Genomic DNA, 232,054 nt, shown 5'->3' with positions numbered 1-232,054 from the left:
ATAGTGATAAAGAGAATAGTCATCTCCAATGGTAAAGGGTTCTAGGAAAAGCGGGTGAGCTATCTGTTGGAAGACCTGAGACTTTAGAACTCCCACAAGACTTGTCACCAGAAACCAAAATGCAAGGCCCACTTCTTTGATAGTTTATCTACTGGAATGGCTATAGAAAATAGGAAGGGTAATTAAAGTGTGATAATATACATTCTGAGGTGCTGACAAGTGCTTGTTCAAGTCTCAGAGCAATATATGTTGTGTGTGGGCCAGCAGCTCACTCTTCTCTCTCAGCCTGAGAGATTTTGCCATTTAAAAGTATGGAGACTGGATGGTTCTGGGGCTTAGAAATTGGACACACAACCTTTCCCTTGGTTCATGCTTGGTCCAGGCTGGCAGTGAAAGAAAGTTACCTAGCTTAGGGTTTTGTGTAGTTCCCTCACTGTAGTGCCTAAGTGCATGGCAATGTCCACAGTGGACTTTATGGAGTTTTCTGCTCTGTCTCTCAGCTTCTAGGAATCTGTATTTCCCCCGTCAGTTCTCATGGGGAAGCTTTAGCAAACCGTGGTCTTGTGGCATGTTCTCATTACCTTCTGATGTCTATTCAGGCTGTGTTTACATGAACTTGTGAGCCCCTTTCCTAGTAGTCAGTACACACTGTTAGTGCTTCTGTACCTCTTGAATAATGAATTCATTGTCTTCTAATCTAGAGGATCATTCTGGCAACTTTCATGAGCTCTAGAGTTTGTTCAAAATTAATCAGGTTATATCATTTTTCTTTAAATTAGAATGTAAATTTTACAAACTAAGTTGAAACTTCTCCCTATTAAGTCATTAGGAGAGAGGAAAATATCTAACATCTTAATATGGGCTTTAGTACCAGGGCATAGCTAGAGCATAACTTGTCGTAAAAGTGACACCATAAAAATGGCACTACCTTACTGAACGTATTTGCCTTTTTTTCCCCTGAGATTGCTGCAAACAAAATTTGATTCATATTAGCACTGCAGTTCACACTTCCCTAAACCATAGTGGATCTAGAGTCTGTTGATGGGCAATTGTCTATGAAGTTCTCCTTTTGTAACTTCTATTACTTTTTCTTTTCTCATGCATTATATAATGTGGCTTGATCTGGATGCTATTGAGAGAATAAATATTGGAGCTCACTGGAGGATGAAAATTCTGTTTTGCAGCAATTCTCAATGTTTAGACTTTTTTGTTTTGGATTGGAATGAAAATAAAACCTTTCCAAAGATTTCACCAAAAAAGTGTTTATGCATGTTAACCACTCTCTATAGCCTGGTCATTAGGGTGCTAGGCTGAGATGTGGACGTCCCAGGCTCAAGTGCGTGTTCTGCCTGATTCAGAGCTGTTGTTCATCCCAGTGCACCCTTTTGTCTAGACTTTACTCTGAGCTTGCTTAGAAGACACAATTTAGAATGGCAGGTGCGCCTGAAGTTAGAAAAACATTTACTTCTGTTTTCTCCTTTGGGAGAGAACTGGAATATATCTTAGAATTATTCTAATTCTTCACAGATATAATTGTATCCAACCCCATACCAAAGTTGTGCCCCATTTGTACAATGAAAAATTCCAAGACTTAGCTTCCCACCACCTCCTGGATTTGGTTATCTAAGTTAAACTTGCACGTAGAGAGACTTAGTGTTTCAATGCAAAATAAAATAAGAATATAACCAGTAGAAAATACAATAATTTCATAATCTAGAAATTTTATTTGTGTGCTTAAGATCCTCTCTCCTTCTGTTTCTATCTGTGAGCACGTTATAGAATGGACATATTTCAGTCAGGCTATTTGTTTCTCTGCCTTTATAGTCAGTAGGATTTTCAAAAGCTCTCGTTGGCCTAACTTCTTCCGTTGAAATAATGGTAAATTGACTTCAAGGGGAGCTGCTTCGGCCAGTGCTGAGCACTTCCACCCATAATCAATTTTTCATCCACTTTTTAATTAGTCATATATTGCAAAACAACCCTTTTTATGTCTAGTATCCCCTCTTGTTCTGTGGTTCTGGTGATTGTAGACTTTGATCCAATGCTACCCACACAAGTCAGAGATATCAGGTACAGTACCTTGCGTTTACCTAACGATCCCCAGTGCACCATTTGGTGTTACAATTTTAGTCAGTATTCTGTGCATCTCCCTTTGAACCTAGGTCGTTATCCACCCCGGTCTATCCCATTTTCATTTCAAAAGCAACTTGCATGAACAGTTACGTGTCTTTACCACACGCAATACTGTCCCCTCATACAGGCTAGGTTTATTTATACATACATACCCCTTTGTGTCCAAGATGGACATATGACTTTCAAACCAGATGAACATTCTTCACCCACTCTCTGCATAGCCTGGCTTAATTGTTAGAAAATGTCATTCCTGTCCGAGCCTTAAAATTGCCAAATGTTCAATAATTCTCTATCTTCAGTAATATCAAGCTACAACAAATACGATTTCTTGACAGCATCTCATCATGGTTATATAGAAGCTATGGACTTTGTCAGTAGTGATAACCAAATGACAAATGGAAATAGTGATCTCGTCTGTGCAAAGATGGATCAACATTTAATAAACTATCATGAATTTCATATCATTCAATTCCAATTACGATCAGATACCTCTGAAGGATGGCCTGGGAGCACAGGACTAGGAATTGGGACAGTTGGACTATAGGAGTGGGCTCAAAGGGCAAAGCTTGGTTCTGGATCTAAACTGCTCCAAAGTTTGTGGGGTATTCAGATCTTGTATGCTGGATCAGGCCACTCCCCCAGGGTTTTGCCACAGATTTTAATCTATGCCCCCCAGATACGTCACTTTATCTCTTATTCCTCCTCTTTAGACGGGAGAAGATTCTTCCCAACTCAGAAGTGTACAAGACTTAATTCAGTAATAATTGTAAAGCACTCTGAGAACCTCCGATAAGAGGTTATGTAGAAGTGTATTATGTAGGGGGAGGAGAGGAGTCTTTGAGAAGGCAGGGTGCAATACAGCTGTTTGAAACCACAACTAAATCTCGTATAAAACTGCTGCCAAGGGCTCTGTCATGATAGCCATCTCAGATTCATTCCTGCATGAAAGGGAATTAAAACACCTACTTAGAATCTTTAAATGTTCCATGTTTAATTTTGTGTGGCTTAATAGCAATAGCATTAAAATGACCCAATAATGGTCTAGAACCACTTTAAAATCTCAGCTTTTAACTAAAAATGAACATTTCAGCATTTATCTGGTGGAGCGCAGACTGTTGCTGAAGTCAGACTTTTCCTTCTATCAGTGTTCTTGCTCAATTATGAGATCGTAAAGCTCATAACAAACTGCAGCCACAAAGGATGGGAGATCGACTACACAGCTGTGAATGCAACACCGTAACATTAGCGACAGGAAAAAAAATAGTTCCAATTACCCAGAAAGTGTATTGCAACACACTGAAGCAATAACGGACAACAATGTGGCAATGACAAGTTTGTCTCATATTTGTTGTGTCAATACCAGGGTGGGGAAGAATAAGAACATTAAAAATATTACGTGGCCTTTATTACTATTCTCTGCATTTTTATTAGATTGGCGCCAGCCAACCAAACTAACAAACAGGAAAACCTACCTTACCAGAATGAATATCGGTAATAATACATATGTGCTTCTCCAAGAATATCAACAGGTATTACAAGGATCAGTTAACACAGCAGCTCACTGAGGGGTTAGCCTAACTCTGAAGAAGGCAGAAAGAGGTTAATGCAGGCCTGCACAACATGTGGCCCGCCGAGGTTCACTGTGCGGCCCGTGGTGGGGAATCAAAAGGCTCTGAGCTGCCCGCAATGGCGGGGAGCCCAAAGCTCTTTAAATCTCAGCCGCGGCCGGGAGTCAAAGGGCTCTGGGCTGCCAGCTGCGGCAGGGAGCCCAGAGCCCTTTAAATCTCAGCCGTGGCCGGGAATCAAAGGTCTCTGGGCTGCCCGCAGAGATTCCTGGCGGTTGCTGAGATTTAAAGGGGTCAGGGGTCCCCGCTGCCACAGGCAGCCCAGAGCCCTTTGAATCCCGGCCACGGCTCCAGTGGATGGGCTGGGGCTGGGATTTAAAGGGCTCAGGGTCCTCAGCAGCAGGAGCTCTGGACCCTTTAAATCCCTGCCCCAGCCCCACAAAGCTACGGGTTCCCCCAGCAGCCGGAGCCCCCGGCCCTTTAATTTGCCATTGACAGCTCCTAGCCGCCTCTTCAGCTGGGAGCTCCTGGTTGATTTAAAATCAAGTATTACCTCCCCACCCCCAACTTTCCTTTTTGGCTCACAGCTGTTTTGGTGGAGCGGTGCTGGGAAAGGAGGGTTTGTTTTTGCAGGGCTGGGTGGTGCTGGAGTGTTTCCGGAGGTCCAGGAGGTCCTGGGGGGTGGGTGGGGGTTTCCGTGGGGCCGGGAGGTTTCAGCCCTCACTTGTTTTCTTTGGAGTAATGTGGCCCTCGCTGCTTTAGGAGTTGTGCAGGCCTGGGTTACTGCCTTGGCCAAAGCCATACAGGGTGAAATTGACCCCTTTGTAGAAAGCCGGCACAAGGCCCGTGCACTGTTTTAAGTCCAACTTCAGCAGATCCAACTTTCCAAACAGATCTGAAGCAGGCCTCAAATAGTTCATATGCATTTAATGGCCCTGTGTAGAGAGGGTCAGTTTCAATTACAAGGAGTCAGAGCCCATGACAAATGGAACCCAGAAATCCTTGCTTCCAATCCCCCTGCTATACCCACAGAGCAATTGTCATGGTATAAACCCCCACTCTGAACCTTAGCATCCAAAAGATGGGGTACCAACATGAATTCCTCTAAGCTCAATTACCAGCTCAGTACTTGTAGCGCTGCCACCAGCCAGGAATTCCAGTGTCTGGTACACTCTGGTCCCCCCAAAACCTTGCCTGGGGACCCCCAAGACCCAGTCCTTCTGGATCTTAACATACAAGGAAAGTAAACCCTTTCCTTCACCGTTGCCTCTCCCAGGCTTCCCCTCCCTGGGTTACCCTGGAAGATTACTGTGATTCAAACTCCTTGAATCTTAAAACAGAGAGGAAAATTCACCTTCCCCCCCCTCCTTCTCTCTCCCCCTCCCAGACTCTTCCTGAGAGAGAAAGTAATGCTAACACAGAGAGAAATTAACCTTTCTCCCCACCAATTCCCTGGTGAATCCAGACCCCGTCCCCTGGGATCTCACACCAGAATAAAAAAAAAACAATCAGGTTCTTAAACAAGAAAAGCTTTTAATTAAAGAAAGAAAAACAGTAAAAATTATCTTTGTAAATTTAAGATGGAATATGTTACAGGGTCTTTCAGCTATAGACACTGGGAATACCCTCCGAGCCTAAGTATACAGGTACAAATTAAAATCCTTTCAGCAAAATACAAATTTGAACTCCTTCCAGCCAAATACACATTTGCAAATAAAGAAAACAAACATAAGCCTAACTCGCCTTATTTACCTAGTACTTACTATTCTGAGCACATAAGAGCCTGTATCAGAGAGATTGGAGAGAAACCTGGTTGCACGTCTGGTCCCTCTCAGAACCCAGAGAGAACAACAACCAAACACTAACAGCACACACAAAAACTTCCCTCCCTCAAGATTTGAAAGTATCCTGTCCCCTGACTGGTCCTCTGGTCAGGTGACAGCCAGGCTCACTGAACTTGTTAACCCTTTACAGTCAAAAGAGACATGAAGTACTCCTGTTCTATTAACCCTTAACTATCTGTTTATGACAGCAACAATGCTGCTGTGCAAGTAATTAATACCCAACCATTTTAACATTGATATATAAATCAATTTACTAAGGGTGTAATAAACAGAACAAATATAAAGGATCACCATCAAATGTCAGATAAATGAGCCTGTCGCTACCAGAAAGGAGATGAAAATAGAAATCCATGTTCAAATATTTGTTTTATAGCATCACTTATTTTTCGCTTTGTCTAGATGTGTGTCCTACCACAAAGCCAGAGGTTATGTTCCCATTGTACCAAACTGGAGACTGGCTGGCCAGAAAATTGCAGTAATTCTTTCCTGGAGGAAATCCTTTTTGATCCCCAGTAGTTCAGGGCTCTAATTTGGAGGGAAAAAATAGTTTGGCAGTCTTTCAAGCAACATGATTTTTATCTTTTAGCAGTCTCCAAAAGCCTATTGTATTCTGTTCCTGTGGGTCACAAAGGGCGGCAGTCGCTTTATCTCCAGCCTTGCTGGCTAGGGATTGGCTTCAGTTGGGGATCCTGTAGTATCATTTAATGGAAATAGGGTTCTCCATCAAATCTGTAGCCAAAAGTTTTGGTGAGACCTTCCATGAAACTGAGGGTATTATTGCTTTCCCTCCATCCACGGTTCCTCAATATTCCCTCACTGTGAATGCTCAAGCCTCTCTAGGCATCCCTTAATTCCTCAGGAGTTATTCAGTGGTGATGTCTGGTGTATTTGCTAACAGTTTCCATCCTCCAAATGACCCTGGATTCATTCTTTGTTTCAGGCAAACAGCCTATATTCTACCATTTTTAACCAGGACCACCTCAGTGTTTTCCATGGAGAGTTCTGCTTAAAGTCTAATGGCAGGACATGGGCTAAAGGGAGGCAAGGGCACACTGCCCCTCTCAGAGCTGAGCCATAAAGATTCTTCGTCCAGACACCAACCTACTCTACAATAAGTATTCAGAACTCGTTTCTGGACCCCAGATTAAATAAAATGAAATATTTGGCTCCCTCTACTCCCTGCTTGGTCCTGTAGAAGGCCAGAGGATTTGTTTGGGTTTAGCCTCTTTTTCTATCAATAACCAGGCTCTAATATAATTAATGTAATTTTTTTTTTAACTGCCCAGTGCCCAAGTGTTATGGTAGGATAACTTCCTAAGAGATACTGCAGCTTGTTTCTCTGCTCCAAGACTAAGGGCATGGCTACACTTGCAGATGTACAGCGCCGGGAGTTAAACCAGCCCTCAGAGATCGCAGCAGGGAAAGCGCTGCTGCATGTTCACACTGTCAGCTGCAAGCACACTGGCGTGGCCACATTTGCGGCACTTGCAGTGGCATTGGGAGCGGTGCATTATGGGCAGCTATCCCACAGAGCACCTCTTCCCATTCTGGCGCTGCGGCTTGTGGGAAGGAGATCAGGGGGAGAGGGGCATCCTTGGTCCTGTCCCAATGGCCCATGATGCATCGCTTCACAACCCAGCAATCCCTGTGCTTCCATCCACGTTTGGTGCCATTTTTCAACAGTTTTTGTACTGCACGCTGTCTTCCCTTTCGGTCTGCAGGAATGGATCCCGAACTTGTGAGGAATATGCAGATGGCTCTCGCCAGCATGTCACGAATTGCAGTCGAGTTACTTCTTAAGCTACAAAGTGTCAGTAAGAAGTCCGACAATGATGTCGACACGCATAATGCATAGGGCATGAGATTGCTTGTGGCATTCACGGACATGCTCACTACAGTGGAACAACTCTTTTGGGCTCAGGAAGCAAGCAGTGTGTGAACACACAGCAGCAATTTCCCTGCTGCAGTCTCCGAGGGCTGGTTCAACTCCCGGAGCTCTACATCTGCAAGTGTAGCCATGCCCTTAACATCTACAGCAGGAGTAAGGGCTTTTCTGCCTGAGAAAGTTGCACTGGTTTAACAAAAGGTGTTGTTTTAAACAGATTTAGTTTATCTGCCTAGACCCTTTCCTCTTTCTTTCTGAAGGAGTTTTCCCTTCAGTGAGTGCCCCATGGGGCTCTGGGGCAAGCCATCCCAGGGCTTCAAATCTTGTCGCTCCTGCGGCAAGCCTATGCCCACTGGCGCCCCCCAGGACTCCGGTCTTTGGTGTCTGGGAGAGGCCCAGCAGGAGGATAAGTGCAGGATTTGCAAGGTGTTCAAACCTCGCACTAGAAAGGAGAGGGATATTAGACTAAAACATCTCAGTGGTTTGAGCATTGGCCTGCTAAACCCAGGGTTGTGAGTTCAATCTTTGAGGGGGCTACTTCAAGATCTGGGGCAAAAATCAGTACTTGGTCCTGCTAGTGAAGGTAGGGGGCTGGACTTGACCTTTCAAGGTCCCTTCCAGTTCTAGGAGACTGGTATATCTCCATTTACTATATATTATTATATTAACTCCTCATGGAGTCTGCTAACTATCTGCCACAAGACTTGACCCCGAGCACTTCAGTGCAGAGCACTCCTCCAGTGGTGCCATCTGCAGCACCAAAAATGGACTTGGCACGCATTTCTAGGGCCCGGCGGTCTTCCGGCAGGGCACAGTGCAGGCCAGCGACATAAAGCCAACAAACCTTCCAGTAGGCCTCAACCTGCATGGGCCCCCTCCTCCCTGGGAAGCCCCATGCCGCCAGACTCCCTGCAGCTGCAGGTGGAGGAGGTCATGGTACCCTCCACACCTGATACTTTTGAGGCTGCTAGAGGGCTCATTGAAATGACAGTGCCCAAATCCCTGGTCTCGAGGCAGGGTTGAAAGTAACTTACAGGACTTACCGGTACTGCCGGAGTCCTAAGGGGGGCGTGGCCTCATCCAGAAGAGGCGTGGCCTCTCAAGATTTAAAGGCCCTGGGGAACCAGCTGTGGCTGGAGACCCAGGGCCTTTAAATCAGCCAGGGGCTCCCAGCTGAAGAGGTGGCTACGAGCACCCCGGGGCTCTGGCCACCAGGGGGAGCCCCCAGCTTTGCGGGGCCGGGGCAGGGATTTAAAGGGCCCAGAGCTCCTGCCGCTGAGGGAAGCCCGGAGCTCTTTAAATCCTGGCCCCAGCCCGGCTACCAGAGCCGTGGCCGGAATTCCAAGGGCTCTGGGCTGCCCGCAGCGGTGGGGAGCTTTGAGCCTTTTAAATCCCAGCCCCAGTCCAGCCACCAGAGCCACATCTGGGATTTAAAGGGCTCTGGGCTGTCCGCCCTTTAAATCCCCATCATGGAAGTCAGTGCAGTCCAGCACAGTGTACTGGCTCTTGCAGTACGTTGTACCGGACCAGCTTACTTTCACCTCTGTCTCGAGGCCTCCACCCTCTTGAGCCCCAGTACCGTCAAGAGGCAAACCGGCAATCTTTGGGCTGTCTGCCCCCAGACCAGCATCACCGTGCTATTTTCTTTCTTTGGACTAATTCATTCCAAATTGAGAAATCATTTGGGACCTGAAAAAGCAGGAAGGCTTGTTTTTCTTTTCCAGATTACGAACAAACAGGAAAATGAACATGAAGACGACCGCGTTAGCTGCAGAAGCGAATATATTAAGTTTCTCATATTGACCTGGCTGACATATTTAAAAAAACACCACCACAAAAATTAAATCAATTATCTCATTTAACTATTGTAGTTAAACAATTTTAAGAAAAACAAACCTGATTTTAAAAAAAAGTGAATGTTTAAATTCAAAAATTCATATACTTGTTTTGTTGCTGTTGAAGGAAAAAATCCAGAATACATAATGTTGTTGTTTTAGTTAAATAAAACAACTTAAATGTCTGTCTGGTGATGTTCTAATACAGCATAGTAAGAAAATCCTCCAATAATAATGTTGAACTGGAGATAGCTCACCTCCCAATGACATCATAAATATCTGCTTCAGTTACCTTTGGTAAATGAAATAACCAAACAATCATTCACTTTCTGATATAGCTGTAAAACTAATCTGAAAAGTTTTCAGAATAAATCACTTAAAAATATATAGTATGTACCTTCTCATAATGAAACCTACATCTATCTCCGAGTTGTGAAGAATATGTATTAAGGTTATAACAACCAACAAGAATACACTTTTATGTAGAAATCCATGATTAAATCGTCTTCTTTACAAGTGATTTAAATCATGATTTAAATCAAATCCACCTTGCTCACACCAGGGCTGGCTCCAGCATTTTTGCCACCCCAAGCAGGGGGGGAAGCCGCGATCAGCAGCGCTTCGGTGGCTGCTCTACCGCCACTGCTTCATTCTTCGGTAGCAGGTCCTTCCCTCCAAGAGGGACTAAAGGACCTGCCGCTGAATTGCCGCCGGAGACCCGGACATGCCGCCCCTTCCCGTTGGCCGCCCCAAGCACCTACTTGCTGCGCTGGTGCCTGAAGCCGGCCCTGGCTCTCACTCACCAGCGCTCTCTCTCCACACACTTGTATTATTGTTGTTGTTACTGCTGCTTGGTACCTCCTGTCAAATTGCTTGTGGTGAGCCAGTAGTGGCTACAGGCTGCAGGAGGGCTGTGGCCTCTAGCAAGATGCAGCCCCCAGGTGACAAGCCTGCCTTGAGCCACTGCCACAGTGTCTGCTATATATGAAGCTCAGTGTGTGTCGGCAATGGGGGGGGAGGTTCTGGGGGTCTACAGACAGGGGTGGTGGCTGTGCCCCCTCGAAACCTGGGGCCAGCAGTGCCAGTTGGGGACCGCATTCAGTGGAGCATAGGGGCATGAGTTTAATAATACTGCGTGGGGCCACATAAATCCTAAGGACGGCCCTGCATCTAGGAGAAGGAAACTCCTCTTTCAAACCAAACCTGTCAAGCTTGGACAATTGACCTATAAATCTCCCCTCATAGGTATGTTCATGTGATCTGATGTCCATGTCAAATATACCTGTCGCCAGAGGGCTAATGCAATAGTTCCCAAACTGCGGGTTGTGCGCCCCCAAGAGGACTTGTGCCATCAACAAATGGGATCACAGAAATCCCTAGTGTGCAGACGAAGCCATTTTGCTCTGCCCAGCATGCCCTCCCATGTACAGTGCATGCAAGGTCACGCTTTGTGAAGGATGCCATTCTGCTGTTGAAAATGGTGTCCATGCTGTCTGGGGTCCCAGGAGGAAATTCAAAATGGGGTCATACCAGTAAAATGTTAGGAACCTCTGGGCTAGGGCATTCCCCATAACTGCCATACAATAGCATTGCCTGACTCTTGTAACTGGACAAGAGCTGCTAAAGCTGTGGTTCTCAAACTTCTGTACTGATGACCCCTTTCACACAGCAAGCCTCTGAGTGTGACCCCCCCTTATAAATAAAAAACACTTTAAAATATATTTAATACCATTATAAATGCTAAAGGCAAAGCGGGGTTTGGGGTGGAGTCTGACAGCTTGCAACCCCTTCCCCCTGTAATAACCTCACAACCCCCTGAGGGGTCCCAACCCCCAGTTTGCGAACCCCTGTGCTAAAATGAAGGAAGTGAGTAAGCTGAGATGTGCATGTTGGAATGTAGTAATGCTGGCTGGACAAAGTTTGTAGCTATGTGAGGTCTTAAATTGGAGAAGAGTCAATGTGGCGTGTGTACAAGAGACTAAACAGAAAGATTGCAAAACCAAATTGCTTTAATTATTAAAATGAAGGTCATACAGTACCTAGAATCAAGGTACTCTTAAAAGCTGCTCTCTTCAAAGATCAGATAGTTACAACATGAGGCCTAAGAGGACTTGGTAAAATCCTGTTTGAATAACCACCAGAGGGTGTCTGAACAGACAGGAACAGAAATTTACTAACACTAGCAGCTATAAAAAATAGTCCAACAATATTTTGATAAAGCTATTGAGTTTATTAATTCACAAAAGTTCATCCTCTAGTTTGCATCAACTTCTATATCAATACAAAAGTTCACTAAAATCTATTGGCCAAATTCAGGCTTAGTTCCTTTATCTATCTTCAACAAATGCAGGAAAATTAAATCAGGATGAATTCCTGTATTGATGTAACCTAATCCGGCCTACTGCAATTTGATCACCGAGATTATAATTAACAAGAACTCCCATGTTCTCACTCTTTGACTTTGTTTCTCTAAAAATCCAGCATGCTTTGTTTGCTTTACTTTGTTCGTATCAAATCTTACTTTAAGTAGGTCTCCATAAGACGCAATTCCATAATTTTAGGAACTGTTATGGAAATTTCCCATCCAGTGTGGTCTGAATAAACATGATACTGGTGCTTTATTTCGAATTTAGCTTAAGTCACTAAACTGTTCCATTGATTGCGCTAAGAAAAGAGTTTGTTTTGCCCAAAGACTTAGCAGAACCACCCTCTTGAACCTTAATACAGATTTTTTTCTACCTAGTCTGCAACAAAAAGGGCTTAAATTCACTATTTAAGGGTAAAATTCTGCTCTTACACCTGAGTAAATCCAAAATACAGTAGTGATGCTAGCCGAGGGGTCAGCAACCTATGGCACTTGTGGCAAAGGCGGGATGTGAGCTGATTTTCAGTAGCACTCACACTGTCCAGGTCCTGCCCGCCAGCCTCAGGGCTCTGCTGCTGGCCTGGGGTTCCGTCTGCTGGCCCCCTGCCAGCCGGGGTCCCAGCCGCCAGCCCCATACAGCCCGCTGCCGGCCTGGGGTACTGGCTGCTGGCCTGGGGTTCCGTCTGCTGGCCCCCTGCCAGCTGGGGTCCCAGCCGCCAGCCCCATACAGCCCGCTGCTGGCCTGGGTACTGGCTGCTGGTCTGGGGTACTGGCCGCCGGCCCCACTCAGCCAGTGTTCCATCTTCTGGCCACGGTCAGCCCGCTGCTGGTCCTGGCCACCAGTCCGGGGGGGTCCGCTGCCGGAATTGGGCTCTGCTCCTGGCCTCGGCCCGGCGCTCTGCAGCCACCCCCAGCTGTGGTCCACTGGCCCCAGCCTAGGGCAATGAGGGGTGCAGACAGGGGCAAGAGGGGGCACAACTCAGCTCCCACACTTTAAAAATTGTTCCAGCGCCACTGGGATATTTTTAAGTCCTAATTTGCTGCTTATATCAGGCCACCTGGAACAGTGCACTGCATTTGATGTTGTGCGTGCCGTCTGTCCAGTTTTTTTCCCCACTGTGAGTTGAGGGATACATTTGACAAAATGTCAGCTCCTAAGAAAGCAGTGTTAGATGTCTGTTCATTTCAGTCTTCTTGGACAGACACATTTGGATTTATTCAAAAGAAGGACCGTGCTGTTTGTGCTTTCTGTTGGGAAAGTCTTGTTTGTTGCACATCAAGTGTTCGATGACATTTTGAAACGAAGCATGAGAAAACCTTTCTTGACGAAGCAGACGGGACTGAATTGATCAAAAAGGCAGTAGCAGGAATGAGAAGCAAAGCAGTGGTTTTAAATGCTTAAGTGTAAGTAAAAATCAAGCTACAGAAGAAAGTTGCAAGACTGCACAGTGCATTGCAAAAAACGGAAAGCCGTTTACAGACGGGGAATATATAGAAGAAGTTTTTCTCAGCACTTCGGAGGTTTTGTTCAATAATTTGCCTAACAAAGATACGATCATATCTAGAATAAAAGACCTGCCTGTCTCTGCCAGAACAGTTGAGAGACGCATAAGCGAAATGGCAGAAAACAACAAAAAACAGACAACTGCATTAAAAGACACAGCAGTGTTTAGCGTTGCAGTTAATGAGAGCATGGATATAAACAATGTTCCATGTTTGGCAGTTGTTGCAAGATACTGTGCTTCCAATGAAATCCAAGAGGAACTTTGTTACCTAAAACCCCTGCATGGCACAATAAAGGGGGAAGATATACTGGAAAGTTTTGTAAACAATTTTGAAGAGCGAGGAGTTGACATCAGAAGAATATTTTGTGTGACAACAGATGGTGTTCCTGCCATGGTCGGAAAACACAAGGGATTTGTAGAGTTACTTGAAGATCAAATTGGCCGCCCAACAGTCAAATTTCACAGCATCATCCATCAAGAAAACCTGTGTGCTAAAATTTCTAATTCAAAGCTTAATAATGTGATGAATACAATGGTGCAAATTGTGAATGTCCTTGTTGCTCGATCTGCTTTGACTTACAGACAGTTTCAAGCACTGCTAGAAGAGATGGACAGTGCTTATAACAACATTCCACTTCACAGCAACATTTGGTGGCTAAGTCATGGCAAGGTTTTCGTGCGCTTTGTAAACTGTTTTGATACAATCAAGGCCTTTTTGTCGGAAAAAGGACAAAACTACCCCGAACTGGATGATGACAAATGGCTGTGTAAGCTCATGCTTCTAACTGACATCACCGTTCACCTAAACGAACTCAACCTCTGTCTCCAGGGCAAACGGTTTTGAAGAAAATTGCGTTTGCAATGCTGTCAGCATTTGGCTCCACATACTTGTGTGAACAGGTATTTTCACACATGAAATCTGTGATCTGTCCCTCCCACAGCCGGTTAACAACTGATCACTGAGAAGCCTCTATGCAGCTTAAAGTATCTAAATATGTGCCAGACATTGGAAAACTCAGCAAGGAAAAGCAAGGGCTAGGATCTCACTAAACTGATAAGATCTGTATTTTAATTTAATTTTAAAATGAAACTTCTTAAACATTTTAAAAAGCTTATTTACTTTACATACAACAATAGTTTAATTATGTATTATAGACAGAGAGAAACCTTCTAAAAATGTTAAAATATATTACTGGCACACGAATCCTTAAATTAGAGTGAATAAATGAAGACTTGGCACACCACTTCTGAAAGGTTGCCGATCTCTGTTCTAGCCCATTGGGGGCCCTAAACAGGCCCCCACAACACATAATAAAAAACTAATAAGAGACCCCCATGAGTTGTTTGTGGCCCTAAGCAATTGTTTAGTCTATTTATGCCCAGTGCTGGCTCTGCCAGAATAATAACTCCAGTAACTTCAGTGGAGTTATCCTGGATTTTTAATGGGTCACTGACAGCTAAAGGGCCTTTGCTGCCGGGTTTTGTGAGATCCCTCTTGAATGCTGTATTTTTCTGATGTGATTTCATACAGCTAACATATTAAGTGTGAGATTGTGTTCTGTGCCTCCTGGAGATATAACATGCATGCTCTAAGAGAAGCAAAAGTGGCTTTAAGGTCTATCTATTTTAACTTTGCCCGCTGGTGTAAAATATTTTTACCTGAAACCCCTTCCAGTTATTTCTTCCTTTTGAAATGCCTTAAGCAAGCTATTTCTAGTATTTCTGACTGGAAAACATTCTAGCTTTATATTTTATTGTAGGTATTTGGGTTTTTGTTTTTTTTTCATTTTAGGATGGTCGATACAGGTCCTTGTCTTTTATAGCAATGAAATGCTTTCTGTTCAAATATTAATTATTTTGTCATGATTGTATTTGGTACCACTTTAAAAATTACAGGCTGCCAAGATATTACTAATGGTAATGCAAGGCCAAAATCATTGGTTGGGAATGCGGATGTGCTTAATAGCCCTCAAACAGACAGGAAAGAGAGGAGTTCTCCTTGAGATGTTAAAAATGTTAAAGCACTACTGCATTGAATTCATTTGCAGGCAAAAGCTAAATTTAATTAAGACTGAGTGGTTCTTGTAATTTCCAGGTACTTAAATGTAAAACTATTGAATACTAAAATTCCACCATTTACAGATTCATAGAAGACAAGATAATTGGATGAAATTCAATGGGCAGAAGAGTTGTTGGAGACAATATTTGCCTGCCCATTGTCAATATACTGATCGGTTTTAATCCAAATCAATTCATTTTAAAATGTACTTTTGTGCCTGCTTAGCTGAAACCTACAAAATAACACCCTGATTCTGCAAAGACTTACACACACAAGTAATTTTACAAGTGAGCAGATTCATTGAACTCAATGGCATATGCATCAAGTTAACTGCATGTATAACCATGTGCAGGATCAGAGCTTAAGATGTCCTTCCTTACTTCACGGGGTAGTGGGAGGATTGACTGATATTTCTAAAGTGCTTTGAACATGTAAATTATTACATAAGTGCTATGTTACTATTATTACTATTTTATTTTTCTTCTTTTATGGTGGCATTCTATACTTTTATGGGTTCTATTATACAGGAGTAGAAAATTAATACAGTTAGATGTGTCTCAGCAGAAATATTTAAGTCAGGTACTAAACATATTCTAAGAAGTTTATTAATGTATCTTGAAGTATATATTATTGCAATGCATTGTTCCTGCTTAATCATATATCAGCTACACAACTGATCAAACCAGGGCTGCCCAGAGGATTCAGGGGGCATGCGGCAAAGCAATTTTGGGGTCCCCTTCCATAAAAAAAATTGCAATACTATATTCTCGTGGGGGCCCCTGCGGGACCCGGGGCAAATTGCTTCACTTCCCCCACCCCACAAATACCCCCTAGGTGACCCTGGAACAAACCCTGAAGATAATATATTGTATTTAGCTTAATGTTTGTGGCCAGAGCCAGCCGGCCCTGCCCTTGCCAAAATAATCAAAAATATTTCCATCGATAATAACGGAATTTTACAGATAGGCAAAGTAAGAAAAATGCTGCTTGAGAACTTACATATTTTGATAAGTGATATTGACAAGTTGTTTTAACAGTTATAAAGCTTTAACTTTTTGCATCTTAACACCTACGTAACTAAATAATTACTTTTGACCCCCTCCACTTTCCCACAACTGTGAAAATTTCAATCAGTACAAATGAAAAAACACTTAACCTCCATGTATCGAGGCCAGATTCACCACAGCAGTGCCTCCTGCTGGTTGGTTTGGGAATTAGCTCTTTCAACAATGCGCCTTCACTAGTGGTGTCTCACCCACCGTTATTCTCTCGGTCTCCACCGTCCTCACAGTTGGACCCACGTCACTCCCAGACCATGGCATCCACTTCTGGACACTGCTCTCCGGCTGTAGCCGCCCCGCTGGCTCTCTCCCCCTTACGGGGGACCGGCAGCTTTTGGTTCTATCACGTGCCTCTGTGGCTCACTGCAATCATCAGTGTAGCCCCTTCCTCCAAGGGCAAACTGCAGCCTGGCTTAGCCAGTCTCATCACTGGCAAGTCGGGGTAAAGGTGCAGGCCTGCTACTCTGGGCCCCAACCAGGGACCCTCTAGCATAGGGATCAGCAACCTTTGGCACGCAGCTCACCAGGGTAAGCACCCTGGTGGGTCGGGCCAGTTTGTTTACCTGCTGCGTCCACAGGTTCAGCTGATTGCAGCTCCCACTGGCTGCGATTTGCTGTTCCAGGCCAACGGGGCTGCAGGAAGTGGCGCGGGCCGAGGGATGTGCTGGCCTCCCTTCCTGCATCCTCCATTGGCCTGGAATGGCGAACTGTGGCCAGTGGGAGCTGCAATCAGCAGACCCTGCGGAGGCAGCAGGTAAACAAACTGGCCCAGCCTGCTAGGGTGCTTATCCTGGCGAGCCGCATGCCAGAGGTTGCCAATCCCTGCTCTAGTGGCAGCCACTTACTGCCCTCTTCCAGCTCCCCTCTACTGCCTACTTCCCTGTAGCCCCAGCACCTTCTCTGCCCCTTTGTGTCAGGACCCCAGTCTAGCAGTTGTCAGCCTAGACCTCTCCCAGCCCCGCTCTGTCTTAGGTGCCTCTCTCTCTAAGAGCTAGTTCTTCTCCCTTTGCCCTCCAGGGAGACATTCTGCTCCTCTCTACCCTGCAGCTGTCTTATAGGGCCCAACCTGGCCCTGACAGGCTGCTTTCAAGCCTCCACTTGATTAGTTCCCAATAAGCCTTTCCATGATTGGTTGGGGCTCTGCACAGCCTCTCTGGCTTGCTCTAACTCCTTCCACGGCTGCACCCCATAATTATATGCAACAGTGAAAATTTAAATCCAAACAAATTGAAAAAAAATGCTTAAAAACAAACATTTATATTATCTGTCAACATTATATTTAAAAAATCTACTTCTGCTAAGCCTAGCTAAAGGTTAGCAATGCTTCCAAATACAATATGAGAGCATATCAGTGCAGTGTTGTGTGGACATTGTGATACTCAAGGCAAGTATCTTAAGCCACTTTAGACAAAGCAATGTATATGCACACCTTCAGTTTGTTTATACCTGCGTAACTGTAGCAAAACCAAAAACTATGAAAAAAAAACCCTGTCTCATAGATCAGTCCTAATTCCTGTAAATCCTGTGCTTTTCTAATCAGCCTATTGCATCAAACAACAGTTGGTTTGAGCAGTATACACATCTGGTCTTGGCTTTACTAAAGCCTTCATAATAATCTCTAATAGAAACCATTTCTAGAAGCAAATTATAACTGCTGTTTGGACTGAATTGAGATCTGAATAGGCTTGGCTCTTTAATTGCTTCTTTTATAATTAACAAAAGCTCAGTCATTAGTATTAGGTCAGGCAGAGTGAAGAGGGAGGGTTTTGTAGATATGAATAAGTTTGTAAGACCCTCCTGTACTTCAGCTGATTTATACAGATTTAAATATGATCCTGGACTAATGATTAAGTTTTGAACTTCTAAACTGAAGAGAACTAGGTCTGTGATTATGGAGTTTTTATTTTTTTTTAAAGGAAAGCATTTTAAGCCCCGATTTATCCAAGGTTTGTCAATGAGAATCTCTAAGATGCATAGACAAGCAAGTACCAGTGCTGAAATGGAGGCCACATTTGTTGAGATGGATTTGACCATGACAAATGGAAGCTAGAAAGGAAGAAAATTACTAGTGTATAAGGGGGGTTATCAGTTGAAAGAGTAGCCACTTGCATTAACTACTTGTATCTGTGGAAGCTGTGAAAGAAGATAATACAGTAGCAACAGCTGTCCCTGAAATTATTTGTACACATGTTTGGTTTCAGAGATTCCAGTGAAGCTGGCTGGAGGTCATTGTGAGGGCTGATAAGGATGCAGACCAAATGCCAAAAAGAAGAGCGGACAAGGTCATAAGCCTTCCTGATGAAAAAGCAGAGCATATTTAGCAGACAATGCTATTTTTAAAATTCGGGTAAGAGAGTTGATCAGAGAAGAGAACAGTGGAAGTATTAATTCTAGAAGAGGGCAAAAGGTACCTGTTTAAATATGGCTTTGTCTTTGCTGAGAGGATGTGGATATTGTCCATTTACTTTCAAAGCTGAGAACAGTGTTTTGGATTCCCATTGAAGATTATGAATGCCAGATTTGTTTAATTTAAAGATTTTTCCATACAGAGGAGTTGAGTATTAGATAGAGAGAAACCTTTTAAAAATATGTTTTTCACATGACTGCAGTGCAGGCGAAAGGTGCCAACCTGACAGCCCTAGAGACTGAAATCCTTTAATTATTCGCAGAACATGCAGTGCAGTGTAAGCTTCCACCCTACTGCCTTGCTAACGTGCCTCAACTCTACCTGTCAGGAGCTGCCAGGCCAGCAATGTCACCCAACAGCAAGAGCCGTGCTGCCTAGCAACTATAGCCCACAGTAACATTGCACAATGGCAAAAGTCATGGGCCTTTCTGCCTAGTGGCTATAATCCTGGGGATGGGGGTAGGGGAACCCAGCCCCACCCTACTCAGTCAGGTTCTGACCCAGGTCCCTGCAAAGCTGACCACATGCTTGGCCTAGGGTCTGATACCCCTACTCACACTTCCTGGATCACTTCCCACCCCTGTTCCCTGTACCTCCATCAATGTCATGGCTCAGTCTTGGGATCCCTCTTGGCTTCCTCCCAGGTTCATTTCCAGAGCCCCTTCCCTTGACAACAGTGAGTCATTTCCCTCAGCTCCCGTGGTCGATGGGCTTCCAGCAGCTTGGCTGGGACGCTCGGCCCCAGTGACTTAGAGTCCTGGTAGCTTCTCAGCAGGAGGCTGCTGCACCCAACTGCTCTCCTTCTTGGTCAGTCCATACTGAGCTGAGCTGCTCCCTTTTGATTGTTCCCGCTGCTGGGAGCATGCCCAGCAGAAGGGGTGTGTGGATTCTTGTGTCCAGAGCAGCTCCTTAACCTTTGCCTCACCAGTGTGGGTTGATACACCCTGTCACAGTACCTAAGAGATGAAAGGGTGATTCAGTCTCTGTCTTTTCAATCCTCAATCTCTCTGCAAAGAGATGACGACAATGTCCTGACTACTGGGAACTTAATAGAGAATCACATATTTAACAGAGCCACCATTGAACAGCCATCAGATAATAACAACTTTCATTCACTGTGTATCTGAACTAGAGTTAAATTGGGGACCTAGGAATCAGATTTTTTCTGATCAAACAGAAAGGCTCAGTAAATAGCCTTAGATTCAAAGGGCCTGATTCTCCACTACCTTACAGCGTTTTATAGTCATCTAACCTTGTCCAAAGTGTGTGCAAAGTGTCTATAAAATGCCGCCATTAAGTAGCAGGTGCAAGGCAGTTGAGAATCAGGCTCTTTCACAGATATTAGGTAAGAAAACTAATGGCCATCTTGGAATGGAGTACGCCCAGTAACAAACCTCCCACCAGCTACTTCCCTTTTCCACGACCTCCTGTTGGACAGACCCAAGGGGATATGTATCAAAATAAAAAAGACTTGAGGAAGTTTAAGCTTTCCATTTCCTTCACGTAATGATGGTGATCAATAGTTCTGCATTTCCATCAAGGAAGAAGTGACAGCTTAGTTTACAATAAGGGAGATTTAGGTTAGATATTTGAAAAAACTTTCTAACTATAAGAATAGTTAAGCATTGGAGCAGGTTACCTAGGGAGGTTGTGGAATCCCTGTCACTGGAGTTTTTTAAGAACATGTTAGACAAACATCTGTCAGAGATGGTCTAACTACACTTAATCCTGCTCTGTAAGGCAGAGGGGAATGGACTAGATGACCTCTTGAGGTCCCTTCTTATCCATCATATCTGTCATTCTACACGTGTATTGCATGCAATGATATAAAAAAGGAGAAAAGAAAAATATAAATGCTGTTGATGATAGTGTCACTATATGACTTTACTACCAAATATGTAACTGTCTCAAAGTAAAAAATTAATCCACAGGTAGGCTATGTATTATATATTATACCTAGAGTTCCTCTGAAAGGCTGTGAGGATCATAATCAGAACTTCTGATTACCCCAGGACAAGCAAGCAACCCAGTCCTAACCTGGAACTGTGAATTTTAATTTAAAAGCTTATTTTAAATAGCAAGTAGAGGAGTCAGAGGACAGCAGGGAGTCAGAGGACAGCATACTGGAAATGTCATTGGTAGATTTAAGTCCACCAGTTTTGGTCTGAAAATGACCTTTGCACACCAGTGTTTCTCTTTTGTGAATCAAAGCTTATACACCTCAGAAATTATGTAGAATGCCCTAAGGGAATGTGGGAATAAAGGAAGTTACTGTGCCAACTAAACTGGCTATGTGCCTGAGGGACCAACCACTAACTTCAACAGAAAAATAACTTTTCTGTCCTAATATAAATTTGTCAAAAAGGCTCATTAAGAGGTGGTTGGTGGAAGCAAATATTTGTTTGGGGTTAAAAAATTGTTTTAAAATATTTATACAGAATCCAGACAAACTCTGGGGATATAGTGAACTTCTATTTCTCATTAAGGTAGCGTTAAGGTATTTTGCTAGGATAGGAAGCTCTGACTCAGGTGAAAAAAGAATATCTGAAAATGTTACACAATAAATTTCAGGTAAAAATATGTGGAATAAAAATCCTACTGATACAGGGTAGTGTTATGACTCATTGCACTCCTGCAACTAAATCTCAGAAGGCAATTGTAGGCTGCCTGAGCAATCTAAATTGTTAGAGGAACATTTTTTATTGATTCTTTGCAGTTTCCAGAGCAGAAAAAGATTAAGATGTATAATTTCCTCAAAAGCAGTAGCTAGTAGCATCTAAATATCTGTTTAGGCCTTGAAACTCCACCACCTGCCTGGCAGTGACCTCTGGCTTAGAGAGGGCAAAGACAGAATGTGTGAATTAATCATTTTATACCATCATTAAATTAAACTCCTAATGGGAACTCAGAAAGGGCAAAAATTCAGATTTGATTATGACTTTTATATATGTTGAGAGTTTCATGGAATTTAGGAATAACTTTAAAACCACTTCCAGGAAGGGAATTTAGGAATAAACATAAAACAGCTTCCTTCTAATCACAAAAACTGAGAGTTTTGTTCTTGTGTTATCTAGAACAGATAATCTAATTTGCTTTGTTCAGTACAAAGCTGATAGTTTAGCTTACTTTACTTTGATAGGTATTAGTGGCCTCGGTGTTTATTGTACCCAAGATAGAAATGCTGAGCAGGCATTGCTCAAAGTTGCATCTTTCCTTTGAAAGGGATGTCTCCAACTAAGGTCTGTCCTTCATTATAATCAGGGGTGGCTCTAGACATTTCACTGCCCCAAGCACGGCATCATGCCGCGGGGGGTGCTCTGCCGGTCACCGGTCCCGCGGCTCCGGTGGACTTCCCACAGGCGTGCCTGCGGAGGGTCCACCAAAGCCACGGGATCAGTGGACCCCCTGCAGGCATGTCACCGAAGGCTGCCTGCCTGCCGCCCTCCCGGTGACCGGCAGAGCGCCCCCCGCAGCATGCTGCCCCAAGCACGTGCTTGGCATGCTGGGGCCTGGAGCCGCCCCTGATTATAATGTTTGCAATGGCAGTGACTTTTTTAACTCTATAGTTAAAAGACAATTCCATTCTAACCTCTCTTTTCACTTGCTCTTGCCTTGTGAAAAATTTTTGCTTTGAGACTGAATCTGCATGCACCTTTTCTCAGTTCAAAGGTGAACTATTGTGAGAAGCTTGAGCAAAATCAATTCACTGGAGACAGATGTTATCTCTCTTTTTAAAAGTGATAGTCCAAATAACAATGAGGTTTCTATATAAGGGAACACCAAAGGTTGAGGGCTAAATTGTGGCAGGACTTGCAGTGATCATATAGTGTAGGGATGGAATAACGACACAGGTGATTGGCCACAATAAAAGGCTCTTAACTGGAGGAAGTGCAGGGGCTGCTGCTGGATTGCTTCCCCAGGAGGTTATTTACCAAAAAGAAGCTGGTAAGAGGTCTGGAGTAGGCAGAATCATGACTCTGCCACCACTATCCACCAGCCAGCCAGACTAACTGGCCATACAGTGGGGAGTATACTGCACCCATTAAAGGAGTGGAACAAATTTACTCCCTGACCCACCAGTGTGACTGGAGAGTTGAGGCAGAATGCCTCTTGGTACTCCCTCTGAGGCAGTGCAGTACTATACCACTCCTTTCTGCTGGCTGTGCCTAACAAGCACAATTTAGCCCTTGAGAGGTCTGTTCTGTTGCGGATTCTAGAGAACTGGTGATTGGAGAGGTTTCAGCAGTGAAATGTGCTTCTTTGATGCATCTAACAATGAAGCCTTTGAGACCTGCATTCAGGAAAATACAGTAAATACTGGTTTTCCTTATGTAACAGAAGAAGAAGAGAATCTACAACATGTGCCAGTTTATGCCTAGGTGAGGCAGTTTTCTCACCCCAAAGCTTGGTGCCTCTTTCCTAGGAATTTAGATTTCTTTCAGTGGCTTTGGAATAAGATGAGTAGCTGAGGGTCATACAGCCTAACACCACTCAGGATATCTTGAGACATGTTTAAAGGAATTACTAGTTTAGCTTCAAAATATGTAAAGTAATAAGTCCTTTAAAGTAATAAGTAACCACTGCATTTGATAATATTGCTAAAGAATCTGTGCTGTGACAAACTCGTGACCCCCATCCCTCCCATGGGAAATAGCTCCCATAGACATGTGATTGGCACTTGGCAATCCCTGAACTCCATGTCAAATTGAAAACACAACATGACTGCACATGGATGCACATTTCTTCTTACTGCCCTATTTTCTTAGCCTCAAATCAAATGCAAGTCTATGAAGGTTAATAATATGGTTGGCTTGTTCTCAAAATGTAATTTTTTTTCGGAGCCATTCAGTTAGCTTTCTTCTATAACTGGTGTGCTGATTATATCGCTATTATTATGTCTGATTGTACAAAGAGTTACAGGACAAAAAGAAAGAGTAGCTTTGGAAAGTCAATATGCCTTTTCATTGGGAACCAGCAGGGGTGAACAGTGATTTTTTTAAAAAAGTAATGTAACAATAGCAGGATTCTATCAATTATATGCTTAGTTCTAGTTCTAGTTCTAACAGAGACCCTTCTCATGAGCAACTCCTCGTTCAGGAGGTTGAAAACCTCCTGCAGCTGGGGACAGTGGAGAAGGTCCCTCAGGAAATGATGGGGAAAGGATTCTACTAATGCTACTTTCTAATCCCGAAAGCAAAAGGGGTTCTAAGACCCATTCTGGACCTGTGGCGACTCATCACATATCTTAAGAAGTTGAAGTTCCACATGGTCTCCCTGGCTTCCATCAGTCCCTCCCTGGATCCAGGAGAGTGGTATGCTGCTCTTGACCTCAAGGACACTTATTTTCATATTTCCATCTGTGACGTTGCACTCCATATGCTTTATGAAAATATGCTGTGAATGTTAATATAATGTAACTGGAATATGCTTTATGCAAAAGATCTCTTGTAAAGTATCATTACAAATCTTATAATCTACTAAATGTGTTCATCCTATTTGTATGCATGTATCATTCTTGTATCTGAAGCTAGAAATATGAAGTATAACTCGGAGGTCCTATTGTAATTATGCAAAGTGTGGGCCTTTATGGTGGTTTAGAATCTTGATGTCTCCCACTGACTAGGACGGTTGTAAATGGCTCTGTTTACTTGCAAATGTTCCTGTATACATGTGAGCCAGGCCAGGAAGAATGGAGGCTGGGGTCTCACAGGACATGTGATCATGTCACCTGATACGAAAATCCATCTTAAATCTGGTACTTTTCCATTTAGAAGGAGGGGGCCCAGAAAGACACAAGATTCCTGCCTTGTGCCGAAGATATAAAAGAGGGTGGAACAGAACAAAGGGGGCAGCCAGTCATGAGGAAATTCCTAGTTTCCACCTTTAAGATGTCTGCTGAAGCTAACAAGGACTGTACCAGGGGAAAGGATTTGGCCCAGACTAGGAAGGAGTCTAGTCTGTGAAATAAGCTTATTGGAACATCTCTGAGGGTGAAATTTTACCTGTAATCAATTTCTTAATGTATTAGGCTTAGACTTGCATGTTTTTTGCTCTATTTTGCTTGGTACCTTACTTTGTTCTGTCTGTTATTACTTGGAACCACTTAAATCCTACTTTTTGTAATTAATAAAATCACTTTTGTTTATTAATTAACCTAGAGTAAGTGCTGGGGGAGCAAACAGCTGTGCATATCTCTCTATCAATGTTATAGAGGGCGGACAATTTATGAGTTTACCCTGTATAAGCTTTATAAAGAGTAAAATGGATTTATTTGGGGTTTGGATCCCATTGGGAACTAGGTGTCTGGGTGCTGGAGATAGGAGACTTGCTGAGCAGTTTTTGGTTAAAGTCTGCAGCTTTGGAGGCGTGGAACAGACCTGGGTCTGTGTTGCAGCAGGCTAGTGTGTCTGGCACAACAAGGCAGGGTTCTGGAGTCACAGGCTCTCAGGGAAAACAGGCTCCAAGGTAACTTCAGCACATCATGTGACAATCCCAAGGAGGTCTCTGTGACTGAACCCGTCACACCATCTTCCACGGATACAGATGGTTCCTCCGTTTTATAGTAGGCCAGTGCCACTTCCAGTTTACGATGCTAGCCTTTGGTCTCTCATCAGCCCCGTGGGTATTCACAAAACGCATGGCCCTGGTAGCCACTTACCTGAGCCATCGAGGGGTCCAGGTGTATTCTTATCTCAACAATTGGCTCATCAAGGGTAGATTCCGGGATCAAGTGCAGAGGAATGTTGATCTGGTGTGCTCCACCTGTCTTGACTTGGGCCTGTTAGTAAATGAAAAGGAATTCACCCTCATACAACTGCAACTAATAGAATTCATAGGGGCGGTCCTCGACTCTATGCAGGCCAGATCATTCTTTCTGGAGACCTGTTTTCAAGCAATGTTGGACTTGATCTCGTCATATACCACCACCCGCACCTGCCTGAGGCTATTAGGTCACATGGCAGCTTGCGCTTATGTGGTCCGTCATGTTCGGCTCCATCTACGGCCTCTGCAAGCGTGGCTGGCGTCAGTCTACATCCCCAACACGCATTATCTGGACCTGATAGAGTACTGTACTACATCCAGTTGTTACTGGAATGGTGATTGGACCCCAGATCAGTGTTGGAGGGAGTTCCCTTTGCGGCCCCATCCGCATCGCTGACGCTGGTTTCCAACGCCTGGACTTGGGCTGGGGAGCCTATCTGAGTGAGCTCAGCATTCAAGGCCACTTTCCATTCCTACCTGGAGGGCAGCGTGGTACAAGTCCTGACAATAAGCAAAGTGGGGCCAGGTCGTCAGCCCTTTGCCAGGAAGCTCTCTGGCCCTGGGACTTCTGTGTGCAGCATGCCATTCATCTCATGGCCGCACACCTTCAGGGGACATGGAATTTACTAGCAGATCACCTCATCAGAACCTTCTCATCTCACCATGAATGGTTACTCCATCCTGAGGTGGTCAGTGTGAGCTTCTAAAGATGGGGAACTCCCCGAGTGGACTTGTTCGCGATAAATCAGAACAGGAAATGCCATGCGTTCTGCTTGATTCAGGAGCTTGACAGAGGCTCCCTGTTAGAGCCTTCTTACTCCTGTGGTCAGGGGCTCTGACGTATGCCTTCCCACTAGTGCCATTAATCTACAGGGTCCTCATGAAGATCAAACAGGACAGGGTGAAGCTAATCCCGAGAGCCCTGGCTTGGCCTCGCCAACACAGGTTCACCATGTTGCTGGACCTCTCAGCGGCTGTCCCGCTGCAGCTGCCTCTCTGGCTGGATCTGCTGTCCCAGAACCACAGCATTCTCCTGCACCCGAACCTGATGGCTGCACCTGATGGCTTGGCTGCTGCATGGTTAAATGCGGAAGAGCAGGAGTGCTTGGCCCATGTTCAACAGATCCTGTTGGGCATCAGGAAGGCCTCCCCCAGGGTGACCTACCAGGCCAAACAAAAACGGTTCGCATGCTGGGCTGGGACCAGAGAATTAGGCCTGAACAGGTCTCGCTGCAGTCGATCCTGCCCTACCTTCTGCATCTCAAACTCCTGGGCTTGTCCCTTTAATCAATTAAGGTCCACTTGGCCACTATATCAGGCTTTCACCCTCCATTCCAGGGCAGGTTGGTCTTCATTCACAACATGACAACATGGTTTCTAAAAGGTCAGGAGCAACTCTATCCCTTTGTCTGGGACTCTGTCCCTCCTTGGGACCTGACTCTAGTGCTGGCGTGGCTCATGGGGGCCCCATTCAAGCCACTGGCTTCCTGTTCCCTGCTTCTGCTCTTCTGGACTTCAGGAGAGCTCTAGCCTTTTACATTGAAAAGACCAAGCCATTCCATAAATTAATACAGCTATTCGTCATGGTGTCGGACAGAATTAAAATCATCTGGTGTCCACCAAGAGGATTTCATCATGGATTACCGCCTGCATCCAGTTGTACTATGAGCAGGCAAAAATGCCTCCACCGGCCAGGGCCAGTGCAACCATTTAGGCAACCTAGGCGGTCGCCTAGGGTACTAGGATTTGGGGGGTGGCATTTTCTTTGGCAGTGACCGCGGTGGCCAGTTCTTCAGCCACCCTGGTCACTGCTGGCATTTAGGCGGAGGGAGCTGGGGCAGTGGAGCGCAGGAAGGGCCGCCTGCAGCAAGTAAGGGGCGGGACAGCACACAGGCAAACTCCCCACCCCAGCTCCCCCTTGTCCCGCCTCCTCCCCGAGCACGCCGTGGCTGCTTCACTTCTCCCGCCTCCTAGACTTGCAGCGCCTAAGCTGATTGGTACCGCAAACCTGGGAGGCGGGAGAAGTGAAGCAGTGACAGCATGCTTGGGGAGGAGGCGAGGCAGGGGTGTGCTGGAGCACCTCAAGGAGGGGGCTCGGGGACGGGGGAGGGCGCAAGGTGGAAGTTTTGCCTAGGGCGCGAAACATCCTTGCACCGGCTCTGCCACCGGTGATTAATACTGCCCACTTGACTAGAGCGCAAGCCTCCTCGGCAACCTTCCTGCCCCAGGTGCCAATTCAAGATATCTGCCAGACCACTACCTGGTTTGTCTATTTACACGTTCACGTCTCACTACGCACTTACCCAGCAAGCCCAAGATGGCGCTGGCTTCAGTAGAGCAGTGCTGCAAGCCACATGACGGTGAACTCTGAGCCCATCTCCATGGATACTGCTTGTGAGTCACCTAGAATGGAATTGACATGAGCAAGCACATGAAGAATAAAAAAACAGTTACCTACCTTTCATAACTGTTGTTCTTTGAGATGTGTTACTCATGTCCATTCCATTACCCACCCTCCAACCCCTCTGTCAGAGTTGCTGGCAAGAAGGAACTGAGAGGGCATAGGGTTGGTGGCACCTATATACCAGTGCATGGGCGCAGCACTCAAGGGGGTGCTACAGTCGATCCTATGCATACCACTAAGATAAAAATCTCTGACAGCTGTGCATGCGGGCACACACACACCTAGAATGGAATGGACGTGAGCAACACATCTCGAAGAACAATAGTTACAAAAGGTTGGTAACCATTTTTTCTCCAGAGACCGAACAATAATAAACATAATACAGCTTCAATACTAAAGAAATTATTGGAAAACAATAACTGATCCTGAAAATCTCTTAAAAGTGAATGAAAACTGTATTTAACAAAGAATATGTCTAAAATTATATTAAAATATTTTAATATATTTTATTGCTTTTTGCTTTCCACAGATTGTAATATTCTCTTTGAAGCTTGAAAATGACTTTTCCCCTCTCAGATGCCTGGTAATTTTCCATTTTCCTAACCTGTGTTTTTAATGGAGTTGAAATTAATAAGGGCATGTTTAAATAACTTCAATTTTTGTATTGTCTTGTCTTATGTTAATAATATCAAGACACCTTTGTGTATGCATCAGCATCAGTGACATCAGTAGATTTGTGGGACATACTTTGTCCCTGATTCTTTTCAACATCTGCTCTGTGTGTGGATGTAGTGAAGGGGGCAGCCACAGGGGAAATGATTGTGGCTGCCAGATTCAGAACTGCCCAGTCACAGCTCAAGTTAGGGTTTCACAGTGGTAGACCTAACTTATGCCACATGCCTAGAGTCATAGGGGTGAGGGATCTTACACAAGTGAAGAGCTGGGCATAGAGGAACTCATTCTACTGTGTCTCCTGCCCATGCTTTGCCCCTGGAATGCTCCTGACACATACCCCTCCATACCTTATACTGGGATTGTGTGTGCAGCTGGTGTGAGAGGCAATGGAAACATCTCCACTAACTTTACATCAGTGAAGAGTTCCCCTGCGCACTGTCATCTCTGGCTGCTACTGCAAAGAGGCCTTAATAGACTAGAGAATCCAGCCCAATGTCTTATGTCACAAAAGCCCTTTTTGGGGGCACTGGGCAATTGCTACCAAAGAGTCAGTGCTTAGTGTATCAAGAGTTTCTTTGTTATATAATCTGTTTATTTATATATGTATTTGTATTACCATATATCAGAGGGGTAGCTGTGTTAGTCTGGATCTGTGAAAGCAGCAAAGAATCCTGTGGCACCTTATAGACTAACAGACGTTTTGGAGCATGAGTTTCCATGGGTGAATACCCACTTCGTCAGATGCATACATCTGACGAAGTGGGTATTCACCCATGAAAGCTCATGCTCCAAAATGTCTGTTAGCCTATAAGGTGCCACAGGATTCTTTGTTGTATTACCATAGTGACCTGGAACCCTAATCATGGACCTCATTGTACTAAGTAAACTTTTCTCAGTTTAGCTCAGTACAATACTGTCAGCTTTATGGGCATTTTTTTCCCCGTTGGAAATCTAGAGCACTAGTTAGAAGAAAACCTTCTGTGTTTTTGGCCTTTTTCAGTTTCTCTCTTTTTTCCGCATTCTTATTTGGAGTAATATAGTGGTTTGGTATGTAACAGTTTTGTGAGTTTTCGTTATCCTGAGTACTTTTCTTTGGTTTTTCATTGTTATTGCTGAATACTAGTTTAGTGAGTTTCCTTTTTAAAGTTCAAACTTACAAAACATCACCACAGCAAAGAACTGAGAATATTTTTTTTTAAATGCTTTAAATACTTAGAGAGCTAGCTTGCAATCTGCCTTGAGAAGGCATGGCACAAATCTTCACTGCTCCATGAGAAGATCAGGGAACAAACTGTGATTCTGAGAGTTACAGTTTGGTCCCTGTTTCCCCCGCTGTGGAAAGAATCTGCTATGATGCTTGGCCAGCAGTGTATTACTTTCCCTTTTGCTGGCTGGTACATTGGGGTGGCGGAATCCAGACTCAGCCCATTCCTTGAACTGACCTGACCTGGTCTGGCCTTGCCCTGACCACCTACTCCACTCCCAGGGAAAATGAAGAAGTAGCAATTTTGCAGTTCCTGTTCTACACAGCACTGTGACCAGTGATATAGGTAGGCTGTGCAGGGGAGTGAGGCATGCTGGGCAAGTAACAATCTTGCCCTTAAAACTTACCCATTTTGCAGAACTGAATATTGCTTGTGGAAGAGTCTTAATAATCCCGCACACCCCACCCTCACTGGGAGCTCATCTCCAGGAGAGCCTAATAAACTCCCGGTCCTGAAATGAGCTGTATGTGGGCCAAACCCTGACTTCAGTGGGTTTCTGTGAGGATACAGGCCTCTTCCTATGCAAAGCTATTTTCAGGATTGAGGCCCAATTTTGTACATAACTGAAGGGAAAAATTGTATAAAAAATTGTATAAAATCCTACTTTCTCTTGAAAAAGCAAACAAAAAACCACTCACTTTAATTTTCCTAAAAATACCCCCTTCCTCACAATCAGTGGAAAAATAAGCAGCTTGGTTGTGGGTAAGAACCCTAAGTATTAATTAATAGCCCAAACCTGCACCCATTTCAATCAATGAGACTTTTCCCATTTATGCTTCAAGAGCAGCAGGTTCAAGCCCTTTGTTTTCAATATACATCATATATAAAATTACTGTAATTTTCTTTTACCATCTAAGCAATAAATGTGTTGAGTAAAACATTGTTAAATTGGTTTTGGTGAATAGGGCGGAGCTATCCACTGTTCTGCTGATGGGCATAGCTAGTCAGAAAGCATGCTATGTTAGATGTTTTTGCTAAGCCAGGGAAGAACATCATTTTTTTCAGCCCGATGAAAATATTGGCTGTAATTTTTTTTTCTCTCTTGAAGGTAAAACTATTTTAGGTTATTTCTTGACAGTTCTGTTTCCACAAATAAGAGGAAGAATGGTCGTGTGGTTAACGTGGTTGTAACTCTGAAAAGTGACAGTGAAAAATGACAATCTGTGGTTTTATGTTTATTGTCTCTGACTGACTTCCATATAAAATCTGTTCAGGTAAGAAGTAAAAATATTGTAACCAACATGTTTTTCTGAACTGCCTGCCCTGCAAGCTCAACTTGAAATATGAAGTCAAACGATGTTGTTTCTGACACATGTACCGGCAATAATAAAGATGCTAATATTGGAACTTAGTTAAAAATTCTGTAGATAATACATGACCCAGGAAAGAATCCAGACCATTTAATTTTATCTGTGCTGGCCACTGAGGCATGAGTAGTGTAAAAAAAATAGCTGAAAGCTTATTATTGTCTTCAAAATCAGCACATTTGACACTCAGTTCATATAGTTAGCAAAACTGTTGAATAAAAAAGAATCATTTGTACATAATACATTTTCTGATACCATTTTAAGGTACTGAACTGGGAATCTAGAAACCTGGGAGCCTGATTCTTCGTTCATCCATCCTGGAATTTAGTCAGAACAGGACGAGGACAAAGATGGTTTTAATCCATTTTTGTATTCCCTATATTCTGGGCCCCAGCATAAATTATAGAAGCCTTGAGGTTGGATAGGTGTAGAGCCCTTACAGGGTGACCCCTTGTGTGCAGAATGTATGTTTAAGAGGCCTTTTCCATCCCATTTAAAGCTCCTTTAGAGCAGTATAAAGAGGCCTTAGGGTGACAGAGAATCAGGCACTAATCTGATTCTAACCCCAGTTTTACCACATACTTCTGAGGCCTGATCATCCCTTCAGTTGTGTGTGATAGAATGATCAGGGCCGTGCTGTGACCTTGGGCAAGTAATATAATCCCTCCTCCTACACTGTTTTTTGTGTGTGGAAATCTCTTGCTGTTTTTCTACCACCTAGGTAATTCCACTGTTGCTAGCACCAATGGATGAACTGGTGTAGATTAGAGCTAAAGCAATAGTGGGAGAACTTCACAAAAATCTTGGCATAGACACAGCCTTTGTTTCCTTATCTGTAAAATGAGAAAACCTTGCATAAGATCTGTGGCAATTTTGAGGCTACATTTATTAATGTTTTTAAATGCTTTCAGATTCTCAGATGGAAGTCACTATATAAGTCAAAAATATTAGTAAGAGGACAAAGAAATACAAAAATGTTACTTAGGTACAGCACAAGCCCTATACAATGTATTAAATGAAGATATAAACCTAATTCAGAAGTCTGAGGATATTCCCATTTGTATTTATGTATTTATCATTATTATAACAGTGATGTCCATATTCCCAATTGAGATCAGAAGTTATTGGATTGAGTGGTGTACTTGCACATTAAAAGATAATACCTACGCTGAATGTTACATATTTAAACTACTAGTCAATGTTCCTGTGTCACAGATTCCTTTTTAGATTACTCAGTCCTCAATCTTCTGACTCAGTAAAATCTAAGAGAAAAAAAATGATTTTAAAACATCAGGTTTCACTAAAAACAGGATGCTGTGCCTGAGTTGAGTTTCCTGTCACATCTGAGATATAATGTAAAAATATTTTAAAATTCACAAATAATGTAAAATCGAGTAATTTTGTGTATTGATTTCCTGTTCCTAGTTGTGCTTCTTAAATATATCAATATTATATTAATGCTGGGAAACAATGATTATTTGTTTCAAATAGAAAATATGCTTAACATGCTTAGACAAAAATTAAGTGTCTGTATTGAAGAGATTAAATTCTAGAAGGTAAAAAGATTACATGCAGAGGTATGAAGAGCTTAGTGGATTTGCTTTGGCTTTCTTATTTTAAAAAAAGTTTTAAACTCACTTCTTTTAAAGATCATGGAAGAAGTGTCTTTTTTTTTAAGTGACTTGAATGGGAAGCAGTAAGCTTGGTGAACTGGCTTGGGAAGAAAATGTAATGCAGAGAGGTGGCAGGATGGAAAAAAGCATGGATACTGGTCTGAGGGAGAGCAGAATAAGGCATTACTATTGGCATTGTTGGTGATGCAAAGAGTTTGATGTCGAACATGTCAGGAGACAAAGATCCAGGATGTAGGACAGGGCTGAGTTTCAAGGGCTTTAAAAGCCAGAACTAGAAGTTTAAAATCGATGTAGTGCTTAAAGGTAACTACAAAGGAATTATTTTGTAATCATTGGGGTTTTGCTTTTTCTTTGTATTATGATGTAAGAAGATGATCTAAGAGATTGGTTTTTATTTTTTAAATACTTTTGTCTATTTTTTTTTTTAGTCTTTCCTGGTTTTGCTGGAGGAGTGTGTGTATGTCTCTCACAGATGTTTCTTATGAAGGGTAGGCAGTTGAATTTGTAATAAAGATATCCCTTCAAACAGCCTACCCCTCCTTATCGTTATTACTGTTTGTGTGACAGAAGCACCTGGGAACTCCGGTCCAGAGTCAGGGCCATACTGGTATTGCACTTGTACAGGCAAGTAACAAAGAAGACTGTGTCCCCAAGAGTTTACAAAGCAGGTACTGATGGAAACCAGGGGGACAAACGTGGGTTGGGATGCGGTTACGAGGATGAAGGTACAATAGAGCAACGTTTCGCAGAAGTGTCTTCACTGCACTCCCTCTCCTAGTGCCCGGGGAGGACAGAGAAGCTTTGCACTGGGGCCAGGTTTAAAAACTTCATGCTCTGACCGTGTGTATACAAGAGCGTGCACTCCGGAGGCAAAGAGCCCGCACAGAAAATGACCTGCCTCTGCAGCCATGGATGTGAAGGAGCAAGCGAATATGGCTGTCTTGTTCTTTTTAATTTCTCACTACAGAACACGACGCTGGAATATCCCTGTCGGGAAGTCTCAGCCAGGGGCTGCTGCACACTGGAAGGAGCGAGCTCCTGGCCTGCAGGAGATGCTTTCACACAGTGCTGCCGCTACTGCTATGAGGAAACCGGCCAGCTACTCCTGCAGCCCACCCGCCCACGCACTTTTTCCTCAAGGCCGCAGTCTGGCAAACGAACAATTCTCCACAAACATGGCGGTGCGGGCGGGGCGCGGCAAGCTCCCCTGTCAACACCCTTCTCCTCCAACCCCCCCGCCCTACAAAGACTGAGGGGGCGGGGCCGCGGCCCCTCTCTAGCTACCTGGAGGCCCACCTCTATGATCAGGGGCCTCCTCAAGCTCTGAGGGGCGGGGGGAGCGGGGTGTCTGGCTGGCGTGCGGCGAGCAGCGCGGCCGTTGACGGGGCTGGCTAGGTACGAGACCCACGGGGCGGGGCCAGGCGGGAGCCTAGACTGGCAGTTAGCAGCGACTCCCCTTTGTGTCTGGGCTGGGAACGGGGAGCGAGCCGGGGCTGGGAGGCGACGCGTGTGAATCCCCCGCACCCGTCCCGGCCGAGCCTGTCTGCGGAGGGCGAGGGCAGGGACCAGGAGCTGCCGCGTGCGGCAGTCAGCCCGTGGGGAGGCGCCGGGCTCCGCTCCCGCCCCGGGGGTACCCCACAGCCCGGGGCCGCCGGCTGGAGCCCCGGAACGCCCATCGCGGCCGCTCTCTACGCGGAGCGGGAAGGAGACGGAGGGAGAGGGGCTCCTGTCGCCCTCCCGGCCGGCTGCGAGCAGGAACTGGAGCCTGATCCATTGCTTCGCTGGAGGCAGCCGGGCGGGCGCCCTGCCTTTCGGAGCGGCCAGGGCTGCGCCCGCGTCCTGTGCGGTTGAAGATAGCAGATGGGCCCAGGCGCAGCCTGTGGATGGAAGTGACTGAGGGGACCTCGCCTTGTTAAGAGACACGCAGACGGCGAAGGAAGACCGGGACCGTCCGCGGGATGGGAAGCGTCCCTGACCCCACTCGTCTTCACAGCTTGTCCCGCGTGCCCAGGGCCGAGTGAGGAGGCACCAGAGGGGAGCGTGGCTATCCATTTCCCCTCCTCACCCCTGGATATGTTTCATGCTAAACCTGGCTGCTTCTTTGATATCGTGAAGTTGCGTGGGAAATAATCTGGGTTTCCGGCGTGACCGCAAGAATAGCTACTCACCCAGGGGAAGGGAAATGCATCCTGGTTTGGAGACAAAACCTCCCTTTCCTATAATCGTTAGAAAGAAGAGGAGCCAGGTCCCGAGGCATGAAGATAGATGTGTGTAATGGAGTAAGACCTCAGACAGCTCCTATCATCTGCCGTTTGCCCTTCCAGACTGGATTGTGATCCAAGCGAGTTTTAAGATTGTTTAAAGGGAGAAAAATCCTCTTTTCGGTATTCTTTTTTTTTCTGCCTCCTTTTTTGGCTTCCTCAGGTATGAGTGCCTCTCTGCAGCACCTTTTGCTGGTGCTCTTGCTCTCCAGTGCCACCCTGCTGCTCAGCACTGCGGCTGGTAAGTAGCTACCTGGTGTAATATACTAGCCATTTTGGCACAGGGAAGGGGGTGGGGTCCATCAGTATTTCGGTATGTCTGTGACCCATTAAAAAGTAGTGTATGTGTCTAAGTGAAGTGTGATAATGTTTTTAAGTGAGGCCCTACTGACCATATTTGAGAATAAAACATGCTTTATTGTATAAAGGAACCCAATCTGCATTTGAGGCTTATTTTCTCTTGGTCTGCTTATGCTGGTTATTGGCTGGTTCTCGCTGTCCCCCCCCCCTTTTTTTAAAGAATAATTTGGCGTGATTTTTTTTTCTATGAAATGTTTAACATCTTTGTGATCTGGTAATGCCAGAATTTAAAAAATACAATTTAATCACAAGCAAGAGCTATGTCTGCTTGCTAATGGGGTCTTTGGGCACAGCCATCTTTTATTTTACTAACATCCATGCTATTAGGGGCATTATAACTGCAACATTTATCTGTTTTAGGGAAAACATTTTGTTTCAAGCTCCAACAAATATGAAATAAGTCTGAATTTTTTTCACCGTTGTCATTTATAGAATAGTAAAACAAGATGATGAGGAATACTGCAAGATCTGAGTATACATAATGTTATCGGTTTCATTTTCCTACAGTAAATGAAAGTCTAATATTTTTTTAAAAATGCTCTATTTTAAATTATTGGAAGCTTAATGTTAGATGCACAGAACAATTTGCTATGGAATTTAAACAGTATATAGCCCTTGCATCTTTTGGCTTTTGGTCATTGTGGCAGATCAGCATGAAGGAGCTCTCTGAAGTGTTACCCAGGTTTATTAAGTGCTAATACTTATTCCTATCTCCTGTATGATTTTAGCAGTTTTTGGAAGAATCATAATACCTTGGTATCCTTCTTTCCGCTCAGAAGCCAGTGTAGAATGCTCAATCTTCCCAGCATTCTTTTTATAATCTACTATGTGATCCTCAGATACAGGATAATAGAGAAATGTACAGTTTCTTGTGAAGATGGCATAAGAAGATTGACAGTTGGCACACGTCTTTTTTTTTTTTTAATTTTAATGCATTTTGGTCAGTGTTCAAAATAATCTGTCTTTGCTAGTAGAATAATACTGTGAATTGGACGTGTTCAGTCAGTTTCTCCATTGCTTTATTAAGAATGGATAGTCTTCCATTTTATAAAAGGCTTTCTTTTGGGAAATATTGAACTGAAATGGTTAATATGGAGCACTTTCCTGCATCAGCCTGACTTTTGCCCGGCCTTGACATTTTAGGTTATCTACCATGTTTCTCTGTGATAGTTTGGTAATAGGATTTCTTTGAAGAATAAACCTTTCAAGGTCAAAAGCTTTGGTATTAAAAAGTGTATGACTCTAAAATATCCCATTATCTAACCTTGTCCCTTAAATGTGAAACTTAAAAAAATAGTTTTTGTTTCTCATTTAATTACTTTGTTAAACTTTTATGAGTTAATTTTTCTTTGTGCTGATGAGAGTGAAGGTTTAATGGCATTGATCTGAGCCAGGAAGGGGATAGGCAGGTACCTACAAGCCTACTTAGTGAGCTTTGCCAATTTCACCTCGATTCTGATCTGTTATCATCACTGCTACTTCAGTCCTGGGTTTGTCTTGTACAGACTGATGGTAATGTCACATTCTTTGGTCATCTTGTGAAATGCATGAATAGGAACTCATTTTCACATGATGGCTGTATAATACTTCTGCTATTAATACGTACAATACAAAAGTTCTGTACCGCTTAAAAAGTCTTGGTGATAACTATGTCTAAGAATGTTAATATTTTGAGATTTAGCTAAGATAAATTTATAGTCAAGCTTCAGAATGGTTAACAGTGTATTTCAGAAAAGGGGAAAAAAAAACATAGGAAACCACACAAGGTGAAGGTCTGCCCATATGTGTGTATGTGAATGACCCCCTCCCGCACTCCCCCCCCAAAAGTAGGAGCTGTGCATTCACATCTGAGTGCAATTTTGGCCCTGTGCAGCTCTGAAATCCTTCATTAATGGTCCCACACTAGTCTGACCTAGTGAATGGATAAGACAATAGTATGTGAAATGCATTGTTGATAAATGTGAAGTAATGCACAGTGAAGGGAAAAATTTAATTTAAAACTTAATAAGGTATATGAGTAATTGAGTATCAACTCAGGAAAAATATCTAGGCATCCTTGGAGGACAACTCAGTAAAGGCCTTTGCAGCTATAGTCTAAACACGGGAAGATGTTAGGAGCATAAGAAATGCAGTCAAATATAAACGGCATTAGAAGTCTTTGGTTTATCCTTATCTAGAATACTACTGTATGCAGAAAAGGAGATAGGGCTCTTCCTGTCCATTTAACATTTGAAGACCTAATCAGGGACTTAATTTGTTATGGGGTAAGGCTCCCTCCATCCCTCCCTGACTTTTCATAGGTCTATATCCTCCATGATGCCTTCCATTTCTTGCCCTCTCTCTTCCCCCCTGGACTTTGCAGGGTATAATATAATCACATATAATATTCTATATGCTGACACAATTCCCCCTCCCCCTGTGATTTTTTTCTGAAATGACACTGCTGAGCCTAATAAATATGTATAATTGAAGACTCAGAATTCTTCCTGTCCAGTCATTGTGAGGAAATCTACCACCTTCCTGTATAAAATCTCTACAGATCTTAGTAAGTGTCTAGTATTCTTCTATTAAATTTGTATAGCCCTCCCTCTAAAGAGTAATGCTACTGTGAGGGGAAAAAGTTTCAACAAAGCGTTGATAGGGGCTTTAAAGATGACCGATGAAGGGAAGGGAAAAATTGGGCTTGTTCCACTTTTATTTAGTTTTATTTTGTATAAAGAAGGCTTGACATACTTCCTCATACTTCTTTCCTTTAGAAATATAAATCATATTGAATTTTCACTTTTGTTGTTGTTGTTGTTGTGAGGGACTTCTTGGATGACTCTTATATCCCGAGACCTTAACTGAAGAGGAATGGGTATTGAATCCTTGAACTTTTCTCGTGTGGCTTTTGTTAAACTTTTTTTTTTTAACATTTATTTAATAATCTGAATAAAAATCACTTCCCCTCTAAGTCAGTCAGTTTCACTACCTTGGTATCTGCAATGTATAATCCTCAAGGACCTGCATTTCAATTTTTTTTTAACATTATTAAAATCAGCATATATTAGAAAAAAAGAAAAAAATGGGTTTGTGCCTTTTTAGGATATCTTTAAGAAATCCATTCGTCTTTATCTGCATAGTTTTTGTCTCAATTATTAATATTAAAAAGCTAAAGTACTTTTAAAATGGATGGAGCTGTATCATGATTGAAGTCTTTTTAAAAGCAATTAAAATAACATTTTAAAAATTTAAAATGAATGAATTGAGGCAGTCTTATCTTGTTCTGCTTAGAAAGTTAGTTTCCTCCATGTTTCAAAATTTTATTCCAAATGCGAAATTGAGAGAGGTGGGACAGATTGGCCATTAAATTCAGTTTCTCTAGTGAGCAGTATTTCTGACTCATGATCTAAGATGGTGTCCTCCTGTGTGGACTATTGATCTTGTATATCAAAGTGGTTGCCTGAAATCATGTCTACACCAGATCCCTGCTGCTTTGCCATAGATGTGCCCATTCCTAGGACCCCACCAAATTCACAGCCATGAAAAATGCGTCACAGACCATGAAATCTGTTTTTTTGTGTGTGTGTGTGTGTGCTTTTACCCTATACTATACAGTGTTCATGGGGGAGACCAGCATTTCTCAAATTGGGGGCCCTGACCCAAAAGAGGGGTTGCAAGGTTATTTTAAGGGAGTCACAGTATTGCCACCCTTACTTTTGCGCTGCCTTCAGCACTGGGCGGCTGGAGAGCAGCAGCTGTTGGTCCGGTGACCAGCGCTGAAGGCAGCGCCTTGCCAGCACCAGTGCAGAGGTAAGAGTGGTAATACCATACCATGCCATCCTTCCTTCTGTGCTGCTGCTGATGGTGGCTCTGCATTCAGAGCTGGGCTCCTGGCCAGCAGTCACCGCTCTCCAGCGGCTCAGCTCTGAAGGCAGCATTGTGGCAGCACACAAGTAAGGATGGCATAGTGTGGTATTGCCACCCTTACTTCTGCACTGCTGCTTGTGGGGTGATGCCTTCAGAGTTGGCTGCCCAGCGAACAGCTGCTTCTCTCTGGTTGCCCAGCTCAGAAGGCAGTGCAGAAGTAAGAGTGGCAGTACTGCAGACCCCCCACCCCACCCCGCCATATAACTTTTTGTGACATTCTCTCCACCCCTGCCCTTTTGAGTCAGGACCCCTACAACTACAACACCATGAATTTTCAGATTTAAATAGCTGGAATCATGAAACTTATGATTTTAAAAAGCCTATAAACCCTGAAATTGACCAAAATGGACTGTGAATTTGGTAGGGCTCTGCCCATTACCTATGACCATTGGATCTTTCCTTTCTCATTTGAGTAGTAGTCAGGAAATCCAATTTTTGATATGTAGATGATGGGAACTTGTTCAAGGGGAGTTAGCCTGGCAGGCAGAACCACTCTACTTGCTTCAGGGATACAACTGGTACACTTGAGGGTATGTTAGTACATAAACCCTTCCCCCACATTAAAGTAGGTGTTGATTAACTTTTCTGAGGCCTTACTCTGAGTGTACCAGCCTCTCCTTTAATGGTGATTTCTGTATGTCAGCTGTGGTTTCAAAAGTAATGTTGCCCAGGTGCCAGAGAACAGAGCAGTGCACAGACACTGCTTCTGTGTGAATGGCCCTGCCCTCTAGAGATTCAGGGGTAACTGGGTAGCTGAGTCTCCTGCTTCTTTCCATCTGACATAGGGCAAACTTCACTACTTTGCCCTGGACGAAGAGATCAGGGGAATTTAGCTGAGTTTTCCTTTTTCACTGGAGCCAAGCCTCTGCGATGTTTGCTTTTCTTTTTTTGCAGAAGAGGGGTTGTCTGGCCTTGTGTTACTTTTCTAGCAAATATTGCCTAAAAGGGACATCAACTTAAAAACCTCACTGCTATTTGAATTTTTTTTACATATTAAGACCAATGTTTAATATAACTGAAATAGACTAGAAAAGAATATTTTTCTCAAAGTTTTTGTGTGCCTTTTTTCCCAGCAATTTGTACAGTCAATTTTGCTGTTTCCTCTGTAGAGTCAGGAAGCCAGTACCCTTTTTATTGTCTTTCATGCAGCAACAGGAGAGAGAACATTTTAAAATGTGACTGTGAAACTACAGAAATTAGAGAGTTACTCATTGAAGTGCTTGGGTTCTACACCAGGAGGCCTTGTAATTCATTGTTTAAAATTTACTAGATTTAAAGTGGATGGGTGTGCCTTAAATATGGACTTACTTGGAAAGGTGCTAATAGAATTTCCCTGGCCAGTGTGAAAGGGCCTTTTATGAATGGCTGCATAAATCCCATTGAGAACAAAATGCTTAACCTGGAATGAAAGAGAAACAACAGTTATGCTGGATAACGATTCCTAGCCTTTTAGGAACACGAGCACAGCTTGCTTGCAGCTTTGACTGTCTTAGTAAGCATTTTATCTGGTCCTATGTATTTAGTGAAACTAATGCTCGTTTTTCTTTTTCTTAGATTTGTCAGTTTTATTAACCTTTATAATACCAAGCAAAGGAAGAAGTGAAAATAATCTATTCTTAAAAACAAGCAACCATAAACTTGTTTGAATACAGCAGTCTCTATTGAAATATTAAGAATTATTATACTAGATCAGGCTAGTCCATCTAGTCCAGTATTTTGTCAAGTACAGCTACTACTATGAGATGTTTCAGAGGAAGGCACAAGAAAAGTTATGGCTGGCTTTTGCCCTAAAACATGAGGGTTTGTTATCAGTGTCAGTGGCAACTCCCTAAAATTACGTTGAAATTTTGGAAGTGAAATAGGATTAAAAACCCTTTGTTTTATGCTCTGGTTGAGTTTAATCTTCACATTTGGCACAATAATTCATCACAAGATGTTTGAATTTTCTATAAATCTTTCAATTAATTTTACTATTCAGAGGGCATGTTTTAAAAATGCACCCCTCTTACTCAGTTTCTAAATGTTTCTTTGGGTTCTTCTAGCTAAACAACCAGCCTTGCCAAACTCCAAATTTCTGTTACACACGTTCTGGTAACATTTTCGGCAGAGGAGGCTTCTGAAATCTTAAAATTAAACACTGAGTCAGTCTCTCTTTATTCTGGACAATCTAATGGAGCAATGCCAAGATGAGACAGAAATGTCAAATTCTGTCTGTCACTTCTGGTTTCTGGTGCTGCCAACATGATTCACCAGGTCAGTTCCTCACAGAGGTTGAAGGCAGGCTGGGCAGCAAGCAGTATAGAGTGCCACAGAAGTGAGCAGAGTCTGAGTGCACGTGAATAAAGATGGAAGAGAGGTAGACAAATTAAAAGGGAACTTGGAGGCATGAAGAGTTGAGCTTTGTTTGAGGGTAGAGATGTAGTAGAGATGAGGGGGGGAGTGAGGTTATGTATGGGAAGAATGTGGAGGTCTGCAGCTCTGCAAGGGACCTGGGTCCTGGTGGGATGGAGCCTAGTGCCTTTGCACTGAGGGATTGCTATACAGATACTCAACTCCCTCAGCACTGCAAAGAGCTGAGGCACCACTGTAGTGCTCCCCATGGTGCTGCCACATGAATGTCTCAGTGCAGAGGCTGTGTACTGCACTCCCTTTCCTTTCCCTTGTAATCCCTTCACAACATCTTTGCTCAGTCTCCTTGTGTCTGAAATCCTTGTCCCTTGCTTGACTGACTGACTGCAAACATGAGCTACTGGAAAAAAAAAATACGCCACCATACTATGTCTTGTCTACATAACACTACTGCAAACTTATAAACAGTGTCTTCCAAAATGATAAATGCTATTAAAACTATTTCCATTAAAATCAAACATTTCGTTCTATTAACAATCGTCCAGCACAGTACACATCAACAGATAACCATCCACTACAAATCTACACAATATGCACTTACCATCAACCCAGCCCCAACTGAGTCTCATGAACAAATACAAAACATCAGTTTCTAATGACGTTGAATAACAGATTGAACATCTTGTGTGGAGGTAGAGAGAGGTTGTATGTGTATTGTGAATAGGGATGTGAGTGAGGGCGTGTGGAGACAAAGAAATCGTAATTGTAGGTTGAAAGGGTTGGATGAAGATTTAACTAGTATTTTCCTGGTTCTTTTGTAGTTATGTTAGTGGTATATGCACTTGAATAACCTTAACCTGGTTGTTAGTGAACTTGTGAGGGGATAACCCTTAAGAAGAGATTTATTCCCCCTTTCTCTAACACACACATCTGAATGTGATATGATCCATTCATGTAAACATCAAATCTTTTTACAAATCTTACTGAGCTTTTGGCCTATATATTATGACAATGAGTTCCACAGCGTGTTTGTGTTTTTGCATTTGTCAATTTCAAATTTATTGCCTTTCAATCTCATTGAATGTTCACTTATTCTTGTATTATGAGACTGTAAATTATAAATCGGGGCACCTGACTTATACCCTTCAATATCCCATTTTAGTCTTCTCTTCTCTTCTCCTTATCCATTCCCAGTTTTTGCCATCTCTTATACAGAAATCTCTTCATTTGGCTAACTTTCATGGCATATCAGTACACCCCTTTTATTTCTGTTATATTTTTTTATCAGATGGGATTATCAGAACTCAACACAATATTCTAGATCGGGACTAAACAACAAGTTTACATAGTGTTTTCAGTATCTTTTGATCCTATTCTTTATGTATCCTAATGTTTTTGCTTATTTTTTGACTATCTTTGCACATTCAGCAGAGATTTTCATTTAACTCTCCAGGACCACAAGGATACTTGGATTACTTTCTTAAGTGGTTATGGTTAATTTAGGACCCAACATCATTTAATGTATTAAATAACATGGGGTCCTGATATGGAATGTTTGACCAACTACTGTTAACCTTTTGCTGGTGCTTTTGTTAGTTGTGGACTGATTTTATTCACAATATTATGTTGTTCTGCCGAAAGATATCCGGCAGTTTCTGCAGTGCTTCTTTAAAGAGAGTGAGCCAAAACTAGAGCAGTGTTTTTTGATAGAAGATACCCCATTCATGTACAAGTAGGCTCTGCTGATTTGAAAAAGCCTGGTCTGCATTTCTGGGGGGGTTAATATGTGTGGTGTTTTTATTGTTTTGTTTTTGTTTTGCAGGCACAGATTCAGAAGCTCTTATTTATGAGTCTTATTAGGTTTTAAAATTATTAGCAATCTTTGCTTTTTATTTTTTTTTTTGTAGAAACACTTACTAAATATATTATCACAGAGTCACCTGTTACGCTTTTCCAGTGATCTTATCTGTTAAGGCAGAATCTGTACTCAAGATCAAACATAAATATAATTTTCCTTTTAAATGTAAAACTTGTTTTGAATGTATCACTAAGACTCTTTTTCTCTTTTTATGGTTATTTGAAGACAAGGATGTTGCTTATTCTAGGATTAATCTAATAGAGCTTTTAATTTAATTTTTATTCATTCCTCTGAGATGGAATTGATACATAGTGGCAATATAGTAATAATTAAATAAAACTGAAAATAGTAGCAGGCATACTTTTTTGCGCTGTGAGATATCCTAGGTTAAACTGGTGAACCTTCAGAATATTGGAACTACCAGTGCAAAGTAAATACTCTGATAATGAGCAGACCTTCAGTATATAAGTAATATTTTAATTGGCAATCAGATTAAGAGTAAAAGCAGCTATTTAAGGAAGTTGGTATAGATACCCTCACAGTGTTAGTTTCTTACTTTTGGATGTTCTTAAAGCTCTTCTCTTGCATCTATATTAGATTAAAAAAACACTGTGGCACTGGTCTCAAGAGTCTGGGACAGTTGACTAGGGTTTGGAGTGGGTGGGTTGTGTGGTTAAAAATAGCAGTGAAGATGTTCCAGCTTGGTCTGGAGCCTGGGCTCTGAAATCCCCCAGGGCCAGTGCAACCATTTAGGCGACTTAGGGCGCTAGGATTTGGGGGGCGCCATTTTCTTTGGCAGTGACCGCGGCAGCCGGATCTTTGGCTGCCCCGGTCGCCGCCGGCATTTAGGTGGAGGGGGCTGGGGCAGAGGAGAGCGGGGAGGGCCGCTTGCAGCAAGTAAGGGGGAAGCGGCACGCAGGGAACTCCCCGCCCCAGCTCACCCCTGCCCCACCTCCTCCCCGAGCATGCCGTGGCTGCTTCACTTCTCCCGCCTCCCTGGCTTGCGGCGCCTAAGCTGATTGGTGTTGCAAGCCTGGGAGGCAGGAGAAGTGAAGCAGCCACGGCGTGCTTGGGGAGGAGGTGAGGCAGGAGTGAGCTGCTTCACTTCTCCCGACTCCCCGGCTTGCGGCGCCAATCAGCTTAAGCAGTGCAAGCCTGGGAGGCAGGAGAAGTGAAGCAGCGACGGGGTGCTCATGCGCGGAGCAGGAGTGAGCTCGGGTGGGGGAGGGGGTGCCTCAGGGTGGGGGGGTGGGCGCAAGGGGGGCGCCTCAGGGCAGAAGGGGAGAGCTGCTGCAGGGGAGGGCACCTCAGGGCGGGGGCACAAGGGGGAGTGCAAGGTGGAAGTTTCACCTAGGGTGCGAAACATCTTTGCACCGGCCCTGTCCACCCCCTTCACCAGGTCTCGGAGCCTGGATTCCAGCCCAGGTTAGAACGTCTACACTGCAATTTATAAGCCTGCAGTCCAAGCTTTGCAAGCCCGAGTCAGCTGTCCTGGGCCAGCTGCAGCCGTGCTGTGGTCTTTGATTGTAATGTAGACATAAATTTCTTGCTGTATTCACTCAGGCAAGGAACTGCAGCTAGAGCAGCTGTCATGATTGAAATAGATATGTATATTTCATGTCTCCTGTTTCAGCGGCAGACAAACTTTGAGTTATAGTGCTTACACTGATGACTAGTATTGTGGGACTAGCTTGTTTATGATACTTTTAGTAAGACTTAGCGAGTTTTTAGCTTCTTAATTCATAATACTCTGTTCATATTGTGGTTTGTGGACTAGTACAAAAGAATCTATGAAACTAAGTGGGCGGGAAAGATCTGAAAATGGCTTATTTCTACAATAGTATGAGGTGGGGGTTGGATGCTGAAATTATTTCCAACACCCTGCCGTCTATTTTGTTGGCCTCGTACAGTTTCTCTGTACAGCATATGTAGTAAAGTCCCTGACTCTATTACGAATTCTAGATACTGTAGAGACATTTTATAATAAACATAGCTACTTTTGTAGAGTGTAGCTATGACCTTTGGGTAACAGACTAGCATACTAATCTGTTGTTGCTTAATTATCATTTGAATATTCGCAAATTAGGCAATCACTTTATGCTGACATATTGAATCGTTAGCACCGCTTTCCTTTGTTCAAATAGTTCATCTAATATGTATTCATTAAATGTAAATTATTTAATTTCTCTAGGCCGGATTTGGCTTTTGGTGTACATCTGGCTTAACTTCACGACCCCCAGTTTGAGAACCTCAGTGTAGTAACTACACTTCAGTTATCACCTGGGGGGTTGTGAGCTGTCAGCCTTCACCTCCAGCATTTATAATAGTGTTAAATATAAAAAAGTGTTTTTAATTTATATGGGTGGTCGCACTCAGAGAGGCTTGCTGTGTGAAAAGATTCACCACTACAAAAGTTTGAGAACCGTTGTATTATACAATCACACTGTTGCACCTAACAGCAGTTAGTTGGCTAATCTCCTTTTTAAAACATTGGTTTTATCTAATTGTTTAAAATCTTTTGCTAAATATTTTCCTTTATGTTTTATAGTAAATTTACAAGTGTTAAGCTAAAATTTTTTTTTGCTTCCTTTGTTTCCTGTCAGAAGTTGTTGATCCACATATTGTTCATGATGTTGTTAGAAGCTTTAATTTCATTCATTTTAAGGGTAGGCCAGTGAAATAATTCAGCATGTTTTGTGTGCAAAACAAACAAAAAGAGCCCTTTATTTTTGCAGCTCACTAAAATGTACTGTATGCCTCACAAAAATAAACATGTAGAATATGCACAGAAAAGTACGTGGTCTGAATATAATGTGACAGCAAGAGAATTTCAGAAATTTATAGTAGAAGAATGAGGAAGGAGAATGATGACAATAATAAGAGTATGCAACTATTCAGTAAGGAACATCTTCATGGTTCCACAATTTAAAAATTAAAAAATTTTTTTTAATAAAAAGGGACGTAGCTTGGCAAACGAATTTGAGTGGATTCCAAGCATAAGGTATCTCATGGAAGAAAGCTCAGAGGTATTGTAAGAGTGGACAATGAAAGGGATGTTGTAACTGGTGTTACTCATGCAGCGGCAGGGTCCAAAGAGAATGCTGTCAGACTGTGTGATGTAGAGCCTTGACAGAAAGGACAAGAAATTAGGACTTAGGGCAGATCTACATATAGTCAAAATGATGGACAAGAAAAGATTTTTGGCAGGCATGTTTTTGGATGGATGGAAGAAAGGCTTAATTAGTCACACAAAACACATGAAGAGGACAAGATTAGGGCATGGAAGAGTGACTGGATATTAAGATGGGAAGGAAAGAATGGATTTTTTTAACTACTGAAGAGAAAAGAGTGAGAGGGTTTCATTGTGGTCTAAGCGTGAGGTGAGAGGGAGAGGGGAAAACCTAAGATGACACCCCCTACCTATTCCTAAAATCTAGAGAAATGAAGATGACATCTTCAGTCCTTTTTTTCTTTTCAGTGTTAAACTATCTGTGTACCCGTGAGAGATGAAACACTCCACTTTTATCCTTCCTTCAATCACGTCTTCATTCCTACCGGAGACTCTCTCCAAACTTTTCCTTCTGTTACATTCCTGATCGTCTTGCCAGTTACCACCCAAGCAGTATGCTAAAAGTGCATTGAGAAAATTGTGGGGTGACGGGGGAGGGGTTGAAGCAATATTGTCTATTATTTTGTGAAGGAGCCTGCAATGGGGTTAGGCTAATAGTCTAACAGACAAGTTATGTGAGAAAATCTGGAATCCCAACTAACTACAGTAGACCAGAGTATTCCCCCAGGAACCCCAGATGAAGGTACTGTGTGTGAGTGGAACTCTGTGTCTGGAAGGTAGAGGGATCAGGGCCTGGTCAGGTTGTGCTTGGAGTGAAGAGCAGGCAGCCCTGTGTTGAGTAGGGTGGAGCGGGAGAGGATGCATGTATTTTCCCTGTTGTCCTTTTTGAATTTACCCCCAAAAAGATAATACAGCCTGGAAAAATTGCCCTTTAAGGAGGTTGTGACACAGAGACCCGTTTGTGGTTCACTATGCTGTGTCAGCAACTTTTGTAAGGCCTGACATGCTCCCAACACCTAACACACAGTTGTCATATTCTACATCTGAAAAGTGTCATGTAAGATGCTTTGAAAAACTGATAACTCACTGATAATTAGTATTTTTGTGTGGTGTATGCACAGGGCAAGTACAGTGAGTTGTGTATATGCTAGAACAGCGGCTCTCAAACTGTGGGTCAGGACCCCAAAGGGAGTCGTGACCCTGTTTTAATGGGATCACCAGGGCTGGCTTAGACTTGCTGGGGCCTGGTGCCAAAGCTGAAGCCTGAGGGCTTCAGCCCTGAGGTTACAGGCCCCCTATCTGGGTCTGAAGCTCTTGGACTTCAGCTTTGGCCCCCGCACACCTGGGGTTGGTGGGTCTTGGGCAGACTCAGGCTTCGGTCCCCGCTTCTAGGGTCCTGTATTTTTGTTGTCAGAAGGGGGTCATGGTGCAATGAAGTTTGAGAACTCCTGTGCTGGAATTATGTTCTTCAGATGTGTTTGGCAAGCAATACATAAGCCCAGTCTGCCCTAGACAAAGGAATGTATATTTATTTGTCTGACCAGCTTGTTTGTCGGGCAGCGACAATGAAGGTATATTCTGTACCACGAAAGATAATGGAGCGAATAATTAAGCAATCAATTTGCAAAGATCTAGAAGATATTAAGGTGATAAGTAGCAATCAGCATGTATTTGTCAAGAAGAAATATTGTCTGATAGCTTTCTTTGACAGAGTAACAAGCCTGGGGGTGGGGGGAAGCAGCAGATGTGCTATATCTTGACTTTAGTAAGGCTTCTGATACTGCCTCGCATGACTTTCTCATAAACAAACTAGGGAAATACATTCTAGATGGAGCTACTATAAGGAGGGTGCAAAACTGGTTTGAAAACAGTTCCTAGAGAGTAGTTCTCTGGTTCACAGTCATGCTGGAAGAGCATCATGAGTGGGGTCCCACAGGGATCAGTTCTGGGTGTGGTTCTGTTCAATATCTTCATCAGTGATTTAGATAATGACATAGAGAGTACACTTATAAAGTTTGCAGACTATACCAAGCAGGGAGGGGTTGCAAGTGCTTTGGAGGATAGGATTAAAATTCAGAATGATCTGGAGAAATGGTCTAAAGTAGATGGGATGAAATTTAATAAGGATAAATGCAAAGTGCTCCACTTCAGAAAGAACAATCAGTTGCACACATACAAAATGGGAAATGGCTGCCTAGGAAGGAGTACTGTGGAAAAGGATCTGGGGTCATAGTTGACCACATGCTAAATATGAGTCAACAGTGTAATGCTGTTGCAAAAAAAGAGAACGTCATTCTGGGATGTATTAGCAGGAGTGTTGTAAGCAAGACACAAGAAGTAATTCTTCCACTCTATTCCATGCTGTTTAGGCCTCAGCTGGAGTATTGTGTCCAGTTCTGGGCACCACATTTCAGGAAAGATGTAAGCAAATTGGAGAAAGTCCAGAGAAGAGCAACAAAAATGATTAAAGGTCTAGAAAACATGGCATATAAGGGAAGATTGAAAAAATTGGGTTTATTTAGTCTGGAGAAGAGAAGACTGAGGGGGGACACAACTGTTTTCAAGTACATGAAAGGTTGTTACAAGGAGGAGGAGAATTGTTCTTCTTAACTTCTGAGGATAGGACAAGAAGCAGTGGGTTTAAATTGCAGCAAGGGCAGTTTAGATTGGACGTTAGGAGAAACTTCCTAACTGTCAGAGTGGTTAAGCACTGGAATGAATTGCCTAGGGAAGTTGTGGAATGTCCATCATTGGAGATTTTTAAGAACAGATTAGACAAACACCTGTCAAAAATGGTCTACATAATGCTTAGTCCTGCCATGAGTGCAGGTGAGTGGACTAGATGACCTCTCGAGGTCCCCTCCAGTCATGTGATTCTGTGATTTACATGAAAGCTATCAAGATAGCAAGGGGAGGCGGTAACAACTTAGCTATCACCAGCAGGGGAGAAACTAGCGTGAAGTCTTCATCAGATTCTATGGCATTTCTTCCCAGCAGGAGAAAAAGAACTCTATCTAAGAATACATTTCCACGGTTTATTGATCTATAAAGACAGGGGTTCAAACCTCAAAGCATGAGTTCAATCAACCTATTATAATATCACATTGTATACAGAGTGTATTGAGTAAGGTCATTTATGAAAGTTGGTGACACGCTGATGATTGATATTGTGAAATGTGTGTATTAACACTCTCTGTTGGAAATAGTGAATACTTACTGATATTATGCTTTTAAGTCTGTGACCAAACACAGAGATAAACAGGTTTTCCCCCAGACAAGAGGGAAGGGAACTATTTACCTGTCTCCATTGTGTAAAGTAAGCGTAATGAAATCAAAACAATGGATGTCTTACTTGCATGTGAATCAGCTGGGGAATGGGAAGCCCACTGGAAGGGAAGAACAGCATGGTCATCCTGCCTCTTTAATCGGGGTCAATGGACTCTGAGAGATATAATGGGAAACAGAGAGCCATTTTTGCATCTTTCACATAGGACAACAAGGGAAACCATCACCTTGTACTTTTGTGGAAGGTCCTGACTGAGAGAGAGTCACCCATGTCTGGAAAGTAGAAAGATTCGTAAGAAATCTGCTCTGAGCTAAGGCTGTAGCTTGTTGAGTTAAATCTTAGCCACTGGTTAAGAGTATTTTATTTGTTTTTGTTTTGTAACCATTTTTGTCTTTATTCCTTGTACTTGAATTCACTTAAAACCTATCTTTTTGTCAATAAACTTGTTTTACTTTTAATTGAAACCAACCCAGTGACGTGTTTGAATTGAAGTGATTGTTAATGCCAGTAAAGTAATAAGCTGTGCCTTAGTCTCTTTAAAGGAGCAATGAACCTTCTCTGAGTAGTCCAGGAAAGGGCTGGATACTTCAGGGCAGATGGTTTTGGGAAAGTTCAGGCCTGGGAGTGTGTTGCTGTCACCCTGCAAGTAGCAACCAAGATTGGTGGAGACCAGTGTGGGGCTGTTGGGTTATAGGCAGGCTGCCAGGGTCAGAGTGCTGAACACAGACTGCACATCACACAGACACTCAAGGAACTGCATGGTTGTGTGCTGGCTTTTGGTGTCTGGGCTCTGAAACACACCAGCAGAGAATTTAACACACCAAGGTTGATAGGGCAGGTGTTGATGTAACCTCTCACTGGTCTGGGTTCATCTCCAAAATGTCAGAGGTTCTTAAAGCATCTGCATGCAGAAGGAGTCCTTGGTAGGGCAGCTCCATTGGAGCCATGCAACTCAGGAGTCAGGATGGAGGGAGCACAGAGCCAGTGAGGAGGGATAAGGACAGGATCTACATATGGGTTGTGCTGTTCACCTGCCTCCCTTCCTCCCTGGTGGAAAGATCAGAAGAAGCTCAGCGAGGGGAACATTGTGGAGATTTCCTTCCTATAAGCCCCTTTCATTTCATGTGTCAGGTATAACATTTTAAATTTTCGTTGCAGCATGTGCACAGACTCAGGAAAATAAATCTGCTGCTGAAATCCATAGTCATTAGCAGCATGCAAACCTAAGTCATCTTTCAAACATCACTTAGATAAGGAATGGCAGTGGTAAAATATTGGCTCTTAACTTGCAAAATGTATAGATATTTTAAGTATTTCTACATAGAAAAACCAAAAGAAGATACTATTAAACAGATTACAATGTGAAGAACCTGCATAATCCAAAATTATTCTCTGTAGATATTTTATCCTAGTTAGTGTATCTACCTTTATATTAAATGACATAAGCCAATCACTTTTTCGTTGGAAATAAACTTCTCCCCTAAACTTGTTATTGCATAATTAAGAATGTTTAAGATGCTCCACAGACTATGTTGTAACTTGTCTAAGTGGTTGAATTCCTATTGGGAGTTTCAAAAATAATACATATGCAGCAGTCATTACTTTTGTAGTATGAAGAAGTGAACTTCCCCTCTTTCATGGTGATCCTATTCTTTCTGGAGGTTTGGATGTATATGTTTTTTATGTATATTTATGTGCCTTTCATATGTTCATTTGTGTAGTGTTTCTTACTATATGTCAACTTCAATAAAACAAATGTTAAAAATTAATTAAAAAATATACTTTAGAGCCATAGCTCTCATTCATAAAGACTCATAAAGAAATGTCTTTTCAGCACTAAAGTTCCTGAACATTTTTCACTTCATACAACCACTCTCAATCTTTTTATAAAAACATCAGTGCATAAGTAAACTTTAAAAAAAGATCCTTAGCAGTGCACATAATTCACGCTTTAATCGATATCATATTAAACCAGGGTAGAGCATGGCAAACAGCCAAATCATTTTTTTGCTAGATCAGTTGGTTGGTCTGAATTACTGGTTGTGCTGACTCAGAAGAAAACTGCAGGAAAACTTTTAATTAATTCAACTCTTTCTCCATTACAGGGATGCCAATTTATACCACTTTAGCTAGATCGTTTTGTCAGCATTACTATTATGGGCACATATTTTGATCTGTTTGGAGTTGAACTGAAAACTCATAGCCTAGATTACTTTTTCTGGAAGATTGATAAAAATTTATTTGGTGCAACAGTTGTTTTGTTTTCAAATGCTTTTGTGACCAGAACTGCAATATAAAATAGCATCTGCTTTTTCCAGCATATCTATTCTCTGTTTGTCTTCATACCATATGGATTTAATTTTTTTTATTACTGTTACTCCTGTAAAGCTAATACAACTATGGATGATCAAGCATTTTGTAGTGTTACCATGAGGGAAAAAATGAAAAATGTCTAATGTGTTTTTAAAAATAAGTTACATTTAATCTAGAACTACAAGAACAGCTATGCACTCACCAAAATTGTATGTTTATTTAATGATGTTGCTACAGGGCAGAGTTAGGGTGTTGGGGTGTGTTAATGTATTTGATTTAAGATTAACTCTGAATTTCCTAGATTTGAAATGTTTTTAAGGATAATCACAACATCTCTGTAATGACTTTATCATTAAGTTACTGTTTATGTATACAGCAATTAATTTCAGAGGTGAGATGAACCAAATAGGTCTCAATTCATAAATTTAGGGTTTTATTAATTCTCATTTTCATTGGGGTAAGGAGATACAAATTGCAGAGGTGGTTGTATTACAAAGGGGCTTCATCTTGTTGGCAGTTCGTATGCTTTTACCTTCCTCTTCATTAAAACGTCCCCCAAGTGCTGTACGAATTAACTTTGGGCACCCAGATGGAGTGGAGGATACAGTTTCATTTAATTCCCTCCAGGCAGACTTATTAGCAGAAATAATAGGTAATGGATTATCCTTAGAGCCCTGTTCGGATTCAAAATTTGTATCCGCATCTGATCCGCAAACATGGTCCATACATATCCTCAGATATAAAGTGGATATCTGCAGATTTTCGGGGCTCTAATTGCACTGATAGAAGCTGATGTATTCTAAAGATGAAATAAGCACAAATTCAGTTTAATTCAAATCAGTAATTTTAGTTCAGGTTAAAATTGGTTGTCTTGGTAACTCATTTCAAGATTCCTTATGTCTTTTTTTTTATTATTATTAAAAAATAAAAATCCATTTGATCTGCTGTTTGGTTAAATACTTTATTGCCCTTAATCCTGGGTTAGGTTTAATATGAAACCTGTATATTACCTTTACTTATCTGTAATAGACTTTTTGACATGAAAATCTCTCAGATACTTTTCTTACTATGGAAAGCTTAAATTAAACTAATTCTAAAATACTTTCAAACTGGACAGTTATCTGTATCTGTTTTACTTGATACCAAATTATATTTGGGAATTCTCAGTTTTTCCCAATGCTAACCATGAGGGTAGATTTTGGATATTACTGAATATGCCATATATCAGGAAAATCTAGCCCAAAACGGAATGGTTAACCAAATGACTGAGGATGTGAAAATATATATATATTTTTAAAAGCCATAGTGTTCTATGAACTCTTTTTTTAATATATTAGCATCATTTCATATTGTTGTTTGAATCTTTTATCTTATATTAGTGTCTCCTGAGAGAAAGATAAGTAACACATGCTGACTTTGACTTTTGGACACTCTTCATATTTAAGGCTTCAGTTGTGCTAAAATTTAATATCCTATCCAACAAAATATTTGGATCAACTGATAATATAAATTCTGATCAGATCTACAGATTCCTTCACCACTCCCAATCAACTCATCCCCTCTGATGGTAATGTTTCCATTGTTTTAGCTTAGTTCAGACACTTGGCAAATAACTTATATGGGATGGAGGTAGGTACATGAAATTTAAAAAACAAACCCATTCTTGGTGGACTTTTACCCTGTCAGAAACTCTTCTCATAATCATAAACTGGATTCTTATTCTGTTTCTGGCTGTGGTGCCTAAACCCAGTTAGAGCATAATTTAATTAACATTTCTCCAAGGCTTACAGAAGAGTAAGTGGAGTATATAAAATACCACACTGCCATATCAAAACGTGAACACACATAGGAGATTTCAATTATGAAAAAAAAAAAAAATCTGGTTGCTATAGGAGCCTTGATATCATTAAAGGTGGTGTCAGTATTTCCATTATAAATGTTGGTGCCATTTGCAGGGGCCAGGTGAAATAACTGTTATTCTCTATTACAAGGATCAGCAACCTTTGGCACGTGGCCCGTCAGGGAAATCCGCTGACGCGCTGGGATGGTTTGCTTACCTGCAGTGTCCGCAGGTTCGGCCAGTTGCAGCTCCCACTGGCCGCGGTTTGCTGTTCTAGGCCAATGGGGGCTGCAGGAAGTAACTTGGTCAACATCACATCAGAAGATTGGCAGAGTCAGGGATTAAGACTGAGCTTTCCTGTGTGGTAGTCACCAGCCTTAATCGCAAGACTGTCCTTTTTCTTCATTTATTCCCCTGCTGTGTTATTTATACCTGTTCCAACTTCTAGAACAAATGAGATGAGCATTCTGTGCCTCAGATGAGTCAGGGGTCCAGTGGAAAAAACAGTATGTGACTATGTAGTTAAAAATGGTATCATTTTTTGTGTGCACAAGAAGCCAAATTAATGCCGTACAAGCAACAAAATTTTTGGCATTTTCCAACTTTGAAATGCTTGACTTTGCACCTGGCAAGTGCTAAGTGCTATACTTAAAGGGAAAGTTTAACTATATTGTGACAAAGTGAGGCTGGATGGCTGCAAGAAGGTCCTGGAAGGCCGATATATTAGCCCTAGAATGTTAAAGGCCCTTTTTCCCACAAGCTGGGAAGGGATTACCTCAGTCAATTAGGGACACCTGAATACAATTAAGGACTGCCTGAGGCCTTTAAAAACCCCTCCTCTGGGGTTTTATGTTTACAAGACTGTTTCCTTTTTTGTTTGGTGAGGGATCACCCCTTAGGCTCACCCTGGGGCCTACAAAGGAGCACAGAAGGGGGAAGGCAAACACTGCCCAGAATGGGGTTGATTTACTCCATGCCTGCCACTGCCAGAGGGGAAGTGCTAAGTCTGGCAAGACGAACGAGGTGCCTTGCAATTAGGGCATGTCTACGCTTGAAACTTGGTGCAGGTTTGTGTATCTCTTACGTGATCCACAAGTGCTCTGTGAGCAGTGCATACACACAGAATTATCTTGTGGGTAATATAGTTTTACCTCACATCATTGCTGCCATATAGCCCAGGGATGTTTCAAAAATATCACTTAGCATTCTGGTCAGACATCCCATGATGCATTGGTCCACTGCTGTATTCTATGTATTCTGGGCATACTGCGCATTGTGGGATTCCTTCTGAGAGATAATGGAATTCTGGGTGTTGGGGTCAAACTAAATAATTCCCATGATTCCTCTCCTTTTATCCTATCATCCATCTTGTTTTGCAAACTATTTTCAAAGTGCTGTCCAAAAGCATGGAGGAAGTACTGAGTGTTATGATCTTCATGGTGGTGAATATAAACAGGGTTGCTGCGAGCATATCTACATTTTAGGTTTGTGACTTCAAGACTAGGGAGATAATGGTCCCTGAGGAGAAGCATGAAACTGAACAGATAGTTCTCCTTGATTGTTTCTGATGGAGCACTGCTTTTGGACTCTGCCAGCTAGCCTGGACCTGTGGGACAGGATAGTGCTGCAGACTTGAAATGACCGGGGTGCTGGCATAACCTATGGATGTTAAAGCCACTTTCCTATAAACCTGTGCAGAGCTCTTTCTGAAGCTGCAGCAGTGAAACACTTATACAAGAGCTGCCATTGGTATGGAGAAGCATGTGGCCATTACACCTCTACTTCTCTAGAACACTGTCCTCGGGAGCCAAAAAATCTTACCATGTTGTAGGTGAAAATGCGTTTTATCTAACTTGCTTTGATCCACTGGAGTGCGCAGCCCGGCCCCCGGAGCCCTGCTTTACTGAGTTATATCCAAATTCTTGTTATATCAGGTCACATTATATCAAGGTAGAGGTGTACTGTCTGGAAACTCTTCATATCTAACTGCTGCTGGTCAGTAGCTAACCAGTTTGGTGTCAGTAGATCAACCACAGGGGCAACTGTGATGGAGGTGTGTGCTTCCATCAGGAAGGTGTTTCCTCCCTCCAGTCATAAGGCTGGGCAATGAACAGGAGATTATTAACAGGTTTGTACAGATGGGGTTTCTGAGTTGCATTGGATTCTTTTTTTAGGACTCACATGCCTATTCTTTGCCCTCATCTGTGCTTTGGAGTTCATCAACAGAAAGGTATATTTCTCTGTGGTGTTGCAAGGTCTGTTTGGTCATTATGGGTGGTTCACCAATACATGTCTATCCCGATATAACACAAATTCAGATATAACATGATAAAGCAGTGCTCCGGGGGGGCGGGGCTGCGCACTCTGGTGGATCAAAGCAAGTTCAATATAACATGGTAAGATTTTTTTTGGCTTTCAAGGACAGCATTATATCGAGGTAAAGGTATATTAATATATTGGATGTTTTGGAAAGCTCCATGACATTAGGGTCTTTAGAAACTCTGTGTATTTTTTTTTCTCCACTGTGACAAATGGGACTTTTTCTCCAGTGGTGTTGATGGACGTTGATGACGTTGCCATTTTTCCAGTCTTTCTGGGGCACCCTGCTTACCCTCTGCTTCACTGGCTTATGATGCCTTTTACTAGGCAATTGAACAAGCAAGAGGAACTACACTGAGTAGCTGCAGAATGACTGGAATGTGCATTTGGGAGACTGAAAGGTAGATATAGGCATCTGATGTTTAGGCTGGATGCTGATGAGAAATAACTGCTGCTTATGATAGCTACTTGTTGTGTTTTGCACAACTTTTGAAAGAACAAGGGGAAGAGCCTTGCAGATGGATGTGAGGAAGATATTTGGAGACTTGCTGAACATTTTGAACAGACAGAAGATGCCTCTATGACGTGCTACAACTATTCAGGGGCACAGACAAGGATGCCTTATTCTCCTACTCTGAAGCTATGGGCCACTTGTGATCAGCATGTATACATTTGCTTACATCACTATTACTGCCCTTGAATTCATGCATATGAACAATGGACAGAGCTTTCTTCATGACATACATGGGGGTTCTATTATACTTTGTGGTGGTTTTAACATAGTGTATCTAAGGATTTTATTATAGGACATATGAAGGTGCACTGGAAGTAGCCATTTACATGAATTGTCCTAGATGCAGAATCATGACTACAGAGATATTTTAATAAAAAGTGTACCAATGGACTGTGTTGGTGTTTGGTTGTTTTTTTTTTTAACTAAAAATGTGTAAATAGAAAAGGAGGAAAAAGAACTACCCTTCCCTCCCCCCTCTAAGTTTTAAAAAGGAGCATGCAAGTTCCCGAGGTATGGCCACAGATGTGTACACGTAGGGCACTCAGAACTGTTCTTGGAGTGCGGGATGCTAGTGGAAAGAGATCTCCCTTTATATGTGAGGGAGTTAAGGGGGTCTTACTGTCTTCTTTATTGTCCTATGGCATAGAATGCTTAGAGAAGGATCTGTTTCTGGGCATTGTTGCAGTGAATTGTGTCCCCACAAAAGTGGAAGTCTCAGTGGTTAGAGGGCCGTAGGGGATGTGAAGGGGCTTCTATAACAGCTGTGCTTGTGAGGGCATGTCCTTTTTCTTCCTCCTTTGTGCTTCAGACACCCTTCCCTCTATGCCTCGCTTGGGATGTGCACAGGAGTTCTTTGAACATGTCTTCCACCTGCATAGGATGGACAGGTGTTCACTTAATACTAGCACCTCTGTCCTTGGCCACCACAAGGTGTCAGCTGCTATGGTGATGGGGGCGGGGAAGGACAACTGGTTATTGTAAAAATTGAGGTCTCCATGCCAACAGTGATAAAATACTGCATTTTCCTTGATTTTTTGGAATTTCATTTCATAGCCTCTTCCTATTCCTTTAGTGATCTTGTAGAAGATGGTAAGGTGCTTTTATGTTCTTCCTCATTTCTATACAATCCCTGGGCCTGTGATGGAGGAAGAGAGAGAGTGTTGTTCTGCCAACGTGGGAAAAGGGTTAATTAGTGCAAGATGAGTTGTGGCCATTGGGAGTACGGACTATTTAAAGACAGCGCAGCCGAGGAAGAGTGGTAATTTTGTGTATTTCTCTAGCTAATATGATGAGCTTGGAATGGGGCCTGCAGATGTAGTCTAGTAATTCAGGCGGTCCTCATTTTGAAGGGTGTTTACTGTGATGTGTGTCTCCAAAAGGCAGACGAGCACTCTCTCTTTAAAAAGCAATGTGAAAACAAGCTGTTTGCCAAGATGATGCCCCCAGACTTATGCACAGGTAGAAGGAAGACAAACTCTGTGGGCAGTGTCAGGAGAACTGCACTGCTGTGCAGTCTCAGTGCCAAATTAGACCACTACCTTTGGTTTCAGTTCTCTCTTTATTTTAACACCTGCAAAACAGTGTGAGGAGCACTGCAAAATTAACAGACTTCTGCAGTTGCACAAAGGGAGCTGATATTGAAGTGCCTTACAATAAATTTTTTTGAGGAAATGGTTCTGTACCATGCATGACTTTTCAGAGGTACCTCATAATACCTCATGTTGGGTTGTAACTTAAAATGATCTTATTAACCAATTTGGTGTCATCAGCTTGGTGGAAAAACTTATTTTTGAGGGGTGGAAGGGAAGAAATTAGATGTGAGAGAGAGAGTAATAAATACTGCAGGAGGGCACTATGGGATGTGACCCAGCAAGCTTAAGCTTAAGCTTAAGCTGTGGTTATGTGTTTTGTAATAAAAGTTTATAGATTTTGTGCACTATCTGGAGTGGATGCCATTTTATGCAACAGGTGAGGGGCGATAAAGGGAGGTTAAAAGCCATATAGGTGGAGAGAGCCTATACCAATAAGACATAGATTTAAAGGCCAGGAGTTGGAGAGAGCCTGCACCTAACATGGGATGGGTGCAACGTGTCACCACCCTGCTAGTGTCCAGAACTAAGTTTTTATTTAGTTCAAATTCCCCCGTTCCCACTTACTGATGTGATCACATCAGTCTTAGTGGAAGTGGTTCCTCCCTAGTTTAGGTGCCTGCCTGTGATCTGAGTGGTTCCTCTGGCTGTGCACCCGACTCCAACCTGTTCAGTTTTATCTGAAATTGGGGATGTTGTATGTAATTTCAAAAGCAGCAATGAATAGTATTGGAATATCCTTCATGATTGTGAAGGATGGCTCATCTTTGATCCTAGGTTGTCCAGAAGAAATAGTTTGAGAGGCAAACCTGCAGGTGATCATTGCAGAAATGAGGTCTATAAGGAAAACTTCAGTAGCTTGGATGTGTATTTAGGCCCTCAGTGTTTTTGGTTTTTTTTGTCTGGTGTTTTTTTTTCTTTTTCCCCAGAAAAACATCATCAAACAGGTAAAGGGGGAACTAAATGCAAACCCACTGGAGGAATGTATAGCCTTCCACCTCAGTATCTAACAACTGTTTCTTATAGAGTGCTTTTTATCTAAGGATCTCAAAGTGTATTAGAAAGATAAAGTAGTTGTAATGTTCCCATTGTACAGATGGGGAGAGAGAACTTCTTCTAAACATTATCAACTTCTGAAGGTATTTGAAATGATGGTGCAAAAATATACTTGTATCACCAGAGTTGTAACAAATACAGACAGTGGACTTTCTTTTGCAGTTGTGCTAGAATTTTTTTGCGACTTTTGCCTCTTGAGTATAAAATGCTGGTACTGTACAAGACTAATAGAGACAAGATTTGATCCTAATTAGGACAGTAGTAGCCTTCATGGCTGCTCTGCCCTCTGTCTTTCTAGGTTTCTTGTCCACTGGATTTGTAGATCTAAGCACCTTAACTCAAACCTCTCCCTGTGTACAAGAGCAGAGATCGATCCCCAGAGCAGAGGCATGGTGTTCAGGGAAGTAAGGTCCTGCAGTATGGGCTTCCTGCATCCTGTTCCTTTAATCCCTTCTCTCACAGTGCCTGAATCATACTATGTAACTCCATCAGTTTCATTAGTTTCAGAGGTTTCTGCAGCCCTTACTTGGAGGAGGAGCACAGACTGTTAAGAGCAGAATGTAGCTTATGCCAGTAGGCCCTCTTTGTCTCCGCCATGAATCTGTTCGTCATGAACTTATTGAATTCTTTTTTGAATTCAGTTATACTTTTGGCCATCACAGCATTCCATGGCAATGAGTTCCACAGGCTAATTATGCATTGTGTGGAAAAGTATTTCCTTTTGTTTGTAATAAACCTGTCACCAATTAATTTAGTCAGGTGACCTCTGTTTTTTGGGTGTTTCTTGGGATGGAAAGAGTAAGTAATACTTCTCTATTCATTTTTTCTGTGCTCATGACTTTACAGACCTCTATCATATCCCTCCTTAATCATCCCTTTTCTAAGATTAACAGCCCTAATTTCCAGTCTCTCCTTGTATGGAAGCTGTTCCATACCCTTGATCATCTTCGTTGCCCTTTTCTGAACCTTTTCCAGTTTCACTCTATCCTTTTAGAGATGGGGGGACCAGAACTGGACACAGTATTCAATGTGTGGGTGCATTGTGTATTTATATAATTTTATATGTAATTGTTATGTGGGTTTAATTGGATTGCACACACTCCTTAGTGTGGTTAAGGCCAACTTTACCTCAGTTTAAACCATGTGTAACATGCAATGATATTGAGGTGCTATGTTCCATTCTTCTGGTAAACTTCTGTTTTTTTTCCCTTCTGATTGTAATGGCAAGAAATGTTGCTAATTGCAGATACTTAGCAAATTATCTTGAGGTTTAAACATATTGCATTTCTTTGAAAGAGAGAGGAGAACAGAGTCCTCGCATAATTGAATAAGTGAAATTACAGATTGAAAAGACCTCTTAGATCATCTAATTTATCACCTTGCCTGGTCAGGATACTTGTGGAACTCCTTGGTATCCAAATTATCATCAGGATGCCATGGGACTTTACTGTCAAAATCTATATTAAATAAATCAAGCTAGCTACAAGAAACGTGTGAGAGCTGTACAAAAAAAATCACTTGGTCTTGGGCACTGGGCTACAGTTTGTTTGGTGTATGAAGATCATGACATGAGACTTATGATTTTAAGCTCAGTCCATGTGAGACAACCATGAGAAATTCAGTAAAATTAAAAATATTATTTTTTCCTAGTAGCATAGAGGAAGACCAGATGAAAATAGCAGATTAGTCTGCTGTATTACCAGTCATAAATGAAAATACTTTCTGAAATACTCCTAGGGGAATTCTACGCTGCTGCATATGTGCATAATTAATGAGCCCTACATATTTTTAATTTTTTGCACGGAAAAAAGCTTCTGCCCAAATGTTGCTGCAGTTCCACCCTTTGCCCACTAGTGGGTACTGTGACACAAGAACAGCAGCAGCTCCCAGCAGAAAATAACTTCTGCAGTTCTGCCTTTCACCAATAGCAGGTGCTGTGGCAATAGAACAAAGCAGCAGCTCCTTGCCATCCAGGGAAAAGAAAGAGCCTGCCTTCTTCACAGCAGGCCAGGTCAGGAGACGGGCTCTGGGGAGACAGACAGTGTGGGGTGCTGGGGAGGAGTCAGACAGGGTCTCTTAAGGGCTAGTGGGGGAGGATAGATTGGGGCAGGAACTGAATCAGAGTGCAGGCACAGGGCCACAGCAGGGAGGGAGGTGCAGGGCCCCATGGTGATTGGGACGGGGTACAGGTCCACATAGGGACAGGGGAGTGGCTGTGTGGGGGCACAGACACAAGGGTAGGGGAGTAACTGGATGGGGACACAGAGACACATGGGGAGATGAGAAAGGGTACAGGGACAGGGGAGTGGCTAGGTGGGACAGAGACACATGGGACATGGGGGAGATAGACAGACACATGGGGCGAGTGTGGTGGTACAGGGCCACATGGGGATGGGGGGAGTGGGTGTCTGAGTGGGGGGTGGAGGGACACATGGACAGGGGGTGCAAGGACACATGGGGGTGCAGAAACACATGGGGATGGGGCAAATGGGAGAGGCTAGGGGTCAGCCAGGGTCTTCATGAGGGAAGCGCCCTAACAATCCCCCACCCCCAAATAAACAAAAAAACCCTGTTCCATACTTTCCCCACCCATATCCAACAACCCTCCAAGTTCACACCCAGGGTCCTTCCCAGCAATTTACTTCCCCTTCCCTCAGCTCTTCCGTTACCCCTGACTCCCCCAAGCCTTTGCACAGCTTCTGAGGAGTGCAGGAAATACAGTTCTGTATTGTAGTTTAAATGAATTATTAATCAAAGTTCTGTATTAATGTGCCTAGTAAGGAATCTATTTGTCAAAAAAACATTTCCTGAATTTTTTTTTTTTGGTCTGTATTGTTGCAGACATACTTGCTGACATGTATTTTGAAATAAATGACCAAAAATAATTGAAACTGGTATGATTATATTGTGTTGTTTTGACAGAAATATGCAGAATTTTGCAGAATTTTTATTTTTTTGGTGCCAAATTCCCCCAGGAGTAGAGGGAAATGTCAGAAAGGGCTATTATAATCCTTTTTCTGCTTGTAAACAAGAACAACACTAGCGAGGCGGAAGAGTGCTGACACAGTTGAAGATACCTTTTGCTGATTTCCATCTGCTGCTGAGTGAATGAAACTTGAGACTACAGACTAGTGGGAAGAATGACTCTTCTGATTGGGTACTACAGAAAGAAGACCATTTTAGAGATAAGAATAACTCAATAAGTATTGAAGATACTGAACAATAATTTCTGGAGGAATATTGTGTTATGCACAGTCTTTTTCTGGGTTCTTTGAGTAAATCTATAGATGTCAGCTTAATGATGCACAAGGTTTGTGCGTAAATACCCCCAGACTTAAGCCCAACATTTTTATTTATCCTGCTGTTTTCCCTGAAATGCAGATTTTATCTAATGTTGTTGAGGGTAATCTATGCAGAGCTGATGTGTTCTTTTACTTCCAAGTCCCCCATAAAAGCATTATATGTATATGTAGTGTTGAATGGTTTTGATGCTTATCTTTTTCTCAGATTCTCAAATCTTTTAAAAAATGGTGGTGTAATGAAACATATTTAGCCACTCCCCAAAGAAACAAACAAAGGTTTTGCTTATCTGGCATATCTGTCTGGGACTCCATTACCATAGTATCTGAGTGCCTCACAATCTTTAATGTATTTACTAGTAGCTGAAAGCCTGTGCTGTCACAGGAGTGTAATTAGTACAGTCATACATGTAAAAAAGCTGAAAAATTATTTAGTCTGGATATTTTTGTAGAGAAAATTGTTTTATTTACACATATATACACACACACCCCAGTCCTTGAACAGTGGTGAGCAGACAGCATGCAGGCAATCCCTCCTTTTCTGGAATCATCCCAAACACCAATGTCTGGTTCCCAAGGGAGCAACTCTGTCCCAAGATTTGAGTAGTTAAACTAATCAGAGAGCAAACTCTCCCTTGCTGTTTGCCACAGCTCCTTCCACTCAAAAAAACCTTCATCACAAAATTAAGAACAATACAGCATTTCTTCAAAGACTGAACAATGCTCAACTGCCAAGAAAAATAATTTGTAAAACTGTGTAACAACTCCATCTGGTCCTTTTTGCTGTGACAATACATCGGAACTTACCAATTGACTTATATAATCTTGCCTTAACTGGCAGAATAAACATTCTTTAAATGGTTATTTTGCCTAGATTTGCACATTTGAAAATATTCCACTTAAAAAAAAATTCTGGGAACACTAACTGCATTATTGCTTCTTTTGTATGGGCCAATGGAAGAGTCAAAGTGAGCATAAATTCTTCAACTATCTGAGGGTATCTTTGCTTTCCCTATTTTCAGAAAATTTATTTTAGCTACTCAAATATAATTTGCTGCCCCATGGTTTTCCAAAGACAAAGTTAGACTTGCTGAATCATCAGATGGATGATGAGTGACCGGTTTGAGAGAGGGGTTGAGTAGTCTTTTGACAGATCTGTTGTGTTGTGTCAATTGGAGGGGAAAAAAAATGGTAAAGGCCATAGAATGTTTATAACATGTTAGTTTGTCAGAGAAATGGTTGGAAGCAATTTTGTCTAATAAACTGAAATCCCTTTATCACAGAATCTGTCTACACCATGAAATTCTGGATAATTTAATATTTCAAAAAAGGTAAGCAGAGACTTTGACAATGATGACTTCTTCTGGGACAGAAAATTAATTTATATTTGAGGTCTGTCAGCTCCTTTCTGATTTAGGTCCCATTTTCCTGTTCTGATATTAAAAAATCAGGATTCAGAAGGCCTTGTGGTAGAAGGAGGGGAGCTGATAAGCACAGCCATTTCTATAGCTGTTTGCTGCTGAACTAGTTCATGAACTCCAGATACTTCAGAAGAAGATGCAAGAACCTTGCATTAGGCTCTGTGGTGGGGTAATCTGCCCTGCATATAGGACTCATCCTGGCCTCTAATATTTAGCCCATGTCTGCGCTACCAGCTTCTCCTGCCGATATAGCTATTGCCACTCCTTCAGGTGGTTTTATTATCTCAACAGGAGAGCTCTCACCCGTCGGCATAGAGTGGCTACGTGAGTGATCTTACAGCGGTGCAGCTGTAACCTCACTAGTGTAGGTATGGCCTTAGATTGGTGTAAGCTCTGAAGCACATTTTTTAATATATATTTCAAAGTTTGTTGTCATTATTTATAACTCTGGAATTCTTGATATGTTTATTGAAATATTCAGTCCTTTTTGTGTATCTTTGGCCACAACAAGTCCACAGTTTAATCTCAAATTGTGTAAATAAGTATTTCCTTTTATTGATTTTGAATTTCCCACCCTTCAGTTTCATTGAATGCCCTTTTTTCTTGTTTCATGAGACCGGGAGAACAAAGTTCCTGACCTACCTTCTCTATGACATTCATTATACCTTTGATTATTTTATGTATTTTATCCTTTTCCCCCTTATTCTTCTCCTTTCTAAGGTAAATAATCCCAGTCTTCTCAATCTCTCTTCATGGGGGAATTTTTCTAGGCCTTTGATTATTCTCATCACTCTTCCCTGAATCCCCTCTGGTTCTGCAGTTTTAAGATGAGGTGACTGGTACTGCATACAGTATTTCAGATGAGGCCGCACTGTTGATTTTATATAAAGGCATAATGTTCTCTGTATAATTTCGCCATCCCATTCCTTACTACTACTAGTACTACTAATAATAAATATCTGCTTAGTTAGCTTTTTTTGTCCACAGCTGCACAGTAAGCTGTGGTTTTCATTAAGCTGTCTACTTGCACCCAGGTCACTTTCTTGAGTTGATACAATTGATTGAGAACCTCGTAAGGTTCACAAGTAGTTTAAATTTTTCCCTTTAGTGTGCATTATTTTGCACTGAATTTGACTTTGCACTTAAAGTAGGGACTCAAATGCTTTGTTTTACATGGAAAATGCAATATATTTTCCCCAAACTTGCACCATTTACTCTGAAACACAGTGAATTTTATGAGAATTTACAAGTAAATCCATTGGTTTGTGTTAAACTTCTTAAAGAATCCACTTTTTAATTTAATATTAAACACCTGTGTTAGTCTTTTGTGTCCCAGATGGTATTGACTATGGAATGCAAAATTCACCAAACTTCTCATATAAATGAAATCTTGTGCATAGACTGTATTTGAATAAATTTGGTTGTAAATAAGTTATTAATGGTTTTTGAATCTAAGCGTTATGGTTATGTAGGTTGCAGATAGGGTTATGTAATTCTCAAGTTGTACCATTCTGACATTAGAGATAACTCAATTGATCACCACCCTTCATCTACAGCTAATTGGTATGTAACAATTCTTTTGGCTATAATAAGTCAGTGGTGTGAGGGAGACTGGACATAGTCAACAGTTCTCACTGGTAGATTGTGTGGCCCAACTGTCACTGCTGCTTAAGATTTTGTGTCCACATGCTATCTTGGACCCTTAGCTTGAAAGGCTGTCACTGGCATTGTTGTAGCAGTTGCACTGTGCATTGAGGCAGCACTGCTAGAGAAACTGGTTAGATATATAGGGGGACCCATTGAAACACAGTCACCGGGACTCAAGGACTGGTCTTTCCCTGCCCTCTGTTACATAATGTTAGTCTCACTGACAGTGGTTATAGACTGTTTTGCCCGTGTGTTCTCAGGATATGTCTGCACTACAATTAAAAACCCACAACTGGCCCATTCCAGCTGATGCAGGCTTGTAGCACTCAGGCTAAAGGACTATTTAACTGTGGTGTAGAAGTTCTGGTTCAGGCTGGAGCCTGGGCTGTAGGAGACAGTGAACTGGGAGAGTCCCACGACTCAGGCTGCGGCCTGAAAGGGTGTGTATGTCTACGCTGCAGTTAGACATCTGCGGTTGGCCAGTGCCAGCTGACTCGGGCTTGAGGGGCTCCGGCTGTGGGACTATTTAATTGCAGTGTTGACTTCTGGGCTTGGGCTGGAGCCTGGGCTCTAGGACCCTGTGAGGTGGGAGGGTCTCAGAGCTCAAGTTGCAGCCGAAGCCCAGAAGTCTACGTTGCAGTTAAACAGCCCTGCATCTGGAGCCTTATGAGCCTGAGTCAGTTGGCACAGGCTAGCCCCCAGTTTTTAATTGCAGTGTAGACTGACCCTTAGCCTGTTTCTGTTTCCCTCTGCTCCTATCCATGCACCCATCCTGGCTCTTGTCCCTATGCCCCTCTTCTGTGTTCCTGTTACAGCTCTTTGCTTCTGTCTGCCTTGGCTCCCCCACCTCCTGGCTGCCTCCTCTGCTTCTATAATGAAAGTATCTAGACAGTGCAAAGTATCTTTAAACTACAGAGAGCCTGTATTATCAATGTGTGGCCAACTGAGTGATGATTTTCTAGAGGTTATATCGTCTCATGTTACAAAGACACCTCAGCGCCACGCTACTTTCTAGATTTTGTGCCTGACTCCACTGCAATGAAAGTCACTGACTTTGATGGGAATGGTCCCTTTATCTTTGCCTAAACCTAAGGCCCTCTGTTTTCAGTTTTGTTTCTGTTTGATAAAAATTACAGGATATTTTAATGTTTATTACAAACATTAAAAAATGTATGAAAAAAAGTTCAAAAAATTAACTTGATGGTTTTCTGAATAAATATTGGGGTTAATATTGGCGGCCAGGAGGACAGAAAACACAACAAATAGAGAAAAGTAAGAAGATTGAAAGTAAAATCAGTTTAATGCTGTGGTTTATTTCATGAACTATATTAACAGTACATATATACACACACATCTTCCACTGCATTGCCTTAATTTAACAGACAGCCCTGCATTTATATTTAAACTAATTATTAGTAACATAAACGCATCTACCTAATATAATGTTATTGGATCTTAACAAAATAAGTATTTCCTGTACTTAAGTTAGCAATGCTTGAGGAGAGCTGATGGGTGCTCATTGTCTGCGAATGCAGGGGACTAGGCTATGTCTCGACTACTGCGGTAAGTTGACCTACGCTACGCAGCTCCAGCTTCATGAATAACGTAGCTGGAGTCGACGTACCTTAGGTCAAGTTACTGTGGGGTCTACACCGCAGAGGTCAACGGTAGAAAATCTCCCGTTGATTTGCCTTACTCTTCTCATCAGGTAAAGTACAGGAGTTGACCAGAGAGCAATCTGCAGTCAATTTGGCAGGTCTTTACTAGACCCGCTAAAACGACCGCTGATGGATCGCTCTGAGAGCATCGATCCTTGCCGTAGTGTAGACCTGCCTTAAATCATAGAATCATAGAATATCAGGCTTGGAAGAGACCTCAGGAGGTCATCTAGTCCAACCTCCTGCTCAGAGCTGGACTAATCCCCAACTAAATCGTCCCAGTCAGGGCTTCGTCAAGCCTGACCTTAAAAACCTCTAAGGAAGGAGATTCCACCACCTCCCTAAGTAACCCATTCCAATGCTTCACCACCCTCCTAGTGAAAAAGCTTTTCCTAATATCCAACCTAAAGCTCCCCCACTGCAACTTGAGACCGTTACTCCTTGTTCTGTCCTCGGCTACCACTGAGAACAGTCTAAATCCATCCTCTTTGGAACCCCTTTCAGGTACTTGAAAGCAGCTATCAAATCCCCCTTCATTCTTTTCTTCTGCAGACTAAACAGTCGCAGTTCCCTCAGCTTCTCCTCATAAGTCATGTGCTCAGCCCTCTAATCATTTTTGTTGCTCTCCGCTGGACTCTTTCTAAGTTTTCCAAATCCTTCTTGTAGTGTGGTGTCCAAAACTGGACACAGAACTCCAGATGAGGCCTTGCCAATGTTGAATAGAGGGGAATGATCACGTCCCTCAATCTGCTGGTAATGCCCTTACTTATACAGCCCAAAATGCTGTTAGCCTTCTTGGCAACAAGGGCGCACTGACTCGTATCCAGCTTCTCGTCCACTGAAACCCCTAGGTCCTTTTCTGCAGAACTGCTGCCTAGCCACTCGGTCCCTAGTCTGTAGCAGTGCATGGGATTCTTCCGTCCTAAGTGCAGGACTCTGCACTTGTTGTTATTGAACCTCATCAGATTTCTTTTGGCCCAATCCTCTGATTTTGTCTAGGTCCCTCTGTATCCTATCCCAACACTCCGGCATATCTACCACTCCTCCCAGTTTAGTGTCATCTGCAAACTTGCTGAGAGTGCAGTCCACGCCATCCTCCAGATCATTGATGAAGATGTTGAACAAAACTGACCTTTGGGGTACTCTGCTTGATACCAGCTGCCAATTAGACATGAAGCCATTGATCACTACCAGTTGAGCCTGATGATCCAGCCAGTTTTCTGTCCACCGTATAGTCCATTCATCCAACCCGTACGTCTTTAACTTGCTGGCAAAAATACTGTGGGAGACCATATGAAAAACTTTGCTAAAGTCAAGGAATAACATGTCGACTGCTTTCCCCATAGAAGGCAATTAGGTTAGTCTGGCGTGACTTGCCGTTGGTGAATCCATGCTGACTATTCCTGATCACTTTCCTCTCCTCTAAGTGCTTCAGAATTGATTCCTTGAGGACCTGCTTCATGATTTTTCCAGGGATTGAAGCGAGGCTGACTGGCCTGTAGTTCCCCGGATCCTCCTCCTTCCCTGTTTTAAAGATGGGCACTACATTAGCCTTTTTCCAGTCATCTGGGACCTCCCCTGATTGCCATGAGTTTTCAAAGATAATGGCCAGTGGCTCTGCACTCACATGGGGAGAGGTGTTGAGGGGTGCAGGGGGATGAGTGATGGTGCCTGTGAGAGGTGGAGGATGCAGGGGGCAGGGTGCTGGGTGTCAAGAGAGAGATGGTGAGGCTGGGGTAGGAAGGTGCTGGGTGTCTGCAGGGCTTTGTGGATATTGGGTGTCGGGGGCATGCAGGAGGCCACGGGATTGTGCAGGAGACCATGGGATTGTGCAAGAGGCCAATCTACAATCCGTATGTTATATGTTTTGTGGAATGTTATTGAAAAACAACTAGAGTGACAAAAGGAAGTTAACATCGCATTTATAGACTTTGCATCTGCTTTAGACTCAGTGCATCCATCAGTACTATGGATACTGCTACACTAGCATGGGGTGCCTGAGGACCTAGTGTATCTAGTGGAGGAACTTTATCATGGTACATTTAGTTGTGGCAGGGTCAGTGATTGTATTAGGGACTCATTTTCAGTAGAATCAGGAGTATGCCAGGAATGCATTCTCTGATCTACATTGTTTAATATTCTAATAAACTAGCTGATGACAAACCTGATTGAGGCCCAAATAGGATGTGTAACACTTGAAGATTCATCTTTAAAGGATTTTGAGTATGTGGATGATATTGCCTTACTTGGAAAGACTACTAACCAACTGCAGCTAATGCTGGAAGAGCTGGGGAAAATTGCAATGATGAATGGTGATAAAATCACAGCTATACATGGCTCCTATAAAACAGGAATGAATGGCAGCCGATGCTGCATGTAGATGGCAATGGCATTGAATGGATGAATAGTTTTATCTGTCTAGGTAGTTGGTTGATGATGGCAAGAGGTTCTGTAACCAAAGAAGTCACATGTTTGATCGGTCTTATGTCAGTGGCATTTCAGTGTCTTAAAAGGCTTCTGTTTGGGCAGCGGGATGTTTGTGTGACAACTGGGATATGAGTGGTGTTCTTCGAGTGCTTGCTCATATCCATTTCAGTTAGATGTGCGCATGCCGCATGCATATTCGTCAGAAGATTTTTACCCTGGCAACACTTGGTGAGTCGGCTGGGAGCCCCCTGGAGTGGCGCTGCCATGGTGCCGGATATATACCCCTGCTAACCCAACCGCCTCTAGTTCCTTCTTACCGCCCGTGTCGGTCGTTGGAACAGTGGAGTGCAGCTTAGCTGATCTCCACCTCCCTAGCTGCTCGTAGTTTTCTCGTTGTTATTGTATATAGTTGAAATTATTATTTTCTTTAACATAGTGTATATAGTTAAGAGGGGTTTGGGGATTAGCCCCTTCCCCTCACCCCGTGCTGAGGCCCATGCCCGGTTCACCGGGTTTCAAACTGTGCTCGGCCTGTCACAAGCCGATGCCTACGGGAGATCCTCACGACTCCTGCCTTAAGTGCCGCGGGGAATCCCACCTCACCGATAAGTGCCGCATTTGCAAGGCCTTCAGCCGCGGACCAAAAAGGACTGGGACTTTCGTCTTAAACAGCTCCTGATGGAGGCAGCTCTTACTCCTCCACCCTCGGCACCGAGCGCCGGACAGTCCGCACTGGGGAGAAGTGCATCTTCGGTACCAGAGTGCACCGGTACCGCTAAGGCCCCTCAGCACCAATCGTCGCCGGCCCAGATGTCTGCTTGGCACTGCTCCCTCTCCTCGCAGGTAAAAAAACATAAGACTTCTGCTGCTTCAGTGTCCACACCGCAGTTGGAGCACCCGCCTAAGTCGGACCGCCTGGCACCGACAACTGCTGTGGCACCGACAACTTCAGCACCGTCGATTCCGGTCCCGCAAGAGCCGTCAAATCCGGTGCCTGATAGCTCCCCGGCATGCACCATGGTTGAACTTACTATTCCCTCCATGCCGGAGACATTCTCTACGGCAAGTGAACTGATTGCACTGATGGAGTCTGCGCTGGCTCAACCCCTGGCACCGCCGGTGCAGGTTATACAGTCCATAGGCAAGCCTGCCCTACTGAGACCATCCTCCGTCGGCACCGCTGAGAGGCACTGATCATGATCACGGTCCCGCTGGCGTTCTCGGTCCCATCGCCGATCCCGGTCACGACGCCTCTCGCAGTCCCGGTACTGTTCTCCTCGATACCAGTCGCACTCGCGGCACCGTTCAAGACCCCATTCGCCAGCCCAGTACTCTCGGTACCGATCAAGCTCCTGGCACCGCTCACGGCACCGCACCTCTCGCAGCCGCTCCCGGCGTTGAGCTTAGATCCCGGTCGACCTCCCGGCACCGTTCCGGTCGCAGCTCCCTGTCTCGTTCCTGGTACTGGTATAGCGCCCGGTACCGCTCTCCGCTGCAGCGTACAGACAGACTACTTGGGGATGGAGACCATTCTCAGGGGTTTTCAGCTCCTCCTTAGCCGTCTCACCATGCATCTATGTCATCCCATGCGGACAGTGCTTCCTATGCACAGGACCGTGACTTAGATGTCCCCAACCGTGTCTTCCAAGAGACCCAGGCTCAAGACTAAGGACCTCATCAGTGGTCCTTCTGGATGCCTTGGGCATATCACCAAGCCCAAGGTGGAGCTCCAGTGCCATCACGCTCCGTACCATCGGAGCACCGGGTGCCGGAGGCTACTGTTAGCTGCCCCCCTCCTGTGGGTATGGAGCACACTCCTATTCAGGCACCAGACCCTCAGGTCCCACCGGAGCTGGACATCGCCCAAGTCCACGAGACAACGGAGGACCCGATTGTCCCTGGCCTTTCCTCTTCCTCTTCTCCAGATGAAGCGGTGGCAGGGACATCCTCCTTGGGCCCTCCTCCAATTGACCTAAGGTCACATCAAGACCTCCTGAGACAGGTGGCCCTGAATATGAACCTCCAGGTGGAGGAGGTTCCGGAGATAGAGGACCCAGTGGTAGATATTTTGTCGGCTGACACTCCCACAAGGGTGGCCTTACCATTTATTCGCACGATCCAAGCGAAGGCTGATACCATCTGGCAGTGTCCAGCATCTATTCCGTCCACAGCTAGGGGAGTTGAGAGGAAATACATGGTGCCCTCTGAGGGGTACGAGTACCTGTACGTACACCCTGCTCCCTTGTCGTCCAATCGGTTAACGAAAGGGAGCGCCATGGCCAGCAAGCCCCTGCCCCAAAAGCAAAGGAGGCTAGGCACATGGATTTATTGGGATGTAAAATCTACTCTGCGGGGGGCTTCCAACTCAGGGTGGCAAACCAACAAGCCCTGCTTAGCCACTATAACTATAACACCTGGGCGGCGATAGAGAAATTCAGAGTTAGTCCCCCAAGACTCGCGTCAAGAGTTTGCGGCCCTTTTGGAGGAAGGAAAGAAGGTGGCGAGAACTTCTCTCCTGGCCTTGTTAGACGCAGCCAACTCCGCAGCCAGAACTCTGGCTTCAGGAATTGCCATGAAGTGAATATCATGGCTTCAGGTGTCAGGCCTTCCACCTTAATTGCAGCATACGATACAAGACTTGCTCTTTGAAGGTCAGGGCCTATTTTCGGAAAAGACTGACCCTAGGCTGCAGAGTCTGAAGGACAATAGGGTGATCATGTGCTCGCTTGGGATGCACACACCGCAGACTCAGCACAGACCTTTCTGGCCCCAGCCTCAGCGCCCTTACCCCCTGCCTAGACAGCGGCAGGACTTCGGCAGGAGGCATGGCCGAGGCAATCGTAGACTGCAGTCTAGACCCAAGGGGGTCAGAATCACGGCCCCGCCACACTACCCGCGGGACCTAAACCAAACTTTTGAAGGCATGCCTGAGGGCGATGTACCAGTTGTTCAACAGGATCCTTTCCCTCCCTTTTGCAACTGCCTCTCCTTTTTCCTCCCTGTGTGGACCCAACTAACTTCAGATCGTTGGGTCTAGTGCACGGTAGAATTTGGATACCGCCTTCAGTTTATTTCGCCCCTCCCCACCCCCCATCCTCGTCCCTCTTCAGGGACCCCTCTCATGAGCAAATCCTCTTGCAGGAGGTACGGTCCCTCCTTGCCATGGGAGCTATAGAGGAGGTACTGGAGGGGCAAGGGGTTCTACTCCTGCTATTTCCTAATCCCCAAGGCGAAGGGAGGTCTCAGACCTATCCTAGACCTGCGAGCACTCAAAAAGTTCATGATAAAGTTGAAGTTCTGCATGGTATCCCTGGGGACCATCATCCCATCCTTGGATCCTGGAGACTGGTATGCCGCCCTCGATATGAAGGACGCGTATTTTCACATTGCCATTTATCCTCTGCACAGATGGTACCTCAGGTTTGTGGTCAACCGTCAACATTTCCAATTTACGGTCCTCCCGTTTGGCCTCTCCACAGCTCCAAGAGTATTCATAAAGTATGTGGCCGTAGTTGCCGCCACCCTCTGTCGTTGACCCAGACACATCTTCCCGTATCTTGATGATTGGCTCATTCGCGGGGCCTCCGAGACCCAAGTAACGTGGCACATGGGCATCGTCAAGGACCAAGGATCCAACTAGGCCTGATGATCAACTTGGAGAAATCTACTCTGGTTCCCACACAAAGAATAGAGTTCATTGGGGCCATTCTGGACTCCAATCTCGCCAGGGCATGCTTACCACAGCCGCGGTTTCACGCAATGATATCTATTAAACAAGGCCTACAAAAATTCCCAACCACTTCGGCTCGAACTTGTCTCGGCCTCCTGGGTCACATGGCTGCCTGCACGTTTGTGACCAAGCACTCCAGGCTACGCCTATGTCCCCTTCAAACTTGGCTCTTCTCAGTATACCGCCCAAGGAGACACAATATAGACCGGATCCTCACGGTTCCCCTGAGACTCCTAGGCTCCCTCGACTGGTGGTTGACGCCCTCCCTGGTGTGTGCAGGGATGCTGTTCCATCCGCCCCAGCCTTCTATGGCCCTGACAATGGATGCGTCATCTATCGGCTGGGGTGCTCACCTCGGACATCTTCGCACTCAAGGCCTTTGGTCATCTCAGGAGCTGGCCTTGCACATCAATGTCCGAGAGTTGAGAGCTGTCTGCCTTGCGTGCCAGGTGTTTCAACAGCATCTGCAAGGCTGTTCTGTCTCAGTGTTCACAGACAACACAACGGCCATGTATTACATAAATAAACGGGGGGGACACGGTCCTCACCCCTTTTGTCAGGAAGCCATTCAGCTCTGGGACTTTTGTATATCCCACTCGATAGACCTGGTAGCTTCCTTTCTCCCAGGGGTTTGGAACACTCTGGCGGATCGATTCAGCAGATCCTTCTGCTCCTACGAGTGGTCGATCTGTCCGGACATTATTCATTCTGTTTTCCAGAAGTGGGGTTTTCCCTGCATAGACCTCTTCGCTTCCCGCGAGAACAGGAAATGCCAGATGAGCTCGATCTTGGACGCTTTCCTGATGCCGTGGACAAGCCAACTGCTTTACGCCTTTCTATCGTTTCCGCTGATTCAGGGTCCTGCTAAAGCTCCACAGGGACGGAGCTTACTTGATCATGATTGTCCCAGCGTGGCCCAGGCAGCACTGGTACACCATGTTGCTTGACCTGTCGATAGCCAGCCCAATTACCCTGCCTCTTCACCCAGACCTCATAACTCAGGACCACGGCAGACTTCACCACCCAGACCTGCAGTCCCTTCACCTCACGACATGGCTCCTGCGTGGTTGAGCCAGTCAGCGTTACGCTGCTCTGCCTCAGTACAAGTAGTACTCCTGGATAGCAGGAAACCTTCCACTCGGTCTACGTGTCTGGCTAAGTGGAAGCGTTTTTCCTGCTGGTGCGAACGCAAAATGTTACTCCCACCGAGGTCTCGATCCCCACCATCCTGGACTACCTCTGGTCTCTCAAACAGCAGGGTCTAGCGGTATCATCATTGAGGGTGCACTTGGCGGCCATTTCTACCTTCCACCCAGGGGAGAGTGGCTGCTCCGTGTTTTCACACCCTATGGTTTCCAGATTCCTCAAGGGCTTGGAGCGTCTATACCCCCAAGTACGCCACCCTGCCCCTACCTGGGACCTCAACCTGGTCTTAACCAGACTTATGTCTCCACCATTCGAGCCGTTAGCAACTTGCTCGCTGGTATACCTGTCCTGGACGACAATTTTCTTCGTAGCCATTTGTCATAAACAGATAGTTAAGGGTTAATAGAACAGAAGTACTTCATATCTCTCTTGCCTGTAAAGGGTTAACAAGTTCAGTGAGCCTGGCTGTCACCTGACCAGAGGACCAATCAGAGGACAGGATACTTTCAAATCTTGAGGGAGGGAAGTCTTTGTGTGTGCTGTTAGTTTTTGGTTGTTGTTCACTCTGGGGGCTCAGAGGGACCAGACGTGCAACCAGGTTTCTCTCCAATCTCTTTGATACAGTCTCTTATATGTCCAGAATAGTGAGTACTAGGTAGATAAGGCGAATTAGGCTTATGTTTGTTTTCTTTATTTGCAAATGTGTATTTGGCTGGAAGGAGTTCAAATTTGTATTTTGCTGAAAGGATTTTAATTTGTACTTGAATACTCAGGCTGGGAGGGTATTCCCAGTGTCTGTAACTGAAAGACCCTGTAACATATTCCATCTTAAATTTATAAAGATAATTTTTACTGTTTTTTTCTTTCTTTAATTAAAAGCTTTTCTTGTTTAAGAACCTGATTTGTTTTTTTATTCTGGTGAGACCCCAGGGGACTGGGTCTGGATCCACCAGGGACTTGGTGGGGAGAAAGGAGGGAAGAGGGAGAGAGAGGTTAATTTTCTCTCTGTGTTAGGATTACTTTCTCTCTCAGGGAGAGTCTGGGAGAGGGAGGGGAAAGGAGGGAAGAAGGTGAATTTTCCTCTGTGTTTTAAGATTCAAGGAGTTTGAATCACAGTGATCTTCCAGGGTAACCCAGGGAGGGGAAGCCTGGGAGAGGCAACGGTGAGGGAAAGGGTTCACTTTCCCTGTGTTAAGATCCAGAGGGTCTGGGTCTTGGGGGTCTCCAGGCAAGGTTTTAGGGGGACCAGAGTGTACCAGGCACTGGAATTCCTGGTTGGTGGCAGCGCTACAAGTACTAAGCTGGTAATTGAGCTTAGAGGAATTCATGCTGGTACCCCATCTTTTGGACGCTAAGGTTCAGAGTGGGGAATTATACCATGACACCATTACATCGGCCAGACGAGTCTCCGAGCTTTGGGCGCTCACGGTGGACCCACCATATACTGTGTTTCACAAGGACAAGGTGCAGTTGCGACCACACCCAGCCTTCCTCCCTAATGTGGTATCGGCCTTCCATATCAATCAGGACATCTTCCTTCCGGTCTTCTTCCCGAAGCCGCACTCAGCACGGCGGGAGCAACAGTTGCACTCCCTAGATGTCCGTAGGGCGCTCGCATTTAATATCGAACGGACGAAGCCCTTTCGTAAATCTCCCCAACTCTTCGTTGCAGTGGCAGACCGAATGAAGGGCCTACCTGTCTCCTCCCAGAGGATCTCCTCTTGGGTGACGGTGTGCATCCGCACTTGTTATGACTTGGCTCATGTTCCTTCGAGCCATCTCACTGCACATTCTACCAGGGCTCAGGCTTCATCTGCTGCCTTTCTGGCTCATGTACCAATCCAGGAAATATGTTGCGCAGCTACCTGGTCCTCGGTCCACACCTTTGCTTTGCTCTGGTTCAACAGTCAAGAGATGATGCACTCTTTGGCTCAGCAGTTTTGCATTCTGCCACATCTCACTCTGACCCCAGCGCCTAGGTAAGGCTTGGGAATCACCTAACTGGAATGGATATGAGCAAGCACTCGAAGAAGAAAAGATGGTTACTCACTTTTGTGACTGTTCTTCGAGATGTGTTGCTCATATCCATTCCAAACCCGCCCTCCTTCCCCACTGTTGGAGCAGCCGGCAAGAAGGAACTGAGGGGCGGTTTGATCGGCAGGGGTATATATCCAGTGCCACTCCAGGGGGCGCCCAGCTGACCCACTGAGTGTTGCTAGGGTAAAAATCTTCCGATGAATGTGCACGCAGCGCGCGCACACCTAACTGGAATGGATATGAGCAAGCACTCGAAGAACAACAGTTACAAAGGTGAGTAACCATCTTTTCGGTGGCGGTGGTGGTGGTGACAGCTCTGTTACATGGAGCAGAAACATGGCCATTAAAAACAGCCGAGGAGAGGAAACAAAACAGTTGTCAAAAGTTATGTCAATGTCAAAAGTTAAGGCATGTTCTTAATATCTATTGGCTTGTTTTTTGTTTCAAATGAAGAGATACTTAGAAGATCCTCGCAAGTTGCAGTCTTACATCCATGGAGAACAAGATGCCTGCAGGGGCAGGTGGTGTCATGTCCAACATGCAGAAGAATGTATGCTTTTTATGGAAGGTCTATACAGTTGAGATTGAAGGAAATAGATCATCAGGCTGACCACAAACGAGGTTGAAAGATGCAATTTTGAGAGATTTAAGAAGCCTGAATTCTCCCATACTGACTTGTGGTGAAGAAAGAGACCATTCAAGCTAGAAGTCTATTCCGCACTCTGCCATTGCTACCTCATAGGCATGTGACCTGCTGTTGCTTTGCATTTGTACTTTATTTTCCGAAAGAGAAGTTGATTTTCATTAGATGGTAACTATTAAAACATGCTGATTTGCAACATAGTTGCAAGAGATATAGTCTTTATGCTAAATCTGATACTACTTTTACTAACCAGAGTGATATACTATCTATACACACTTATTTAAGCAATTATATAGCTTAATTTATATTTATTCAGATTTGTAATTTTTACTTTTATTATTATATTAGAAAATGGTGAATGAATGATTCATCTCTTATTTACTATATTAATTTGTTACCTATGATTTATGTCAAGCTCTATTTAGATGGAAATTCAAATGCAATTAAAAATGTACAAAAAACCTATTTTATTTAAATGTGCTGAATACATAACGTTTATTTAAAATATATTGAAATCTTTTTCATCTAAAACTAATTTATTAAACAAAGGAAGGATCTGTAGCTAGTGAATTGAGCTTATTTGTTTCTGGTCACCAGGTCCTTCAAGATTTTTAGAACTAGTGAATCTCATTTTACACCTAGTTTTTTATTTACAGATTAGAAGAGGCAAACAGGCTTTCCTGCTTCAAATCCTAATTAGTTTCTTAACTTGCAGTGAGCTAGTCACTTAACTGAACTAGATGAATAAAACTGAAATGAAAGGGATCCTGTCACCTCCAGAGGAGGCTATTGGTGTCAAAAGCTGGTTTAGCACTTCAATATGCTCTGGTTCCAAGTGCTTAACTAGTGACTTCCACCAGTTCAGGGGTTTGACTTCTTTTAAAACTTGGCAGCAAACATACTGCTGAATATTTTTTTTATTTAATGTAAATGATTTTTATAGATAATAAGTTTAGGCCTTGCATAGGTCTATTTCAAATATGTTTATTTTTTAAAAATAAAACTATATTTAATTTTAATTTTAAAAAAATCTGATTTAAATAAAGAAATATTTTTTAATGGACATTTGTCCGCCCTGATTTCTTCCCATTCCTGTATCACTCCACAATCAAGCTGACAGTCACAGAAGGCTACATTCTAGTGAGTGTATGTATGGTATACTGCATCCTGCTTGTAAGCAGGAAGATGTTTGTGTTTCCTTCCTTATATCTATTTTACACATTTTTTATTATCAAGGAAGACATTAAATGTTAAGCTGTATTGAGGGTTGTATGTTGAACTATCATAGACTTTAAGGTCAGAAGGGACCATCATGGTCATCTAGTCTGACCTCTTGCACATTGCAAGCCACAGAACCTCACCCAGCCACTTCTGAAATAGACCTCTAATCTCTGGTTGTGTTACATGTGATTATCAGTGTTACTAAGTCCTCAAATCATGGTTTAAACACTTCATGTTATAGAGAATTCACCATTTACACTAGTTTAAACCTGCAAGTGACCTGTGCCTCATGCTGCAGAGGGAAGTGAAAAACCCCAGAGCCTCTGCCAGTATGACCCAGGGGGAAATTACGTCTCAACCCCAAATATGGCAGTCAGTTAGACCCTGGGCATGTGAGCGAGACCCACCAGACAGACACCTGGGAAAAAATTCTCTGTAGTAACTCATATCCAGGGCCGGTGCAAGGATATTTTGCGCCCTAGGCGAAACTTCTATCTTGCCCCCCCCTATCACATACATTATACACGGTCACGAAATTGTGCCCCAGACCTTTTTTTTTATCTGCCATGAGGCTGCATCAACTGTAAACGGAAAAAAAATGAAATTTTATTCCTATCAGTCCTTTTTCTTGTTCACTATTAAAAGTAAAGGATAGAGAATGCATGTCACTTACTAGAATTAACTATTTGAATTTTATCAACTGTTTGATATAAATATTGATTAAGAAATCAAGATGACTTTCCCTTAAAATTAAGCAATGTTGATTGTAATCAGAAATACACCTTTTTTAGTCACGTATACGTCCTTCCTTCATATCAAAATCTGACTAGGAGTGCTGCAGAACCCATTCTGCCTAACTAGCCATGCACCTCCAAATGATTAAAAACATCAAATGGTACAAACTCAATTTGAATGAAAAATTCCATTTTCTAACTAAATAGGTCACACACACTCAAATGGTTGCCAAGTGCTCTCTGTGGTGGTATGTTCATCTGCTCTAAATGCCCACTAACTTCCCTGTGAAAATAATCTTTGACTTTGATCCAATGAAAGCAGGATGGAAAAGCTCCCCCCTCCACCCAGAAGACCTAAGACATGATGGCTGAATGACATAAACAGACACCTGTCCCTCACAGGCATTACCTCATAACATGCCAATTGTGCTCAGGACAGAACATCACAGAGGAATATTATGCATTCAGTGGTCTCTACACTGGCCAAGCAACAGCATGACAACTAACCTAACCAGTCCATCCAACTTTTTTGACTGCTTCTTGGGCACTGGTGAGGGGTAACGGTGCCAGACTGAGCTCGGTGATGGGTGCAGTACAAGTCCACAAACTGAGGCAAGGTGCTGGGCCTAGAGTCCTGCTGAGACTGCTGTCCTGCACCAAGTGGAGCTGTCATAACCTTAGTCCCAGATTTGGACCTTAGCGTCCAAAATATGAGGGTTAGCATGAAAACCTCCAAGCTTAGTTACCAGCTTGGACCTGGTACTTGCTGCCACCACCCAAAAAATTAGAGTGTTTTGGGGCACTCTGGTCCCCCTGAAAAACCTTCCCTGGGGACCCCAAGACCCAAATCCCTTGAGTCTCACAACAAAGGGAAATAATCCTTTTTCCCTTCCCCCCTCCAGGTGCTCCTGGAGAGATACACAGACACAAGCTCTGTGAATCCAAACAGAGTGAATCTCCCTCTCTGTTCCCAATCTTGGAAACAAAAAGTACTTTCCTATTCCCCCAGGGGGAATGCAAAATCAGGCTAGCAAATCCAACACACACAGATCTCCCCCCCTGATTTCTTCCTCCCACCAATTCCCTGGTGAGTACAGACTCAATTCCCCTGAAGTAAAGAAGAACTCCAACAGGTCTTAAAAGAAAGCTTTATATAAAAAGAAAGAAAAATACATACAAATGGTCTCTCTGTATTAAGATGATACAATACAGGGTCGATTGCTTAAAAGAATATTGAATAACAGCCTTATTCAAAAGAATACAAATCAAAGCACTCCAGCACTTATATTCATGCAAATACCAAAGAAAAGAAACCATATAACTTACTATCTGATCTCTTTGTCCTTACACTTAGAAACAGAAGACTAGAAAGTAGAAACTACTTCTCCAAAGCTCAGAGAAAGCAGGCAGACAGAAAACAAAGACTCAGACACAAACTTCCCTCCACCCAGAGTTGAAAAAATCCGGTTTCCTGATTGGTCCTCTGGTCAGGTGCTTCAGGTGGAAGAGACATTAACCCTTAGCTATCTGTTTATGACACGCCCCCCAAATTGCAGACAGTGGGGAAGCTCACTGGCGGCGATTTCCTTCTAGAACTTTAAAATAAACAGATTACTACAACACATGCACCTTTACATATACTACTAAGTATATAACTAACAGACTTCTACATTTTAAGAACACTTTTTAACTACTGAATTCTGGGAAACTCTCACGGGAGAGTGCATCAGCTACTTTGTTAGAAGCTCCTGTGATGTGCTGAATTTCAAAATCAAAATCTTGGAGAGCTAAACTCCAACGAAGAAGTTTCTTGTTGTTCCCCTTGGCAGTATGAAGCCACTTTAGTGCAGCATGGTCAGTTTGTAGTTGGAACCGCCGTCCCCAAACATATGGGCGTAGCTTTTCCAGGGCGTACACAATGGCATAGCATTCCTTTTCACTGACTGACCAGTGACTTTCCCTCTCAGACAGTTTCTTGCTGAGAAACACGACAGGATGGAAGTTGTGATCTGTTGCTTCCTGCATGAGCACTGCTCCTATACCACGCTCAGATGCATCTGTGGTTACTAGGAATGGCTTGTCAAAGTCCGGGGCCCTGAGCACAGGGTCAGACATGAGCATCGCCTTAAGCTGGGTAAAGGCCTTTTGACACTCATCAGTCCACTTAACGGCATTTGGCTGGGTCTTTTTGGTCAGGTCGGTCAATGGGGCAGCGATTTGGCTGTAGTGTGGTACAAATCGCCTGTAGTATCCGGCCAAGCCTAAGAAGGATTGGACCTGCTTCTTGGACCGTGGGACAGGCCACTTTTGGATAGCATCCACCTTGGCCTGTAGGGGGTTTATGGTTCCTCGACCCACCTGGTGCCCCAGGTAAGTCACTCTGTTTTGGCCTATTTGACACTTTTTGGCCTTAACAGTTAGTCCTGCCTGCCTGATGCGCTCAAAGACCTTTTCCAGGTGTAGTAGGTGTTCGGGCCAGGAGTCTGAAAAAATGGCCACATCATCGAGGTAGGCAACTGCAAATTCTCCCAGTCCAGCTAGTAGACCATCTACCAGCCTCTGGAAGGTGGCGGGTGCATTTTGAAGGCCGAAAGGAAGGACATTGAATTCATACACCCTCGCATGGGTGACGAACGCTGACCTCTCCTTGGCAGGTTCATCTAGCGGTACTTGCCAGTACCCCTTGGTTAAGTCTATTGTAGAGATGAACTGGGCACGTCCCAACTTTTCCAATAGCTCATCGGTACGTGGCATTGGATAGTTGTCCGGACGAGTTACAGCATTTAGCTTACGGTAGTCCACGCAAAAGCGTATTTCCCCATCTGGTTTGGGTACCAGAACCACTGGAGATGCCCATGCACTGGTAGATGAGCGGATTATACCCATCTGTAGCATGTTCTGGATCTCCCGTTCTATAGCAGCTTGGGCATGAGGAGACACTCGGTAGGGTGGGGTTCTGATTGGGTGAGCATTACCTGTATCAATGGAGTGGTATGCCCGTTCAGTCCGTCCTGGGGTGGCTGAGAACAATGGGGCGAAGCTAGTGCACAGCTCCTTGATTTGTCGCCGCTGCAGACGTTCCAGGGTGGTTGAGAGGTTCACCTCTTCCACGCCACCGTCTTTTTTCCCGTCGTAGTAGACACCGTCAGGCCACTCAGCATCATCTCCCTGGACTGTAAACTGACAAACCTGTAAGTCTCTGGAATAAAAAGGCTTGAGAGAATTAACATGGTACACTTTAGGCTTTAGTGAGGAATTGGGAAATGCTATGAGGTAGTTTACAGCTCCCAGGCGCTCTTGGACCGTGAATGGCCCTTCCCATGATGCTTCCACCTTATGGGCCTGTTGCGCCTTCAAGACCATAACCTGGTCTCCTACTTTGAAGGAACGTTCTCTGGCATGTCTGTCATACCAGGCCTTTTGCTCTTCCTGAGCATCCTTTAGATTCTCTCTAGCAAGGGCTAAAGAGTGTCGGAGGGTGCTTTGTAGGTTGCTTACAAAGTCCAGAATGTTAGTTCCTGGAGAAGGCGTAAACCCCTCCCATTGCTGCTTCACCAACTGTAATGGCCCCTTAACCTCGTGACCATACACAAGTTCAAATGGTGAAAACCCTAAACTGGGATGTGGTACAGCCCTGTAGGCAAACAGCAACTGCTGCAACACTAGGTCCCAATTATTGGAGAATTCGTTGATGAATTTTCGTATCATGGCCCCCAAAGTTCCATTGAACCTTTCCACCAGGCCACTGGTTTGATGGTGGTATGGGGTGGCAACCAAGTGATTCACCCCATGAGTTTCCCACAGTTTTTCCATGGTCCCTGCCAGGAAATTAGACCCTGAATCTGTAAGGATGTCGGAGGGCCAACCTATCCTGGCAAAAATGCCTGTTAGGGCCAGGCACACAGTGTTAGCCCTGGTGTTGCCTAGAGCTACTGCTTCCGGCCATCGGGTAGCAAAGTCCACTAAAGTCAGTACGTACTGCTTTCCTCTGGGCGTCTTTTTTGGGAAAGGGCCCAGAATATCCACAGCTACTCGCTGAAATGGGACCTCAATTATGGGGAGTGGCTGGAGAGGGGCCTTGACCTGGTCTTGAGGCTTACCCACTCTTTGGCATACCTCACAAGACCGGACATACTTGGCAACATCCTTGCCCATCCCCTCCCAGTGGAAGGACTTCCCCAACCGGTCCTTGGTTCTGTTCACCCCAGCATGGCCACTGGGATGATCATGGGCTAAGCTTAAGAGCTTCTCCCGGTACTTAGTTGGAACCACCAACTGTTTTTGCGGCTGCCATTCTTCCCGGTGTCCACCAGAAAGAATTTCCTTGTATAAAAGTCCTTGGTCTATAACAAACCGGGATCGATTAGAAGAGCTGAGAGGCGGTGGGGTGCTCCGTGCCGCCGCCCAAGCTTTCTGAAGGCTGTCATCTGCTTCCTGCTCAGTCTGGAACTGTTCCCTTGAGGCTGGGGTCACCAGTTCTTCCTCAGACTGTGGACTTGGGCTTGGTCCCTCTGGAAGCGATGTAGGTGATGGGGTTGTTTCCGTTGCTGGTGAACCGCTCTCCGCTGGTGCACCTGAGGGTATTTCAGGCTCTGGCTGAGCCTTTTGGGTATGGCTGTCTGTTGCTTCTGCCAGTTTTGGCTCGCTGGCGCCCTCTGGCGTTGAGTTTGAAGATGTAGTTGCACTTGCTGGTGCTGGTTGCTGTTCCAGTTCCGGGCCTGGGACTGGAGATGCTGTGGCTGTTTCAGTGGTAGGCATGGAATCCGGGTCCACTACCTCTGTCTGGGTCTCTGGTAACACAGACGGGGCCTCTGTGGACGGCTCAGGAACAGGAATGGGTCTGGAAGCTTGCCTGGTTTGGCTACGTGTAACCATTCCCACTCTCTTGGCCCGCCTCACCTGGTTGGCCAAGTCTTCCCCCAGTAGCATGGGGATAGGATAATTGTCATAGACTGCAAAAGTCCACATTCCTGACCAGCCTTTGTACTGGACAGGCAGTTGAGCTGTAGGCAAGTCTACAGCTTGTGACACGAAGGGGTAAATTGTAACTTTGGCCTTTGGGTTGATGAATTTGGGGTCCACGAAGGATTGGTGGATAGCTGACACTTGTGCCCCCGTGTCTCTCCACGCAGTAACCTTCTTTCCGCCCACTCTCAAATTTTCCCTTCACTCCAAGGGTATTTGAGAGGCATCCGGGCCTGGGGATCTTTGGTGTGATGGTGGTGTAATGAATTGCACTCGCATGGTGTTCTTGGGACAGTTGGCCTTGATATGTCCCAGTTCATTACACTTAAAGCATCTTCCATCTGATGGGTCACTGGGCCGAGGTGAGTTACTGGAGACTGGTGAGGTGGAAGGGTAGGGTGTCTGTGGCTTTACTTGGGTGGTATGTGGGGTCTTTGGCTGTCCTCGGTTGTAGGGTTTATGGTCTGTGTGCCCCCTGGGGTAATCGTTCCCCTTGACAGTAGCTTTCTTGCTTTCTGCCAGTTCCATCCATTTGGCTCCAATCTCCCCCGCCTCAGCGATATCTTTGGGATTTCCATCTTGTATGTACCGTGTGATGTCTTCAGGAACACCATCCAAGAACTGCTCCATTTGTATGAGGAGGTGCAGTTCTTCCAAGGTTTGAATGTTGTTTCCTGTTATCCAGGCCTCATAGTTTTTTGCAATGTAGTAGGCGTGTTTGGGAAATGACACCTCTGGTTTCCACTTTTGGGTTCTGAAGCGCCGACGGGCATGATCTGGGGTTATCCCCATTCTGTATCTGGCCTTGGTTTGAAAAAGTTTATAGTCATTCATTTGCTGCTTAGGCATTTCAGCTGCCACCTCTGCTAAAGGTCCACTGAGCTGTGACCTCAATTCTACCATGTACTGGTCTTCGGGAATGCTGTACCCAAGACAGGCTCTTTCAAAATTTTCCAAGAAGGCCTCGGTGTCATCACCTGCCTTGTAGGTGGGAAATTTCCTGTGCTGTGGAGCAATAATTGGCGCCGGGTTGTTAGGGTTGGCTGGCACATGCAGCCCAGCTTTTGCCAACTCCAGTTCATGTTTTCTCTGTTTTTCCTTCTCTTCATTCTCTTTTTGTTGTTTTTCCATTTCTTTTTGGTGTTTTTCCATTTCTCGGCGGTGGGCCGCCTCTTCTTCTAGTTTTCTTTTGTGTGCTGCCTCTTTGATTTGTTCTTCTCTTTCTTTCATCTCCATCTGTCGCCTGTGTTCAGCTTCTTTGTATTGCTCTTCGGCCTCAATTTTTGCCTTAGAAGTCATGGTTCCTGTTTTCTTGTGTTGGGGTGCCCTCCGGTGTTTATCTTCTGAACTGCAGGTTCTCTGTTGCCTCCTGAAGTCTGCCTAGCAACAGTGCCTTTAGCTAATTTTCAATGTTAAGTAAACCTGAAAAACCACTTTATTTGCATTCATATAGTGCTGGTAATGACTCTCAATGGGAGTGCTATGGTGTGACAAAAGACCCTCAACAGTCTCTTAATGGCTTCTCGCTTAACATGCAAGCCACAAACTGCCAGAGAGAGCAGAAAAAAAAATTCTCTCTGGTTCCCTTTTAAAACCACACTGTTTCTCTCTGCTAAAAAGCCCTTAGCAGAGAAGAGAAAAATATAATATTCCTACTGGCTTCTGGATTCTGTCTATATCCCACCTGCTGCCACTCATGTCACAACCTTAGTCCCAGATTTGGACCTTAGCGTCCAAAATATGAGGGTTAGCATGAAAACCTCCAAGCTTAGTTACCAGCTTGGACCTGGTACTTGCTGCCACCACCCAAAAAATTAGAGTGTTTTGGGGCACTCTGGTCCCCCTGAAAAACCTTCCCTGGGGACCCCAAGACCCAAATCCCTTGAGTCTCACAACAAAGGGAAATAATCCTTTTTCCCTTCCCCCCTCCAGGTGCTCCTGGAGAGATACACAGACACAAGCTCTGTGAATCCAAACAGAGTGAATCTCCCTCTCTGTTCCCAATCCTGGAAACAAAAAGTACTTTCCTATTCCCCCAGGGGGAATGCAAAATCAGGCTAGCAAATCCAACACACACAGATCTCCCCCCCTGATTTCTTCCTCCCACCAATTCCCTGGTGAGTACAGACTCAATTCCCCTGAAGTAAAGAAGAACTCCAACAGGTCTTAAAAGAAAGCTTTATATAAAAAGAAAGAAAAATACATACAAATGGTCTCTCTGTATTAAGATGATACAATACAGGGTCGATTGCTTAAAAGAATATTGAATAAACAGCCTTATTCAAAAAGAATACAAATCAAAGCACTCCAGCACTTATATTCATGCAAATACCAAAGAAAAGAAACCATATAACTTACTATCTGATCTCTTTGTCCTTACACTTAGAAACAGAAGACTAGAAAGTAGAAACTACTTCTCCAAAGCTCAGAGAAAGCAGGCAGACAGAAAACAAAGACTCAGACACAAACTTCCCTCCACCCAGAGTTGAAAAAATCCGGTTTCCTGATTGGTCCTCTGGTCAGGTGCTTCAGGTGGAAGAGACATTAACCCTTAGCTATCTGTTTATGACAGGAGCACAGCCTCCATGAGGAGAGAACTCAAATAAATATCACGCTCCTTCTGCATGATTCCCCCAAGCACTTCTTCAGGCAGCTGCTATGGGGGTCACTCACAGGCTTAGGCCTGCCTGTTGCAGGCAAAACACAGCAGCAGGGCTTAAAACTCAGACAGGGCTGCCCAGAGGATTCAGGGGCCCTTGGGCAAAGCAAAACTGGGGGCCCCTTCCATAAAACATTTGCAATACTATAGTAACATGTATTAGGAAATGTAAAAAATAACTAGTGAAATACATTCAAAAATTAACTTGTAATAATTTGAAAATACACTAAATATATTATTTAAAAACATTAAAAGCTGTAATGGTCTGTATACATTTGCAATTACATAATGGGCAGATGATGGGTGATTGTGATGGTTGGCACCAATGGGCTGTCGCTGCCTGGGGGTGGTGCTGTTGTTGCCCAAGGCTGGGTGGGGAGCTGGGCTCTGAGTTCAGGGGTGCCCAGCTCACAGGGGCTGGGCTCAGGGATGTGGGGAGATGGGGTCAGGGTGGTGTCCAGCTCAGAGGGGCTGGGCTCGGAGCTGGGGATCAGGGCTGTGGGGGGGGTGGGGTCAAGGGGGGTGCCTGGGGGCACTGGGGCAGTTCAGCTCTGCAGGCTGCTGTTCTCTCAAGCCGCCCACATACAAAGGGAGCAGGAGCAGGGACCAGCCAAGGACCAAGGGGGCAGGAGCACAGGCGCCTGAGGCCGAGCTGGGGTAAGCACTTGCTTACTTTGCCCAGCACATGAGCGTCAGGGTCTTCTTTCTTCCTCCACTCCACCAGACCACCGCTGAGGCTCTTTTCTTCTCCTGCCCCTCGCTGGGGCTGATGTGGAGGCTGAGCCAGGGGGCAGCCCCCGCTTTCCTCCAGAAGCCCTTGTGTCGCGCCATCGCAGGGCTCCTACCACGTGCGCTAAGCAGAGTTGCGCAGCTCTGCTCAGCCGCCTCCGCCCCCCTCAATGAGAAAAATTGCATAGGCTGGAGCCCCTGCTCTGGGAGGGAGAGGGATTCTGATTTCTGAGCCTCTGCTAGCAGCCCAGGGATTCCCCTGGGTCAGCGCACCACCGGCAGCCTGAACCTCTGGGCAGTTGCAGCAGCGCCCTGACCCGGGGGACTCCCTGGGTGGCCGGCTGCCGCGGCGGCACCCTGACCCGGGGGACCCCCTGGGCTGCCGGCTGCTGTGGCGGCGCGCTGACCCAGAGGACCCCCTGGGCTGCCGGCTGTCGCGGCGGCGCACTGACCCGGGGGACACCCTGGGCTGCCGGCTGCCGTGGCGGTGCGCGCTGACCCAGGGTCAGCGCGCCTCCGCGGCAGCCAGCAGCCCGGGGTTTCTCTGGGCCAGGGGATCCCCTGGGCTGCCGGCTGCCGCGGCGGTGCCCTGACCCGGGGGACCCCCTGGGCTGCCGGCTGCCGCCGGCAGCTCAGACTCCCTCTCTGTCCCAGCAGCAGCGGCCGATCAACCATTTTAAAAAAAAAATTGGGGGCGCTTTTTGGCGCCCCCAAATCTCGGCGCCCTAGGCAACCGCCTAGTTCTCCTAAATGGTTGCACCGGCCCTGCTCATATCCCTCCCCATCTAGTGTCCCGTCTCCAGCCACTGGGGATTTTTATCTGTGTATTATATAGCCTGCAGGTTTAAAGTTGCTTCAATTCTGCCAGCTTGCCCCTGCCACAAACATCCGTATTATGGCTCATTGTGTTATGAAATTGTCCTCTGATAATACTTGATCCTTTTGGCTGTCATGTTTAGATTTCAGAGTAAAGGCAAATTCTGTAATTCATCATGGAGAAATGATCCTGTAACTAATGAAGTACATTATTTACAAAGGCAGGGCTAGATTGGCAGAGGTTCCCATATTGTCAAGTGAAATTTCCCTAAAGCAATGGAACAATTGAGGGCAGAATTAGAATGGAATTTAAACGAAGTAAAGATTTTGTGGTAGGCAGCCAGAAGACCAGACCCAGTATTCCAAAGTACCAGCTGGGTCTGTTTTCATAATCTGATACTGCAGTGTTTCTTGTTTAGTTTATAGTTGACTAAAATTCATGAGAACTGCAGTATCCCTTTAAACTAGGAATTGGTAGTAGGTTTTATTGTGGATGTCTGCAGACAAGAGGTTCACTGATCCTGTTGGAGTGTTGGCCAGTAACTTGGAGGCTAGGTCACTTGAGTTCATCTCAACATACCTCACTTATAAATTGGCTAAATTGATCCCTCTTGGTACAGTTTAATAATAAATAAATAATAAAACCAAAAAGTTAGTGACTCATTAACAGGAACAAACCAGCTGTCGAAGTCTACCGATAGATTAGAATATTAGCCTTTGAGGTCCAAATGTGCACTGCTAGTATGAGGAGGATGTGAGACATTTTTGTTGTTGCCAATTATGAGTGCAGTCTACACTGGAGATTAAGAGTAAGATCAATTCACTGTGAACTAAAAGCATTAGCTATGGAGAAGATTTACTCATTAGCAGCTAGTGCTGTTTCAGCAAATACCATTATGACAATGTAAGCAGAACTAGTTTTTACTTTGGAGGGCTGTTGAGGGGGACCAATTTCAAACTGCTTGTGAGAATGCTGGCTGTCAATAAAAGGAGACAAAGAAAATATTTGCTACTGTTTCTAATAAAAACAGAACTTTATTAGCTATTCATTTATCTCCTGGCTAGCAGTAAACATGCTGATGCCATAGAAGCACCATGCACAATACCAACTTTTGTAAAGTGCTTTGAGCTCCTACAATGCAAGTTACTGATTGTTAGTCCTAATAATAAATTCAGCCCTGCTATTTTGTGATTAAGTTTATTTGGGGAATTACCAGGATGGTTAGATGCCAAAACAATCCCTATATGTACAATGTAATGCTGCAAGTGGCGAATGTGCTTAGTTTAAAACAATAACTAATAAAAGGAAAACCTATGGCAGTTTTTCTCCAGAGAAATCAAACTTTAACAATTATTGTACTTCCCTACTTATTTCTCTTGGGTGGTATTTCAAAGCAAGCTGGCTAGATTGTGTCTGCAAAATTTGCATGTTTACTAAGTTATTGTGTACCTACCAGTTTGTGTGCAGAAATGCCAGATTGATGGGGACACAGTTTAGGTGATTGTTTTTGAAAATGTGGTTATTTTAGGTATGAGAAATATGGTGGTTACAAGATAAGTTTTATAATGTTATGGCTCATCTTTTTTAATGTAAATAATAAAAGGTTGCATGGTTTGGTAAATGATGTGTACAGTATATGCACATTCAGGAAATGTTATATGTATTTGATTCCTTTAACCAATTTTAAGTCTCACTTCTTTCTCGCTTTCTCTTTCTCGCTTTCTTTCTATAAATAAACCTTTACATGTTGGATACTAAAGAATTGGCAAGGGCGTGATTATTGCCTAAGATCTGAGTTATATATTGACCTGGATACGTGGCTGGTCCTTTGGGATCAGAAGAACCCTTTGATGAAAGTGGTTTTAAATAATTACTCATCATTAAGTCTAGTGTCTGGGTTTTGAATCTAGGACTGGAATACCTAAGGAGGCTGTATTTCTGACTTCTTGTTAGCCAGTATGGTGAGACAGAAGTTTACTTTCGTTGCTGGTTTGGAATATCTTATGGAAGAATAAACACCAGTTTTGGGGTGTGTTTGCCCTGTTTCTCAGCAACTTGTACTAAATTTGGTTTTCTCAGTTGTGACCCACAGATGGGCGTGAAAGGGATTTACTAGCAGACTGCTGACTAATAAGACTGTTTTATATATTAGGATATAAATTAGCAAAATATTTCCTCTGAAGATTTTTGAGAGAGACTACAATTTTTCCCTCTTGTATCTGTTCTTATTGATATTTTTGTTAATTTATTAATGGTAGGGAGGGGCTTATTTTTGGCATGATCCCAGGCCCACTGAAATCAGTGGGAGTCTTTCCATTGACTTCAGTGTGCATTGGATGAGAACCTTAATAGAGAGAAAATGGAGAATGAGTGGCTTTGTGCCTGTAGTTCTTTGACACCCCAGCTGACATTGACCTTCTGTTTTGAGAAGGTCTACAGTGATGTTACTTTGCACTTCTATCAGTAAAGTGGTGGAAGTTAGCAAGGGGAGATTTAACTTGAACTTTAAGTAAACCCATTGTGTATTGGAAGTAAGTCCATTGTGTTGCGGTGTTTTTTGTTGTTTTTTTTTTTTTTTTTTGGAAAGAAAATCCAGTCTATTTCTTATTTTTCATTTAGGGTGCTGCAGAACGTTAAAATATGTTAATTTCTAACAGCAAGTGAGTGTCTCTAATTTTTGTTTTTGCTGGGCCCTTGGTTACTTGCTTAAGACAATACAGAAAATGTAAATAATGTAATGTAATGTTCATCATAATTACTGAAAGCAGAAGTATGTACAGTACAGACATTGCTTAGTCATAGATTCCTAGACTTATAGCAGCCTTGCAAAACTGTCAAGAACCTTTATTAGCCCTGGTACAAAAACAAGTCTCCTGCTCTTTATCATGGTAAATGGTGAAAAAAACTAATGTTTTACTTTCCTGCTCCAAAAAACTACTTGCCGCAATTAAGTGAGCAAGTGGAATTTTGCATGAATGTGACATAGTTATAACCTGAGTTCCTTATAGAGTAGAGCAGGGGTAAGCAACCTCTGGTACGCGTGCCAAAGGTGGCATGCGAGCTGATTTTCAGTGGCACTCACACTGCCTGGGTCCTGGCCACTGGTCTGGGGGGCTCTGCATTTTATTTTAAATGAAGCTTCTTAAACATTTTAAAAGCCTTATTTACTTTACATACAACAAAAGTTTACTTATATATTATAGACTTCTAGAAAGAGACCTTCTAAAAACATTAAAATGTTATACTGGCACGCGAAATCTTAAATTAGAGTGAATAAATGAAGACTCGGCACATCACTTCTGAAAGATTGCCGACCCCTGGGGTATAGTATTCATAAGACCTTTCATTTTTAGTTTTTTATTTTGTTTAAAATTTCCAATAATGAATCTGTGTTTTACAAAAGTTTTAAAATGGTGAACGTCAATGCAAAAAATTAACTTCACAATTGCCTGGGTAAATACTAGGGGATGGGAGGGCAGAAAAAAGCAACAAACAGAAAAGTAAGAGGATTAAAAGTAAAAGCAGCTTAATGCTATGGGTTATTTCACAAACTGTACATACACCCGTATATGTGCACATATATGTATCTTCTACTACATTGCTTTATTTTAACAGGCAGTCTCGCATCATGTAATAAATTGGATGTTCTTAATATGATCAGTATTTTCCTGTACTGGAGTGATCCAAAATTCACGTGCAAATCAGTCAAAAACAAATAGCATTTGTAAAACCTGGGAATTGTTGAGAAAGGATCAGTAAAAACTGAAAACAAAGGGTCTTAAGTACTTTTCATAGCTCACTGCATGTCCTTTCTGGGGAGGGTGAGTTAATCTTGTCCATTTTGGGTTATTTGGTAGGGTGGCTGCTTCTCTGTGGATGCAGTTTTATGATGATCGTTCTAAATGTTTGCCCTCTGTTCCCCTATATAGTGATTGGTATTATGTAAAAAGTGTGTGTGTGTGTGTAATCTGAAAGAGTTTGAGTAAATTACACAGGCCTGATTTTCCTAACCCACATCTCAGTTTCTGAAGAAAGTAAGAAAGATATACTTTGCTACTCTTTTGGTAATAAGCAGACTTTGTTGCATGAAAAGTAGCTATACAATGCCAGGGATCTTAATGTGGGCGATAGAGATAGGCGCAGGCAAGAAGGTATTAATTTCACCTCTACATAACTCAGTTTTACTGTGCTCTCATATTAAATGGAGTACAGAGTCACAGAGCCATGACTGCTTGAACCTTAATCTACTCATACACTTATGCATGTCCTTAACTTTAAATAGTTAAAATTAAGCTTGTGCTTAAGTGCTTTGCTGAACTGGGGCCTTGAAGGGCAAATCTCTGATTAAAAAAAACCTGTAATATTCCTTTTATTTTTCTTATTATATTATGTTGGATTTTCATAAAGAAAAGTCATATTCTTCTTGGCATTTAAGATTTTGTGTGTTTGTGTGTAAAATAATGTTTTGTAATAGATTTATTTACAATTCTTTCTCTTTAGCATGGCCTGGTATATACAGTTGCCACTAATGAATTATTGAAGGCTATTGAGTACGGCTTACACCTAATAAGAAATGAGGGTATAATCACCTTTTCAAACCCCAGAGAAAAGATTAATCATTTCAGGACTGATATGGGCATTGCTGAGAGAGCAAAAAGCTATTTGCTCTGAAAAAAGGCAAAACAAAAGTTACTTCCTGAGCTGAACATTGATATAACAAAGAATATTAAAGGTGTGGTGAATTTGACATATTTGTTTTAGTTTATCGAGCACCCTTGAAATAAAGAATATTAATGCTTTTTTGCTGTTTAACAAAAACAATTAAATGGATTTTTGAAAAGTACTAATTCACATGGGGGGGATAGCATAGAATAAGAAAATCTTAATATTTGCCAAATATCTCTTCTTCAAAATGAGCAATACTACCCCTTTAGCTCTACAGATGCATTAGAACCATCGTAAATGATAGGAATGAACATAAATCAGAAGCTAGGAATTATAAAAAATTGATAAGGGAAGCAAAAGGACACAAGGAGAAATCTATGGCCATCAGCGTTAAGGACAATAAGGAGGAGTTTTTTAATGTACATTAGAAACAAAAATAATCCTAAATGGTATTGGTCCATTACTAGAGGGAAATAGTAGAAAGATAATTAATACAGAAAAGACAAAAGTGTTCAATAAGTATTTCTGTTCTGTATTTTGGAAAAATATGATTATGTATTCCATTGTATGGTGATAACACCTTTTTCATTCCACTAGTATCTCAGGAAAATGTTAAACTTCAGCTGCGAAAGTTAAAGATTTTTAAATCAGAAAGTTTGGAGATCTTGCATCCAAGAGTTTTAAAAGAGCTGGCTCAGGAGCTTACTATGCCATTAATGTTGATTTTCAATAACTTGAAATACTGGGGAAGCTCCAGAAGTCTGGAGGAATGTTAATATTGTGCCAATATTTCAGAAAGGTAAACAGGATGACTGGACTAGTTACAGGCTTGACAGTCTGATATTGTTCCTGGGCGAGATAATGGAATGGCTGTTACGCAGTTTGATTAATAAAGAATTACAGGAGGGTAATGTAAGTCAGGCCAATTAACATGGCTTTATAGAAGGTAAATCCTATCAAATTAATTTGATATCTTTTTTTGATGAGATTACAAGTTTGACTGATAACTTGATTCTATGAATACTATTACCTTTATCTAGCCCAGTCCCCAGTATTCATGGCAGGATTATCTAGACCATCCCTGAGAGGTGTTTGTCCAGCCTGCTCTTAAAAATCTCCAATGATGGAGATTCCACAACCTCCATAGGCAATATATTCCAGTGCTTAACCACCCTGACATTTGGGACTTTTTTCCTAATGTCAAGCCTAAACCTCCCTTGCTGCAATTTAAGCCTGTTGCTTCTTGTCCTATCCTCAGAGGTTAAGAAGAACAATTTTTCTCCCTCCTCCTTGTAACAACCTTTATGTACTTGAAAACTGTTATCATGTCCCCTCTGTCTTCTCTTCTCTAGACTAAACAAACTCAATTTTTTCAGTCTTCCCTCACAGGTCATGTTTTCTAGACCAGAGGTTCTCAACCTTTTTCTTTCGGAGGCTCCCCCGTCCCCTTCCCCCAACATGCTATAAAAACTCCCCGGCTCATCTGTGCCACAGTAGCTAGTTTTCTGCATATAAAAGCCAAGGCCAGTGTTAGGGAGTAGTAAGCCCTGGGCCCCAGTGAGTCTAATGGTGGCCCTGCTTGGAGGCCCCCCTGAAACCTGTTTGCGGTCCCTTAGGGGGCCCCGGACCGCTGGTTGAGAACTCTTGTTCTAGACCTTTAATCATGTTTGGTGCCCGTCTCTGGACTTTCTCCAATCTGTCCACATCTTTTGATATAATATACCTTAGACTTCTGTAAGACATTTGCCTTGGTAACTGCATGACATTTTGATTAAAAACTAGAAAGATATAAAATTAACGTAGGACACATTAAACTGCTTAAATGCTAGCTAACTGCTTGGTCTCAAAATGTCACCGTAAATGGGGAGTCATCATCAAACAGGTGTGTTTCTAGTGGGGTCCTGCAGGGATTGGTTCTTGTCCCTATACTGTTTAACATTTTTATTAATGACCTGGAAGAAGATGTACAGACTTTCAGTGATGACTGTATATGACACAAAAATTGGCGAAGTGGTGTAAATAATGAAGACAGTTAATTGAAACAGAGCGATCTATTTTGCATGGTAAACTGAGTGCAAACAAACAGTATGTGTTTTAACATGTTTAAATGTATACATACTGGAATTAAGAATATTGAAAAATTGGAGAGAGTTCAGAGAAGAGCCATGAAAATGATGATAGGATTAGAAAACCTGCCTTATGAGATTAGGCTCAAGGAGCTCGCTCAATCGATGTAGTTTAACAGAGAGAAGGTTAAGTAAGGGGTGATTTGTTTACAGTGTGAAAGTACCTACATGGGGAACGGAGCAGATATTTACTTGAGTCTAGCAGAGGAAGGTATAATACTGTCCAATGGTTGGAAGTTCATCTAGACCAGAGGTTGGCAACCTTTCAGAAGTGATGTGCTGAGTCTTCATTTATTCACTCCGATTTAAGGTTTCACATGTGCCAGTAATACATTTTAGCGTTTTTAGAAGGTCTCTTTCTAGAAGTCTATAATATATAAGTAAACTATTGTTGTATTTAAAGTAAATAAGGTTTTTAAAATGTTTAAGAAGCTAATTTAAAATTAAATTAAAACACAGAGCACCTCGGACTGGTGACCAGGACCCGGGCAGTGTGAGTGCCACTGAAAATCACATCACGTGCTACCTTTGGCACACGTGCCATAGGTTGCCTACCCCTGCTCTAGACAAATTGAGATTGAAAATAAGGTGTAAATTTTTGACAGTGAGAATAACTAACCATTGAAACAATTTATCAAGAGTTGTGGTGAATTCTTCATTTTAAAATCACGATTGGATGCTTTTATAAAAGATGTTCTCTAGGAGTTATTTTGGAGAAGATTTATGGCCTGTGTTATATAGTAGGTCAGACTAGATCAGGGGTCGGCAACCTACGGCACGTGTGCCAAAGGTGGCACGTGAGCCGATTTTTTTAATGGTACGCCGAGGTCCCAGCCGCTGGCCCCACTCAGCCCGCCGCCAGCCTGGGTGAACGGAACCGCAGCCTGGCAGTGGGCTGAGCAGGCTGGTGGCTGAGACCCCGGCTGGCAAGGGGCCAGCAGCCGGAGCTGAAACCCAGAGGTGACCGATACTGGGACACAGCACGTGGCACACTCTCAGCGGGGGTGCTGCTGGCTGCTGGAACTCTCCTGCAGGCTGGTGCTGGCGGCCAAGGCAGTAGGCAGTCAGGCAAGTGAAAGGGGCCAGCGGGAGGCATGGTGGAGGTGTCGGCGTCCCAGCCTGTCCTGCTGACCCTCTCTTGCCACTGTGGCTGGACATCAGGGCACTGCAGGCACGTGCCATCCCTTCGGCCCCTGGGGGAAGGGAGTGGCAGGCCAGAGGGTCTTCTGCAGGACCGGCTCCAGCGTTTTTGCCGCCCAGAGCAGCACAAAAAAAAAAAAAAAAGCCACAATCGCATTCTGCGACAGCTCTACTGCCACCGCTTCAGTCTTCAGCGACTGGTCCTTCCCTCAGTGAGGGACCCGCTGCCGAAGAGCCGGACGTGCCTCCCACTCCGTTGGCCGCCCCAAGCACCTGCTTGCTGGGCTGGTGCCTGGAGCCGGCCCTGGTCTTCTGCCGCTGCTCCCCATTTGCTTGCAGATGCAGTGCCCCAACACAGCCGGCCCACAGCTCCCTTGGCAGAAACAGGAACAGCGTGGGGCAGGGACCCATCCACCATCTAGGTAACCTGGCCGCAGAAGAGACTGTCCCAGGCCAGCCCCAAGTCCCCATCCCCCCGGGATTCCCTCTACACCCCCCGGCTTCCTTCCCTGAACCCTTCACGCCACCCAACCCTGACTCCTACACTCCCCATGCTCCCAGCCCTGACTCCTGCACCATCCACATCCCCACCCCCTGCCCTTATCCCCCCGCACCCCAACCCCTTGCTCTGAGTGCTCCCCCACACACATCCCAACCCCTGAGCTCCTCCCCCCAGAGGGAGGTTGTAATATGACAGTACCTGTAAGAAATTTTAAGTTATTTTTTTACCCCTACTGGAACCCTAGACCAGCAGTGGACTGAACTGGGCCAGTGGCAGGCTGAGAGGCTCAGCTCGCTGCCACTCTGGGGTTCCGGCCACCAGCCCCCCTGCCAGCCGGCGTCCAGACTTCCGGCCCTGCTCAGCCCACTGCTGGCCTGGGGTACCTGCAGCCAGCCCAGGGCTCTGCTCCTAGCCTCAGCCACTCCCTGCTGTTTTGCACATTGGAAAACTCAGCAAGGAAAAGGATCACACTAAATTGATAAGATCAGCATTTTAATTTTATTTTAAATGAAGCTTCTTAAATATTTTTAAAACCTTATTTACTTTAAATACAACAATAGTTTATTTATATAATATAGACTTAGAGAGAGAGAGACCTTCTAAAAACATTAAAATATATTGCTGGCACACGAAACCTTAAATTAGAGTGAATAAATGAAGACTTGGCACAGCACTTCTGAAAGGTTGCCGACCCCTGGACTAGATGATCACTACAGTCACTTCTGGCCTTAATCTATGAATTTGGCTAGCAAATTGGGGAGAATGTGAGAAGTCTTATAGCAGGGGTTCTTTTTTTTTTTGCTGGGCCCTGCTTTGGAAATATTTTAGGCTGTGATGTCCCACCACCCCAGAGAACAGTGATAGCAAATTACTGTACATGCTCATAGAAGCACTAAATGAAATATGTAATCACTATCCCTGCAATCAAAGGTGCTGAAGTCTTACAAAAAGTGTAAAGCAACAGTATGGTATCGCCACCATCAGGGATGGCAAGTTATATGGGCCCGTGGTGCCTGGGCTTCGGCAATATTCAGGGCCTGGGGGCCTGTCAGCCCCACGTGCTTCCTCCGAGTGTCCCGTGGTCCGCACTTGCTGCCCCCATGCCCCCCCTCCCGCCCCGGACCCCATAGCATCCCTGCCTTTCACCTGCAGCTCTGCTCTCCGCTCTGCTCTGCTGGCTCCCGACATCGACTGCTGCCGCAGGGTCCTACTGTCCCGCAGGCACTAGTGCCAGGGCAGGCTGACCCTGCCCATCCACCAAGGACCCTCCCACCCGCAGTCACCGCTCCTGCCCTATTCTGGGCAAGGGGCAGCTCCATCCCCTGCCCCCAGTGAGGCTACAGTGAGGGGCAGCAGCAGGGGAGGAGGCGCACATATGGTGGCAGCCCCTTCCCCCGCACCCACCACAGGGGAGGCGAGGGGGCTTCCTGGACCTGAGAGGGGCCCTAGGAGCACGTGCAGCGACAGTGGTGCAAGGTGAGTGTGCTGCCAGAGGGGAAGAGGGGAGCCCCTCCCCAGGAGCTCGCTGCTGCTGGCGGGAAGAGGGCTGGGGGGAGTTCTCTCTGGTCCCAGCCCCGGGTCAGCCTGCTAGCACCCCAAACTCCTGATCCCCGCCCCACCCCAGAGCCCACACTCCCAGCCAGAGACTACCCACCCCCCCGCACTCCAACCCTCTGCCCTATCCCTGAGCCCCTCCCACACCTCAAACCCCTCATCCCCAGCCCCAGCCAGAGTCCTTATCTTCCCCCACAACCGAGCCCTCTGCCCCAGCCCTGAGCCCCCTCCTGCATTGTTGTCCCCTCATCCCCGGCCCCAACCCACAGCCCTCACCCCTGCACCCCAACCGCCTGCCGGAGCCCCTCCCACACCCCAGACCCCTCTTCACCAGCCCCACCCCAGAGCCCTCACATTTTTGCATTATTTAAAAAAATATATATAACGGCTTACAAGGCGGGAGTGGGGAGGCGGGACTTGGACCTGTTCTGAGCAGCACCAAAACTTATACAAACCTGCCACCCCCGGCATTATTTCTGGGCTGCTTGTGGTAGCGGTGCTGCCTTCAGAACCGGGTAGCCAGAGAGTGACGGGTGCTATATCCCTTTGTCCTCTGTTTGGGAACTTGAAATATGGTAACCCTAGCAAAGGATATAAAAGTTATCACAATTTCTTTTCTGATCTTGTGACCCCTCTACAATAGCTTTGTGACCCCTGGTTTGAGAAATGCTGCCCTAAAGGCTATTAGTATGTGGAAACAGAGTCCTGTTGAAAGTGTCTAAAATGTGGCTAAAGACACAAAGTTATGTGGGTGTTGATATTTACTATTCATTTTTACATTCTGAAATATTTTTTTTAAAACACACTTTTCAGTCCTTGAGATGAGTTTCATTCGTGGAATAATAGTCTTCCCTGCTGGAAAAGCTCTAGCCTTTTGCTGTATACTGAAAATTAAGAAACTGTTGGTATGCTTTCCTGACAAATTAAGAATGCTCAGTGTTCTGTACCATGAATTTTCCATGTCTGATATGCATTGAATGTATGTTTTAAGCTATTTATTTTCTTGTTATGGAAAGTTGAAGAAAGATAAAATAAAGACTACAATTCAGTACTCTGGGAGGTGAGGAGAAGAGAGAGACTTGGACAATAAATCCCCAGAACTGGAAGTCTCAACTTGTGGTGCTTTTTTGCTCTGTGCTGTCATGTAGGCGCTGTGTGCCATCTTGACTCTGGTGGGGAGGTCCAATTTCCTCACAGTTCCTTCACTTTGGTACTGCTGATCCTGCTGTTTTTCTGCTTCATTACCCTAATATGTGTATTGTTTGTGCCTTTTCACTTCCAGCCCTTCAGACAGGTTCAAAGGCTGCTTTAATGGAACCACAGAAAAGCCCTACAGTGCCACAAAAATATTCAACCAATTTACGAGTTATTCAATAGTATGATTACAGAATTAAATTCAGCTGCAATGGTACAATGACAGGCTTAAATGAAATCCGGACTGAAGTTCAACCTCTTTGGTGAGAAGTTGATAAATAGAACAACAGGTTTTTCACTGTAACAGACTGCTAAATTATGGGCTGCTGGAAGTGAGTAAGAATAGCAAACCTTTCTTGTTGCAGTTAATAATTATGACAGAAGTGTTTCTACACAAAGATTCTAATATCAATTCTTATTTTTAATCTTAAAATGTAAATTTTTAATACTTCTGTGTTTGAAATAAACCAAATTAGTTGGTGCTAGTGTTGAAAAACCTTCAATATTAAGATGAAAGATTTTTTATTAAATTTAATTGAGCAGTAGCTATTGTGTAGTCATTATTCACTTATAAACATGGTCTTCTGCTTCAGTTGACAGCAATATTATATGCAAATTCCAGTTTAATTTGTGGTTATCATTGTGACAAACCTGTTTCCATATAATCTGATTTCTGTAACCTTCTTCTATGCTAATCCAGACCACGCTTTATCACCACCTTTGCAGAAAGTGGGCTTGCCAATTATGCTTCTGGTGTTTTTTTTTTCTTCTTATTTCTTTTCCATTTCCCTTTATGACCATCTGTCCAAAGAATCTGGCATGTAGCTACTTCAATTTTACTACCACTACACTACTGACTTAAATATGTAAGCTCGGCAAAATATCAGAATAATACTGCATTTGGAGGTGTCATAAACAGATAAGTAAGAGTTAATAGAACAGAAGTACTTCATATCTCTTTTGTCTGTAAAGGGTTAACAAGATCAGTGAGCCTGTTTGTCACCTGACCAGAGGACCAATCAGGGGACAGGATACTTTCAGATCTTGAGGGAGGGAAGTTTTTGTGTGTGCTGTTAGATTTTGGTTGTTCACTCTGGGGGCTCAGAGGGACCAGACGTGCAACCAGGTTTCTCTCCAATCTCTCCGATACAGGCTCTTATAAGTTCAGAATAGTGAGTATTAGGTAGATAAGGCGAGCTAGGCTTATGTTTGTTTTCTTTATTTGCAAATGTGTATTTGGCTGGAAGGAGTTCAAATTTGTATTTTGCTGACAAGATTTTAATTTGTACTTGTATATTTAGGCTGGGAGGGTATTCGCAGTGTCTATAGCTGAAAGACCCTGTAAAATATTCCATCTTAAATTTACAAAGATAATTTTTACTGTTTTTCTCTCTTTAATTAAAAGCTTTTCTTGTTTAAGAACCTGATTGTTTTTTTATTCTGGTGTGAGAACCCAGGGGATGGGGTCTGGATTCACCAGGGACTTGGTGGGGAGAAAGGAGGGAAGGGGGACAGAAAGGTTAATTTCTCTCTGTGTTAGGATTACTTTCTCTCTCAGGGAGGGTCTGGGAGGGGGAGAGAGAAGGAGGGGGGAAGGTGAATTTTCCTCTGTGTTTTAAGATTCAAGGAATTTGAATCACAGTGATCTTCCAGGGTAACCTAGGGAGGGGAAGCCTGGGAGAGGCAAAGGTGAGGGAAAGGGCTTACTTTCCTTGTGTTAAGATCCAGAGGGTCTGGGTCTTGGGGGTCCCTGAGCAAGGTTTTGGGGAGACCAGAGTGTACCAGGCACTGTAATTCGTGGTTGGTGGCAGCGCTACAGGTTCTACGCTGTTAATTGAGCTTAGAGGAATTCATGCTGGTACCCCATCTTTTGGACGCTAAGGTTCAGAGTGGGGATTTATACCATGATAGGAGGTCATGTTTTGGCAGGTACTATACAGGAAGAAAAGCCTTAATGTCATACATCAATCATAGACATCTTTTCCTTTTCACAAGAAATCATAACAAAGAAGATCGTTAGCTCTCTTTGTGTTGAGAGCATTTATTATGCCTCAAATTGCTACTTGCCTAGGGACTCCTCAGGCAATCTGCATCACATATGGGTGGCCTGTTGGTCTCAGGGAATATCCATTTGGTCCCTAGAAATTTTGGTCCTAAGAGTTTCCCTGTACTTTTATCTGACATTACAAACTATATGTAGTGCATCTTTTGATGCAGCATTTGAACAGCAGGTATTGCAGGCTGCCTTTCCTAGGTAGCCCTAGCCTTAGGGTCTGGTCTGGCATTATGCTAAGGGAGGGTAATTTCTGAAATGTTAATAAGTTTCTTTAAATATTTTTATGTCACTTAAACATCCTAGTCAGTTAGGCTGAGATGATAGGATTGTTCTTTGATTTCTTGTTGATAGTTAACTAAACTTACTGCTAGACTGTTCAGCTGGAGCTTGGCATCCACGGCGAACTGTATGGAGAGTCTGGTCCTCTCCATCTCTTTGAATGAAGGTGATTAATTTAGAAGAAGTGAGGGAATATAGCAATCTATATGTTCAAGTCAGGAAGTCCCCCGCATTTGTGGATTGAAGTTCTCTTCCGGGGGAATTTGAGGCTTTTTAACCGGGCTTTGGGTTGAGACCTCTAATTGGCACTGGATCAGAAACAACTACGTTGCATTATTAATTTAACAGGTTTTGTAAATGCACATAGAGACACATAAGTACTTTTCTAAATAGAATCAAATTAAATGGCATCTATTTTCTGTAATGATAGTTTGTATTGTTTGGGTCAGCCCTGTAACTGGGGCCTTTTATAGAGGAGTAATCATTCTAGAGCACTATCTTACAAGTAGATGTAGTGTGAACATGCATTATTTTGTTAACAGTTTTAATTTTTGTTTTTGATGAGACGTGTGCTGATATTACAATGTCTATCAAGTTATATTGAACTTTGTCAAACTCATTAGATTACTGCTTTATTTCATTAGTTCAAAGCATCAATACTTTGATTGTGGTGAAAACGTGTATTTGCTATTTGCCCAGCCAGAGTAGGGTAGAAAATACATCAGAACTGTTTTGTTGTTAATGTAACAGTTTTGTCTTGGCTGCTACAGATGTCTGTTTTAAAGACATACATTTCTAAAATCTGCACAATGGCATTAAGTTCCTTTTACCCACTGTACAATTGTAATACTGCTATAAACTTTTAAATCTGTGTAATACTTCCGTCAAACTGTGTGTTAATTATAACAACTCATTAAAGATTCTGGCTATGATGTAAGAAAAAGGATTGAAAATTACACTAGATTAATCTAGCAATATCTGGGAAACTTTATTTTCTAGAGTCCTTGTTTGTCTCTTCTCTTTGGAAGTAAAAGCCCTGCTGTCAGGCACAGATTTGCCTGTGGTTCCTGGCTGTTTGGTGGAGGCTGTTTGTGGTGCTGGAGAGGCATCTGTAATACTGGGGAGTTGCCAGGACTTCATTAAGTGCATCTTGGATCACAGCCAGACATCCAATGCAGTGGAGCCTCAGCATTTTCTCTGAGAACCAAGAGAAGCAATTGGAAAAGGGGGAGGGGAAAGGAAGAAAAGTCTGCTTCACTTCTGAATTGCTGTGTTTTATTGTTTTAAGTGGGTTTAGCTGAACTCTTGGAATTACATTTAGCCCTTAACTTCTACTCGTTATTGTAAAGCTGAATAGAGCATCCCCTAGCCCCCTCCCTTTTTTGTTTTTTTGTTTTTGTTTGTTTTATTTGTATTAATGAGACACAACAACTGTAATAGGGCATTCAAACTTCTGTCCTTCAATACTGTTAAATAAAAGTGACTTTTCTTTTGCAGTTTTATGATGCAGATGAGAATGAAGAAAACAGTTGTTTGGAGGACTCTGTAAACATGACCACTGTAGCAAAATAAGGCAGTTTAAAAGATCCTTTGTGAAGTTGTAGGCCTCAGATTTTCCATATCTTTCAAATTGTACATTCTGTTGAAAAGGAAATGTCAGTTGATCCTATGTCCTTAAATTGCTCACTGTAACAGTAAATGATGTGAATTAAATGCTAATATACATACATTTGTGCGTAACTTTCTGTAATGCACACGCTAAGGTTTCTTTTAAGGTATATAATACATACAATAATTAAAATATTATATACTTCACTTGCACAGCTGGAGAAATAAAAGGTTAACTGCAAGAGGCCATATTTTAAGATCTTTTTAGATATTGAGACCTAAAGCAACTCAGTCCTTTTGGGATCAAACAAGAAAGTTCGTAGCTTTCTGAAATGATTTTCTTCTAATGCAAAAGGGAAAAGAATGCAACCTGTGATCATACTACTAAACTAAATTCAAGCTATTAAAAAGTACATCTTTGTGTTGCTGGTGTAGCTTTGAGTAGTGCTGGCTATAAAAAGCTCTTTGTACAGACACTGGGTAAAAAGTACTGCCTTTATCAAATGTTTTGAACAACTCACATGTAAAATTGTACACTGAGACTATCTAAGCATGAAGGGAACCCAGAATAATTTAGTGTTCAGCAGTTATGTGATTATAATATGAATTAATCTCATTGAATGGCTTGGAAGAGTATGTTACTTGGATACGCCTCAATCAGTCTTCTCTGTCTTCCTCACACCCCTTCCCACAAAGTCTACAATACTGCATGAAAAAAGACATGAAAATTAAACTACAGTGTGATACTATCCAGCACTGTGAAAGGTATTATTTGTTCATGTTAGCTGATTTGTCATGTAAATTAGCAGAATAAATCTCCTCCAGGCTTTTAAAATTTTGTTTCTTTTGCAAATACCTGAGTTGTAAACTAATACTGGGAGATCTAAAGGATGTCCAGGAAAACAGCAATCTGGTCAGCACAGCTGGGCCAGAGAGAGATCATTTTTCCTGGAGGAATGGTGGATTTTTGTTGTTGATTGTAGTGTGTATATATATATATGGTAAACTTCCATATAGCACAATTTTTGTTGTACACTGTGAACATGGAAACTAAAAATGTGCCAAGTTATCTATGATACTGGATTGCAAAATACATGGAGACATAAAATTCATGTACTCACAAATGACCCCAGACTAATCAGTTTGTAGTAGAGCTCTCAGAATAAGTTGAATTGTTTGTTGTTGCTGTGAGTACACTACAGCTTTTCTGTGAATTTTACAAACTATTACTGTGGACAGCTTTGCCCATTTTATGTTCCATACTTATTTTTTAGTATAAGATTTTTGTACAGCAATGAATATGTATTGTAGGTATTTACTTGACATCACTGTTTAAGATATGGGAGTTATTCTCGTATTTTATTTGAGCTTGTGAAAATGATTCAAATTGAGATGAACTATAGTCAGAGAAATTGGACACCAGTAAACACTGTTGCTCTTTGTACAGCAGCAGATTGGTTAATAGATTCATGCTGCTGCTCTCTGCAAAGGAGCCAGGTCAGAACAAGAGGCCCACTGTTCCTATGTGTTCTGGGATGTGGATATATTCATAGTTGGGATCTTTCTCTGGGGACAGTTGGGCAACCCATGGTTGTTGGGTGTTTTTAGTTTGTTTGTTTGTTTTTTTACTGCTTTTGTTTTGGCAGAGCAAGCTGTAATATTGATGAGTGATTAAAACACTTTTTAAAAGAAGCATTGAATTTGTGTAAAACCATTCTGCAGTGTCTGAAAGAAAACATTGTTACTTTTATGTTTTTTTTCTTTCCTCTCTCACATTGACACTTATTGTTGATGGCTGTTTTTTTGTTTTTGTTTTGGTTGCTGTTGGATTCTCGAAGAAAGCTGCTTGATGAACTTATTATTTAGTCTACCTGAACTGTTTTACTTTGTGAGAGGTAGGACTTGGGAGAAGAAAAAGTTGGGTATACACAAGGATAAACAAATCAATGCAAGCAAAGGAGTCCAACAACAACCAAAAAGTAATATATGGGCTGGCAAAAGTTGACCAACTTTTCAAGTCTTGCCATAATTTACCAGAGAACTCTCAATGTATGTCTTTTTATTAACTTTGTAGGCTAATAATGTTAGTATATACCAGACTACTGATGTGTTTGCTGTTAAAATAAATTTTAGTTATGCAAACTTTGAAATCATTTGGAGAAAAAAAAAAAAGTTCAGAAACATTGATGCACACACTGGAAAACTGCGTTTGTTGTACTTAGTTTTTAAGGCTATTGATTTTTCACATATATATCTCTGTCACATTAAAAAAATGCCTGGTTGTTGGTAATGGCCGGGGGAAATGATTTTGACCACCGCAGCACATTCATTTATTAAGGAAAGGACAGGAGTTAGGTATTTGGAAGAAGTATGTAAATATATGGTTTAAAAAAAATGATGAGGTAGTCCGTCTATACGTAATCACATCTCATTAATTTTATAAAGTATTATTTTTATGTGACCAGTTAGTCAAATTAATATACAAAATAGTGTCATTTCCACTACACACGTCTGACGAAAGGATTGTTCCTTTTATATGACAAAGGATGAATATAGGACTTTGGACGACTCAGATAAGGAAAACTGTGTTTAAAAGGGAACTGTATTTAATTTCCATTTTAACTATCTCATCCATTTTAACTGTATAATCATAAAGCACTTAAAACAAAATGTAGCCAGTTGGATCTTTGAACTGTTGATTTGGATTTTTTTTGAACTGTAGATGATACACCTTTCTCTCTGTAATAATTGGAGTCAACATTTTGGTTTGTTTGTGGTTTCCACTGGAATCTCAAAATCGGATTGGAAGCCTATACAGCCAGCCTTAGGAATCTGTGACTCCTATGCGCATCATCCTTTTTTTGCTTCTAGAAGTAGTACAGCTAGAGTCTAGCAAATAATTAAAATTAACAATTTTATCCATTGAATTCTCTTTCTGATCATAATTTCCACAGTAGGTTATGATTTCCTTGAATTTATTCAAATATCTAAAATATTTTTTACTCTGATTATTCAAAATTTGAACTTTCTTACAACTGGTTAACCCAGTTAAACTACATTTTTTTTTCTATTTCTTGTTTGTGTACTCAGGTATTTGCTTATATACTCATCCAATTTTGCACATTCTGATTTAAAATGTGGTTTCCTTAAATATCTATCTCTGTGACTTTTTGAAATTTGCTTTCTGCAAACATTTTTGTCAGTGAAATGTAATTGTTTAGTTCATGGAAAATGAACACACAAGCAAATTTATTTTAATATTTCAAAAAATGTGAAATTGTTTTTCATTCATAGTTATTGTTCTAGCTTTTAATTATTTAAAAACTTATTTTAGATGTTATTACTCAAGCTCCAAAACAATGGGCTTCCTAAATATATTTTAAAAACACAAGAACTTAAGAGATGCAAAGTAAAAGTGGAACAAAGCAACAGCATTTCTTCATCACCAGTAGTGACAAATACAACGTGAAACCTCCCGTTGAACTTTCTCACTAGTTGGAAATCCCACACTTCATTGCTTCAGTCCTTCACCAATGCCTGCACAAAAGGATGGGCTTTGCTGTGTGCCTTTCAGGTCAGCAAATCCGAGCAATTTTGGACTTTGAGGCACAGAGCATTTCAAAGGAAACAGGCTATTACCAAACGTCTTCATAACACAAAGGCATCAGGCTCAGGGAACTTCGCTGATAGCAATTGTGGCAGGATGACCTAGCACATTTAAATAATGTCTAGCCCTTTTCTTTGAAAAGATAGCCTTGAAAATGTAATCTGATTACTAGGACTGAAAGTTTTTTTTCACTGCTTTTCATTCTTACTCTGAAGGAGAGTTACCAGGGATGGGCCCAATGGGGAATCCCTGAACTCCTTTCAGGTTTGCAGAGAGCCGTCATTTTGGGGTAAACCTGTGTTGGGATTCCTTCCAAGACCTTTTCACTTGGACTATCGAGAACACTTCGTTCAGTTCTGGAGGAAAACCTTCATACAGTTCTCTGGGATCCAAAAACTCAGTTCAACTCCAGCTCATCACTCAGATTACTTCATTAGGCATGTAACAGCTCTTTTTTTTCATGCTGACCAGGCCCAGGTGCAGGTAATTTAGGTTCAGGGTGATATCACAATCACAATTCAGGTCACACACTACACGATTTGTATACATTTTTTCCTATTAACAGCTATGCTCCTTGCATGTGAGGACCAATCGCTTTACAGCTTGCATAAGGCAAACTCATCAGATCAGTGTGTTTCTGCCTACTTTTTGTTTATTATAAACATTCACAATAGTAAGTTGTTTCAGAAATTACTTATTGAGCTTATTCAGTAGTTACTAGTTGTTCAGGCTTGTCTTGTCTTAACTTGGGCCTGTTCATGTCAGCTAAATTATCCCTACAGCCTGTTAAAACAAAAAAACACACACACAAAAATATTTTCCTCCTTTTCCCCACCCATAAGAAATAATACTCCTAGCCACCCATCGGCATCTGGTACGACTAAATATTTTCAGGACGACTAGAGGGAAGATTAGTTGAAGCACCTGAGAACTTAACTGACATCATTTATATGAAATGGAGGGGGAAAGGGGTGACTTTTCAGGCCATAACCTGCTTCCTGCTGCAAGGTTATTGGGACAATTGACCTTTGCACAGCTCATGTAAATATTAGCATCTGAGCCTTCCATAGCCAGCTGGGGTGCCCTTACCCTGTAACAGCAGACTGAAAGTTCTTCCCCAAATTTTCATTTGTAGCTGATCCTGTGGGAAGATTGGAGTCTTATTTTTGAGGGATAACGGAAAAGGTAAAAAAATTGTTTCCAAGGCTCACCCTAAAAACCTAAATATATATTGCTTTTTATAGGTTCCAGGCCTGTGAGTGTTACATTACTGGAGCTTCAAAAGTGAGTTGCTGTAGTAATGCTGCAGCAGAGCTTTCCACTGTTTTGCTTTTTTTCTAAAAACTGTGTGTAGAGCCAGCATATATAACACGAAAAAAGTGAAATGTGATGACATAGAGATGAACAGTTTCAGATCAGTTTAGATCTTTAGTATACGGCTGGTCAGAGAGGTGGGTGGGTTTTTGTTTGTTTGTTCGTTTGTTTGTTTTAGCTATCTGCTTTATCCATATGAGGCAACTTGAAAAAAGTGGTTGTGGTCGCTCTCCTTCTCCATGTTAGTAAATTTCTTCTAAGGCTTTTGTAGTCAGGAATGTGAATTCTTGTGAATTTCTGGTGTGGGCAGGATAGGATTAGGGTGTATCTCAGCAGAAGGTGATTGTGGGGTGCATAGATTCTGTGGGATTCTGATGTTTAAGATGCTTTACAGACTGGTCCCTGCTCTGAGAAGCTTAAGTCTAATGTGGATTATAACACAGCAAGACATTTAGTGTCCCACTTCATCTTCTGTTCCATTTTTAATTAATTTGATGTTAAATCCAAGGTGGAGAGTCTGTATCAACTTTTAGCTTGATTGTATGAGATTTACAATTTGTATCTGATTTACAATTTTGAGTTGAATATCAGTATTTGAAATTTAATTGGGTGTTAATCTAGTACAATTTATGTACAAAATGAATGTCAAAATGTGTACACTGGAGGGTTACAGAAGTGAGAAGTGAATCAGAGCTGCTGATCTTATGGATTTGTGGTATTGTAGGATTTTGGCAAATGCAGAGGTCAGGTCTCCTGTGAGTGTGGCATTTAGATCTGGTATTTTGGGGAGAGAACTACTAAAGTAAGCCTTTCTACCCCTCAAAAAAACTCACACACCCCCTCCATTTCATTGGAAAGAATATTGGAAAGGAGATTTTCCCATTGTCACTCACTGCACACACTGTATGAGTGGAAAGATTTTATTTATTTTATCTTACATAAATGCATTTATAAGGGCATAAATAAACAAATTTATTTAGTGCTGGATGTGTCCATTGCTACAAATTTTTAAAGTATGTATTTACTACAGTTGCCTGAGTCCTTATAAAAAGGCTGAAATGTGTAGTTTGGCATGTAGAATAGGCTTTACAGGCTATCACGTATTACAAATTCCTTTTTTGGCTCTTAGAACCAGCTTAAAAGCAAGGCAACACAATGGTGTCTTTTTTTTTTGCCTTTCAAAGTTATTTTTAAGGTAACACTGATCACTAAACCATTTCATGATGTTGGTACAAAAAGGCTGTTACGTTTAGTTTGAAGGTCACTAAAACATTGCTACTGTACAGTAAGGGAGTCTGGTCTCTCTTTAGTGTACATATAAACATGAATAGATGTAACGTGCAGATATTAAGTAAAACTATAGCAAATGTTCTCAAACTGTTTCATCAGGCAGACCCCATTTTAATACATAGTTTCAAAAACTCAGTTTTTGAGCGTGTTCGCCTCTCTTCTCCGTCATGATGACTGTCTGGCATCTTGTTTGTGATCACATATAGTCCTTGTGGCAACTATCCCAATTGCTTAGATGAAAAAAAGGAAAATAGTTTATGTATTTTTAGCTGTCTTTTAATACAATTGAGCCACTAGGAACAAGGAGGAGAACTGGTACCATGTGACCAGCCGGCTTTCTGTGGACCGCGGTTTGAGAACCACTAAAATATAGGCTAAGTGGTACATGCAGAGCTGAGTAGAAAGACTAGTCTCAGGTGTGCCTATCCAAGTGTGGATAGGTATGAGATAAATATTCATAGAATGTAGTTATTTACCGTACTCATTCACTGGTATGTGTTATACCCAAACTCAAACCTTCACCTGTTTGTGTATTAGATTGTACACACTCTGGGGCAGTGATTGTCTGTCTCTCTCATTTTCTTTTGGAGATGTACAGCACCCAGTACAATGGAGCCCCAATTCCCAACTGTGGCCTGGAAGTGCTAGAGTAGTACTTGAATGCCTCAGTAAATATTCTAAAGTGACCAATAACATGTAAGTTTTTAAAAACAAAGCTGTTTTTAAATAATCGGAAATCAGTTAATGAATTAAACCCCTGTAAATGGGGGATTTACATTAGAAACATTGAAGCAACTTCGATATATTAATAGGAGCCAGAGTGTAGTGAGTGGGAGATTTCTGATGCATTGAATAAATTAATACTTACTTTTCTAGCACCCAGTGGTGTGGTAGATTATTCACAGAAGAAATAAGTCCCCATACAAATTGTTTATAATAAAAATTTAGAGAGACTGCAATGAGTTAGGGTGACACAGAGTAAGGAAGGAGAGGGGATAGGTTGAGGAATGACAAGGATAACTGTAGTACAACTATGTGATTACTCACTTTAAGGAGTGCACACGTGTTGGTGATTTTTTTTTTTAAACCTGTTTATTAAGACAAAGTTACAGTAAAACATTAACAATACATCTTGTTCAGGCTCAGGTTAATATTAAAAGAACCTCACTAAAGATTCTGGCTTGCAGGATGGGGAACCTTCTTCTGAGTACACTAGAAAGGGTACCAGATATCTAAATACCTTTCCTCCTTTTTGTGCTTCCCTTGTGTCTGTTCTTTGTGTGAAAGCTTGTCCATTATGAGAACAGTCCATATTTCACTGTACAATTCCATAGGAGGAATTTTTTCAGTAATGTGCAATATAGAGTCTAATTGTCACTATGTTGGCCCCTGCTTGTGACTGGCTCCTGCACCCAACCTTGTTCCTGGTTCCAACTCTACTGCTGGCTCTTGCTTTACTTCCACATTTTGCTTCTGTTTCCACCGTTCTCTTGCTCTGTGCTTGATTCTTCCCTTGCCTTACCCCCTGCCCTTACACCTTGTTATTGATCTTCAGTGACCACTCCTGGCTCTAACCCCGGCCTTTGACCTTGATTCCGGCTTGACCTTTGGCTCTACCATTTGGTATCTGATCTCAGTTCTGACCCTCAGGTTCAGTTCCTGGTTCTGACTCTGGCTTGACCCTTGGCTCTGATAACTGGCAGTTCACTCTAATGCTTTCTCTTAGCTTTGTTCCCTAACCTGGATGCCTACTCTTCCCTTAGACCTGACTCCTCCTCTGACCACTATGCCAGACCATGATCGATCGATCGATAGATAAATAGATAGATCGATCTATCTGTCTATTTATTTATCTGTGTGACTGTCTGTCTGTGTGTGTCTCTCTCTCTGCTTGCTACCCTGTTATTGACTTGAATTCCATGGACCAGATTCTTCAACCACATTCTTAGTAGCATTTACAAGTATAGTCCTTTTTACTATAATGAGACTACTTTTGTGATTAAATATTACTCAGTGTGAATAAAGATTGCTGCATGTGGCCATACTTCACATGCAATTCCCAGATGCCTTTTCAGTAAGTTCTTTATAAATTATTTAAACAAGAATTTCAGAAGATGTAGGATCTTTGTGGGTTTTTTATTTGCCTTCTCCTGTAATACTGAAAATACCCATGATCTTGGCTTGCCTATAGAATATCTCAAATTTATACCTTTCTGTTAACAATTTTCTTTTGTGCGGTCTTTTTATTGCCTTTACCTTTGGCTCTGTGGTTGATTTGAAATTGGGCTGCTGGTTGCTTTGTCAGGATAGGTTTTTTTTTTTTTTTTTTTTTTTTAAGTTAGCTTTTTCTGTTTAGAGAGATCTTAGTCATGCATGAATAAATACTTCATTTTTTTTATACCTGAAATGTTGTTTTTCCTCCATGAGTGATTTTACTGTCTTGATGTCACTGAATGTGAACAGTTGCAAATTTTGCTTGCTGGGATTTCTTAAAAATGTTGGTCTCTCTCCATATAATGAGACAGTCACATTTGGATTTCCTTTGTTCTCTGTTTAGGCTTTTATTTTCCTCTTGATGCACAAGAATTTGTGCATCTTTGGCAATTCATTTTAGTGCTTCCGGTTTTACATTATGGTCTCCAGGTGATATGGTGTATGCGTTCTGACAGAAAGCAATGTCAGATACAGCACTAAGACACAAAAGTGGAATCAGAGATTGGCAACATACCTAAATTTCCCTCATTTTGTGGGTTTTAACTGGACTGATTGTAGGGTAGTTTCTTCAGATAACTTTATAAAAAGGCTTCCTTGTCAATGAACAATACCGCTATTGGGTAACATTTTCAAAAGCGCCTAAGTTGTGTTTCTCCTCCTCCTCCTTTTTCGCTTCGCAACTGTGATTTTACATAGCTCTTAAAAAAAAAAATAGGCAAGACACCAGAAAAATGTCATAGTTACTTCTGGGGAATTCTGCACCAAAAAATTTAAAATTCTGTGCACAATATTTTAGAATTCTGTATATTTTATTTGTCAAAATAACCCAATATGATCATGCCAGTTTTCAGTTATTTTGATGGTTTATTTCAAAATACCTGTCAACAAGTATGTCTGTAACAATACAGACAACAAAAGATTCAGGAATTTGTTTGACATCATTTGTTCACCTTGAATGTTTTTATTTTTGTTAGTTTATAATTTAAAATAAATTGCTAGAAGATGTGTAAGAAAATGTTTTACTTTATTCCATTTGTTGATGTACAATAACATTTTGAATTACTATCAGATTATTCTTTTCTAGTCTCATCTCTGAAAACGGCAAGAACGCCTCAAAATGCTTTCTAACTAAACCAGCTGTCTACAGTGGATGCTAATCATGCATGTATCTGATGAAGTGGGTATTCACCCACGAAAGCTCATGCTCCAAAACGTCTGTTAGTCTATAAGATGCCACAGAACTCTTTGCTACTAATCATTTGTAATGGCATCCAGGCATCTGGCTTGCTGATCCTTCGATTGCAATATTAGTTCGTCTCAGAGGTCCTGAAACCTGTCTGATCCTGTAAATTAGTGTGCTGAATCTTGTAGCATAAATTAGCACAGATAAATAAGATACTCTAAAATGCACATTCAGTTTAGGACAGTAGTGTCTTTTCTCTGTGCTAATGAACTATTGTGTAACAACAACTGTAGCAAAAAAACCCACACGCATGGGGCTAAAACGATTTTATTTTAAAAACAAACAAACCTAATTTCTCTTGGCACTGGATGGATTTGTAGATTAGTCACTAGAACTTGTTCTTATCAGGTTTAGCACCATGTCAAATAATTCAGTCTCATAAAAGGATGTCTCATTAAGAGAGTTACCACAAACAAGATTTTTATTATATGAATCTATGAAAAACAATAAAGAACTGTTATGCATGTAAGATTTACCTGGAATATCCAGTGTAATGTACATATATAGCAGCATATTCAGTACAGCAATAATGTTTGACATAGCAGCAATTAAAAATATACACATGGATTATATATCTTTGCTATATTAATATGTATTTGCATAAATTAGAATTTTAGAATTTAGAATTAGATGTTTGTTTTGAACTAGATTACTAGGAAAAAAGAAAAATGAATTCATTTATTTGAAAAAAGACAAATCTCAGTAATCTGGTTTTAAATTAGTCATTTTTCTTGTAATCTGCTACTTAGAAAGCAATAAAATTTTAATGTAAATACCAGAGCACTATAAAACCTTCAAATGTTATGCCTTCTCTTAAAAAAACAAAACAAAACCCTGAATATTGATTGAGCTAAAGAAATACAGTAAATCATAATGGTTAAATCTGGAAAAACAATGAACAAGAATCCATGTTCTAGTGACATTTGAAATTAGATAACTGATTGTTGTTCAGTGTTCTTGTAGCAAAATATACTCTATTTGAGAGGGTTTTTTTGTTCACTCGAATGTAATTAATGGTTTGCTAGCTAGCTCCATATTCTCATTTTGTGTTTTTGAAGGATTCAGTAAAGATAGAGGAGTTCAGAGCAAAAAGCTCTTACTGGGAGATTCTGTCTGTCTTCAGTAAGTCTTGAGTTTTTTTCTCACTATCCTTTCTATTAAGTAGTTGAGAATGACCGTTATGCTGTTGTCCTACACGTTAACTTCAATTCTATTGTTAATTCGTCATATTGGTGTGTATACTGCTTTTATGTATACTAGAGCTTAATGGGATACAACTGACTTCAACCACTAGTGGATCACAGCCCATTCTGGAGGAACCTCTGTGAGCAGAATCACTCTTTTTTTCCTTTTGATTATTCTTTCATACCTGCCCAATGTAAAGATGTAATTCTTCCTTATAATTAGATCAAGACTACAACAGCCAGTTTTTCTTGAGTAACATAATTTTCCCCTGTGTAAAATGAATTGCTGGTCATGTTTCCCAGATGTTTTTTATTTCCAGGAGGTAGATTACATGTTGGCCCCACATACTCTGATACTGCAGGTGTGGAATCTGTGAGGAAATCAGTCCATGTAGAAGAAGTGTGGTTATGGATGCAAAGAAAATCTGTACAGAGTGTAAATAATGCAGAATTGTCTTCATAACTCAGGGAAACATGATAACAGTACCACTCAGCTTAATGAGTCGCTAATTCTGAAACCTAATGAACTTAAATGGCAACACTAACTTTTCACTGTTGACCTTTTTAACAAACATACAGTAAATATTCTTAGTCTACCATCAATCTCCTTCCATACCTTCTCTACTCAGATTTTTGTACCTCCTTGTTACGATGCATGAAGCAACTTCTCTATTTCTGCACCTGGGAGAGAGATTCTTGTTGTTGTTGTTCTCTCTCCCCACCCCTCCTGCAAGAGCTATGTGTTCTTATTAATGAAAGCTTTTCACTTGGAACACAAAGTATCAAGGGTGGAGGTAATTCTCAGTTCCTGCAGCAACGGGTTCCACAGTCTTGGATCAATTCCTGGTAACACACTGCCCCCTGCATAATAAGCTTTCACCATGCAGTGGATAATTTTGTTGTGCCAGCAGAGTGGAGTTGATGGACCAAAGTGTTGATCCCACACTATGGGACGAAATCATTAAATACATTGAAGATTACTACTTTGAAGTTGACCCATTATTCTCTGGAGAGTTATGAGAGGGCAGGTTTGATGTGCTTGCAATATCCCATGTTGCTGAGAGGCAGGCTACTGCCTTCTGCTCCAGTTGTAGTTCTGTCAAGCCTGAGGGTTTCAAGATAACATTGCTGTAGTCTACCCATCAGGATAAAAAAAAAAAGAGTATGTACTGTTGAAACTAGGACATTGTCCACTAGGATGGTACAAAATTTCCTCATCAGTCATGATGGTAGAACATATTTGCTACAGAAGGGGAGTTCTTTGGAATACATTATAAAATACATGTATATTATATATATCATAGTGTGTATATGTATATATACTGCCTTTTGACTAGTTTAAAGATATTTGAAGAAGCTTTCAGGAAAAAGACTTGGTTGTAAGAATCTGGTGGAACTGCCTTTGGAAAATTAAATGTATATTTTATAATACATTTCCCATAACTAACCCTTCCATTGATATCTTTATATATACTGAAATCATAATTGAGTTTCTACAAGAAGTTTGTCATATCTGTGTTCTGGGAGAGATACCAGTACTTTGCTTTACTTTGCCCATTGCTGCAAGGCTTCCTGTGTTGTTCCTAGCAAGTACTTCACTGTGACAGCTCAGATAAACAGGAGCCTGGCAATCATATCCAGAGAAAGTCCTTGAACTCCAGTCCAGGGCAAAGATAAGGAATTCAGTCGTTTCCAGCTCCAATGAATGCACAACAGCCACTGGGAAAAGTTTGTGTGACTCAGATTCTAATTTACTTCTCGTTTGACAGAATTGCAAAACAGTAGCGTGTGTGTATTTAAAAAAAATAAAATTGATACAGTACCATCTTGGTTTAACTCATGCAGAAGTATTGTTTAATGACTGCCAGGGACTAAATTTAGGCTAGGATTTTCAAAGGGAACTATGAGAGTTAAGTCTCCAAATCCTGTTGAGAGGTCATAGAAATTGGGCCCTAACTCCCTTAGACTCTTCTGGGAAATCTCATGTGTAGGTGCGTTAACTACGTTGTTTCCCAGTAATAACTGTATAATGCGGATTGTGTGTATATTTGAGCAAAAAATGTTTTAACACGAGATCTAAGACTTTCATTACAAAAATTTCTAATTTTCAAAAGTTCATTCTGCCCAGGTATGTAAACCCTTAATTGTTTTTTGCTTTGTTATCAAAGATCATAGAAAGGAATGGGTGAGTGGAGTTTGTGTTTGAGCTGGTACATTTTAGTTTTGCAAGGTTAATATAAGTGTCTATGTATACACACATTCACATTCTTAAAGGGCAAACGGTGGAGAGTACTTTGATGCACCTTGACTGAAACCGCTAATATTTCGACTTAAAATATAAGAGTGTTTGTTTTAGAATCAACAGTGCTGTATATCCATGTTCTACCTAGAATACAGGAGATGTTTCTTTTGGAACTGAATTCTTCTCAGTTGTTAATCATGGAAGCATCCTGCCTTACAGAATTTGACTTCATGTCAGGGTTGGTTTGGAATTGCCAGCATCTTGACTAAACATAAACAGGAGTCTTTGCTTAATAATTATTCAGATAGACAAAACTCCACTGAAGTAAATGTAAGTATTGCTGAGTGAGTGAAGGATTTGGTCCACTAACTGGAAATACTGCACTCTCCTGCTCCAGGTTTAGGACTAGATAGATGTTCCTATTTAGTTTTAATGGGAAGCAGAACTTTAAGGTTAAATATAAAACAAATTAAAACTCAAAAGGATCAATTGCGCTTGGATCATTTTACTCCTTTATGTACGTGTGAATTGATTGTGTGCAATGTTCTATTTAGTAAAATGGTCCTTTTCTCCTAGTAAAGAGAAAAAAGGAGGATAATTTCCAGAGCATATAGGCAACATGATATCTCTCACTCATAGCCTGTCTTCAATACAATTATTTTATTTTATTTATTTGGGACCATATATTGTTTAGCATTTTAGCATGACTGTATGGTAAGAATTGGGAATGATTTGCTGTATTCGTCACATTGTACGAGATGGAGAAAGAGACAAACTGAACTTTTTCCATAAACAATTTATCATGTATAACTGGTTCCACGTGCAGAAGTGAAAAACTGATTTTCAAGCTGGGGTTTGAATGGCTTTCTGAATTGGAAAACTTAATGACCCACTATACCTCATCTTAAATTAATAAGGATTATCATTTCAGGGTTTTTGACCTATGCTGATTGCTTTGTCTGAAAGTAGCAAATTACATCCAAAATGTGTCAAACTTTAATTGTGAAACTAAATTCAATGAAATTCAACACTATAAATGTAACTTTTTATGGTATATAAAGATTGGAGCCATATCATCAACTCATTATATTTTTTGTAACTACTATCTGTTTTATGACAGGTTTCAGAGTAGCAGGCGTGTTAGTCTGTATCTGCAAAAAACAGGAGTACTTGTGGCACTTTAGAGACTAACACATTTATTTGTAGCCCGCGAAAGCTTATGCTCAAATAAATTTGTTAATCTCTAAGGTGCCACAAGTACTCCTGTTGTTTTTATCTGTTTTATGTTTCATTTTTTGCTTTAAAAGAAATCAGAGTGGAATAAAAAATATTCATAACTTTTCCCCTGATATCTCTCCTAAGAGTTGACTGCAGTTTGAACCCAAGCTGCTTCACTCTTCGCAGTCCTAGGATTAATAAATCTATTGTTTTAAAAACTATAGCTTTTTTTAGTGACTATAACATAAAGCAAGAGTAATGATGGAGGAAATGAAGAATTGCTTAGAAATACGACAGTCATTCCCCGTAAAGTAAGTTTCCAAGACCATGGGAGATCAGGCAATAAGAGACTTATTTATTCCAGCCTAAAAAACTTCACAGTAAAACATCTAGGCTAGGTTCTTACAAAAATGAACTTCAGACTATTTTGTTAATTCTTGAAAAACACTGATGGTTTTTATTACATACATACATACATATGAAGGGGTTGGATTTTTTAACAAATATGATATTATTTGAAGAAGCAAGTATGGGAGATTTTAAAAACAGTTTTAAAATTAATTTAATGCTTTTTTTGCTACATGCTAACTTGCAATTTTCCAGGAGGTTTCACAAAGGTTTATTTGAAAGGTCTTGGCGGGTATAAGCCAGAAACATCAGAAGATCTCTTGACTTCTGCCTTTGATCGGCCAATCATGTCAGCCTCTGTGGCATCCTGTTAAATTTTCAAACAAGCACTTCCATGCTTTCTCCTATGCTGCTGCTCATGATTGGAAGGCGCTTCCCCTAACTTTGTCTGTACAAAATGCAAGCTGGTCTCCATATTGGAAGAGAAGGTTCGAGGTCTGGAGCAACAAGTATCGACCCTGCGTTGCATAGAAAAAGAGAAAATGAAGATTTCCTGGACAGACGTCAGGATAGGCTTCTACGAGCACAACGTTCTGAAGAATCAGAGCAGGCTGCGCAGAGGGGACAGAGGGAGAGTGAAGAAATTTGGCAGCATGTGACCTCCAGAAGAAGAAAGAGGGACATCCCTCCAGCAATGGAGATACAAGTAAGCAACTATTTTCATATTCTCTCCACAGGTACTAATGCAGAGTGTGGACTATGTGATACATCTGAGGGAAGGGAGCAGAAGGAGACTCCACCAATTGGAAGGCATAAGATGCACTGTCCTAGAGATTGGGGGTTCCACGACCACTGCTCCCAAGAGAAGGAGGTGGATGGTGGTGGTCGGGGACTCCCTCCTCAGGGGGACTGAGTCGTCTATCTGCCTCCCTGACTGAGAAAACCGAGGGGTCTGCTGCTTGCCAGGATCTAGGATTCACGATGTGACGGAGAGACTGCTGAGACTTATCAAGCTCTCGGATCGCTATCCCTTCGTGCTTCTCCACGTGGGCACCAACAGTACTGTCAAGAATGACCTTGAGCGGATCACTGCAGACTACGTGGCTCTGGGAAGAAGGATAAAGGAGTTTGAGGCGCAAGTGGTGTTCTCGTCTATCCTCCCTGTGCAGGGAAAAGGCCTGGGTAGAGACCATCGAATTGTAGAAGTCAACGAATGGCTATGCAGGTGGTGTCAGAGAGAAGGCGTTGGATTCTTTGACTATGGGATAGCGTTCCAAGAAGGAGTGCTGGGCAGAGATGGGCTCCACCTAACGAAGAGAGGGAAGAGCATCTTTGCAAGCAAGCTGGTTAACCTAGTGAGGAGGGCTTTAAACTAGGCTCACCAGGGGAAGGAGGTCAAAGCCCTGAAGTAAGTGGGGAAATGGGATACTGAGAGGAAGCACGAGCAGGAGAGTGCAAGAGGGGAGGACTCTTGTCTCAGACTGAGAAAGCGGGACAATCAGTGAGTTATCTTAAGTGCCTGTATACAAATGCAAGAAGCCTGGGACACAAGCAGGGAGAACTGGAAGTCCTGGCACAGTCAAGGAACTATGCTGTTATTGGAATAACAGAGACTTGGTGGGATAACTCACATGACTGGAGTGCTGTCATAGATGGATATAAACTGTTCAGGAAGGACCAGCAGGGCAGAAAAGGTGGGGGAGTTGCATTGTATGTAAGAGAGGAGTATGACTACTCAGAGCTCCGGTATGAAACTGCAGAAAAACCTGAGAGTCTCTGGCTTAAGTTTAGAAGTGTGAGCAACAAGGGTGATGTCGTGGTGGGAGTCTGGTGTAGACCACCAGACCAGGGCGATGAGGTGGATGAGGCTTTGTTCGGGCAACTAGCAGAAGTTACTAGATCACTGGCCCTGGTTTTCATGGGAGACTTTAATCACCCTGATACCTGCTGGGAGAGCAATACAGCGGTGCACAGACAATCCAGGAAGTTTTTGGAAAGTGTAGGGGACAATTTCTTGGTGCAAGTGCTGGAGGAACCAACTGGATGCAGAACTCTTCTAGACCTGCTGCTCACAAGCCAGGAAGAATTAGTAGGGGAAGCAAAAGTGGATGGGAACCTGGGAGGCAGTGACATGAGATAGTCGAGTTCAGGATCCTGACACAAGGAAGAAAGGAGAGCAGCAGAATATGGACCCTGGACTTCAGAAAAGCAGACTGTGACTCCCTGAGGGAAGTGATGGGCAGGATCCCCTGGGAGAATAACATGAGGAGGAAAGGAGTCCAGGAGAGCTGGCTGTATTTTAAAGAATATTTATTGAGGTTGCAGAAAAAAACCATCCTGATGTGTAGAAAGAATAGTAAATATGGCAGGCGACCAGTTTAGCTTATCAGTGAAATCCTTGCTGATCTTAAACGCAAAAAAGAAGCTCACAGGAAGTGGAAGATTGGTCAAATGACCAGGGAGGAGTATAAAAATATTGCTCAGCATGCAGGAGTGAAATCAGGAAGGCCAAATCACACTTGGAGTTGCAGCTAGCAAGAGATGTTAAGAGTAGCAAGAAGGGTTTCTTCAGGTATGTTAGCAACGAGAAGAAAGTCAAGGAAAGTGTGGGCCTCTTACTAAATGAGAGAGGCAACCTAGTGATAGAGGATATAGAAAAAGCTAATGTATTCAATGCTTTTTTTGCCTCTGTCTTCACAAACAAGGTCAGCTCCTAGACTACTGCATGGGGCAGCACAACTTGGGGAGGAGATGACCAGCCCTCTGTGGAGAAAGAAGTGGTTCAGGACTATTTAGAAAAACTGGACAAGCCCAAGGGTGCTAAAGGAGTTGGCGGATGTGATTGCAGAGCCATTATCTTTGAAAACTCATGGTGATTGGGAGAGGTCCCAGATGACTGGAAAAAGGCTAATGTAGTGCCCATCTTTAAAACAGGGAAGGAGGAGGATCCGGGGAACTACAGGCCAGTCAGCCTCATCTCAGTTCCTGGAAAAACCATGAAGCAAGTTCTCAAGAAATCAATTCTGAATCACTTGAAGGAGAGGAAAGTGATCAGAAACAGTCAGCATGGATTCACCAACAGCAAGCCTGACTAACCTAATTGCCTTCTATGAGGAGATAACTGGGTCTGTGGATGAGGGGAAAGCAGTGGACGTGTTATTCCTTGACTTCAGCAAAGCTTTTGATATGATCTCCCACAGTATTCTTGCCCGCAAGTTGTTGTAGTATGGGCTGGAAGAATGGACTTTAAGGTGGATAGAAACCTGGCTAGATCATCGAGCTCAACAGGCAGTGATCAATGGCTCCATGTCTAGTTGGCAGCAGGTTTCAAGCGGAGTGCCCGAAGGGTCGATCCTGGGGCCGGTTTTGTTCAATATTTTCATTAATGATCTGGAGGATGGCGTGGACTGCACCCTCAGCAAGTTTGCAGATGATCCTAAACTTGGAGGAGTGGTAGATATGCTGGAGGGTAGGGATAGGATACAGAGGGACCTAGACAAACTAGAGGATTGGGCCAAAAGAAACCTGATGAGGTTCAACAAGGACAAGTGCAGAGTCCTGCACTTAGGATGGAAGAATCCCATTCGCTGTTACAGACTAGGGACCGAATGGCTAGGAAGCAGTTCTGCAGAAAAGGACCTAGGGGTTAGAGTGGACAAGAAGCTGGATATGAGTAAACAGTGTGCCCTTGTTGCCAAGAAGGCTAACGGCATTTTGGGCTGTATAAGTAAGGGCATTACCAGCAGATTGAGGGAAGTGATCATGCCCCTCTGTTCAACATTGGTGAGGCCTCATCTGGAGTACTGTGTCCAGTTTTGAGCCCCACACTAGAATTTTTTGTGGAAAAATTGGAAAGAGTCCAGTGGAGGGCAACAAAAATGATTAGGGGGCTGGAGCACATGACTTATGGGGACAGGCTGAGGGAACTGGGATTTTTTCATCTGCAGAAGAGAAGAATGAGGGGGGATTTGATAGGTGCTTTCAGCTACCTGAAAGGGGGTTCCAAAGGGGATGGATCTAGACTGTTCTCAGTGGTACCAGATGACAGAACAAGGAGTAATGGTCTCAAGTTGCAGTGGGGGAGGTTTAGGTTGGATATTAGGAAAAACTTTTCACTAGGAGGGTGGTGAAGCACTGGAAAGGGTTACTTAGGGAGGTGGTGGAATCTCCTTCCTTAGAGGTTTTTAAGGTCAGGCTTGACAGAGCCCTGGCTGGGATGATTTAGTTGGGACTTGGTCCTGCTTTGAGCAGGGGTTGGACTAGATGACCTCCTGAGGTCCCTTCCAACCCTGATAGTCTATGATTCTATGACTATCCACAAACTACCTCCATTATCCTCTTTTTACAGTCCCTCCTTAAAACTCTTCTTTGCTGTGATGCCTACAATAAACTTGACAAAAGTTAGACTGCTGGTGTGCTGATATAAGTGCTTATCATGCTGACCAATGTGATCTTATTGTTTCCTTGTACTCCCCTGTCTGTCTGTCTGACAATGTAAACTCTCTGGGGCAGGGACTGTCTTTTTATTCTGTTAGTGCCTAGTGTGATCCACGATTGAGGCTGTTAGCTGCTTCTGTAATACAAATAATGCTGATAAAAAGAACTGTTCGGCATTGAGCAATTTTGAAAATTTGCCCCTGATTTAGATACTGTATATGGTAGCTGAGCCATTTTGAAGATGTGGCTCCAATTTTGAGCACTTTAGAATCGGAGACATTGAAATACATATTCAAAATGCTAAGCATTGAAGTAGGGATGTCAGAATAGGATGTCAAAATGCAGTAGGTCAGCGGTTCTCAAACGTTAGTAACCCCAGGACCCCCATTTTGATTTAAAAATTTTTTGCAGACCCCCAGGCACCCCACTCAGCCCCAGACTCCACCCCCACTCCAGCCCTTCCCCTAAGGCCCCAACCCGGCCCCACCTCTTCCTGCCCTCACTCCACTCCTGCTCCTCTTCTTCCCTGCCTCTTTCTGCCCCCCTCCCATGAGTGTGCCCTGTCCCTGCTCCTCCCCCTCCCTCCCAGCACCTGCTGCACAACTGGGAACCAAGGGAACTCCCAGGGGGCTCGTTGGCCCTGCTGCTCAATCCTCCCTCTCCCTCCCTCAACTCGTACTCCTCCCTCCTAGTGCCTCCTGCACACTGGAGAACAGCTGTTCAGCAGCATGCAACAGGCACTGAGAGGGAGGGGGAGGAATTGTTCAGCAGTGCCAGCAGTCTCGTCCATGCTTCTCCCCCTCCCTTTCAATGCCTCCTGCTTGCTGCTGAACAGCTGTTCACCAGTGTGCAGGAGGCACTGAGAGGGAGGAGCTGATCAGCAGGGCCAGCAGACCCCCTGGAGTACTGTCGCAGACCCCAGTTTGAGAAATGCTGCAGTAGGTTATTGAAAGTGACATTGTTTCTTATAAAGTTAATTGGAGTACTGAAAAGCTTTTCTAAATTCACATAGCTGGCTCAGCTAGTGTTCCAGTGTACCCAACAACCATCTTACCAATTGTCACCCACAGTAATGGCTTCAGGCTGGAAACCTCTCCTGAGGATCATAGGGGGTCTGCAGGAGATGGGCTTTCCACTTTCAGAGCTCTGTAGAAACCGAGGTTTACAATAAATTCTACAGATTGGCAGCCATAGTATCAGGGGAACTCTTTCAAGATCTGTGGAAGTGCTGGTGAAGTGGGAGGATTAAGGATTTAAAGCTGTGTTTAAAGTTACTGCATTCCTACTGCACATCTTCAACCTCTCTCCTGCTGTTCCTGCAAGCTGGTGGAGTTCTTAAGTTATACAGGGCTTTGCCCTCACCTCACGCTGGGTTGGATGGGCATGAAGAAAGCCATGCAAAGGTAAAATACTTCATGGACCTCCAGAGGTAGCAGTGTCCTGAAGTGGTCTGTGGTTCTAGGAGCTCCTCAGACACTCTGTCATGTAGACTTAAAGCACACAACCTTAAAAAAAATCCATGAGAGAGCCTTCTGACTCACCCTGTAACTGTATTCAGTGTATTCTTTTTTTCCTTCCATCCCTCTGCCTGGCCTATTCTTTCCAAGAGTGTCCATTCTAGTTATGATCAACTAAAGTTTTCAGGTTTTGGGAGCAGGCATGATGTACGTGTGTGGATTGCAATTATATATTCTTCAGATATAAAAAATGCTATGTAAACAGTTAGGGCTGCCAAGGCACAATGCTGTAAAACTCAAAACCATAAAAATACAGGAAATACAGTTTAAAGCCATGTCCCTTCATAAATCACCTTATCCTTTATGAACACCCACAGACACTCACAAACAATACTTCAACAATTTTACCAGCGGTAAAAATCTGAAGTTGAACTAAACTCTAAGATTATTACAGAAGACAAGGGTATTAGTCCGGAGTTAATAGTGTTCAGTTATGCTTTTTTCTCCATTAATTTATTAATATTAGATACATACCTTAAATGAGTGTAGTTAAACACAGTATGTGATTGGAAACGTCTACAAATATTGTATTTTATGGCTTTACCATTTAAATTTTATTTTAATTTACAGTTACTTTCCAGTAATTGAGTTCTCTTTCGCTCCAGGGAATAATTTTGATACAGGCCATTAGAGGCCTCTGCACAGGGCGTAGACTCTTGGATTGGCAACCTCTTACAAAGGGATGGTGTAGCTTATGCCAAGGCATTTCCATGCAGGAAATGTTAGCTGGACCCTGTATGACTATGGAACTTGTAGTTGTACAGTGTATAAATTGGAACTTTCTTATAATTTGGGGAAAGCTAAAGATACTGTATTATAAGATTAAGCAAATAGCTGCTGAAATAGGATTATAAAAAAAGTGAAAATCCGTTTTGTATTGTTAACACTTTCCCTCCCCTGGCGCTTTAATCTGTTGCTGTAAACCATTTAACTATTTTTCTTTGTCAGTGAATGTTGGTGTGAGGGAACGTCAGTCATGCACAGTTACAGTGAGATGATCTTGTGTTTAATGTGTGAGAAGGGGTTTTTCACTCCTGGTAAACCTGATATAGTTAGAAATTATATATTGAATAGAATGATAACTTACCTACCATATCTGTTTGTTACACACTTGTCCTTTTATTTTGCACTGTAATAATGTAATGTTAAAATCAGTAGATGTGTATTATAAAAGAAACAAAGGAGGAAGAAGGAAATCCATAGAAGTAGATTAGTTCTTACTTTCTATACCAATGTCTTAGTTTAGTCACAGCTGAATGTTTTTAAATAAAAGTCAAATCTTCTTGTAAATACTGAATCATTAGACTATGTTTGGAAAACTTTTATTGCAGTCTCACAATACAGCCTCTTTAGAAATAATTACTGTACAAATTTCCATCATCTTTCTTGTTGCAAAAAGTGATAGAAATCAGATATGGAAAAAAAATTAGGTCAGCTGGTCTAGTCCTCTGCCAGTGAAGGATTGTTTTTTATGGTATACTACTTTCCAAAGCCCCGGACAATGGCTTTGCCAGAGGGTGACTGACCTTTTAAGAGGTATGAGGTCCCACCCCTCTGTGACACAGTCAGCCTTCCTCCTGAGGTGGGGAAAATTAGTGTAGCCACATAACAGGAAAGTTATGTGGTTAAATCAGCTCATGTTTGGCAATAAGAGAACACTACAGATAGGTAAAGTGGGGGAGAGGAGGCCAGCCTACTTTGCCTGTTTATCTAGGGGGAAGGGACAGAGTTGAGAGGGGACAGCTTGGAGAAGCTGAGTGAAGGTCACAGCTGGTTGGAGTTATCCCACACAGATCCCAGAAGGAGGGACTCCTTACCTAAAGAGGGAAACCTAGGCAAGTTGGCAACCCAGACCCCCTAGAAGAAGGGTTGTGGGACTCCTGACTCAAGGAGCAGAAATATACCTGAAGTATCACAAACAGATCCCAGAAAGAAAACTATGGGATCTCTGAATCAAAGGCAAGAAGGGTTGGATTTGAGGGATGAAGGAACAGTGTGATATGTTGTAAGAAGCTCAGTAAATGAGACCCCATCTAGGAGTATCTTACTTTAAGTATTCTGGTCTGGGAGTGAGATTTTACAAGAGCCAGATGAGGGAGCTAAAGGCCGTACATCTGCAGGGCTGCATTATGCTCCAAGGGGGTGCCCTGAAATGGCCCTCTGGCTCAAGTTTATGTAAAATGACATGAGAAGAATTATGTACCAGAAATACCTTTTTCAGATTTATCTCTGTTAATAAAACGCAAGTTAAATTTTTTTGAAATGTTTATTTGGTTTCATTATAAGAAAATGAGATTGGGGGTAAAAATTTTGAGACCCCCAATTTCAAAGGTGATTTAGGCACTTAGCCTACATCTCGTTGACTTGTAGTGAGACTTAGACTTCTAAGTGCATATGTCATTTTTGGAAAAAATGGGACCTAGGCTTCTAAGTCACTTAGGCACTTCTGAAAATATTACCCTTGCTATCAGTCCTACATGAATGCACCACTATACTAAAATATGTGCCATGTGGACATGAAAAATCTGGTGTTACAGCGTGATTTCTTCCCAACCCCCTTTTGAATATCAAGACCAATCTGAACTTTTATTTTATTTTTTTTAAATGGTTATAACCCTTTTTGCTGTGAACATATTTTTTAAAATGTAAACTGTTAATTAGTGTTATAGTCTCATGGTTATCTTTCTTAAAGATCCTGTGGCATAGGCGCTGACTCCATGGGTGCTCCAGGGCTGGAGCACCCACAGGGAAAAAATGATGGGTGCTGAGCACTCTTTTTTTGGTTTTGTTCTTGTTTTTGCGGACCGCGTAAAGTTGAAATCGCGCATGTTAAATGCGCCTAAGATGCGACAGACTTGTACTTCTGATTCTCACCAATGTGAGAGGAGAATCAGGTTCTGTAGGTGCTAACGTTCACCAGACTGGACACACATTTCTCCTGTAGCTATGGTTTTAAGCATCTCCCCTATCAAAACCTCTCCCTCTCCCAGCGCCTCCTGCCTGCTGCAATCAGCTGTTTTGCCGTGTGCAGGGAGCCCTTGGGGGTGGGAGGGGGGAGGAGCAAGAATGCATTGTGCTCAAGGGAGGGGTGAAGTGGTGGCGGGCCTGGGTGTGGAACCTTGGGGGAAAGGGTGGAGTGGGAAAGTTGGCACCTATGTTGTTACAGCTGCTGAGGGCTGGCCTTCTGTGAAACCCATACACAGTTCACTTGATTTTTAAGAGGTCACCCCAAACCAGTTCACAGCTGTGGGTGGTGCCACACGAGTTGTCACTGGTGGCAGCATGGTTGCTTCAAAAGTTCTCTTCCAGTCAGCTCCTGCATTTCAATACCTGAAAAAGCCTCTGGCCTTGGAGTGGTGGAAAGTGTGGAGGAGTGAGAGGAAACCTGGTATACCAGACTAGCCACAGGACTGAGGTCGAGGGACACACATGCATTCTGATCATTGCATGAATGCTGACATACTCTGTAGCCTGAGGGAAGCCATTTAACCTTTTGTTAGTTTCTCTGTCTAGAAGAAAAAGAAATAACCCCCGTCTCACAGGGATAATGTAGTGATTAAAGTGTGTAAAGTTCCATGTGTACCTGATTCCCCTCTAACAATTCTATGAAGTTACAGGTCTATCTCATCGCAGTCGGCGTGTAAAGCGAAAATCACATGTAGTCAAAATTACATTGAGTGTAATGGTGGGCGGAATCACCCGCACTACAGAAACAGTATTTAAATTTATTTTTCTCTTTTTTTGGTTTTGTTCTTGTTTTTGCGGACCGCGTAAAGCTGAAATCGCACATGTTAAATGCGCCTAAGATGCGACAGACCTGTACTTCTGATTCTCACCAATGTGAGAGGAGAATCAGGTTCACCAGACTGGACACACATTTCTCCTATAACTATGGTTTTAAGCTCTGTTTAGCTGCTTTTTTGCAGAATTGTTGGTAACTATGCATGGACCCTAGTGCAAGTAGCTGACTTCCATTTCTACATTAGGACCCAAGAACTTCTCTTCTTCCACTCTGTTTTTAATATAAAAATGATCAGTTAAGTTTGGGAGGGAGATAGGCAAAAAGAATTTCAAAACACTCAATACCCCCCCACATCAGATCCTTATGCTGGCCTTGTGGATAGCAGTATGCACACAGAGGACAGGAACTGATAGAATTTGAGAGAGAAAGTTAGACCTTGTCTAGACAGTGTGTGACAATCTGTGGTGTAAATCTACAGCACACTAGCGTGCCACACACTAGCTGTCCATATGGACCCTGCTGCCTCCACTAGAAGTCCTGTTTCAAAGCAAAGTAGATTAAAGTGCACTAAGGAACTTTAATGTGCAGTAGCAGGGCCCATAGGGACAGTTTGTATGTGGCACACTAGTGTGCTGTGGATTTATACCCCAGCTGGCTGTGCACTAACTAGTCATCTAGATAAGCCCTAGGTGGTGATAGACTCTCACCCCTCCCTCCCAGTCCAACCAAAGATACCAAGGCTAGATTCAATGTAGTATAAAACAACTACAAAAACATTGGCTATAGACTAAAGGAAAAAGAGCATTTTATTTTACTTTAGTTTAAGTGCATATCTGAGTCTGTTCTTATGCTATGTGCTCGTAACTCAGGGCTGGCCATGGTGTTCTCCCTGTTGAGGCAGAAAAGGTTTCCAGGCCCCTGCCAGAAACCCTCCTTCACCCAGCAGCTGAGAAACGAAATTTAAGAACAGCCGCATGGAAAAGAAGTGAGATGCCCCTCTGGAAGTGGACAGTAACCACCCTTCTACCTGCCTCTAAAAACATCTCTGACAAAACTCCTGCTGCTGTTCATTGATTGTGCAATGCAGGAGCATAGTGCGAAGAGGCTTGATCATCTATCAGCCCTGGAATTAGGAAAAAGAAGAGATCCTGAACACAACATTCCAAGGACATTGTGTACCCAGAGTTGACATACAAAAAGGATAGCAAAAGCCAGCCAAACAACCTACCTCTATAAACCAGCTGATGAAAGGTAAGTTAAATAGCAATGTTGCATTGAAAATAGTAGGACAAGTTAAAATATATAAGTAGGTTACTGTTGGTTCAGAACTGGTGAATAAGGCCACATATAGCTAAGAAAATGAAATATTCAAGGCTTTTACAGCTTTGGAGGCCAGCTGTATTATTTATTTAATTCAGACCTACATTTGCCTTAAATTGGTAATATAGAGTCCTAAATTATGAATTTTCTCTTTAAAATCTGGTAAATTAAGTATTATTGGAGTAGTTAGTGTTACAAATTTTAAAACAGTTGTCACCACTATATTCTAATACCATGGATTTACAGTGGACTGAACAGACCACACACAAATGTGTTCATAAGATGAACACTGAAATAGAACGGAAGAAGTTTGAAAAAGGAAATAAACAGGCTTCTGTGTCAAATCAACAACAAACATTTTAAGTTGTGTAGGGAAAAAAAAGGTAAAATGGAAGCAGTGGTGTTAAGGAAAAAAAAAGATACCAAAAAATTGGGGTAGTAAGATGATGCCAAAGTTACCAATTTGAATTTGGGAATCACAGAAAGTACAGACAAAAATAATTTTTTTAATTTAATAACAAATACATGTTATGTTCTATGGGAAAATTTGGGTTGGCTGGCTCATCAGGAGATGTCGACTACAATTTGTAAGCTGCTAACACAATAACTTTGTGTAGAAATCCAGTCACTCTGTGTGCCTCGAGTGTTGTTTCAGTGTGACCACTCTAACTTGAGCTAGGCTAACTTTTGAGAGACATTAACTCAAATGTATGTAGATAACTTTAGTTAATTCTGTAGTGAAGACGTAGCCAAAGATATAACAAGTTTTTACTTTCTGACAAATCCATATTGCACCATTTTGCTGTTCTTCACCTGAAAGTCGTTGCCCATTGATACTTCAGTAAGCAACTGAGATACCAGTGCACAGAAATCTTGTTTTCCAAAAAGGCTAGCATTTCTATCAGTGCTGATAATGCAGTCTGCACACTGCGCTGCCTTAGGGAGGGGTAGAACACAGACTTCTAACTAATCACTTTTTTAAAGATGGGTATGAGAATGTGAAGGACTAAAACATATCCAGATTCAGAAAACAACAGAGGAATATATCTTCTAGTGTTCGATGCTATTTTAATTCAGCAGCATCTTGTAATGAAGTTAAATGATTTAAAGCTGTCTGCATTCTCAGTCGCTTCATCATTTTGAAATTGAGATCGGTACTGCCAATCATTGCAGTTTTGGCACTGGTTTGAATTCACAAGATGGCTTTGTGTAATTGCCAAATATTTGAAACTGCTACTTTGCAAAGTGAAAGCAGAATAAATCCAAATAACTTTCATTATTATAAATGTGTAGTATTTGGGGCATGAACTAATGTGAACGAAATATTCCCAGTGACTTTCATATTAAATATGAACTCTCACATTTCTGGTATACTGCAGTATGCAAGCCATATTAAAATATAAATCAGAACTCAAACAACTTTCACGTTTGTTTCTCCCCTTGTGTTAAAAGGCAGGAAAGGTTTATAATTTCTAAACACTTTCTTCTCCACTACTCTGACCCTTTGGAGTCTCCTGTTTATTTGATCTGTTTAACTCCAATTCTCTTTCACAGTAGGCTTCTTAGGGCTTGTCATCACTACTGGCTAAATTGGCGCTGTTGTGATTGATGCAGCAGGTCTAGAGAAGACATAAGTCGATGGCAGAACGCTCTCCCTTCAACTTCAGTACTCCACCTCCCCGAGAGGCACAAGCTATATCGACGGGACAGCATCTCCCATCGACATAGGGTAGAGTAGACACCACTGTAAGCCGAACTAAGCTACCTCAAGTTAAGTTACATAGCTTATGTAACTTAACTAGTGTAACTTAGATTGACTTACCTTGTTAGTGTACACCAGCCTTATACAGTTGATTGTTTTTCTGGTAAAGCAGGGTTAGCTTCCTTTGGAATCCTTCTGCAGTGCTCCTAAAACTGCCAAGTGCTATCCTCCTGGAAACTGGACTAAAGGTGAGGATGAAAAATTTCTAATTTTTGGACTCTTTCCCATGCTTCATATCACATTGTGCTATTAATGGCATCCTGCTAGGCAAGGTTTTGCGTCGATTTAAAGTGCAGCAACATTTAAGATCACCAGTAATTTAAGGCTTTTCACCACAAATCAATATTTCAGATAGTCTTTGTCTAAAATATTATTTCTTTGCTGGAGACAATACTTTTTCAGGGAAGATTAGCCTGTAATAAGAATCCTGATGAATTTACATTTGGTGCTAACACAATGGAACCTACAAGCATGTGTGTGAGGAAACAAGTGGTTACTAAAATGCATTATTTTTTGTTGAGCAATAAAATACAATGTACAAAATAAAATACAACACAGGATTCTAAGTGGTGATTCTTGAAATTTTGTTTTGTACATCAAATGTCAAAATAATATCAACAGTTTAATGAATAAACTTAGTTGTGTACTAGTATGTATTACTTTAGTCACATGTGCTCCTTTAACAACTAGTGGTATAAAGATTCATACTGCTACCTGGTGCTTCCAATGCGGTAAAAGTGTCTTTATGCTGTTCCCAGAACAGATTCATGCCTTAACTGCACAAGAGCACCCAAAAATAGCATATGCCCTGCAAAGGGGGACAACTTTTACCATTCTGGCCTTTCTAATTTAAAATCTTGTTAATTAAAGAGGCAAGTCATTTTGGACCAAAATTTTAATCTGCTTTCAAATTGTTGAAATCTAGTGGGGATTCCAAGAGAGAGAGGTAGTGGGAATTATATAGAGGTAGAGAGACTATTTTTGGAGAGCTCCTATCACAAACATCCATATCTTCTTCCTTTGCTATTCTGCATGTTCTTCCCCTACCTCCTTCTACCTGTCCCATTATAAATATAACTACACCACTACCTCAATATAACGCCACCCGATATAACATGAATTTGGATATAAAGCAGTGTTATACTTTGATACACCCCTACTTTGATATAACGCTGTCCTTGGGAGCCAAAAAATCTTATCGCGTTATAAGTGAAACTGTGTTATATTGAACTTGCTTTGATCCACCGGAGTGTGCAGCCTTGCCCCCCTGGAACGCTGCTTTACTGTGTTATATCTGAATTCGTGTTATATAGGGTGGCGTTGTATCGAGACAGCGGTGTATTACCACAGTGCAAATAAAAATATTTAAACTTCTGAGTAGAAAGCAAACATAAGAGCCTTTCAATCATTTAAACCACTCAAGCAGTTTTTCTGGATTTACACCGTGTAAATTAGCCTCTTCCTTAAACTAGCTACAATGAATTTTTATAAGGAAACAAAGTCTGGGTGGTTTCATTGTCAGTAAAGGCTAATTATTAAAAATTGTAGCAGCAACTTTGGAACTTTTTTCACATGTGATCCTAGCTGTATTCAACTACCACGTGCAACTCATTTTAAAGTCTGCAGGGTTTCCCTAGGAGAAGATGATAAAAACATGATTTCTTCCCCTTCCCTCTTGAAAATAATACATTTCAGTGTTTCTGTGATAATTCTCAGATTTTACTTTTCAACAAGGAAATTAGCTTCAGTTTGGGAATGACAGTATTGTACCATCTTTTCATACATTTGTTTCCTTGGCTAGTCGCATGTCTCAGAGCAGAGAATACAGGACAGCTGAGTATTCCAGGCGTGAAGCATCTGTTCCTGTGAATAAAACTACTGCATGTGACTGGCAAGTACTTCTCATTGCAGCATATGCTAGTCTATAATATAGGACCTTTTTGTCCTAAGCAACGTAACTGACTATCCTCATTTGAAAAGAAAAGGATATATATGAAATACTAGATAGCCAACTGAATTTTCAGGCTCATACTACTCTTTGGAATATTCACATTATAGTAAATTCCACTTTAAGTGTGATGTGTCCCTTGTAGAACTCTAATTAGGGACTTGTAGTGTAGCTGAAGACTGTATTATAGGTGAGGCTGGTAGGACTGCCAGTTAGTCAGGTTGTCCATTTCCCATTATAAGACCCTATTTTCAGTTGCTTATAACATTGCCAAACTTTAACTTTTTGAGCTGAAATTTTCCGTGATGGTTGTCTGCCTTGGGCTGGATTTTTTTTTTTAAAAACAAACATCAGTTCAGCTGTTTCCAAGACAAGGTTAGTGAAAATATGTTGTTTTCCCCATATTAAAAAAAATATTTGAGAGGTTCTAAGAGCCCCGTTCATCAGAGAAGAGACTTCAAATTTGGCAAGGGGCGTTGGCTTTTGTGTCAGGGATATAACATTTGCTTTCCCCATGACAATCTGCTCCAATTTGACTGACTTCTAAACTTTTGAAAAATTGCAGTTCACACATTCAGTAAAGACTAATAAAACATTATCAGCTAAATTCTCTGACAATTCTGTCCACACTCTGTACGCTCCAGCCTAGGCCCGAGCAGGACTTCCCCTGCAGTTGTAACTCTGGGCTGCTGTGAGCATTCCAGGCCCCTGTACTGAGGGCAGAGAGCCTGTGTTTCCTGTGCTCTTAAAGCCCTCCCTCCCTCCCTCCCCCCCCAAGCTACATGAAGGAGGAAGCTGTCTAATTCAAATGCACATGGGACAAGAGCCAGACCCGTAGGGGGAGGGAGAGTAGATTGAGACAAGGAGCTGAAAAGGAGAGACTGGAACTGGCTGGGAAAGGGGATGAGCTTGGGAGCTCAAAGTAGGAAATGGAGCCTAGGAGTCAGTATGTGAGAGGGAGACTGAGGTTGGATGTGGAGCCAAGGGCTGGTTCAGCAAGACTTCTGGGACTGGGAGCTAGGTACAGAGACTGGGACTGGTTGGGCATGGAAACTGGAAGACCGAGGAAGAGACTGGGACTAGATGAGCCAGGAGACTGGCAGCTGGAGGGAGGAGACTGGGATTGGCTGGGAAAAGAGACTGGAACTGGGAGGTGTTGGGTGGGGGTGAGGGATTGAGATTGGATTAGAAGCTGGGGAGATATTAGGACTGGCTGGATAAAGAGACAGACTGAGAACCAATGTGGTAGAGGGAAAGAGATGAGATGTAGAGGGGGAGACAGATCTGACGAGCTGGAGCATGGAGGAGGTTTGGGACAAGGAGCCATAGAGGGAGGTTAACTGGTGAGCCTGGAGAGGTAACGTGGATGGTGAACCTGTGTGAGGGTGGAGCAGGTGGAGGTTAGGATGATGGGGAGAATCATGAGCCAAGAGGAGAGCAATTGGGACTGGCTCAGCAAGGAGACTGGAATGGAGAGTCTGAGGGAGTGAGATTAAGATTGGGATGGGGAGTTTAGAGGAACGAGACTACGACTTGCAGGGCACGGACTAGGACTGGAAATGAGAAGCTTGAGAAGTGGAGATGAGGACTGGCTGAGTGTGGGCAATGGGACTGGGATGAGACGCTAGGTTGGGGAAGAGATGGAACTGGGACAGGAACAGTTTGGAAGATGAGGTAGAAGGGGATCAAGCTTGGGGGGAAATGGGCAGAAGACACTGTGCCCACTAGACACACTTCCCTGCAGAGCCTAGAATGGGCCCAAGAAAATTTCCTGAGTCTCACTATTCTGCTGTTGTCAGCAGATATCTGTGAAGCCTCCTGGCAAAGTATCCTATCCCCCTCTACTGCTGGCCTACATAGAGGATGACAGCCTCCTACTACTGTCAGTTACTCAGCTTAAGTCTGCGTGGTGTATCTAAAGGTTCTCACCCTGCTGATGATCCATGTGGTTGTCAGTACAATATAACATGATGGATTTTCTGTATTTTCAATTTTTTTTTAAACCTAGAGCATTATACACAAAAATAACCTAATGCTAAAAAGAACATTATTAAGGTTCCCATGTCAAGCCCTTAAATTAGGAAATGCCAAAATTTAAGGCTGCCTGTGCAATGTTAACTTGGTCCTCTTGTGTATATGCATTATGATACAATCTTTCGTTATATTTTCATATCCTACTTTTTCCCACAGGACCTGTTTCCCATACAGTGCACAGGGTTGACCTGATCTTGGGGTGAATCAGGGTCTTGTAGGTGGTCACTAATAGTGTATTCCTCATTTTCTGGTGCTTGATGTGACTGGGTGCCGGGGAAGGGCCACAATGAGAGTGCCACCCACAGGGTAGATTGTAAGAAATAGGACAGACAATCCCCAAATCTGGTGGTTTGCTGTACAATTAGATTCACCAAACCCATAATGAAACAGCATCTGCAGTACCACACTGATTAATCAGAAGTGAAAACCCTTTAGGTATGCCAGCCGTTGGCTCTCATCCAGGCAACACAATCTAATATAGTGAGAGGTTATTGAAAACTCATTTCACTTTGTGAGGTTCTTTCTAATCGTAAAGGATCAGACGCACATCCCTGGGTCAATATGAATCTCAGATCTTACCCAAATATCATGCTGCCAGTCAATCCTTAGTAAACTAACTAAAGATTTATTAAGAAAAGAAAAGAGTTATAAGAACATAAGAATGGCCTTACTGGGTCAGACCAAAGGTCCATCTAGCCCAGTATCCTGTCTTCCGACATTGGTCAGTGCCAGGTGTCCCAGAGGGAATGAACAGAATAGGTAATCATCAAGTTATCCATCCCCTGTTGCTCATTCCTAGCTTCTGGCAAACAGAGGCTAGGGACACCATTCCTGCCCATCCTGGCTAAAAGCCACCGATGGACCTATTCTCCATTAATTTATTTAGTTCTTTTTTGAACTGTTATGGTCTTAGCCTTCACAACACCTTCTGGCAAAGAATTCCACAGGTTGACTGTGTATTGTGTGAAGAAATACTTCCTTTTATTTGTTTTAAACCTGCTGCCTATTAATTTCATTTGGTGACCCCTAATTCTTGTGTTATGAGAAATAGTAAACAACACTTCCTTATCTACTTTCTCTACACCGATTATGATTTTATAAACCTCAATCATATCTCCCCTTAGCTGTCTCTTTTCCAAGCTGGAAAGTCCCAATCTTATTAATCTCTCCTCATACAGAAGCCATTCCATACCCGTAATCATTTTTGTTACCCTTTTCTGAACCTTTTCCAATTCATCTTTTTTTAAGATGCGGTGACCACATCTGCACACAGTATTCAAGATGTGTGATAAATGGTTAATAGATCATATACATAAATATGATTGCAACTTCTTATATCAGGTTTGTAGCAGTGACGGAATAGATTGCTGGCTTGTAAAGTCTCTCTGGTAACTTCCAAACGATTGGAAGGTTCTCAGTCCATAGTTCAAGATTCTCCTTTTAGTTGTAAATCCACAGTCCAGAGAATTAGAGAAGGGAAGAGGCAAAATGGAGATGCCTCAGGTGTCTTTTTATATCCTTTGCCCTATGCATGGAAATTTACTAACCCAAGATGGAGTCCGGAGTCACATGAGCATATGGCATGGTCCTACATATTTTGCTGAATTACAGGAGGTGGGCATTGGCTCCTTGGTGTGTGAGGAATCCTCAGGAAGAGCTATCTGGATGGAATGAGTTTCTTCAATGGCTCATTGTAAGAGTGAAGTGTCCTTGGTAGACCATCAACACATAGAATTTACATTAGGGCTAGATAGCTCTTTGAGGGGTGTCACCCAGGAATACAACACAGGTTTAAGAGGCAAGTACATAGCCGATATTCATAACTTCAGATAGAAAGATGATACATGCATAAACAAAATAATCATATTTAGCAAATAACTTTTCCATTGACACTTTACATGACATTCTTTGTACAGGATTTGTTGGAATTGTATAACAGTGGTATCAACAATGATACAAATGGTCATCTTTCATATATATAGCATCACACTTGACTTGAGACACAGGGGTCTTATTTGCTGAAGTGCAGAGCAGTCCCAGATGCAGCTGACATCAGTGGGAACTATGCTTTGAACATAAAGTGCTATATAATGCTAAATCCTCTGAAAATGTAATCCAAGGTGTCTCATATTGAACACCTAAAATTAGTGTATACTCTGACCCTAATCTCTCTGTGCTTCAGTTCCCCATCTGTAAAATGGGGATAATATCTCACCTCCAATGTTCCCTCTAATTTTTTGCATCCATGTGTGGAATTAATTTTGTGATGTGCACCAATATGGAGGTAATGAGTGGCGGGGTTGGGGCCGAGAATTTGGAGTGTGGAAGGGGGTTCAGGGCTGCGGCAGAGGGTTGGGGTGTGTGGGGGAGTAAGGGCTCGGGTTGGGGGTGTGGACTCTTGGGTGGGGCTAGGGATGAGGGGTTTCGGGTGCGGGGGTCTCAGGGCTAGAGTAGAGGGTTAGGGTGTGGAGGGGTGAGGGCTCTGGCTGGGAGTTGGGCTGGGGATGAGGGGTTTCAGGTGCGGGGGTCTCAGGACTAGCGTAGAGAGTTAGGGTGTGGAGGAGTGAGGGCTCTGGCTGGGGATAGGGCTGGGGATGAGGAGTTTGGGGTGCCAGGAAAAGGCTCAGGGCTAGGATAGAAGGTTGAGATGTGGAAGGATGAGGGCTCTGGGGTGGGGCTGGAGATGAGGGATTTGGGGTGCAGGAGGGGGCTTAGGGCTAGGGTAGAGGATTGGGATGTGGAGGGATGAGGGCTCAGGTGGGGCTGCGGGCTCTGGCGTGGGGCCAAGGATGAGGAGTTTGGGGTGCAGGCTGCCCCAGAGCTGTGGCGGGGAGAGAGGACTCCCTCGAGCCCTCTCTTGCAGCAGCATCAGCCCTGGGCCGAGAGAGAGGTGCCTCTCCTTGCCTGTGTGGTCCTTGATAGCTGCGCAGCTTAGATGGAACTTAGCTCACCTCACAGGGTGCTATGGAAATAAATAAATTAATGTTTGTGAAGCACTCGGATACTATAGTGATGAGCACCATAAGAAAGCCAGTGAAGAAAATAATTCTTCATAATAGAGTTTGAATAAGATGCAGTAAATAAGATCTGGGGTCACACGGTGAACAATGAGCAGAGAACAAACATTGAGTAGCTGCTCATTAAGTGAGCATCATCCATCAGGAGCAGGAGGGCAGGAGTTCTGTTTAAATAGTATGTTTTGTAATTAAAGATTGTGTAATAATACATATGCAGAAGGGGGTCAATTTAATGTTGCACAGATAGCCTTCAAACAGACATTTCTGAACCTTTGAGTACTTGATTTTGCAGCCTTATTGTTGATATTGCAACTTTAATGTTGTTTTTGTGTGTAATGTAATATTTATAGATACCACAGTGTTGCTGGGATTAATTGTTTATAGGCTAGTTTGCTTAGCAGTCTACCTTTATATGGGGTTCTCAGGATAAGGAATATCTTGAGTTTTTGAGCCCTTAGTGCCTATTTATGGTTTTATAATTAAGAGTAGTTTACTTCCAGTTTTGGAAATTTTATGTAATCTTATTGCTACCAAACAGTTATAAACAATTTTGAGTTGGTTATAATATGGGAATGTTATTGCAGTATTAATCAGATTCTCATAAAGACATGCGTCTTTGTGGGCCAGCAAAATAAATGCATTTAATAATTTTACAATTTTATGTTCTACAATTTAATGATTTTTTTTAAAGTTCAGAGTTAATTATCCCAAAAGGTCACTTGTCTATTAAACATTGCATCCTGTTGGTAGTAATCATTTCCTGGAATTGAAGGAGCTAAGATTACAGCTGCTTACATGTAGATGTTCAGTGCAAATTCTTCACAGGAAATTTTTAGCTACGGAGCATAGTGTAGACCAGTATCATGGTAGTGTGCTTGAATTCATGCGTCCACATTCCCGTGCGTCAACTTTAGTGTGTCCTTTTCACAAAATCACTTTCAAGGAAAAGTATGTTGGTGTTGTAAAAAGTGTTTCGTTCAACTAATGTAGATACTTCGCACTTGCTGACTTTCAACTGAGGTCCTCTTTAAAGATGTTTGTTGTTATGTTACTAATGAAAGTATAATATAGGCTTAGTATCATGAACTATATCTTTATGAAAATGATGATGATATGCATAGAAAAAAGTACAAAAATCCTGTGGATGAAAGCTTTGAATTCCTAGATATCCAAATATTTTTGAAGTTTGTTGATCTTTTAATATTAATGCTAAAAGGAATATATATATTCAGAGAAGGCTAATGATAATTATCTAAGATTAAGAGATAATTTGGCATAGGATCAAGGTATTCATTTTCATCCTCTTTTACTGGATTTTTAAAATATCCTACTGTGATTCCCACAGGGGAGGATTGTGCATGTGCTGCTGCTCCTGTCAGCGTTTGTTTTCCCAGAAGCATTGGACAGGATCCTATCATTTTCACTCTACTGTAATGCTCTTTCTTGGCACTCTTTGCTAAATGTAGTGTGCAGAGGCAGCAATAGGTGTGATACTGGGGAGAAGATAGTAGTCCCAATGGATTAGATTTGTGGAAGAGCGGAGACAAAAAGAAAATGGAATGGGCTATTCCATAGGTGGCACGTGATTCTTTCATTTGGGGTGACTGGGCATGAGCCTTGGAAGCTCCCTAAAAATGTGGGTGGGGGCACTGGTGCCTGGACCATGACCCCAGCTCCCACTTCACCCTTGCTCAGCCTCCTCCCTCCCAAAGCCCCTCCCGTGCTCTGCCTCAAGGCCCTGCTCCTGCTTGGCCTCATATCCTGAGGCCCTACCCTCACTTTACCTCTTCTTGCCCCTGCTCCCCCAAGGCAGAGAGGAGTGGGCGGCAGGCGGCAGGGAGCCTCACGGGGAAATGGTGAAGCAAGGGCGGAGCCTCGGGGCAGAGTGATGGCAGGTCAATGGTCTGGGTGCCAGTGGTCTCCCACTTATCACGAGCCTCCCTTTGGAGGTGGCAGGCCAGCACGCCTCCAAAGGGAGGCACACTGCATTTGGCATTTCTTGACTATGTGGGAAGGCTTAGCCTCCCAAAGCCTCCTGTGCCCGCCGCCCATGGGTGATGAATACACAATATTGGACTGGACTGATAGTCCAGTGGGAGCCCATCAGCGTTCAGCTTGATTTAGCTTCTGATGCCAAAAGGATCTGGAAGTAATTAAATGATAATACACTTAGCCCTGGCAAAAGGTTGTGCACCATGTCGCTACCGAGCAATCATAACAGGTAGGCTGGAGAAGCCTCCCAACTGATGCACACTGTGCGTTGGAATAATTTGTATTCCATACCTGTAAAGTTTCAGAAATCTACATTTTTTTTAATGCACTTAGTAATGTTTTTCTTTTGTTGTCATCATTTTAACCTTGGGGTAGACCTTAGCTTTGTCTGTGACTGTGGAATTACAGGTTAAAGGATAGATGTTCATATGCCAAGAACAAAATAGTCTTGAATGTTGGCTTTTGAAAGACCTAAATCACCCTTTCTATGCAAGACCTAGTGGGCTGATTATGATGTATGCATATATGCAGACATTTTAATAAAAAATTGATTACAATCTAGACATTGATTTTCCTGTTTTCTTTTCTTCTCAAGCTACCCAGAGTGAGGAGCGGTTGTGTGCATTTAAGGACCCATATCAACAGGACCATGGAATCAGTGAGAATCGAATCTCTCAGGAGAATGGCACAATTTTATGTGTGAAAGGCACCTCCTGCTATGGACTTTGGGAAAAAACACGAGAAGGAGACATACATCTTGTAAAACAAGGTAAGTAACAGTTAAGCTTTGCTAATCCTTTTGTGTAGAAGTAACCCATTGATATGAAGGCTTTAAATTGCGAGGGTTGTTTTGCTAAACAATTAGATAAATCTTGTTTTTCTTCTTCTGAAACTTATTGTATAGTAGTTTATTAGGTATGAACAGAAAGTTCCTTTTGAAAAAAAGAAAAGTGCTTTGAAAGACTAATAGGTACATTTTCAGTGCATAATTCAAGGCAAATTAGGCATAAAACACCTTATTACCCTGCATGTCAAGATTAAAGCTGCTTTCCTGGGTGAATTGTACATTTCGTAAGTAGGCAATATGTCTGATAGGGAGTAAACGTCTCATTAATCAGAGATGTTCATTTTACATTAACTGTATGTGTTTGATTATGAAGAACTCTATACATGAATATAATAAATGTCACAAAATTATAATTTTCTCAAAAATACTTCCACTAATCAACCAATCTTGCTCACTCGAGAATTGGTATTTAGTGATCAAGGATGTTAAGAGGGTCATAGCTACAGTAAAAGTCATATTTACTCTGATCAAATGCCATTTAATCCAGGAGTAGAACTTTTAGCCATTTCTAAGTCATTTTTCAGCAGAGACTGATAATCACATCAGATAACCACACTATAGTAGTTTAATGAAGTGTGTAAATATCACTGGGAACCAGGTAAAAACACCATGTATGTTTTTCTGGTAACATAACTCAAACTGTGTTCCCAGTCTCCAGAGCTGAAAGGTTAGAACATGTAATTTAATCTTTCACTTAGATTATCTCTGTTTCTCTTTAATCAGTAGTTAGAGGTAACTGAATGGTACTTTAATCCATTCTGAATGTAGAAAATGTTCTTTTCCACAAAATTTTTAATATACTTAGAGAAAATGATTGGGGCTTGATCCAATGCTGGCAACATAGTTGCAGATTACAATCATTTGCATGATAGGGCAACTATGCTTTGGGGTCTTCACCTCAAGGATATTTACTCTTTTGTCCTCTAGAGTTTCTACCAGGGAGAACAGTTTTAAATTGTGGCCAGCGTATCCAGGGCAACATTGGGTTACTGTAGATCTCCTGGAATGGGTGATGATTGTGGGTGGCTCATGCTATTGAATGGCCTTCTCCAGGGAGACTTTCCATTGCAAGGGGGCTCTGTGCAGTGGATTAATCCAGTCGAAGGTAGCATAACAGAGGGATGATTTGAGCACTTCATATTTAAAGACACAGTGTGAAGTGTCCCAGTCAGTTACTCTTTATTATTTTAATCAGGTTTTTTTATATATTGGGGTGGGGGATTAATTAGTGGTAGAGGTTGGATAAGGGATAATGGCAGGAATAGGGCAGTTAGTAAACCTAAAAATAAGAGCATAGGAAAAGGAATTAAGGAGAAGAAGATTGGGAACAGTGGTGAAGGGAAAGTGATGGGGAACATTGCAATAAATTATTAGAGCTGTTGAAGAAGACACAGCTACATTTGGAAGGGCTTTCAAACTAAAGAAACTTTTTCTTGTAGTGCCGGTGGAACTCAGAGTGCGGTAATGTGGTCAGAGCAGCAAGCCAGGAGGATAATCTAACGGCAGCATTTTAAATGGATTCGATGAGACAAGTTTGCTTTAATGAATACCAGAGAGGAAGAACTTGCATTTGTCAAGATACAAGATAAGAATAGACAGAATTTTATAGATATTACATAGAATAATCTGCAGGATTTAGACATGGCCTGACTTTATGACTTTAAAGAGAGGGTCAGGACAAAGATGACATCCAGATTGTGGGCCCAAGTGACTTAAAGGATAGTACTGTTGCCCGTGGTGTCAGAAATGTAGGAAAAAGGGAGGATCTGCGGGGGAAGGATCAAGTGCTCTGTTTTGGCCATGTTTAGTTTAGGGTGACAGCTGGATACCTGTGAGGAGGTGTCAGAAAGATAGGTAAAGATGTGGGTTTTGATGAATGGGAGAACAGGTGAATTTGTGTGTCATTAATCTGAAGGTGGTAGCTCAGTGGTTCTCAAACTTTTGTACTGGTAACCCCTTTCATACAGCAAACCCCTGAGTGCGACCCCCCCCCCCCTATAAAATTAAAACCACTTTTTTATATATTTAACATTGTTTTAAATGCTGGAGGCAAGCAGGGTTTGGGGTGGAAGCTGACGGCTCTTGACCCCCCATGTAATAACCTCATGACCCCCTGAGGGGTCCAGACCCCCAGTTTGAGAACCCCTGTGGTAGCTGAAGTCTTGCAAGCATATAAGATTAATCTACTCTTCTGTGGAAGGAAAAAAAGAAGAGGTCCAAGGATTTAGCCATATAGGAATCCCACTGAAAGTTAGTCTGGGGGATAAGAAGGATCCACCAAATGAAACAGTGAAAATATGATTAGAGAGGGTAGGAGAAGAGCTAGAAGAGGGGGGATGGAGTTACAAAAGTTGAGTGAGGACAAGATTTCAAGGAGAAGTGCATGTTCGAAGGTGTCAAAGGCATAGATCTAAGAGAGGAAGATGGAGTACTGGCCCTGAAATCTGGCCAGAAAGAGATCACTGGAGATTTTGGGTAGAGCAGTTTCAATGACGCATAGAGGGTGTATGCTAGATTTGGAGAGTGTCTAGGATGGAACTGCAGAAGAGGAGTTCCAGATTACAGTTGTAGATGGCACATAGGAGGTATTTGGTGATGAAGGGAGGAAGAGAGCCTGGGTGATTAGTTTTACGAGTGAGGGGAGCCCAAGGATGTTTGTTTTAAGATGGAGGAGACTAAAGTAGGCTTATACTGGAACAAGAGAAGCCTGATGAGAATGAGAGGTTGAGAAGGAAAAAATAGTTAATTATATTTATTAATTATATTTAGTATATAAAAATGTAAACACTGGTGCAAAATCAATTTTGGTACCATTTGGTACCATTTCACTTCCTTCCTTTTGCAGGATGCTGGTCTCACATAGGAGACCTACAGGAGTGTCAGTATGAGGAGTGTATAGTAACAACCACCCCTTCCTTGATTCAGAATGGAACGTATCGCTTCTGCTGCTGCAGCACTGACTTGTGTAATGTCAACTTCACTGAAAACTTTCCTCCTCCTGACCCAACGGATACACCACTTTTCAGTAAGTCAAAACTCCCTAGATGTACATGATTTCATGGTTCAAGTGTAATTAATTTGAGAGAGACTTTTTTTTCATGCTACTATGGAGTATTGGTAGAAACCTAAAGCTATACTGTGCTGCTTTTGTTGTTTGTTAAATTAAAGCACATTGGCACTTCACTGCTGTTTTTATTCTTTCATAGAGGTCATACATTATCTTACTTTGTACTTTCAAATCATTTCAGTTCTGTACACACTGGGATTGGAACTATGCAATCTCTGTAAGAACTTTCAAATATGGCTGTTACTTAAAGAATTCTAGCATAGTTTTTTTGCCTCTTGCGGTCAGGGATTATTTTCCGGTGCATGCAAGCCAAATGGTACCTTAGACTGTCCCCTTGGGTTGTCTGTCATGGGGTTATTTGTCAAAAAGACACTGTCCATTCTGATCAGGGAAACCATGCTAGAATCCCATTAGCAACAATTATATATAAATATGGTTATAACGAGCACCCTTCTGAACCCACTGTGAAAAGGGCATTTTAGATTCTGTATGCAGTGTATTGTAAAGTTGTACACAGTAGTGCCCAAACACTTAAAGCACAGTATGGTTTGGTTAGAATATATGGGACCAAAATGTGTTCCTTGATCATTGTACAGTCTTGGATTTTGTAGGGCTGTAGTAAAGTTCAGGAACGTGATTAAAACACATTCAGAATCTACATAGCAATACTGGACTACCTTGATAAGCATATTGGAGTGCTACAGAGTTGTAAACAGACTGCCCAACATAATAACTTTATACAATGAAGAGACCATATCTTATAGCATAAGTCAGGGGTTGGCAACCTTTCAGAAGTGGTGTGCCGAGTCTTCATTTATTCACTCTAATTTAAGGTTTCTCATGCCAGTAATACATGTTAATGTTTTTAAAAGGTCTCTTTCTAGAAGTCTATAATATATAACTAAACTATTGTTGTATGTAAAGTAAATAAGATTTTTAAAATGTTTAAGAAGCTTCATTTAAAATTAAATTAAAATGCAGAGCCCCCAGACCGGTGGCCAGGACGTGAGCAGTGTGAGTGCCACTGAAGCTCAGCTCACGTGCCGTCTTCAGCACGCATGCCATAGGTTGCCTACCCCGGCATAAGTAATAGTAGGAAGACACAGCTAAAACCAAAAGAGATGCTGCTTTGATTAAGGTTTAGATAACAGTACTGCCAGTAATCTCCAGAAATCTGAACTGATAAACTTTCATTGCCTTCACTTTGACAGAAAAGAGTGAGAATTAAAATAAGAGAAGATTTCTGTGCAAGATGAGTTTCCTCACTGGAATCTTCACAAGATGTTCTAATCTCTGTTTGGTTTTTAATTGTGTAATTTGTGACTATCAGCAGTTCTTGCCTGTAATACGTTCTTCCCACCACCCAACTTCATAGTGTCAGAGAACAGAGAAGAAAGAGGGGGCTGTAAGAGAGCAATTTGTAATAATCCATGTCATGATTGCTATGCCAAGATCTTTTTGTCCTGTCAGCAAATTGAAATAGAAGGGCCTTGAGGTAGCTAGTGTCATTCCCAGGGACCTGATGTGACAGGAAATCTGGAGCTAATTTTGTTGAATCACTCCTCAACAAAAAGAGGTAGAAAATTCCTGCAGTTTTAATGGCTTAATCCATACTTCAGTACAACCTTCTTCACTGACCATAGAATGCTCTTGTAAATCAGGCATTTTGTGAATGTGGTGTTATGGATTATTCATATCTACATAAAATTAATGGTCTACCTCTGGAAAATGGCTACTTTTTTACAAGACTTTTTCATTGTTTACATCTGATTCTTAGTTTAGCCTAAAACTTCTTCCTGTATGGCATTGAAATTCTGTTAGGAATTCTACATGGATCTGGCATATTAGATAGCAATATTTAAGCTTTTACAAAGAGAAAATTTATAAATTACATAACTCAAATGCTGAAGATTGCCTATATGTCTGGTAAATGTGAGAAAATTTACTGTTTTTTCTCACGTTTATGACACACACAGGCAATCATCAGCGTTTGTGTTACGTAATATAGATAAGGTGATCCAACCCCGTTTTCCTTGGATGCTGCTAAAATCAGAAATATATATTTTTTTCACTTCTCAATACATAATAAAATAGAACTATTTACAAGAAGATAGCTTAGAAAGTAGTGCCAACATTTCAAAAAGTAATCCTTATCCAGATTATTTTAGTTCTAGTGTAAAACACAACAAAATGTAAACACCTAATAGATGTAGTTGGAAAGTTTAAGTAATGTGAAAGATGGAGATTCATTTTGGAAACCTCACATTGCAAGATAGCGAGTCTTTTTTTTTTTTTTTTTTTTAGACCAACCTGCTTTCATTTAAAATAGCTGATGCATGAAGGCTTCATACAAGACTTAGTTGCTACATATAATCATTCTCTCTTGATTTCTAGCATATGGTACAATTGTGACAGTCTCCATGGCACAGGATCAAACGTGCAGTAACTCATTTATGCCAGAGCTGGGCAGGGAACAATTTTTCTGTCTTGAGAAATCTTTTTGAATTTTGAATTTTCCCATCCCAAATTTGGAGAGAGAATCAAAAATTTTCATGAACAGACAATTAAAAAAAAAGTTGGTTCTGATCAATGAAAACATTTGTTTTGATAATTTCAGAAGTTTTCTGTTTCAGTTTTTAAAAATTTTTTTACTATAATTGGCTTACATTTTAAAATTAGTCATTTCCAAATATAAAAGGTAGTTTTTTTTTTAAAAGGGTCATTTTGAGAATTTTGAATTTTTTTTCAAAGAAGTTTCAAAACAAGAAATTTGTCAAAACTGAAATTTTCTTACGAGCAGATTTAGTTTAGACAGTTGGCATTTTCTGATGGAAGGATGTTTAGTTGAAAAATTTCCAACTAGCTCTTCTTACACCCTGATCCAGTAAAACATTTAAACTTGTGGTTAACTTTAAGTATGTAAATAGTTCCACTGAAGTCAAAAACTGCTTAATTTTCTCGAGAGATTGGGGTCTTACATACATTTATAACATTCTGTTCAGGGCAATGAGAGGTAACTATAGATATTCTTTTGGTGTAACTTTTCCTTTCATGCACAACAGAACATGCACAAATAGAACTTTGTTTCATATGACATTTTTCGTACTCATGATATTCCAACGCACTATAAAAAAAAAGAGTTGGGCATTAATAAGTGTCTATGTAGGTAGTCATTAAGGGCATGATATATCCAAGTTTTCAAAAGTGGCCTCTGATTCCTGGAATGCCAAATATAAATTTGAAAAGTAGGTTGATTATTAATTAAGAGAATCTGAAAACATTATAGACTTAAACAATTTAAAAGCTAATCAGTTTAGAAAAGTGGGTTAATAATGCTTATAGGTACTGTACTGCCAGTGAGACAGCCAATTTTATGATTTAACAGTTGTTTATTTTGCTTTTAAATTTTTTATATTCCGCCTGTAGCTGTGTGTGAAAGACGTGCACAAACTGACTATAGGGTAGTCAAATACACAAAATAAAAAAAACCTGAAAAAATTGAGAAACTTTATTTTTCTTTGATCTTTTTCAGTTACATTAATTTTTGGTCTTACAAATAAAAATAGTAGGTCAAAATTTTCAACAGAAGGGGAGATTCTATATTTAAGGTTTTTAATTAAAAACTATTAAACATCTAAAAAAGTAGTTCTAAAATTTGACATACACAAAAGTTAGATATTCAGAGTTATTCTTCCCACATAAACTGTACAAATAGCCGTTGGTTAAGTGTAATATTTTGTTTAACTTTAATTATTTTATGCCTTTATGTTAAAACAAAATTTTAATATTTTCACAAAGACACAGTTAAAATGTTATTTTTCATCGAAGTTAGAATATACATTTGTTCTGGTAATGAGTCCAAAAAAACTTAGTCCCATCATTTTTTGAAAGAAACTTTTATAAAGAATGAAAAATGAGATGTAGAATAGAATGGTCCCTTTTAAGATAGTATGGGAGAGATCAAACCTTTTCTGCATGGTACACAGCATTTTCAAATAAAATTTTGTATACTCTGTGGGATGTAGTGCACTATATATTGCTGTATCCTGCCAGTATAAAGCATCCAAAACTAGGGATGTGTCCTTCAGATGCTAAGGGTGCAAGAAGAGTGAGGAATGACATTTATGCGAAGCCTGAAGATTTATAGCTACTTTATATTGTTTTGAGTTATAGAACTGTATAATGTCTTTTTAAAAAAATCTACACTTTTTTGGAAAACATTTTAGTTCATGCTCTGATAAGTCAGACTTAATCAGATGGATTTTCTGTACCAAAAAAGGTAATAAAAAATAATGATGGATAGGAGGACAAAGTTTGACCTTTTGATTAAAGGTTTCTAGCGGTCTGGGATTGATTCCTGGGTTCTGCCAAAGATTTCCTGTGTGATCTTGGGCAAGTCACTTAATCTCTCTGGGTCTCAATTCTATATTTGTAAAATGAGCATAATATTTCCCTTTCTCACTGAGTATTGTGAGAACAAATTATTTACTATCCGAGTCCCTTATATACTATGATGTTTGAGTGCATATAAGTACCTGTATAAATAGAATAAGATTGTATCCTTGATCATAAATATATAATCATTAAAATTTTAAAATTACTAAAGTCAATATTAAGGTTGTAAAAGCAGCAAAGAATCCTGTGGCACCTTATAGACTAACAGACGTTTTGGAGCATGAGCTTTCGTGGGTCAATACCCACTTCCTCATGCATCTGAGGAAGTGGGTATTCACCCACGAAAGCTCATGCTCCAAAACGTCTGTTAGTCTATAAGGTGCCACAGGATTCTTTGCTGCTTTTACAGATCCAGACTAACACGGCTACCCTCTGAATATTAAGGTTGTGTTTTGTAACACGTTGTGTTGGGTATATGATATATTTCTAGTGTAGGGAAACTGTTGATTTTTGTTCTTTTCATAATAAATGTCTACTTCAATTATTAGAGGATTTGGAAGGTTGTTTAAAACAATAGCATAAGGTATTATTTATGTAAAAGTATTGACTAACTCCCACAGCAAAACAAGTAGGTGTTTCTCTGTTTTGGATTGCTGAGTTAATGGTTTAACATTCCAGAGGTGCATCATGACCTTCCTTTGCTTAGTGTCCTTACCACTAAAGTAAAACATTATTTGTGTAAGGAGCGCATACGAGCTTGTGAAAACTTCCTTGAGAAAGCTACACATTTTTTATTTTTATAAAGCGAATAGCTGGGTCAGGTTACTGAAGGTGGCATCCTGCTGCTGCTCCTATTGTATGCAGTGCAGTTGTAGCTGTGTCGGTCCCAGGATACTAGAGAAGTAAGGTAGGTGGAGTAATATCTATTATTTGACCAGCTTCTGTGGGTGAGAGAGACAAGCTTCCAAGACTTGAAGAGCTCTGTGTGGTTCAAAAGCTTGTCTCTCTCACCCACAGAAGTTGGTCCAGTAAAAGATATTGTTGCTCCTATTGAAAGTTTAGAATTAGATCATTTCAGTTGCCTTAATCCTGCTCCCTCTCGCTTCTTATCTTGAACTGTTTTTCTTGAGAGTAACATTTGATACTGGCTCCTCAAAATTGACACTCCTTTTTATTTCAGTTTTTCAGCAAATGGAGAGCCTGAGCAATTACATTCTCAGGTGATACTAGGTGGAGCACTTCTTTCTATTTTGGCAGTGTTCTGTCTACTCAAAGACCGTGATTTGTCAATAACTGTGCTTCCTTATTTGAATTTTTTTCCTTGCCCATCCTCATAAACGGGCATGATTCAAAGTAAAGCTACAGACTGCTGAAAAATAGTCAGTCTCTTGTAGAGGAGAGAAGTAAAAGTAGGGTCCAAGTGGCATTCCATCCTTGATCTATTGCAGTGTCTGAGAAGGATGAGGCCGAGTAACATCTGTACTTCAGCATGTGTGTGTGGAGTGGACCAAAGTCATAGGTTCATTTAATCTTTTCTGGGTTAAGTGTGTCAGGATGAGAAAGGGCCACCTTTCTGCCCCTGCTCCTGCTTGTCATGGTGGGAAAGGACCATATTAGAGAACACTACCCATCCTGATTCTCCTCTTCACTGGTGGTGAGGAGGATTTGACCATTAGAAGGCACAACATCCCACTTTTCTTCTTGGGAAGTGGTTGGAGGAAGGATTAAGCCACTTCTGCTTGTGCACTTGAGCGAGAGAGAGATTAGGTTGTTGGACACCATGACGAGTTTCCTCCCCAGGAGCCCTCTGACCCACCAGCCTGGACTCCTTCTCACACTGCTGCTGTGACAAGCTGCAGACCTGCTCCTGTTCCCACACTTCCTCTAGCCTTCACACAGGTAGGGACACACTCAGCTGCAGTTACATGCAGGCTCTCTGACCAGTTACTGCATGAACAAACAATAGGGAGGCTACAGCCAAAATAACCACGAGCTTCCCAACCTAGGACCGCTTCCCCCGAAATATAAAACCAAAATTATACCATCTTGCACTGCACAGGGATTTGTACAGTGTAAGCTCATAGATTTCATCCCTCTCCCCAAATGTGGAGAGGAATATGCATTTCACTCAAACTCACTGGTTTAGATAAAGAAAAAACAAGTTTATTAACTACAAAAGATAGATTTTAAGTGATTATAAGTGATAGCAAACAGATCAAAGCAGATTACCTAGTAAATTTTAAAAAAAGCAAACTAAGCTTGATATACTAGATAGACTGGATATGAATTAGCAGTTTCTCACCCTGAGAGGTAGCACAAGCAGGCTTACAGATTTTTAAGGGGCAAGCTGCACTTGCTTTATAGCTTGGAATCCCCAGGTCTTTCATACACAAGCTAGAAATCCCTTTAGTCTGGGTCCAGCACTTCCCCCAGTTCAGTCTTTTTTCCTCAGGTGTTTCCAGGAGTACTCTTATGTGGGGAGTGAAGAACAACAGATGAAGTCTCTCCCTGCCTTATATAGCTTTAGCCTATAGCGGGAGCCCTTTTGTCCCAAACTCAGTTTGTGGAAAAACAGACATCTCAAGATGGAGTCAGTCATGTGGCCTGGTTACATGTCCTTGCATACCTTGCTGACTCATAGCAGCCATTACTTATATGCTGTCTGGAATGTTCACAGGAAGATTAAGTTCTTCCAGGATTCTTTGTGTTTGCTGATGGGCTATCAACACTGTTTGGTTTCTTCATTTTATACCAGAAAGGCTAGTTGTGGATGTCACCCAGTGTAAGCATGATTGAAATACAGCTACATAGTCAATATTCCTAACTTCAGATACAAAAATGATACTTGCATACAAATAAGATAGTCATATTCAGAAAATCATAACTTTTCCAGTGACACCTCACATGACCCATCTTGTACAAAATGCATCATAATTATGCCATAATCATATCATAATATCATTGTGAAGAATCTGGGGAGCGGGGGCTGAGAGCAGCCCCTAGCCCATGTCCCTACCCCGTGGGCAACCCACCTAGGGCAACTCTTATCAGGGCCTGGCTGTGGCTCTTCAGCCGCTGAGGCCCCACCCCCAGGCCAGGCCAGAAACTGGAGGTGTGTCGGGGTAAGAGCCACGGGAGTAGCTGTGGTGAGCTGCAGACCCTCCACCTGCCCTGGGCTGAGGGCCCAGGGGGTGGGAACATGGGCCTGGGGCTGTTCTTGGGCCCCCTTCCCTGGGCAGGTGCAAGGGACCTTGGCTGGAGAGGACTTTGGGGGAAGAGAAGGGGTTGGGGTGTGGCCACAGAGGGGGTGGGGCCTCACGCCTCCCCCCCACACTTCTAGGAAGACTCTATCGTCCCTGCTTGTTGCCATTGGTTATTTGATCGTAGGAAGTAAATATAAAGGATTTCTGTTTATTTAACATGGGATGCAGACTGAGGGCTTGGCTACACTGGAGAGTTGCAGCACTGGTGGTGGGTTTACAGCGCTGCAACTTAGTAACTGACCACACTTGCAAGGCACATCCAGCGCTGCAACTCCCTGGCTGCAGCGCTGGCTGTACACCTGGTCTGCTTGGGGTATAACGATTGCAGTGCTGGTGATGCAGCACTGCTCATCAAGTGTGGCCACCAAAAGCGCTGTTATTGGCCTCCAGGTATTAGGAGGTATCCCAGAATTCCTGCTCACAACAAACTGGAAGAATGGCTGAACTCCGAGCTCCCCCGAGCTGCTTATCTAAAAAACAAACACAGCTCCTGTTTGCTGGAGCGAGCGAGCGGAGGCAGGCAGGGGAATTGCTTTGAAACGTTCACAGCTGTTTGCTTGAAGAGAGAAGTCACATGGCAGAGGGGGTGGGGGGAGTCCGTGTTGAGCAGCTGCTTATGTGGTCTGAAGGCTATTTAGGAGTGCATAATTTGCATTTAGTGAATAAGAGAGGGGTGGGGGAAGGGCTCGAAACTTTTAAATTGATTGCAGGTTGGTGATGTGTATGTTCTAGTCCTTAGAACTTGCAAGGCAGGGAGCTGACAGATCCAAAAATCCACTCTCTCTCTCCCCCATGTTCCCCCTCACCACCCTCTTTTGAAAAGCACGTTGCAGCCACATGAACGCTGGGATAGCTGCCCACAATGCACTCTCAACAGTGCTGCAAATACTGCAAATGTGGCCACACTGCACCGCTGGTAGCTGTCAGTGTGGCCACACTGCAGTGCTTTCCCTACACAGCTGTACGAAGACAGTTGTAACTCCCACGCTGTACAACTGTAAGTGTAGCCGTACCCTGAGTGCATTGATCAGAGAGTGACCATGTTTTGGAAGCAGAAAATCAGGACATGCTAAATAAGATCAGCAAGGGTGGACACTGAATGTGAATAAAAAGGTTTCAGCATGTGGGATTAAGAAATGGGGGGTACAAATGGAGGAGATGAGAATGCTGGCAGGGAGCCAGAGTGGGGCGGGTTAAGGCAGTTCAATATCCACCTACATGTTTATACTGAGATTGGGACAAAATCCAGCTTTTGCAGAACCAGCAAAGACACTTCAGACAGTCTCTTAGAACCAGGATACCTGGTCACATGAGTCAGGTAACGTCTATTAATGATTGCAGTTAGAAGTGTATCTACCAAAAGCTGAATATCTCTTAAAGATTGACTTTAGCAGCATTTAATGGTTTAACCATGTAAGAACATCAGTCTCTCAATATCAAACATATCTTAGCTGAATTTAATATAGAATCTTTGTGTGTAACTGTGGTCCGAACATTTGAAATGTTGTAAGCTGTGAAGACAGAACCTCCTGTAGAAAGAAAAACTAAAGTCTGTGTAGAGGTATGTTGTTATAAATCTATATGCATTAAAGATCAAAATGCTGATAACGGACACAATATATTTAGCTCAGTTTTGTTTGTAAAAGTGGGAACATTTCAACGACATTTTTCCTAAAGGCATTTTACTTTGTGAATAAATTCCCTATTTATTGCTTTATCAATCTGCTGTTTTCATTTCATTTGATAAATGAGAGCAGCACAATGTGTCAGTTTAATCAGGGCTGTATCAGCAGAAATCAGTAGTATGGTATAACACTGAGTTCAGAGAAAATGGACCTGACCAGTATTCTTCAGAAAATATATTGGAAACTGAAAGAGAGCAGTGGATAATAGAATCTAGGGTTTAACAGTTACTTTGATATAACTTGCCTTGATATACTTGATTTGTGTGTCTGATGACAGAGATGAAGTCAGATTTGGTTTTAAAGTATTAAAAAAAAATTGTTTCCACTGTTTCAATTCCGATTTCTTATTTAGACTCTAATCCTTCAAGCACACATGTGCTTAACTTTAAGCATGTAAATAGTCTCTCTGACATCACTGTGTTAGATTAGCGCAGGGACCAAGTTGTCTTGTGTGTCTCTAAAGTGCTACACGTTCTTCTAATACTGTACAGACATATCTCCATTTCTGCAGTGATCAATACCCCCACAACACACCTTTCAAGATTCTTGGGTCCTACACATGCCTATCACAATATGCGGTGTACCACATCCAGTGCATCAAATCACCCAACAACAATTATATGATTCAAACTAAACAATCACTATACTCTCAGATGAACTCACACAGAAAAGTGATGAGACAAAAACACTATAATCTGTAGCCAAACTCTTTTCACAAAGTGACACTCCATATCCAACCTGTTGGTACTTGTCCTCAAAAGAAACCTGCACAACATCTTTAAAGGGCAAGCCTGGGAACTTAAATTCACAACTGTGCTACACACTAAAAAATGTGGACTCAATAGTTTTACTGGTTTTATATCTCATTACAGCAATTACACCGCACTGCCTGCTAACCCTTAACTGCCCTCTTCATTTTAAGTGGTCTCCCACAGCTTATGTTTACCTCCTTTCCTTAACAATCTGTCCCAACTTTTATTTTGCTCAGCCATTCTGGTTTCCTTTCCCAGACCTGAAGAAGAACTCAGTGAAGCTCAAAAGCTTGTATCTTCTACCAATGGAAGTTGATCCAATAAAACATATTCCCTCACCTACCTTGGCGCTCTTATCCTGAGAACCACGTGGCTACAACAACACTGCAAACAATCTGAATACAGTGTAATAATCATCAGATGTCCATTTCTACAGTACATTTTGTATCTTTTATGTAAATGCTTCCTCAAAAGGAAGCCAAAGGCAAATACAGAGTATGAAAATGAAAATTCTTGGACAATGTTTTAGTGGAAAATTGGAGTATTTTAACAAAAGGGCAGGAGTTGGAGCTGGAATACTATATTGCCTCTTCTCTTTTTATGGCAGACAGGGAACAGGCAAGGATGATCTGCTCTTCCAATCTTTAATGGAGTTGCTATGAGGAGAAACTTGCTGATATGTATATCTTACACATATGTTGCAATGCTATTTAACAGGCTTGGATTGAAGAGTAACTTTCAGGGTTCCCTGTGACTTGAGAAGTAGTGTGTTTGGGGCTTTTTTGGAATGAGGTGAAAGATGTCCAATACATTTTCTTGAAACACTCCATATTGGCCAACTTATAATACTGTTTCCCTGGTAGCAGTTTCTAAGAAAGCTAAAAACCTGACCTTTTGTCTCAGTGGTATGTCTGTCATAAATATGACGTTCTAGGCTGGTGTGTTGTAGCCGTGTTGGTCCCAGGATATTAAAGAGACAAGGTGGGTGTGTCTGCCAAACAGGAACCAAGTATCCTGAGCAGAATTAACCAATTACAGACATAGCAGGGAAGATCTCAAGACTATCAGCAAACGGAGAAATAGTCTTGTCATGTTGGTCTACTTCCTCATTCTATTTCTCCGTTTGCTGATAGTCTTGAGATCTTCCCTGCTATGTTTGTAATTGGTTAATTCTGCTCAGGATACTTGGCTGCTGTTTGGCAGACACAATAAAAAGTCCTATGAATATTGTCATGGATCCACAAGATTGGTGCTATCCCCCACCCAAGTTTTAGAACAGTCTGTTTACAGAAACTCCTTGGTGTATCAGACCCGCAAGAGGTCTCTCTTCCTGCACAGAGTAGGCCATGTGGCCTCATTGCGTCCTTAGACTGAACCTCTGGGACTCCAGAACTCTTCTTTCACATCTTGAGCTCTGAATCCATTCAGATGGACTCCTGATAGAGACTTGTACACTCTCCAGGAGTTAATGCTCCTCACCAAGCATTTGCAGTGACACTCAAACAGTGTTGTCATAACAGTTGGGTTTATTAGTCAAATGGAACACAGCGTAGGAAGTCCTTAAGTTAGCATAGATTCTCCATTGATATGAGGCCAGTCCTTTTTAATGACTTCTTTGGGCTCAGAAAGCTAGACGTCTTTCATACCTATGTCTCCTAGCCTGCCCTGAGAGCAAACAGTCCTTCCCCCCACTTCAGGTAACCATGCAAAATATAGAGGAAACTGAGGCACACAAAAGAATCATAATATTATAGAAAATTCCCCCTTTGTCACCTCTAAAATTACTAATAGTAAAATAAGGGGGAGGGAAGCTGCCTATATAAGAATTGTATTATACTTTCTTGTGGGTAAAAACTGAGTTCCAAATAATCACTTGGTGCTTCCTTCTTGAGCTGGCAGGGCCTGGGAATGCTCTGAGAACAGTATATTCTGCTCCTGAGGAGTAAGGAAGTGGCAATTCAACACACAGTTTTTGTAGTCAAAACAGTTAATTCTTGGAACTCTCTAGTGTGGACTCCATTTCAGTTCTATTACTGAAATGAGATATACACATGTAAACACTCTTACATTGGTACAGCTGCCAGCATGCTGGACAGTTATATCAATTTACTATACAAAAACTGGGTTTTGACCAGCCCTTACTACACTGTAAAAACTCTGAAGAAAGCAGTTAATCCTACAGTGATAGGTATTTAAGAAGTGATTAAGGCTGGGTGCCTTAGGAAGTCCACATGAATGTTTACAGAATATTAGAAGGTTCAGAAATTCATAGCAAATAGCTCCAGAATGAAATATCAGCCCCTCAAAAATACTCTCACACTAATTCCCATTGGAGACAGATGAATCAGATACACCTCTACCCCAATGTAACACGACCAGATATAACATAAATTTGGCTATAATGCAGTAAAGCAGTGCACCAGGGCAGGCGGGTCTGCACACTCTGGTGGATCAAAGCAAGTTTGATATAATGCGGTTTCACCTGTAACGCGGTAAGATTTTCTGGCTCCTGAGGACAGCGTTATATTGAGGTAGAGGTATAGTTTGAATTTCTAGGCAATGCCATTTAAAAAAATTTTTTTTTCAAAAAGTAAAAAAATCTTCCAATATTTTAACTTTTATATCTCTAAAACAGTTGTCCAATTCACTTCAGTTTTGGCATAGTATTTCTCTGACAACAGGAGATCACATATGGAAAATTAATTGCAGATTGGATTTGTTTTAAGGAATTTAGGGATGGGTGTTAATCAGCTACAATGTTATCTAGGGAGTCACAACCTTGGATTCATAATTAAGGAGGCACTGATCATGACTCAGTAGCTCAAGGTTGAGTTTTGTATTTGCATATTTGTGTCATATGAACACAAAAATGATATTCTTAAATTGAATCTAGAGTTGTAGAGCTAGCTTAATTTATGTAATTTCACTGGAATTCCAAGAATGTGGACTACTCCTGTGTTATACGATTTTACTTTGCTCAAGTTGTAGTTAATGTAGACTGAGTTGTAATGCTCATGTTCTGTGACCTTTGATGCTAGAAATTGAGATGACTGCTCTACTACTATAGTTTGAATATAAAACAAGAGAATATATGGACCAAGACTTTAGCAAGATAATTTGTTATGCTGCTCTGTTACATTATTAAAAACAGTAATGTATATTAACTGAAACATATGGCAAGTCTAGATATGCCATCAAGATATATCATAGCGTATTAAGAATTTCTAGAAATAAAATTATTAGAGATACATTATTGAAGTATGTGAAGCTCAAAGATATCTAATGTGATTAACTTGCAGCTTGTAAATATTAAATGTGCAATCTTCCCTCCACTCATTTGCTCCATATTTTACAAATTAGACATTTGTCTTCTATGAAGCACAGACTCTGTGGGAAAGGTATTGCTTTCCAGAAGTTGATCAAACTTAGAATCACAGAAATGTAGGACTGGAAGGGACCTCAAGAGATCATGTAGTAGTCTATTTCCCCACACTGAGGTAGACTAAGTACACCTAGACCACTCCTGGCAGGTATTTCTCTAAGGCCTGGTCTACACTGGGGGTGGGGGAGGGGATCGATCTAAGTTATGCAACTTCAGCTAGATGAATAATGTAGCTGAAATCGACGTACTTAGATTGATTTACCGCAGTGTCCTCACCCCGGTGAGTCGACTGCTGCTGCTCCCCCGTCAACTCTGATTGCACCTCTCGTGGAGGTGGAGTACAGAAATCGATGGGAGAGCACTTGGGGATCGATTTATCACATCTAGACTAGACACGATAAATCAGCCCCCACTGAATTGATTGCTGCCCACTGATCCAACGGATATGTAGACATACCCTAACTTGTTCTTAAAAACCTCCAAGGATGGTGATTTCACAGCCTCTCTAGATAACCTATTCCAGGGCTTTAGTTAGTTTTTTCTACTATCTAACATAAACCTTCCTTGCTGCAAACTAAGCTGATTACTTCTTGTCATATCCTTAGTGAACATAGAGAACTGTTGATCACCATCGTATTTATAGCAAACTTTGAATACTTTGAAGTGTTTGAATACTGTTATATCCCCCCATCTTCTCTTTCTAAACATGGACAATTCTTTCAACCTTTCCTCTTAGGTCATGTTTTTTAATCCTCTTATCATATTTGTTGCTCACCTTTGGACTCTCTCCAATTTGTTCAAGTCTTTCTTAAACATAGTACCCAAAACTGAACATAGTTCTCCAGCTGAAGCCTCCCGCTTACATATGACATTCCTGTTAATACAGTACATTCAAGAGTGAGATTTGTCTTTTTTCACGACAGCATCACATTGTTGACTCATTACATTTTTGATCCATTATAACCCAGCTCCTTCTCAACAGTGCCACTGCCTAGTCAGTTATTCCCCATTTTGTATCTGTGTGTTCAATTTTTCATTTCTAAGTGTAGTACTTTGCAGTTGACTTTATTGAATTTCATTTTACTGATTTCAGACCAATTCTCCAATTTTCATAATCTGGAGATATTAGCCTCACTGAAAGTATTATAATTTTATAAATCCATCTGTCTTCTATTCTGCTTTGCTATTACCATTCCTCTTACTTGATTTTGTCATGGGCACAGATTTACCATGTTTATTTTTCATTACAATTGTTTTGTTGAATGGAGTCATTAAGATTAAAAGGGACAAGGACAACCTTTAAGCTTTAGTCGTAAAGCATTCTCAGGTGCCATCTGCTAATACTATTGGCATTTAATTCCTACACCTTTTCTAACCTGAATGTGGTCATTGTGAGACAGGTCTTAACATGCAGAAATTTTTCAATAACAAGAGGCAGATAGACAATCCAAGTAGTCTTGAGCACAAAATTGAATGCCAGTAATGTAGAATAGATCTGTTTTAGATTACAGTATTAAGTCTGAATAACCCTATTCATGCAGAATACAGAATTATTACTTTAAAAATCTCTCAAGGGAATTTCTTTCCTGTTTTCTTAATTAGGTATTTTCTGTAAAAGCTCTTGATTCTGTCCAGTAATGTGGTAAATTTACAGATTGAAATTTGATGCTATAACAAAGCTTTGTCTAGCATTATGGGCTTGTCTACACTAACACTAAGTCTATCTAAATTACTCTAGTTAAGTCACGTAAGTTACATAACTTTAAGTCAACATAACTTGCATCGATTTAAAGCAGTGTCTACACCATGTTATGCTGACGGGATTTAGCACGGTAGTGAAGACAAGCTCTGATCCAACATTTTAAAAAGATGGGTTTTTTTGTATCTTGATTGAACTAATTAAAGTTTTCGCTCAAGGTTTGGACTACACCAATTAAGTGATAGCCAAATAGGATTTACAGGCCAAGTGGCTAATGAATGCTGAGACCGCTGTTGAACAGTACGTGACCATAGATTGCTACGTTCCTCAGATGAGACCCTCTGGTGAATTCTTTCATGATCCGGTCTAAGAAGTCACTACCCTCTATAGTATTGTGGATCTTTTGTGGTACAGTAGAACCTCAGAGTTATGAACACCTCTGAAATGTTCATAACTCTGAACAAAATTTTATGGTTGTTCTTTCAAAAGTTTGCAATGAATATTGGCTTAATATAGGTTTGAAACTTCACTATGCAGAAGAAAAATGCTTCTTTTAATCATCTTAATTTAAATGAAATAGGCACAGAGTTTCCTTACCTTGTCAAATCTTTTTTTTTAAACTTTCCCTTTATTTTTTTAGAAGATTAAGTTTAACACAGTACTGTATTGTATTTGCCCTTTTATGTATGTATGTATGTCTCTGCAGCTCCCTGATTGCATGCTTACAGTTCCAAATGAGGTGTGTGTTCGACTGGTCAATTAATAAATCTAATGTTCGTAACTCTGAGGTTCTACTGCAGGGGTAGGCAACCTATGGCACGTATGCTGAAGGTGGCACATGAGCTGATTTTCAGTGGCACGCTCAATGCCCGGGTCCTGGTCACCATTTTAATTTAATTTTAAATGAAGCTTCTTAAACATTTAAAAAACCTTATTTATTTTACATACAACAATAGTTTAGTTATATATTATAGATGTATAGAAAGAGACCTTCTAAAAACATTAAAATGTATTACTGGCATGCGAAACCTTAAATCGGAGTGAATAAATGAAGACTCAGCACCCCACTTCTGAAAGGTTGCCGACTTCTGTTCTACTGTATCTGAGTGTCTTCCAGAAGCGGGCATTAACAAAAATGAATATATGCCGAATGTAATAAATCTGAACCCTACTGCCTTACCAGAGGAAAACTCTGTGTGTGAGTGTAGTTTTTCTTTTTTAACTTCATGTGCTTTATAATGTTCAGAGGGAAGGCAATTTCAAAGTAGTGCATGGTGTATTTGGACTGGAATGTAGCTAGTTTTGTGATAAATCTTAGTTCTGGTTCGAGTGTGTGTTACAGTCAGCCTCTGAGAATGCCCTACTTCCTGTGCAAACAAGCATTGCCCTTGGTTTAGAAAGTTCCATTGGTTCTGAGGAGAAAGTCCCAGAAGGTAAGGTAATCTTTTAGGTATGCTGGGCCAATGCCATTTAGTGCCTTGAAAATAAGGACTGATTTAATAAATTTACATTTAACAATGTGTTCAGTGGGCAGCCAGCAAAGAGAGCAGAGAACACCATGGCAAGGTACTTTGCTAATGTGTATTGCTGATTACGAGTGCTACTGCATTCTGCACTGATTGCAGTTTTTCTTAAAGCTGATGCTTTCAGGCCCAAATAAATTGTGTTTTTATAATCCAGACAGGAGGTGATGAAGACACTAAAAGCTTCTCCAGTGACCCCATGTACATAATTGTGCTATTAAAATCCCTGCTGGCATAAAGGGAGAGATTCTAGAAAGATCAAGGGGAAAAAATGTACTTGTGGTTTTTATATTTTGCAGGGTATATGTACAGCTGTTGATTATATTTTAATTGTTTAAAGAGCAATACTTAGTCACGTTCTGAATAGTAGTGCCAAGGTGAGTGCAGCAAAGAGCAAGATTCTTGATTCTGTAAATTCACACGAAGAGCTTGAGCAATATGCCAAAATAATAACTAAACATAAACATTCTAAAGAACTGTTCCCATATCCTGCCGTCACTGCTGGTACTAGTGCAGCAGTTGCACACGTTTCACAGGAAACTGCATGGGGAATGCCATCTAGGAATGTTAGAGCAATGGTTCTCAAACTGTTGTACTGGTGACCCCTTTCACATAGCAAGCCTCTGAGTTCGACCCCCCCTTATAAATTAAAAACACTTGCTTATATATTTAACACCATTATAAATGCTGAAGACAAAGTGGGTTTGGGGTGGAGGCTCACAGCTTGCAACCCCCCATGTAATAATCTTGTGACCCCTTGAGGGGTCCCGACTCCCAGTTTGAGAACCCCTGTGTTAGAGCAACTGTAGTGATACAAGGTAGAGAGACCAGAGCTGTGCCATACCTTTAACGTGCCTTGTGTGGTAGCACCCACCTCCACGAGGGGGGTAGCTACCAGCTCTGGGAGCGTGGCTCTCAGTGCAGGTACACTGTCTGCACTGGCGCTTTATAGCACTGAAAATTGCTGTGCTCAGGGGTGTGTTTTTTTTCACACCCCTGAGCAAGAAAGTTGCAGTGCTGTAAATTGCCAGTGTAGACAAGCCCTTAATAAAGTGTGAGAGAGAAACTTGTCATTGTTGCAATTTCCATTAGTACTGGCTTAGGAATGTGAAGTCTGATTATTCAGGCTGTTAGGAAAACACTCCGTAGGTTTCTAACTGGGGCTGCTTGCTACTATCATAATGGATACAGATCTTTCTAGATACATTTTTTCTGGTGCATGTTTGTTTAGCGTGCTCTTATGTTTATTTTAAAGAAATCTTGTTTGATTTCACCAGTTCATTAAAGGACATTGCAGTGTTTGTTGACGATTTAAAACTTTTTAAGGAACAGATGTGCTTTATCTTAAAATCCAATCTATAAAAAATAAATGAATGGGTCTTGTGGATGGTTCGTATAGTGCATATCCATACAAATACAGAGACATAGCTTTTAAGAGCCTAATTCTTTAGATAACTTTAGCAGCATGAGATTTATGTCCAAACAGGGTGAATTATGAATTCAGCCCCCAAGGGCATGTGTAGAAACTGGAAAGAGGAAAGGTGTAGGACAGGGTTTCTCAAACTTCATTGCACCATGACCCCTTTTTGACAACAAAAATTACTACACAACCCTGGGAAGGGGGACCAAAGCCTGAGCTCCACCACTCCAGGCAGAGGGGCCAAAGCCCAAGCCCTGCCATCCTGGAAGGTGCCGAAGCTTGAGGGCTTCAGCTCTGGCGGGTGGGGCTCAGCCCCGAGCCCCAGTAAGTCTAACGCCAGCCCTGGCGATCCCATTAAAACAGGATCAGCACCCACTCTGGTGTCCTGACCCACAGTTTGAGAAACACTGGTATAGGAGAAAGAAGAGACCCTTTCAAATGTGTTACTAAGCATTATGTGCCTCAATAAAAAAAATCACTATTGTAACCATGGTCAACATGACTCATGCTCCTTGTCCAATCCACATCTATTCCTTACCTTTTTCATGTTTTTTAAGATAAAGATAGAAGCTGGGATTTTCAAAGGAGCCCAATGGAGTTTGGTGCTCAGATCACATTGAATCTGAATGGGACATGGCCACTTAATTCCTTTAAGCTCTTTGAAAAGCCCAGTCAGACTGATTACATATTTCCAAACTACCAGTCTTTTTTTAGTTAGCAACCTAGTTCTGCTGAGTGCCTCCTGTCTGGTTCAGAGGATGATTACCTCCCACTAATTTGCATAGAAATTGAGGACACTCAACCTCTCAAAAGATTGGTTCCAGTCCTGCTCTCATCAAAGCAAAAGGCAGAACATCCATTTCCATACCATTACTATGCTGGTAAAACACCTCATGTCCCTATATAAAACTTCTTACAGTAGTGCACAGATATATACACACCCTCAAAGTTATACTTAGTCCAAGCAAGGCTCAGGCACCATTGCATCCTGCATCATCGGGTCACTGCAGCATTGTAACATTTGGACAGGAAATGTAAGTGTTGGAACTGCAGTAGTAAAGCTAATTCTAACATTGTAGCCAGACAGTGTTCCTGCTTACCAGGTGGTGGCTCAGAGCTCTGGCTTTGCCACCTGTCAACCTAGTCACCAATTGTGTGTACACGGCTGAATCAATATTCAGCTGATCTATCCTATGTCCAACCCTACTCTTCATTTGGAGCAACTTAGGATGTTCTTTCTTGGTCTTGGCTCTCTCTTTACTCACCACATGTGTAACAAAGGGATGCGGAAATAGGTGTGCCAAGTCCAACTTTATATTTTGTAAATCAGGTATACTTTTTGAGGGCAGTTGCCGTGGTAGTCTGTGCTTCTTTAATAGAATCTCCGACACACCTGAGATCTGAAAAAAAGAACACAGTTAAAGGTTCTGCAGCTGTGCTACTTCTCATACTCATTCCTTATATCCAAAGTGCATCCACTTTCCTCCTATCTCCCCCCTAAAAGAATGACACGTTCCCAGGAACCTCATTGCACTAGCTGACACAGGAAGCCACAGTGAGAGACATGGAGAAATGTCTTTCCTTTTGGACACAAATCCTGATAACCTTGTCTCTGGAACCTAGTGGAAAACAAGAGAGAGAAAACTGTTAGTACAGCTGCAGTACAAAACATAAAAAAGCCCAACCACAATTAAAGGAAAAATAGAAAGCTATTTGAAAATATCAAATAAACAAATTAGAAGAATGGAACTAAGCCGCTTCGCCTTTCTGAGCACTGCTAGCAGACCCACGGTCAATCTTGTCAGCAGCTATAGACATACCTTAAGGTATTTACATTTGTGTAGACATAGCAAGGCACACCCCTGTCTTCACAGGACATGCCCAGATCCAGGATGATTCAGAGGTACATCCATTGGAGCAAACAAAAAATATGAGTAGATTTCAATATATACTGCAGACCCAAGGCACTATGCATTCTTCTCCAGAGAGCTGTGCCAGGAATTTTGGCAGAGATGCACTAATCCACAAGCCTTGCAACTCTTAACAGGAGTGTTGTATGTCATTTCAGTGCACGTTGTGCTCCTGAAACTTGATACATAGTGTTGATGCACTGGTCAGTGGGGCAGTTCTATACTGCAGACATGGCATTACTGTATCATCTCTTTAAAAATGTTTTTCTTACCATTTCTCCTGGGTGCTTTTATTTTGCTGTAATTGTATATAAAAATATTTTTCTCCTGTTTAAAAGACAGTTGCTGAATATAAATGTAGAAATACAAGGTTACACAGATTTCATTAGTGTGACTGTTACAGACCTGACCTCTTTGTATATTGGTAGCTGTATTTTTAAAATGTATTAAATTCCATATTGTCATTAGTTATTAAGGTCAAGGTCTTGGTGTTTTTAATTTTAGTAAAAGATGAGTATTTTAACCATATTACAGGGATGTAGTCAGGTGTTGTACTCCATGAACACTGCTATTCTGTACTTTTAGATACATATTAGATGCAAATCTAGAACAGTCATGTCACTTCCACGACCTATTTTTAGGTAATCTTTACCCCTTTTTTTATTTGTCCTTAAGTGTGCGGCGGGAGGGAGGAAGAAGAAGAGGGCACAAATATAACAATCCCAAAATGGAGATCAGATACGTTTATAACCCTCCTTTTTTATGGATTCTCAGTTAGTTTTTTCTCTTTGATGATTTTTGACACAGTGCTGAAACAAGAGTTTGTTTTTCAAACTGCTGAGTGTACTGTGTGGCACTGGCTGACACATTCAGTAATTTAAATCAATTCAACAGAATCAAGAACTGAATGACCAGTCGTCTCTGAATCTTTTGTCTGAGAGGTAAATCAAGAATGTTTCTCTTGAGCTTAGCCAAACGGTTAACTTCTAGTGAGACAGATACTTGATAGACCTGGGCAGAGATTGCTTAGTCTTTGAGAATAAATAAGAGACCAGATTTGTCCTTTTCAGCAGCAAACTGTCAGTTATTATCATATCATTGCAAGTGTGTAATGTCAGCATGAGGGCATACAACAAGCAAATACTTTTAAAACAACTTTATGAGATTTTTGAATATCTTATGAACATGTCAATTAAATTAGATTGATTTCCAAATTAAGAGAGAAGATATAAAGCCATGCAGAGAAAAAAGGTGAAAAGGACTTAGAGTGCACCAGTGCATGTTGTGAAGATTATAATGAAGACTAAAATTTCCTAATGGAAAAAACTCAAAGGTTGTAAATTCTTTCTCGTTTACAGTGTTTGAGACAGATTAGATGAGCGTGAAACATGATACAAAAGTTGTTAATGTGTATAGCTTCCCCCCACCCTATATTGAACTTCTCCATTGAATTGGTGCAGTGTTATATGTATAAATACTTGTTTACACAGTAATGAGTAGGATGAGGATAGAGGGTAGCTGAGTCCTGCATGAAGGAGAGAACATCTGGGTGGCCACCATATTATTCTCATGAGTAGCAGAATTATTACCTACTGTAGGGGGAGTGTATGGCTAAGTACTTAATTAGCATGATGAGGATCACATGTTATTCCGTGTCTCTCTAGATAAACCCACTTTCTGCCCAAACCCTGCCTCTTACTAACCTGGTGCTTGCAAGAGAGAAAAGTGGATGGGGTTTGATGTTTACCGGTCAGCATCAAGAATTCAGATCATCACTTGATTTTGCCTACAGCCATTTACAGCCTCCACTTACCCTAGAGCTGAAGTGCCTCAATCTTGCACATTTTACAAGGATCAGTCAAAATGATACTGATACTGTGAAAAAAGCTGATACTGAATATGCTTAATTCAATTAACAGTGATAAACCTTTATTGTGTGTTTGAAATCATAGCAGTTACATTGATGTACTGGCTCCTTGTGTTGTTATGATGTCTGTCAAAGTGTCTTGTACATTTATTTAGGTACCGTTACACTGTCAGTAGGTGAACATTTTTGTCTTATAATGTAGCCATTGAAATAAGAATGGAAACATCTTTCCCATTGATTTTAAATATTTATTCAATTAAATAGAGAAAGTTACTTTTAAGGTGCTCTGAAATAGTTAACTGCTTGTCCTTCAGGAGTATCATAATGATACTTTGTTGTTTGGCACAAAGGATTTCTATCCTTTAACAGGTTTACTTTTTGCTATGTGTTTCACTGAATTTCATGGTACATTCAGGATTTGAGTAAATCAGCATGCAGTACGTTTGTCAGAAATAAATCTTCATTTTATGCTAGCATTTTTTAAAAATGGTTGTTTTACCTATTTCTAATCAGATTACTACAGGTTTTTCCAGCAAGTGTTTATGTAAAGAATCGTTGCCTTGTGAAGTTATTGCTTGCGGTGATAAACTTATCTAGTTTTACTATGTGTTTTTGAAATGGTCAAAGAAGGAGTATATCAAGGCGCAAGATAAGCAAACAGAACATTTTGGAATTGATTCAGTAGTGTTTGTATTTTAATAGATTGCAGATAGTATACCCAGAACAGAAATGTTAAAGGCATATATATTTACAATAGCTAGGTATTTCGGTGTGCAAAAGGTTTGACTGAACCCATAAAAGTACTCAGAAATCAGCTTTCAATTGAATTCACCCTAAATTTTGAGTTCCTTAGAATTTTGGACTTTTGTCTGCAAACTTCTTGAAGAGCTCTGCATAGGCTCAATAGCTTGTGTCTCTTACCTACAGAAGCTGGTCCAATAAAAGATACTACCTCACCCACCTGGTCTCTCTGTTCAGTCTCTTTGTGAACTTCTGTATTATTGACTGTTCGGGGTTGTCATGGTAAAATTGCCCACTCTGAACCTTAGCGTCCAAAAGATGGGGTACCAGCATGAATTCCTTTAAGTTTAATTACCATCTTAGAACCTGTAGCGCTGCCACCAACCAGGAATTACAGTGCCTGGTACACTCTAGTCCCCCCAAAACCTTGCTCAGGGACCCGCAAGACCCAGACCCTCTGGATCTTAACACAAGGAAAGTAAACCCTTTCCCTCACCGTTGCCTCTCCCAGGGTTTCCGTCCCTGGGTTACCCTGGAAGATCACTGTGATTCAAACTCCTTGAATCTTTAAACAGACAGGAAAATTCTCCTTCCCCCCTCCTTCTCTCTCCCCCTCCCAGACTCTCCCTGAGAGAGAAAGTAATCCTAACACAGAGAGAAATTAACCTTTCTCTCCCCCTTCCCTCCTTTCTCCCCACCAATTCCCTGGTGAATCCAGAGCCAGACCCCTGGGGTCTCACCAGAATAAAGAAACAATCAGGTTCTTAAACAAGAAAAGCTTTTAATTAAAGAGAGAAAAAACAGTAAAATTATCTTTGTAAATTTAAGATGGAATATGTTACAGGGTCTTTCAGCTATAGACACTGGGAATACCCTCCCAGCCTAAGTATACAAGTACAAATTAAAATCCTTTCAGCAAAATACAAATTTGAACTCCTTCCAGCCAAATACACATTTGCAAATAAAGAAAACAAACATAAGCCTAACTCACCTTATTTACCTAGTACTCACTATTCTGGACATATAAGAGACTGTATCAAAGAGATTGGAGAGAAACCTGATTGCACGTCTGGTCCCTCTCGGAACCCAGAGAGAACAACAACCAAAAACTAACAGCACACACAAAAACTTCCCTCCCTGAAGATTTGAAAGTATCTTGTTCCCTGATTGGTCCTCTGGTCAGGTGACAGCCAGGCTCACTGATCTTGTTAACCCTTTACAGGCAAAAGAGATATGAAGTACTTCTGTTCTATTAACTCTTACTTATTTGTTTATGACAGGGGTGCACTTCCAAGTTTGTTAATATAGGGTAGGTGGGACTTGTCGCAGAGTGGAAATAGCATTGTATTTTTCCAAACATACTCTGTAGTAGTGGAGTAATCTATTGGTCTGAGCAAAGGACTTGGAATGTTCTGATCCCAGCCCTACTCATTCCATCCACAGTCAAACTATTTTAGATCCTTAGGAATCTTCTGCATTTGTGCAAAACATGTATTACTCTTTATTACTGTTGTTTTACTTTTCATCTTCAAGATATTTACCAACAAGTGTCACAACAGGGCTCTAAGGTTAGGTAAGATATTATTTTCCTCGTTATACAGATGGCTAAAGTGAAGCACAGAGAGATGATGTGACCTCCCTAGGGTCACACAGTGAGTCAGTAGCAGAGCTGGAAATAGAACATAGAATTCTTACCTTCTGGTTTTATAGTCTAACCACTAGAAAATACTCTTTTTCCTTTTGTTTAAAAAAAACTTGTATACAAGAGCTAGTTATTTATTTGGTGCAGGTCAGCAGGGCAGAAACCACTTTCAGTTGGTTTCTCAGAAATGAAAACTGCATTTCAGTTGTGCTTTTTGATCCTGGGTAACTATCAGGTGTAAACTCTGTAGTTGTAGCCATGTCAGTCCCAGGATATTAGAGAGACAAGATGGGTAATATCTTTTATTGGACCAACTGCTGTTGGTGAGCGAGACAAGCTTTTGAGCCACACAGAGCTCTTCTTCAGGTCTGGGAAAGGTACTCTAGTGTCACAGTTTATTGCAACAATTTGTAACCCACTAACTCCCTCTTTTTGTTCTATGACTGCAGAGGTGTTAATGGGCCACTCTACCTTGAATAAACCTCCCTCCCTTCCCCCATGTGATGGATTGTTGGATAGGCAATCTTCTCCTCCAGCCTTCTGTGTCCTCAAAGCATGCCTGTATGTGGTTGCCCTGTCTCTGCTTTCTCTTCATTTTCTCTTAGGCCTGGTCTACACTAGAGAGGGCAGGCGGGGGGATCAATCTAAGTTACCCAACTTCAGCTACATGAATAACATAGCTGAAGTCAATGTATTAGATCAACTTACCATGGTGTCTTCACCGCGGAGAGTGGACTGCTGCCACTCCCCCGTCGACTCTGCCTGCACCTCTCTTGGCAGTGGAGTACAGGAGTCGAGGGGAGAGTGCTCGGTGATCGATTTGTCGTGTCTAGACTAGATGCGATAAATTGACCCCCGCTAGATCGATCACTGCCCACTGATCTGGCAGGTACTGTAGACATACCCTAAATCTTCTCCTTTTCTATTTAACTTCTGTCTCTGCCTCCCCACCTCCCTTAGGATTTTTTCCTCTATTTTTAAAAACTTTTTTTCGTTTTTATATATTTATTTTTTCTACCCCATGGTCAAAATGAATCAAGGATCACAATGTTGTTTTTTTTCTCTCTATATCTGCTACTTCCTTACTGTGCCCCACATACCCCTGAATCGGGAGAGAGACCCCTGCAGGAGCTAATGTTTTATGTCCAGAAGGAAGCTGAACCCTCCCTTGGGCAAGGATAGGAAAAGAGGAAGAACAGCCCTTCCCAAAGCCTGCCATATAGAAGAGGAGAAGATTGTCCTTTTAGAGCACGTCTTTAGAGTACTGCTGCTTTAACGTGGCTTGTGTAGTCACAGCCCAGCGCTCTTAAAAAAAAAACAAACAAAAAAACAATTCCACGAGGGGAATATCTACCAGCGCTGGGAGCGCAGCTCCCAGTGGTGGTGCACTGTCTACACTGGCGCTTTACAGCAGTGAAACTTGCTGCGCTCAGGAGTGTGCTTTTTCACACCCCTAAGCGAGAAAGTTGCAACCCTGTAAAGTGCCAGTGCAGACAAGCCCTTAGTCGGCAGTGTCCAAACAAAAAGATCTATCCATGGCAGGTTCCACCTCTGCTGTACAGTGGGAAGGGACACAGAAGATCCTCGGTACTGTGGAGAGAGGTCTCTGCAATGACATTGGGTGCTAGCTGGGGCTGGAAGGAGGAAAAGGAAAGAGGATAACAGAGAGAGAGAGAATGGTAGAGAGAGTGCTGACAGAGCTGGGAATGAGAAAAAGTGAAAGTGATTGGGTGCTAGCTGGGATGGTGAATAAAAGAGGGAGGTATTGTACAACATTTTCCTCAGTGACAAGGGTAAAGTACAACAGAAGGGCATAGACACATTTGGAGAGTCTTCGCTGGCCTGAATTGCCTGCTGTGTGTGCCTCAGTTATCCATTCAGCTGTCTACAGTGCTGGCCTTCCTACCTGGCCTGTGGAATCATCTGGTAAGAGAAACTGCTATTCAGAAGAATGAACAAGAATAATTATTCTGGTAACATAACTGGAAAAAACCTAATTAAGCAAGAAGGTAAAAGATTAAAAAATGGTTATTGGAGAGAAGGCAGATGGGGAAAACAGCAGAGAAGTCAGAGGGCTAGTGGGAAAAATGGGGCTCACATTTAGTTTTTTGCCTGGTCCCTCTGATTCCTCTAGTTTTACAGGCCACTGTCAATATATATGAATTATATGGACATTTTAAAATCTCTCTAGGCATGGAATAAACGTACAGTTTAAACATCCATGGTTTAAATAAGCACAAACACAATTTTCCCGCTCATTACTGACCAACAGAGAGGTGTTTTTGGTTTTGATTTATTTAAATATAGGAAGTTTTGTTCATATGGAACAGTTGAGGCTTACACTGTTATCTGGAGGCATAAATAATGAGGCTTTCACACCTTTCTGTGTAGACACTTCAACTTCGTATCTCTGTATAGTCCTCTTTCTTTCCCTCTCAACCATGCCCCCAGTATTCTAACATTAGACTTTCTTCCAGTCATACTGTCAGTTCCTCTGGACTCTGGTTGGTTCTGATCAAGATATAGTACCATTGAAGATGGGATCAAAAATCTTTAAAGTATTTTACTGTGTGTAATGCAGGCACATTGACTGAAATCAGTGCATTAACCACTGAGTACCTATAGGAAAACAGCACTGATTATCTGAATAGACACTCTTCAGACAAACTCAATAATTTTTGAAATGTCACATAGGTGTTTAACCCGTAACCATAACATGTTCCTTCAAATTAGAAAGTACAGGAATGTTGTGTTGTATGTGTACAATGTTATGCTGACTGAAAGTACAGGAATGTAATGTTGTATTGATTTACTGAAGAGCTATGTTTTAGTACTAGAATATTTGCTATAAATTTGACTTAAAACTCTATTGAATCCTGAACCAGAAGGCATATGGCTTTGTTAAAAACACATTAATCCTTAGTTTATCTTTCTGAACAGGACTGTAAAAGGATTAAGGAATCTGGGCTGGGGCGTTGTATTTAAACCACCCTTTACTGCTAGCATAGCACTGTTGTTCTTTCTTTGACGCAGACCCAGACAAAGGCTGAGTGTAGCAAGGAAACAGACAGCACGCTGACGCCTCCAGTCAATGCCCCTGCCTGGCTCCAGGATTTGTAAACAGAAACATCCTAGGCTCCAATAAGGCAGACAGTGGCTCTGCTTCTGATCTGCATGCAGGAAGTGCCTGCTTGTACAAGCCCAGCTATTGCACATAAGCACATATAACTAAGTGTTTAGGTTTGGCTGAACCTTCTTATTGTGAAAATTATTGGAGAGGGGAGGAAATATGAGTTGACTGAAATCATAGACAGCATTCCTAAGTTTTGTAACACCAAAAAGATTTTGAAAAAGAAAAGTAATAACGTTAAAGTTAGAGTGCTTTCCATTTAAAAGCCTGATTTTTAGACTGCTCGCATTAGCAGATGACACAAAGTTGGGATGTGTTGCCAGTACGAAGGAGGACCAGAATATAATACAAGAAGATTTCTATGACCTTGAAAACTGGAGTAATAGAAATGGATGAAATTTAATAGTGCAAAGTGAAAGGTCATGGATTTAGAGACCAACAGAATTTTTGCTATAAGCTGAATACAAATCAATTGGAAACGACAGAGGAGGAAAAAAACGTGGGTGTAACTGGTTGATCACAGGATGATTATGATCCACCAATGCGATGTGGCCGTGAAAAATTCTAATACAATCCTAGGATGCATCAGGCAAGATATTTCCAGTAGCGAAAGGAAAGTGTTATTACCGCAATACAAGGCACTGGTGAGACTTCATCTGGAATACCATATGCAGTTCTGGTATCCCATGTTTAAAAAAGATGAATTCAAACTGGAACAGGTGCAGAGAAGGGCTACCTAGGATGATCAGCGGTATGGAAAACCTACCTTATGAGAGGAGACTCAGAGCTTGTCTTGTTTAGGCTAACCAAACGAATGATGAAGGGAGATAAGATTGCTCTTTATAAATACGTCAGAGAAAATAAACACCAGGGAGGGGGAGGAGTTATTTAAATTAAGGGCCAATGTTGGCACAGGAACAAATGGATATAAACAGGCCATCAAGTTTAGACTTGAAATTAGATGAAAGTTTCTAACCAGAGGAGTGAAGTTCTTCAGGATTGAAGCCTCCCAAAGGGAGCAGTGGAGGCAAAAAGCTAACTGGTTTCAAGACTGAACTTGATAAGTGTTTTGGAGGATGGTGTGATGAGATTGCCTACAAGGGCACATGGCGCATCTGCAACTGCTAGTAGCAAATATCTCCAACAGCTGGAGATGGGACACTAGATAGGGAGGGCTCTGAGTTGCAATGAATTCTTACCCAGGTGTCTGGTTGGTGGGTCTCGCTGTCATGCTCAGGGTCAAATAATTGCCATGTTTGAGGTCAGGAAGAAATTTTCGTCCAGGTCAGATTGGCAGAGACCTTGGGTTTTTTTCACCTTCCTCTGCAGCACGGAGCATGGGGTCACTTGCTGATTTAAACTAGAGTAAATGGTGGCTCTCTGTTACTTGACATCTTTAAATCACAATTTGAGGACTTCAGTAACTCAGCCACAGGTTATGGGTCTATTACAGGGGTGGGTGGGTGAGGGTCTCCGGCCTGCGATGTGCAGGAGGTCAGACTAGATGGGTATGTTTACAGTACCCGCCGGATCGGCTGGTAGCGATCAATCTATCAGGGATTGATTTATCGCCTGTAGTGTAGACGCGATAAATCGATCCCCAATCGCTCTCCCATCGATTGCTGAACTCCAGCTCAGCGAGAGGCAGAAGCATAGTCGACAGGGGAGTGGTGGCCGTCGGTCCCATGCTGCGAGGACGCGAAGTAAGTGATTCTAAGTTGATCTAAGATACGTCGAGTTCAGCTACGCTATTCTCGTAGCTTAAGTTGTGTATCTTAGATTGTTCCCTCCTCCCCCCAATGTAGACCAGGCCATGATCATGACAGTCCTTTCTGGCCTTAAAGTCTATGTAAATATTTTTCCTAGCAGTTTTTCTGCAGTTTCTAATGTTTTCTGGTCTGTGAGATATATGTCCAAGAATGTTGCTCTTGTGAAATATTTAATTATTGAGTCCATTGCAATTAAAATAGTTTTATTCTGCCTTTGTAAAGTAGTCTGACTTTCATAGTTCTGGTACAGGCATTCTTTTGTGGCCCAACATTTTTACACAGTAAAATGAGTAAGTGACTTCCCTCAATTGAAAGCAGTTAGCTGCTCTTTGATTTAATGTCAGAAATTAAGGCCAATGGGTCCAACATCAGTGTAAGGGGATGTTTTATCTTTCAGTAAATTTTTTCTCATTTATTAAAGAACGTCTTAAAGTTTTCAAATAATTTTCATTTTCATGATTGCAAACCAGGTATTGTATATGGCTTATCTTCCAGCAGCTAAATGCTAATCTTGAAACCACGATAAAGTGTACTTCATTCAATTTGCTTTTGGAGGTGAGACCTTCTCTCACTTTACTTCTTCAGTAGCCAAGAATCTCTCTCTTTACCTTTTTAAAATGCAATTTGTTGTGTAGCCTACTTCAGGTTTAATTTCACATTAGGAAGGAACTTCAGATCTATCAAGACTGTAATTAGAAACAGTATTTTAGTATATGGCAGTCTTTTCACACTGTACTATTAGAAGCTAACCCACAGATGTCTCTGGATTCAGAGTAATGAAAACAGAGAGAAAAGATGAATTGGGCTTTTAAGAACTTTGCTGAAGAAAATGACAATTTTTACACAGAAGACTTGAGTCTAGATCAAACCCTTCCATATTAAACCCCGAGGCACTAGAGGAGGTGGTCTCGGTGAGGACTTCCTTGTATAGATGTTCCCTCATGTTATCTCATGACAAGGCGGGGGGTGGAGGAGTGGGCACAGATTTTTTACTACATGTGTGCAAAAATGCCAAGGGCCTAAACCTCAACTATAGATTCTGGTGGATTTTCACGGAGACAGAGAGATATGCATGGAGGCCCACTGGAGCCACGCTACCAAAATCTTGCCGTGTTTCTTCAAGGACCTCTCTGGGGATTCTGCTAAAAAGATATTACAGTCCCAGCTGTATTATCTCTCTCTCTTTGTGGTGCTAGAGGGGTATGAGTGTTGCCATCTCTCGTGATTTCATTGCAAGTCTCATGATATTTGGTGTTTTTTTTCTTAAAGCCTGAGTTCCTAGAGTCAAGTGGTTACATGGAAATCTCAGCTTTTGTTTTTGTTTTTTAAAACCCTACCCCAAATGGTTGTCAAGAAAAGCATGAACATGTGACCTAAGTGTACTCTAAATGCTCAGAAATCAGAAGGCAAATAAAAATATCCCCAAATTTATTATTTAAAAATCTAATGAGTTTTTAAGGCCTGATTCATGATTTTTGAACACTTAGTGTTGGCAATACTGATGATATGAAACACACATATTGACATCATGGTGTCTCTTGCCTGCCCTCTCCTCCCAGTCTGCTCACTCCATCCACTCCTCCCTCTATGAAGTCCAGAGGAGTCCTCCCACTGAGCTGTGAGAGGAGATTGGCCTCCATTCCACCTGGTAATGAGGACATTTCCACACACAGAGACCCGCTCCATGAACAGATATCAGGGGCACCATCAGGTCCTTGGAATTAAAAAAAAAAAAAAAAACAAACAAACCTAAATCAGGTACTCTTCTAAATTTATCTATATTACTTATAAGAGTAGAAAGTGTTCCTTATAACTTTTAAAGAACTGAAAAATTTGTTTGTTTTTTAATTAAAATACCTAAGATTTCAGTAGATTACAATACACAGGTATAAAACTACACTTTAAAAAAAAAAGTTGGAATTTATTTACATTACAAGTTAAAGGTATGGATAATGTACAGATAAAGTTTTGTTTTCCATTGCATACAGTAATTAATTACATCACTGTTATCGGAAGCTTAGCTGTACTGGGATGAGGTTGAAGCAGTATTAATAACTTGCAAACTTCCCTCTATAGAGCATACCATGTATTGATGGGAGGAGGGGCCAACAGTGTCAATCTACAATTTCTGAAGAACCATTCATTTCAGGGTAAAATGTCGTCAGTCTTGCTCGTCTACTCCTTGTGCGCAGAACAATGAGCAGGAAACTGAGTTGAAACTGATTGGAGTTTTTACCTCCAAATGAGGAAAATGAGTAAGGGAGAAAATGTCCCTTTGAGAAGCAATAGCACATTACAGGTCTCTTTCATCTACCATTGATTGGCAAATTCTATAATAGCAAATTTCTCAGCACTTTAAACCATTATTGCTTTTGAAAGTGTGCTGTGTTTGAAAGAGTTTTCAGTTACTTTCAACCTAAAGATTAGGGAAATGACCTCTTGATGTCTTACCATGAAAGCAGTTTTTGATACTTTTTATGAAAGATATTTTATACAAAGGAAATTGCATCAGAGTGACATACGTACTGGAAAATTTAAGCATGCAAGACAACTCTTCTGCTTTTTGAAGTGTCCTCTGGGAGTCAGGGCAGATGACGGCTTTGTGGTGTTTTGGAAAGATTGAGTGGGAACAGTTTGATTTCTCAGAAACAAATTTTTAGAATTTTCTTTTTGTGGGAAATTTTGAAATCTCTAACTTCTTGTTCTGAACTACAACAAAACTTTTTTCACAATGTCATAATTCCCCGCAGAATGGAAATTCTGAGATTCAACCAGCTGTATTACAGTGTAACATAAGAATGGCCCTACTGGGTCAGACCAAAGGTCCATCTAGCCCAGTGTCCTGTCTTCCGACAATGGCTAGTGCCAGATGTCCCAGAAGTAGTGAACAGAACAGGTAATTATCAAGTGATCCATCCCCTGTCACTCATTCCCAGCTTCTGGCAAACAGGCTAGGGACACCATTCCTGCCCCTCCTGGCTAATAGCCATTGATGGACCTATTGTCCATGAATTTATCTACTGTATATACTCATTCATAAGCCGAATTTTTTTAGTAAAAAGGGGAAGCACCAGAGAAGGTGGTCGGTTTATGAACGGGTATAGAGAGGAAGATGTGGGACACAGCCCCTCCCCCCAACAGAGCCAGAAGGGAAGAGGCGGGGCCAAAGTCTCTCCAATTCTGGCCACACTGCTCTCCCCCCAGCCTCCGAAGCAGCTGCAGCTTGAGGGCTGGCAGGCAGTAGCCATGCCACTTGGCCTCACCCCCCAGAGCAGGCTGAGCAGAGGGAGCAAGGAGAGGCAGCACAGCCAGAAGGGAGAGGGTGGGACCATAGTCTCTCTGCTTCTGGCCACGCTGCTCTTCCTCCAGCCTCCAAAGCAGCTGCAGCTCCGGGGCTGGCAGGCTGCACTCGTGCCGTGCCGCTCCATCCCGCCTCCCAACGCAGGTTGTGGCTGTGCTGCCCGGCCCGCCGGAGCACGCTGCAGTCATGCTGCCCAACCCAGCCTGCTTGAACGCGCTGCAGCCACGCTGCCCAGTCTGGCCCACCGGAGCAGGCTGCAGCTGTGCTGCCCAGCCTGCCGGGAGCAGCTCCAGCCAGGCCAGAGACATCCTCCCCTGGCCCTCCCCAGAGAAGGTGGGAAGGGATGGGATGGGGAGAGTGTGAGGGTCCTGGGCTATGGGTGGGGTCATGTGGGGGGGGGTCACAGGGGTTACTTCCCTGACCCCCAGCTTCCCCCCTCCCCTTTCCCCGCCAGTTGCTGTCCCGGCCCATCAGGGTAAGCAGCTGGAGTGCCGGGACACTTCGTTCACTTAGGTTTACCTCCATCCCTGCGGACGCAAGGTAAACAAACCATCTTGGCCCATCAGGGGCTATTCATGATGGCCTGGGAGCCAAAGTTTGCTGACCCTTGAATGATAGCATCGGCTTATGAACAAGTCATAAACATTTTCCATTTTTACTGATCCATCTTGGGGAGGGGGAGGAGGAGTCGGCTTATAAATGAACCAGCTTATGATCAAGTATATACGGTTGTTCTTTTTTGAACCCTTTTATGGTCTTGGCCTTCACAACATTTTCTGGCAAAGAGTTGCACAGGTTGATTGTGCGTTGTGTGAAGAAATACTTCCTTTTAATTGTTTTAAACCTGCTGCCTGTTAATTTCATTTGGTGATCCCTAGTTCTTGTGTTATGAGAAGTAGTAAACAACACTTCTTCTTCGAGTGATTGCTCATATCCATTCCAGTTAGGTGTGCGCGCTGCATGTGCACGTTCGTTGGAAGATTTTTACCCTAGCAACTCCGGTGGGTCGGCAGGTCGCCCCCTGGAGTGGCGCCTGATATATACCCCTGCCGGCCCGTCCACTCCTCAGTTCCTTCTTACCACTGTGTCGGTCGTTGGAACTGTGGAGCGCGGCATAGCTGTCCTCCATGTACCTAGCTTCTCCTTGTTCATTTGTTGTATATAGTTGTTGTTAGTGTATAGGGTACTTAGTTCTTAGTTGTCAATTAGTTTTTGTGTATATAGTTTAGCGGGTTCGGGCCCTAGCCCTTCCCCACACCCGGTGCCTGGGCTCATGCCCAGATCGCCGGGATTCAAGCCATGCTCGGCCTGCAAAAAGCCGATGCCCACGAGCGATCCCCACGACGCCTGCCTAAAGTGCCTTGGGGAATCGCACATATCCAAGAAGTGCCGCATTTGTAAGGCTTCAAGCCGCGGACCAAGAAGCAGAGAGACCATTGGTTGAGTACTCTCCTCATGGAGGCAGCTTTCAACCCTCCTTCTTTGGCACCAAGTGCTGACACCGCGCTGGCACCGCGAAGACGCCTCGGCACCAGCCTTCCCCGGCGCCGGGTCCCGACAGACAAACATCAGCGGCTTTCACTCCTGCGACGCAGACTCGTGCGGACCGCCCGGCACCGACTCCTGCCGCGGCCCCATGCCAGTAATACCATCAACTCCAGGCCCGAGAGGTCCATCGAGTCTGGTCTTGGTGAGTTTCCCGGGGAGACTCATGGTAGAGCTGACTGTCCCATCTACGCCAGAGACATTCTCGTCAGCCAGGGACCTGATCGCGATGACCGAGTCTGCTCTGCCTCAACCCCCGGCACCGCCGGTGCGGGTTCTTCAATCTAGAGGCAAACCGGCAGCCATGAGACCTCCGTCCCGGGAGTCGACAAGCCGGCACTGATCTCCACCTAGGTCCCGGCACCGCTCCAGGTCCCGTGGAAGATCTCGGTCGAGGCGCTGCTCGCAGTCCCGGCACCGGTCACTACGGCGGTACCGTTCGTACTCGCTGCGTAGATTCACCTCCCTTTATTCTCGGCACTCTTCCGGTTCTAGCCACCACTACCAGCACCAAGACTCCCGCAGCCGCTCGCGACGTCGACGTTCCCGATCCTGGTCGACCTCCCGGCACCGAGCTGATGGCAGGTCCCGATCGCGGTCTTGGCACCGTTATGATTCCCGGTACTGGTCTCCGGCACCGAGAAGGTCTCCACCAACGGGGGCAAGAGGCCCGTACCAACCTCGATCGGCCCCCCCCGACCGTCTCGCCAACCGTCTGTGTCCTTCCAGGCGGATAGCCTATACGCCCCGGACATGGATGTCCTGGCCACGTTGTTCCACGAACCCCAGCCCCAAGAGCATGAACCGCAGCAGTGGGGGTTCTGGACACCTTGGGCATACCATCAAGCCCAAGATTTTCAGCCGGGGCCCCCACACTCCAATGTCTCAGAGCACAGGGTCCCTGAGGCCACGATTTCCCGTCCTCCTCCTCCTACCGTGGGGGAAAGGTTGTCCCAGCCTCAAGACCCGGAACCCCCTGCGGAGTCGGACGCAGTCCTTCAGACAGAGCCCTCCACAGACCCACTCCTCCTGGGTCTCTCCTCGTCATCGTCTCCGGACGAGGCTGTCGCTGGGACATCATCTACCAGCCCGCCTCCACTTGACCTTAGAGTGCACCAGGACCTCCTCAGGCATGTCGCACAGAACATGAACTTGCAGGCCGAGGAGGTCTCGGAGATACAAGATCCAGTGGTGGACATATTATCAGCGGATGCCCCCACTCGGGTGGCCCTCCCGTTTATTAAAACCATCCAAGCCAACACCACTGCCATCTGGCAGTCTCTGGCTTCTGTTCCCCCTGCTGCACGAGGGGTGGAACATAAATATATGGTCCCCTCAAAGGGGTAAGAATACTTGTATGTCCACCCTTCCCCTTGTTCCGTCATTGTCAAATCTGTGAACGAGAGGGAGCGACATGGTCAGCAGGCCCCAGCCCCAAAGTCCAAGGAGGCGAGACGCATGGACTTACTCGGCCGCAAGGTGTACTCTGCCAGGGCCCTCCAGCTCCGTGTCTCTAATCAGCAGGCCCTCCTTAGCCGCTACAATTATAACACCTGGGCCGCAGCGGACAAATTTAAAGAGCTGCTCCCTCAGGACGCGCATCAGAAGTTCTCCGCGATCCTGGATGAGGGCAAGAAGGTCGTGAGAACTTCCCTGCAGGCTGCCCTAGATGCTGCAGACTCAGCCGTGCGTACTCTGCCATCTGGCGTTACTATGCGCTGTATCTCCTGGTTGCAGGTCTCCTGCCTTCCCCCGGAACTCCAATATACCATCCAAGACCTCCCATTCGAGGGCCAAGGCCTGTTCTCCGACAAGATTGACCCTAGGCTACAAAGCCTAAAAGACAATAGGGTCATTATGCGCTCCTTGGGGATGCATACACCTGTACCCCAGCGCAGACCCTTCTGGCCACAGCAGCAACGCCGGCCCTTCCCCCAACCCCGGCAGAGGCAGGACTTCACCAGGCGGCGAAGCAGGAATGGTCGCCGCAGACAATCTGGAACCTCTCCAAGCCTTCTTCCGGGCCCAAACCTTTCTTTTGAAGGTGCGCCCGAGGACGTTGTACCAGTTTCATTTATGGATCCATCCCCTCCTTTTTTCCAACCGTCTTTCCCTTTTCCTCTCTGTGTGGTCCCAGCTAACATCGAACCGCCGGGGCTTACGCATGGTGGAATCTGGATACCGCCTGCAATTTGCTTTAACTCCTTCCTCCCACCCCCCTCCCTCGTCCCTCTTCAGAGACCCCTCTCATGATCAGCTCCTCCTACAGGAGGTACAAGCGCTCCTCGCCAAAGGAGCCATAGAGGAGGTTCCCGAGTTTGAGTGGGGCAAGGGGATTTATTCCCAATACTTTCTAATCCCCAAGGCCAAGGGAGGTCTCAGACCTATTCTCGATCTGAGGGAACTCAACAGATACCTACTAAAGTTGAAATTCCGTATGGTATCCCTGGGGACCATTATCCCATCCCTGGATCCTGGAGACTGGTACGCCGCCCTCGACATGCAAGATGCCTACTTCCATATAGCCATCTTCCCACCCCACAGGAGGTTCCTCCGGTTTGTGGTCAACCGGCAACATTTCCAATTCGTGGTCCTCCCGTTCGGCCTATCTACAACCCCAAGAGTGCTCACCAAGTGTATGGGTGTAGTCGTCGCCCACCTTCGCCGCAGTCGTATTCACGTATTCCCCTACCTGGACGACTGGCTTATCCGGGGGACTTCCGAGGCGCAAGTCCTCAGGCACATCCACATGGTCACAAGCCTGTTCATAAGCCTAGGCCTACTGATCAATGTGGAGAAATCAACACTAATTCCCACACAGTGGATAGAGTTTATCGACGCCACCCTGGACTCCACCCTTGCCACAGCCTCTCTGCCTCCCTCGAGGTTCCAAACTTTGGCAGCCATCATATGGAGATTGCAAGCAGCGCCCCTAACCTCGGTGCGCACCTGCCTTACCCTCCTGGGCCACATGGCTGCCTGCACGTTCGTAACGAACTATGCAAGGCTCCGCCTAAGACTCCTCCAGTCCTGGCTCAACGCCCAATACCGTCCAGCCAGAGACCCAATCGACATGATTGTCGCAATTCCGCAACATGTCTTGGACTCCCTTCAGTGGTGGCTGGACCCTTCTGTGGTGTGTGCGGGGCTCCCGTTCCATCCACCCCAACCCTCGGTGTCCCTGACAACAGATGCCTCCTCCCTGGCTTGGGGGGCTCACCTCGGGCTCTTGCAAACACAAGGCCTGTGGTCACCTCACGAACTAGCCCTCCACATCAACGTCCGGGAGTTGAGAGCTGTCCGCCTTGCTTGTCAAGCGTTCCGTCACCATCTGCAGGGCCGTTGTGTCTCCGTGCTCACCAACAACATGACGACCATGTATTATATAAACAAGCAGGGCGGCACGAGATCCTGCCCCATGTGTCAAGAGACCTTACGACTTTGGGACTTCTGTATAGCCCATTCCATTCACCTCATCGCGTCCTTTCTCCCAGGGGTGCGGAACAAGCTGGCAGATCATGTCAGCAGGTCCTTCCTGTCCCACGAATGGTCCCTTCGCCCGGATGTGGCTCTTTCACTCTTTCGGAGGTGGGGGTTTCCCCAAATGGACCTCTTCGGATCCCGCGGGAACAGGAGATGCCAGATGTTCTGCTTCTTCCAAGGCCTCTCACCAGGTTCGGTGGCAGATGCCTTCCTTGTTCCGTGGACGACGCACCTGCTATATGCCTTTCCACCGTTTCCGCTTGTCCACAAGGTCCTGTTGAAGGTGCGCAGGGACAGGGCCCGCGTGATCATGATAGCTCCAGCGTGGCCTCGGCAGCACTGGTACTCCATGCTGCTGGACCTTTCCGTAGCTGACCCTGTTCCGCTGCCCCTTCATGTGGACCTGATCACTCAGAACCACGGCAAGCTCCGTCACCCGGACCTCCAATCGCTCCACCTCACGGCGTGGCTCCTGAGTGGCTGAGCTCCGTTGCTGTACCCCAGTGCGGCAGGTGCTCCTGGGCAGCAGGAAGCCTTCCACCAGAGCGACGTATTCGGCCAAAGGGAAGCGCTTCACCTGCTGGTGTGCGGAACGGAGTTTCGTTCCCACCGAGGTCTCCATTGCTCAGATCTTAGACTACATATGGTCTCTCAAGCAACAGGGCCTGGCGATTTCATCTCTCCGGGTTCACCTGGCAGCCATCTCCACCTTTCACCCAAGCGGGGATGGCCACTCGGTGTTCTCTCACCCCATGGTGACTAGATTCCTTAAGGGCTAGGAGCGTCTCTACCCCCAGGTTCGCCGCCCTGCTCCTACCTGGGACCTTAACCTGGTTCTGACTCGGCTCATGTCCCCTCCATTTGAACCTTTAGCGACTTGCTCCCTTCTCTACCTCTCATGGAAAACCGCTTTCCTGGTGGCCATCATGTCAGCGAGAAGGGTCTCGGAGCTTCTAGCCCTCACGGCAGATCCCCCGTATACCGTGTTCCATAGAGACAAGGTGCAGCTGAGACCACACCCAGCCTTCCTCCCCAAGGTGTTATCGGGTTTCCATCTTAACCAGGAGATCTTCCTACCTGTCTTCTTCCCTAAACCCCATTCGTCTCGCAGGGAGCAGCAGCTACACTCGCTGGATGTCCGTAGAGCGCTCGCCTTTTACATAGAAAGGACTAAGCCATTCTGCAAAACCCCCCAACTCTTTGTTGCAGTGGCGGAACATGTCAAGGGGTTACCCGTCTCCTCGCAGAGGATTTCCTCGTGGGTAACGTCCTGCATCCACGCCTGCTATGAATTGGCGCACGCCCACCCGGGCCACGTGACTGCGCACTCCACCAGGGCTCAAGCCTCATCGGCTGCTTTTCTTGCTCACGTACCCATTCAGGAAATCTTCCGGGCAGTGATCTGGTCTTCTGTCCATACCTTCGCTTCCCACTACGCCCTGGTTCAGCAATCTAGGGATGACGCAGCCTTCGGCTCCGCCATGTTGCACTCTGCGACATCTCTCTCCGACCCCACCGCCTAGGTAAGGCTTGGGGATCACCTAACAGGAATGGATATGAGCAATCACTCGAAGAAGAAAAGACGGTTACTCACATTTGTAACTGTTGTTCTTCGAGATGTGTTGCTCATATCCATTCCACACCCGCCCTCCTTCCCCGCTGTCGGAGTAGTCAGCAAGAAGGAACTGAGGAGCGGATGGGCTGGCAGGGGTATATATCAGGCGCCATAGCGGCGCCACTCCAGGGGGCGACCTGCCGACCCACCGGAGTTGCTAGGGTAAAAATCTTCCGACGAACGTGCACGTGCGGCGCTCACACCTAACTGGAATGGATATGAGCAACACATCTCGAAGAACAACAGTTATAAAGGTGAGTAACCGTCTTTTCCTTATCTACTTTCTCTACACCAGTCATGATGTTATAGACCTCAGTCATATCTCCCCTTAGTCGTCTCTTTTCCAAGCTGAAAAGTCCCAATCTTATTTCTCTCCTCATACAGAAGCTTTTCCATACCCCTAATCATTTTTGTTGCCCTTTTCTGAACCTTTTCCAAATCCAATATATCTCTTTTGAGATGGAGTGACCACATCTGCACGTAGTATTCAAGATGTGGGCATACCATGGATTTATATAGAGGCAACATGATATTTTCTGTCCTATTATCTATCCCTTTCTTAATTATTCCCAGCATTCCGTTTGCTTTTTTGACTACTGCTGCACATTGAGTGGATGTTTTCAGAGAACTATCCACAATGACCCCAAGATCCCTTTCTTGAGTGGTAACAGCTAATTTAGACCCCATCATTTTATATGTATAGTTGGGATTATGTTTTCTAGTGTGTATTTCTTTGCATTTATCAACATTAAATTTCATCTGCCATTTTGTTGCACAGTCACCCAGTTTTGAGAGATCCTTTTGTAGCTCTTCACAGTCTGCCTGGGTCTTAACTGTCTTTAGTAATTTTGTATCATCTACAAATTTTGCCACCTCACTGTTTATCCCTTTTTCCACATCATTTATGAATATTTTGAATAGGACTGGTCCCAGAACAGACCCCTGGGGGATACTCCTATTTACCTCTCTCCATTCTGAAAACTGATTTAATTTCACATTTGAGTTCCTTCAGAACTCTTGGGTGAATACCATCTGGTCCTGGTGACTTATTGCTGTCTATTTTATTAATTTGTTCCAAAACCTCTCTAATGATACCTCAATCTGGGACAGTTCTTCAGATCTGTCAGCTAAAAAGAATGGCTCAGGTTTGGAAATCTCCCCCACATCCTCAGCCAAGAAGACTGATGCAAAGAATCATTTAGTTTCTCTGCAATCGCTTTATCATCTTTGAGTGTGCCTTTAGCATCTCGATTGTCCAGTGGCTCCACTGCTTGTTTAGCCGGCTTCCTGTTTCTGATGTACTTAAAAGATAATTTGCTGTTACTTTTTGAATCTTTGGCTATCTGTTTCTCAAATTCTTTTTTGCCTTCCTAATTGTATTTTTATACTTCATTTGCCAGCGTTTATGCTCCTTTCTATTTTCCTCACTAGGATTTAACTTCCACTTTTTAAAGGATGCTTTTTTGCCTCCCACTACTTCTTTTACTTCGTTGTTTAGCCACGGTGGCTCTTTTTGGTTCTCTTACTATGTTTTTTAATTTGAGGTATACATTTAAGTTAAGCCTCTATTATGGTATCTTTAAAAAGTTTCCACGCAGCTTGCAGAGATTTCACTTTTGGCACTGTACCCTTTAATTTCTGTTTAACCAACTTCCTCATTTTTGTATAGCTCCCCTTTCTGAAATTAAATGCTACATATTGGTCCACTGTGGTGTTTTTTCTGCCAATGGGAGCTGCGGAGTCAATGCTAAGGACGGGGGGCAGCGCATGGAGACCCTCTCCCCAGGAGCCACAGGAACCCTGGCTATGGATGCTGGGGGCCCTGCAGAGTTCCCAGCTGCCACGGGCAGCGGGGCCGCAGCTCCTGGCCTCTGCAGACGGCAAGGGCCCCCTGCAGCTGGAGCTCAGAGCTGCCCCTCCCACGCAGCTCCCGGCCGCCACAGGCGGTGGGGCTCCCTGCAGCTCCCGGCCACAGCTCCTGGCCGCAGTGGGGCCCCCTGCAGCTCTTGGCAGCCGCGGAGCTCCAGGCCCCCACAGGTGGTGGGGCACCCAGAGCTTGGAGCAGCCCCTGCAGCTGCCCAACCTCTGCAGGCAGTGTGGGACCCTACAGTTGGGCTCCCCATTTCGTTAGGGATATTTTTAGTAAACGTCAGGAACAAGTTACAAGCTTCCATGAATTTTTCTTTGTCCGTGACCTGTCCCTGACTTTTCCTAAAAATATCTGACAAAAATCTTAGCCTTACTCATCATTTATATGCTACACAAAAGGCTAATATTATTCTGGGGTTCATTAACAGGAGTGTGATATAGAAGACACAGGAGGTAATTGTTCCACTCTACTCAGCAGTGGTGAGGACTCAGCTGGAGTACTGTATCCAGTTTGGGCTCCACACTTTAAGATGTGGGCAAATTGAGGAGAGTCCAGAGGAGAGCGACAAAAATGATCAAAGGTTTAGAAAACATGACCTGTTAGGTGAGGTTAAAAAAAAACGGACAAGTTTAGTCTTGACTGGGAGTGGCAGCTGATAAGTCTTCTGTTAGTTAAGGGCAGTTTATAAAGAGGACAGTGATCAATTGATCTCCATGTCCACTGGAGACAGAATTAGAAGTAATGGGCTTAATTTGTAGCAGGGAAGATTTAGGTTAAATATTAGGGGGGAAAAAACTTTCTGACTGTAAGGGTAGTTAAGCACTGTAATAGGTTACCATGGAAGACTGTGGAATCCCCATCATTAGAGGATTTTAAGAACAGGTTAGACACACACCAGTCCAGAATGGTCTAGTTATACTTGGTCCTGCCTTGGTACAGGGGAATAGACTAGTTGATCTCTTGAGGTCTCTTCAAGCCCTACATTTCTATGATTCTGTGTTTGCTGAATTTATTCTTTTTTTCTGTTTATATTTTAGTGTGGTTTCCTGAGGAGTCAAGTGGATCAAAATAGTTTCAAATATTTTAGAGTATAAATAATAAATGTTTTAACTGCCATATTTAGTGAGGAGACTGATACTGGAAATTAGATCATACAGACCATTATGTGATAGACCAATCAGCGTGAGATTAAAATTTAGAATGACAGCTGAAATACTTGAGCTCTTGGAAACAGTTGATAATATTATGTATCTGTTCAGAGAGCTGGAAGCCAAGCACTGTCATAAAAGCCCTTTAGGGCCACTGTGAAAGGAAATAATTTTAGAAGCAGCTAGAATTAATTATACTTGCAAGGTCCTTTTTGCCTACTTGGAAAAGCAGCATTGTGTACAGTTCTCCGCAGCTGAAGGCCACATTGCGCACATATTCTGTAGTTCTGTTTTGTATTAAGTTCATGCTTTGAACTTCAGGATCTTCTCTATGTTCTCTATGTGTGATCTCATCTCCAGTGTCATTCAGATTCCTTACTTAAAATCACCAAAACAAAAAACCCTGCAATAACAATTTCAAAATGAATATTTTAAACCTGTCACAACAGAGAAACTTATATTGAGAGTTTTAAGACCCTGATCCTTCAAAGCAATCTGCCTGGGCAGTACCTTAGGACCACGTGAAGTCCCGTGTTCTTTGATAGGAGTCCACATAGGTTGTAAAGGTCTGCCTACACACAATATTTTGAAGAATCAGGCCTCAGGCTGCACTGTTAAGAATTTAGAAGTGAATACAACAAAGTTAAGGTCCAAGACTGTCATTTTGTTCTGTGGCTAGCACAGTGAAGTCCTGGTCCATGACTGGGGCTCCTTGATGCTATAGTAATAGAAATAATAACAAGGCCTCATGTACTCTGATGCAAGGTGGAACTGTATTCTGCAGCAAAGCCGCTTTCGTTTCTGCAACACTCTGGTACATGAGACTAGAAATTCTGTGGAAGCTTTGTGCAATTTTTAAGATAGAATTTTTTGTTTATTTAAATGTTAAAATGAATGTTATCACTACTGTATCCTTTGTGTTACTTACTATGTCTTGATTATGAAAAACTTACATGTATGTTTAACTTTATATGTTTTGAGTAATCCTGGTTAAATCAGTGGGGTTACTCAGTGCACAGAGTTAAGATAATCCACTGACAGGCTGCGAGACGTTTTGTTTACGTTGACCATCTGGAGGCACGCCCCCACCTCAGCTCCCAGTGGCCACGGTTCGCCGTTCCTAGCCAGTGGGAGATGTGGGAAGCAGTGGGCTGCAGTGCTAGCCACTGCTTCCTGCAGCTCCCATTCTCCGGGAATGGGGTGAACCATGGCTGCTGGACGCTGCGGGGGGGGCTGTGTCTCTGGACAGTCAACGTAAACAAAATGTCTCGTGGCCCGTCAGCGGATTACCCTGATGGGCCGTGTGCCAATGGTTGCCGACCTCTGCTGTATAGGATCATGGCCATAGTAAATTTAGTGTTTCATGTTTAGTGTTAGCAACTCATTGAGCAGAACACCTATTCTTGAACAATTGTTAGATTGTCTGAAGAATTAGGAAGACAACATTGTCCTGTTTGTACATTTCTTCTTATTATTTATTTTTGTATTAGTTCACATTTTACTGTTTTCCTTGCATATTTAAAGGTTGGAAACTTCATTAGTGTTTTAAATGAGAGCTTACATTTGGAGTACAATTATATGGCAAGAGTTAATGTCACTAAATATTACAGACAAAAGATCATGGACTACAGAGGTCCCTGGTTAAGGTTGCGCATACGACCTTTTGTGAACTCCTGCCCCCTTGTGTTTATTCATTACAATACAGTCTTTATTTAAATAATCACAAACTATTTCTCAAGTAATGCGTTATCATAAAGTGTTTACCTACAACATACATACATATATGTAGTATCTTCTGGCACTGTCTCATGTTCTGTGTATGCCAGAAAAACTTAATCAGTTAACCATTTACTGTATGGAGTGCAAAGCAGACCGTACATGCACAAGAGCACTTGAGCTTCAATGGGCAACATAGAGGACTAGTGGGAAGTTGTTTAATGTGTATAAAAATATGCATTGCAGTACAGTCTTCAATTATTTGATCACATATTACTTCTGAAATGGAATGATATGATATATATAATATACACAAATTTGCACAACTATTCTACATTGTCTGCTTGTTTATATACATTACATGCAAAGAGCTACATCAAACAAATGTTATGATTGCAAAGTCAAGCATTCAAAAATAAGGAAACCCCACTTTTAAGGTTGCCTATTTACCCTTAATTGGGCCCCTTCTGTGCATGTAATTAAAGACTATCAATGTGTAATCACATACTATTTTTTCTATAGGACCCTTGCCTCATTCAGTGTACAGCATGGATGGTGCTCACTAAATGAACAGCTATTTAGTGTTCCATTTTATCCTCGTCTTTCAGCGTGCTACCCCTGCCCTTATTTACTGCATATTATTCACATCCTGCTCTAAATGCAGAATTATTCACTTCCTCATAGGGTTTTTTTTGTAATGTTTCTCTTGTGTGTGTGTGCGTGCGTGTGCGTGTGTGTGAGAGTTTGTGACTGTGTTGGGGGACTGTGACTTGTGAGAGGCAGAATGTATGTGGGTGTGAGAACTGGTCTGTGTGAGAGAGAAACTGTGTGTGTGTGTGTGTGTGTGTGTGTGTTAGGTAGATTTAGTTAGGGAAGTGTACTTTAAGCCCTCCTCTTCCTCCCTCCTTCGCTCTGCCTGACTCTTCCCTGTCCTCCCTCCCGACTGCCAACTCATGTGGAAGTTTCACTCCTCTTGTCCTTGCCCTGGCCTGGCCCCCACTGGAGACCTAGCGGCACAGGCAGTCAGGGTCCAGGGAGGGACTCTGCTCTGGGTGTCAGTGGGCCGGGCCGCTCTGGGCTCCCCGGGGCTGGGGCCCTCAGCTGGCCAGCTGAGGAGGGAGTGAGTGAGGGGGTGGGATTGAGGTCAGGGAGAAGCCCACTGGCCCAGTGCATGAGAGGGGCCGGAGAAAAGAGGATTTCAGCCGCAGCCAGTTTGAGGGAATGGTGCCCCAAATTTTCGGGTGCCCTACACAGCCACGTATGCTGTGTATTCCTAAAAACGGCCCTGACTGAAGGTTTTATAGGGCCTTGCAAACAGTGATGTATACACACTCTAAATATCATTTCCAAGGCCAACAGCCATTAAGGTCCCTGTGACATCTTGTTTGCTGGATTTTCCAGTGCCTAGGGCTGCCCCATTCAGAGTATCATAAACTTCCATTATTTCCTTTCTTTGTGCCAGTGAAGATCCTAGCTGGGTCATGGGCCTGGTGTGGAAGGGAGTCCCTGGGAGTGAGGTGGTAGGAGAGTGAGCCCTCCTCACACCCAACACTGGTGGCTCCGTTTCCATAGGGGGATGGCCCTGGGTCTGAGTGTTGTGATCTCATGTGCAAGGTCACAGCAACACAGAGGGTCAGCTGGGCCAGGTTTTAGTGAGTGGCAGGCCAAATGTGAGTAGCACTGTAACCCCACGTGCTGGATTACAAAGCCACTGACTCAAGTCTGACCCAGCAGCACTGTTGATACATGGGGTATGGTAGCCCAAGGCCTGGTCTACGAGTGGGAGAATAGCGAAATTCCACCTCGGATAGATAAAATCCTGAGGTATGACACCTGAGTGGGTGCATTTAGAGAGACCAGAAATCAATTCAGGGCTTTGGGAGATACCATCAACCTTTGAATCTAACTTCTTGTAATTTCAGCTACTGATTGGTTTCCTAGATTTCATGCTGCAATGTATTTCTGAAGGATTATTATTCATTAAAGAAAACTAAGGATTTTAATTATATTAAGATGTCTTGATTTCAGATATCGTCCTTGTACAGTTTATGGGTTTCAAAACCTAGAGAAATGAGGGATGAGAGGAAAACAAGTGAGTTAGAAGTAGAAATCATAGGAGAATAGAGGAGCTTTCTGGTGAAATCAACATAACTGAATGACCCTTTTAGAAGAAGTCCTGAACATTGTACTACTATAGCATTTTCTAGTAATATAATGGGCTTGCTACAGCTTTTGTTGTTCATAACATTGGCCCACCCCTTCAATTTGTATTTTTAACAATCAGCCTTGTGTGGTTGTTCTGTACGTTGCCATATGGAAGACAGTGATTCAGTCTCATTCTCCATACAGGCAAGGAAGGCCCTGGTGATGCTGCAGAAGTAATGTTCTCAGCCATGTTTAGCTAGCCACCTGTTCTTTCCTCAAATTTTAATGGTAAAAATAAATTAGGGACATATAGTATAATCCATACAGCATGATTTGTTTCTCATTTCTGTTACTTTGTCTGTTGTACGGTCCTGAATCTTTCTAATGTACATTTAAAAAAATGACATGTACTCTTTCTCCTTTCTTTCAGATTCATCTAATTCTTTTCACCGAGATGAGACTATTGTTATTGCCTTGGCTTCAGTCTCTGTGTTAGCTGTTTTGATTGCTGCTATATTCTTTGGATATAGGATGCTTGCAGGTAGAATTTGATGAGCTTTTCTTTTTTCATATTATTCTTTTGACTGTTCTTCACAATTATAATTCCTTTACCTCCCTCTATTCCAACCCCTTTAAATACACCTCTACCCCAATATAACGCTACCCGATATAACATGAATTCTGATATAACACAGTAAAGCAGTGCTCCGGAGGGGGCGGGGCTGTGCACTCCAGTGGATCAAACCAAGTTCCATATAACGCGGTTTCACCTATAACGCGGTAAGATTTTTATGCTCCCGAGGACAGCGTTATATCAGAGTAGAGATGTACATTTCTTAATGGCCCATAGAAATGTATAAGGACTCCCACATGTTTTCAATCTGGCTTCCATTTTTCTTCCATGAATCCTCTGCTTAACAAATAGCTGGAGTAGAGCCATCAGTCTTCTCTAAGGCCAAGACCAGTGGGATTCCATGTTGTGCATGAAAGAATAGTTGTGTAGCAAGTAGCCAGCACCTTCCCAACCACTTACTCTTCCCATCTTAAGTTTTACTAGCTCGGGGGAGAAGGGTTTGCAGTGTTACTCCTGGCTTGGCATGTCCTTCACTGTAACAGCCACTGGTGCTGTCAAGTCCTAGAATAGTTCTGTAACCATTCTCATATGTATTTTTGCATAAAATCTTAACTATCAGAACTTTTGGTTCCTGTATCTGCAGGGGACCGTAAGCAAGGTCTACACAGTATGAACATGATGGAGGCAGCAGCATCAGAGCCTTCACTAGACCTGGATAATCTAAAATTGCTAGAAGTAAGTATGCCACTCAGAATTTCTGCCTCTTTATTTACTCTTCATTGTTTGCTCCACCTGTGATCAAATTACCTGCCAGATATTGTTGTAATATTTAAGAAAAGATATATGTAATAAATGTGCTATGTTTTCCCACATTTGTATTGTCCTGGTTGTATCTGTTGTGAACTGCGGTAAAAACCATAAACAAAATCACTAAACAAATAGAGGTTACCTCAGAAATACCAGAAGCCAAAGACATTATTTTACCTTCTCGCTTTACTCAGCAGTATCATTGATATTAGTCAGAACGTGCTCTTCTTTTAGAAGAGCATTAACTACTGAAGAGCAGTAAGGAGTACTTGCACGTATTGTATTTCAGTGTCACATCAAAAATGCTTTTTCTATTTGACATTGATAACCATGTTCAAAAATATTTTAGAGGTACAATATCTTACAGTAATAGTCTGAAACATTGTCGTCACATTACTGTAAGTATAGAAATTTACTGTGGATTGCAGTAGTATATTTCAATAATAGTGGGGTGCTGCATGTTTTCTCAATCTCCTTCATGTCAAATAGTCTTCACAGTAAGGTGTTTCCCATGTCTATGGCAACTGAAGGCAGTCCAGATCTTTTCTCTGGGCCTGAGCTTAGGAATCAGGAATAACTCTCCAGAATTCTCTGCCTCTGGGTGGCACAAACAGCTGGCTCCAGGTCTCTCTTTGTATCAGAACTTTCAGAGGATGTATAAAAGATTAACAGAGTGTCTGTTTCTTCATTGACTTAAAGGTTTTTCCATCTCAAAACTGTTAAACTTAAACCCTCCTCAGTGCCAATTTTTTTTGGAAGGACAGCATTGCTGCTCCTCTTCCCCATGTCTCAGAAATGGCAGAGAATGACAACAGGCCACAGGAACTCAGCTTCCATGTCCCTGCTGAGACACTGCAGGGAAGTCTGGCTTCTGATGGCATGTAGGCAAGGTAATCTCTAAGACAGCTGAGCAGGCCACAGTGAAACTAGCTCCAAGTTGGAGTTTGGGCAAGGTCTGTGCCAAAAGACTTCAGCTGTCTTTATGGAAGCTTCCTTCACTAAGACCAGGCCACAGTCAGTGACATGTTTTCAAGTCCCCATGGCTTCTCCCTTGGTCATGGTGCTCCTGTTCGTACAGTTTGCAGAGCAAACAGGAAGGTTTCACTGTAGCCTCTTGAATCTCCTGGGAAGGCAAGGTTGGTGGGAACCAGGAGGGAAGAAATTTCTGCTCCAAGCCACCATGGAGGTAATGTCCGTGCTGAGGTGGTTGAGAAGGCTGCAAAGCATCCCCCCCACCCACAAGTTGTTTTTCCTGCAAGGCTTCAGACGTCATGAAAAGTGCCTTCCTCTGGGAATGAACCATCTCAGAAAATGAGTGCTTGAGATAATAAGGGAAGGATATTCGATACAACTCACTCATTGTCCCAGGGAGAAGTTTCTCCTTTCCCCCCAAAATAATAAACCAACACTATCAACAAGACACTTCATAGCATCAGCAGATGAAGGATGGGATTAGGAACTTTGCTGTGAGTTTTTTCTCAGACCTGTATGCCACAGAGCCTGTGTGTCCATCTGAGACTTGGTGGCTCCTTGAGGATCTTCTTAAGATCTCAGCATTGAATGTGGACGGACTTGAACAGGATCTGGCACTCGCAGAATTGACTTCTGCACTAAATGACTTTGCTCTAAGACAGGCACAAGGTATTGATGGTTTGCCTATTGAGTTTTATAAGGCCTTTCGGACCCTTCTTGGGCCTGATTTGCTTCAAGTTTTTCAGGGGGTATCAGAGAAAACAGCCACTCAGTTGTCATCAAGTGGTTCTTCCTGTTGCCTACGAATAGAGACCTTGGGGAGGTGAAGAATTGGAGACCTGTGTCCCCACTTTGCCCTGAATATAACCTTTTTTCAAATGCCTTGGCAAATAGACTGAACATTGACTGGTTCAGTCATGCACCCTGATCAGACCTATTGCGTTCCTACAGGTCCATTTTTGATAACCTTTTCCTAATGCAGGAGGTAATTTCAGCCTCAGAAATTTTGATTTGCATATTGGGTTGATTTTCCTTGACCAAGAAAAGGCTTTTGATCGTGTAGATCATAGATATTTGTTTTTTGCATCCTTTGTGCTTTTGGTTTTGAGCCCAGGTTTGTCCTCTGCGTTCAGTTGCTGTAGTGTGTAATGATATAGTCTTCTTCTTAAGATGAATGGTATTTTGAATGCCCGCTTTCCAGTCTATAGGGCAGTGATGGGGAACCCGCACCCCACAGCTCGCACGCAGCCTGTCAGGGTAATCCGCTGACGGGCTGCAAGACAGTTTGTTTATATTGACCGTCCCCAGGCATGGGCGCCTGCAGCTCCCAGTGACCACGGTTGGCCGATTCTGGCCATTTGGAGCTATGGGAAGCAGCATAGGCCACAGGGACGCGCTGGCCACCACTTCCCACGACTCCCATTGGCTGAGAACAGCAAATCGCTGCCACAGGGAGCTGCAGGAGGCTGTGCCTGCAGACGGTCAATGTAAACACTGTCTCGCAGCCCACCAGCGGATTAACCTGACGGCCCATGTGCTGGCTGCAGGTTGCCCACCACTGCTGTAGGGGAATCAAACAGGGTTGTTCCCTGTCTGGGATATTGTATGCTCTATCAAGCCTCTGTTCTGCGTATTGCAAATCCTTTCTCTCCCTGTTTGAGCTTGTACCCCAGTGAGTCTCCACATAAACTGATGATGTGACTCTGTTTATTACTCATGATTATGATCTGGTTTTGACTGAATATCAGTTGATCAGTTGATCAGGCTTCATCAGCTCTCATAAATTGAGAGAAGAGTGACGCAATCCTGCTGGGGCTTGGGTGATCTCTTGTCCCCCAACTTTGCTAGGGGACTGTTGTGGAGCCGAACTGGTTTAAGGCACTGGGAATTATGCTGGAACCGGATTATATTTTGGATCAGAACTGGGAGGGAGTTATGGAAAAGTGGAGATTGCAAAGATGGAAGTTAGATTTTCTTGACTTTCTGCAATAGATTATAACCGTTTTAAATCAGGGCAAATATAGAACCTAAACAAGCTGAAAGTATGTATGTCTTTAAGGGTGATATGCAAACCACTAAAAGCAAGGAGAGGTTGACGCAGCATCCTTAACTCATTGCTTTTGTTCTTTGGGTTTTGAACACATACAACAAGTAAGATTACTTAGTGCTCATAAACTCCCTAAAAGAGGTTCCATAGTACAGTTAACTGTGAACAATGAGATTGATTGGTCATGCATGAGATAAAAAACATTTACTTTGCAAAATATTAGATGGTAAGAAAATTAGCACTACAGAAAAAATATGGGTTTTATCTGTGGTGCGTTTTTTAAAAAATATGCTGAATAAATGAGTTAATTTATACATTTGGAGCAGAGAGAAATGGAGTAAAGTCTAGTTTTGCCTATGGTTGCACTGGAACGTTATATAGACTTTTGGGCAACACTGCGTTATTGTTATACAGTACAATATATTCACTACAGTGTGTCTATGTGGTTGTGCAGTAGTGACATTTTCATGATGCATTGCAGTGTAGGATCTGTAGCTCCTTCAGGACCGTCTATACAAAACCTATGAAATGCCAGCAGATTGTCTTGCAGCCACCATTTTTTATTTGTTCCTTTTGAAGGTCTGTGTCCCAGTGGCTACTTTAAAAACTCTATTTGGGATTTAAAAAACAATTTCAAACAGAGAAATGTTTTAAATTGCTTGGTTTTAAAACAAAATTTTAAATAACATTTTAAAAGTATTCTACCCTAAAAGGTGAATATTTATTTTTAGTAGAACCCTCTAATTATTGTGTCTCGCTAATTTTATACCAAGATTGTTCCATTTAGAAATAAAAAGATAGGGTCTTTTTTAACTGCTAGATGCAAACTCCTCTTGGGCTCTGAGAGCCAGACTTGCTTCTTTTCTTCTCATGCATCTTAATAAATATATTGCAATTCTACTTATGCCCTCAGTTACACCTGTGCAACTCTGGCTGAAGGCTTAGGGGACTGCACAAATGTAACTGATAGCATCATTTGAAGATAATGGGATATCTGGATGTTGTCCCTGCCTGCAGGTATATGGGATCTTGGGGAGCAATTACCACACAGGTGGGGTGCAAAATAAACTTTATTAAGAAAATGCAAAAACAGGGAAAATTTAATAGTGAGGGGTATGGGGTTTGTTAAGGTAGGCAATTGGGGAGGGAGTTCTTTTAGTATAGTATAGGGGGTTTCAATAGTGGGGTACAATACAGTGGGGTACAATACAGTTGGTAACCAACTAACACTGAAGTATAAATGTAACAGGTAGCTAACAATTTCTAGGTAAAGGGTGTGTCACAGCAGCATATAACCAACTAACAGTTATGGGTAAAATGTGTTAAATAACCAACAACTCTAGGTAAAAATGTGTCACAGTGGTGTAAATATAAAATGTGAGGTGTGTGAGAGAGAAAAAGGGTAACCAATGGGGTTTTATGCTAGACTTCAGTAATACAATTGAGGTTTGGCAGCAGTAGGAGCGGGGTGAACACGTGGGGGAAGGGATTAAAAGAGAGAGAGAGAGAGAGAGAAAGGCAGTGGTAGAGGAATGAGGTTAGGGGATGGGGGAAGAGGAGCACGTGGTGGAGCAGAAACCAAAGATAGAGGCGCTACAGAGGGAGATTTAAACTCAGGGAGACACAGAGCAGACAGGCTGCAAGTATAAACAGAAGAGAGACTGCAATGAGTGACTGGGGAGCTGGGGGGGGGGGAGATTGGGGCAGTGGGAAGACAAATTCAAATAGTAAAAACCTTATCTATCCCCTAACTTAATCAAACTTATATAAAATGACAAGCAGCTACAGAATACAACCAGGCAATGATTTTCTAAACTTATCTTAACCAACAATTAGGCAACACAACAAATATCACAGAAACTTACAAGCTCTACAATCTTAACAAACTATGACTTATTAAATTAAAAAAAACAAGACCTATGGTGCACCTTATGCTATGGGGAGGTTACAGAGGGCAGAGTGGTATGTATCCAGGACCCAGCTCCCAAGGAAGCCAAGGGATGGTGGCTACAGCGGTGGATACAGCTGAAAGCAGAGAGCCCCAAGGCAAAGCCCACAGGAGCAGAGCTTAGCAGTGGCAAAGAGCCCTGTAGTTTAAGAGAGGTTTTAAGACACAGACCAAGGTTTAGCTTGAGTCTGTGTGCTGGGGAAACAGAGCCAGCAGCTAAAATAATAAAATAAAAGTATAGAAAGTTTTACAGAGGGATTCTTACCAGTCCCCAAGGCAGCAGCAAAGGCAGAAGCAGCAGCAACATCAGAAGAGGCAAGGAGGGTTCGGTACAGTCTCAATAATCAGGAGATCTCTCAGGTAGCAATTTGTTCTTCGTGGGGGGGGTTTCAAAAACGGGGGTACGCTCAAAAATAAAATGAGAGCGGAGAAAGGACCCCCCAGAACCCCTGGCTGATCAGACCAGGCAGCAATGCAGGAACCTTTCTGAGGTGTGTTTCAAAAATGTCTGGTTTTAAAGGCAAACTTGGGCAGTTTCCCACCAGTAATCCTGATAGGCTCCCTCTGTCACAGGGGAGGGGGCACAGGGGAAAAACTGAAGGTAAGCCCAGAGACATGCCTGGACATAGTCCTGTGCAATAGGTGACTCAAGAGCACATGAGACTATGACTCTTGCCCAGGATCTTAAAACCACAATAGGCCTTGCAGCTCTGGACATTGCCTACCCTACACCAAGCCCAGGTTCAACGAGGTGATAACAGGACTAACCCTTTGAAAAGGGCAGTGGTCCCACTTAGCATGCAGCACAAGTGGCCATCCCTTTGAGAAGGGCAATGGCTCTTGTTAAACAACTTAAGGGGCCCTCCCTTTGAGAAGGGCAGTGGCCCTGGTAAACAACTTAACAGCCAGGGAAGGGCGGCCACAGGAGAACAGAAAACAAAATGGAGTCTGGGGAAACAAAATGGAATAGGGGAATAGCTGTAACGGACAGATGTAACTGTGGGAAAAGGAAGGAACCCGGCTAGACTCAGGCTGACTTTGCAGCTGGCATTTGGAAAAGGATTGTTTTATTTTTAATTTCCGAACTTTCAGCAAGCTGTCTGTGGAAATAAGTGAGACACAATAAACATGAAATTCTGCAATGCCATATTACAATATAACTACTCAAAGTAGAACCACAGTTGTAAATTGTGACACTGTGCTAGGGTTCTTGGAACCATGAGCTGCCATGTTACCCCTCAGCCTCAGCAAGTGAGAGCTTTGCTGCCGCTAAGAGATGTGTTAGCTCCCTGACACACCAGCTTGTCTTCCGTGCCAGCAAACTCTTTTCAGGACTTTGCCAATCCAAACCTTGCTTAGCAGGTTATAATCAGTGAACTCTAGTTCCTGAGGTCACAGAGACATCTTTTCTCCAGTGCACAGCCCCTCTGACTGTAGGACCTATAAAATCTTACGTTCACTGCCCCTTTAAAGACACAGAACACAGCATCTTATTAACTTGATTAGAGGGTTAGCACACCCTACTCTTCCATCAAACCACTGAGTTGGTTTATGGTAAAAGTAAAACCAGTTTATTAACAAAAGGACATATGTTTAAGTGATACCAAGTATAAGGAATAAGGATAAGAATTGTTACAAACAAAAGTAAAAAGATGTTTATAAGACTAAAACTCAACTTCAAACTAGTCTTTTGTTCAAAGTTTTTCTCACCACAGTCATCTTCCAGCACGGCAAACCCGTTCATTAACCAGAGCTCAAAGCACTTAGTTTCTTTGACTCCTCAGGTGAAGAATGATTTAGAGGTTCGCTTCCCCCTCTTTATAGTCCAGTCAACCTTTGAAATGCATTTTTTCTGAAGAGTATCCCCTAATAAAGTTCCTTTCCCCTGCTGAATGTAAATGTCACACTGTCTGGTGTAGAGGCTATGCTGGCTTCTTCCCCGTTTATGATTTTTTTTACAATGCAAACGATCTTCCTGCAGTCTCCGATACCCATGGTCTTTTACCTGGCTTGAATATAATGGAAGACACACTCAAGCAGGCAGACCCACATTCCTTTGGCTAGAAAAAAATCTGTTTTACCTACATGGCTGGTTTACAGACCATGTGTAATTTTATATATAACGTTAATGTGTACATTTCACAATGATATTAATCACCAGTGTGTCACCTGTTCACTTCCGATACCTTACATGACACCTTTTAGATACAGATTATGACAACAGTGAGTTGGGGTACTGGGCTGGTCAAGCCAGCTGAAACTCAGTGCTTGATACCAGAGAGTCCCTTGCTTTCTTGGTTTGAGACACTTTTAGGGTCACAGAAATGCAGCTGTAGGATCTGTCTTCTCTGAGAACCATATTCAATACAGTGTTCAAAACGTCATAGTTTACTTGGAACCCTGCTCTTTCTCTCATGGGACAGTAACTGTTTTAAAAACAAACTTTTTAAACTAGAGCTAGAGGTTTGTATTCCAAAAATTTGTGCTCACATGTATATTTCTTTGCCTGTACATTATGGGTAATTCCTTGTGGAAGTATAGTGCTATGCCATTATCAAATTTTAGCATGTGTATGCATTTATTTCATGCAGATCTGAACCTCAATTTTATGAGAATGTATTTCTTGAATGCTGACACTCTATTTGGTAATACATGTGGAGTATATGATAGTGAAATTTTAAAACGTGGCCCATAACTATACATATTCATTCTACTTTGCAGCGTGAAAATCTCTCTTGATCATTACTATTTTAATCCATGTAATGACTACTTTTAACTTTTTTACAGCTGATTGGCCGGGGGCGATATGGAGCTGTGTATAAAGGTTCCCTAGATGAGCATCCAGTGGCTGTAAAAGTATTTTCCTTTGCTAACCGCCAGAACTTTATCAACGAGAGGAACATTTATAGAGTCCCACTGATGGACCATGACAATATTGCCCGCTTCATTGTGGGCGATGAGCGATTCACTGCAGATGGACGTATGGAATATTTGTTGGTGATGGAATATTATCCCAATGTAAGTACTTCACAGAAAATAAATTGGTTTATACCTAAGAATAGTAAAGTAGAGAGGATGTTGTAGTGTCCACCCTGGTGCTTAGGTTGGTATAACTTATATTGCTCAGGAGGGGTCTTATTCACACCCCTGAGCGGTGTAAGTTACACTGAAATAAGTGATAGTGTTGACCCAGCCTAAGGGATTAAGGGGTGAGTAGCTACTCCCTCAGGTGTGGCCAGTTGGTTGATCAGCAACAGTTGACATAAGAAACTGCAGCCCAGGCAGAAGGGGGCTGCTGCCAGAGAGGCTGAGAACCACTTTGCACCAGCAGCAGACTGGCAGAAAGCTATTCAAGGAACAGGATTAGAAGCCCCTGAGGACTGATATGAGACTGCTGGGGAGGGCACAGAGGCCCTAAGCAGGTATCGCATCTGCTACACTCTCTGAGTTAGAGGAGATAGGAATATGACATAAGGATTTGAGAATAGCTGGAGTTGAACTAGGAGGCTAGAAGAACAAAGTCATAAAGGACCAGTGTACTTCAAAGGAGCCTGAGGTCAGGCTAGAAATACTGAATCACCTCACCTTAATTCTCCCACAGCAAATAAATTGAGTTCTATGCAACTTATAGTGTGTGTGTTACGGAGGTGGGAGGTGGAGAGTGATCTTTCACATGAGATTTTTAAAACTACGGATGAGTCTGGTTGCTCCTTGTGGACATTAAAGACCTCATAGTATATTTGTTTAAAAAAGATAGGCAGGAAGTGAGACTGATGGGAATAATTTTCTTCATGCCCTTTGCCAAAATGTTGTGTAGCATGCTTTGTTCTGGTTGATTTTGCTGACCTCATACCAGAACTGGCTGAATTTCATCATTGGGGGAGTGTGCATACATAGTAACTAATGTTACATATATTAATGATGAAATAATTATTATAAAATAATTGAAGTGTATGTGAAATATATATAACAAACACAAGCTTTAATTTTTATTTAGTTCTTGTTGGTTTTAATAGATAAAATAGTTAATATATTCAGGCTATCAGATAACTTTAAAAATAAGATTTGTCCTTGTATAACCGAGCTACTAATACCATATTCTCTACTATCCAGAAAGATGAGGATTGTGGGATGAGTCTTTGGGGGTGAAAATGGGTGGGAAGCATCAGTGTTCAAACAGGAATGGAATATCCAAGGGTAATTATTTTAATCAATAGTAATAAATTATTTCTTATATATAAATGCTGCCCATCCAAGATATTTTAAGCTTATATATATATATATATATATATATAAAATATACACACACACGCGCGCGCACTTTAAGTGAGAATTAAAAATGAATACAATAATATAAAAGCTATATAAAATATTTTAAAAGCCAAACTATGTGGCATAACTTGTAAAGGAGACAGTACCCTAGGTGCCAGTGATTAAACTTGAATGCTATAAAGAATGTCTTAGTTGTCAGCGATTTAAACTGAAAATGCCTCTGAAAAAGCACTCGCAGTGATAGATGGATATGTAAGTAGAGAGACCGCTACAAACCAAGAATTCCCACAGGAAAAGCTCAGTCACATGCAGACCTCAGGTGCAGTGATTTACACAAGCAAAAAAAGTGTTGTAATTGTATATCAGAGATATTCTGAGATGTGTGATGTAAAAGTTTACAGAGTATTGTCAGGCAGTGAAGTAGTAGCCTTTTTGTTACAGATCACTTTCCCAAACTTAATTTTCTAGTTGAAATTTTCCACATTTGGTCATAACCTGGGAGAGAGAAAAAATTGTTCTTGAAAGATCAAGTAAAACTGGTTCAGCTAATTTTCAGATATGAAGACAATGGAAAAAATACGCTTTTGCCATTGTGCTATTTATGTACCTGAGTATGAAATGAAGCGGGTCTTATAGGCAAACATAGTATGCAATCGTGTAAATAAGCACTTTATTGTAATGCATATACTACCCCTGGGGGAGTTCTGCACCACTGTGCAATGCAGAATTTGTGCAGAATTTCCTTTACGTCCACAGAACTGGGGCTGCAGAGCTGCTGGCTGCCACTAGGGGACATTGGACCCAGCAGAGACCAGCTCCCTAGCTTGCAAATATAAGACACTGTTGGGAAGAACGGGGGTCTGGAGAGTTCCTGGCAGCTGCATTTCCCAGCATGTCCCAAAGGAAGGTGGCAGTGTGCAGGAAACTCTGTACAAGCCCGGGACTCAGCATCAGGCAGTTTCTCACTCTGGATCCCTGGGCTCTAAGAGGAGGGCCTGCAAGAGTCTGGGATAGGGGGTAACCCACAGCTGAGGTCTGGGGATAGTGGATGTGGCTGGCTGGCCTGGGTGTGTGCCCTATCGCTGGGATCTGTGGGGAGGGGGTGCAGGTGCCTGGCCTAGGCGAGCACCTCATGGCTGGACTTTGGGGAGGGGACAGAGGGTCTGAGTATCTGGGCTGGGGAGTGCTCTGTTGCTGGGCTCTGGGAGGAGGAGAGGTTTAATGGACTGTAATGTTAGTAAAACTACTTGCATAAAGGAGTGCTTATGGGAGTAAAGATTGGTAGGATCTAGTCCTTATTTTACTGGGAATCTTGCATCTTCCAGATAGATGAGACTGGAGTTTTTCCTATAGACACTTTTTGAAAATAAGAGCTATCTGGAATCTTTTCAATTCCCAAAATGACAGCATTCAGTTTCTCTTTCAGATTTGTTCCTCCACAGCTTTGTCAGGAGCTCTATTTCCTTGTTTAACTTCTCTCGGTGGGAAAGGGGATCATGATGTTCCTGTTTCTATCCCTGCAATATTTGCTGACTGACTGAGGGTTTGTCTACACTTATAGCACTTAGTGAAGACGCCGTCTACGTCGACATTTATATTCCACCTCTCAAGTAACTATGTCAACGGGACAAGCCCTCCTGGCTATGTAGCTCTGTCGACACTGCAAGTTTGGCTGGTATGAATGTGTTGCTCAAGGGGGTGGATTTTGCACACCTTGAGTGACATAGTTATACTAACATCAATTGGTAGTGCAGACCAAGCCTAAATCTGCTGGGACTGGGAAAATATCAGGGAGATAAGTTAGTAAACCTCTTATTATGACTAAAATCCTGATATTGTTGAAAGTCCACCACTTTGTACTCAACATAATAGTTTCTTCAGTTACCTTTGTTCAGGCACTATTCATCAGGAATTTCAGAATATTATAACAGCTGCAAAAAATAAATGCAGTCTCTTGGTTTATCTACTTTCATTTTCTGACTAAACCAAAAAACCAATAGCAGCAACAAACACTCATAAAGGTAAACTTGGACCCTGATCCAGCAACTGATGGGATGCAGGTAGTCTGATGAGCAATTTCAGGATCAGGGTATTAGGGAGTACTGTGTGTCATGTGGGCCCTTGAAAAGATTTTGACTTGGTTATTCAACATGATAAAATGTCAATGCTCTGTTTTTATTCTTTCTCTAGGGTTCTTTGTGCAAGTATTTGAGTCTTCACACCAGCGACTGGGTGAGCTCCTGTCGTTTGGCACATTCGGTAACCAGGGGCCTGGCATACCTTCACACAGAGTTACCTCGAGGAGGTATGGTCAGGAAGGGACATGTTTTCACCACAATAACTGAGCTGGTACCAGGTAGTAGTTGGGGGCAGGAGGTGGTTGTTTTGTTTTTAATCTTAGTAGTGAAGAGAAAATATATGGTTTGAGAAATTAATTAATGTGAGCAGATGATGACTCAAAATAGACTACAAAGAGCTTCCTGCAGTACATTCTGATCTCCTGAGTACTCCAGGACCATGATGTAGATCTGTAGACACTTCTATGAAAATGTGGAATGAGATGCTACAGAATCCTATAAACAGGCAAGCAAGAAGCAGAGTTGCACAATGCTGCTGTATCATAGCAACAAATTACTAAAGACCTAAAGAATTTAACGTACAGTATCTAAATGCAAGAAAATGGATGAAGTGTTCTCATGCATTGTGCAGTTCAGGTATAGGTCACTGAAATAGTGTATGTGGTTTAAAAGAGTGGGTATGATGTATATGGAAGGAAAATATTTAAATCTTCTGTTTTATTGTAGTTTTATTTTTCATACTATTTCATTTTTTATTTCAGGACAAAGATTATAGCTTTTTGGTGTATAAATGACATGACCTACATACTTTAATGGTTTATTACAGCGCTAGATGGGACAACATACTTATATAAGCGTTTTTCTTCTGTGCTTGCATGCTTCATTTAACATTTTAGGAGCTAAAGTATCGTGATTTTATACCAGACATATTCTGAGATGTGTGATGTAAAAGATTACAGAGTATTGGCAGGCAGTGAGGTATTAGCCTTTTTGTTACAAAAGGAAAAGATAAAAAGCTGTGGAAAGATCAATTCACCAGTAACTGCTAGAACTTGAGAGTGTGCTGAATGTTTGATTAAAAAAGCAAGGTTACATAAAAATAAGGATTGATATTTGCTAAGACAGTGAAAAATAAAGGAAAATAGCTACTTAAATACCAGGCTAGTGCTACCATACTTGGTATTCATGTATGCTAGTGAAACTGCAGCCACCACTTTAATTTAATCATTTTGAAATGTACATCCAGGTATCTTCGTAAGCAGCTATAATTGTGTAAGCCGTCCACCACCATAGAGAGAGAGCAATAGACTGATTTGTAAAAGCCAGCAAGGAGCTCGCAGTGTTTAAGAAGCTCCTGTGGTTCTATGAACATCAGATCAGAACAAAATCACCTCTATAGTCTTGGCTGTTGTAGTGAACAAGTCTTGATTCAAATAATGGATATAAACTCTTCCACTGTCTAGCAGTAGTAACTTGAGAATTCTTGTTAAGATTATAGTCACAATATTTTATGATAAAAGCATTGCTAAGCCTCTGTATAATTAACTTGTTCAGCTATATTATACAATTTATAGTGAAATCCACAAAAATTTGCTAAAAACATCTATACTGCAACTAAAAACCTCTGGCTGGCCCGTGCCAGCTGACGTGAGCTCGTGGGCCTAAGGCTAAGGGGCTGTTAAACTGCAAGGTAGATGTTCAGGCTTTGGCTGGAGCCCAGGCTCTAGAACCCTGCAAGGTGGGAGGGTCCCGGAGCTTGGGCTGCAGCATGATCTGAAACCTCTACACTGCAATTAAATAGCCCTTTAGCTCAAGGCCCACGAGTCCAAGTCTGATGGCCCAAGTCAACCATGGGTGTCTAATTGCAGTTTGGACTTACCCATGTGTGTTCAGTTGTCCAACTGGAGTAGTAAATTTAAGAGGAATCTGAGGTTCTCCTGTGGGGCAACTGAGATCCATTTCAATAGTACTGTAGTGCATTCAAGCATTGGAATAAGTGTGAGACGTATACTGATATAAGTGCCCCCATCTGTCCAGTTTCTGCACAGACACCAAGCTAATTATAGTGAATTGCTGGTGCTTTCTTTTAAATGAGGACTGTATGAATATGGTGACCTCATTTGGACTGGCCATTAGATCCGTGACAGCAGATCTGTGCTTAAATATACTACAGCTAAAATGCTGAACTACTTTTGGAATCAAAAGAAGCTTACTGACTATTAGATCTATGTATCACAATTATATAATAATGCATTGCACATAAATAGCAAAATATCATGAACACCTGTCAGTGTTTCAGTAGTTAATAGAACGTGTTGCAGTGGTCACTGTAAGCAGGGGAAATTGTTAGCGGCCTTAAAAACAAAAGTTCTATAAAAACCAAGCAAACACAATTTGGTTCCTCTTTTGCCAAGCAAAAGAGCTACTCAAGTAATAATGAACATTTCCATCTCTCCCAATAGACCATTATAAACCTGCAATTTCCCATCGCGACTTGAACAGCCGTAATGTATTGGTGAAGAATGATGGAACATGTGTAATTAGTGATTTTGGATTATCCATGAGATTAACTGGAAATCGACTGGTACGTCCGGGCGAGGAGGACAATGCAGCCATTAGTGAGGTGAGCGTGAATTAAGAAAACACAATGATGGGCATTTGTAAATGGTATCTAGCAAGAGAAAAATGAATTTGGAAGCAGTCTTGAAATATTTGCTCCTCCAGTCACAGGGTAAATGCAATGGTTACCCAATTTCTATGAAGGGAAGATATTGAAAAGAGTGGGTTATAGCATTGGGGCGATAAGATTCTTTGGCCCTTTTAATAAAACATTTTAAAACAAATTTGGTGTTTTTGAAAGAGAACATATAGACAGCCCTGGAGTTGGAAGTGCTCTTTCAATAGAATAGGTCTGACAGATCAGTGGCAGTGCACATTTTCCCACCAAAGCCCCTTGGTCCAAACTTGGAGAGACCACTGCTAGGTCCCAGAAAGTAATTGACTCTCCATACCAGTTCAATCCTTTGTGTCTCTGCTGAGATCTGTAAACATAGGTGCAATTGCATTGGGGTTTGTTGTGATGTGGATACACAGTCTTTAGATCTTGTATTGAGATTGCCAGTTCTTTTCGTATAGGCCCCAAACAACCTTCAGATGGTAATGATCTTTTGTCATGACCAACCCTGAACTGGATTTGAAGAAGTGGCATGGAAGTAAAGTCTCCATGTCCCACTTCCAGCTTTCTGCAAGCCATTTAGACCCTTCCATCATCCCCTGACATCATTATGTGGTCAGATTGTGGAGACTGAAGGGTGCTGGCCCATGCAAGGATGTTTAAGAACCTGCTTCTTTCTGTAACTTGTAGAAGCATGAATACAGTGGAATCTGAATATAGGAAACTCAATTATAGTGAAGCACTGCTTTAAGTGAAAAAGAGTGAAAGTCCCAGAATGCTTCAGTCCATTTACAGTGAAGTCTCACTTCTCAATATGTGTTCAACTGTGTTAATGTAATTCCCTTGGAATTCAGCTATAATAATAATAATAATATGCTATAAATAAATAATTCTTAATGCTTAGATGTTAATTCTCTAGATATACAGAACTTAATGCCTAACTGAAGAAAGAGGCAGAGAGAGAATAAGTTACCACTTTTTAAAGGGCAAGCATAAGTGGAACCTAACACTACCCAGTCGGTAACGAAGAAGGGCTGGGCTGACCTTGCTGCCTGTTCCCCCATGAGAGTAGATATGTGTGGCGATAGACATGCGAGTAGGCATACAGTCGTCAATGTTCCCTGAACCTGCAGGAAAGAAGGGGCGGCCCTGCCAATGTTCCTAGAAGATGAATGATTTTTCCCAGTAGGTCCTCTCCTGTTGCCATAAAATACTCTGCTATAAAGTGAAGTTATTTGTGGAATTATTATTCCTCTATCAAAGACTTTCCACTGTGTCCTGCTGAATATGAGGACACAATACAAGGGACATAATCATTTATTTTGCATGTATTTGATAAGTACAACAGAAGCAAGATAGCGCAGGAAAGGTTTTGTTATGACTAGGCTGGTGATAAGAGGTTAGAGTCCAAGGATATACGTAATGGAAGTAACTGCTTTTTCTTCTAAATGATAGAAGAAAACACAAGGTAGGGTAAGAATAATAAATAGGATCTGTAATAAACTGAGTCAAATGTAGACTTTACCTAATGAGTTAAGACTGCAACTGTTTGTTCTTACAGGTTGGTACAATCCGCTATATGGCTCCTGAAGTGCTCGAAGGAGCAGTGAACTTGAGAGACTGTGAATCTGCTCTGAAACAAGTAGACATGTATGCACTAGGCCTTATCTACTGGGAGATCTTCATGAGATGCACAGACCTCTTCCCAGGTAACTAAAAGATTGACTGAAATAATGAAGTTAATAAATATGGATCAGAAACCAAATTTGTGTTTTCACATTTTAAAAACACAATCCATTACACTTGTTTTACAGAATAGATTTTTCTTCACTGTTTTTCACCTTTATCTCAGTGCCTGTTAAGGATTTTATTGGAATTAGTACAGTGTACTCAGCTGTAATACAGTGGACATGGATGAAACACATCCTGGTATAGTTCATTTGCCCTTTTGATACCAGTATCCTCTGAAGCCTCACTCAGTGCCTGTAATATGGTAGAAGGGGAAATGGGCAGGTAAAGTGGAACCCATAGCCACCCTTGTATTTATTACTGAGGTGCAGCCTGTGGATTTAACAGGTGCTGGCATGTAGTATTCCATCTATAGCCGAACAGCTGTACATGGCATGCTGGGACCTATAGTCTGATTGTGCCTCCCTCCCATGTTAAATACAATCTGTTTGGTTTTTTTTCCATACAAATTAGATGTGTCCCACAGGTTCCTGGGCAGTTGCCAATGCACCCATCAATTAGGCAAAGCTTTGAGTGCCTCCCTAGGCAGTTCTAAACAATGACTTGTTCATATTTAACTAACTCAACTACATTTTGTTAATTTAAAATGTCTGTTTTAAGGGAAAGGGAAGAAAACGTCATAGGGAGCAATCTCCATGCCAGCTCCTCTCATGTAAAAGTTCTTGATTCCCTGTTTGTTTGTTTTTTTACAGCTGTGATTTCATTATGGGGTTTTTGTTTGTTTGTTTTTCTTTCCTAACAGGGGAGTCAGTGCCAGAGTACCAGATGGCATTCCAGACAGAAGTTGGAAACCATCCCACTTTTGAAGATATGCAAGTACTGGTGTCTAGGGAGAAGCAACGACCAAAATTCCCAGAAGCTTGGAAAGAGAACAGCCTGGTAAGATAGCTGCCTCAAGTAAATGCTTCTTTTTAACTTTCTAAGTCGTGCTCTCCCTCTTCAAAGCCAAATGTTAAATCCATTTTTTTCTACTTTACATTAATATTTAAAGTTCTAGAGCTGCTCCAGGCTGGACTTCTTAAAATACTGAATTCAATTTAAAAGAATTCATTGTTATAAAACAGTTCAGATTAAAACTAGGGGTTTTAAAAGAGAAATACTATATTTACTACTGGATTTTTAAGTGTTATAGGTGCAAAAGTACATTATATTTATTATTAATATTATTATATGCCAAGTGCCCAAATTTCCTCAACGTAAACAAGGCAGAAATATCAAGACAGTCCATATCTGGAAATTTTATAAACTAAGAATGCCTCAAAATTTTAGCTGGTAAAAATTGCATAGTATCTGCTATTGAAGCTAAGCAACATAAGGATTGTAAAGCTGAGTACTTCCTTAAATTATATCTTCTTTTGCCAAGATATATGTTCTTCAACATTTGCAGAGCTTACAGCGTTCACTGATCATTTAATAAATATTACCAGATTTTAGAAATACTATGTTGCTTATTAATTTGATATTCATTTGAAAAATTTCTGTTCTCAAAAAATATAAATAAGGCCATTTTCTGATTAGGAGATGAGAAAAATTTCCCAACTTTTTGTCTGTTCCACTGAGCTGATCCAGCACTGAGAATATCTGTTGCACTCTACTCCCTACTTAGTAATTGAGTTAAAATAATCTCTGTAAATTGGAGGTGATCTTGAGGCTGTTTGTTAAAGGTAGAAAATGAAAAGTATGATGATTTACATGTTTATGTCAGAACAAATATAAAAATAGTCAAAGAAGTGAGAGAAATGGTGGGTAAAAAAATAAATGGACTAAATATTTGGCTTTTAATAAAAGTGATTTTCTAGTTGTATTGTTTCAATGGCTGAAATTGTCTTCTTGAACCATCAGACTCTTTGGTAGTCGATGTGTAACAACCTGCACTCTCAAGGTGATAGTGAAGCTAAGGCCATATCTGCTCTAGCGCGTGTCAACATGTCTTAAACCATTTCAGATCTGGACATGGTCTACCAGAGTAATGTTATTGCAAGACATTGTGACGTTTTTGAAAAAGTGAAACTACCTAGAAACGGTTGCACAGGTTCATCCATATTGTTCAAGAAAACCATGGTGCACTGTTCTCACTACAGCACGGATGTTATATTGCTGGTAAATACAGCTCTGGAAGAACCAAATTTGGCACAGTTGTAGCTAGTCCAGTTCACAATGTTGATTGGACTCTTTGGGTATGTCTGCACTGCAGTAAAATACCTGTGTCTGGCCCGTGTCAGCTGACTTAGGCTTAGGCTATGGGGCTGTAAAATTGCAGCTTAGCTGTTTGGGTTAGATGAGGCAGGGCACTGGGATCTCAGGGTGGAGGAGGGGCCCAGAGCTTGGCCTCCAGCCCCAGCCCGAATGTCTGCACTGCAGTTTTATAGCTTCACAGCCTGAGCCCCACAAGCCCAAGTCAGCTGACATGGGGCCAGCCAGGGGTGTGTTAGTGCAGTGCAGACATACCCTGTTGATGCTCAGGTTGGGTTATGTTGTTTTACAGATTTTCATTTTAAATGCTAATTTTGTTGAACTATAGAACTATTAGGATTATTATAGGGTGGACTGGTAGCCCCTGTGTTTAGATGACTACCATTTTTCTTGTGTTGTCACTAAGCTTTTGACTACATTCCAAAATAACTGAAAATGTACATTCTAATCTAAGGCTGGGCCTATGCTGCTTACAAAATAATCATCAGTAGCAGTACCCAGGGCTACCGGGGAGGGGAGTAAGTGGGGCAATTTGCCCTGGGCCCCACAGGGGCCCTGCGAGCCATGGCCGAGAACCCCTTTCCTGGCTAGAGACGCCTTTTTAATTTTTACTCACCTGGCGGCGGTCCGTGTCTTTGGCGGCACTTCGGCTGCGGGGGGACCTTCAGTTGCTCCAGGTCTTTGGTGGCACTTCAGTGGCGGGTCCTTCAGTGCTGCCAAAGACGCGGAGTGAGCGAAGGACCTGCCACTGCCGCAGACTCGGACCACCTCCTGGTGAGTACAAGTTCTGCAGCTGGTGGCGCCTTTTTTAATGTCCGCTGCCCCGCTTTGCCCCAGGCCACCTGAATCCTCTGGGCGGCCCTGGCAGTACACACACTTCAGTAGGAGCACTAGGAACAGACAACATCTCTATGAGGGGCAGGGGGGAGAACTAGTCTAGGCATTATCTAGTAATTTCCCTCACCTCCTCCAGACCCAAGACATGGTCCCACTGGTCCATTTCCCAACTCTAGGGGCACCTGTTGGGGAAAGAGCTCTCCCTACCTCCTGGGAGGAGTGGGAAGAGAGGGCTGGGCTCCTCTTGACCATTCCTTAGACCACTGGGGACATATGCTGGGTCCATCTTTACCACCCCACTCCATGGGAATAACTGCCTTGTGTTATGCGCGAAAGTTTCAGGGTTTAAACCACACCAGTGATGCATGATACGTGACAGTTACAGTTGCACATAATGCATTTTTTAGCAAATTTACTATTTGCCGAATCTTTTTTGCTAAACTTGAATTATGATACAGTCTATAATTACATGATCACGTTCTATTTTTTCCATAGGGCCCCGTCTCATTTGGTGCACTGGATGGTGCTCTGGGGAATAACCAGGGTGGTGTAGTGAATGAAACAGTCTGTAGATTCCCTGCTTCATTTGCTCTAGAAGCTGGAAGGTGTGTAATTGGCTCAGGGAGGGAAATACAGGAAGAAGAAGGATGGTCTTGTGGTTAAAGCAGGTGACTGTCACAGGACAGCTCAGGTCTATTTCTACCACTGTTTTTGTGTATGACACTGAACATGAAATTTAGATTAAAATTTTCAAAAACACGTAAATCCCATTTTCAAAAGAGGCTCTGAAATACTGAGGTGAGTTTTGAAAATGGGTCCTAGGCTCCTAGGCTCCTAAAATACACAGGCTCTTTTGAAAATTTAAGCCTTAAGTCAAAATGTTAGCAGGTAGCCATTAAATGTGTTCTTATTTCCTCTGTGCCCCACTTACGACCCTGAGGAAGTAGGAGTGTGGAGCACTTGTAACTGCAACTGTGCATGCTCTGCACCACTATGTGTGGAGCACGGCAGCATGGTCTGGAGGAATGTTCAGAGTCTCACATGCCTCTGCCACTGACTCATGAGAGACTCTCTCTGCATTTTGCCATCTGTAAAATGGGGATAACAACCTTTTCATATCTCTCAGTGAAGAGAAATTCGTTGATGTTTGTGAGGTACTCAGAGCCTGCAGTGATGAACAGTCTGGAAGAGACCAGGAGAAAATAAGTGATCTTGCATTAATTGTGTCTCTAGCAAAATAAAACAGGAACCGTCAATTGAATGATAGGATAAAAATGATGGTATTCCTGAGTACACTCTGTACATTGAATGAGGCAGGGCCTCAATTTAAAAAAAAAAAAGTATGTGATCATGTAATTAAAGACTATCATAATCCATATGCACCAGAGCCAGAAGGAAGGTTGCACAGGCAACCATAATTCTGGCATTTCTTGATTTTTGAATACTTGACCATATATTTTGTAATGTAATATATTATGAAAGGTATTAGGATTATAGCATCATGTAAATGTTCACTCTTTTGTGTAAATTAACTTTAAATAAACAGATTTGTGCATTTTTACCTTCATTCTCTCATTAAAATGTACACCAGCTTATGGCTAAAAGTCAGTATTCCACTTAATTCAGATCACTATAAATCATAAGGAAGTAGATTAAAAACACAACATGTAAAGGAGAATAATTTGACACAATGTTTCTCTTGCAGGCTGTGAGGTCCCTTAAAGAGACGATCGAAGACTGTTGGGACCAAGATGCTGAAGCTCGACTGACAGCGCAGTGTGCTGAAGAGAGGATGGCTGAACTCATGATGATTTGGGAGAGGAACAAATCAGTCAGCCCAACAGTCAATCCTATGTCTACTGCCATGCAGAATGAGCGGTAAGAAGTGAAGTAGTCTGGTGTTAGTCAGCTGTCCTCAGTACACAGGTCACCCTGGGAGTGAGATCAGAATGTTAACAGTAGCTGACTATTCTTGGGAACTGGCATATTTATATGAACATGTGTGACCTAGTGTGTATATGGACTTTGCATAGTTTTGTGTAGATTTTTCACAAACTTACTATATGAATCCACAACAAACTGATTCCTTGTAGCTTTGGGTCCCCAGATTCCCACAAATTCAATATACCTATGATGTACACAATGTATTTTGGAGAGAGAAGATCAGACCTTCTCACTGAGTTATATAGCTACCTGAAAAATAGCCTTGAACTTCCACAGTCAAAATAAAGAAGTGATTATGAAGTGTCTTCAGGAACTCTTGCTAAATGATTCATGACATTTCTGTTTAAAATGTTTCTGCTAAAAGCTTTGTGTGTTCACTGCCAGCTGAGAGACATGAGTTCAGGAAATCATTCAGATTCCCAGTCCTGTATTTTTCAAGTAAGGAACCACAAGGTCAGCATTGACTTTATAATGATTCTGACCTGCAGAGAGAGACTGCGTATTTCCCTTTTCTGACTGTAAATGATCCAAAGGGAAGGAGAGTCAGCTGAGTTGATATTAATGCTCTGTGTATACTAAAGATCCTGTTTGGGGTTACTCTTGATACCCAAGGCAGTGTGTCTTACCATATTAAACTTGTGTTTAAAATTATGTATCATGGATTTTTATCATAATTTGCAACTCCATGATTTTTCCTGTTTCATTTCCTCCATCCTCTCCGCAGGGCTCTCTTCACCTCCCTCACCCCAAGATCTCTTCATTGCACTTAGAGTGGAGCCTCAGCAGTGAAATGGGCAGTCATCAGATGGGATGACAAAATTCCTTACTTTTGGCTTTAAAAACAATTAAGAGGCTTTGTTACATAAATAACATCCATGATGAAACATGCTGCCCTACAAGTTCAATTTCATGGCAGCCAGAATTTTTCATGGAAGCTATAGTGTGTTATCAGAGCTCCTTAAGTGGTTGGTCTTTGGATTATATGTGAAGGGAAAAATAGAGACCTTCAGTGGTGAGAGGCAGTTTGTTTATATATATATGTATATAAAGTCTTAATGTCAGACTTTTTCTTTTCTTTTAAAGCAACCTGTCACATCACAGGCGTGTGCCAAAAATCAGGCCATATCCAGATTACTCTTCTTCCTCTTATATTGAAGACTCAATCCACCACACTGACAGTATAGTGAAGAACATTTCTTCTGAGCATTCAGTGTCCACTACACCATTGACTTCAGGGGAGAAGAACAGAAACTCCATTAACTATGAACGACAGCAAGCACAGGCTCGCATCCCTAGCCCTGAGACTAGTGTCACCAGTTTGTCCACCAACACAACTACCACCAACACAACTGGCCTCACGCCTAGCACTGGCATGACTACCATATCTGAGATGCCTTACTCAGATGAAACAAACCAACATGCTACAAATGTCATGCAGCCTGTTGGACCAACTCCTGTTTGTCTGCAACTAACAGAGGAGGACTTAGAAACCAACAAGCTGGATCCAAAAGAAGTAGATAAGAACCTAAAGGAGAGCTCTGATGAAAATCTGATGGAGCATTCCCTTAAACAGTTCAGTGGACCAGATCCACTCAGCAGCACCAGCTCCAGCTTGCTTTACCCACTGATCAAACTTGCAGCAGAGGTGACAGGACAGCAGGACTTCACGCAAGCTGGGAATGGTCAAGCATGTTTGATTCCAGATGTCCCATCTACTCAGGTCTACCCTCTACCCAAGCAGCAGAATCTTCCGAAGAGGCCTACTAGTCTACCTTTAAACACCAAAAATTCAACAAAGGAGCCACGACTGAAATTTGGTGGCAAGCACAAATCAAACTTGAAGCAAGTGGAAACTGGAGTTGCCAAGATGAATACGATCAATGCTGCAGAACCTCATGTGGTAACAGTTACCATGAATGGAGTGGTTGGGAGGAGCCAAAGCATAAACTCTCATGGTGTAACAACCCAATATGCCAATGGTGCAGTGCCATCTGGCCAGACAACCAGTTCAGTGGCACACAGGGCCCAGGAAATGCTGCAGAATCAGTTCAGTGGAGAGGACAGTCGGCTGAATATTAACTCAAGTCCCGATGAGCATGAACCTTTACTGAGACGGGAGCAGCAAGTTGGCCAAGATGAAGGTGTTTTGGATCGTCTAGTGGACAGGAGAGAGCGACCGCTGGATAATGGCCGAACAAACGCCAATAACAACAACAGTAATCCATGTCTAATGCAAGATGTTACTACACTTGGCACCCAGAGAATGACAACATATCCTGGGCAGACCCAGACTAGAAGAGCACAGAGGCCTAATTCACTAGATCTGTCAGCCACAAATTCTTTGGACAGCAGTAGCTTGCAATGTAAGTGTTGACAGAACTCAAAAAATTTCCCAAACATTTTCTTACCTGAGAATTAAACATAAGTGCGTGGTTGAAAAATATCTGTATTGTCTCACAGCCCAAATAGCCAACCCCACCTTCCGAATTGCATGCATATTTAATTTCTATTGGTGTAATTTCACTCATCCCTATTACATTAAATTTGTAGCCCCTGGCCTGAAAATATATCAGTTTTCTCCCTCCCTCACCTGTGGAATAAATTGGTTTCCTTTCTAATCAATTCTACTTTCACTCTCCAAATCCAATCACTTCTAAACCTCTTCCTCTTTGCAGAGCTTCTCTGCTACTGCCATCCCGGTTCCTCTCCTGGGTATTCTGGAGACCCTAAGCCTTCCATTTTCTCCTCCTGTCCAATATTTCAGGGTTGTTAAAATAAATGATTACAATAACTAGTTACATATGCCATTATTTTTAAATGACTGGTTGTACTATATTATTATTAGCTTTTCTGAATAAGTACATCTGATTTTATTGTGGTAAATAACAACAATTACAGTTATATAAGTTACTTTTCTTGAAATATTCCAATCCTGTGAGCTGATGTCTTGGTACCCAATATTGGTATGTAGCTCTCACGTATAATTAGCATTAGATACCAGGGCTAAGACCTGGAAGATCAGTATGTCCCATTAGGGGGGCTCAGACTAGATAGAAAAACTACAGACTGCCCCATACATTTGTCTGAATCCCAGAGTAGTAGTAAATATTTCATCAACATAATGTGCGTGTTCGAGAAATTAATCAACAGTTGTATAAAGCAACATATTTTTAGATATAAACAACTTTAATAGACTGTAGAATAACTGTAATCACCCTTTGGGCTTCAACAGCAAAGGACACAAGAAGCCACAATGGGCTTTTTGTCTTTTCCCTGCAAGGCAAAAGTAACGAACGGTTATAGCTAAGCTCTCCATTGGTTATAGCTTCCATTAGTTATTCCCTGTTCTGTTCAGTTTCAAAGGGACTGTTGGAAAGGCCTGTTTATCTTTCTTTGGGGGAAAATTTTTCTTTTCCAAAATACCCTGTGTTCTTGGAAGGAGCCAAGGTAACTGGGATTGGAAGCCTTTGAATGTGCTCAGGCAGACAGAGAATATATTATTAGCGAAGTTATGTGGACGTGGGGGCTTTTTCAGCAGAAACTGAGGAGACACACATGTTTAATTAGCAATGTAGAACACAATGGTACTTTTTGGAAAGGAAGAGTGCAAACCAGCAACAGAGCACTCATTAAATATGGTTAAATGTTCACTGGTGGAATGGTTTTCTAGCTTCAGTTTGTTCTAATGTAGTAAAATGAATTCAGTTAGGTTTGGGGTTGTTTTTTTATTGTAGTACTTTTCTCTTGCCTCATCTTTTTACAGGTTAAATAAAGAAGATGTAGGTTTTATTTTTTTACAATCGAATCTCAGTTGCTGATATTTAAACACAGAAAAGGTGACAAAACAACTCTCTTAAAGGTTTCACTATCCTAGACTCAAGTTCTGGTTCAGGAAAATCAGAGACTAGACCAGGGGTAGGCAACCTACGGCACATGTGCCAAAGGTGGCGTGTGCGCCGATTTTCAGAGGCACTCACACTGCCCGGGTCCTGGCCACTGGCCCGGGGGGCTCTGCATTTTAATTTAATTTTAAATGAAGCTTCTTAAACATTTAAAAAATCTCTTTACTTTACATACAACAATAGTTTAGTTAGATATTATAGACTTATAGGAAGAGACGTTCTAAAAACGTTAAAATGTATTACTGGCACGCGAAACCTTAAATTAGAGTGAATAAATGAAGACTCAACTTACCACTTCTGAAAGGTTGCCAACCCCTGGAATAGAACATTTGGCCTCAAAATGAAAAGCTGGGTTTTGTCTGTGGTCATGTATGTAAGAACCTATTTGCCAGGTAGAATGGAATTTAAAAGGGAAATGATGTAATGATACCATTTAAAAACTCAGCATTTACTGCCCTGTAATATTGCAGTAGTGCTTTGTCTCCCATTCCAAGTATAGAAAAATAGCATGGATACAAAAGTCACATTAATGTAAATACTGAGGGCTAGATTCTACTCTCTTACACCACTGTATGCGTAGGGTAGCTGAATTTACTCCACTGGGGTTACTACGGATTTACACTGTAATAATGGAGAGCACAATCTGGCCCTTTGTTTTAATGGCACCCACTGTACATAAATACTAGTCACCTTTCCTGTCACTATTGCCAGTTTTGACAGGATTTGTTTTTTTCAGCCTACATGTACATGTAACTACCTTGAACTCTCAAGCATACTCTTCTTGTAACATTTTATTTGCGACTTTTATTTTCAGTAGGTGACTCATCACAAGATGGCAAACCGGGCTCAGGAGAAAAGATCAAGAAACGTGTGAAAACTCCATATTCACTTAAGCGGTGGCGCCCTTCAACATGGGTCATCTCCACTGAACCACTGGACTGCGAGGTGAACAACAATGGCAGTGACAGGGCAGTCCACTCTAAATCCAACACTGCTGTTTACCTGGCAGACGGCGGTACTGCCACAACAATGGTGTCCAAGGATGCAGGAGTGAACTGCCTGTGAAATATTTTAAAAGCCAACAAAATGACATTTTTGCATTATTTGAAACAAACATGCAGAAGACATTTTAAAAAACTGCTTTCTCCTCCTGTCAGCACCCCCTGCCAAGAACTCGCTTTAAATAGATTTCAGCTATGCAGAAATTTTTTAGCTTATGCTTCCATATTTTTTGTTTCATTTTTTGAACGTTTTTGCACTTTTATTTAGTATCGCTAAGGTTAAGTCTGTCTGTCTTTGACCACAGAATTATATATATGTGTATCAAAAATGTGGTCTCAAAATATTTTTTTAAAAAAAATAACAAAAAAAATGTATTGCTGATAATCAGTTTGGACCAGTTCCTAAAGGTCACTAAAAACATAAGCAGACTATAAGGGTATGTCTACACTACGGGATTATTCCGATTTTACATAAACCGGTTTTGTAAAACAGATTGTATAAAGTTGAGTGCACGCGGCCACACTAAGCACATTAATTCAGCGGTGTGCATCCATGTACCGATACTGTCGTCGATTTCCAGAGCGTTGCACTGTGGGTAGCTATCCCGTAGCTATCCCATAGTTCCTGCAGTCTCCCCCGCCCATTGGGTTGAGATCCCAATGCATGATGGGGCAAAAACAGTGTCGCGGGTGATTCTGAGTAAATGTCGTCACTCATTCCTTCCTCTGGGAAAGCAACGGCAGACAATCATTTCGCGCCCTTTTTCCCTGGATTGCCCTGGCAGACGCCATAGCACGGCAACTATGGAGCCCATTTTGCCTTTTGTCACTGTCACTGTATGTGTACTGGATGCCGCTGACAGAGGCGGTACTGCAGCGCTACACAGCAGCATTCATTTGCCTTTGCAAGGTAGCAGAGATGGTTACCATCCCTATTGCACCATCTGCCATTGTAAATTGGTGATGAGATGACGGTTTTCAGTCATTTTGTACCGTTTGCAATTGGAAATTGGCGATGACGGTTATCAATCCTTTTGTACCATCTGCTGCTGTCATGGGTGCTCCTGGCTGGCCTTGCTGAGGTCAGCTGGGGACGCATGGACAAAAATGGGAATGACTCCCTGGGTCATTCCCTTCTTTAGGTTTTGTCTAAAAATAGTCAGTCCTGCCTAAAATAAGGGGGAAGTCTACTAGAGAGCCAGAGAGCACAGCCGCTCCGGGTCAGAGCCCCAGAGATCCCGCAGAAATGATGACCTGCATGCCATTCTAGGGGGTGCCCCTGCAACAACCCCACCCATTGCTTCCCTCCTCCCATACCCCTCCTGGGCTACCGTGGCAGTGTCCCCCCATTTGTGTGATGAAGTAATAAAGAATGCAGGAATAAGAAACACTGACTTTTTAGCGAGATAAAGTGAGGGGGAGGCAGCCTCCAGCTGCTATGATAGTCCAGGCAGGACATTAAAGAGTAGGGGGAGAGGAACGCAGCCTCCCGCTGCTATGATAGTCCAGGGAGTACAGAATCTTTTCTTTAGACATGAAAGGAGGGGGGGCTGATGGAGCTCAGGCTCCAGCTGCTATGATGAGGACAGTTACCCAGCATTTTGTACCGTCTGCCAGGAATGACAGGGAGTCATTCCCATTTTTACCCAGGCGCCCCCGGCCGACCTCACCAAGGCCAGCCAGGAGCACTCACAGGATGATGACAAGGACGGCTAGCAGTCATTTTGTACTGTACCGTCTGCCACCGGGGAAGGGAGAGGAGAGGATGCTGCTGTTTAGCGCTGCAGCACCCTGTCTACCAGCAGCATCCAGTAGACATACACTGACATTGAAAAGTGGTGAGAAACTATTTTTTCCCTTTTCTTTAAGTGGGGGAGAGGGGGTAAATTGATGACATATTCCCTGAACTACTAGTGACAATGTTTTTGACCCTTCAGGCATTGGGAGCTCAGCCAAGAATGCAAATGCTTTTCGGAGACTGCGGGGACTGTGGGATAGCTGGAGTCCTCAGTCCCCCTTCCCTCCCTCCATGAGCGTCCATTTGATTCTTTGGCTTTCCGTTAAGCTTGTCACGCTCACTGTGCTGAGTCCCTGCTGTGGCCTCTGTCTATCATAGCCTGGAAATTTTTTCAAATGCTTTGTCATTTCGTCTTCTGTAACGGAGCTGTGATAGAACAGATTTGTCTCCCCATACAGTGATCAGATCCAGTATCTCTCGTACAGTCCATGCTGGAGCTCTTTTTGGGTTTGGGACTGCATCGCCACCCGTGCTGATCAGAGCTCCATGCTGGGCAAACAGGAAATGAAATTCAAAAGTTCGCAGGGCTTTTCCTGTCTACCTGGCCAGTGCATCCGAGTTCAGATTGCTTTCCAGAGTGGTCACAATGGTGCACTGTGGGATACCGCCCGGAGGCCAATACCGTCAATTTGCGGCCACACTAATCCTAATCCGACATGGCAGTACTGATTTCAGTGCTGCTACTCTCGTTGGTGATGAGTACAGAAACCAGTTTAAAGAGCCCTTTATATCAATATTAAGGGCGTTGTGTGGACGGGTGCAGGGTTAAATCGGTTTAACGCTGCTAAATTCGGTTTAAATGCGTAGTGTAGACCAGGCCTAAGACAGGTTTGACTGCAGTGGTGTCTTGTACCCATGTTTTCTTTTCTGTGCTTAAGTTAATTAGTATGTTTCTATGTTACAGAGTGTATTATCTTTTGAATGCCCTACTTTTCTTGTGTTATGTTGAAATGTGCAATAGTCTATAGTTCACAGTATGCTTTATTGGAAAGTGCGTTTATAAAACTGCCACACATTCGCCCCCTCTTCGTGAGTATTTGTTAATTTTTTTCCTGACAGTTTGGCAGTCGGTCATTAATGACAGTGAACTTTGCACACCATAGCCAGCTTGAAGCAGCTGCCTATATCTATCAATGAGCTCTAAGATTATAATGGAAAATGCATGAATTTTCCCCACCTTGAAAGGACTTTTAAAAGGAACAAACAAAATATGATTTCAGCTGCCTTTCTTTTCAACCTTCCATATGTTAACCAGTTTCCTTCATAGGAGACATGACACTGGAAGGGGAAGCTCTAAGCAAAACAGTGTTGAACAAAATGTGAGGAAACGAAGTAAGTCTGCCATTTTTCCATTTCATTTTTGCTGCAGTTTCACAGTTTATATTTATGAACATTTTTTATTGATTGCCATTAATGTGTATTTATCAGAAATCCTAATGAACTGTCCTACTAAGATCTTGAATATAAGTAGGTTGCATTTTGTTACTTACAAGAGAAAAAAGCCTGACTTATGATTGACACAAAACAGTCATGTGATGAGCAGCTAAGCGTCTATTAAATACCTCCGCAGAGGTAAATATTGAGGTCTGGAGCCATGTCCATCAAATTGCATATGGAAGTATGTTTATCCTAATTGGCGGCAGCTGAGTTAAGTGAAAACTAGTTTTCTTAGAGTTTTGTATAGACGTCTTAATTCATCTTGCTTTTAGAATTTTAAACATGCACTTTTAAAAGTTATGGCCATGTGGGAGAGATTTCAACTTTTTATGGTGAAGACACTCAGAACGTATGTAACACTACATACATTGACTTCATGTATTGTGACCATTCATCTCTTGAGGTGAGTGACCACAACTTCCTCCGAGGGTAATAGAACTTGTCTAATTAAAAAGAAGTAATTACTTCCTTACTGGCCATTCCACCCACATGAGGCCTGTGTCTCAAGAGTGATTATTTACCCTGCTGAAATAAATTTAATAAGAAGTAATTAGCTAAAAAATTGAAGTATCTAGCGTGGTGTGGCACTGAGCAAAGCTTTGTAGCTGTATTTGAAAATGGCTCATGTTCCAACACCTTAAAAAACTGTGGAAAAATGATTCAGTCAGCATGCCAAATTCCTATGGCAGGATGCTGGCAGTCAAGATTTGCCACCAAACTTGCCTTTTTTCAGCTGACTGAATCTGATTTCTGTCCTTTCAAGACCATTCATTTCCTTGATATTGCTCTGGTACAATCTTTCCCCATAAGGTAACTTTTTCTAACTCTCTTTGAGCCTCTGATGATTCCTGCCATATGTAATATATGGCCTTCCATATCTGACTCTGTTTCCAAGCTTCCTTGTTTGTATTCCTGTCTCTCTCTGGCATCTTATCCTGCTTCCTAAATGCTGTAGGCCAGATTCTGTTGTACTGCTGTCAGTTACACCAGTATAAATCCAGAGTTACTCTGCTATTATACTGGTGTAACTGAAATCAGACTCTAGCCCAGTATAGTTGCAGGAGTGTAAATCAGGGCAGAATTTGGCCTCCAGCTCTTTAAGCACTGCCCAGGTCCTTACACCCAAATAAAGGCCCCTGCTTTTCTCTTAGGCACAACTCTGTTAAACTAATGTATAAATATACAGCTGCTTCTCTTTATGTTGCTAAAAAATTTTCTCCATTTTATTTTCAGTTCTTCCTCCTGCTTGCCATCTGCTGCAATCTTACATCCCAGATACTGAAAACTTGCCACTTGCTCAGTTGGCTTGCATTACAGGCCGATCTGAATTCTTGGTACTATAGTCATAATATTGCCTGTGCTTTTTGTTTGTTTTGGGGTTTACCTCACTTGAAATTCTTCACACTTTTTGGGTCTATGTGTGAATTTCTGGAGTACAATACTTTGGTTTTTTGCAACAATCACGATATCACGTGCATAATGAAGATTGCTCACATCTCTTCTAGTGACTTTTTGCTTTGCCTTAAGTGTAACCTTTATCATCATTTCAGAGTGTTAGTTTAAAACACATCTGTAAAACACTCAGTGACAGTTCTCAGGGCACCCAGGACTGTGTGTCACCTTGGTTGCCCCCTACCTCCAGCAAGAGGGAGTCTTTCTTATGGTAGCTGGGTGTCAGCTCCTTGACACCATGAGCCTTTCAGCCGCTCGCGCGCTTTTCTCTGAGCTATGCCATCCCTAACTTCACCTTGCACCCCAATCCCTGAGTCCTTTTGAATTATTTCCCGGTGATATCCAGCCCCTAACATGAGCTACTCACAAAAATTCCAGACCCGCCCATTTTATTTTAAATCACGGCACCTGTAAACCACGCAGCACTTGTGAGCATTCAGACTAAAACAAAACTAGGAGTATTTAAGAAAGAATAAAGATTTCACTAGAAGTGAGAGAAAGGGATAGAAACAACTTATGACAATGCAAATCTGGGTCAATGATTACCTTTCCTATATAATAAGGTAGTGTTTCCCCCCCAGGTTCAGTCAGTTGCTGAGCTGGCTGGTGTCACAAGAATCAGGATCTAAATGTTCATGAAAGCCCCATGCTCGTAAGTGGTTTCCTCAGTGAATGGATCCAGAGTGCCTTTCGCTCTTATGTCTTTATTCATAGCCCTGGTGATATCCTGCCTGCTGTAATATTCTTTTTCACCTCCAAGTGGTTTCAATCATCGGCAGTTGTCTTTGACGGTTTTCCATTGACTGTTCTGGGATGTGGCCAGGTTAGATAATAGACCTTTGCATTGCCTTGCCAGCTGACTGGGGAGGGGTGACAACTCCCTCTTGCTTGAATGAGACATCATCGAAACAGGTTGCTCCGGTGACTAATTTTTACTCCAATACATTCAGTATAAATACATTATTTCTTAAATATCCGTACATACATCTCACAATGATTGAGTCTTGACAAGTTATGAGCTTTCTATAGGTACCTTTTATGTTACTCTTTATGGATAAATATCCTGTAAGTAGTGTTTGGTGCAGTGAGCTTGTCAGGTCTGAGGTCAGAGATGTTTGCAAAGAACAGGGGCCCTTTGCCAAGGAGCCTCTGTATCACACACTCACACTCTTATCTAAGGGTTTGTCTACACTACAGCCTATGCCAGCAAAATTTGTGTCGCTCAGGGGTGTGAATATTCCATCCTCCCTGCACAACATAAGTTACACCGACATAAGCACTTGTGCATATTGGGATGTCGGTGGGAGAGCTTTTAATGCTGACATAGCTTCTGCCACTGGGAGAGCTCTCTCTGCTGTTGGCAGAGAGTGTCTTCACCAGATGTGCTGCAGCGGCACAGCTGTACGTATAGACATGGCTTAAGTTGAAACATGATAAGAAAAGAAAAATTATTTGCTCTAAATACTACTGCTTTCTGCCAAGGCTGCTTTTGCCAAGGCTGATTACACCAGTCTTGTAGCTTTTGTTTTAGGCCAGTCCTTAGTAAGAATTCAAACTTTTTTATCCTTGATGCAATCAAAGGTTTAATAAAATCACTGTATCAGATGGAAAAGTCTTTCTGGCATTCTGCAATTTTCCCTAAGCATCCTTCAAGCAAATATAACTTTCACATTTCTCAGGTCTTTCTCTAACCTTTTGTTGAAAACCTTTGGGGTAAATCACAATGGTCAGAAAGTATCTGTTGTATAATCTATGATGGATAAATATCATTTGTAACATAGTAGAAATATGTACACTTTATCCCAATATGAATTCTAGATCAAAAGGAGCAGCTTTATTACTTCTAAAGGTCAAGCCATACAGATGTTAGGTATATATTAAAATGTTCTAATTTTGCAGCATTAGATGAGGTGAGACTAAATATGGCTTAATTCTGATGTATAATTAGCAAAGCCTTTGTTTTGCTCACAGTAGGTAATCTTATCTTTCCCACAGAAAACAATTCCTGTAATTAAATGACATTGAATTATAGCTCACAAAAGTACCTTGGAGAGTCATACTTAAGGTCAAGTCAAATGCGAGAGAGAATTCTGCAAATCAAACCTATTTGTTAACTAATGTACAGTAAATCAGTTTTGGAAAGTCCAGTTTATTTCTTTGTTCTTTAAAAAAAAAAATCAATGGATAATGATGAAAGTTGATAAATTACCATTTTTCTAAATGCATATTGCAGACAATATAAATATATCAAAATGACAATAGACTGATAATGTAAATAGCAATGGAGTATGCTAATGTCAAATAAGCAATGGTAGAATATTTTATATGTTCACTTCTAATATGGAATTCAAGTAAAATGTTACAACAAACATAGATGACCTTTCTATGTATAGGCCACTCAGAAATCTTAGTGGTTTTAGAAAATCACACGTATTAAATTTAAAGGACTTGTCCATGCAAATATGTTGTCTGTTCACACATTTCCTACTCCTGTGAAGTTATTTATCAACGTCACACACTTAGATTTGAGAATAGGAATTCTAGCCATATGTGTAGACATGCCTATATGGTGATAGATTTATTTTCTTTTGAACAAAAATAGAGATTTATGAGTAGATTATGAGGAAATTCAGGGGAAATGTTCCAGATAGTGCTCCACAAATGCATATGTGCACACTAGCTAAATAATTAAAATAATCCCACTCTTGCTATTCCCAGGTGTATTTAAATTGCAGAACTAGAAGTAAAGAAATACTTCATTTAAAAGAAAACCAGGATGCATTGTGATTATATCACCTTCCAACCCTGGGAATACTTCATTGTAAAAACCACACATTTTGTCTGTATTATGTTTTGTTAATATAATTGTTCACTTCACAGTCTTGTGTCATTCATTCACATCTAGGAAATTACCTGGTTTTAGTCGCAACAGTTTTGTTATTCTTTCAAAGTTTATTCGGGCAGAAACAAAAGTGAGGGATGTTAGCAGGTTTCAGGGATAAACTGAAAAATGTTTGATATGGAGTTGTTTAGAAAGTAAATATCCTTCCATCCAACAACTTACTCCAGAAAAGCTCTTTAATCCTGAATGCTACAGGAAAAGATACATATATTAAAAAAGACATGAACATAGACTTGTATGGAAGAGATTATCAAACAAAATTTGATAAGTACTATATTCTTACTCAGCAGATACATCTTATGTACATAATATATATGCTGCATAATTTCAGGGCCATGCAGTTTGCTGGAGCCCTCCATGTGTTCTAATGATATTGCTAAAGTACTTTTGAGAGAGAGAAATTAAAAATATACATATTCCACTAGTGTAACACTCATGGAAATATATTCAGATAGTCATTTTGTACTGTGAGAAAAAATGAAAACATCACAACTATTTTGTCCCTTAACATTATCTATACAGCATAGCCTTTCTGGAAATAGTATATACGCTGTGTGTTTTACTGCCAAAATGTGTCAGAACAATGTATCTTTGTGTTATCTTTTACGTTATTTGAATTTTGAATATAGATTTACATTCACAGCTTCCAGATCCTGACTTTGATCTATAAAATCTGTCGTTACAGGTGCTTACCACCTCTCAGGATTTGACCTCTTACCCATAATGAAATTTGCTTCCCACCTTTTTTGGTACATATAAAAAGAGTTAGTAAACACAGAAATTGCAACCTGAACATCTGTCATGAGTAAAATTCATACACATAAGTCAATACAGGAAAAGTGTTTTACATTATGCTGTGATTTATACATGCACACAGGCGCTGATTTTTGTTTTTCTCGGTGGGTGCTCCACCCTTGCCCCGCACCCTCCTCTGAGGCCCCAGCTTCACGCCTCCCCTAATGCCCCCCACTGCTCACTCCTCTCCATTCCCTCTCCTGAGGCTGCCCCAACTGCTACTCCCTCCTCCCTGCCCCTCCCCTCCAGCATCTGGCCAGCCGGAGAGCTGATCAGCGGCCAGCCCTGGGGCCGGAACCAGTGTGGCTGGTGGATGCTGAGCATCCCCTATTTTTTTTCCATGGGTGCTTGAGGCCCGGAGTACTCACGGAGTTGGTGTCTATGTACATGCACCAAATAATAGTTCCTTATTGCTACCACAGAGAAAATGATAAAAGGAAAAAACAAGATTAAAACAATCTATAGTACAGAGTAAATCCGTAGGCTGTGTCCTTATCCAGATGTCAGAACTCATTTGTAACAATCTAACAAAACATTCACCCACAGATAGACATCTCATTTGCCTATGAAAACTGGGCTGTAGATCATTCAGCACTTTCTCTAAATTTAGATCGTGGATTTTGCACTCAGGTGCGCAGCACATCAGTTAGGTAGATTTGTATTTCTCAGTTGCACATCACATTTTGTATGCATTACTTTTAACCTTTTCTTACTGCAAAAGCTATACATACTGCAATGGAGCCATAACATTTTTGTATTTGAAATATTATGTATGTATTTAGATGCATATGTATTATTCACTAATTCCATTTTTAAATACTATGAGTTGGGTATGAAATAGGCACATATAATGTCCTGATCAAATATGTAGTTTGTCACAGGCCATTTTTAAGTAGCGTCTTCTCCATATTGCAATAGAAATTGGACTACAACTATGAAACTAATACAATTCCTCCTAAATACTTAATAGCCCTCAGAATAGAACCTGGTCATTGACTGTGTCTGGACTGCGTGTACTTTGAAGAAAGGTAAAAAAATGGGGAATACAGTTGATATGAAATGCCTTTGAGGCTGAATAATTAAAGGTTGTTGGGTTTTTTTTTTAAGTTACACTCAGAACGTTAAAATTAAGTCTGAAATAAATCTAAGATATTTAAAGAATATTTAACATTTTCTTTTACAAGATCTTTGTGTGCAGTTCCAATATAAATCCATTTTTTCACAGGGCCTTAAATCTACTGAAAAAAATTCTCCTCTTGGGTTAAAAGTTATACAAAGCTTCACGCCAGGAATATAGTGTTTTGGTTTTGTGTGTTTAATTTTTAAAATGTAGTTTAGTTTTGGTATAAAATAATAATTAAACAGATGTAACGTTTTGGGCTTCCTTCTGCTCTTGCTGAAGTCAGTGACAAAACTTCCAATGACTTCTGGCAAGATGAAGCTTTTGGCTCTCGTGGGAATTCAAATGGGAATTCTATTTGGTATAACTTTGTCTAAGAAACAGTTTGTATAGGACTTTATTCAATTTCCATTAAAGTCAGAGAGAGTCTTGCCCGTGATTTCAGTGGAAGCAAGATCAGACCCCCTGGCCGCCTTCACAGCAGATTTTCCCCTTTTATAATTTCGCATCATTGTTACCACTGGTGTAGCTCCAATAGTGGGAATGCTAATGTATACAGGCCACTTCTGGGTGCTGGCATTTTGAGCAGGGTTAGATTATCTAACTAAAGCTGCAAAAGTGGGAGCACTGGCAGGACATTTGAAGATAAAGGGCCTGTTTCTCATTAACTGTAAGGTTCCTTTATAGTGGTCTGGGCTCTGATGTAGGCACAGCCATTGTCCAGGTTTCATATTAAACCCATTTTACTTTACTGCACATGCCAATGCCACTTTAAATAATCTTACTCAAGTGGTTTAATTTACATAATTGTAAAATAAAATAGAACCCAATGAACTGCTGACCTGTAACTGAAGTTGACAGTGATTCCAAAGGTGCCATTCTAGGTAATTTCAATACATAATCCATGTTTCAGCAAATTCAGTAATTGGCCTAGGTTTGGAAAAGCTCCTTCAAATCTCTTCCATTCTCTTGGGTAAATTAATCCAGGAGTTTGGGGACAAGGGGGCGGAGTTGTAGGGGTGGCTAATTGGCTGTTTTACAATTGACAACGAAAGGTCGTGGCCATTTCCACTTTTTTGCCGTTTTGTTAAAGATCGAAACTAGCTCCCTTCTTTAGAGTTTAGTAGTCCGAGGGGCTTCCAAAAGTTAGCTTCTCACAGTGGATTTACTCATTTCTCAGGCAGAGTAGTAATTTGCAGGATTTCTTTCTGGAGCATTTGATTCAATCTTGTGTGTTCGCAACCTGATGATGATGCAGTCTGCAGCCTAATCGTAATACGTCTTAGACTACCACATGCATGTTCGGTCACCACGGAAAGGAAAGGAAATAGTTAATGGGATTAAGTAACATCAAGGTGGTGAGGAAAGCAGATAAGGCCAAGTGAACAGTGAGTTCATTTGTCACTTTGATTTTCCTGGGTTGTGGCTTTTATTGCTCGCGCGTTCTCTCTCAGACACACACACACACACAAAATATATTTTAAAAGATTTTTGTATGAATTTTTTCTTGTCTGCTTCTTGTCCTAAAGGAAAAAATGCTGTATTCACATTTATATATGCTGGAATCATACCTTACAATTGTTGGTGGTTTACTTCCCCCCACCCCAATATACAGGGACAATGGCCAAACACTGATTTGTAGGGTTTGGTATTTTACAGAAGCTGAAGTGTGGAAATGTGAGACTACTGTTCTCCTTATGAAAGAAAGGAAAACTATAACCTAGAGAGCATTAATTTCTGAATGAGCTTTTCTGGGGGAAAAAAGCCTAAAATAATAATTTTGGAGCATCATCAGAACCCTTTTGCTAATGGGTATTATTGTGGGTTTTCTTCTCTCAAATTACAGATGAAATATCATGTATGAATTTATAAATAGTTACTTTGTTATTTTCCTTTTGTATAAGCTGCCCAGTACCTCGCTATGCTGTATAAGTTGTGTTTTATGGAACAGTGTGAGTATGAAATCTAAAAAGCTAATTACTTTACCTTTCTTTTCTAATCGTCTGTGGATGCCACTATGAAAGCTGACATCGTTAAGCCACTACAGAGTTTTCTATGAATACTTGTAAGAAAATGCTTTGTTACATATGAACCTAAATAAAGAGATTGTATTGATACAAACACAGGGATAAGAACATTTAAAGACTATTCTTTAGGTTTAAAAGGCTTGCTGTAAAACGGTGCATTCTTCCATTTATTAAAGATCATATTCATGACAAAAAGTGTGGACTTTTGTGAGTTTGTGACAATACCATTAACTCTGATTAGCGTAAGCAGGAGCAAGGCCACTACAGTGGAGGGGGAGTTAGGTAAAATTGTACTGGCTAAATCACGTGATCTTTGTAGACGTTTTGGCCTTGGTCCTGCCCAGAGGAATGTGCAGTTTTGCATGTATTAAGCACTAACCAAACAAAAACGAACAAAATGGGTTCAAGTGATTTCAGATTAAAACTAGAATCTTCCCATCACCCATAAATAGGATGTTCATCATTTACCAGTCGGATTTGGCCAAAAGGTTTTGCACCCGACTGAACTTGGACTGAGTGCATGAATCTAATCTTTTAGCTCCAAAGTCTACCACCAAAGCAAAATCAGTTGTAGTTGGGAATTTATCCTATAGCAGATATAACTGAACTTTTTAGAGAAAGAAAAGAATGTCCCAGTGGTTAGGGCACTCGTGTAGGACTCATGTAGTTTCTGTCACAGACTTCCTGTGTGACCTTGGACAAATCACTAGTCCTCAGGTCTGCCATTTGCAAAATGAGGATAACACCATTGAGAGATAAACACATTAAAGACTGTGAGGTGCTGAGATTGATGGTAATAGAGGCCATATATGTACTTGGGGCGGGGGTCTCATTACTTCCCATATAAAGCAATGATTCTCCTTATGGCCCAAAGTGTGGGAGCCTTTGCAGGGGTAGGCTAGACTAGAAAGTGAAGCTGTAACCCCTTCTCTGCCCAAAACACCTTGCATAGGAGGCAGCCCATCTACTGCCATGTCCTGTGTCCAATAGTAGCTAGTAACTGCTGCTTCAGAGGAAGAAATCTGTTTCAGAGCAAGGAACTACTGCAATAAGGAGTTATGAGAGAACCTTCACCAGGGGGAAAAGTTTGCTTCCAAGTTCCAGTAACAGTTACCTTGTGCCTCAAGCTTGAGGGTTTAATGCCTTCTGAACTCCATGGTTCGTTTATTAATATTTCCTAGTATAATTTTAGCTATTCCTGTTATTCACGTACATCTGATTCTTTCTGAAGCCTCGGGATCCTTCACAGAAAAGGGACATGGAAAATGGCAAGCTGGATATTAAAATCATTACTGATCTGAAAACTTACTTCTAAATCACACTGCCATAAAGCATAAAACAAATCCTATTATCTTGCTACTGTGCTTCTATTACTTAGACTGAGTCTAAGCTACACATTTAACATGAGCAAAGCACAACAGGCTTTGTCGTTTCAGAGTGTGAGAGGAAATGTTACCATTTTTGTTTTGGTCTGTATGTGAATAGTTATTGCAGACCATTTACTTTTATTTCATATTTGCTTCTCTGCAATTTTGTACATTGCTCTGTTTTCTATCCCCAAATAAAATATAATTTTTAAAGGCGTTTTGATTCTAGACTGTTTATTTCACTGTCAAGATAACATCAAAGCATGAGTAAAAGTCTCCATGAAAGAGAGAGAAAGCACAGTATAGTATTGTGTTGCAGCTCCTTGCCTTTCCACACGCTGAGAGCACCTTACATTTGTAGGTGCAGAACATCTCCCTGAAATTTAAACCACAGAAGGGCAGTGGAAGCTGAGGACAATGTATAAGACCCAAGCTGGATTTTCTAGGGTATGTCTGTCTATTCTTTGATTATTCCAAATTTCTGGCCAGGGGGTCATCCCCAAGATGTCAAAATGTGACTGAGTTATCTCCTAGGCACAGCTTGAGGCCCAAACTTACTCAGGCTCTGTTGGGTTAGGTTCACTCTTCTTTGTATCACCTGAGTGGTCTCGGGGGCAGTGGTGCGCTAGCAGGGAAGATGAGAGTACCTGTCCTTCCCTTCTTTCTCCAAGCTGAAGGTAGCTTGTTTGGAGTTTCTAGCTCTTCCATACCTGCAAGGGTAACAACAAGCTATAGTTCAACGATGCACCACATAAGCCCAAATCTACCTGAGGCCTTGTCCTCTAGCCTCTATTACTTTACTTATTTAAATCAAGATGTGTTGGTAGAGAGTGGGCACACAGTACCAGTAGCTGGTAGACTGCTATTAGCCTGTATTTGCTGTGTTTCCAAACCCAGGTGGGGGTCTGAAGCAGTTGGAGAGCATTCCTCACTGGCTCAATATATCTGAACAGTGGAATGCAGCCATGAAATAGGCAATGCTGTGCAAGAACAAGGGGGCCACCCTGGAGGGTGATGATGTGAGAGGAAACCGTGCATACACATTCATTGGTGCACTCACTCTGCTCTTCTCAGGTCGACAGCACCACAACTGCACCCTGTGAGGCTCCAGAATGGACTGCAGACAAGGAAGCCTCCAATAGCACCTAAACTCAACTACTGCCATGTGACCTGAGCTCTAAACACTGCTGGGAGGCCCTTGGAGCCAGAGCCAGTGAGCTTTCCACCAATCCAAGAGCAGTCAGGAGCTGAGGTTCCACAGAAATCATGGCAAGAGCAGGATGAATAATGTATTTTTTCATTCACTGGCGTAATCGAGTCCAGTCATGGCTAGTCGCCGCCTTACATCCAGGTGTGCCGCACAGCTCTCTGGCAGGACTAGCACCCCTTGCCAATTGTTACCCCCGTGCTCTAGAGATTTCTGTGCCTGGTAACTCGGCCCTCCAGCCAGATCACATCTGTAGTTCACCCCTTCTGGGGTCCCAATTCTCTCAAACTAACAGCCAGAAAATATCTTTAGCAGAAAGAAAAATCTCTAGGGCTCTTCCTCAGCCAGTGTTCAGCTCAGTCTGCTGCCCCATTGCTGGGCTCAACCACCCTTACAATGGGCTTGTCCTTGGGGCAGGAGGGAGAACCTCAAAGGAAACCTGCACAACACCTTCAAAAGACAGGCCTGGGAGCTTAAATTCATTACTTGGCTATACATTAAAAATCATGGACTTGGTAAAGAAACAATGAATATAGACATCACCAGTCAAACCAATATAGCTTTTGAAAAGTCATTCACGGTGATAGGCAGAAGATTCTCCCAACCTTGATCCTGTGGTCTCCACAGGTATTTCTGCCTAAAGAGAAGGTCAAGCAGGTGAGTGATGAGGGGAAGCTTTCTCTGTACAGGCCTCTGGAACAATTACAGTGTCAGATCTCTCTGGGGAGATGCATACATGGCTGTGCAGGGAGCCAGGCACACACAAATCAAGGGATCGTACAGACTCATTACATGGAAAGGGTGACCTAGGGCTTGATCCTACAAGGGTCCAAGTACCTTTTGTGACATCGGTGGGAATCGAACAGGGCACTGCATCTGCAACTATTACCAGACTTGAGAGACCAGCAAGTGTTTAGCAC

General features: G+C 42.3%; 1 protein-coding gene across 3 annotated transcripts; it reads left to right on the top strand.

Moving 5' to 3' along the window:
• Positions 1-34,067: 34,067 nt before the first annotated feature.
• On the top strand, positions 34,068-223,054 carry BMPR2 (bone morphogenetic protein receptor type 2). Of its 3 annotated transcripts, none has more exons than XM_050969570.1 (14): positions 34,068-35,208; positions 128,913-129,294; positions 140,712-140,885; positions 143,809-143,988; positions 190,462-190,572; positions 191,249-191,340; positions 199,167-199,397; positions 202,842-202,956; positions 205,192-205,352; positions 206,965-207,112; positions 207,895-208,031; positions 211,888-212,060; positions 213,210-214,489; positions 216,843-219,845. In XM_050969570.1, the coding sequence occupies exons 2-14, from the start codon at positions 129,288-129,290 to the stop codon at positions 217,091-217,093; spliced, it is 3,060 nt and encodes a 1,019-aa protein (XP_050825527.1). In that variant the 5' UTR covers positions 34,068-35,208; positions 128,913-129,287; the 3' UTR covers positions 217,094-219,845. The 3 variants fall into 3 exon arrangements, with proteins under 3 accessions (XP_050825527.1, XP_050825529.1, XP_050825526.1); XM_050969572.1 differs by lacking the exon at positions 128,913-129,294 and adding an exon at positions 220,095-223,054 and having other exon boundaries at positions 34,069-35,208; positions 216,843-216,973; XM_050969569.1 differs by lacking the exon at positions 128,913-129,294 and having other exon boundaries at positions 34,069-35,208.
• Positions 223,055-232,054: the final 9,000 nt, after the last annotated feature.

Source organism: Gopherus flavomarginatus, chromosome 10, assembly GCF_025201925.1.
Source record: "Gopherus flavomarginatus isolate rGopFla2 chromosome 10, rGopFla2.mat.asm, whole genome shotgun sequence".
NCBI lineage: Eukaryota > Metazoa > Chordata > Testudines > Testudinidae > Gopherus > Gopherus flavomarginatus.
This window is presented reverse-complemented; position numbering and strand designations above follow the sequence as displayed.

What these genes read in the sequence shown, in the direction of transcription:
- BMPR2 (XM_050969569.1), top strand. Translation starts at nt 35,133, where the DNA reads ATGAGTGCCTCTCTGCAGCACCTTTTGCTGGTGCTCTTGCTCTCCAGT. An exon ending in AACGGATACACCACTTTTCA is followed by an intron (nt 143,989 to 190,461) that starts GTAAGTCAAAAC and finishes CCTTTCTTTCAG; the next exon opens with ATTCATCTAATTCTTTTCAC. An exon ending in ATAATCTAAAATTGCTAGAA is followed by an intron (nt 191,341 to 199,166) that starts GTAAGTATGCCA and finishes ACTTTTTTACAG; the next exon opens with CTGATTGGCCGGGGGCGATA.